The sequence below is a fragment of the Canis lupus genome, chromosome 2 (assembly GCF_003254725.2).
Source record: "Canis lupus dingo isolate Sandy chromosome 2, ASM325472v2, whole genome shotgun sequence".
Lineage (NCBI taxonomy): Eukaryota > Metazoa > Chordata > Mammalia > Carnivora > Canidae > Canis > Canis lupus.
In genome coordinates, this window is record NC_064244.1 from 78,257,749 (window position 1) to 78,539,627 (window position 281,879).

The following is a 281,879-nucleotide window of genomic DNA, read 5'->3' on the forward strand; positions in this document are numbered from 1 at the left end:
TGACTGTGGGATTTAAATCCCAGCTTTGCAGGCAGTGCAACCTGGGGTGGGGGGTGGGGGTTAGACTTCTTCGTGGCTCCGTTTCCTCATCCGTGAAATGGGTCTGGCACCAGCCCTGCTTATCATGAGCATTAAACGAGATGGTGAACGGCAAGCACGCAGCGTGATGCCTGGTTCTTACTGCCAGTGGCTGCTGCTCCTGGAACACCTGCTATGGGGCCAATGCTACCTATGAATTATTGTGTGCCAGGCTCAGCTTGGGCTCCATTTGCCAGACTACTCTGCCCCCTTGGATGAGTACCTGGGTCCTTTGCTCCCAAATGTTGGCTACGTCAGGGGCATGAGACCTGTCCTCAATCGAGTGGCAGAAGGCTATAGGGAGTGTCCAAGTGAGCAGGACATGCTTTCTCTACTTCCAGGTGGGATTCTCCTAGACCACCCAGGTCCCACCATACCCTAGGAAGGGACCATCCTAGTTCCGGCCCCTTCCTTTCCCCCCAGAGTTCGCAAATCTCTCCACCTGTGCCAGGTGCTTTCCCCGCCCCACGGGCCACGGCGGGGCCACCATTATGTAAATGTCTGTGCAAATCCCCTGATGTCAAGCTGCCAGCTCTCTGATGAGGCAGGGCCACCTCTGGGGACCCCCACTTCCCAGCCATGGGACCCCGGGCCAAGGCGGTCTGCTCCCTATTCATCCTGCTGCAGGTCCTGGCTGAACCGGCTGAGAACTCAGACTTCTACCTGCCTGGAGATTACCTCCTGGGTGGCCTCTTCACCCTCCATGCCAACGTGAAGGGCACCGTCCACCTCAGCTTCCTGCAGGTGCCCCAGTGCAAGAAGTGAGTCTCCAGTGTGAGGCTGGATGTGGTGATGGGGGTGGGGTGGGAAGCCTGCGCTGGTCCCGTGGTCCTCAGGGGACCAGGCCAGGACCAAGGGCTTGAAATGCTCCTCATCCATTGCAAAACCCCTCATTCTGGGTTATCCCCACTGGCCCCCAGGGAGAACCCACACAGTTCATGTCACTAAGATCTTCGGCAATTGTGTTCTGAAACATGGAGACCTGGTAGGCCCAAAGTCACATCTCTTAATAAAGAGTTACAAGATATTTGAGCCTGGAGGGGTTGTAGAGACCGTCAAAATCACCCCCACCTACTTTGGCAAGTGAGTCCATGTCAAGGCCTGGTCTAGAAACCAAGGGTTACGCCTTTGGAAGGCAGAAACGTGGTTTTTCTGTAGCAGGTTCTCAGACCGGAGGGGAATGTTTGCCTTTCTCTAGGGCTGTGGTTAGGTGGGTGGCGGTGCTTCCAGGACGGGAAGGATTTCCTTCACCCGTCTCACGGGGTGGTGGCATCACTCAAGATTAGGTGGACCATCTTCATGCAAGCAAGGGATTATGAATTAAAGACCTAGTGCAGAGAGGGAAGGCATTCTGAGAGAGAAGGAAAAAGGAAGGGATAAAGGTGATAAAGGGCCAACTGTAAGAAATGCATGCTTTTTGTGATGTTGGGGAAGATCATGTGCTGATTTGAGAATGGTGAGGGTGATGGTGCCGTGATGGTACCAGGCACATTGTTGAATGTTCTGATGCCTGTGATAGTGGTGGGGAGACCAGTGAAGTAACGGTGGTGATGGTGGTGATGTTGATAACATTGATAGCAGTCATACTGGTGATAATGCAAATGGTGAAGAGTATGGTGATGATGATGGTGGTGGTGATGGTGGTGATGACGGCGATGATGGTGATGATGATGATGGTGGTAATGATGGGGATGGTAATGGTGGTGAGGATCGTTGTGGTGGTGGTGATGGTGATGAAGATGATGATGGTGATGAAGATGATGGTGATGAGGGGGATGGTGGTGATGGTGGTGATGAGGATCATGATGGTGATGAAGATGATGGTGCTGGTGTGATGGTGCTGGCAGTATTGGTAGTGGTGGGCACAGACATGTGGTCACAGTGATGGCAGTGATGATGATATTGTTCATAGGGAATAGTAGGTGCATGATGTGACAGTGATGATAGCGATGGCAGACATTGTAGTGGGTAATGGTGATTGTATCCGTGGACATTGGTAAAGTGGTGGTAGATCATAGGGATGGTGGTAGTGGTGACAATGGTAGTGATTGATGGTAGCCACAAGGATCATAATGCCAGAGGTGGTCATAGGGATGATGGTGAACCTAGAGATGTGGTATGGCATGGTGACCACGATGTGATGATAAAAATACCAGAATATCCTGGAATGGCGCTTTCTTGGATAACTCCTGGGCTTTCCTCTGGTAGGCAGAGGAAACAAGCAGGCTCTCCAGGAAACAATCCTGCCCCTTCCCACTCTGGACCTGCTTCCTACCCCACCCTCCATGGCTTCCCCAGGTATGAAATGAAGGTGTTGGGCTACAACCTGATGCAGGCCATGCGCTTTGCGGTGGAAGAGATTAACAACCGCAGCGACCTGCTGCCCGGCGTGCTGCTGGGCTATGAGATAGTGGATGTCTGCTACATCTCCAACAACGTCCAGCCCGTGCTCTACTTCTTGGCACGGGAGGACTACTCCCTGCCCATCCAGGAGGACTACAGCCACTACGTGCCCCGTGTGTTGGCGGTCATTGGCCCTGACAACTCCGAGTCCACTACTACTGTGGCCCATTTCCTCTCACTCTTCCTCCTTCCACAGGTGAGGCCCTGGCTCCTGGGGGAAGGAGCTGGGGAGGGGGCAGAGGAGGGGTTGTCTAGAGGGCTCGCTTCCCCCCACTGGTCATGAGGGGAGAAGGAGGTGGGAAGCCAGGTCAGGATGTCAGCCCCAACCCTGGGAGGGAAGCCTGGCCTATTCATGAGAAGCCTAGGCTTTGGAGACAGACAGACCTGGGCGTGCATCTTGGCTCTGAGTCTTGGCCATTTTGAGTCACGGAGCAAATCTCTTAACTCTTCTGAGCTTCAGCTTCCCCACCTATAAAATGGGATGATGAGAGTTCCATCCTAGGACTGTCTGAGGCTTAAAGGATTTAACCTCTGCAGACATTTATAGGATACAGTAGCTGGTCAATTATGTAATGGTCGTTATCTAAGGCACCTTCCTTGCACAGAAATGAAAACCCAGAAAATGCTCAATATTATCCTGTACAGTTGCCTAGTACAGGGTCTGCCACATAGTAGGTCCTCAGAAAAATGCCACTAGTATTAGTACTATTATTGTAAGCGTCATCATCATCATGATCGAAAATGCCTCAACCAGTTTTAGTTGGTCTAAAACTTCAACACATTAAAGAGCAGCTAGCGCAAGAAGACTTGGCACACAGTAGGTAGCTGCAAATACTGTATTTTTGCTGACATTTTTATTATGCAAAGCACCAAGGGTCTGACACACAGTAGGTGCCTAGTAAATGTTAATGTACTTAGGTGAGGCGTCTCTTTCAGGACTAAACTCATTCTTTCATTCCCTTAACAAATATTTATTGAGCTCACCCCCCAGTGGGAGAGACAGGCCATGTCAGGAAGCACATGATAGGGCTGCTGGAAAGTGAGAAGTGCCGTGCACAAAGGTAAAAGGCAAACAGGGTGAGGGGGGCTGGACGGGTCGGTGGACAGATGGAACGGGGAGAGGGAGGCTGCAACTGCAAGCAGGGTGGTCGGGTGAGCCTCGCTGGCAATTGGACAAAGGCTTGAGGGAGGTGAAGGGGTGAGGGAGGTACGGAGGTGTCTGGGAGAAGAGCCTTCAGGAAGAGGGAGCAGCGAATGCAGAGGCCGGCAGGTGCCTGGATTCGCTTATGGAACCAGGGAGCAGAACTGGGACCCGGGAGAGACTAGGAGGAGATGAAGTCAGGGAGGTGAGGGCCGGGGTCAGTGATGGAGCCCCTTGGGGGCCCCTGAAGGACTCTGACTGTCCCTGCGTGACTTTCGGAGCTATTGAAGGGTTTTCAAGTGCCTGCCGGGTCACCTGGCCGCCGCCACGTTCAGCGGAGACTGTAGGGGGAAGGGTGGGGGGATGCTTTGGTGGCCTGGCGAGGCCCTAGCTCATGCGCCGGCAGGGGTCCCCTCCCGCAGATCACCTACAGCGCCATCAGTGACGATCTGCGGGACAAGCAGCACTTCCCGGCCCTGCTGCGCACAGTGGCGGGCGCGGACCACCAGATCGAGGCCATGGTGCAGCTCCTGCTCCACTTCAACTGGAACTGGATCATCGTGCTAGTGAGCAGCGACGACTACGGCCGCTACAACAGCCAGCTGCTCAAAGATCGCCTGGCCACCCGCGACATCTGCATCGCCTTCCAGGAGACGCTGCCCATGCCGCAGCCCGACCAGGTGGTGACGGAGTGGGAGCGCCAGCGCCTGGAGGCCATCGTGGGCAAGCTGCAGCAGAGCTCGGCGCGCGTCGTGGTGCTGTTCTCGCCAGACCTGATCCTGCACAACTTCTTCCGCGAGGTGCTCCGCCAGAACTTCACGGGCGCCGTGTGGATCGCCTCCGAGTCCTGGGCCATCGACCCGGTTCTGCACAACCTCACCGAGCTGCGCCAAACCGGCACCTTCCTGGGCGTCACCACCCAGAGTGTGCCCATCCCGGGCTTCAGCGAGTTCCGCATACGCCGCACCCCGGTCAGGCTGCCTGAGCCCAACAGGACCAGCCTGGAGGCCACCTGCAACCAGGAGTGCGACACCTGCCAGGACACCACCGCGTCCTTCAATAGCATCCTCACGCTCTCTGGCGAGCGCGTGGTCTACAACGTGTACTCGGCTGTCTACGCCGTGGCCCATGCATTACACAGCCTCCTGGGCTGCACCCAGGCCTGCTCCAAGGAGGTGGTCTACCCCTGGCAGGTGAGGCCCACCCCGTGGAAGGGCAGGCATAGAGTGGTTGTCATGGAGACGCTGGGTGCACCTGCTGGGCTCTAGCCTTCCCATCTCATGCTGGGTTCTGGGCAAACTGGCGGGAGAGGTCATGGGACATGCCCTGCCCTCCAGACACATAGAACCAGAAATCCTTCATGGTGACAAAACTCCTTTTTTTTTTTTTTTTTAAATGTAATCATCGCCATCCAAGGTGGCCTGTCCTGGTAGGAGATTTGGGTGAAATTCCCTGGAAGGGAGCCTGGCAGGCCGTGGGGGCCCCAGGTCCCCTGCCATTTCTCTGGATAAGAGGCCTCGGGGGCCCACTTGTGTACTCCCTCCTCTCTCTGAGGCCCTACTTGAGGTTTACGCACCTCCTCTCGTTCCAGGTTTGTGTTGTCTGGATTCCAAGCTGGAATTTAAAACTGTGTTTTTCTGACTTGCACTTATACACACGCACACCCAATCAGGAAACCCTCATGGGGGTGAGAGGTTTTACTGAGGAGCAGAGGAGCAGAGGGGATTCACATCAGAGACGCACACCTCATACCTAATAACCCGGCATCTCTGTGCTTGAATGGCTCCTTGGCTTTTTCGTGGTTTAAGGTTCAGGCACTCCTCCAACCCTTGCCTATATTCTGTCTTTATTCTCTGCTTCCTCCCCTTTTTCTGGATCCCCGATCCCCAAATACCTGTACACTTCCTTCCCAGAGCAACCTAGCTCTTTAAAAAAAAAAAAAAACCCTCCTTCCCTTAATCTATTTATTTGTACCTCTGACCCACAATCTCAGAGCCTAACCTTGCAACCCTAAGAGCTTATTTTCTCTAAAAATGCAGTTATTCTTTAAAAGGAATTCTAGTGCCAGCCTGCTAGACATTATATTTTATTATGGGTGCTGCTGTGTTAATAATACACGTAATTATCATGGGTGCTTTACTGTTTATTTGAGCATCAGTAGGCCCCGAGGGCCTGGTATACATCGCCCTACCCTGTGGCCGTCCTATGAGGTTGATAATCTACAGAGAGGAGGACTGAGACAGGGAGCCAAGGTGACCCAGCGGTGATGGTTTCAGAGGGAAGCCGCAGACCCCAGCTTTGAGCCCTGGTGGGCCCTTTGACCCCCTCGTGGTTTTCCCACTGTGCTCTTCAGCTCTCCCAGGCACAAGTGCCAAGAGCTGTGATGAAGGACCAGTCAACTTCTTCCCTCTCCTAACAGTGGAGACCAGAGAGCACCAATCATAGCAACCAGAACACCCTGCCCATTTACTGCACATGCACTATGTGCAGGCCCTGGCTGGGCCCTGTGGGAGCACCAGACCGTCCCCCTAGGAGGGAGGGGGACAGCCAGTAAGCTCTGTCTCTGCTGAGTGCAGCAGGAGGGAAGAGTTGTACTGTGGCGGCAGTGGGTTGGGGGGGGAGGGGTCTGCGGTGTGCAAGTCACTAGGAGCGAGAGGGGCCAGGAAGGCATGAGACATTCCAGGAGGGGATCGGTGGCCTGGTCGTGTGCTCAGCTCACTGTGGCCGAAGAACGGGGCAGGAGGGGAGCCGCAGGTGACATCGGAGGACATTCTGGGCCCGATGAAGTTGGTGGTGCTTTGTTCTGGACCCAGGAGGAGCCCACGGAGTTTCAAGCCAAGCACTGAGATGCTGTTTTTGAGACAATTCATCAAGTCAGGTTGGGGTTGAGGCGGCGGGGGGATAGGGACAGGAAGCAAGGAGCCCCGCTCATCCTATGCAAACGTCACCCAGGGTTTCCACTGGTGTGAACGGTGTCACCATGGGAATTAGGAAATGATGCCTTTTTGTGTGGACACGTTGGACCACGATGCCTTTGGCTTGGGGTGGACGCTGCCCTACAACAGGTGCATGGCTTGGTGGGGCGGGGGAGCTGGGGTCCAGCTGTCCTTCCCCTTTGCCCTAACGGGCCCCCCACCCTGACGCTGGGTCATGCCATGCCACCTTGTCGATTTTTGTGATAAAACCCCAAATTTTTATTGTCTATTTACTGGCTTTCTTGTTTATTGACTATTCCCTACCCCACCCCCACCCCCAAATGTAGGCCGGGAAAGCAGGGACCTTCCTTCTTTCCTTCCTTCCTTCCTTCCTTCCTTCCTTCCTTCCTTCCTTCCTTCCTTCCTTCCTTCCTTCCTTCCTTCCTTCCTTCCTCTTTTTTTCTTCTTTCTTTTTCTTCTTTAAGATTTTATTTATTTGAGAGAGAGAGAGAATGAGCAGGGGTGGGGGAGGGACAGAGGAGGAACGAGAAGCAGACTCCCTACTGAGCAGGGACCCCAATGCTGGGCTCGATCCCGGGACCCCGAGGTCATGACTGAGCCGAAGGCAGATGCTGAACCAACTGAGTCACCCAGGCGCCCCAAGCAGGGACCTTTCAATCCTATTTAGTGTCGTATCCCGAGCTGCTGGCACTGGGTCTGGGTCAGAGCTGATGCTCAGTGAATGTTTATTGAATGAATTAATGAACAGAGGAGCACTTACTGTGTGCTAAGCCCTTATGTGATTTGCCATCTACCCGCAGACACGCTGTGAGTAGACACTGTTACTTGATGATTGTTCTCCCACATTAGGTCTAGAGAAGTGACGATCACCCAGCTGGGGAGTGGCCAGGGCAGTGGTGGGGGGTGGTGTGGGGTGGTAATGAGGCACAAGGGCAGGGGCAGTGGGGATGGAGAGGCCTCAGGTGACTAAGATACTTGAGGATGGAGGCTGGGAGGTCACACTGCCCGTGGTGTTGGGGGGCTGGGGATGCGCTCGGGGGCACGCTCGGGAAATCCAGGCTGGCAGAGGGCAGAGGGCTTTGGCGGTCCCAGGGAAACTGTTCATCAGGTTATGGAATCATAGAGGGTGGAAGTTGCAAGGTCTTAGAATCTCCAGGTCCAATATTTTTGTTTTACAAATGGGGGTGGGGATGGCGCCCTTGTGGCATTTGCCACGTGCTTGCCATCTCGGCATCTCAGGTACAGTCCCTCTGTCCGTCAGTCGGGGGGCAGAGCTTGGTACTTAGGTTTGAATCCCAGCTTTGCCACCACTAGCTCTGCAACCTTGGGCAGGTTATTTAATGCATCCGGGCCTTGGGTTTCTCATGTGCTAAGCAGAAGGAACGCTAAGCACCGTGCTGAGCTCTGGAGGGGACTGACCGCGCTGTGTGTCCATGACCCGGTGCAGATAGAAGCTCCGTGTCTTCCTCTTTCCCCTCTTCCATGTCTGACACCAGTGTCTGGACAGTGATAATCCAGGCCTCCTCCCCGTCAGGAGAGTTGCAGGGAGGATCCTTTCTGACCCCTCTGTCAGAGCCCTGGAATCTGGGGTTGCTGAGCCCAGCCTGGCCAGGTCAGTGCGGGGATGGGCCTGGCCACCAGGACCTGGCTCCTTAAGGCCTCCACCATCCTCACCCCTGCCAGAGGCCCACCACCTGCGAGGAGCCTTCCTCCTCTCAGCTCCCGAGACCATTGCCCCCAGTCGCAGCATCATGTGCAAATTCCAGAGACTTCCAGAGCCTGACTCTGTGGTCAGGGTGGGAAGAAGGCGAGAGCCCAAATCCCTTGGCTAACTGTGTGTCGGTCCCCGAAGGGAGGTCCCCCAAGATACAGCCCAATAGACTCTCTCATTTATGGTGGGAAAATCTAGGAGCTAGATTGATGAAATATCTAAGTTGGAAGTTCCCTCAAGGGGTCAGCACAGAGGTTCAGTGACTTACCCAAAGTCACACAGCAAATTGAGGAAAAAGCTCAGATTGGAATTCAGGCCAGAGGATGCCCAGTCCAAAGCATGTTCCAGTTTGTACCAGCTTCTGCATGCTCAGAGCGACGGGGGACGATGACATGGGGAGAGACTGGAGACTGGCCTCTAACTGGGGGGAGGCAGGAAGCCCCCAGAGGGACAGGGGCAGGTGCAGCTGACCAGGGCAGGTGAGGGAGGCAGTGGACTCGAGCTCAGCTATGGGTCCCCGAGGGGTGGCTGAGTGACTTCCAGGGAGAAGGAATAAGATCAACACTTCGGCGGGAGGTGAGTACTTACTCGTGTTGAGGCACCGTGCTAAGTTCCCAACATAGGTAAACTCTCATTTGTTGCCTCCGAGCCCAGGAGACAGGGTTTTTGTTGTCCTGCTTCGCTGAAGAGGAAACTGGGGCTCACAGAGGTCAGGCAACAGGTGCAAGGCCTCATAGCAGGTGGCAGAGCTGGTGTCTAAACCCAGAGTATCCGACCCCAGAGCTGGAGCTCTCAGCCCCCACCTCCCGGGTGGCCCCCTTCTCAGTCCTCTTGCCCCCTTGTCCCCATGTGGAAGTCAGGCTAGGGGGATGGGAAAATTTCCCCCGGGTCCGGCCCCAGCTCTGATGCCAGCCTTTCCCTTTGGCCCTTCTAGCTCCTTAAGGAAATCTGGAAGGTCAACTTCACCCTTCTGGGCCACAGTGTCTTTTTTGACAAGCAAGGGGACGTGCTCATGCCCATGGAGGTCATCCAGTGGCAGTGGGACCTGAGCCAGAACCCTTTCCAGAGCATCGCCTCCTACTACCCCAAGCTGCGGCAGCTCAAGGCCATCCACAACATCTCCTGGCACACCGCCAACAACACGGTCAGCTCTCTGAGGGCTGGGGCTGGGCACCGGCTCACCCTGGGGTGGCGAGGGCCCTCTGGACCCGAGATCCGTCACTGACAGCGGGTGGGGGGGTGTCTGTGCAGTGGGGGCGGGGCGTCTAGGCCCTGTCCCTCCCGTTGATAAGGCCTAGGGTTTCTGGCTCCCCGAGACCCAGGGGCTCAGGGGCTGTGCCCAGTGAACGTGTGCTGGACACGCGTGTGCTGAGGACTCAGCTCTCACGTCAACCATTGCTGGTGCTCCCCGTACGGTAGCTGTACCCTCAGCTGCGTCTGGCACCTGTCATTCCAAAGCTCCTCTGTTTTACCCTCTTAGATGCATAACAAGCTGTCGGAGTGGTGGTGGTGGTGTGTGGGGACAGACAGGGACCCAGCCTCGTAGGAGGGGAGGGGGAGGGGGAGGGGATACAGAAGCTCCAAGAGCCTTCCTCATCTGGATCCTCTCCCCGCCCCATCCCCTTTATCCTCAGTTCCCAGGGTGCTTGGTGCTGCCGTTTGAGTGTGGGGATTTCTATGGAGTTGGTTGGGTGGGGGTCTTGATTAGTTTGCTGCCCACCGGGGACCACAGTCTTGGGGGGCGTAAACCCAGACATGTAATCTCGTGGTTCTGGGGCCTGGCAGTCCGACAGCAGTGTCAGCAGAGTTGGTTCCTTCTGAGGGCTGTGAGGGAGAATGTTCCGGGCCTCTCTCCCAGCTTCTGGTCATTTGCTGGCCTTTGCTGGCTTTCCTTGGCTGGGGTGGTCCCGCCTGACCTCTGCCATCACCCCCATATGACATTCTCCTTGTGGGTGAGTTGGGCTCCAAATCTCCCCTTTTGTAAAGACATGGGTCGTATTGGAGTAGGGGCCCACCCCACTCCACTAGGGCTTCATTTTAGCTCATTACATCTGTAATGATCCTATTTCCAAATAACACCACATTTGGAGGTCCTGGGGGTTCAGACTTCAATCTATGAATTTTGAGGGGACACGATTCAACAAATAACAGCATCTTCACTCGGGTTTCTCCCAGAAAGCAGAGCCTGAGGCAAGGGTTGATGTGCAGATAGTTTATCCCAGGATATGCTCCACGGGAACAGGAGTAGGTGATGGGGGAGAGGTCATTAGGAGCAGAGGAATGTTCTCAAGCTGGGCACCACTGCGAGCTCAGTGTTAGCAGGACCTTCTGAAGGGCCACTTTAGAATGGCCCCCAAGGGAGGGAAGAGGGTGGGATGGGTCCATGGGTCTGTACTGCCCCCACCTCCTGTGGTTGGGGGTCACCCCAAGGGGCGTTAACTCCCTGTGCTTCCGGGTCACAAGATATGTGAGTGCCCAGAAGTTTCCCACGAGCATCTCACGCCACGGCCCCGGGGCAGAGAGAGAAGGAGACTGAGTGTCGCTTAGATGAGGTGTGACAGGCAGCGCCTGCATGGAGTGGTTGCTGTGCTGTAGCAGAAATAAAAGGAGGTGGGCCTGAGAAAACGTGAGGGAGCCCACAGAGACGTCTATTCCTTGCTGCTCTCACTGCGATGATGTCCCTCCCTGACCCAGTGGGGTGGAGCCTGGAGGGCGGCAGCCAGCCCAGTGCCCTCACCGGGAGCTGAGCGGACCTCCCCATAGGCCCTGCTGCTGCAGTGGGGTCCCCGGTGGAGCGTCTACTCATGCCTCCCTCCTGCCACCCACCCTGGAGTGTCCTTTGCCCTTAGCCACTTGGCCGCTGGGGTGATCCAGACATTCGTCCCCAGGTATCTGAGCCCCTGGTCATCTTGTCCTTGCTGGCCTGTGGCTGTGGCAGTTGTCCAGCGGCAGTAACGACCAGGCCACCGCAGCCAATCTCCCGGTTCCCAGACCTACTCCTGCCCGCCCTCCCGTGTGCCAGCGACTGGCTCCTCTCGCTCTTCCGAGTCACTTACCTCCTCCTTCCTTGGCTGTCTCGTTCGCTGGCATGGGGCCCCTGAAATGACCATGGGGGCAGCAGACAGCCTTTGCTATCTGCTGATGGAACCATTCCCTCTTTGGAGGCCAGAAGCTGAGTTCTAGCAAGAGTCCGGGCTTGAGGGGATGAGACGCTCCGGTCTCCCGGTGAGCCCCCGAGAACTGGGGTGAGCATGGCCGATCCTTCCGTGGTTGCTGAACCCCCGTATTCCAGCTGTTGGGGTCACAGTGCTATGTACTAACCTCCCATTCAGTGCTTACACCTCATCCTATAGGGCAATGGCCCTACTCCCAAGGTGGTGTCCCCAAGCCGGTACCCGACCTGAGCCCTTAGTGTGCCATCCCGTCATCTTGATAGTTTGGGTACATCTAGGCGACCGGTATATGTTGGGACCAGTGGATCCGGGGGTCACATGCCCGTGTCACACCCCCTTGGCCATACAATAGGTCTTTTGTCTGATGTGATGTTTTGGGGGGGACCCATGACGCTAACTCATTCAGTTGTACGTCTTTGGATCGCGGCTCTGCCCTGCGGACACGGGAGGCGAGTTCTCACACGGGCGCATCAGTGGATTCCTCGGGGAAGAAGACAAGACACCCGACGTTGTAGACGCGCCCGCGTCTGTGTGGAGTGGAGGCAAATCCAGGGCTCAGCGTGGTCTCCGGGCTGCAGAGTGAGGTGCTCGGCAGTAGCACCAGCTACGCCGACCACGGGGGGGGGGGCCCTCTGCAGCATCCCCGACACTGTGCCCCCTCTGTGGCCCATTGCGTGAGCCCCGGGGGGCCCAGGGCGGAGGCCAGCTGACCTGTACCGGAGGCTTCATCCTTTCCGTCTGGCTCTCATCACTCCCTGTTGCTTGGATTGGCATTCCCACGAGACACAAAGGTCGTCGTGCTTAGTACTCACTCTCGTGGATCTCCGCACCCCCCCCACCCCACCCCAAATGATCTCATTTCCACCCTTCCAGCCTTGTCCTTTCTGGGCCCTCCAAGCAACCAGCCAAGCCATTCATCACTGCCCAGCAGCCCAGGAATATCCATACGCCAGGACCTTTCCCCGTCCACGCAAAGTGAGCAAGCGCGTGCTCTGCTTGCAACTCTACACACAAGGGACATTGTCCCTCGTTACTATCTTGAAAGAGGAGCTTAGTATGGCGACAGTCCATTTTAAGGTCATGCTAATATCAAGCTATGAGTGTAACACCTGTGAATCACTGATTTGAGGAATACACCTGTTCCCTCTGGCCCTGCTTTGGCCTGATCCCAAATGCACCATTTCCGTTGCATTGAGACTTGCCACTCTTCCTGCCCGACCTCAGGACTCCATCAAGGGTCACTTGACGTCCCCGAGGCCACATGCTCGTTTCCCACAAAGGCCCAGCAGGACACAGGAGCTGATTCACAAACAGTGGAAGGCATGTTGTTGCTGAATCGTGCAACTCTCTTACTGGGGCTTGCCCATCCTGCCCTGTGCATCAGCAGATCTCCCTGGCCGTGTAGCCTGAGTGGCTAGGAGAGCGGGGCCTGCAGCCAGGGTCTTCTTTGGAGTCTTTCTCTAGGCTTGTCATTCTTTACCTTGAAACTGTAAGCCGTCTGAGTCGCCTGCTGAATGTGGGCTGGAGCAGGATTTCCAAGAGTGATTTGTGCTGTCCCCCACATCTGGAGGTTCATCAAGAGTCATGCTTCTGTAAGGGCAGGAGATGGAAGATGAAATGACTTACCTTTTAGCCTAGAGAGGATGACCTTGACCTGGAATTTCCCAGACCACGGGACCCCTAAACCCCTCACTGACATGACAGGCCTCCTCTGAATCTTTGAAAGGTTTATCGTATACACTTATACCTGAGGATTCGCATCCTAGTTGGCCATAAAGAGTCCTTGCTACTTCCTACTCACCAGATCCTATTAGTATGATGCCATGGTTACAGCGGACCAGCATGATGTTCTGCAGAATGTCGGAGCTATCTAGTTCCGTGTAGACCAAACCCTGATGGAGAGTAGAAGAGTAAGCTCAGCTCTGCCGTAAGACCGTAAATGTTGAGACTTAAAACCATAAAAACAACTAGAAGAAAACATGGGGCACAAGTTTCATTTGAGAGCTTTCTTCTCTTTTTGGTAGTCAGTGATAGCGGTGTATATTCCTCTAAGTACTGTGTTCACTACATTCTATAAGTTTTGCTATAGATTAATTAAAATTAAAAAAAAATATGGTAAAAAAAACCCATAACATCACATTTACCACTTCAACCATTTTTTCCCCAAATTTTTAAATTGTGGCAAGATATACACAGTTTTACCATCATAACCAAGTGTGTGGTTCAGTGGTGTTAGGTACGTTCACATTCTTGTGCTATCACCACCACCCTCCACCTCCAGAACGCATCACCTTCAGAATGGAAACTTTATGCCCATTAAACACCAACTCCCCACTCCCCCTTCTCCCCAGCCCTGGAAACCACCGTTCAACTTTCTGTTTCTATGGATTTGACAAAAGAACCTCCTATAAATGGAATCACACAGTATTTGTCTTTTTGTAACTGGCTTGTTTCACTTAGCTTCACGTCCTCAGGTTCATCCGTTTTGTAGCCTGTGTCACAATTTCTTGCCTTTTCGAGATGGAAGAACCCATTCAGTCAGTGGATCATGATTATGAATAATCCTAATCCAATCAAAACATCACAGTTCGCTCATCTGTTCATCTGTCGATGGACATACTCAGGTTGCTTCTACCTTTAAGCTATTGTGAACAATTCTGCTATAAACGTGGGCGCCCAGACATCTCTTTGAGAGTCTGCTTTCAATTCTTTCGAGTATACACCCAGAAGTGGAAGCTGCATCATGTGTTTGTTCTATTTTTAAATTTTTTGAGGAACCCCCATATTGTTTGCCACAGTGGCGGCATCATTTTGCATTCTCAGCCACGGACAGGAGATTCTAGTTCCTCCATATTCTCACCAACACTGGTTATGTTCTGGTTTTGTTTATTTGTTTATTTGTTTTTATTTTTGTTTTTGTTTTTTTTTTTAAATAGTAGCCATCCTAATGCATGTGGGGTGGTCTCTTGCCGTGGTTTTGATTTGCATTTTCTGATTGCTGAATGAGCATCTTGTCGTGCTTATTCGTTGTTTGTATCTCTTCCTTACAGAAATCTCTATTCGGGTCCTCTGTCCCTTTGTTTTTTGTTTTTTGTTTTTTTGTTTTGATTTTTTTTCCTCTGTCCCTTTGTGAATTAAGCCATTCTGTTCTAGGGGTTCTTTAAATATTCTGGATACTAATCCCTTGTCAGATATATGATTTGCAAATATTGTCTCCCATTCTGTGTATTGCCTTTTTACTCTCTTGGTAATATCATCTGAGGGACAAGAGTTTTAAATGTTCATGAAGTCCTGTCCAGGACATCACTGCCAGCTCCAGCATCATGACACTCGGGCCCTATGTTTTCTTCTAGTTGTTTTTATGATTGTAAGTCTCCCATTGAAGTCATGGTTCCATTTTGAGGTGATTGTGTGTCGTGTTAGGTCTAACCTTACCCTTTTGTATGTGGATATCCAGTTTTCCCAGTACCATTCATTGGAAAAAAGATTCCCCTCTGCACGCACCCCCACCCCCCCACTAAATGGTCTTGGAACTCTTGTCAAAAACATCATTTGACTCTATATGTGAGGGTTTGTGTCTGGATTCTCTATTCTGGTTTATCGGTCTGTATGTCTGTCTTTATGGCAGCACCATGTTGCTTTGATTACTATAGCTTTGCAGTACGTGTTGAAATCAGGAAATTGAGTCATCCAGCTTTGTTCATCTTGGAGATTGCTTTGGGGACCCCGGGTCTCTTGAGATTTATCTGATTTAGGGTAGGTTTTTCTATTCCTGCAAACAAAAAAGAATCATTGGGATTTTGGTAGGGATCGCATTAAATCTGCAGATTGCTTCGGGTGGTATTGACATTGTCACCATGTCGAGTCTTCCAAGGCATGAATGTGGAATGTCTTTCCATTTACTTAGGTCCTAATTTCTTTCAGAAATGTTTTGAGCTCTTCTCCTCTGTTTCACCACTGCCTGTTTAGCGAGAACCACCACTGTTTGCCCTGAGCTATTGTGACAGCATCCTACCTGCTCCCTGGCTTCCGCTCTGGCCCCTCACGGTTTAAACTCATCATGGAACCTGGGACAATCCTGTTAAAAGGGACTCAGATCCTGTCATTCCTCTGCATGGAATCCTTGCCTGGTTTCTCATTTCACTCAGAGTGAAAGTCCAAGTATTTCGACGTGACCTCTTTGAACTAATCTGCTGCTGCCCTTCACGTTGGTGCTCAAGTGACACGGGGCTTACTGCTCAGTGACCATGCCACGTCCCTCTTGGCCATGGGGCCTTTGCATAAGCTGTTCCCTCAGCCTGTGCAGATCTCCTTGTGGCTTGGTTCCTCACAGCCATCAGGTTTCTGCTCCAGTGTCAGCCGCTCAGTGAGACTACCCTTGTCCACCTTGTTCGATTTTGCAACCAGCCCCTCCTTTGTGTTCCACCCCCTCTGCATGGCTCTGCTTTTCCTCCTGGTATTTATCACCACTTGTCAAGTTACATATTCAGATGTGAATTGTGTCTTTTCCCTGTGAAGGTATTGATTCCTTGGGAACAAAGACGGGGCCTTGTTTGATTCACTGCTGTATTTCCAGTGCCTGGCTCAGTACTTTTTTCAATGAATGAATGAATGAATGAATGAATGGAGTGAGTGAATGAATAGCAGGTTGAGAGTCCATGAGTAAGAGAGGGTTAAGTTGGTTACTTAGGGAAGAGTGAAGAGATGAGTTCAGGAGGTGGTGGGGTTGTGGGGGGAGGATACATGGCAAGGGGGTGGTAAGGCGTAGGTGTGGACAAGGTGCTCACGTGTGTTGGTGTGCATGTGTGTGGTCCTGTTGGAGGCAGAGAAGACCCCTGACAGCCTGGAGAGGCTGGCGGGGGATCAGATGTTTTATTTTGGCTGATGGAGAGTCTCTGAGGTTCTTCCAGGAACAAGAAAGCAGCAGAACAAGATGTCTGGAGGTGTCATCTGATGACCATGTGCAGGAGGGATGATGGGGGTGGAGCAGGAAGACAGGTGACCTCTCAGAGGCAAGAAAGGAGGGGTTCAGGGGCCAAGTGGTCCCACTGCGGCTCCCCTTGTGTGGGCCCCGGCCCTTCATATGCGCGCTCTCATAACACCCTCCTGTTTGGGCATCAGGATGATTTTTGTGCCACCTGAATCTGGTTGGGCTGCTCCCCCACTCAGGAGCGATGGCTTCCCACTGCCCCTCCATCCTTAGGGTGCCACACAGGAGCCTCCAGGATGTGGCTCTCCCACCTTGCACCCTTCTCCCGGTGCCTGCTGACTCCCTTCCATCCCCCAGCCTCATTGCCTTTACTGTTCCCTCTGCTTGTAATTCATCTGTGTGTTCACTAAACCAGGGCGGGGAGGGGGGGTCCTCTATTCTACAGAAATTGAGCGGTAAGAACAAGAGACATGGCCACTGCCTACCTGCTCTTATTCAGCTGAAAACCCCTGCCGCTCCGCAAAGGCTGTGTCAGACTCTTAGATGCACATGGCAGAAAGTGGTGTAAGCACAGAGTGAAGTCGTTGCTTCCCATCATTGAAAACTCCGGGGGTAGACCATGAGACTTCAGGCACGGATGGATCCAGGGTCTTTCTCCAGAGCGCGGTCCCTTCCTTGGGAGTGCTCCCCCTCCATGGAGGCAGGTGGCTGCTGGCAGCCCCAGAGTCACATCCTGTCTGTTTGGCAACCTTAGGAAGTCTCCGTCTCATCAGTTGGATGCTGTCATGGGAAGAAGGTGGATCCGGTGTCAGGCAGGCCAAACTAAGAGGGTCCCTACAGACGTCCAGTTCTTTTTTTTTTCAATTTTTATTTATTTATGATAGTCACATACAGAGAGAGAGAGGGGCAGAGACACAGGCAGAGGGAGAAGCAGGCTCCATGCACTGGGAGCCCGATGTGGGATTCGATCCCGGGTCTCCAGGATCACGCCCTGGGCCAAAGGCAGGCGCCAAACTGCTGCGCCACCCAGGGATCCCCCAGACGTCCAGTTCTAATGGCAACTCCTGCTCCTTCCCCATCCCAGACGGGGGCCAGGCTTCCCTCCCCAGAGCATCCTGCTGGTTGGTCTCAGGGGCTCTTGTCCTCCTCCCTCCAGATCCCCGTGTCCATGTGTTCCAAGGACTGCCATCCTGGCCAAAGGAAGAAGCCTGTGGGCATCCACTCCTGCTGCTTCGAGTGTATTGACTGCCTTCCTGGCACCTTCCTCAACCGAACTGCAGGTGGGACTTGCAGACCCGCACCCCTGCTCCCCACCCTCAGCCCTGCCCTGCTCTGAGAGCAGGGTCTCTGGAGTCTCCCCCACAGGATGTAAGTGTCCAAAGGCCAGGGTCCATGCCTGATTCCAGTGTATCTCCCTAGGAATTGGTGTAGAGAAAAATCTTCAATGCTCGCTGCTAGGGAGGGTGGGAGAAGGAACAGCCCTCCACCAGGCAAGGCTGTCACTGGTCCCCACTCCACGCACATGTAGCTGAGGGCTCAGGGGTGTCAGACCAGAGAATGTCCATTGGATGGATGGCTGGATGGATGGATGAGTGGGTGAATGAATGAATAAATGAATGTCTCTGTCCATAGAAGAAATGTTTCTGGCAGACGGGACAGGATCTGGTTTATCTCTCTGACCTCCCAGTGCCTAATGTAGTGCAGAGCGTATCACGTTTGCTCAGTGAATTTTGATTGAGTGACATCCTTGATCAGAAGAGCTCATACCTCCCCCTATAGATCACAAACGCCGGGAAGGTGCGGACAATGCCTTCTCTCCCTCTGTTTTAGTGTTGAGCACCGTTCACAGCTGGGGCTTAAATTATTTTTTTTCGTGACTTCCTCATCAGAGTACTTACCGTGGGCCCAGCAGAGCCCAGAGCCCAGAGTAGGTGCCCAACAAAAATTTGTTGCATGATTTCACAGGCTGTTCCCCTACCCAGTTGGTCGGTTCCTGACGGCAGGGGGCTGGCTAGGTTTCGCCCACGTCTCTGTCCTCCCACCTCAGGTGCCCATCACCCACTGTGGAGGGTGTTTGAAAAAAAAAATGTGTTGAAGGAATTCTTTGGACCAATGTGTGAGTGTCTATGCCACCAGAGGGTAAGGTCTCGGGAGCAAGGAATTACAGTTGTTAGGATCCGAGTCAAGGGAACCTCGGTTCAAACCCTGCCTCTGTAACGACCACCTGGCTGAGCCTCGGGTTACTCATCTGTGAAATGGGGTTGCAGGGAGGAGCTGATGGGCCAGTGGGTGTAAGAGGGGCAGTGAGTGGTGGTGGCTAGGCCGGTAGGCGTTGCCCTCAGCTCGCCCCCCACCCCCGAGGCCTGGCCCGGGGCGGGTGCAGAGGATGGGGGTGCTGCCAAGTGGGCGAGGCTGACGGGAGCTGCCGTGGGCTCTTGCAGACGAATTTGACTGCCAGCCTTGCCCAAGTTACGAGTGGTCCCATAGGAACGACACCTCCTGCTTCAAGCGGCGGCTGGCCTTCCTCGAATGGCACGAGCCCTCCACCATCTTTGTGGTTATGCTGACCATCCTGGGCTTCCTCAGCACCCTGGCCATCATGGTGATCTTCTGGAGGCACCTCCACACGCCCGTGGTTCGCTCGGCCGGGGGCCCCATGTGCTTCCTGATGCTGGTGCCGCTGCTGCTGGCGTACGCCATGGTCCCCATGTACATAGGGCAGCCCACGTTCTTCTCGTGCCTCTGGCGCCAGACCTTCTTCACCCTCTGCTTCACCATCTGCATCTCCTGCATCACCGTGCGCTCTTTCCAGATCGTCTGCATCTTCAAGATGGCCAGGCGCCTCCCGCGCGCCTACGGCTACTGGGTGCGCTGCCACGGGCCCTACGTCTTCGTGGCGTCCTTCATGGTGCTCAAGGTGGTCATCGTGGCAGGCAACGTGCTGGCCATGACCGCCAACCCTACTGCCCGCCCCGACCCCGATGACCCCAATATCATGGTCCTGTCCTGCAACTACCGCAGGGCGCTGCTGTTCAACACCAGCCTGGACCTGCTCCTGTCCGTGGCGGGCTTCAGCTTCGCCTACATGGGCAAGGAGCTGCCCACCAACTACAACGAGGCCAAGTTCATCACCCTCTGCATGACCTTCTACTTCACCTCCTCCGTCTCCCTCTGCACCTTCATGTCCGTTTATGACGGGGTCCTGGTCACCATCCTGGACCTCTTGGTCACCGTGCTCAACCTTCTGGGCATCAGCTTTGGCTACTTTGGTCCCAAATGCTACATGGTCCTCTTCTACCCAGAGCGCAACACGCAGGTCTACTTCAGCAGCATGATTCAGGGCTACACCATGGGGAAGGACTAGCACCGCCCACTAGGGCTGCCCAGGGGGCCCAAGGGCTCAGCTGGGAGCGGGGGGAGACGCAGACGGGGTGGGGAGGTGGAGCTGGGTGCAGGTCGCAGTTTCCCGGTAGCTGTTTGGCTTGCTAGGCCCTGCCGCCCATTCTAGGAAAACCTGCCTAGGTGGGGACCCTACTGGTGTCCCCGACAGAGATGGATTTGAGCAGCCTACAGTCTCCATCTGGTGGTCACAGCGGATGCAGGCTCGTTCCCCTCCCTCCTGTTCCTGGGGAGCGAAGGCTGGGCTGCAGGGGCTGGGACGGGCTGGTGTCGGGGGATGTCTGCGGGGCGGCGGTGTCAGTCACTAGCTGCCCCCCTGTCTGTGCCTCACCTCCCAGACCCTCCCCAGACTGGGACCCAGCTTCTCTGAGCAACGGCTGCGCCTCGGGGCTGCTGCGCCATAAATGCATGTGAATAAACCTCACTTGGGTGACGCGAATGAGTTTCCTTCTTGTTTCTAGAGCGTCCCCCCTTCCCCAGAGAAAGATTTTAGTCAGAGACTTTGCTTTCTAACCCAGCATTGCCACGCCTGAGCTGTGTACTTTGGGCCAACTGCTCACTGTTTCTGAGCCTCGACGTCCCCGTCCCTACAATAGGAACAAGAGCTCCTTCCCAGGGACACTGAAGGGTCAGAGAGAATGGGCGTGGAGTGCATACAGTAGGCACTCAATAAATGCCAACAATTGCAAATCTGCATGTCCCTTTAACCACCAGAGTCAAAATAGGGCCGTGTTTCATTTTTACACCCAAATGTCCATGGTACTAGCCTCTGCTGCAAACTACGTTGGCCTAATTCTGGGCATCGTCTCGAGGATGCTTGGGCCTCACACGTGCTCCAGAGCCAGCATGTGCCATGGCACCGCCACCTTGGCACCGCTGAACCCCGAAGACAGTGCAGTTCTGGGTGTGGCTGTGCCCATGCCTATCATACTGGGTGGCAGGAGGAGCCCCGATTCTCCATCCAGGGGTCAGAGCCGGCCTCTCACAGCTCACCCGGGAGCCAGAATTTCAGCGCTGAGGCCTCAAAGCTGCTGCCCAGAGAGGTCGAGTGACCAGCTCAGGGGTGGCCAGCTGGAAGGGGGGCGTGTGTCAGAGCCTCACTGCACTCGGGCAGAGAGACAGGCTCCCTGAAGGCTCAGTTACTGGGGTGACCTTGTGGCGGCCTCAGAACGCCCCCAGGAATGGTTTCTAGATTGGCCCGACACCCCCCTTGGCAGAAGCAACGTCCTGAAGCTCATTCACAGCCGGGAGGGCAGGACTATCTCCTTCTTGTCCTGAATCTACCTCTTTTAAAAATATTTTATTTATTTATTCCTGAGAGACACAGAGAGAGGCAGAGACAGAGGCAGAGGGAGAAGCAGGCTCCATGCGGGGAGCCCGATGTGGGACTCGATCCCAGGACCCCGGGATCACGCCCTGAGCCAAAGGCAGACGTTCAACCGCTGAGCCACCCAGATGCCTTGAATCTACCTCTCTCGTGCTTTAAGGTGGTGAGCGGCGGGATCTTGGTTTGAATCAAGTGGAGTTTGGGGGAACGGCCTTCACATTGTGGGGCTGCTTCTCCATCACGGCAGCGGCAGGGACGCTCCCTGTTTCTCCAGGCTGAGGCTCTGGCCAGGGCTGGCCCATAGCAGGTGCTCCAGGGGCGCTGGCCGAGCAGCCAAGTCCCTGTGCGGCCCCCCCTTCCCCTCCACCGCCGCTCCCTGCCACCTCAGCCTCGGCCTCCTTGATTCCGCTCATCCCGCGGGGCCCAGGGTGCCGGACCCTGAGCGGCATCGAGAAATACAAAACAAACCCTTGTGCTCACAATCGGTGAGGACGACGGCAGCAAACATGTATTCGCCTCCCTGCGGGCTCTGCTACGTGGTTCACTATTCCCTCCCCCACCAAACTCCATCAGTCACGTACTGTTGGGGTCCTTGTTCTGCAGATGGGGACAGGAGGGAGCTCAGAGAGGCCAAACTTCCCCAGGTGCTCACAGCCCGTCCCTGGAGCCGCGACCCTCTGTGGAGGGGGACCCAGAGACCCCCCAGGGGAGCTGGTGCAAGGGGGGCCGCAGTCTCTCCACGAGGCCCTGGGGTGGCAGGGGGGATCCCCAGATTTTAGGGAGACAGCTGGTGGATGTGGTGCCCAGGGGGACCCTGAAGGAAGCAGGCTTCTGGAATGAGCGATGAAGGGCAGAAGGGTGCCTGGAAGGTGGGGAGCCTGAGTGTGGGGACTGCAGGTGCGGAGAGTGGGAGCCAAGGTGGGGTGCCGGGAGGCCCCGGGCAGCCTGAGCAGGAGCACGGGGCTGGGGGTGGCCGGTGTGAGAACCGGGCTTGGACGTCTAGATGTGGGGCTAGACGTGGGCACCCTGACCGGGCCCCGCACCTTGTGCTCCTGGAGCCACTGCCAGCGTCTGTGCACGTGCTGGTTTGTCCCGCCCTGGGTCCCCCCAGGTGCTGTTCCCGGCTGTCTCTCTCCTCTGTCGTCTTCTCATGGTCCTGAACCCTGGCCTGGCCCGACTGTTGGGGACTGCGGGGTGGGGGAAGACCCCAAGCACGGACCACTGGGTGTGTGCATCCTTCTCCATCCCCTACGCTCACGTCCCGGGCAGAGACCTCACCCAGCCCCGAGCTCCCAGCGGGCAGCTCTGGAGGTGCCTGCGTCCCGTCCCCCTCGCCCTCGGGACCAGATTGTCAGGCTCAGGGAGTCTTAAGCTCTTAATTCTCTTTTCTTGCATGCTTCTGACGCCGTGGTTTAAATGTTTTTTTCTTTTTTTTTTTTTTTTTTTGAGAGAGAGATAATGACCTCCCTTTCCTGGTTCTGCCTCTTGGACCGCCACTGGGGAGAGAATCCTAGACCCCCCTCCCCGACCTCAGGGCCACCTGCTCCACACCTCCTTCCACAGCTGCCCTGAGCTGACCTCGTCCTCCTTCTCTATCCCCTCCCCTGACGGGAGGCTCACGGAACACGGCGCCCGCTGTTAGAAATTTTCCTTAGATTGCCTCAAACCCGACTCTTCTTCGGGGTTTCCATCTACGGGCCCAGTTTCATCTTTGGGGGCCACGAAGTAAATCTCATTCCTCTTTCTCATGATGGCCTTTCATGTGTAGCGGCGGCAAAAACAATTGCCTCTCCAGGGGTGCCGACCCCGTGCCAGGTGCTTCGCTTGTCCCCATGGTGACCCCACCCGATGGGCACCCGTGAGCCTCAGGTGGCCACAGGTGCCGATGCCTGCTGGCATCCCCTGGTGTCCCACCCTACCTGCAGCCGCTGTCCTCTCCCTGGAGAGATCTATGTTGTTCTGGGGAAGCTGACTTCTGTCCTGGCTCCAGGGCCCAGTGGAGCAGGTGACCGAGGCTGAGGGTTGGTCTGGTCCGAAAGGCTCTCTGGAGGACTTTACCTGGGACACAAATTCTTTCTGTAGGAGCTAGTAAGGCTGAGACGCGGCACATGGGGGCGACTCCTGTGCGGCCCACGAGGCAAGTCAGCCTTACAGGGAAACGGGGCTTTGCGGAAGGTAAAGGGGAAGGATGGAGAGACTGGGTCCATGGAGCCTTCCGGGCTGATGGATCCCCCCTGAAGGCAGCCCCACCTCTGGGATCGTCCCCAGTCTGTTCGTGTGCCCCTGCTGCTTAAGGTTCGCAGAGTTGGAGGTGCTGCCCCTGGCAAGCCAGCACGTCTGCATCTGAAGCCCAGAGAGGAAACTGAAGCCCAGAGAGGCTGGTTAACTAGCTCAGGTTCACCCAGCTTCTAAGTCACGGAGCTGGGGTTTGGAGAACTGGGGGGTACCGTACTGAGTTCTCAGTTCATCTCCTTTCGGTCTAACGGTCATCAGTTGCCCTCAGGACCCGACTTCAAGCGCCATCCGAGTCCCCTCCCTTGGGCACACTCTGACCTGTCGACAGGTGTCTTGGAGCATCTCTCAAGCTTCCCTTGCCTGGGCCCCTGACACCGTTCCCACACCTGCCCCGCTCGCTGCCTGATGTCCCCTTAACCCCGACCCTGGTCACAGGCTTTCCCAGCACGGACCCCTTCCGTGGCTCCCCCGGTGCCTGCACAACGGCGCCCGGCCGCCTTTGCGTGTCCGTCGGGTGCTTCAAGATCCGGCTCCCGCTCACCGCTCCTGCCCCCCTCCCAGTGGCTCCCGTGGGCTCCTGCTCTTCCCCCCAAATACAGGCCTGACTTCGTCCCTGTGCTCCAGCTGTCCCTTCTCCCTCCCAGTCCCTGCTGGACTTACACTGATCCCTTAAGGCCCAGTTCAAGTGCCTCCTCCCCCAGGAAGGCCGCCCTGCTTTGGGGCAGAGGAAGTCCTTGGTGCTCCCAGGCTGCTGCCTCTCGGGGCTGTGACTACCTGAGTCAGGGGTGGGCTGTTCTCAGTGGGGCTTTTGTCTCACGTCCGATGCATTTGCTGCTCAGGGCGCTGGGCACTTGTTGGCTCTGCCTGGGCAGCTTGTGTCCTGGTGGAGGACTCAGGACACCAAAAGGAGGGAGATGAAGGCAGAGAGGGTTAGGGGCAGGGGGGTATAGAGGGAAGGAGGAGGAGGGAGGGAGACAGATGGGGCACAGAGAGACAGAGACAGAGGAGGGAGCGGCATCTGGCTGTGTGCCTCTGGGGGAGTTCACGGACACCCCCCTCCCCGGGCTGCAGGCTCCTCCTCTACAGAATGGGGTGATGGTCACGACATCCACCCTCCAGGGGTGGAACATGAGCTGCCCCACAAAGACACGTACGAGGTGCCTGGCACGGAGCAAGTGTCAGGTGTTAGCTACGATTGTTGTCAGGAATTTGGACTTTGTCCTAAGAAAGAGACACTTGGAGAGGTTTTGAAGAGAGGAGACAGGTGGTGTGGGTCCGAGAGAGGAGGCAGGAGGCCTCCCCCCACCCCGGGAGGTCCAGCTGAGCCAAGGGTGGTGGCCTGGGCCCGTGTGCCATGGAGCTGGGGTGGCGTCGATGCCCCTTGGTGACAGGTGGGCCCTGGAGGGATCCTGGTTTGGGTGGCACCGTGGGTGGGTTTGGGCCACCAGAGAGTGAGCAGCGACCCCGAGGGACCCCTTCATTCACACCACCCCTGCCTCTGTGCAGCCGGGGCCCAGCTCACGGCCGGTGCTGACCTGCTGTGTACAGGTCCCCCCAGGGCCCGGCCCAGCAGCACCGGGTGGTGGAGATCGGCAGCAGCTTGGAGACCTCCTGGGGATTTGGGGCCACTTGGGTGGACTCTGGTCCCCGCTCGCTCCACAGCTGGCAACAACCGTTGCCTCCAGCTCGGGGAATAGGGGATGAGGCCGAGCCTCACGGGTGAGGTCTCCCCCTACTGCCCCCCCAAGCTCCCGCCGAGGGAGGCCCTGGACCTGCTGCCATCGGGGGTGCTGGGGCAGCTGAGCGGGGAAGGGCGGGGCGCCGCCTGCCCCTTCTGCAGGGAGGGGGGAGTGCAAGGTTTCCATACGACAACATATAGGCCCATCTGCTTCCAGTTAGCAGCTCCGGGTGAGCCTAATTGGCAGATCAAACCATTCGATGTTCCATGTTAGATAAGTAGTCGGAGGAGCCCCAGCGGAGTCTGACACTTTCTGGATGGAGCCCAAGCCCCGCGTCCGACCACCGCGGGGCCCGGGGTGCTAATGCGAACCAGACCCTCCTGCACGGAAGCGGGAAGACATTAACAAGTGTCAAAGAGCTTTGAAGCGCCGGGCAGATGCGGCTCTGCCTCTGCCCCCCGCACCGATCGGGGTGGGGGGGACCCGGCGCTCCCCACGCGGAGGAGGAGGGGGCTGGGGCCTGGGCCGGCGGCCTCGTGCCGATTCCTTCCACCAGGAATCAGAGGGACGCTCGGCGTGGGGTGGGGGGGCCGGTCCCCGCTTCCTGAGGGACCTGCTGGGAAGGTCCACACGACACGCAGGCTCCAGCTGTCGGACTTCGGGTCCCCGACCTCGCCCGGCACGTTTCCAGGCCCAGGGAAGCACCGGGGCTCGCTTTCTCGTGTGGGCTCGTGCAGGTGTTTTAGGAAGAGAAAGAGCAACCGTGTGACAGTAGCAGGGGCTGGGGGCATCATTTATGAGTGTTTCACATACATCATCCCGTTTAATCTTGGGGGTTCTCATCCCCACTCTACAGATGAGAAGACTGAGGCTCCAGGAGGCCCTGTGTCCCTGTTTGGTGATGGATCGAGGTCTGACTGTCGGTGAGAACGACGCTGACCCTTCCAGTCACTAGGGTGGGGGTGCCAGGGAAGTGGCCTTCACAGTGATGCAGGGGCCGCCTGCGACTTATTAAAGTCCCCATGACAGGGGGCACCATCGAGGACATGTGGGCAATAGGGTGGCGAGCTTGTTCCTGTCATTTGTACGCTATTTTGTTTTATCCTTTTTTTAAAAAAGATTTTATTTATTTATTCATGAGAGACACAGAGAGAGGCAGAGACACAGGCAGAGGGAGAAGCAGGCTCCCTGCGGGGAGCCCGATGTGGGACTCGATCCCAGGACCCCGGGATCACACCTTGAGCCCAAGGCAGACGTGTCACCACTGAGCCACCCAGGCGTCCCTATTTTGCTTTACCCTGACGGCAACCTTGTAACACCCTGGTCATCCTGTCGTCAGGACATGACGTAGGTGGCGGCCGCTCAAACAGGGTAAAGGAGAGCAGGTTACAACCAAGAGCCCCCCCGCCCCCAAAATGCTTAAACACAGCAGCAGTTGTTTCCCTAATAGGTAACGGTCTGGAGCTGTGCCGTGGAGACCTGGCGGGCAACTCGGCCGCCCTGTACGTGTCGCACCCAGCCCTGGACCCCCCGTGGCGCCTGTGGCTCCCACCCTCACGGCAGTGTCCCAGCCAGTGGGCGGGAGCGTGGGGAGGGCAGCATAGGGCACACCCTGGAGGCGGCGCACACGATCTCCTGTCGCAGACTATTGGCCAGAGCGGAGTCACACGGCCGCACCCAGGTGCCAGGGAAGGTGGGAACGTAGCATTTAGTGAGCGTCTGTGGTGGACGCTGCAGTGGGTGCCCCAGGTGACCCCCCAGGCGGCTGCTGGGAGGGTGGCGGGCAGTGGTGCTCGGCCCTCTCCAGAGCTGCGACCCCACACCGAGGAGGGTCAGGGCCAACTCTCCCTGGGCCCCCTGAGGGCGGCTGTGAAGAGGTCCCCGTGGGGTCCGCCCAGACCTTCGTGGTGCCAGCATGTAGCCTGGCCTCTCCCTGAGCCCAAGGCCACTCCTCTTCCGCCTCGTGGACACGTGTCCGCCCACGGGCTGTCCTCGGGACACCTACCCACGAGTGTCCATCTCGGGCTCTGCTTCCGAGGAGGAGAACCCGCGAGGGCCTCCACCAAGCGCCCGAGGGGGCGCGTCCTTAAGGGAAGGAGGCAGAAGGGCCCAGGAGCGGGCTTTGTGGCGGGGTGACAGGATGTGTCCCCAGCTGCGGTGCGGCTGTCACGGGGCTGCTTGCTGTGGCCACGGACGGGAGTGGGAAGCCGTGATGGCGCCAGGGTGGCGCTCACTCCCCTGGGCCAGGCTCACCTGCCCGCTGAGCCCCAACTCAGGAGCCACCCACTCCAGGCGCTCGCCTCACGAGCGGGCTCCCGGGGGCTGCTCGCCTGTCTCCTCCTGAACTGCTGTCACCCGCTTTCTAGCTGCTCGGACTCTTGGTCCGTCCTCCCCGTGGTCAGCCCACGCCTGCACGGTGCAGCAGCAGGCTGCCCGGTGCTCCCAGCCCCACTCCTCCCTGTGCTCACCGGGCCGACTCCTCCCTGGGGGCTGGGACTCAGCCCCTCGCTCTCTCCAGAGAGATTTCCAGGTTCCGTGTCAGCTGCAGGGGCTCCCTGGGCTGCCTGGGGCAACCCAAGCTTGGTCCACTTAGCAATGACGGTGGAGGGGATGACATGTGTGGATGGTGATGACGATGATTATCACTCTGGTGTTTATGCTGGGGGCGAAGCTGGTGGCGGCGGCAATGACAGTGGTGGCAGTGTTTGTCTTGGTGGTGGTGCTGTTGGTAGGAACAGTGGTGGTGATGGCGATGGGCTGTTGTGTTGGTGATGGCGGTGGTGGTAGTGATGGAGATGGGTTGGTTGCGTTGGTGATGTCAGTGACTGTCCTGGTGGTGGTGATGTTGTTGTTGTTGGTGGTGGTGATGGGCTGGTTGTGTTGGTGGTGGTGATGGTGGTGGTGATGGTATTGGTGGTGGTGGTGGTGGTGGTTGTATTGGTGTTGGTAGTAGTGATGGTGATGGGCTAACCACATGGGTGATGTCAATGATTATCCTGGTGATGGTGGTGGTGATGGTGGTGGTGGTAGTGGTGGTGGTGATGGTGGTGATGGTGATGGTGGTGATGGTGGTGGCGGTGGCGGTGGTGGTGGTGACAGTGAAGAGCATGTTAATGCTGATCCTTTTCTTTCCGGCTGAATGCCTTCATTAAGTCTCTGAGTTAGGGGCTAAAGGCCAAGGTCACTTCTTGGGTCTCTCCTCAACCAGCAGGTGTAGCCGGTGCTCTGCTAGATCTGGGCTGTGAGAGGATCCATCCAGATTCTGGCTGGGGCGGAGCAGACCGCCGATGGAGTGGAGTAGAGGGGGATGAAGTCTGGTGGACAAAGCTGTGTTCCTTCCCAGTCCCCACGTCACCCCCCTTCTGTGGCAAGAGTGGGCAGGCCTGACCAAACCCCCGACCTCTGCACTGAGGGGCAGGCCGGGGCTTGTAGCACGCGAGGGAGTGAGCACTGGACAGGGAGCCAGGAGACTGTGTCCTGGTTCTGACTCCCTGAATGACTGGCAAATCTCTTTGCAGTTTTGTGCCTCAGTTTCCCCACTTAGGTAATGAGGGGATGAGACAAGAGCTGAAGGTTTAGGCTGCTCCTGAGAGTGGCACAGGACTGCCTCTGGGGGAACAGGGATGCGGGAAGCATGTGTGCGTGTGTGTGCGTGTGCGTGCGTGCATCCACCTTCAGAGCAGAGCCCAAGTGTGACCTCTTCCAGCCTGGCCCACCCTCATCTCTCCCCCGGGTTTCTGGGCGGCCCCTCACTGGTCTCCCGGCTTCTTCTGTCCGAGCCCCCTCTTCAGTCCGTTAAGCCCACAGTATCTGAAGTGCCCGCTGAAACCTAGTTAGATCTTGCTACCAGAGTGGAGGCCGGAGCCCTGATGGGGGCCCCCAAGACTCGACGCGATCCCCCTGCCACCGCCCGCTCTCACTCCCCTCTGCTCGCGCTGCTCCAGCCACACCGGCCCCCTTGCCGTTTCTCTAGCACAGTCATCACACATGCTCCCCCCACCCCAGGGCCTTTGCACATGCCAGTTCCTCAGCCTGGAAGGCACGTCCACCCAGCTGGTTCCTCTACCTCCTTCAGGTCCCTGCTCAAACCCTCCCTCCTCCTGTTTACGGTCACACCCGCACCCCATCAGGTGCTCCCTATCCTGCCTCCACGCTCTGCTTTTCTCCACGACCTGTATCACCGTCTGGTGATTCATCTTGCTTGTCTGTCTCCCAGTAGAAGAGAGTTTCGTTGGTTCGATCCTGCGCTGCATCCTCAGCACTCGGGACTGTGCTGGGTATACAGCAGGTGCTTGATAAATACTTGTTACTGAGCTTCCGCGTGTCGCTGTACCCCTGTCGCAGTGGGACGCCAATACTGCTGAATGGGTTCAAAGATGCAAGCGCTGCCCTGGCCGGTGTCAGTGGGGCCAGTGTCCCAGCGGCGAGCCCTGGCGCAGCCCCTTGGGGTGGTGCAGCTCCCCGAGGCTGGCTCTCCCGGGCTGTAAGTGGCTGCGTGCGGGGAGATGCCCCCCGTCCCTAATAAACCACAGCACCCTGGTCTGCCCGCTACTGTTAGGAACCCCTCAAGCCCCGAGAGGCCATGACATCTTACGAGGAGGCTGCCAGGGACCGGAGCGGGGCCCAGAGCTGAGCTTAGGAACCTGTTGGAGGCCGCCCTGTCCCCAGGCCTCCTGCTCCGCGAGGCTCGTCGGAGCCCCCTGGTCGGAGCCCCCTGGTCTAGGGTGGAGGCCGGTGGATGCTTCCAGGGCGGAGGAGCCCCCCCAACCCTGGAACGGGTGATTCTGAGCCCAAGGGAAGGAGGGGGCCAGCCGCGTGGAAGGCAAAGGCTCTGGGCTGGGAGTCGGAGGACCCGGACCGATTCGGGGCCTGCCATCGGCTCCCATGACCTCGGGAACCACCCTGTCACCCGGGGCTGGGGCCTGGCCCTCCTCACATCCCTCATCCCTTTGCGGTTTCCTGCCTGCCCCCACCCCCCACCTCTGGGGCTGCTTTCACAGGCTCAGGGGTGTCTGCACCCATTTGGGTGAGGCCACCGTGGGCCTTCCTGGCGACGGCAGGGCCCCCTGTGTCCCCCGGCCTTCACCGCAGCCTGCCTGCGCCACCACGCGGCTCCCCCAGGGGAGTCTATGGAACTCAGTCCTAAGACACAGGATGCCCGGGTGGCTCGGTGGTGGAGCGTCTGCCTTCAGCCCATGGCGTGACCCAGGGGTCTTGGGATCGAGTCCCAGCTCGCGCTCCCTGCATGGAGCCTGCTTCTCCCTCTGCCTGTGTCTCTGCCTCTCTCTCTCTTTGTCTCTCATTAATTAACAAATACAATCTTAAGAAAAAAAGACATGAGACAAAATGAGGAGTTTGAGAACGCTCTCCTTTTGTGAACCATCATGCCCTTCCTCCTGGGGCAATCCGTGGATCTCGTCACTCCCTGACTTGGGGCCTCAGTTTCCCTGTTTGTAAAAGGAGTGTGGTGCCCACCTTGGGTGGCTCCGATGATGAGCCTTGCTCTAGACTTGGGAGCCCGTGTCCCCTCAACCGCAGCCGGTTCTCAGGGTCGTGACCCGGGTCTGGTCCCAGAAAGCCCCAGGGAGGGCCAGAAGAGGCCCTCGACGGACAGTTCTAGAAGCCGACAGCAGATGGTGCTGTTGACCCCAGTCCTGGGCAAGGGAGGCCTCGCAGCCGCGGGGCTCCGGGCTCCGGGGTCTGGTGGTCTGGCTTGGCAGGGCTTGGGGTCCCCAGTCCTCAAAGCCCGAGGCCAGACCCCGGGCACATGCTCTGTGGCCCATCGCCTGCCCTGGGGAGAGGCCATAGTGGGAGACACAGCCGAGGGGGTCATGGCTGTGCAGACTTGCGCCAACGCGTCCCCGCAGGCCCCCCTGGGGCGCACAAGGCCGGTCCCCGCTCTCCGTGTTGTGTTCACGGAGGCTGTGTGTGTGTTCACGGCTCACGTGTGTGCTTCCACGTGACCGGGTGCACGGGGGTCTCCAGGCTCGGGTGTGTGAGGGAGAGGAGGGGGGAGGACCAGGGTCGTGTGGGCTCCTGTGGACAAGCACGCGTGTGCACACGTGGCAGGTGTCGCACGGCGGTGAGGGCGCACAGGTGTGTCTGTGCGTGTGTCAGCACTTGAGCGCCGCATGCCTCTGGGCACGGCTCTGCAGCTGTGTGTGTGTGGACGTGCTTGCCCACGGCTCCCCGGGGTCTCCGGGTGTGCACCTGCACACACCTGTGCTAGTGTGGGAGGCGCGAGCTCCAGGTGGGGCTGAGGGACAAGTAGCAGAAGGAATAACACAGGGTCTGAGGAACAGAGAGGGTGTGTGGCACTGAAGCGTGTCACTAGGTCACCTCCACCCCGAGCGAGCCCGGCTGGCAGGCCGTGACGCTGCTGAGGGTCTGGCCCGGCAGGGGTGGGCGAGGAGGGCAGGGGCCAGGGCAAGGGGGCATGAGAGAGAGAAGCCCGTGAACACTCGGTGTGGAAAGGAGGCACGCGGGGCCGTGGACAGATCCCAGCTCTGCGGCAAGAGCGCCTCCGAGCCTCCGCCCTCCGCCGCAGGGCAGCCTCCGGGAGCCTCAGTTTCCCTGTGTGCAGAGCCCTGACCTCATGTGGGAAACTTGGTTGGCCACCGCCCATCCATGTTCTTTTTTTAAAAAATTTATTTATTTATGAGACACACAAAGAGGCAGAGACACGGGCAGAGGGAGAAGCAGGCTCCCTGCGGGGAACCTGATGCAGGACTCGATCCCGGGACCCCGGAGTCACGCCCTGGGCCGAAGGCAGATGCTCAACCGCTGAGCCACCCAGGCGTCCTTCCATCCCCATTCTTTAACAGATGTTTATTGAGCACCTTCTGCGTGCCGGGCATGGTTCTAGATGCTGGAGACAAGAGCAGGACACGAGTGCCCCCTGCACGCGTGAGCTGACATTCCAGCACGCAGGGGGATCGTAAAGAGAAAAGAGAAAGCACGAATGAGACATGTCGGGCCGAGGCAAGTGCTGGGAGGAGCGAGGCAGTGGCCGGGTCAGGGCAGGGGCCTCAGGGGGCGGCCAGGCCTGGGCAGAGGAAGCAGCGAGTGCCTGGCGAGGGCTGAGGGGCAGGTGGCAGCAGGGGACGGGGCAGGGCCTCCCAGGCCACAAGGAGCATCGGGGGTTTTATTCCCAGGTCACGGGGGAAGCCCCGGGAAGGTCTAAGCAGGCAGCGCCCTGACCCCAAGTGTAAGAGGAGAGCCCCGCAGAAGCCAGGGGCTGGGTGAGAACCCGCTGGGACCCGGGAAGCTGTGCTCTGAGCTCTGGATCCCTGACACCTGTCCCCGGCCTCTTCCTCCTGCTGGGTGCTGTGTGTCCTGCGACTTCCAGCTCTTCCCCGGAGCCGGTCGTCCTACGCCTGGCGTGTTTCCTTGTCCGAGGAGGACTGGGGGGCTGCGGGCTGCAGGTGTAGACCCTGCTCCCGGGCATGGAGTTCCACTCTCGGCTCATCTCTCATTATCAGCAGGGCGGCTTTGGCCAAGTTACTGCTCTGGGAGCCTCAGTTTCCCCATGTGTACACTGGGGATGGTGATGCCCCTCAGAGCACCTGACGGCGCGGATCAGATGTGCTGGAGCCTGGAGAGGGCTCCTGACGGTGCCAGGCCCGGCGTCGGGGCTCGGGAGCATCCCCTCACCGTCGCTTTGGTGCTGGTTCCTTGGTCACCCGGGGGGTGGCCTGCGCGGGCCGCTCCGCTCTCCCACCCGCACACCTCCCCCTGCAGGTCACACCCTCTCTGGGAAGGTAGAGTCAGAAATTCAAACAGGACGTGGGAGAGTTCCCAGCCCAGAGTAGGTGCTCGGAGGATGTGCTTTGGGGCTGCTGTGTTTGGGAGGCAGGCACCAGGCCAGCCCAGCGGAGAGGCGGCTTCCCCAGGTCCCCATGGGGGGGCCTCCCTCCATCTGCCCTCCTCCCAGCCGCCTCCCTCACCCTCTGGGGTGGCCGCACTTTCTTGACTCTCTTGCCTGCTCCTGATTCGCACGGATCTGCAGGCGCACGTCGCATCCCGGCCCAGCTGGCCCTCCCGGCCCGCGTCTGCGGAGCTGAGCTGTCTGCGTGCACAAGAGCTCAGGACACACATCCTCGGGCCCTTGCACGCCAGCGCCATCTGGGATGCCCCGTTTCCGTGAGGGGGTGTTGGGGTTGCCGTTCATCCCCCGTCTCTGCCTGCACCCGTGGGGCCGCGCGCTCCCTCGCCGGCTGCTGGGCGATGTTCTCAGATCACAAGCCTGACGTTTCAGCGTTTGTGTCCCGGTGCCAGGCCGGCACCAGCCCGCGCAATTGATTCTCCCTGCATGATCGCCAAGCACCATCCATAGCATTTCCTCCGCCCCCTCGGCCCTTCCGGCTGCCTCCGCTGGGCCTCACGCTGGCTTGCCGGGGCCCCTTGTCTTCTCAACCGGGCACTCTCTTTCCAAATGCCAGAGACAACCGCCATCCTGTCCCCGCCATGGTCTGTCCTCCACTCTCCACGAGGCTGGCAGGACTTCCGCTATTTCTGGTCACTCCCACCTTCCCCTGTGTCCTCTGAGCATCTTTGTCTCATGCTCTCTTTGGTTCTTCTAAGAGGAGGTGACTTTCCCACCCCCAGGGCCTTTGCACATCCTGTATCCTTCACCAGAACTCCTGCCCAGTAGCCCCAACATACTCTCCTTTTTAGCCTAAGCTCATTCCCACTTGGCCTTCAGGTCTCAGCTTCACTGTTACTTCCTCCAGGAAGTTCCCTTGGATTTCCCAGACTAGGTTAGGTCATCCCATTCCACTCGCATTTTACAGCCGGCTCCTCTCTTCGGTGCCCTGTCCCTCCTGGAATGATTGATTTGAAGTCCGTCCCCCACGTTCCATCTGAGTAGGGCCTGTTCCTCTTTTGTCTACTTCTGTGTCCCCCTGGCTCACCCAGTGGCGCTCAATAAATGTAGATTGAATTGAATGGATGCTTATAGAATGAAGTCATTCAAACAAAGGCCTGACCTTTCCTCTCCGGGGCCCCCCTGTGTAGAGGTGGCTACCCCGAGGGGGACAAGAAGGAGTGGCCCCCGGTGGCCGGGCCGGGCTGGGGTCCCAAGGCCGGCATCCCAGGTCGCTCCCCTGCCTTGGGCTCACATTGCTGAGCAGGCTCTAGTGATGCAAAGTGGTGACAGTTTTTGCTGTGGTTTTGGGGGAGATGGTGTAAAGCATTTCAGACGATGGACCTGAGTCAGACAAGCCCGGGCTCCTCTCCTGACTCCATCACTTCCAGGGCTCAAGAAACCCTTCCGGGAAGCAACCCTGGGGCCCCTCCACAGGCTCGCGGCTAAGGAAGACGCTCTCTATATACACGTACCCGTACGATGGAATATGACGCAGCCGTAGAAAAGGATGAGATCGTTCTACTTGTGATAACGTGGATGGACCTAGCGGGCAGTGTGCCACGTGAGCTCAGTCAGCCTGAGCAAGACAAATATGATCTCACTCATGTTCCACTCCGAAAAACGAAACACATGAATAAACAAAAAGCAAAAAAAAAAAAAAAAAAAAAAAAGAGAGAGAAAGAAAGAAAAAAAGAAAGAAAGAAGAGAAAGAACAGAAACCCTCCAGTGTCTCAGTTTCCTTATCCATAAAATGGGCACAGTAGGATAAGAGTACTCGCTCCAGGGACGCCTGGGTGGCTCTGTGGTTGGTGTCTGCCTTTGGTTCAGGGCGTGTTCCCAGGTCCCGGGATCGAGTCCTGCATCAAGCTCCCTGCAAGGAGCCTGCTTGTTCCTCAGCCTGTGTCTCTGCCTCTCTCTGTGTCTCTCATGAATAAATAATCTTAAAAAACAAAAACAAAACCAACAAAAAACAACGAGTACTCGCTCCACAGGGCAGGGCCTGGTCGCTGGGAGGAGTACATGAGAAGGTGCTTGGAAGGCTCCCGGCACAGCGCCTCGTCCGGGTGATGCATCGAGTAGACACGTCGTCGGAAGGAAGCTGTGGTGACGGCCTCAGGGCTGTTGCCATAGCCCGGGACGACGACGGTAGCATTTGTGACAAAGGAGATGAAGGTGTTGGTGCCTTTCCGGCTGCAGGAGCTGGCGGTGGCAAGGAGGGGGTGGGATGGCGATGGCGGGAGCGAAACCTACGGATTTCAATCTGTCAGCTACGCACCCAACATGGGTTTCGTGCCAGCACATTTTGGTGAAAAAGTGAATATGACTTTTCATCTTCAGGAGTCATCGATAAAACAGCAATTTCACACGCACACGCACGCACGCGCATGCACGGTCTAAAACAAGGTGATAGGTGACCGGATGTCAGGTGCATGTGCGTCAGAGGAGATGCAGAGGTTGGAGGATCAGGGCGGCCAGCGGGGGGTGGGGGGTGGTTCGGGGCTGGGCGTTCCAGAAAGGTGTGAGCACACATGTGGTGCTGGAAGGGTCAGGAAGGCTGAGAGGCGGGGAGCGGAGGCGCTGTGGAAGGAGGGAGAGAGAGAGCGAGCATTAGAGACACAAGAGGAGCCGCCACCAGGCATGAAGGGCGACAGACACTTTAAGGGTAATTAAGCCTGTGGGTTTGGGGGGGGGCCCAGAAAGGCCCGGGTTTGACTCCAGCTTCAGATCCCATGGATCAGCTGTGTGACCTCAGGCAATCCACTCAACGTCTCTGGGCTTTGGTTTCCTTGCCTAGAGAATGCAGAGAAGCCTGCCTCCAGGTTCTTGTGAGGACTGACGGGCGACCCGGCAGTGTCGGCGGCTGTCACCACGTGCCCAGAACTTCCTACATACAGACCCGCCTCTTGAGTGTCCCCCCTGGACGTAGGGATTGTCCCCACTTTGCAGGGGCGGGAATGGAGGCCCAGGGGTTGTGCCCACTAAGCTGACCTGGCAGGGGGAGGCGCAAGAGGGGACCCGGGGAACTGGTGGGGTGGGGGGGGTCTGAGAGGGGGGAGCGGGAAGCCGAGAGCTTGACACAGGCCCTCAAGAATGCGATTCACTTCCTCCCGGGTCCCCGGGAGCCTGGGAAGCCTGGGGCGGGGATGTGGAGGCAGCTATGCAGGGTGTGCTGGGGGGGCAGGGTGCAGGGGGGAACCCAGGACCCTGGGCGCCCCCTTCTCTGTTCCTCCTGCAGGGGGGAGGCCGCCCGGCTGATTAACCCCCATCCTGGGCCGGGGCCAGGAGGCCTAGGGGTGAAGCAGGCCTGTGGGCGAGCCGCCCCGGGAGCCCTGCCCCACGTGTGGCCAGCTGGGCCCAACGCCGAGCCTCCCGACGGAGGAAGAGCAGGTCTTTAACAGGCTTCCAGTTGCAGGGGCCATCGGAGTCCACCGGCCCGGTCCTGTCGCTTGACAGAAGGGGAAACTGAGGCTGGGATCAGTCAGCCCCCAGCTCAGGCTGGAGCCAGTGGCCGAGTCGGGATGGGAGCTGCACCCCGTCCCTCTGTCCTGTCTCGAGGCAGGAGGTCCCCTGGGTGGTGGGTGCGGGGGCACGTGGGACCGCGGTGCCTCTGCACGTTGCCTGCCGTGTGCCCCCCACGCCGGGAGCATCTCCCTCCCAGGACATTCGGTCGTGGTGGTGCTGATAACAGTTGTGGCTCTGGATTGATAGGGTTTGACAGGTTCCCGAGCCCTGTGCATCCGCAGGCTCACCTGGTCCCCACTGCCCTCCAGTCCCGTACCACAGACACAGTCGCTGAGTGTCATGGGGCTGAAGCGACGCGCGAGGTCACTAGGTCACTAGGTCAGGCCGAGACCCCAGACGCGACTGAAGCTCCACGGGCACCCTCTGGTTTCGGGCTCCTAACCGCGAGCTCTTCTACATGCCCAGGGCGCCTGCCAACGCGCAGCCCGCCTTTCCTGCACCCCACATCTCACTCGGGAGCCTCCTGCACGTTGCCCCCCATTTTGGCCCACGTCGGAATCGGCCGCTGTGTTCTCTGGCCTGGCCCAGGAGCCTCCCGGCTTTGACTTTTCCCCTGGCCCTTTCCAGCTTCCGAGACCATCTTGCTTATTTCTTTGGTTTCTGAGTCTGTGATCTGTCTCTCCCTGCTGGGATGTAGATGTCCTGAGAGCAGGGACCTCTGTCCTGGTCGCTGCTGGGACCCCACTTCCTAGAACAAAACCGGCACATAGTAGGTGCTCACTACGTAAGTGCCAACCGAGTGAATCCACGCCCAAGGTGGTTGTGAGCTCAGACGGAGTGTTTCCTTCCTATCAGCCTACCTGCTCTCTGATGCTGACACCCCGACTGGGACCCCTCTCCGTGCATCACCGCTGCTGCCAGAGGGCAAAGGACACTTGGGGCCCAAGCCCTAGGGCACTGGGACTCGAGTTTTGTCTTTTATTTTATTTTTTAGGATTAATTTATTTATTTATTTATTTATTTATTTATTTATTTGAGAGAGAGAGCAGGGGGAGGGGCAGAGGCAGAGGGAGAAGCAGGCTCCCCATTGAGCAGGGGGCCCGATGCGGGACTCGATCCCAGGAGCCTGGGATCATGACCTGAGCCGAAGGCAGATGCTCAGCCACTGAGCCACCTGGGCATCCCTGGGGTTTCTTCGTATGATGTTCAGAGTGTGAACTTCTTGGGATGTGCCAGGCGACCCTCTGGGCCCAGAAGCAAAAGAAGGTGAACAAAAGTAAGATCCTACCTCCCGGATACTGGAAATGTAGAGCCTGAGATAAGACAGGTAGAAAAACGCAGGCGAGGCAGCGTGGACTGAGCTCCTACTGTGGTGGGGGCGCTCTGCAGACATTGTCGCACGGAACCCTCAGGGGATCAGTAGCTCTTCGATGGAGGATGGGATAAATCCTCATGCAGTCCCTGCACGGTGGGGATCCTGGCCTCCATTCCACAGGTGGGGAAGGTAAGGGGTGCGGGGGCACTGACCCAGAGGGAAAGGTTTGGACCTGGGGAGGGGGAGTTCCTGAGGGGTGGGGGCTTCAGTGAGCTCAGGCGGGGAGGCGGGGAGGCAGGGAGGAGGGCAGGCCATGGGATCAGAAGGTGCTCGGTTTTCCTGGGGGACACAGGGCAGTGTAAGGAAGGAGGGAGGGAGCTGACGAAGGAGGGTGGCCGGGGCCAGACCCTCGTTATTTGCTTCAGCACCATGATGGCAGTGTGGGGCGAGAGAGGGAAGTATGGGGTTGCAGGTGAACCCCGGAAACTTTCCAGGACTGGATGCTGGGGTGGGTAGGGAGCCTCTCTGAGGGGCTCCGGGGGGAGGGAGAGAGGGGAGCTGGAGAGTCTGCCCAGAAAATGGTGTGAGTTGGAGGGATTTGAATCCGGAGACTTGAGTTTGCAGGGCCAGGAAGCAGTGGCCCCCCTGCTTTGAATGCGAAGTGGCAGGAGCTCTGGGCTTCGGGGTTGCTGGACCCGGCCTGGGGCTCCGGTTCCGCATTCTGGACTGTGACCTTCGTCCACCAGGTGTGCAGCTGAGTGCAGGTTCTTCGTGGGTGGGACAACAGGGATTCCCATTATTAAGGGGCCCGATGTCCCAACGCATGTGATGAACCCAGTACAGTGGCCAGCATGGTCTCAGCGCTCGGTGGGGATTAGTTTCCATGTTCCCCTAAACCCTCTCGCACCCCAAGGGGAAGCCCGACCCGAGAGTTTGTAAACCGAATTGCTGACGGAGGCCGGGCTGATCCTACATGGGGACCATGGGGAAAGGTGTAGCCTTAACATTGTTTTCAAGAGAGGCTAGAAATATGGACTTTTTAAAAAAGATTTTACTCATTTATTTGAGAGAGAGAGAGAGAGGGAGCAGGAGCAGAGGGAGGGACAGAAGAAGACCCCCGCTGAGCAGGGAGCCCGATGCAGGACTTGATCCCAGGACCCCTGGGATCACGACTTGAGCTAAAGGCAGAGCTTAACCTACTGAGTCCCCGGGTGCCCCCAAAAATATGAATTTTTGCTACAGTGTGAGGATCCCCCTCTTCTCCGGATAAGATATCCGTGGGCCCCAGGCCTGCCAGTCTGCAACCCCTCTGTAGAGCCCCTGGCTGATGAGATTTGGGAGGGCCCTTGAGGTTGGGGTGGGAGTGTGGGGAGGTGGAGTGGGGAGGGGGCGGGGCGGATCCGTCCAGGGTGTTTGGGGCAGTGAGTGTTAACTGACAAGTGAGGGAGGGAGAAAAGCTTTGTTGACCTGGTCAAGGTCACAGTCAGTTCCAGCGCCGGAAGCAGCGAGGCCTGGGGTCTGGCCTTGGCTCAGGCCGAGGCTGCTGTGTGACTCAGGGCAAGCCCCTCGCCGTCTCTGAGCCTCTGTGACAGGAGGGAAGGGCTCTGTCAACAGGCCTGGCTCTCCTGGCTTCAGGGACGGGGCCTGGAGCAGAAGGTGGGGGCGCACTGTGGGTCCTGGGAACAGCACGAGGTCTAATCTGCTGTTGACATTCCTCTGGGTCTAGGGGCTTGGGTTTCTCCTGACCCGTGTGATCCCCGGCCCCTGTGCAGGCGGGCGCTGGGTTGGGGCACTTGGTGCATGTCACTCTGGGGTGGATTAGGGTCTCCGGGGCCCGGGGATTGGGGGTGCTGAGAAGCGGGGAGATTGGGGCAGGGCTGAAGGCCAGCTGCCAGCTGCGGGTTCTTCTCCCTTTGGAGTCTATTTGTGGGACCAGACTGGGCCCTGGAAATCCCCATCACTCATACGCTAACTGAGCACCTACCATGAGCCCAGGGTAGACAGGAAACGAACCATCTGCCCTCTCTCACCACTGTTATCCCCAGTGAACAGAGGGGTAAACTGAGGCTTGGAGAGAGAGAGGACACACAGCTATTGATGATGGTGGAATTTGTTTTGTTGTCATTGTTTTTAAAATTTTATTGAAATTCAATTAATTAACATGTAATATTGGTCTCAGAGGTAGAGGTCAGCGATTCACCCGTCTTACATAACACCCTGTGCTCATGACATCACGTGCCCTCCGCCATGCCCATCCCCCAGCCACCCCGTCCCCCCCCTCAGTTTGTTTCCTATGATTGAGAGTGAGATCATGTGACAATTGTCTTTCTCTGATTGACTTATTTCACTGAGAATAATATCCCCTGGTTCCATCCACGATGATGCAGATGGCAGGCTTTCGTATTTTTGATGGCTGAGTAATACTCTGTCGTGTGTGCACCGCGTCTTCTTTATCCGTCAGCCGTTGATGGACATCTGGGCTCTTTCCACAACCTGGCCGCTGTGCACACTGCTGCTGTGAACACCGGGGTGCAGGTGCCCCTTCGGTCACTACATCTGTACCTTTGGGGTAAATCCCTAGTAGTACAATTGCTGGGCCGCAGGGCAGCTCTGTTCTTAACTTCTTGAGGAACGTCCGCACTGCTTTCCAGAGCGGCTGCACCAGCGTGCGATCCGATGCCGGGGTCTGAATTCTGGGGAGCCAGGTGCTCGAGCCTGCACATTGAATGCCCACGCCGTCACGTGACCGACACTGGGGGCAGAACCCGAGAGGGATGGACGCTGAAAAGGGGCATGGCCGGGGCTCTCCGACCTGACCTGGGCTCTCCCACCTGATCTGGGCTCTCCCACCTGTCCCGGGCTCTCTCACCTGACCTGGGCTCTCTCACCTGACCCGGGCTCTCTCACCTGACCTGGGCTCTCTCACCTGACCTGGGCTCTCTCACCTGACCCGGGCTCTCTCACCTTCCCTGGGCTCTCTCACATGACCCAGGCTCTCTCACCTGTCCCGGGCTCTCTCACCTGTCCCGGGCTCTCTCACCTGACCTGGGCTCTCCCACCTGTCCCGGGCTCTCTCACCTGACCTGGGCTCTCTCACCTGACCTGGGCTCTCTCACTTGACCCGGGCTCTCTCACCTGTCCCGGGCTCTCTCACCTTCCCTGGGCTCTCTCACCTGACCCGGGCTCTCTCACCTGTCCCGGGCTCTCTCACCTTCCCTGGGCTCTCTCACCTGTCCCGGGCTCTCTCACCTGACCTGGGCTCTCTCACCTGTCCCGGGGCTCTCTCACCTGACCTGGGCTCTCTCACCTGACCCGGGCTCTCTCACCTGACCCAGGCTCTCTCACCTGTCCTGGGCTCTCTCATCTTCCCTGGGCTCTCTCACCTGATCCAGGCTCTCTCTCCCACCTGTCCCGGGCTCTCTCACCTGACCTGGGGCTCTCTCACCTGACCCAGGCTCTCTCACCTGTCCCGGGCTCTCTCACCTGACCTGGGCTCTCTCACCTGACCCAGTCTCTCTCACCTGTCCCGGGCTCTCTCACCTGACCCAGGCTCTCTCACCTGACCCGGGCTCTCCCACCTGTCCCGGGCTCTCTCACCTGACCTGGGCTCTCTCACCTTCCCTGGGCTCTCTCACCTGACCCAGGCTCTCTCACCTGTCCCGGGCTCTCTCATCTTCCCTGGGCTCTCTCACCTGACCCGGGCTCTCCCACCTGTCCCGGGCTCTCTCACCTGACCTGGGCTCTCTCACCTGACCTGGGGCTCTCTCATCTGTCCCAGGCTCTCTCACCTGTCCTGGGCTCTCTCACCTGACCCAGGCTCTCTCACCTGTCCCAGGCTCTCTCACTGTCCTGGGCTCTCTCACCTGACCCGGGCTCTCCCACCTGTCCCAGGCTCTCTCACCTGTCCCAGGTTCTCTGCTGAGCAGCGCCAGCTCCCAGGGTGTCCCCAGGCTGGGTTCTGCACATCCATGGCTGACGAGGGGCCAAAAGAGAGACCTCACTGGTCTGCGAAGACAGCTTCTCCTTGAGCTGCGCCTCCAGCAAAGGCCTCGGGCTGCCGACCCTCGCCGGCCCTCGCCGACCCTCCTTATCAGGCCAGGAGTCAGCGACGAGGAAAGGGGGAAGTCTCCGGTGGAGGCCCGCAGGAGGACGGCAATGCTGCCGCCGAGCCTCAGTCTCCCCACCTCACACACCACGGTGGGATCAGATGAACTGCCCAGCGCACCCGCCTCATTCATTCACGCAGGACGCCGGGCCTCTTCCGGGACCTGAGATCATAAGGGACAACGTTGATTATACTCACTCAGCGCCAGGCCCCGGGTTGAGAGCTCTGCACTCACGACCTCTTTGGCTCCACACGGGACCTCCAAACGGTAGACACCGTCTCAGGCCCCCCGTGCAGAGAAGGCATGGAAGGGTCGGTCCTCCGCGGCACAGCTGGGGTTCAAGCCCGGGTCAGCCTGGAGGCAGAGCCCAAACCCCAGGCAGCCCTTAACCCTTGACCTGGTTCTCGGTCCTGGACACCAGGGGTGGGAACGAAATTCTAGACTCATTCTTTCGTGGGCCTGCTGGATGGAAAGCTCCATGGAGCCAGGGGCGGCACCTGGTAGGTACTGAGGAGACGAAGGCACGAGTGGGTAAGCAGCCGCCCAGGCCCAAGGTGGCCAGGGCCACTGGAGGAGACCCCGAGGGCCTTGGGGCAGGTGCTGGGCCCGGGAACCCTCTGCTTCGTGGCAATCTGCCTGGCCTCTCCACTACCCAGGCTCCTCTGGGGCTTGCAGGGTCCGTGGAGATGGGCCGGTGGCGGGTTCCAGGAGGCCTCGGATAGAATATCAGTGCTTGAGCCCTTGAAAATCTGATCTCGCCCCAGCCCACCTCCCCAAGGTTCTCCCCAGACCATCAATCAGCAGTGAGACACGATCGTATTTTATAGCCAGGCCAGGGTGGGGGGTGGCATGAAACCCAAGCCCCCGTTCCTCCTGCCTGCTGAGGGGGATCAAGGCAGTCCCAGCAGAGCCTTAACTCTTTGTGGCCCTGTTCCTGCCAGCTGTGGGTCCAGCTCATCTGTCCCACAAGCCCCTGCCAAACAGAGTGCCTCGGGGGTGATGGAGTGATGTACGGAGAGGAGGGTGCGAGTTCTGGGGTCTTGACTGCTCCTAGGGGCCTGCGGAAGGCCTGTGGATCAGAGTATGGTTCTGGCCCAACACTTGGGAAGCGCTGGCCCTGGCTCAAGGCCTACCCGCCGTGGCTGTGTGACGTCAGGCAGGTTGCATCCCCTCTCTGGGCTCAACTCCTCAGCTCCTGCCCTGGGATCCTAACAGCACCTCCCTATCTTCCGAGGGGTCGTCCTATTACCTTCAACATGGGTGACATGCGGTTCTTGGCCTTGGGTCCCCCTGTCTTTATAACTGGGTCCTCGTATCCATAGTAAGAGGCCCTTGCCTCTCCTAGGGACTGTCCAGGTCGCCGTGGAGCCCAATCTTGTCATCTCCTGAACAAGTGTGATATCAACTTGCCTCATTGTCTTGGGTGGAGCTGGAGTCATCGCCAGGGCTGCCCCGGGAGGGGCTGAGCGCCCTGTCGCTGAGGGGCATTCAAGCAGACTGGTGGCTGTGAGGCCAAAGAGGCATCTTGGGGGAGGGGTGAGCTAGGTGGCCCTGAAGGCCCCTCCCAGGGCTGCTGGGGGGTGGGGTAGGGGGTAAGGGGGCCAGGGAGGTGCTCTTCTGGTCTCCAGTTACCAGCTCCTGGAATCACATAGGTCATTTTGAGGAGGAGGGAGCTCCTCCTCAGGTGGATGAGCCTCTGGGGATGCGGGTGTCACGCCAACAGCTGGATGTGCTGGGTTGATGGATGGCTGTTAGAAAATCAATTTTCTGAAGCCCACTCAGTGGGGTGGGCAGGCAGGCCTTGGGGAGGCTCGGGCCAGCCCCAGGAGGGGCTCTGTGCCCGGCAGGTGGGCCGCAGCCCCCACTCCTCCGCAGATCCAGGGCCCCATCACCTCCCTCCTGCTCTTCCCCAGGCTGTGCCTCGGGCTTGGAGACACCTCCCCTGTCCCCTTCCTGGCCTCCTGGGGGGTGGGGTGGGGTGGGGAGGGGAACAAGCGCCCAAGCCCCAGGCAGGTGTGGAGCCCCCGGGCACCTCGTCCCAACTCTAACTTCTAACTGGCTGTGTGAGCTCTCTGGGACTCAGTTTCCCTATCTGTAAGCTGAGGAAGTTGGGCTACATTTCTCCTCATTTCCCAGGCTGCTCCTCCTAATGCATCGGGTCTCCGTGTAAACATGAGAGAGACACCCCTGCCCTCCAACCACTGCATCGCCTAAGGCCCCCCGCACGCGGATCCCCAGCAACTTGATCTGTGCCTGTCCCTCCCACCAGAAGGTCAGCTCCAGGAAGGCAGGGGCTGTGTGTAAGGGGACACTGGCATAGCTCCGGGGCCGACATAGCGCCGGGCACACAGTAGGTCCTCAATAAACGCTTGCAGAATGAATGAATCAGTGGCAGGCCCTCTGCTTGGAGCTAGGGAGGCTCAAGAAATCAATCATCAGCTTCTGTCCCCAACACGCCACAGTCTGATGGGGACGGGGTGGGGGGTGGCCTCAGGGTATTTGAATTCTGGACAGTAGATGGTGAAGCAAGTCCAGGAAGGGGGAAGGAGGGAGGTGGCCTGGGGCGCAGGGTGGGATGAGGATCTCTGCCTCTGGCCTAGGGTTTGGCAGGAACCTGGAAGTTCTGTCCTGGAAGTGGGACCTGGGGTGACGTCCCTCCCACCGTGCCAGAGCTCCCCCCGACCGCCCCGCACCCCCAGCTTTCATTCAGAGCCTTTAGCATTTGCTGGAGGCCATGGGATGAGGCACAGCATATAGCGCCAGATGCTCAGGTTCAAATCTCAGCTCCCGCCGCCTTGCCGGGTGACCCTAGGGCAAGCTGTTAATCCTTTCACACCCCATCTGTGGCCCTGTGGGGGTGGAGGGTGAGGGGGTGGTGAGCCACAGCAGATCGTGGGTAAACACTCAGCAGGCCTTGTGTCTGGCACATAGTCAGCACTCAGCAGTCCTGTCTCCATGATCAAAAGGACAACGGTACCCATATCTCAGCAGGGAGCAGTGAGTCCCAGAGAGAGGTCCGGCGCTTGCGTAACATCGAGTGGAGCGCCCCACTAAGGTGCACACGGGGATGGAGGGTGTCAGACCAGAAGGAGCCCGCTCTGTCCCATTTCCTTGCTCTTGGCTGGGCTGTTCAGATGCTCCAGTGCAACCCCGCCTCTGCTTTTGACAAACCCCGGGGCGGGTGGGACAGGGAGCTAGAGGGACCTGATTTAGAGGCTCGAGGCCCCTCCATCCCTCCGGGGGAGCAAGGGAGGGGAACGCTGTGGCCTGGCCCCGGCTGGACGGGCGGGCGGAGGCAGAGGGCTGGTTGCCGACGACGAAGGCTGTGCGGGAAGCCACCACTGGTGTCTCCTGACCAGCGACTGCGACAGGCAGCTGGAGTTGGGGACAGTGCTACAGAAAGTCTTCCCTCCTTCTCTCTCTTTTTCTTCTTAAAAAAAAAAAAAAGAAGAAAGAAATGAAAGAAAGAAAGATAGAAAAAAATCTCCAACAAACAACCAATCTCCCATGACTTGGAAAAATGGCCTGAATCCCATGTCTGGCTCCAGAACGTTTTATGGCCCTTTGCAGCCGAGGATGTGAAGCCTCCTGTGACATGAGCCCTCTGTTCCTAGGCCCTGGCCGGGGAGGGCCCATCCATCTTCCCCAGCTGGCGGCCGCGTGTGGGAAAGGCCCCCGCTGCAGGGGGGCGGAGGGAGGGGGCGACACCTGTCGCTCTCACTCTTCCTAAGCTGGTCATTCCAGGCCGTCGTGGAGGCGGTGTTGGGGGAAGGCACTGGGGGGCCCTCTGGCGCCCTTGCCGGCTCTGAGCACCACTGACACAGCCCAGGGTGACGAGGCTGTGATAAGAGCGAGGGTCCGTCCCGGGCCTGGGCTTTTTGGCTGCTGTGCTCTGCTGCTCTCCGACCAGACAGGGAGAGGTGGCAGATCTTGCAGAGTGTCCCCAGAGAGGAATGGAGCCAAGCCCAGGCCTGGTGGGGGAGGCAGGCAAGCTGGGAGGGCGCAGTCAGGATGCAGTGTGGAGCCCCGCAGTGAGGGCAAGAGCAGGCCGGGCTGAAGCAGCAGCGTCCCTAAGCACAGCAGGGCTGCGCATGTCTGGGGAACGGACGTTGTGTAGGATATGAGGCTGGGAGGGCAGCATCTCGAGGGCGCCGGGGACAGGGACAGGGCTGTGCTCACAGGGACAGGGCCATGCGCTGCTCTCAAGGTGATGGCAGTCACCGCAGGGCCTGAAGGAGACCCGCATTGCACAAAGACCCTCTCCGCTGTGGGGATGGAGGAGGGATGGAGGCTGGCTGCGGGCTCCATGAAGGGTCCAGGCAGGGTCCATGAAGCCAGAAGAGCATCCTAGCTCGAAGGCAGGGAGGGGAGCGGACTGAGAACCATCCCCGGGGTGAGACACACCTGGGCTCACGCCCAGCCCCGATGCTCCAGGCAGTGTCCTCTTGGCTCGGGCCTCAGTTTCCCCACTTTTTTAGCGAGGGAGTTGGAGGACCGCAGAGCGACCCAGCTACTCCCCAGCTGCGCTGTTCATCAGCGATGGGACTGGGCATCTTATGCCTCTGAGCCTGTTTCCCCGTTTGTAAGGCTCCCGACGTCCAAGGGCGTGGGGAGCCCTGACTGAGCACGGGTGAGGTGACCCCCACTGGCGGGCACGCCCTGGGCGATCGATGACGGGATCGTTCCTCTGCTTAATCCCCCGCCCAGGTTCTAAGTGCTCCGTGTTTGTGCTTGCTGTCACTGGGGCTGGCTGGGGAAAACCGGGGGGCAGCGAGGGAGGTGGTGCCTGCGGGGGCCCTGGGTGGGGCGGACGGGAGGGCCGGGTGCTGCGGGGGCCACTCGGGTTTCAGAGGTCCTGGGACCTGCAGAGCTCCTAGGATTTTCCCAGGCCGGGGCGGCAGGCAGCTGGAAGCCATCCGTCCCAGGGAAGGAGAGAGGATCAGGGGTCTTGCCAAGGTCTTTCGCTGGGAACGAGAACTTGGGAGGGGGGCAGATTCCTCTATCCAGTCTGGAAAGATGAAACCTTTCTGCCCAGGCAGCTGCTCGAGGGGATGCCAAGAACCCAACAGGCCTGACCGCCCCCCACCCCGCCCCGCGCTCCCCTGGGCCCGTGTCAGGCTTGGCGGGGGGCCCTCTTGGAGCCCCGACAGCCCCGGAAGCCGGGAGGCGGGCTTGGAATCCGCCACCTTCTGTGCCCCAACAGCCCCCGGCGTAGACCCGCCCTGGGTGGTGGCGGACTGAGGGTGCCGCCCCGGGGTGCTGAGGTCCCTCCTGGTTAGCTGGGGTGCCACAGCCTGAGACCCGGAGGTAAGGGGGGCGGCCCCGAGGCTCCGTGAGAGCCTCACTTGGGAGCCAGCCGAAGTGGGGAGCCCAAGTTCAAGTCCATCTCGGGGTCAGTGTTATCTGCTCGGCAAGGTGGTGAAGCTTGCAGACGCTACGTGGGAAGCACCAGCACCTAGTAGGTGCTTTGGCTGCTAATTATGTTACTGGAGGGGGCACAGGCCCAGACTGCCTGCCTGGTTCACATCCCAGCGCAGCCGTTTCCTCCTCGTTAATTAATGACCGTTCCCGGGCCTCGACCTCGCGATGCTCCACGCTCAGGACACAGCCTGGCAGTGCGCTCAGCCCTCCACAAGCGCTCGGGGTCATTATTATGATTGTTGCTACCAACAGCATGTGACTACTTTGAGCCCCGATCTGCAGAATGAGAACATTCTTTTTTTTTCTTGCCAACCCTAATAACAGTAACAGCTGCTACCCACGCCTTGCCTTCTGAGCCCCCGGTGCCCTGCCCGGCGACTTACTGTATCTGTGGGAGTCTGCTCACCTCCCTGGAACACGATGATTTACTGTCCCCATTTCGACAGGTGAGGAAGGAGAGACCCTGAGATTCGTAGAGACTCCCCTAAGGCCTCACAGCCAGTAAGTGCCGGGGAGAAGAGATTTCCGGCCCACCTCGCAGCTCGCCAGGAGCAAGCTCACAGGCCATCTCCGGGTGAAGGAGACGGACTAGGATACAGTAGGGAGAGCACTGGAGGGGGAGTCGGGAACCCAAAGTCTTGTGCCCACACACTGTGTTTAACCTTTCTGAGCCTCTGTCTTCTCTTGGTTACAGTAGAGGTGTTACCACGGGTACTGTGTGGACTTGGGGTGAGCCTTCGTTGAAACCATGTCTGGCACAAAGGTGGAGCGCCGCTGACGGTAGAGTGTAGGGGGTTTGTGCTGTTGACGGTATTGCTGGGTTTTCTATCAGCGTCAGTGGTGGGCTACGTAGTAGGAGGTGCCGTAGTGGGGATGGTTTTTGCTCTTGTTGACGATGGTGCTAGGGTGTTGGAGATGGTCTTACTCGTGTGACTGAGGGGCGGGGTTGGTAGTGATAATGCTCTTGTTATTGGTGTCGGAGTGGGTGGTGGTGATGCTGGTGGTGTTGATGGTGTTGGTGTCAACACTGTGACTGGTGGCGGTGTCGTTAGGGGCGGTATTATCGGTACCTGGTCCTCGTGTTGAGATTATTCTTCGTGTCGTTACCAGGAGTCGTGATGTTACCGTTGGCAGTGTCGGTGCCACTATTACTTCTGGTGGTATTGGTGTTGGCGGTGGCGAGGCTAACATTATTACCGGTGGTGCCAGATGGTGTTGGTGCTGACAATCTTATTAGTGGTGTTGGTGTTAATGGGGGTGTCGACGTTGTTCCTGACGAAGTTGGTGTTGATGGTGGTGCTAACAAGATTACTGGTCTTGGGGATCCCTGGGTGGCTCAGCGGTTTGGCGCCTGCCTTTGGCCCAGGGCGCGATCCTGGAGTCCCGGGATCGAGTCCCGCGTCGGGCTCCTCGCACGGAGCCTGCTTATTCCTCTGCCTGTGTCTGCCTCTCGCTCTCTAGGTCTATCATAAATAAATAAATAAATAAATAAATAAATAAATAAATAAATAAATATTTTTTAAAAAAAGAAAAAAGATTACTGGTATTGCTGTGGGTGTTGGTATTACGTTGTTACTAGTAGTGTTGGTATTGATGTTGATGGTGTTAACGTGATTACTGGTATCGGTGTGGGTGTTGTTACTGGTGGTGCTGGTATGATGAGGATGGTGATGCTAACCTCGTTCCTAGTAGTGGTGGCGTTGGTGGTAAGGATAACGTGAGCACTAATGTTATTGTTGGTTTGGGTGCTAACACTGTTACTGGCATTGGTGGTGTTGGTCTGGATGACGGAAGGACTAACACAATTACTGCTGCTGGTGGTGGTGGTGGTGACGTGGCTAACATGATTACTGGTGCTGGTGGTGGTCCCGACATCGTCGCCGGTGGTGGGGTTGCTGGTGGTAGTTTGGGGGCGGCTGTCGTCTGGGTCTAGCACCCAGCACACCTGGCTGACACGATACCATGGTCAATGACTCCTCGGCGACTCCAGCCGGACTTTCCTCAAGGAGCCTGTGCCCTGCAAACATGCCTGTGTGCCTTGGCATCTGCCTTTCTTTGCCTTGCCTTGTTCTCGTTTTGAAAAGCTCCAGCCTGGATTGGAAACGCATTTGCTCACAATTCAGGCAGGTTAGGGAGGGATCATGGTGCCTGCCAGGCCACGAGCAGAGAGCGGGGGTGACATGAGGCAGGGGCGAGCGAGCGGAAGGCAGGGTCCTCAGAGCCTTTCCCACGGGGGCTGATCCCGCCCTTCCCCTCCCTTTCCTCAGGCCTTTCCTCCTTCCTCCCCATCTTTATTCTCTCTCTCTTTTTTTAAAGATCTATTTATTGGGGCACCCGGGTGGCTCAGCGGTTGAGCGCCTGCCTTTAGCTCAGGGGTCCTGGGGTCGAGTCCCGCATTGGGCTCCCTGCATGGAGCCTGCTTCTCCCTCTGCCTGTGTCTCTGCCTCTCTCTCTCTGTGTCTCTCATGAATAAATAAATAATATTAAAAAAGATATCTAAAGATGTATTTATTTATTTTGGAGAGAGAGTGAGAGAAAGAAATAGAGAGAGCAAAGGAGAGGGGCAGAGGGGGAGGGAGGGAAGCAGACTCCCCGCTGAGCGTGGAGCTGGATGCGGGGTTCCGTCTCACAACCCCAAGATCACGACCTGAGCCACAATCAAGAGCTGGACGCGGGGATCCCTGGGTGGCTCAGCGTTTTGGCGCCTGCCTTTGGCCCAGGGCGCGATCCTGGAGTCTCAGGATCGAGTCCCGCGTCGGGCTCCCAGCGTGGAGCCTGCTTCTCCCTCCTCCTGTGTCTCTGCCTCTCTCTCTCTCTCTCTCTCTATGTCTATCATAAATAAATAAATAAATCTTAAAAAAAAAAAAAGAGCTGGACGCTTCACTGACCGGGCCACCCAGGCGCCCCACACCCTCCTTCATTCTCAAACTCACTTACTCAGCAGAGATGGGCTAGGGACCTGGGTGCTGGGCCCTGAGTGAGCCCCTGAGGTACTGTGATGAACAACACTGTCTTGGCCCGTGAGTCCCTTGAGAGCAGGAGCCTGCTCACTGGGTTCATCACAGCCTTCCCAGCACCTGTTGAATGAATGAATGAGTACATGAATGAATGCACAGATGAACTCCCTTTGCTCACGGAGCGCACAGTCAGGCCAGACGATCAGCAGGTGCAGGGGCTTGGCTGTGGGTGTTAAGGGATGTCCTAAAATCCTCACAGAGCCTAGCATGTCGGTGCTGGAAGGGGACCGAGAGGTTGTGCAGCCCGGTTCCCAAACTGGGTTCCTCAGAGCCCTGGGGCTCCCCCTGCGGCATCTCTGGGCAGGAGGGGGGCCCCGGCCTCGGGCACAGCAGCACCTCTCTTGCCGGCTTTATCCATGTGGGTTCTGGGTGGGAACGTTTCAAAACGCAGACCTTGGCCTGTCTTTACCGTCAATGGCTGCTGGTTGTTTTAAAGGTAAAGATAAAACTCCCTACTGCTGCCGGCAGGGATGTATCAGCCGTGGGCCAGCCCCCAGAGCCTTTGATCCCCACCACATACCAGCTGTCCCTGGCTCACGGTATCCCCGAAGGAGTCATGCCCTGTCCCACCTGCACTGCTCCCACCTTTCGGGCCACCAGGCCCGGCCCTGACTTCTGGGGAAGCCCACCCTGATTCCCTGTCACACCCAGTTGTGGTACCTGGACCTGCCCCTTGGGTCTGTTCACTGCTTGGTCCCACTTGGTCCCATGAAATCCTTTAACGTCTGCCCTCCCCACAGACCCTCAGTCTCCCGGGAGGTGCTTGGTGAGCACCGTGGGGTAAAACCAGCTGGTCCAGCCCTCTTGGGTTGTGGATGGAGGGGTGAGGCCCAGAGAGGGATGTGGCCTGTTGTGCAGCATGTCAGTGACAGAGGTGGCCTGGGTCCTCAGTCTCCTGCCCCCCTCCCCGCCCCCTATGACCTCTTCCATCTTCCCTGGGCACAGCTCCGTATTCCCTGCCTTAATCCCTGCACTTCCTGAACACTCCCCAGAACATCTGTAGGCTGCGATGGCCATGGGAAGCTGGCAGTGGTCTCATCTTCCCCTTGGGGGCAGGAAGTGCAACCCCCACCCCTGGCAGCCCCAGCTCTGGTCACTTGGCCTGGACCCCTCTCATCTAAGCCCCAGCCTGGGAAAGGCTCCCCTGGCCCCAGTGTGACATTCCTTACCCAGCCTTGCCAAGGGGCTCAGCTGGTGAAGGCTGGGATGGGGGGATGGTGGGTGGGTGGGGTGCTGGCATCCAGACCCACGGCGCGGGGGTGGGTGGGGGTATTTACGGGAACCAGCTTCCTGCCCCAGCTGCCCTCCCATCTCAGTCGCGATGGAGGTCCCAGATGCAAGAGGCGGTGAGGGTGGAGAGGGTTTGGCGCGGAGGCGGCTGGCGGCCAGGGTACGATGAATAATGACACCAGGAGGCCAGACCAATTCTGGGAAACACCCTTCCAAATCGATTCTCAGTGTGGCAAACCGGCGGGTGAAGTGGGGTCTCTCGGGCTCTTTGGAGCTTGCGGGCTGCGGTGCCTTCCCCTCGGTCCTGTGGGGCTGCCGTTCCCAGGGAGGCTCCGATACCCCCATCCGGGCCGCCCAGTTCCCCAGGCCTGGCGCCCGCCCCGTCTGCGTGGACGCGGCTGCAGCCAGCCAGCCAGAGACAACAACACAACAGCAGTGGTGATGTTGTTTGCTTGGCTCTTTCTCCCCTGCCGTGTCCCAGGAGGGATGTAGCGGGCTTGTTAATCCTGGCTTCCGTTGTGTTCCCACGTAGTAGGTACGCAGTACGTGTGGGTAGGATACACCGGGTACCCCGTCTGTCCTCATCGCGGCCCTGAGGAGTGCCCGAGTCTTACTGATTCCCCCTCCCTTTTTTTTTTCTGATTCCCATTTTGGAGATGAGGAAACCAAGCTGTCGCCCAAGGGCCTCTGGTGGGCGCGGGGCGGACCCGGGGCTTCTCACTGCAGACCCCACCGTCTGCGAGGGGGAAGTGGGGTCGCGCTGTGCCAGCAGCCGGGATAGAGTGTCTTTGAGACAGAAACTGTAGACGTGTGCCACGGGCTCCAGAACAAACAGGCAACCCACCAAGGAACACTTTCTAGTGTTTGCTTATTTTTTCTTCTGATTATTACAGTAAGACATGCTTATTAGAGAAAATACAGGGACACACAAAGAGGAAAATAAACACCACCACCCAGTGGCGCACGTTGCTACAGGGAAGGCAGCGGGGAGCCACGGAGAGGCTCTTATCCTGGGTTCCTATCTCTGTTCTGCGCCCGCGACAGGCTCTCCCCAACTCCCCGTGACTCAGTTTCCTCTTCTGTAAGACGGCGATAGTAACGCAACGTCGCTGGAAGATTTGTGGGAATAAGGTGATGATTGAAAAGCGCTTTCCGTAGGACGTGAGGTCGGAGCTCCAAGTTTCCCGGGGGGGGGTCACTATCTTAGGGGGGGAAGCTCCACTTTCCCCACCACCATCATCCCATCTGGAAGGTCATGCCGTAGGTGCTCGCGAGTCCCGCTTCACAGAACACTGCTCGGGGCACCCGGCTGGCTCGGTTGGTAGAGCGCGTGACTCCTGATGGCGCGGTCATGAGTTCGGGCCCCGCCGTGGAGTTAAGTGGAGATTACTTAAAAAAAAAATTGGAGAATAAAAATAAATTTGTCTTGAAATAATCATGGATCGCCAAGAAACCGCAAAGATAGGACGGGGAGGTTCTGTGTACGCTTTGCCCAATTCCCTGCAATGGTCTCAGCTTGTAACTACGGGACAGTGGTGGAAGAGCAAAGCCAAAAACCCGCCATAGGCGCACTGTGCTGTGTGGTTCTCATCACGTGCGTGGGGTCGTGCAACCACTATGGCGACAATCAAGGTACAGGACACAAGGATCTTCCTTGTGCTATGTCCACCTCTCTCTCACGCACCGGCCCCGACCCCGACCCCCCGGCCACCACGCATCTGTTCTCCATCTCTATAATTCTGGGTTATGTCGAAAATGTTATATAAATGGAATCATATATTATGTGACCTCTTTTTTTTTTTTTTTTTACACTCAGTATAGTTCTCTAGAGAGTCACCCATGTCATTGCCTGTATCGATACTTCATTCTTCCTTTTGCCCGAGGAACACGGACGTACCCCCTCTTTGTTTAACTGTTCACCCACAGAGGGATGGTTTGGTTGTTTCAAAGCTTTGGCCTGTTGCGAAGAAAGCTGCTATGAACATTCATGCACAGGTTTTTGCGTGGGCATCAGTTTTCATGTCTCTGGGATAAATGCCCAGGACGGTAATTGCTGGGTTGTACGGTACGTGTATATTTAGTTTTTAAAAGAGACTGCCAAACTATTTGCTGGAGCGGCTACACCACGTTACGTTCCCACCAGCCGTGTACGAGAGATTCAGTTTCTCCTCATCGTTACCAGCATTTCGTATCGTCACTATTGTTTATTTTAGCTGTTTGTAGTGATCGCTCATCGTGGTCTTTGCTTGCACTGCCCCGGTGACTGGTGGCGTTGAACACTTTTCCGCGGGCTTGCCTGCCCTTCCAAACCCTGATATTTTACCCGACGTCAGTCTTTGCTGCCTGTGTCGTTGCAAATGCTCCATAAACATCATTCATGGCGACCGCATAACCACTTCATCAGATTCGATTCCACTCTTCTCCCATTTTCCGTTATAAATCATACTGTGATGAGCATCACTGTGCATAAACCATGGTCCATATGCCACGTCGCTCCCCTAGAACAGATTTCTAGAAGTACAATTCCTGGATCAGAGAGTGTGGACTGTTGTCGAGGCTTTGCCGCCCATCACCAAGCTGTCCTCTGGGAGGACGGTTTTCCCCATAACCTCTTTTTCGACACCTGTTTTAGAGCACAGAGGAGCATAGAACATTCTCAAAAGGGGATCAGACCTCGGGGCCAGGCTTTTGGAGGTTAAATCCTGGCTCTGCCATCCACTTGCTGTGTGATCTTGGATAACTTACGCAACTTCTCTGAGCCTCACTTGCCTCCTATGTACAATGGGAGACATCAAAAACCCTTCCTGAGTGAGCTCCCGGCCCTGGGACAGAAGACTAAAGCAACACTTCAGGTTGTTGGCCTCACCTTGCCCCTAGCTCCTGTACCCCTTCCCCACGTCACCCCTGGCCTTTCTGCCACAGCTCAGATAGTCACACCGCTGAGACCTCCCAAATTTCCTTCCCCACCGGCCTCTCTGGAGGCCACTGTCTTGGCCATTAGCCAGACTTCACAGCTGAACTCTGAGTGACTAATGGAAGCTGATGGCTGAAAGGCCTCTCCGTTAATTGGGGCCTAATCAGAGGTGGCTGCAGCCACAGCTGGGCTGTGGGAAGGGTGCAGGCGGCAGGGCCGGACCCCCTGGCATCCCTCCTTCCACCGTTGCAGAAGAGGAGGTCCATGTCCCGGTCAGTTAGGGTCTTCATAGACCTTCACTTATTCATCCCTCAAAGAAATACAGGGCCAGCAACATGCCAGGTGACAAGGACACAGTTGCTAGCTACGTGGACGTGCAGCAGACAGCCACGTCCTGCCTTCACGGGGCTGACAGTCTAGAAGCAGAGGCGGAGGGTAACTGGTAGACGAGGCAATGTCAGCTGGGGACAAGTGCATGTGGATGATCAAGCAGGGAAGGGGGCAGACACTTCTGGGGAGGGCCTGGGACTATGCTTCAGGAAAGGCAACTTGAGCTGAGACCTTAAGGATGAGAAAGGGGGAGCCAAGCAAAGAGCTGAGGGAAGAGCATTCTAGGTAGAGGGAAGGGCAAATGCAAAGGCACAGCTTAGAGCCTGATTCAGAAACCGTGAGGTCAAAGCCAGACTCTGCATGACTTGCCAGGGGGCCGTGGATAAAGCCATCGGTGTCCTCATGGGGTCGGACTCACTCATCTTTCAGGCCTTAGCTATTGTGTAAATGAAGACTATGGGGGCCACAAAGTGGGGTGCTGGGAGGGGACGCTGGGTGCGGGGCGGCTCGGGGCGAGGCGGGGGAGTCCAGCCGGAGGCCTGCCGTCTGAGCTTCACACATCCCAGCTAATTGAATTAACTCTTAGCACTTCAGCAGCCAAAGCTCCCAGCTCCAGGTTTCTCACATTCTTCCAACCCTGGCAGTGATTTAGGAAAGGGGATTTCGTTTCTCCAAGGCGGATGGAAAAGGTCATTGGGTGGGTGAGGCACTTTGGGAGGTAGACCAGATGACTCTGGGAACGGCCCCCCCCCCCCCCCCCCCCCGCCAGGTGGAGATAAAGATAGGCAGGTGCAAAGCTGGGGTGAGAACCAGTGCTTCCCTCCTGTCCTCACCCCCCAGGAACTCCCAGGATGATGGGGAGAGAGAGCCCCTGCTTTGGGGAACTCCCTGTCTGATGGGAGAGACTCGGCGGACAGTGTCTGATGAGAGAGGTAGGGCACTTACCTGGGACAGTTCTCGGTCTGAATTTTAAACCGACAAACATAAAAACAGCAAGAAACTTATGGAAGAAATCATACCTGGTTGCTGAGGGCTCCGAGGCAGCACCGAAGGCGCCTTAGTTTGCCACGACTGTGGCAGGTGCTGGTTTGGGCCGGGTTGCTCACCCACCTGGGATCTGATCAGTCGTGGGGCACAAGGGCTTGAGAGAGCGGGCTCGGAGCCAGACTGCCTGGCTTTGTACCTGGCCCCAGTACCCGCGCTGTGTGACCTTGAATATGATATTTGACCTTTTGTGTTTTAGCTTCTTTCATCTGGAAAATGGGAGGGGGTGGGGCTTAAATTAATCCATCCCTGCAAAGAACAGTGCTTAGGACGCCGGGCTTGACCAATAGCTCCCAACTTGAGTCTTCATGCTCTCCCCATTTTTCAGCTGAGCAGGCAGGCTCAGGGAGGGGCGGTGACGTGCCTGAGGCCCCTCCGCTAGCTGATGGTTGTCTGGGACTTGAACTCAGAGCCCCTGACTCTGTGTGGGGTCTTCTTTCCACCAATCCCCCATAATGGCCACATTGACAACTTCCCAGCGCCCTCACGATCGCCCTGTGCAGCAGTCCGGGGAGACACGGGTGTCCCCTTCTGTGGATGAAGACACTGAGGCCCAGAGCACATTGCCTGAACGCAGGACCACGTCTCACTCGCGGCAGGGTCCCTAGACCTTGGCACACAGCGCGCTCTCAGACACCACTTTGCAAACTGAAGGTAAAAAGAGGAGGGAACAGAGAGGGGGTGTGGCTGGGACCTTAGGGCAATTTAATTTTCCCCTGGAGGGGGGAGTTGAGGCTCTGAGACTCCTGATTCTTCTGTGCCCCCAGGCCAGCCTCTCTGTCTCTTCTCTCTCACCGACTCCAGATCCAGATGTTTGAAGTAGGGTCTGGCCCCAGGCCCCGCCTCTGAGCTGGGGGCGATTGGTGCGAAGGCCGTGGGGAGGTGGCGGTGGAGACTCTGGGCCTGGACGCCGAGGCCTTGTGTCCAGGGCCGCAGGAAGCCTCACACCTGGCTGGGGGAGATGACAAACACAGCAGAACAGTGTCTGTGACATCCTGTGAATTAATCTGAGCGTCCTGGGCCTCGGGCAGTACAAGCAGTGGCAGCAGGGGGATCCTGTCTGCGGCCTTGATTAAATCAGAACGTTCTGCTAGTCCGTACCTGTTAGTACAGCCAGGGAGGGCAGCCAAAGTGGAGAAGATGTGGCTGACACGCGAGGGGGAAGGGGAGCCCGGGTCAGGGGGCAGGGCCCAGCAGAGGGGTCTGAGCAGCCCGGAGAGGGCAGGTGCACAGGGGTCTCTTTGGTCTTGGGCTCCCCATCCGGGCAGCGGTGCTGCTGTGACTCAAGCTGCCCCTGGGGGTCCGCAGCTGGGCGCTGGTCAGGCAGCTTCACTTGGTCTCCGGGGACCCCCGAAATAGTCACCAGCCCATGGGTGCCGAGGACACCTCCTGAACTGGGTATTGAAAGCCGAGTGGGAGTTACCTGGGCTCGCTCCCACTGCCCTCGTGTCTCCCAGTCTCCCCACTCCCCGGGGCTGGCTAACCCACCCCTTCCTCCCGCCCCTGCCGTGGCACCTGGTAAGCTCCTACCTGTTGTGGAGATCAACAAGACCAACCGAACGAGAGGAGCAAAGGCTTTTTATTCGGCGCTTACTGCGTAGCAAGGGAGTCAGCCACCATCCCTTGTGTTCCGGCAGAGACGCGAAGGCCGGCCAAGTGGGAAAGCTTTATGGTGGGGAGAACAACGGGAAGGCTCCAGGTGTGCCCTGCTGGGAGGCGCGGCAAAGCAGACGTGCAGGTGGGACAACCGCAAGCAGGGCATCCTGTGTGATGGGTGAGGGGCACGAATTTGGCTTTCTCCGGTTGTCCTCAGTTGGAAGCGGGAACGACCATTAGGGAAAGCTGTGGGTTATTAATCCGGCCATTCGATGCTGACTGTTATAAAGTTAGTGTTTAGCTTCCCGGCCCATCACCAGAGATAGCAACCGGGCTTCCAGCAGGTCTGACTTGTAGCAGGCCGCCTGGCTGGCTGGTTTGGGGATAAGGGACGGATTTCCTGGGCAGGCTGCTGCCAGTTGCGGGTCAACATTCTGCTTTTTACCTTAGGCGGTGAGGCAGTTGTCCATTTGCGTGGTCAGCCTCTCAACATCCTTCCAGAATGGGAGCAAGGGCCACCTCCTGCAGGGAGTCTTCCTAGATTCCACCAAGAGCAGCCTTGCTTGGCTGTTCCTTCTCCCGTGCTCCCGTGCCCCTCCACTCTTACGGGGGTGTCGTGGCTCCTAGTTCAGACTCTTCCGCGTTTGAATCCCGTTTTCCCCACTCCTTGGCAGCGTATCTTCTGAGCAACGTGATTTCATCCCGAAGCTTCCGCATCTGTAACATGGAAGGCAATGCTAGTATTGTCACTGTCAGAGGAGCTGACGTGATACGGGGTGCCAAGGGCCCTGCTATTAGTATTATTAGCATTAGTGTTGCCACCGCCCCGGTGAGCAGCAGGCGGGTGGACGGGGATCGGATCTCTGGCCTCTTTAGACTCATTTCCAGGTGTCAGGCCTCTCCTTCAGCCGGGCCCTGGCTCTCAGCGTGGCCCAGGCCCTACGCAGGCCATCCTCACCTGCCAGCCCCATCCCTAGTAAGCCGGGGGCAGGAGCAGTTTCTTATTCATCTCGGTTCTTCATGCATCGCTCAGAGTCTACCCAAGAATGGGAGCCCGGAGGAAGTTTGCTGAATGAACAAATGCACGAGTGAGTGAATGGATGCCCAGTGTGGCGCCAAACCGCTTCTCCCCTCCTTCTCCCACCCGCAGGCCTGAGCAGGGCTCCTCTTCCCTGGCTCTGACAGGTGGTGTGTATGGGGGGGGTGATGGGAGGCCCCTAGGGGAGGTTTATTCTGGAAGGGGGTTGAGGATATAGGAGGAGGATGGGGTCGGGGGCTCCATCCAAGGGCAGCCCTCTGGCAGCTGGAGCTCTCCACGGTTGGACTCCCTCCAGAGGGGATGAGTTCCCCATCACTGGGTGTGTGTGTGTGGGTGTAACCAGTACCAGAGCTGCTGTGGTGACTTCGTGTTATTGATACACCTTTTTTTTTTTTGTACTAGTTCATCTAGTGAGCACCTCTACATACTGGGTATACTGGGTACTGAGTTGGGCTTTACGGATGGCGAGCTAGAAACACCAGGGGAAGACTTTGTTGGATCAGTGATTCCCAAAGAGCGGGGTGCCAAGAACCCCTTTTACCCCTCCTTGGCCAGAAGCGTCCGCACCCTCCTGGCATTTGTGGCCGACTCTTACAGAAGCTATTGCTTAGTTTCATGGAGCCCTCCACGTGTCCCTGTGTCTCACAAAGGCCAGAAGGAAAGAGCCACTCTCGGGAAGACATCCCTTCCTGCAAAGAAAGCCGCTTCTCACTAGAAGCTTAGCTACCACGTGTCCAGATAAAGTAGATGTCGCTTCAGGATGCCAAGGAGCTCGTGAGCTGAGCCCCTGTGGTAGGTGGGCAAATTCTGACTTTAAAGTTTAAAAAAAAAAACAAACCCACATTTTTAATTGAAATGTGACATAAATACAGAGGGGAGCACAAATCGCAAGCATACAGCTGGGAAACTTTCCACCAGGTAGACACACCTGTGTGGCTGGTACCCCAGTCAAGGAACAGAACATGGAGGGGGTGCACCTGGAGGGCTCAGTCGGTTAAGTATCTACCTTCGGCTTGGGTCATGATCTTGGGGTCCTGGGATGGAGCCCCACGCCGGGCTCCCGGCTCAGTGGGGGGTCTGCTTCTCCCTCTCCCTCTGCACCTCCCCCTGCTCATGCTCTCTCTCTCTCAAATAAATAAAATCTTAAAAAAAAAAAAAAGAAGCAGAACATGGCCAAACCATCTCCCAGTGAGCCCCCCTGGCCCACGGCACCTTCCTCCAAAGATACCCGCCTTCCTCTCAGCACGGTCCTCCAGCACGTGGCGTGCAGCCCGGCCATCGTGTGTGGTTGTACCTCGTTCATTCATTCTCAGGGCCAAGCCTCATTCTCTCACTGCAAGACTGTGTCTCAAACTATCTACTTGTTCTACTGTCCATGGACATCTGGATGGTTTCCAGCGCAAGGCCGCTGTGGAGGTCACTGTCGTGTGCCAGTAAATGGCTTTTGGTGAACATCAGCGCTCTTGTCGGACGCATAAGTCGGATGTAGAAGAGAAATTGCTGGATCGCAGAGGAGGTGTACGTACAGCTTTATAGACATGGCCAGTGTCCCGGAGGGGTCGCACCAGTTGACACCCCCAACAGCAGAGTATGAGGCGCTCCGTCGGTCTACATCACGTTCTTGAGAACCATGGTATCTCCTTCCACGCTCGTTCCGGAATCTAGTCCTGATCTAGACTTCCCAAACGATGAATGAAATCAAAGCACCTTTTCATGCCTATTGGCCATTTGGATATTTGCTTTTTTGTGGGATGTCTGTTCAAGGCTCTTAATCATTTTGCTACGACTTTCTCTCTTATTTATTTATAGAAAAAAAAGACTTTCTAATATTCTGGATATGAGTCCTTTTCAAACACATGCAAGTGTCACCTCCCTCCCTCTCCGAGGGCTGGGTTTCCACCTTCTCAGTGGCTTGTGACTTGAAGAGGTTCTAGTCTACCTCAAGGTCACAGAGGTGTTCTGTTTTCTTGTAAAAGTCTGATTATCTTACTTCCACATTTAGAGCTACAGTCCATCTGGAATTGACAGTGTATGGTGTGAGGAAGGGCTCAAGATTGACTTTTTTGTTTTCCATATGAATTTCCAGTTGTCCCAGTGTCGTCTATTCTAGTTGGGGAGGATGGTGTGTAGGGGGAATGTGTTCTCAGAGACGTAGGGGTTTGGGGACCAGGAGGAGAATGGTGGGGGGAGCATCTCCTTCTCCCCCCATGAGCAGAGAAGTCATCCGGGTTCGTCTGTGGCATGATTTCTACTTTGAGATCCTGGGACATGGAGTTTGTCTTCAAACCGCTCCTTGTTGAAACTCCACGCAAGAGGCTGTTCTCAAGCAGAAACTACCGCTGCCCCTCCCGTGTTGGAGAAGCCTGATTGTCCAAGACTCTGAAGCTCTGGGCGAATGGATTCATACTGCGAATGCCCCTTTCTGGACAAGAAATGGCTCTTACTACTTGTCCCTTCATTTCTTCACCTCCTTCGCTTCTCTCTCTCCCTTCCTCCCCCCTTCCTCCCTCCCTTCCATGGATACACTATGTAAAATCCCAATTTCCCACCCCTGACTTCCTTCTTCATTCTATCCTCAGCACTGAGAACCATCCCAACACTGTATTTCTTCCATACATATTAATTAATTATTTAATTAATTTAGAAGGCTTAATTTGTATATGGCAAAATTTACAGACCTTACATGGAGAGTTTGGTGAGTTTTGACAAATGTACACACCCATGTTACCACGTCCCCAGTTAAGACCTGCATCTCTAATCATCCCCAGAAAGCCCTCTCGTGTCTCTTCCAGCAAATCCCCCCTCTGAAGGCAGTTCTATCACCATAGATTAGTTTTGTTTGTTCTTGGGCTTCATAGGAATGGAATCCTGCAGTAACATCTATATTTTACTCATTTTCCTTTATAGTCTGTCTCCTCCACTAAAATATAAGCACTGTGTAGGCATAGGGTTTTTTTTTTGTCTTGCCCATTCCTGAATTCCTAGCTTCTAGAATAGTGCCTGGCACTTAACTGGCGGCAGATTTGACGAGTGACTATATGGATAGAGCTGTAGTGTTGCCCTTTCCCTCATGTCTCGGTCCCAGGGGTCAGGGTGAAGGCAGCGGGATGGCCCCAAAACCAGACGGCATCCTTGTGCTCCCACCTATCTGCTCTCCAAACCAGGAGAGGCAGCCTACGCCTTGTCTTTTGCACAATGTGGGTATGAGTGGTTCCTACCCTGGAGGGTAAGAACACTCCCCCAAGGTAGGATCCAAGGAGTTACTATATATTAAACACTTCAGTAAGCTTTGATTAAATGCCAATGGTGGTGATTAATTGATTAATCAACTGTTAATATACCCTTAAGAGTTCGTCTAGATCAGCCATTCATTTATTTGTTCTGCAGATATTTAGGTCCGATGTGGTGACACATACAAGTGTTACAACAGTGAATGAGATGAAGCCCCTTCTTCATCTGGCTGGCATTTTGGTGAAAGGGTGTATTTGTTGGGGTCCAGGCTAAGCTACTAGAATAAGTAAACCCAAAGGGCACCTGGGTGGCTCAGTCAGTTAAGCGTCTGACTCTTGGTTTTGGCTCAGGTCATGATCTCAGGGTCGTGAGATCAAGCCCCACATCTGGCTCCATGCATAGTGTGGAGTCTGCTTGAGATTCTCTCTTTCTCTGTCCCTCTCCTGGCTCCTGTTCTCTCTCTCCCTCTCTCTCTCTCTCAAAAAAAAAAAAAAAAAAAAAAAAAAAAAAAAAAGGAATAACTTTACCCAACAATACAGTGGCTTAAACAAGTTAAAAGTTTTTTTTTTCCTGTTTATTTATCTAGTTATTTTTCAATCTTGTGAAGAAGTAAGTGAAGTAAGTGGTTCAGCTGTCCTAGAGCGACTGCCATCCTCCACGTTGGCCTCTACTTCTGGGTTCAGTATGACTGCTGCAGCTCCTGCCCTTTCATCTGCAACCCAGCAACCAGGAAGTGGGAATGGGTAAGAGAAGTATCTGTCCTTTCCCATCAAGGCATGACCCCAAATCACGACCCCAAATCATCCAATATCACTTTTACTTAGATCTCACTGACCAGAACCTAACTTATGTGACCACACGTAGCCACAGGCAGGTCTGGGAAATAGAATCTCTAGCTGAAGTTTGTTTTATGTTTTTTTTTGTTTGTTCATTTTGCTGTTTTGTTTTAGAGAAAGAGAGCGAGAGAGAGAGAGAGAGAGAGAGAGAGGTGAGGAGGGGCCGAGAGGGATGGAGAGAAAATCTTAAGGAGACTCCCCAGGCTCAGAGCCTGACGTGGGGCTCCATCGCACAACTCTGAGATCGCAACCTGAGCCGAAACCAAGAGTCAGACGCTTAACCAAGTAAGCCAACCAGGCACCCCCCTAGCTGAAGTGTTTTAAGAGCTTGGAAGCTAGTGGTTTGGGGTCATGGAGTCCATAGCCCCCAGGTGAGCCGGGTCCCTTGTGGGGCAGTTTGGGGCACCTCAGGGCTAGGACTGCCAGATTTAGCAAATGAAAATACAAGACCTCCTGTCAATTAGACTTTTGGGTAAACAATAATATTTAGGCCAAGGGCACCTGGGTGGCTCAGCGGTTGAACGTCTGCCTTCGGCCCAGGGCGTGATCCTGGCGTCCTGGGATCGAGTCCCACATCAGCCTTCCCGCCTGTTTCTCCCTCTGTCTGTGTCTCTGCCTCTCTCTCTGTGTGTCTCTCATGAATAAATAAATAAAATCTTAAAAAAATAATATTTAGGACACGTTTGTATTAAAAAGTTATTTATTGTTTATCTGAAATACTTTATTTTTTCCGTCATTTCCATGAAAACTTCCTTGGGTGGGGCCTATGCTGGTTACCCCCTGCCTCCTCCCACTGCCTCCCAAGTCGCAAGGCATAGACGGCCAGTCCACGAGGCTTTCCTGCGTGCCGAGTGGGTGCTCAGCACCGCAGAAGGAGGCAGGTGACGGGGCGCTTGCTCCCCGGGCCATGGCAGGTGGGACAGGCCTCCACTGTACCTTTGCCAGGAAGGGATGTGAAGCAGAGGCTCGCAGTTTGCCACGTGGGACAGCTGGTCCTAGGGCAGCTAGAGGTGCCTGTCCCCGAGATCTGGTCACAGTGGGCTGAGGCCTGCCCTAGAAGGCTTCTGGGAGGAGCTGAGGCTTGAGCTCGGAGTTTCCACCTGGTGCCAGGACAAGGCCCACGTGCAGGAATCACCCGAGCCCCGGGGCCAATCCCAGGTCTGCTCCCCCTCAGCCATGTGACCCTGGCCAAATCCCTCCACATCTCCAAACCTGGGTTTTCATATCTGTAAAATGGGGATCCAAACACAGCCCGCTGCACAGTGCGGTGGTGAAGACGGGTCGACACGATGCTCGCTTGCGCCGCACTCCCGGCACACGTTTATTCATCTTGCAAAATAATATCTGGAATGGGACGGACGCCTGGGTGGCTCAGCGGTTGAGCCTCTGCCTTCGGCTCAGGGAGTGATCCCGGGGTCGTGGGATCAAGTCCCACATTGGGCTCCCTGCATGGAGCCTGCTTCTGTGTCTGCCTCTCTTCCTCTCTACCTGTCATGAATAAATAAATTTAAAAATCTTAAAAAAAAAAAAAAAAGAAAGATCTGATCTAACGTCTCTTGCTGAGTTGTTTGGACTGTTTTTACCGAGGCTCTGAAGGGAACAAAGGATCGGGGATTGGTATGCAGGAGGCTGCAGGACTCACGAGAGGAAGTGGGTGGGAAGGAGAGCGAAGGGGAAGACGCGAAAGGGGGCTGGTCCTCGCCCTGGCCACCCAAGGGTGTGGTGGGTGGCCGGGTCTGGGGACAGATCTGGGCCGGCGGGCCCCTCAAGGCCAGCAGCACCGCGCCCCTGGCACTCCTCTCCCCCGGTCCCCTGTGCCTCCGCTTCCCGCACCCTGCTGCGTCCCAGCCCACCACGGCCACGGCCATGGCCACGGCCACGCTGTGGAATTTCCAATTTTCAGCTAATGTGCGGGTCGTGACAGAGGCTCAGAGGCCCTGGTCGGACATAATGGCAGAAGAATTGTAAATGTCGCCCTGAGTGAATGGCAATGAGGACGGGCAGGGAGGGGACATTTTCCATCGGCCGCGTGGCCGGGCCCGGGAATACATTTTCTCTCGGAGTGTGTCGCATTAGATTTCCAGAGGTGCTCGGGCTCCAGGTACATGTCATTAGTAACAGTTTGGGCGATAATGAATCCTTTTATTTCTTTTCCTCACAGCTCATGAATACATAACAAGGCCCCGCTCAGGCGCATCTGGCCTGGGCCCCGAGCCTCCTGCCACCTAATCTCGTCCTGCTCCAATATCCAGGCGACCCAGCTGGGGCCTGCCTTAAAGGAGCCGCATGCCCTTTCCTGCCTGGGGCCTCGGGCCGGCCGAGGGGCCGAGCCCTGGGCTGGCCGTGGCCGCTGGCCGAGGGGTCGGACACCGTGGAGACCCAGGACTCGAAGGGATCCCCAGATCCTGACTCAGGTGTGAGCGCCACGCCGCGCATCCAGCAGGCATCCATGCAGTGCATCCAGCAGCGCCTGCCCGGCCTGGGGAGGGCTACGTGAAGTGTTTCTCAGACCTCCTGGGTGAGGCCGGCCAGCCCCTCCGCCGGGTGGGCTTGTGAGGCCGTGACCCCCTGTGACAGTGAGGCCTAGACGTGCAGGTGCTTCATCGTGGCCTCCGCGAGGCAGGCGGGGGCAGAGGCCCGCTCCTCCCCGGCTGGCCATCGCCTAGAGAAGGTTCCAGGGAAGGGCATGTCACCGAGTGGTTCTCAGTGACTTGGCTGCCGAGAGTCGGTTGCTACATTCCCCGGGAATCCGCACAGCTCTCTTACCTTCCTGAGCAAATGCTTAGTGGAAGAGAGGAAGCGTGCAGGGTTTTTTTGTTTATTTTTTGTTTTTTGCAATTACTATTTTTGCAATTGCACACGTCTACAGGCTTCTTTTGCCGACACTTCCCTCCTTCCTCCTCGCCCCTTTGACCCACTCTATTTTTCTGCGTGTTCCTCCCATTGTATCTCCCGGGACGACGCTACGGTTGTTCCCTGTCCCCCTGGGAGGTGAGCTCTGTGAGGACAGGGGCCTCGTGCTTGGGGCATCTCCTGGGCCAAGGATGATGCCGGTGGTCAGCACACACGTGCAAGAGGACGCAGCAGCTTCCACCACAGTCACGGCCACCCCGAGGTGGGGCTGCTGGACCCCGCTGACCCCAGGAGGACGGACCAGTGGCAGGCCCAGTAGAAGCCCGGGTGGCCTCCAAGTCAGTGTGGTTTTGTGGCTGGATCTTGCTCTCAAGGGCTCTCGGGCTGTGTCCAGGCCTGGGTGGCCTCCTAGACGTTGTGGGGCAGGTGGAGGAGAGAGGGAGCAGGCCAGCGTGGCTTCCTGGCAGGAGGAGCAGGGGTGAGATGACACCCCCTCCGCTGATGGCCTGGGTCTCGACTCTCCATTGGCTCTGCCTCAACCAGGTGGGACCTACCCTTCAGAGCCACAGGGTTCCAGTATTTGAAGGTTGCTATGATGCTGGACCGAGCCCGGGACACCCCTACTAAGTGCCTGCCGTCTGCAAGCACATTAAAACACTAAAAAACTCAACTCCTCTGAGTGGCAGGGATGATCATGAGCCCCATATTTCACCACATAAGGAAACAGAGACGCAGAGAACATAGGCAACTTATCCAGGGATGCACAGCGTCAAATGGCAGAGGTAGGATTTGAACCCAGACCGTCTGGCTTCAGCATGCAGGCTTGTGACGACCAGAGATCGTCCTGCTTTTCTGACACGGCTTCATCGGGAGCAGTATTATGAGTGCCGTCTCCACAAAGCCAGCCAGCCTGTCTTTCTGGATCCACTGAACAGTGAGAAACTCTCTCCAATTTTCCTCCCAAATCTGGGCAGCGTTGGTGTCCAGTCTTGAAGGGACCTGGGGCCTGGGCAGCAGCGTTTGGAGGTTAGTTACGGGGGCCCCGCAGTCAGGTAGGCCCGGCTCCTGCATCTGCCTGGATCTGCTACTTCTTTCTGTGTGATTTTGAGCAAACCAGGGGCCTCAGTTTCCTTGTCTGTCAAACGGGGGTGATACGGTGCCGCCCCAGAGGGATGCGGGAGAGACCCAGGTGCCCACACAAGGGACGCGCGTAAAGCAGTGCCCACGATGGCAGTAAGTGTTAGGTTATTTTACAAAAAGCATGACTCAGGGTGGGACTCAGATTCCAGCTCAAGCACCGCCTCATCAGGGACCTCACCTGTCATCACCAATTTAAAAAAGAAAAAAGATTTATTTGGTGGGGGAGGGGCAGAGAGAGAATCTCAAGCAGACGCTGTGCTTAGCGTGGAGCCCGATGAGGGGCTCGATCCCACCACCCGAGGTCATGAGCTGAGCTGAAACCAAGAGTAGGGTGCTGCCCCCCAACCCCATGACTGAGCCACCCAGGCCGCCCGCTGTCATCACCTCTTACCCCCTCCACTGTCCTCACCTCTGCCATCCTAGTGGTCACTCTGTGACCCTCTGTCATTGCATTCCCACCCCAGTCCCCAACGAGCACTGACCTGGGGCCAGATGCAGGTGCCCGGCATACCTGCCACCCGATCCGGCCGAGGGCAAAGACAGGCACCTGCCACCAGGAACGTGGAACATGCAAGGGACTCAGGTCTGATTGGCATCACCCACGGTGTCACATGCTCCCTGGGGTCAGTCCCAGGCTCTCACCTGATGATTCCTGAATACCTACTATGTGCAGGTCCTGCGGGTAAATGTTTTACATTTATCACCTCACACCATGCTTGCAAAATCTTCCCTGAGGGGAAGGCACCATGAATCCTACTTTATAGATAAGGAAACTGGGGCTCAGGGAAGTTAAGTAATTTGCCCAAGGTCACACAGCAGGTGTAAGGAAGAGCCTGGACCCAAACCCGTGTCTGTCTGACCCCAAAGCCCATGCCTTTCCTCCACCCACCCAGCTCTGCCTCTTGTCTCTGAAATTCCACTGGAGCTAAGAAGGCTTCCTAGATTGAAGGAAAAGGGGGGTCAGTGTCCCTTGTGCCCTTGCCATCATCTGTATCCAGTCGTTCGTGGGCTGAGGCTTGTCTTACACAGACTTCGTGCAAGTCTTGTGCCAGGGCCAACGCCTCTCGGGGGTGTGCGTCCGAGCTGAGTGCCAGTGCCTTCGTGCCCAGCCTTGCACCCTAGGGTGCCGGCGCCCTTGGCCTCGACCTCCCTAGGGTGCCGGCGCCCTTGGCCTCGACCTCACCGCCCCTGGCTCTACCATCCACACTGCGCACTGTGGAGAGAGAGCATGATCTGGCCAAAGTACACCCTTAGCGGAGCAAAAAGGCCTCCAATCCCGGCCCCAGCTCTGCCACTAATTAGCTCTGTGACCTTCCGGCAAACAGCCCCTCTGTGACTCAGTTTCCTCATTTATATAAAAAAAGGGGGGTGTAATACTGCTGCTTCCTGTGCTTTGAGAATGGTGGTCTCTTTGGGGTTTCTCCCCTCGGTCCAGCCCTCCCCAGCGCAGTGAGGCCCCCACGGTGCGGACCCCCACCCGTGCCCTGCACAACCCCACCGGCCTCACTGTTGACTTTGGCACTCGGCCCTCACCTGGGCTGCCGTGACCGGCCTGGAATTTCAAGCTGAATTTGATTTGACCTGTTCCGCGGGGCTGGCCCCTAAACCAAACCATATTCCCGTCGAGCCCTCAGTGCCCAGTGTCCCCCTGAGAGGAGGGGACGGAGCCAGGCTGGGCCACTGCCTGGGGCCACCCTCGCCAACCCCTGCCCGGTGCTGCCTCCTGAACTAATTCCATAATCCTGCCTCCCGCCTGGCCCCAGCGGCTCAGGAAGGGTTCTCAGGCCTGCTCTGATCCCACCTTCCTGCTCCGCCCGGACCGCAGCCCCTCGGCCCCTCACCCGCCCACACCAGGGCTCCTCGGAGGTTCTGAAACTCATTTAGGTCCCGTGCTCTGTTGCCTTGGCATCCCCCCTCCCCCCAGACCCCCAGCTAGGCCCTGTAACAGGATCCAGATGTTCCCTCCCCTGTCCCCAGGGTCCCCAGAATAATCCGTGACAGTTGGGCAGCCAGAGGGGGCAGGCAGGGGTGCAGGCACTGCTGGGGTAGAGGGTGGAAATTGGGAACGAGGCCCCCGCGTGCAGGGCCAGTGGAGGGGTGACTGACCACGCCCCGGCGTGGGCATCTCTGCCCAGGCAGCCCCACCGTCCCCCAGAGAGCATCGTCATCTCCCAGGATGAGGGCGGAATTCCTGCGTCCGCTGGCTGCGTGACCTCGGGTGGGTGGCAGGCCTCTCTGAGCTGCACCAGCTCCAAGCTCCCCGCGTCGCTCCGAGACCGTGCAGGTGAAGGGCCAATTCCGCACGGAGCCAGAGCCTCGTGGGAGGTGAGCAGACGCTTCTGGATGAGTCACCCCTTCCTGTGGATCTGTGTCCTCATCTATAAAGAGGGGACAGTAGTGCCTCCCTCTCAGGGTTTCAGGGGGAACGGGCACCTCGCAGGAGCTCATCAACTGGCAGGTGCTTCTCTCTTGCCTTCCGGCGTCGCTGGCCAGCATCTCTGTGGCCAAAGGAGGGGTGGGTACACCCCCCGGAGATGCCTCAGCGGGCCCTGACCGGCTCGGGGAGCCCCTCAGCCAGCGGGGACCCCGGGACAGAGACCAGGTGGACCCCAGGCCAGTCCTCCCCCTGCCTGGTGCCAGCTTTCCTGTCTGAAGCGTCAGCCCTCCTCCAACCCCAGGACACAGTGGGTGCTCGGTGTGTACCTGCTGAAGGATGCTCAGAATGCCTTCATCCTCATCCTTCCTCCTTTCCACACTCACCGGGCCCCCTCCTTCCCCTGCCCCTCCCCTGCTCCCTACCCACCCCAGGGACGAGGGCCCCTTGGCCCCACCCCCTTTCCCACTCTCATGGGCACCTCCTTCAGTGCCGAGGGTGGGGCTGAGGACCAGGTGAGGGGCGGGGCAGGGAGGCTGGCTCCAGGGGAGCCACAAGCCTCCGGGGACCCCTGCAGAAGCTGGGGGACACAGTGCGAGATCACGGGCTCTGATGTGCTGGGGGCCTCAGAAAGCCACTCAGCCTCTCTCCCCGCGTCTTAAATTCCTGCCTGGAAAGAAGATAAGAGTAGCTACCAAGTGCTGACGGCCCCCGGGGGCGGGCGGGGGGCAGGGGGTGCAGGCCCTGGGTTCAGGCCCTTCCCGAGCCAGCTCTCCTCCTCCAGCAACTGCACCAGGGAGTCTCCCGGTGGGTCCCCGGTGGCAGCTTGTTAGAGATGCGAATTATCCCCCCCCATCTCGGACCCGCTGAATCTGGAACTCTGGGGCCAGGGGGGCCGGGTCCACATGGCAAGCCCTCTGGGTGCTGCGAACTCAAGCATGAGCAGCACAGATCTACACCACCCTCGTCCTCACCATCTTCACCCCCAGACCTCTGAGGCGGGCCCTGAGTGAGTCCCTTCCCCTCCCCGACGGGCCGCAGGGGGCTCCCCCCACTTCCCAGTGTCTCCGGTGCCTGGGGCTGGGCCCTTCCCTCGTTCTGGTCCCGAAGCAGCAGCTGGGTTTCACCAAACTCTTGTGAGGTCCCCTGCCACCGGCAGATCCCTGCCCGCCCTCTAGGGCGTCACCAGCTCGCTGGGGACCCCCGTCTCCCTGATGGGCTGGGTGCTCGGCCTTGCAAGCGGAGGGGCGCTCGGCAGCCACCAGCAGGACATGCTCCACACCACCCTCTACTTTTTGAAGCCATGAAATGAAGTGATTTAAAGCGCTGATAGCCTGGGTTTGAACCCTCAGTCTTCCACACAGTGGCTGTGTGTCCTCAGATTTCTGAACCTCTCTGTGTCTGCTGCTTCTCCTCTCTAAAGCAGAAATGATAATACCCATTCCTAGGATGGTTGCAAGATGATAATGTGGGTAAGGCTGCGACCTCTAACTGTGACCTCTTCACCCAGAAAACACCTGCTTGGGCTCCCCTCTGCCTCTCTCTCTCCCTGTCTGTCATGAATAAATAAATAAAATCTTAAAAAAATTTTTTAAAAAACCTAATAAATGTTCATGGAGTCAAAATCAGGAGTGGATTTTAAAAAATAGGTTAAAAGTACAAGGGTCACGAAGCTCTTCAAGATACGGAGAGTAAAATGTCAAATTGGAAAAACACATGCGATGTGGCCTCAGGTCTTCACCTTCTGCAAACCGCATTGCTGTTTCGGTGTTGGATGCGTAGAAAGGAATCTGGAAGCGTAAATGGCAAAGTGATAACGGCCCGGTCCGGGGCAGGGAGACTAATTCCAGTGGTGGGGAAGGGGGCTCCATCACCTTGTTTGAATTCTTAGGGAAGGAAAAAATTGGACTGTTAGCTGGGTGTTAAAATAGTTCTCCTCCTGCAAAAAGGCTGAGGTGGAACCCTTCCCTCACTGCTCCAGAACGCCAATAGAATATGCCTTTCTCTGCCACAGGGCCTTTGCACTGACTGTTCTGTCCAGAAGGCACTTCCCCAGCTTCCGGGTGGCTGCCTCCCCTGCATCATTCAGGCTTCTGTGTCCATATGGTCTGCTCAGAGGCATCTAGTTCAGCACCATCACCCCCCTGGCAGGGCCCGCACCCCTTCTGCTGCAGCCCATTTGTAATGATTCTTTCCCGTCTTCATGTGTTCACTTGTTTGCCGCCTGTCTCCCTTTCCTAGAATGGAAGCTCTCTGAGGTCAAGAACTGTGACCATGTGGTTCCCTGCTGCACCCCAGTGCCCAACACAGCCTGGGGATAGAGTAAGTGCTCAGGTCGTAGCTGTCAAATGGATGAACTTCTATATAAATCACCTTTCTCTTATTCTTTTTTTTGTCCAGTGTTCTTGAGCTTCTCTCTCTGTCTCTCTCTCTCTCTAGCTTTCTTGTCTAAATCTTTTTTTTTAAGATTTTATTTATTTATTCATGAGACACACACAGAGAGAGGCAGAGACACAGGCAGAGGGAGAAGCAGGCTCCTTGCTGGGAGCCCGATGCGGGACTCGAACCCAGGATCCTGGGATCACGTCCTGAACCGAAGGCAGACAGATGCTCCACCGCTGAGCCACCCAGGCACCCCAAATTCCCAGTTTTAATTATTCAATACCACCCGTTCATGTGATTCAGGAATCTAAGGACAAAGGCATCTCCCTCTGTCCCCTTCCCCAGAGGTGGCCGCTGTAGCCCGCTTCTCGTGTAGCTTCCAGAGATTTCTCACGCATGTGCAAGCGAGCTCACTACCTATATTTTTTCCTCTTTAATGCACAGATGGTGGCTCACCACATACACACAGTTCTGCACTTTAGTACTATTATTTTTTCACCCGCCTGCATCTCTTGGAGCTCTTTCCGTGCTTAATAACTAAAGAGCATGCACATACTTCCTTAGGGCAGGGAGGGGACCAGTGCCTTCCTACGCCCGGGGGTCCGGTTGCTACTCACAGGCTCCCGCCTAGTGATCTGGGCTTGGTGGTGGCGAAGGTCAGAGGGGCTGGGGCTTGGACCCCACTTTGGCACCGGCCCCTGAGTGAGCCACTTAACCAGAAGAACCTCAGAGCACACGTGTCCAAACGGGGGACCGTCCTACCCCTCATCCCCGGGATCAAATGGTGTGATGCATGTTGGGGTCTTAGCTCTTGCATGTAAGGTGCCCAGTGAATGGTGGCCACCATGACAAGTATTAGTAATGATAAAAGAAAGCATTATTGCCCAATCACTACTGCTCAGCCAGGTGAGGATTGCTGGAGCTGTGACGCTAGTGTCCTGTTGAAACGACCCTCTGTTTAGAGAGAACCTTTCCGATGGCTCGTAGATGGTGGTCTTGGCACATCCGCACAAGAAAGGCCCTGGAAAGGGGACACCCCACCACATCAGGGTGTGGGGACGGGGCGGGGGGCACCAAATGAGCCCACGAGCCCTCCCTGTACCCCGTGGGGACAGACGCAGTGAGAGCTTTCCTCTGTAGCGTTTCACTAATTCTTAGTCACTGGACACACTCGGGCTTGAAGCTCTGGGGATTTTATTAAACCACGTGCCTCTAGTTACCTCTTCCTGGCCCGGGGCAATGAACCATCTGCACAATGCCACTGGACAGCAGGCCCGTGAGCTCTCACCCTGTTTCCTCCAGTCTACCTTCTGGGAACGCTCATGTGTTGGAGAGCGTATCACAAAGTCGGTTTTCTGTCCTACGTTATTTGGATCATCACTGGATCATCCGCCTTTCTCTCTGTCGTTGAAGATGTAAATGTCCATTAAAGTGTCCGCAAGAGCAGCTCACTGAGTGGAGATACTGTATTTTCCTTAATCATCCCCCGATTGTTGGACCTTTGGGTTCTTCTCATTTTAATTCACTCCCTGGCATCCCCATGGAGAGAGCTTGGTCAGAGCTTTCCCCCAGAGGCTGGGGGACCCAGGAGTGGAGCACCTTGGCCAACCACGATGAACATGTTTAAGGACCTTTATCCCCCACCCCATCACTGCCACTCAGCTTTGTTTTATTTATTTTTAAAAAATATTTATTTATTTATTTTAGAGAAAGAGAGAGCAGGAGAGGGGCAGAGAGAAAGAGAGAATCTTAAGCGGACTCCCCACCAAGGGCAGCGTGTGCTACAGGCTCCATCCCAGGATCCTGAGATCATGACCTGAGCTGAAATCAAGAGTCGGATGCTTAACCAACTGAGCCACCCAGGGGCCCCTCAGCTTTGTTTAATACACGGCCTAGCAAATCCTGTCTTTCTAATGGGATTCTGATGCCAATTTCATATTTATTTTCCCTAAAGCATCTCTGAGGTTGCTGAGCCCAAGGTCATTGGAACTGGGCACCAGTGACTTTCCAAGGCACCCAGGATGGCCCTGCGAGGCTGGGTATCAGGCTGCTGTTGAAGCAGCTCCATGGAGGACAGACAACAATGCTCCGCGCAACAGACCTGTGTGCCGGCCGTTCCCATCCACCGCCCGGTCCTGGTCACTTTGCAGCTGGTGGCCTTTTAGACCATGTTGGCCACTCTGAGCATCCGTGATCTGTAACAATACAGCTAACCCTCCACTCCTCTAGATGTTGGCTGCTCGTTTCTGAAGGCTGGTATAGTTCTAAGTGGACTCTGTTCATACACACATTCACTTACAGTAAACAATCACTGCAATGTCAGGCTCTGAGTTCGATTCCTCACTCTCCATGGGTCCATCTCCACTCACTGGTCCGACGGAACCAGACGTCACGAGCTAGAGTCCTACCTCTCTCAGCAATCAGCAGTGGGACTTGGGCATGTCAGTGAATCTCTCTGAGCCTCTGCTTTCTCTTCGGTCAATGAGGATCAATAATAGAGCCGGGAAGCTGTGCAGATCACACATATAGTGAATGTGGAATACTTAGCAAATACCCAGCAAACGTTAGCTGTGATAATAATGATTAGATGCTACTGGATTACATAAGATCTCAAACAACTTCTAAGGGGCGTCATTTTGCCCCAAGACCAGGATGACCAAATGCCTTACCTATGTTCAAGTTGCGTGGCTGTGGAGGTGGGAGGCAGGGGACAGACTGGTCTGCGTGACCCCCACCCCCGGGAAGGTTCCCCAGGGCTCGTTCACGGGGCTGGTTTGTGCTCCCAGGGGAACTAGGAGGCCACTGGGGGCTGAGCACCTTCCCACCCTTGACTCAGAACCAGACCATTCGGAGCAGGTGAGCCAAAGATTCAAGGGCCTCACCGAAGACCAGATAGAGTGGCTTGGAGGGAGACAGTGCCCGCGCGTTAATGTCATAATCAAGGGTGACGATGTTATAATGTTAGGATGTTAAAACGATTCAATGTTAGAATGTGTGGATATTATAATAATAGAATGTTATACTAGAAGAACTTTGGCTTTGGGAGGAAGGGAAATTAAAAACGATGTGGTCTTTTGCTGAATCTGCAGGCAATGCAAAGCCACAGGAAAGAAACGTCGTGTGACGTTCCTAGGGGTTGGTGGGCGGGGGGGTGGGGGTGGTTTTTGATAGAATTGTGACAGGGAAGATGCAGAACGGAGCTGGCACCATTTTTATACTGTCTTTTTTTATTTTATTTTTATTTTTTATTTTATTATTATGTCTTTTTTAAAAAAAATTACAAATACATAAAATATATTATGAACGTATAAATAGATATCATTATGTATCATTCTATCTATTTAGATAAAAATTACGTAATTACAGTTCCTATAGCAGAGACTTGGGAACAGGATGCAAATTTAGAATGCATTTTTGAGATAAGATGAAAAACGTTTGACTGTTGTAGATGAATGTTGGCCTGGGGGGCGGGGATGTTTGGGGTTATTTGCCCACCCAGCGTGCCCCGGGCATGGGCACTGACAGTGCCTTCCCTTTCCTTGGGAGGCCCGTGGAAATGTGTGCAGACGGCTGATTTCAGGTCAGCCCCTTCATTCTATAGGGGAAGAGGCGGAGGCCCGGAGACAGCAATGAGCTGGCCGAGCCGCGTGGGGGGCTTTGCAGCACCCCGAGTGTAATCTGACCCCCTGACCATACGTTCCCCATCCCCTCCCACACCCCTGCCGCCTCAGCTGCTCCCTGAGTCTTGGTCGGACCAGAGCGTCATGGAGGGGCTCGGTAACCCTGCTTCCTGGACGCGGCATCACTGAATTCTGTTTCGGAGTAAAGCTAACTGTGAACACATCATACTCAAGCCATTAGCTGTTGACATGCCTTTGGTTCCAAGGTCATACCTTATTTGTGTCTTTTCACCAAGAAAATGAGTTAAGTGGGAAAAGGTGGTCATCTGGTCTGCCTTGAACACATGAGTTTTGCAGTTTTTGAGAGCCCAGAAGCTTGGGTTCAAATCCCAGCTCTTCTACTTCTTAGCTGTGTGATCGTGGCCAAACGACATACATTCTCTGTGACTCAGCGTCTCCATTTGTTAAACGGGGTGAATCGCGACCTCATAATACTGTCATGAACGTTAAATGAGATGACGAGCCTCAGCACAAGGCCTGTAACGGAGTCGGCGCTCGATCAACATTCTGTTTATGATAATACTCTGACCCAGGAATCCCTCCTTTCTCCTTCCGCTCAGCTCCCAACACTGTCCCCGGGTACTCACACGTGTGTCTTTCATATCTTGGGGTCTATTCCAGGCATAGAGACTTGACTTATCCCCAAACACCAACACTTTTCTAAGTGATAGACATGTTGGGGCTTGGGTTTTTTTGACAAATAGAAAGATTTAAAAAAAAAAAAAACAATATCTCAAAATCCCTTAGCACGTTGGAGCCACAGCACAGGAGGGAGACATTCACAGCTGCGAAGGCCTGCCGTGTGCTCTCAGAGTTAATTCTCGTGGCCTCCGTGTGTGAGTATCATCACCTCCATCTTACAGATGAGAACACTGAGCAGAGACCAAACTGGCCAAGGTCAGAGAACAAAAAAGAGGTAGAGGTGAGACTCTGTAACCCCGAATGCTCGACCCAAGAACCGGTTCTCTTTCCACCAAGCTATCCCGTTTTGCTTTCTAAGCTGGAGAACGACCCAGTCTTCACGTGGCCCTGGGGTCGGGAAGGGGGTGGGAGGGTGGAGTGTAGGGTAGGATGTGGTCCAAGGCCATAGAGTCCCACGGAGTATCTTCCAAACAGACGGCTGGGAGACACGGCCCTGCGTCTGGAATCGCTTTGGGAATTTCCTACATTGGTCTGGTGACCAATGATACCCGGTGACCTCCTCCGGAGAATGCTGAGTTTGTCCCTCGTGAGTGAGGCCTCCTCGTGGGAGCGAGTCAAAGCAGGTGGAGGTGCTCCGAAACAAGAGCCGACGTGCAAAGTATAAAGCAAGGGGCTCTAGGCTCTGCTTCTTATCATAGCTGCTCCTCCTTAGGCTCCATCTCAGGGAGAAAGTGGGAGGGCAACCCTGCCGAGCCAGAGAAGGGGCCAGACTCTCAACCAACCCAGGCGGGGCTGAGGAAGGGCTGGTGTCACCCTGGAGGAGAGAAAGGCCCTGGACAGCTGGCCCGAGACGAGAGGGGAACCGACTCCCAAGGGTGGCAGGGGAGGGGCAGGGACCGGGAGCCGTGAAGCCCACCCAGGAGGCCACGGGTCAGGGCAGGAGGCTCAGAGCCAAGACCAAACCCGAGCAGGAGGTCAAGGTCTGCTGTTAGGTGATCCGGATGCAGCTCTAACGGCTCCCGAGGTCCACCCACAGCGCAGACCCCAGGGACGGGTGGTTCACCAGGGCACAGGGAGGAGACCTATTAGCCCGGGGATGACCTTCATCAAAGTCAAAGTCCTCAGCCTGGGTGGTGGACAGAGACCCCGCCCCGGGAGCCCAGACCCACTGGCCGCCTCCCCAGTCTGCTCCTGCCCAACCCCAAAGTTCCTTGTCTAGCCCAGGGGGGCTGGAGCGAGCCCCAGGCAGCGCCTGCTCATCCTTCCATCTCCAGCCATAAAGAGACAACAGAATGGAAAAATAATTAAAAAATAAGAGTGGAGGTGGGTGGGAGCGGGGGCTGCGTGTTGGTAGGGGGGAGAGCTGGGGGCTGGGGAAGCGATTTCCAGAGAAGAGGCGGGTGGAGGGTTGGAGTGGCTGGCGTTGAGATAACCAACAGATGCGATTCTTCAGATAAGCGTAGCAATTTAGATAAATCTCAGGCTTTGGAGCTGGTCGCCTGCGTCCCTCTCCTCCGTCTGCCTTTTTTCAATTTTATCTCTGAGCCAAGGGAGGGGGAGGGGGAGGGCAGGGAACTCAGAGGGGTGAGGAGATGGGAGGAGGGGAGGGCAGGGAGGGGGGCCAACTTCATCTTCGGGGACTTTGGCTTTTCTTTTTAATGTGTTTTTCCCAGAAGGTGGGAAATGCCAACACACACTCGGAGACCTAGAAGGCGGCCTATGTTTTTTAAAAAGCGGCGGACAAAAATCAAAATATTTGAAAATGTATTTCATGGTAATTATGTCATATTTCATGGGCTGGTGCCACTACTGAAAGAGAGGCTGAATGCCTTAATTTGTATAGAAATTGTAATCATTTGTTCATTTCAAGGTGAAAATTGCATTTTTTAATTTAAATTGTATCCTGCATGATAGTCTATTATCTAGTAAAATTGTCTCCATGTCTGAATGCCTTATATGCAGCTGCAATGCTTGTTACAAATCCACTTATATTCATAAAAGCAGGTGGACATCTCAGGAAATGGAAGCCGTTGTGTGTGCGTGCGTGTGGATGCGTGTGGATGCGTGTGGACGCGGTGGCCCCTCTCACCCATCTCTCACTCCCGCCTTCTCGTCCCCTGTCCGCCACCCCCACCTCTGACTCTCATGTCAGGATTTCCAGATCTACTTAGCAAATGAGCATTAGTTGGAATAAATGAGGAATAAATGCACGGTGTGGAAGAGCAAGCCCCGGACCGAGTTCGGGGCCTGGAGCAGGGCTGCGTCTCCCCCTTGCTGCGTGCCCTTCCCTGGGCAGCTTGTCCCCTCCATCCCTACTCTGGGGCCTGACTGCCGGACTCTGAACCATGATTCTGCCCCTGGCTAGCTGTGGGTCCTTACGCAGATTCCCAAAGAGCTCTGGGACTTGGTTTCTTCGCCTTTAAAATGGGGGGAGCAACAAAACCTACATCTTCTGGTTGTTGTGAGCGAGCCGCGGCCGGTGGGCCAAATCCACCTGCTGCCTGTCTTAAACGACCTGCCAGCTGAGAGTGGCTCTTACATTTTTTAGTAGTTGAAAAATATCAAAAGAAATGATAGGAAATTAGCTGAAATTCAAATTTAAGTGTGTAAATAAAGTTTTACTGGAACACAGACATGCTCGTGTGTTTACGCACGGCCGCCCTCATCAGAGCTGACGCCGCATCAGAGCTGACGACTTGTGACAGAGACCGTATGGCCCACAAAACAGAAAATACGTCTTTATAGACAAAGTTTGCCCATTCCTGGAATAACATAAGTGAAGTGCTGAGCCCAGCGTGTGAGGTGTCCATCCTCCTCGGCACCTGCTACAGGAAGGGGGTTTAAGGATGTTCGAGTGTCCAGAGGAAAATCAACCAACCGGTATCTCTGTGGCCACCGTTACCATCAGCCCAGCGCTACCCGGTATGTACTGGTCACAGATACAGAGTTTCTTTCTGGGGCAAAAATTGGAAATGGGGACCTTGTTTTCCCAGAGGAATGTCATCGAGAGTTTTTTTTTTTTTGAAAATTCTATGACTTTATTTAAACGCTGGGATGCCAGAAGGGGTTCTGGGCCAAGAGTTAGATACTCTATCCATCCATTACTCTGGGGCTTAGTTTCCCACCTGTAAAATGGGGCCCTTCCAGGAGCACCTGGGTGGCTTAGGCACCGAGTCTTGATTTCTGCTCAGGTCATGATCTCAGGGTCAAGCCCCGTGTGGGGTCCCACACTCAGCATGGAGACTTCTTGAGATTCTCTTTTCTTCTCCCTCTGCCCCTCCCTCTGCATGTGATCTCTCTCTCATAATCAATAAATAAAAGGTTAAAAAAAGGAATCCTTCCAGCAAAATATCCAGTGGCAAGTGCCTCATGCCACATGTAAAGGGTTAGCATGTTCTCGACATCTGGCAGCTGTTCAGGTGGTTCATTTCTTCCTCTCCTTTCACTGGGGGTTCCATGGTCCCTGCAGGACCCTGTTCAGGAGCACCAATTACCCATCTTTTAGTCCATCCGTCCATCCATCTGTCCATCCATCTATCCATCCACCCATCTATCCACCCATCTGTCCATCTGTCCACCCTTCTGTCCATCCATCTGTCTGTCCATCCATTTGTCTATCCACCCACCCGTCCATCCATCTGTCATCTGTCTATCCATCTGTCCATCCATCCATCCAACCACCCATTCATCCATCCATCTGTCCATCCATTTGTCCATCCACCCACCCGTCCATCCGTCATCTGTCTATCCATCTATCCATCCACCCATCCATCCATCCAACCATCCATTCATCCATCCATCTGTCCATCCATCCATCCATCCATCCATCCATCCATCCACCCATCTGTCCATCCATCTACCCATCTGTCCATCCATCCATCCATCCATCCATCCATCCACCCATCTGTCCATCTATCCATCCATTCGTCCATCGATCTGACAATTTCCAAGCATCTCCTACGTCCCAGGCATTGTCTTGAAGGAGCCTCCATTGTGGTGTCTCTCAATTCCAGGCAACCTTGGGCAAAGGAGAAAGAAAATCTGCTCTCAAACACAAGCTGGGTGTCCTTTGGTGAGTGATTTCATCTCTGAGCTTCATTTCCCCAACCTGAAAATCACTACCTTCTCCCTCAAAAGGTCATGAGGGGGAGGGTGGTGGTGGAGGTGTCAGAGATGGTGTGTTTCAAATGCCTCAGAAACCACAGAGAGCCATGCAATTGTTATTTAAGGATTTGCCTTCCCCAGGAGTCAGGTTGGGGATGACTTGCTCAAGGCCACACGGGGGAGAAAGTAACCCAGTGGAGTGTAAGACCAGTGCTTGGTGTTACAGACTGAATATTTGTGCCCCACCCCTGGCCCCATTCCTACGTGGAAGCCCTCATGCCACTGTGATGGTGATTGGAGATGTGGCCTTTGGCAGGTAAGTGGGGGTTAGACGAGGTCCTGAGGGTGGGCCCCCACGATGGGATTAGTGCCCTTCTAAGAAGTGGAAAGATGCCAAGTCCTCTCCATGCTCACGTGCCAGGAGAGGCCACGCAAGAGCACAGCTGGAAGTGTTTGCAAATCGGCAGAGAGCTTTCACCAGAACCCAACCACGCTGCACCCTGATCGTAGACTTCCAGCCTCCAGGACCGTGAGAAAATAATCATTTGTTGTTTAAGGTAATTTGTTATAGAGCCCCAGCAGCCCCCCACCCCACTTCCTCCCTGGAGGTATTTTATGAGGGGATGAGAATGCCAGCCTTGCTGTGTAGCCCGGAGGAATGGGGGGATGAGAGAGTCCGGGGTGGGACTCCGGGGCCTCAGTTTCCCCATTTTTTGTCAATACCACCTGTGTGACAGATCATCAGGGGACCTAAAACAACAATAACAATGACAAAAATAAGATCCACGCCTGTGCGCAGTTCCTAGAGGGTCTCATTTATGGGGCTGGGAGGGGCCTGGACCCCAGTGTGTTCAGGGCCCCTCCCCTGCCCTTGTCCCCCTGTGATTCCACACAGAAGGTTTGTCGGGTGGAGGCCCATCCCCACATAGCAGTCCCGTGAGCCTGAGGCCACCCCAGCCCTTCCCAAGAGCCCCAGGGAAGTGGGCAGGTGCCGAGGGGAGCGGTTCCTGTGGTGTGTCCACCCATGCCCCATCCCCAATCCCTGGAGGGCTCCCTACGTTCCCTGCCAACTCTGGGGAAGCTGGGAACATGGGAATAGTTCAAAAGGGGTGGATCTGGGGGCTGGGGAGCTGGAATCCCATTCAAGAACAGTCTATGCAGGTGGGGCACTCTCCTGGCCATTTTCCAAGCATGGCTCAGTGTTCATAGGGGCATTTACCATTTCCTGTGGGCCTAGACATTTGAGCGCCTCGCGTCCCATCCTGGCTTTGGGTGCCATTCTCTGTGTGTTTTTTTTTTTTTTTTTTTTTTTTGCCCCCTCTGCTCCTTTGCACGACCCTTCACTGGATTCCTCTCCCTTTGATCTCAGAAGGCTGGGGTGTCTGAGGCCTCTCAGCTCGATTTTCTTCCTCTGGCTCTACCTCACTCACTCCCCAAGTGATCTCAGCTGAATTGAAATACCAACCAAATTTCCTGCATCGGCCCTGGGGCCCCCTCCTCTCCTGCTGCCCCACAATGGGCAGGCAGTGCCATCTCCACTGTGGGGGCCCCCTAGGAGGTTCTGTGCTCCCACTTTGGCTGATCAGGACTGTGGAACCCCTGTCCAGCCCTCCCCTGGCTCCTCCCCACTCTCCCATCTCTGTAAGTGGCCTCTCTGCCACTTACTTTTCAGGCCAAAGTTCTAGGGTTACTTCCCACTCGTCCCTTCTTACTCTCAGCTACGTCCCAGGTCATGAGCAAGACTCACAGGCCCCTCTTTCCAAATCAGTCCTGAATCTGTCCTCTCTACCACCATGGCCACCACTGGGTCCCAGCCACCACAGTCGCTGGGCTGGACACACGTCGCAGGTCCTGGCTTCTTGGGGCCGGATCTTGCCCACCCACGGGCTCCTCTCCATGCAACAGTCGGACAACCTTTCCTAGATATACAGCAGATCGTGCCATGCAAGACGCCCCTGTGGCTGTCATTCACTCTGGAAATAAAACCCAGCCTCTTCGCCAGGGTCTGCAAGGCCCCTGCCTGTTTCACCCTTCCGTCTCCTACCGCAGATGAATGACTGATTGACTGTCCAAAAAAAAACAGATGAATGAATGAATATCCTGGGAAGGGCCTGGGCTGGGAACTGAGAGGCATGTACATAAGCCCTGGTCACTTGGGAACTTTGGACTATTCCCCTTGCTCTCAATATTCATTGCAACAAAATCTCCTGTGAGTACGCGCTGTTACCCATTTTATAGATGGAAAAGAGGACTCTTGGAGGGGTTCAGTTTCATGCCAAGGTCACCCGCTGGTAACTAAAAAGGGGTGAGATTTGACCACAGGCCCCTGAGGCTCCAAAAGCCCACACACTTTCCACTGCGCTTCCCCTCTGACTGTGCCTCCCACCCCAGATCCCTCTCCTGGTCTCCAGATGGGGGCCAGAGGCACATCCAGCTGGTGCTGGAACCGCCCCACCTGACCTTGTACTCTGGGTGGGAGCAGGAACCCTCACGCGGGAGAGCCCTCCATCCCCCAGGACTTGGCCGCTCTCAGACCAGCTGTGCAGGCTTGGAGAGGACACTCAGTAAACCAGAGGGTACCGCGTGGCCACATCCAGCTGTCTTCCGGGAAGACCAGCTCAACTGCTACACTGGCAAAGATGGAAAAAATCCATTAACTTACTGAGTCTGGACACAGTGTAGGATGGCCGAGGCCTCTGCCTCCCAGCTTCTGAGCGACGGAGCTGACCCTCCTGAACCCCCTCCAATCCAGAGTTTCTAAGCCTCGGCACTATTGACATTTAGGGTCAGATCACTCCTTGTTGGGGGCTGTGTTGTGCATTGTAGGGGGTGTAGCAGCACCCCTGGTCTCTACTTCCTGGATGCCAGGAGCAATCCACTCACCCACTTGTGACAACCATAATGACCTCCAGGCTGCTGAACCCCCTGGGCCGCCAAACTGCCCTTCGTTGAGAAGCGGGTCTCTAATCCTGAGTGTAGCCTGGTCCTTATCTGTCCTAGCTTATGGGGTAGTAACTGCTATCCTAGATCATACCTTGCCACGCTGCAGGCTTCTAATGCTCAAAGACGCATGTGGAGCACCTGCAGAGCGCCAGGCGTTACGCATCCAACACAGATGAACACACATATTCCTCACAGCAGCCCTCTGGGAGCAGTGCTATTATCCCATTTTCCAGATGGAGAGACACAGGCACAGGGACATTGGGTGAGTCACTGACGGAGCTCTGTTCCCGTTGACGGCGCATGCCCACAGCCACGTTCTCACCCAGTCCTGGCACCTTTGCAAGTCGTGGCATCCTGTTGCCCGAATTCCAGAGGAGGAACCTGCAGTTCATGCAGTTTCCACGAGCTCACCCGGTGCCCCATGGTCATGGCAACTGGCAGAGTCAGAGTTTGAACCCCAACCTTATGGTAAAGCCCGTTATTGTCCCACCACTCCCGGCGGCCTTTTAGACTCATAAATATGCTTCCAACTTGGCAGGCGCTTGGAGATCGTTCACTTATTCAACAGATATTTGTTGATGTTTACTCTACACCAGACCCTGTGGTTAAGAATGTGGGCTCTTCTCTATCTTTTAGAGACAAGTGCTGACATATCAAAGGGTGAAATGATGGGAGTCTGGAATTTGCTCCGAAGTAGCCCCAGATGTGGAGGGGAGGTGGGCGGGGGTACAGATGAGATGAGCTCGGTGGGGGGTGGATAATTGCTGCAGCCAGCGAATGGCTACATCTCGCCATCTACTCTCATGAAATTTTCCATTGCAGAATGCATTTAGCAGTGTGGACGCTGATTCCTTGTTTGGGTTCAAACCCCAGCTTCACTATCTATGGTGTAATCTTGAGTATTTGTCTTTGCCCCCCTAGACCTTGGTTTTCTCATCTGTGAAGTGAGGGGACCGTAATTTGTAGCTCGCAGGGTCTTTGTGAGGATTAAATGAGGGAGTACAGAGAGCGCGAGCCAGCTCTTGAGAGGGGCCAGGGTCTGGTCAATAGCTGGGCTCCCTGGGGGTCATAGCAGGTCCTCCTTCACTGTCTACAGGGGGAAGTGGAGAGCCAGTCTCATCACAGAGCTCATCTAGTGAGAGTGCTAAGCCCTGTGATGGCCCTGCAAGGGCCATAACCCTGAGTTACCCACAGAGCAAAGAGGAGACAAAGCTCCTAATCCCCGTGAAGAACCCTGACTCAGTGCAAGTCCATCCCCTTTGGCCCCAGCATGAGGAGGCCTGCCTCATCCGGAATTCCTGGTGGCCTAAGTGCCACCCTCCCTCCCATCCAGCCCTCTGCCCTCGCTTCCTCTGTTCTCCCTTGGAGCTGGCTTCTTTCCCCCATCAGCTCTCTGGGCCACTTGAATTATTCCCATGTTCCCAGACTCTCTGGAGTTGGCATGAAGCACTCAGATTCCTCCAGGAATTCTGGTTGGGGATGGAGCATGGGTGGGCACACCATGTGAACCGCTCCCCTTGGCCCCCCTCCGCTTCCCCTGGGGATCTGCTCATGCTCACAGGGCTGCTGCTTGGGAAATGAGTCTCCAGCCAACAAGTATTCCATGGATTGCCTTTCATTTCCCAGAAGGCCTTGCACTAGCAAGTTGGAGCCATGTGGCCAATTCCATTCGAGAAAATGACAGTGTAACCTCTGAGCTGAGGCAGCTAAGAGCCAGCATGCCCTGGTCGCCCTCCTCTTCCCCAGCTATAGGGACCGGGGAGGCCACGCATTCCAAGTGGTACAGGAGCTCAAAGGAGAAAACAAAACTTTACTGTGTAGGCCCACTGAGACTTGGGGTTTATCTGTCTCTGCAGCAGAGTCAAGCCTCACCTGGCTAATATCCTAGGGCCTTTAAAGGGGTCAGCTCCACCTCCAGAGGGTCTGTACACTAAAGGTGAGCTACATGGGCAATCAGACATGTCTCCCCAATAAGATCTCTGCATATCAAGGCTCAGATGAGCTTTCCTGGTGACAGTTTGCACGTATTGTTGTACACACACATTGCTATCACGAGGAGTTGTCCCTGGCTTTGACTCCACAGGGCAAGAAGCTCAGTGTTTGGGGCTCCCCTGGCCCCTAGTTTCCACCATGCCTCTCCACTCCAGGCTGATTTATCTCTGTGCCCTTGTGCTGTCCTAAACCATAACCACGGTTGTAACAGCTTTCAATGAGCCCTATGAGTCCTTCTAGCAAATTACCAAACCTTGGGAAGGTGGTCTTGGGAACCCCCAAACTCTGAAAGATATGGGTGTCAGTGGTGACGGTGGTCCTGGGGACCACCCCCCCCACACACACTGTCTTTGCCCTCTTCTGTCATGAAAGAACTATACCCAAATGTGTGCCAGGCTAATGGACCCATGGATCCCGGAGGTGTGATTTGAGGGCCAATCTGTCTCTGGGGACACGACCACAGATGAGGAAAGAGGTGATGGAGGTCACCCCTCGAGAGCACGGTGTTGTCCAGCAGCGCTTGTTGTCCTCTCCATCCACCCTCAGGCGTTCAGGCCATCCCGTAAGGGGGCTGGCGCGAGGGTGTTCAGCCAGCAGCATTTACGAGAGTGGAGGCAGAGGCGAAATCTGATATAGTCCCATGGGGAGAGTTCAGTGTCACCCGAACGTGAGAAGAAACAGAAGGAAATCCACAGCACAAAGATATTTGTGTAAATTCTCCACCCACACAAAGGTATTTTTCAGGAATCTAAGGATGTACATTCAACATGCAGGATGCTGATGGATGAAGAAAGTGATCAACAAGATAAGACCACGACAATTACATTTGATCAGAGCTTACAGAGGTAAGGGGGGGGTACCATAGATTACAAAATTACTAGCAAAACTGGGGCCCACTTGTCTGGTCTCTTTTGGGAAGTCTTTGCCGTGGGCTGCCCCCTCTTCTGGCCTTCATCTCAAGTGAGTGCACTGGTTAGCATCGATTTTGATAAAGTTCCTTTTATTTCTTGTACCTTATGCTTTCTACCTGTCTTCAGCATCCCATGAGCCCAGCCAGACGGTGGGTAGATCTTGATGCCTCCTTCTAGCTTAGTCAAGGGGTCTCAGTCCTGATTGCAGCTTAGAATCACTTGGGATGCTTAAAAATCACCCTTCGCTGACACCACAATGCTGATTCAGTTGTTTGGGGTGGGGTCTGGCACCGGCCCTATAAGTGGCCCCAGCTTGCACCCATTGGTGGGAACCCCTGGGGTGGATGCTCCTCATCCAGGCTTCCCTCAGTCAGAGCCCACTCTTGTGCCACTGACATCATCTATGTGTCTCTCCCCAACTCAGCTCTTTCTAAAACACCTTGAACAGGACCTGGCATAGACTGGCCTCTCAGGGGAATGTTTCTTTGAGATGAACTGTTTGAAAACTGTTCGAACAGATGAGTTACACACGTCTTATTCAGTTCAGCCTGGTGCTACAATCATATAGAATTTTTTTTCAGCCATTGCCAGGTTCAGCTCTTAATTCCCACTTGGATCCTGGACCTCCTACAGAGGGGGAAAAAATCATCTTTTTTTTTTTTTTTTTTTTGGTACGTTTTAAATAGCTGGGATCCACTTCCTTGGCTCTGAGGCCGCTGCCTTATGTAGAGTCCCTGAGTTTGAGGCACGAAACCCAGCAGGTAAAGGCAGGCTCTGGGTTCATTTGAACCAGAGTTCGATGCTCCCTATGTGTGAGATCCAAAGCAGGGCATGAATTGCTCACTATAAAAATAGGCTGACTTGAGAACGGAAAGAGATTGTAGGTGCAGAATGCTTAGAGCACTACCTAGCACTTATAAAATGTATCATTGATAGAAACTATTCGTATCAGCTTCTTTTGGTAATTTTAGGCACCTCCAAGCATTAAGACTTCCTGCAGAACCAGGGGCCCAAGAATGGACAGAACCTTGAGGTCAGCAGGCAGAGAGTTTATGGAGAACTCCAGGACCACTGGTCATATGGAACCCATTTATCTGCAAGTGGGACCTTGTATTTCTGGCCACAGGTATCGGGAAAAAAAGTTCATGTCAGCCAGAGAGTGTGAGAAATCTCTGGGGTTCTAAAGTTGTTTTTTCAACCTGTGCCTTGCCCCGAGATGAACCCCTATGGTGGAGCTACATTGAGATGATGGCAATGGTGGCAAGTGGGGCATCTGAAACCCAGAGAGAAAACCTGTCCATCTGGATACAGAAACAAGGCAAAGGGGCCCCATGTTGTAAAGAATGTGGAAGGAATCCCAGAGTTTAAAAATGTATATATATATATATATATATATTTCTCTCTGTGTTGCCTCCCTGAAGGCAGGTGCAGTCACATGCAACTGTGACAGTGTGGGAAGCTAAACACCGACATAATCCCATCTTTCCCACCAGATCTTGAAATCTGGACTTAAATGGGTTGATTTTCTGCTAAATTAAAACAGCAACAAAACAAACAAAATCCCCATTCTCCAAAGGATTTTAACAGAATCCAGAGTCTCACAACCTGATGTTTCAAAAGTCCAAAATTACTTGATGTATCAAGAACCAGCAAACTCAGCCAATTCTCAAGGGGAAGAACAATCAATAGATGCTAACCCTGATATGACTCAGAAATTGGAGTTATTAAAGATTTTAATGTAGCTTTTATAACTGCACTCCATGAGGTAAAGTGAACATTCTTGAAATGAGTGGAAATATAGAAATTCACAGCAATGAAATAGATAACTACAAAAAAAGGACTAACTAAATTTTTTTCTATCAAAATAGTATCAGAAAAAATATAAAAATCACTGGGTGCATTTAATAGCAGGATGGAGATAACAGAAAATAGTCACTGAATTTGAGAAATGATTTAATCTGAAAAACAGAGAAAGAAGGATTGAAAAAAATGAACAGAGCTTCAGAGAACTGTTGGACAATAATAAAAGCTCTAGTATTTCCATCATCAAAATCCTTGAATAAGGCAAGTAGGAGATAGATACAGGAAAAATATTAAATAAAAACATGATGGCTGAAGGTTTTCCAAATGTAAGTGAAAAAAAGTAACTTTACAGATTCAAGAGGTCAGTGAGTCCCAGAGAGGATAAGCTCAAAGAAAACCGCGCCTAAACACAATCTAATCAAACTTCTGCAAATAAAAGGTAAAGTAAAGGTTTTAAAGCATTCTGGGAAAAATCACATTTATACAAAAGGAAGCAACAGTTCAAGTACCTGTGGATATTTCCTCAGCAACCACAGACTCCAGAAGACATTGGAACATCTTTTCTGAAAGGAAATAAACTGTTGACCCAGAATTTAATACCTAGCAAAAAAAGAAGAAAGAAAGAAAGAAGAAAGAAAGAAAGAAAGAAAGAAAGAAAGAAAGAAAGAAGAAAAAGAATCCTTTGTAAGTGAAGTTGGAAATACATATACTTTTGGATGAGGGAGAGAATTGTTAACCAGCAGACAATCTCTAAAAAAAAGAGTAAAGGAAGTTCTAGCTAAAGGGAACTGATACCAGAGGAAAACTTGGGAATTCAGGAATAGAGAATAGGCAACAGAAATGGGAGATATCTGGGAAGATAGAATAGACTATTTTTCTCCTCTTAAGTTCTTTAAAATATATGATTGTTCAAGGAAAAAGTATAATATTGTTTGGGAGTGTTCAATGTGTGTACATGTAATACACATGTCAGCTATAACATCAAGGGTTTTAAGTTTCTGTATTTTATTTGAAATTATAAAATATTAACTCTAAGTAGACGATGGATGGTAGATATATAATAATAGCTAGACCAATCACTAAAAAAATATTAAAGTATATGCTGAAAAGCCAACAGATAAACTAAAATGGAATGTTAAAATGTACTAAAACAATCCAAAACAAGGCAGGAAGAAAGAAGAGGGAAATTTGAAAAGGAGATTACAGACAAAGAAATAATAAAATGGTAGACCTAAATCCAATGACATCAATCATACGGTAAGTGTAAAAGCTCTAAACATAGGACCTTTAAGGACAGAGATTGTCAGATTCTGACAATGCCGTCTACAAGAAAACTGTTTCAGTATCTGTATACTTTAAAAATTCTCCAGGATGTTTACTGTCCAACTCTTTTCCATTCAATATTTATCAAAAGCTCAGTTGGGAAAAAAAAGAAGTCATGATAAGTGTGATTTTTTTTTTGGGGGGGGGTGAGCTTACGTTCCCTCTTTAGGAATTCCAAATGATCCTGGGGTCAAATGAAGACGTCAGGGAATCCAGTGTCTAGATCACATCCTGTTCTTATCTCTCCTCACCTGCCATCAGGGTTACTTTTACTGAATTATCCTCAATCTGTATTGAAGACCTTTATAAGAAACAGTTCCTCAAGTACAAATAAATCAAAACCACACCAGTCAGAATGGCTAAAATTAAATTTTAAGGAAAACTGTCAGGAAACAATAAATGTTGGTGGGGATGTGGAGAAAAGAGAGCCCTCCTACACCGCTGGTGGAAATGCACACTGGTACAGCCACTCTGGAAAAGATTATGGCAATTCCTCAAAAAGTTAAAAATAGAGCTACCCTATGACCCAGCAATTGTGCTACTAGGTATTTACCCCAAAGATCCAAATGTAGTGATCTGAAAGGGGGCACCCACACCCCAATATTTATAGCAGCAATGTCCACAATAGCCAAACTATGGAAAGAGCCTAGATGGCTATCGACAGAGGAATGGATAAAGAAAATGCGGTGTATATATAGACAATAGAATATTGCAGCCCTCAAAAAAATGATATCTTGCCATTTTCAACGACATGGATGGAACTAGAGGGTATTATGCTAAGCAAAATAAGTCAATCAGAGAAAGACATTATCATGTAATTTCACTCATATATGGAATTTAAAAAACAAAACAGAGGAGCATAGTGGAAAAGAGGGGAAAATAAAATAAGACGAAGGGAGAGGGAGAAGAGACTTTAAAAAAAAAACAATTTTTTTTAGAGACTCTTAACTATAGGAAACAAACCAAGGTTGCTGGAGGGGAGGCGGGTGGGGGGATAGGGTAGCTGAGGGATGGGCATTCAGGAGGGCATGTTATGTCATGAGCACTGGGTATTATATACAACTGATAAATCAACGAACTCTATCTCTAAAGCTAGTATGCTTTATATATGTTAATTAATTGAATTTAAATAAAATAAAATTTTTTAAAAAGGGAAAAAAATAATCCTTCACAGCACATCTTTATATATTTCAGGAGTTTATTCCTGAGTTCTTATTTTTGACATCACACTGTCCTGTTTAGGAAGACACCAGGGAGAACTATCCTTTAGCAAGTTTCTTATTTTCTCATTGACATCAGTACTTGTGTAACTCATTGGTTTTCCTATTTTCCATTGGCTGCTAGGAAACTCCAGGCATCTCTCTCTCATGTTAATAAACATCCCTATAATAAAAGATCCAATGGTCACTATGTTTGTGAAACGCAGGGCTAAAGAAAGTGAAATTGGTTTCTTTATTCTGTGAGCTCGTGTAATCCTCACAATTGCCTCAGAGGTTGGTACCGTTGTTTATGCCATTTTTATAAGATAATGTGAACACTGAGTCCTCAGAGAGACTACTTGCTCGAGTAGTGGTGTTAGGATTAGAACATGCTGTTTGACTTCCATCTTAAAACCATAAGCAAATCATGTATATGAAATACCTGGCAAAAGGAAATATTTATCCATATAATATAGGCAGCTAAGGAGCTGGCCTTAAGGGCTAGATTCACAAAAGGAGGCAGTTCTATAGGGTCAGGTGGATGTGGCCCAGCCCAAAGAATCAAGGAACCCAGCCACCCATACCCCAACACTTACCTAAGCCCTTCTGCCTGGGAATACTTCTGTTCATGTCAGTTTTACCCAAAACTGTTTCTGATAACCCACAAATTTCATACTGGTACCTGGTCCTCACCCTGACTTCTCCCAGTTCCCACTTTCCTTTCTTGGATGTCCGCTCTCCATGGACCAATTTGCAGCACTGGTGAGGGAGGCTTCATGAGCTTCAAATGTATGATGGAGGTAACTGCTTATGCTCAGCTGTGTACTGATGGACGTGGAGGAGGTAAAACCAGCCAGAGGGATTTTGTGCATGTGTGCTAAATTTCCCAAGTAATGGATCCTAATTCTTAACTCCCTGGTAATAGATATCTAGACTTTTCAGGCCTCTGGGTGAGTGGAACGGACTTCCAGTCCCTTGATCTTGGGCTTGACCATGAGATTTGCTTGGCCAATGGGATGTTAGTGGATCTGACAAGAGAAGAAACTTGAAATGGGGTTCAACATGGGATCTCCACAATGCCCTTTGAACTCTGATGATCTGTACTCATGGTCCAGTAGCAACCTTTCTCATGGGCTCCCCAGAACAAATATCATCAGATCTAGAGTCTAAAGTTGTGCTGCCCATCTATGTTAGCTTTCTATTGCTGCCTAACCAATGATCACAAACTTAGTGGTTTAACACAACCCCACCCCCCCTTACAGTTGCTGTAGGTCAGAAGTCTGGGTACAACATAACTGGGCTCTCTAATCAGGATCTCAACAGGCTGAAATCAAGGTGTCAGTGGGGGCTATGAACTCATCAGGAGGCTCGATTGTGGAAGAATCTATTTCCAAACCCATTCAGGGTGTTGATAGAACTCAGTTCCTTGGGTAAGACTGACTCCCCACTTTCTTGCTGGCTGTTGCATGGGTCACTCTCAGCTCCTAGAGGGTACCCTAATATCCTAGCAATGACCCTGTCATAATACAGCAGCTTGCTTCCTAAAGACAGCAGGAGAATGTCACTCTAGTCTATTATGATGGAGTCTTGTGTAATGTAATGTGATCACAAGAGTGACTGTACTGTCACCTTTGCCAGATTGTGTAACCATGTTGAGGTAGTGACCATCCCATTATACTCACAGATCCCACCCATACTCAAGAACACATATATCAAAGAATAGGAATCTTGCTGGACCTTCTACAGATGATCTGCCTACCAAAACATCCAAGCCTAGATTATTAGCCAAACCACGGTTGGCCTACAAAACTGTGGAAGTGAGAATTAGTGTTTATTGTAAGCCAGAGTTTTGTGGTGGCTTATTATGCAGCATTACTATGGCAACGGCTGACTGATACGCTTCAAGAAGTATTGTCCTCCTGGTTCACACAGTGTCCCATCTGCACTTTGGGGAGGCAGCCTGCTATGATGGACAGGACACTGGGACAAGTCATGGGTCTGAATTTCTCCTCCTCCACCCCCTGGTTGGGGGCCTGGAGCCAGTTGCTTCACTTCTCTAGGTCCATATTCTCAATTGTATTGGAGGGTCCACGATGCTTGTCACCTCCAGATGTTGGGCGTGTTAACTAAAGCAATGGATGAGGATCACCTGGTACACAGAAGGCACCATAAATGTTAGTGTCTTTTCTCTCTAAAGCTCATATTTCTAGCAAGCATGCCCTTGTCTTCCAAGAATGAATGTGGTACGAATTCTGGGAGGGGTCACCGCAGTGCTGATACCTGTGGGTTATCTAGCTGGTGTCTCCTCATCAGATGATGGGGGTGGCCTGCAGAGCTCTCTGATCCTGAACCAGATTGTGGAAGACAGCTCTGCTTGGTTTCTATGGGGTACGGATCATCGGCACCCACCCTCAAACGAGACCGCTGCTCCATGTCTCCAGCACTTCAATATTGGGATTTGACTTGGAAACATCTCCGTGTTTGGGAGAGCTCAGTCCCTACCAGTCACTAGCTGTGTGATCTTGTGCAAGTGACTTTAACTTTCTGACTCTTCAGGGCTTCCTTCCCTGTACACTAACGGTAAAATCCGCCCCCCTCACAATGTTGTTATGCCAATGATAAGACTAAAAGTGCATGCATGAGCACACCACAGGAGCTTTGTAGTCAGTGTTCCCCTTTCCTCAGAGAAGAGGCCATTTTTCTGTGGTTCTTTTAGTGCCACTCTCTGCTCTACCCTACCTCCAGGGTCCACCCTGGCAGGGAGCACAGAGCAAGTCCTTATAGAAATGTTTGTTTCCATATCATTAGCCTCACTCGATCCTCAAGAAAACCCCCTGCCTGGGTGGGCATGGTGGCCCCAAGTGCTGTTCCTGATAGTCCCACCCCCCATCTCCCAGGTACAGGATGGATTACACTTTCTTTCTCCCTCTCAAGGTCAGTGTGGCCACACTCTCAAGGCCAGTGTGACTTGCTTTGGCCAATGGAGGGTGAACAGAAGTGTCTGATGCCAGTCACTTCAGGTAGGGCACTTTAAGAGCCAGTACACACTTTATCACATCTCTCTTTTGTTCTGATACCAGCAGCCAGCAATGCTCGAGGCAATGCCCATTCTCCATCAGGCTGACTGTGATGAGTAGCAGTCACAAATATGAATGAGAAAAAAATTACACCTTTGGTGTTTTAAGCCACAGAGATTTGAAGTTGTTGGCTACTGCATTCAAGCCTGATGCAATGGGACAGACTTTATTCCCATTTGAAGGATCAGGAGAAGTGGCTTGTGTACAGTCACACAGAGGGTTCCTGGGACCAAGGACAAGGCTTTATCTGAGGGAGCATTTTGATTCTTTCCAGAGGGGAGAGAGAGAGAGAGAGAGAGTAGAGGTAACCGGAACCCTGAACATACTCTCCCTGGTGCCTCCCTGCACCAGGGAAGCGAGGCACTCCCTGCAATAGGTGTTTACATCAGCAAGGCTAGGAGATAGATTGTGGCAGCCTGGTGAGTGGAGGGAACTGGGTTCTGAACGTTGTGCTCTCAGGAGGACCAGGTGTTCTAGACTCAACTCCACAACAGAGTCTCAGGGCTCATACATCTCCTGTCTCAGGAATTTCTTTCCTTCATTAGTAAATCTTACTCCAGGAAAGACCGTGGAACTCATTCATATAAGATGTGCATGAGCAATGAGACCAGGAAGAGGCTGCTATGTTACACAGCATCACTGCAGCAACAGCTGACTGATACACTCATCTATCCAATAGTCATTCTTTCCTTTTCCTTTATTTTTTTTTTTAAATTTATTTATTCATGAGAGTCACACACAGAGATGCAGAGACATAGGCAGAGGGAGAAGCAGGCTCCATGCAGGGAGCCCGATGCAGGACTAGGACTCGATCCCCGGTCCCCAGGATCACATCCTGAACCGAAGGCAGATGCCCAACTGCTGAGCCACCCAGACGTCCCTCCTTTTCCTTTATTATTATTTTTTAAATTTATTTATGATAGTCACACACAGAGAGAGAGAGAGAGGCAGAGACATAGGCAGAGAGAGAAGCAGGCTCCATGCACCGGGAGCCCGACGTGGGATTCGATCCCGGGTCTCCAGGATCACGCCCTGGGCCAAAGGCAAGTGCTAAACCGCTGCGCCACCCAGGGATCCCCCTCCTTTTCCTTTAGACACAGAAACCTGATTTTATTCTGGGGCGCACTGTGTCTGGGCAGGAGATCACATTTCTCAGCCATCCTTGGTCTGTTGGATGGGACTCTTAGAAATGGTCCCTAAGAAAGGGGGGACAGAGAGTTCTCTTAGGGCCCCCAGGGCAAGTTTATGTCTGGGAGCAAATTAGCATCACTCAGCACCTAGCACTGTGTTGCTTTCCCAGCACTGGTAGTGGACAGCTCTGAGCCCTCGGGGTACTCTCTGGGCCACCTTCCAGACCAGCTTTCAGCTCAGTTTATTATCAGGGTAGCCTGAAAGATCCTTAGGGATTATCTAACCTGCTTTTTAAAAAATTTATGGAACTAGGGTCTGAGACAGGGAGAAAATTATCTCAGGACCCACACCGAGTCATAATGCAGGGCTAAGAGCAGAACTTGACCAGTTCTTGACTCTCCCCCATATCTTTCTGACTTACTGAATAACTACACAGTTAGGGTGAGACAGTAGGAAAGGTGGCTGGGAGCCCTGATTCTGACATAAGCTACCTGGATTCCTAGGGAGCTGGTACAAAGCTCGTCACCCTGTGGGGATAGTAAGTGGTGGAGGGAAGACCCAATCTCCCTCAGTCCTGCCCTGGAGCGCTTGGCTGGGTTAGGTGGACTCAGGTCCATCAAAACACCTTACCAATCCTTCATGTACAGTTTCTCCCAGCAACTCCTCCACTTCACCCCTTCCTAAACCAGTGCCCTAGAATGACATGGGTTTCCCGGTTTAGAGCCCGGGAAACATATGTGGACTTGTTTCTTGCCCAGATCCCCTTTACTGGGCCAGTTTACCTGTCCCCTAATGGATGTGATGTTGCTGCTAAGGGTGCATTGCTGAACCTTCCTCTGGAGAACTGCTCTCACCTCATAGGACCTACTCGGACCAGAGTTGCTTGAGCACATTAGCCTTTACTGACCTACCCACATCCCCAGGGGCAGCCAGCAGCCAACCAATGACTGACATTCTAGAGCAAAAGCCAATCCTCCAGTCCCCAAGTGAGACTAACTCTGCGCTACTCATGCTCCAGAGTTCCCTAGACTATCAGGTTGGAATGAGACTCCACTTAAAGCCCCCTCTTTGGGGATCCCTAGGTGGCGCAGCGGTTTGGCGCCTGCCTTTGGCCCAGGGCGCGATCCTGGAGACCCAGGATCGAGTCCCACGTTGGGCTCCCGGTGCATGGAGCCTGCTTCTCCCTCTGCCTATGTCTCTGCCTCTCTCTCTCTCTCTCTCTCTCTCTCTCTCTGTGACTATCATAAATAAATAAAAATTTATAAAAAAAAAACAAAAAAACAAAACAAAACAAAAAAAGCCCCCTCTTTGCTTAGCTCCTTCTTCTGTCCTACGTCATTTTTCACTTCCTCGTGCATTTCTCTTGAGGGCTCCCCCTCCATAAATCCACCTGCCCCTGATTCCCCACAGCAGGTTCTGCTTCTTTAGGAAACGTGGAAGCTGCTTCTTCTTCCTTTGAAGCATGGAAGCTTCTGAGCATTCTCCTACCTTCCAAGTTCGATGTACCGGGAGAGGGCCACAGAGGGCTCTAAGCTTAGCAGCAGGAAGTCTGGCCCACTGAACAGAACTGAGATTTCATCAGAGTGATGCTTAAGCAACAGCATTCATTGATCAATATTGAGTAGGCATCCTCTACATGCCTAACAGCTGCTTGGCACTGGAGAACCTGGTGGTCCTATCCTGACCCTCTAAATTAGGGTTCTCAACCACCCCTCGGTTCCTTTTAGGGCAGCTGCCGAATGACAATCAATTGAGTACACGGAACCTTGGAAATGCTTTAATTTCTTTTAATGTATAACAGTTACGCCTGAGTTACAGAGGAAGCGCTTACAAGCAGGTAGTTAAAGCAAATGCCAGTTTCTCTTTCTAGTCTACTACTCCATATAGCTGAATAAATTATGGTGCGATTATAGTTAAACACACACCCTTGTGCCCACAGGCCCACGCACACACCCCACTCACACTCTCATGCACACGCGCTCACTTCCAGATGGAGGAATATGGCTGTGAGTCAAACACGGAAGCAACCAAGTTGCAATTACTAGGAAGAAGGAATGATCTAGAGTGCTATGTAGATATTTCCCAGGTGGGGGAATTGGCCATGTTAGAGTTGACAGAAAAAGCATTCGATACACAGTTATCTCTGAGCATTTCAAGAAGGCGGCCAGAGTAACCCCCCTCCCCATTTGGTCTTGGTTAGGTGCCTTTGCAGGACAGAGCTGTCAACCTCAAAAAGCGTCCAGTAGTGAAGGGCACATTGGGAGCTTGGCGAGAACGTCAACCTGAGAGAGGCCCCAGAGAATGTCTTTTTTGGGCAGTCATGGAATTTCACCAAGTTCCAGGATCCAAATCTCAGAATGCTTCACCAGCTCCATCGAAAACAATGTTGGATCTCGGTGGAGTCTGGGCAAATTCTGGGACCTGTTCTGCTCTCAAGCCATAGTCAGATTGGAAATCTGACCTTCTCATTTTTTCTTCTGGGCAAACCTCCCTCTTCATCCTTCTTTCCTTCTCTCTCATTCCTCTATCTCTCTTCTTCATGTTCTTCTGGCAAAAGAATGGCAAAGGTAAATCAAGTAAAAAATAAGAGTATAAAGCATAGCTTGGTTCTTACACATCACTTTTTTTTTTCATAGCAAGAGAGAAATACCAAATGAGAAAACAAAGCAATAAAAATGAAAGAACCCAACAGAGCCTGGAATGTATAATCTGAAACACACAATATGCAGATATATCCCTACAGATGGTCCCTGGCACTAGCACGACACACACTGTGGGGGTTTTCTTTCCTTTTTTAGTATATATATATATATATTTATATAAAAGTCAACTTCCTATAAACGAACAGCACATCACCACATTTCCAACTAATGTACAATGAGCTCAGAAGAGGGACCCCCCCCCCAATAGGTAGGACCAACAGCTACTCGTGATAAGTTGGAGGAAACATCTCTTATTTTGCTACGGATTCTATTTACAGGAATGGATGGGGATTGTTTCTGGGCCACTGGGTCTGGCCACTGGGATTCAGGCCTTCTTCTCAGGCTGTGGTCAATCCTCAAGAATTTGAAGCCTTGTACCTCTTGTCCCATGTTCTCTCTCTGGTTGAAGTTGTGAGCTGCCAGCACAAAGACTGAGTTTTATGGACTGAGTTGGCTAGACACACTAGTACACAAGGTTTTAGGGAAAACCTGCTAGGGTCAGGGTCTCTTTCTGAGGGGGGTGGGGCTCCAGGGGGAATGAGTCCCATTTTCTACCAAGATGGCGACTTGGGAGAACTCCAGAGAAGATGGACATAATGAGAAGCCACTTGGTTTATTCTCATTTCATCACAGGGGGCAGATATTTAGGATTGGTCCTAGCATAGGAATGTCACCTCCTGAGGGTGAGGCTTGGCTGTTTTGATGTCACCTGCCTGAGAGCCCTGCTCCTGGGTATAGAAGGGGACTCAGATGATTTCTGAGCCAGGCCTCCAGGGGGAGGATTGACCATTCAAGGAATGTAGATGAAGACCGTGGTTGATCTTAAGAGCTGCTTCCTGGCTGTGATGGTTACAAACATAGGGACTGGGTCACCGAGGGACGACACAGTCTTCCTTTCTGTCCAGAGCTTGAAGAACCAAAAGTCTCCTGCAGTAGATGCTCCAGTTGAAATCTTGGTTGAAGTCCATGGGCTACACATGTCCAGGTATCTGCTACTACCAAAGAGTTTATTTGTCCCCATATATGTATAGGTTCTTCTAAACCAGAGATATGAGCCACCCTGGCCACGGTCCAGGACAGGCTTGATACTACCAAGTCTGAAGATGAGAAACAGGTAAGCATTTGTCACAGAAGTGGCATCTATGCAGGAAAGTGTCCTAGCATCTTGCCAGTCCAGTTCCCCAGTAGGGAGGAACTCAGGTTGACTCCCAAAGCAGCAGCCCTTCCCTCCAGGAATGTCTTGTCGGCTGAGAGCAAGCGGCATGGGTTGAGCAAAGAGGTGGCCTCACGTGCCCAGGCGGGGACAAGCAATCTGGCCCAGTCTCTGTGGATTTAGGGCTGTGTCTCCCTCACAAGTGCCTTTAACCTAGCAGCACTTGATAAAGGTGATCCAAGTGTAGATTATAATGATGGTGATGGTGAAGATGAATATAATTCTGATAAGTAGGTGAAGGTGGTGAAAAGTCCCAAGGGAGGCATAGTCAGGGGCTTGAACCATTCCCCAAAGATCTCAACTTTTAAAGAGAAGGGATATGAGGAAGCATGGGCATGGCCAAGGAAGGTGGCTTTCCCCAATTCTTTGGAAGCTTTGGCATCCCCAACCTCTCCAGGAGTGGTGGCCTGAAGACTGGCCACATGTGTCCCCACCTCACTGTTCTGGATGAGTAGACAGGGCCCTCTCAGCCTAGAGTGGATCAACACTGAAAGGTGCCACTATCAGTGGGACGGGGACATGCCCCCTCCCCCCAAACGTTAAGGGGAATTGGTGGCCTTGTCTTAGGTAAGCTGTCCTTGCTGGTCCAAGAACCCTCCTCCAGAGCTCCAAGGGAAGTTCTCTGCACCCCAGCAGCTTAAAGGGTGGATGGAGGTCCCCCTCACAGAGGGTTGGGCATGCAGGGGACAGGCTCAGGTCTCTGAGGGAGGCTTTGTGAGAAACTGCAGCTCCATGGATTGTGGACTTGAAGGCAGAGCACGGAAGCCTTTGGCAACAAAGGTCTGCTGCCCACAAACAGAGGGACCCCAGCTACGAAGCCCCCTTCTGAGCCTGCCCTATACCTCTTTACGCAAGACTTGATCTCCTTCCCCTACCATGTGATTCAGAGAATGAGAAAACTGAAGGGCCTATGGGCTCCACAGGCCCCGCACAGGCTGGGCAAGGTTGGAATTTGGCCTTCAGTCTAGAAGCCTGCTGCCTCTGGGTGCCTGTGTTGGGTCCTTGCACCCTTGGCGGCCCACTGCTGATGAGCCCTGTCCCCTGGGTACCTCTTCCTGCTTTTTCTGGTACCCCTACCTGGGCTAGATTCCTCCCCTACACCCACCAGAGGTGTGTATGGAGGGTCCTGGAGTCCTCAGAATTCCTGGGTGATCCTCCTGGGAAAACCCCAGGGCGAGGGTCCCCTCTCTGCTGGCACCCCAGCATCCAGAGGAGGAACGGGCTATGCTTCTGGCCCTGGGTCAGAGATCCAGCTGGGAGGGCTGGCTCCCAGCACTTCCAGCTGAGAGTGGCCCTGCGAGCTCCACCCCCACCTCTGGCCAGGGTACTCACTGGAGTTGGGTCCAAAGGGCTCCAGTACCTCATCCCAGACACCTTCCTCCTTTGGGTGCCCAAGGTGCTCTATTCAGGGTGAGCTTCCATTTCTGTGCCTGAGATAGCACAGAGGCCACGACAGGATTTGACTGGGAGGGGGGAGGACTGCAGGCTGACCAGAAACCCTCCTGGGGAGAGAGTAGAGGGGGAGACTCCAAGGGGGTCACTCTGGGTGCCTAAACATAGGTGAATGGTAGACTGGCTGCACATCTCCAGAGGGCTGGCTATGAGGAGGGAATGGGCTCCTTTCCTGGCCTCGTGGGACCCCAGGGCGATGAAAGGACTGAGGCTGGGAGGCTTGGGGACCAGTAAGGGTTGGGCTGGGACTTGGTCTGGGGCAAGTCGCCCCAGGGGCCCTAGTAGGCCTGGCCAGTTTCCACAGGCAGGAGTCCCAGCACAGCAGAATGCTCCCCGAGCTTCATACGGCGCTGTGTGGAGAGGCTCACGTTTTTGGCCAGGTAATCAACAGCAGCTGGAAAAAAAAAAGAGAGACAGAAACTCCTAGAAACAGGTTCTTTTTGCCTATTCTTCCATTTGTTACACATCCATCCATCCATATGTACATAATTCATTGATTCACCCATTCACCCTTCTGTTCACCTATCCATCTGTCCATCCATCCATCCATCCATCATCATCCATCCATCCATCCAACCATCCATTCACCAATTCATCTGTTCACTCTTCTGTCCATCTGTCCATTTGATCTTCCATCCATCTATCCATCCATCCATATATCCATTCATTGATTCATCTGTTCACCCTTCTGTCCATCTAGCCATGCTTCTTCCATCCATCCATCCATCCATCATCCATCCATCTCTTCATGAAGCTCTTTCTCTTACCTCCTCTCAAACCATTCAGCAAATATTTACTTAACCCTTATTATTTGCCCAGCTCTCTTGTAGGTTCTATAGGGAGGATCCATGTTGCTGAGCAAAGACTTAGTTCCAACATGCCTGTACCTACATCTGCTATGGGGGACGTCCATGAATCCCCTGGAGCCCAGGTAGTAACGAGGGCAAGGTCCTTCTGCCTTCTTCAGGCCCTGAGCCCAGTCACGGATGAGGCAAAGCGATATCCCTTACTCAAAAGCAAAGCTGCTTTCACAGTTGAGCTGATGGGGTTCATGTGGAAGGAGGAGCCAGGACCCTAATGTGCAGGGAGCTGAGACCTTTAGCCTCGAAGTTCTGACCATCCAGAGGAGAGAGATGAGTCTGAGGGTGTGTACTTGTGCACAGTGGAAACAAAAGTCTCTGTAAGGGGCACTAATGTGAACATTCACACGTGAATGATGCTCACACGTGTACATGCGGATAGATGCGGGCAGCTGTGTGTACCTGTGTGAGTACAACAGTGGGAATGCCTGCGCAAGCATGGGTAGCCAGGTACACGTGAGCTGCACCTAAGCCAGGGACACGTGTCGATACATGTGTGTGTGCAGGCGTGACTGCTAGGTCTGTGTGTGCATGTGTTCTGTCTTGACTCTACGAACTGCAGAGATGCTACCTCCTACACTGGAACCCGTGGCTGTGGCCAATCCAACTCCTAGGATCTGTTGGATCCAGAGGTGACAAGAAATGTAAAGAGTGCTGCCTTGGAATCACGAGGCCTGGCCCAATATTCTCCTGGTCACCTGCCCCCTGAGGGGCCCCATGGGTAGAGCCAGGAGGTGTGGGAATGGCCAGTGGGCAAGGCCCAGGGAGGCATGGTGGGCAGTATCAGTAATTGAGGCCATATCCCCTAGGGGTTCAGATCCCACACCCACCAACTTTCAGTGTATGATCTGGGGCACACCAGCTCGCCTATCCAAGCCTCAGTTTCCTTGTCTGTAGAATGGGGATGATGATAGCGCCTAGGTCAAAGAATTGTGGGGACGAGGTGAGAAAATGCATACGAAGAGGTTAGTCAGCGCTGCAGTCTGGTACACGGTGAGCTCAAGGGCCTTGGGCTCTCATAGGATTGGGATTCACTGAGCAGATGGGACCTTTGATGGCGGCAGGGAGGAAAGGAACAGCAAATGGAACAACTCAGAGTCCAACTATCTCTTGTTCATGTGGCTTTGGGCAAATCATGCTGCCTCTCCAGGCCCATTTCCTTGTCTGTAAAATGGGTAGAACAAATCCCAGCCTCCTCAAGGGCTCTTATGAGGATCAAATGAGATGATATGTTTTTGGATGCTGGGCACAGAGGGCTCAGGGATTGTATCCAGATTCCCAAAGGATATGCAAATGTCCTGGGGTTTTTGGAGTGCCTGGCTAGGCCCTGTGTTCCTGTTTTCCAGGCTCTAAGGCTGGAGCTGAGCCCCTGGGTGCTGCCCCTGAGGTTAGTCAGCTTTCAGGCTTCCAGCGGGTAGCACAGAGGCAGTGGTGGCCAGCCTTGCCCTGCCGTGGGTCTGCCCCTTGCTTCAGGTGGAAGTGTAAGAAGGCCGGATCCCTGACCTCAGGGGGAGCCTGCAACTCAGGTGTCTCATCTCTGCTACTTGGAGCAGGTCTTATGTGGGTCCCAGGGCCCCGACCTGACCTCGATCGAGCCTTGCCCTCAGCTTTGAGGAAGCTAATGCGCAGAGTGGCAGCAGGAGGAGAGGGAGGAGCTACCACCCACCCAGCTGGTGCTCTGGCCCTCCTGGTGCAAGCACTACCCGTGCTCTAGCTCAGTTCTGCGATCCCATTTTACAGGGGATAGGGCCGAGGCTGCGCCCTAAGGTGCCGTGTAACTTGAAAGGTCACTTGGTTGTTAGGTGGTGGAGCTGGGATTGAAGCCGGGGGGGTCTGATGCCAAGTCCCAGCCTCCTCCATGCACACTTCACCTGCAGCCTCCTACAGAACAACCCCTGGCATATGCAGCGTACTTTAGAGGCTACTCTGCACCAAATCCCACACTGGCCCCATTTTCCACCCCAGGAAATGATAACCTGCTGCACATGACCAAGTCAGGTGACCTTCCCAACTCACCGGAGGCTCCGCCTACATCCCCCTCATCCCCCTGATTCTACCTCTCACCAAACTCTGTGCCAGCCTCTGCAGCTCTTCCTGGGGCGGGGGTGGTGGCAAGGCGGCCGCAGTCTCAACCTCTCAACAGTCTCATGCATTAGGGTACAGCCGTTCCCACTTTACCAAGGTGGAAACTGAGGCACAGCAAGATCGCCGACTCACAGGCAGGCACAGCACATGAGACGGAGGAACCCGAATTCGTCCCGCTTGTGCCTCTGGTCACTCGGTGTCATCCTTTTTAGCATCTCCGGGTTTCCGGCCAGGGCCCAGCGCACAGTGGGCCCCAGGCCCCGTCAAGGTGGGCAAAGAGACACCAAGAAGCCCAACTCTACTGATGACCAGCCAACTTCAAGGGCACCCTTCGTGCCGCAGAGCCTGCCTCTCCCTGGGGTCGAGCCAGGGGCCGGCGAGGGCAGGGCTGTGACATTTCTCATTACAGCCTCTGTCAATGGCCCCGCCTGTCCCTCTGTCTCTCCGCGTCCCTCCTCTGCCTGGTGCCCGCGCCTGGGCTCGAAATGTCTCAAATTAGATTAATCGGGAGTTGGCAGGAGATGCCAACCAGTAAACAAATCTCAGCCGTCAGCGCCTCGTCAGCCTGCGGCCCCAGAGGAGGACCCTTCTAGACACAAATTCTTATTAGACTTGTCAGATCTATTAAAATTCTTTTCACACTTCTGCGTTCTATCAGCCCCATCATTAGTACGGCCCTGGCCTCTGGGAACACCGGGGCCGTATTAATCTGCCGTGTGCCCCGTTCCTGCCCCCTGCCCCCACCCCCTCCAGGGACAGGAGAGACAGACAGATGGACAGATGATGGCCAGGAACAAGAGAAGGTGTAGAGGTGTCCCTGGGAAAGACAAGAGGCCCGGGGAGAGGGGAGGACTCTCCTGCGGAGGAGTCTGGCCACATGCATGCTCCCCGCACACCTGCGAGGGAGCCTCTCTGAGGGCGAGGCCATAGGCGTGGCTGTGTTCACGTCCACGCGGGATCTCAGGCAAATAACCTCTCTGGGGTCCATGGCCTGGTCTGTCCAGGAGGAATAACCTGGACACCACACAGGGCAGCCACAAGGGCCTGGCCCACAGTAGATGCTCAATAAACCCCGAAGCCACGTACAGAGTCACACATCCGGGAACGCTCAGGAACAAATCTGTGTGCGTGCGGCTCTTCACGCACAGGTGCCTGCGAGGCCCTGAACGTGAACCCGCACAACGGTGGGCCGAGGTGCGTAGTATTACTGAGTGTCTTACACGAGTTTGTGGTTTGGCCAAAAGAGAACCAGGTTGGAAGTCAGGAGGGAAGTTCGGGGACCTGGAGTCCACCGTTCACCTGCTGTGTGACCTGGGGAAGGTCCCTAGCCCCTCAGCCTTAGCCTTGCATCTATAACCTGAGGACAAGTGATAACCTGCTGCACGTGGGGCTTTGACGATGGCGTGAAATGAGGAACATGCAACTTGCCCAGTGCCTGGTGGGCTGAACTCACGCACGGGACTGGTGGGAGCAGGTGACGGGTGGACCGAGGTGCATACAGAGGCTGTGTGGGAGGTGCACCTTTGCAGGTGAACTGGGAGCCCGGTCATAGGTGTATTCAGTCGCCCGTGACAGGGGGTGTGTCCCTGACCCTGGCTGTCCCAGAACGTTAAGGGTGAGGAAGACGACACAATGGAAAAACTCTGGGTGTCTACTCTCTGGACTCCCACCTCCCAGATGGTAAAACCGAGGCTCAGAGGCAGGGTGACGTGGTGGAATCAGTGGGAGTAGGGCCCCTCCCAGCCAGACCCTAGAACCTATGTGGGGTTCCCTCTGGATAGGGCTGGAGGGTCAGCTCAGGAGCGCTCTGAGCCAGCCCTGGAGGAGCCGGGGAGGGCAGGGCTGGAGCTGGCAGGGGTGAGTGAGGAGAAGGGGAAGGAGGGAGGGAGGTGGGGAGGGCAGCTGGCTCTGGCCAGCTTCTGGGGGAACAAACGCTCCTTTCTCGCCTCCTGGGCCCTTTCTCTTTTGATCCCCCCTCCCTTGCAGCCCCCGTGCTGACTTTGGGGTTAATTTTATTTCCGACTTGGGCAGGCACCCCCGGAGCAGGGCACGGGGCCCGGGTGTGACTAACGCCCGCCCCAGGCCGGGCCGCTGCCGCCGCGGAGCTGCTCTAAACTCTTTATCAAGAGCATGTGTGTCCCGCTCTGCCCGGGAACCCGGGCCGGGGCAGGGGATCGCCCCCGGGCCCCTCTGGAGACACTTGTGTGCACATGTGTGCGCCCCGCCCTGAGCCGTACCTGCACACACGTGCTGTGCCCCCTCACACCCTTGCTCCTTGCGCACACGACTCCGTACGCAGGCACCGTTATACACACAGGCAACACCGTGCGTCCAGGCCCAGATGCGCAGCTACACACGGGGACTCACAGCCACACCTACGTGCACACCTAGCACACCCCCTCCATATTTACACACTGCACACGGAGCATACCACTCCATACACATGCACTCCAAAATATCTACACATCCACGGACACATCCAAGCATCTGTGCACGTCGGAGTGCACATGCATAGAAGCGTACGTATAACCACGCACATCTACACACTCTTACATGCATCTGTACACACGCACACCTGTTTGCTCTACTTGTCCACAGAGTGACACATGCCCGTCACATATGTCAAACACACGGGCACACTCAGCCACGTGTATACACCTGAACGTACATTTAAACACACGTGTGTATGTACGACGGACACACTCGCAGGACCAAATGCGTGCACCTTGGTATGTTCACAAACTCATATGCATATCACGTGGACACAATATGCTCGCGTAAGCTAAGAGACGTGAATGGTCACGTGCATATGCTCATGCGTGCCCCTCACACATTCACACATGCAAACACACGCCTACACACAGGACGCGTGCACGAACACATGTACGCTGAACTACACGACACACACAGACTCACGAATCGTACGAGTCCAGGACACGCGTATTCTCACTCACACACATATAAACGGAGCACACGCATACGTGGGCCAGGGGCCGTGAACGCAGCACAGCTGGCCCTCATTTAGCGGTGGAGGCCAAGGCCGAGCGGGAGGAGCGGCTGGTGTGGGGCAGGAAGCAGAGGTCAGTGAGGCCGGGCCAGGGCGGCGGCGGAGGAGGGCAGAGGATGCCCTGGGGCTGGGACCTCGGCCTCGCACCACACGCCCTTCTGATTAGTTTGACACCAGCAGGTGAGGCCTTTGCCAGGAGGGGGGCAGGAGGGGGGCCCCGTGACCTCGGCTCCCGGTGCCTCTCGGCCTGCCCCGACGCTGCCCCATCTGGCGGCTGGAGGCTGTGGCCGGGCCTGCCTTTGGCAGCCACGGGGCCGGGCGTCCGCTGTCCCCCGCATCTAGGCGAGGTGCCCGGGGGACGATCGAGGCTGAGGATGGGAGGCAGGTTCAGGAGAGAGTCGAAAATCCAGCTGTCCCCCGTATCCAGAGGGGCAGGACAGGGCAGGGTCTCTAGTACCGCGCCGTCCAACACGGCAGCCACACGCGGCCATCGAGCCCCTGCAATGTGGCCACACAACCGAGGAACCGGATTTTACATTTTAATTTAATTCTATCTAATTTAAATGTGAAAACTGAAATTCGATTTAGCTTAGTGGTTGGGAAACTCTACAGTATATTTGGAACAAGTTGGGTGTGTAAATCCCCCTTCTCAGCTGTAATTTTATGAAATTTAAATACAGATCAAGCAGTTCCAATGAAAACCTAGCGTCTGAACTAAAATGGGCTGGATTTCAAAGATAGCGCGTGAAAAAGAAGAATGCGAAATATCTCGTTCGTAACTCTGCGTGGATTCGTGTCAGATGGTCATCATTTCAGATATACCGGGTCAAACAACACGTTAGTAAAAAGAAGTCCGCTTGTTTCCTCTTACGTTGTAAGCCGTGGCTTAAATTTTAAAAATTTAAATTAATTTAATTTAAATTTTAAATGCCATTCGTGGCTTGTATTACGCTTCTGTGGGACAGCACTGCTCCGAGATCACAGTAGCGGGGGTGCAGGGGCCTGGCTCAGTATCATCTTAGGACAACCGGGCCTCGATTTTCTCATCTGTGAAATGGGCGCCCCCACCCCAACACCACCCTGCAGCTCTCTGTAACTGAACAGAGGTTCTCTAAACACCCAGAACATGCTTGCAGCAGGGCAGGGGTGGGGAAGGGGACAGCTGGGGCGCCAGGCACTCACTCTGGCCGTACTGGCCGTACTGGTAGCCAGCCACGGGGTCCACGCTGTAGCCGGTGGTGCTGTAGGTGGGCGGGCAGTAGGACTGGGAGGTGGGCAGGCTGTCTCCCGGCTTGATGGAGTCGGCCCGCTGGCTGCAGCTGGCCGAGATGGAGGTGGCCGAGTCCAGCCCGCCGTGCAGCGGGGAGATGGAGAAGTCGGCCTGTGGCTGTGGCGGCACGGCGCTGGGGTTGCTCAGAATGCTCATCACCTGCGGGGGAGAGACGATCAGTGCGGCCCGAGCAGCGGGCGAGCAGCGGGCACCTGGGGCTCAGAGCACGGACCCCATAGATACGGGGTTGGAGGGGGTGAGGCCAGGCTGGCTCCAGACAGGCCTTGGCTGGGGTTGCTCCCCTGAGATGCCTGTGTAGCACCGAGAGCCTCAGTTTACCTGGTTTGCTCGCCCCGGGGGTAAGACGGTTAGTGGTGTCTCCTGGTCAGGTCCCAACCCACGGGATCTCCCCTGACCGAGCGCTCCAGGGGGCAGGGCAGGGCCTCCCCCACCTCTGCATATCCCCAGGTCTGGCTCTAAGGGGCACCTGGTGCCTGTCTGACGAACGAACGCACGGACGAACGGACTAATGAGGCCTCCCAGCAGACAGGGGCTCCTCCAGGGCAGGAATCTGCGCCTCCCCCGTCAGGCTCAGATGCCCCCATCCCCCCCTATAGAGGCTAGAACAGGACTCTGATCTGTCTGGCCTCACACCTGGTCCTGCGTTAGGCCTGCTGTGCTCTTGACTTTGAGGTTCTGCCCCTAACACACCGACATCCACGGCCAACGCTTTCAGAGAGCCTTGCGGGCACCTTTCTCTGACGCCGGTAGCATTCAGGTACCTGTGATCATCACCCCCCCTGCCTGGCCGGGACAGCCAGCAGGGGCTCCCCATAGGGCTGGCGGCCCAGACGGCCGGGGTGAGGCTCACCCCTAGACACCCAGCTTAGAGAGCCTGGTGTTGGTTCACTGGTGCATTCACTTATTCATTCAACAAACATGCATTGGTGGTGACTCAGGCGGGGCGCTGGGTCTTCAGAGGTGGGACAGCCATGGTCCCTGCCCTTGGCGGGGGGCGGGGAGGGAATGTCTGAGTCTGGTTGGGGAGGCAGCAGGGAGCAGATCGTCAAGATATGAAGCAGTGTGGGGCACGTCAGAGGCCGCTCAGGGGGGCCGTGGGAACCCAGGGAAGGGAGCTCAGCCAGTCTGGTGGTCCAGGAAGGCTTCTGGAGGAGGTGACAGCTGCTGTCCAGCTCTCCAGCAGAGAGGGCGAGGGAAAGTGGTGCCGACAGCAGGAGTCCCTCAGTGTGGGAGCACGGGTGTCGCAGCCAGCCCAGGGAGACGACGGAGAGGCAGGTCCTAGTGCAGCGGGCCTGCAGGGCCCAGGACCCTGGCGACCTCCCGGCGATGCCACCCCTTATGGGAGGGAGGCCGCAGTGCCGGGGGGAAGCTGTGCCGCTCACCTGCCCGAAGCAGCAGCTGGGGTCCGTGCTGGGGACACGGCTGTGTTCTCGGATTCCCCTGAGAGAAGTCAGGCTAGGGGCATGGGAGCAAACCATCTACTTGAAGACCGGATACTTCTGGAAACTGTGACCTTCTCCTATGACCTGTCCTCACCGTAGGCACTGAGGCATGGGGGCGCGGAGGGCATGGATGTGGAATCCTCAGGCCGGGGACAGCCCCTGGGCTTCTCCGCAGACCCGTGAGATGTCCCTTAGCTTCCGTGACCGTCCCCAACCCAGAGGGTGGCTGCGGGTGTGAGGCGGGGTCTGCGTGCCGAGAGCTCGGGCCCCGCCTCCCCCAGGGCCCCTCTTCCCCTTTCTCTTTCCACTCCATCGTCCTGGTGTGAACTCATGCGACTCCCCCAATCCAGATCCCTAAAGAGGTGTGCGAGGCCAGGCCGGGGTGCCCCTTCCTCAGACGAAGTGACAGGCTGTGGCTTCTCCAGACCTCACTGCAAGTGTGCAGGGAGCAGCTCGGGGCCTGCTCGCTTGGTAGGGTCGGGACTGACTCTCAAGGGGTGAGTTTGGGCATCTGACCCCTTCAGAGGTTCTCACTCCAGGGGCCGGCCGCCTGGACAGTCGCTGGCCGGGGTGAGTGAGGCTGGGGCCCCTTGTGGCTGGAGCATGGGCACAGCCCCTCCCACAGCCCCTCCCAGCCCCTTCCCTGGATGCTCCCAACACAATCCCCTCACCTTGGGGTCACCCTCCTGGGTCCTTTCACTCCCCCTCCCCCAGAGCCAGAATCAAGGGCACTAGGCCTGGGGCTGGGGGTGGGGAGGCTGGTCTTTGCCTCCACTGCAGCTGACAGGGCTTAGGAAGGACTTAATGGTGTGTCAGCCCCATGGACATGGCAAAGCCACAAGGGGATGAGTGTGTGAGAAGGGGAGAGTCTGGGCAGGCCTGACCCATGGGATCTACCAACCCACCCTCTTTCACGGGAGGGTCCATGTAGAGGTCCGAGTGGGGGTGGCAAGAGGGACCCCAGCAAGGGGGTGGTCTGTGAGGACGCCTGCCACTGTTGGGCCCCGTGTGTTGCTTTCTGGCTGTGCAGATGGGTTCTCCTGGGCCTAGGGAATTTGGTGTGTGTAGGTCTGTGGTCTGGGGAGGAGGGCGGGGGGATCTCAGGGCAAATTCAGGAATCTAGCACTTGCCAGGGGGTTAGGGGACTTGATTCTCTTCCCAATTGCCTCTCAGTTTCCCCATCTAGACTCCACTTTCCATCTAAATTAAGAAAATCATCACCCATCCCATATCCCCCACCCCAATCCCATAAACATTAACCTAAACATTAACCCTGGTCTCCCCTCGAAGGAGGTCTGGACCCCAAGATCAGACTCAGAGGCTCAGGGAAAATCCACAGGCCCGGTCCCCCTTCCTTCAGGAGGCTAATTGTCGGGGTGGGGAGACTCTCGGGAGGGTCGGTCCGCTCTGGAGAGACCCTGGTCTCATCCTTCCCTCCTGTGCACAGGCCAAGAGGCCGAGCTGCAAGAGACAAGGGAATGGGAGGGGAGGGAGGGGAAGGGGCTAGGAGGAGGAGGAGCACATTCGGGGATGGCCTGGGAGCTCTGCACAGAACACACTCACCCTGCAGGGCACAGACCCACCGAGAACTGCCACAAATCTGACCCCAGCTCTCAGGAATTATGGGTGGCGGGTGCCCGGGTGGCTCAGTCGGTTAAGCGTCTGCCTTTGGCTCAGGTGAAGCCTCACATGGGGCTCCCTGCTTAGTGGGGAGCCTGCTTCTCCCTGGGCCTCTTGTGCTCAGACCACTACCTACCTACCTACCTGTCCCAACTCCTCCCCCACTCCCCGCCTTACGCTTTGGGTCCCAGCTCCACCGAGTGAGCGATACAGTGTCTCCCGAAGACACCTGTCATTCATTCATTTCCGCACTCAACACATTTCACAGCCTGCAGCCATGTGCCAGGCTGCAGACAGGGCTGGACTGTGAGCCCTTCGAGGGCAGGAGGGCAACTGCGGCTCACCCAGCTTTGGCCGCCCCAGCACCGACACCGCGCCTGTTGCATACCACGAGCCCAGGAAAACCCGGTTGGATTCACGGACCTCACTTAACAAATCTTTAGTGAGCACCTGTTATGTGCCGACACTGAGCGGGGCACTGAGGGTGCAGCAGCGAGCACCAGCAACTCCGTGCCCGCCTGGAGCCAGCCCCTCGTGAAGGAGGCTGATGACAAACAAATACACAATATAATTTCAGATACCGAGAAGTGTTTGTAGCGGCGGATACACAAAGGGAATACGTCCCCATCCAGCAAGAGCAAAAAGAGCCAGCGATGGGAGGATATCGCGGAAGAGCTTTGCAGGCAGAGGAGCCAGCCAGTGCAAAGGGCCTGGGGTGGGAACACACACAGCAGGTTTAGGAAATAGCAAGAAGGTCAGTGTTGAGAGTGAAAATCCTGAGAGCTGCAAGACCTCCCGGAGTTCGTCAGAAGGGGCTCGTGTGGTGCCCGGTGGCTCGAGAGGCCTCAGATACAGCTCAGGCCCGGGGAGATTTTTCAGTAATGGGATTTGTTCAATGGGATTTGCCCTGGAACATCAAATCAAATCCACATCTGGGATAGGTGTGAATGGGGACGTGAGGAGGCTGCTTACTCTCTCCCGGAGTCCCTGGCGGCCTGCGGATCAAAGAGCTTCCATTTCATCCCACCCCGGCTCCAGGCACAGCAGTTTCCAAGCAAGTGGGACAGGACCCCGCTGAAGAGGGAGGTGGGCGCGCTCCCTCCTAGGGCCCATGGGTGATGATCACCCCTCTTATGCAGACAAGGAAACCGAGACACAGAGACATGGAAAGGCACAGTCGAGGTCACACAGCCAGGACGCGGCGGGGTTGGGATTCGAACCCACGTCTCCCTGACCCCAGCAGCCTGTGCTGGAGAGATGCTGGGGAGAGGGGCCAGGGGCAGCCCCGCGGCGGGGAGTCCCGCGGACCCAAGTGGCCCTCCATGGCCTCCGGTTGGCCCCTGCACCCCCGGGAGCCCCCTCCTCCGGCCGCAGAGGCAGGAAGCCTTGCCCAGGGTTACGGGCCCAGCCCAAGAGTGTGGGGCCTGCAAACTTTTGAACTTGAGGAAGTCCCAGTCTGATGCGGTAATTCCCCCCCCCCTCAAGAATGCTAAGGCCTCTCCCCCGGTGGGTTTTACTTTCTTCCCGGTGACCTTGCTTTGGCTAATGTATTACTTCTTGGTACGTTACCGTTACTAACTCAAAATCAATACCGACCTCCACATCTGTAAGGTTTTATCTGAAGGCAAATCTCCGGGCTGTCCGTCAGGCTGAGTGACAGCCGTCCCTTCCTCGGGCCCCCGCCCGCCCCCAGCCCCTTCCTCTCCCTGGGCTCTAAATCAGTCCCAGCCTCCACCAGACTAAATCAATAAGGGGCGGCCTCATCCCCCCTTCCGCCGCTGGGGGAGAGGCTGGCAGGTTTGGGGGGCGGGGGGCCGCGGGAGCCCCCGTGCCAGCCCTCCTTCCACATCCTCCGCTTGCCACCCCCTCCCCGGGACGCGGTGGCGCGCTCCCCTCCCTGAAAAGGAGGGGATGGGAAAAATGTAATTAATTCCCTCCGCTCCTGAGCTGGCCCCAGGGCCTGGGACCGAGGAGGCTGAGCGGTGGGATCTGCACCCTCTGTGATAACCGAGCGCGCTTCGGGAGCAAGGCTGCAATTAGGAGGGGATCGCCATCACCGGGGCTCCGTGGCGGGGTGGGGGGCGGCAGGCGGGGGCCGCGGAGGGACGGAGAGGAGACGAGGCAGGGCAGGGATCAAGCCCGGAGGGCCCCGGGGATGGGACCAGGGCTGGAAGGAGGCCCAGGACCACCTGGACCAGTGGACAGGTCAGGGAGCCCCAGCTCGCACGTCCGCAGGGGACCCCGAGGCCCCCGAGGGACAGCACTTCCACCCCCGAGACTCACCCATTCAGGGCTTCCAGGGGCTTCTCTGCGGCGCCTTGAGCCAGAGAATCAGCCCCTGCATCCAGGCTCCCCCCGGGGAGCTGTGACCCTGGGCCATCTCTTTAACCTTCTCTGCCTCAGCTTTCTCGTCTGTATAACGGGCCTGGCAACAACCGTAGCTCCCTATGGGGTCACTGTAAGAAATAAAGGAGTCGGAGCACGGTGAACGCGCCCACGGCCTGTTCTCAGCACGTGCTCGCTGTCGCCCCTCCGCTCTCACCTGGAGGAGAAGGGACCTGGCCTGAGCTCGAAACCATCACCTGCGGGCAGACTGGAGGCCTGACTGTGCCTTTGTCCTCTCTTCTTCCCCGGGAGCCTGGCACACAGTGGGAGCTTTCTGAAGGGAGACTCCCTACCCCCACGCAGAAGCTGGGGCCCTGATGGCGAGTCTGTGACGCCTCCAGCGGAAACGGAGACCCCAAGGATGGCAGTGACTTGCACTCCGGGAGAGAGTCACCACCAGCTACCAGCAGGGTCGCCCATCCCTGGGCTTACTGTCGCTCCCTCCTGCCTTCAGCCTCGGGTTGGTGGCCTCCTAAAGGACAGGCTGGAATGGCGCACTGAGCACTTCTATCTCCCCGCCTCCAGCCGGGTTCCCCACCTCACTAGCTCATTCTCCTACTTCCTCAACAGGTGATGGGGGGCAGGATCGGAGGCCAGCCTGTGCCCGCTGTCAGGGCGGAAGGCCAGGGCACAGATCGCCGGGGATGGGACACAATGCTGGGACTCCATGATCTACGTCTCTGTGGGCTGGGGATTACCTGGGGCAGCCTAGCTCACGGGGACGATGTGCCCTGGCCCCTCAAGGTCTGGGGCTGGGACCCCCTCGCTGTGTGCAGATGGAGCTCCCGGGGGCAGGCTGAGGGCAGGGGAGGAGAGACCTGGCTGCTCCACTGGGCTCTGCTCAGGCACCGCCTCCCCATTGGCATCCCCTGGGGAGTCATTCAAAATGCAGATGCCTGGGGCACCCGGGTGGCTCAGTCGGTTGAGCATCTGCCTTTGGCTCAGGGCATGATCAGGGGTTGGGGGATCAAGCCCTGCGTCGAGCACCCCACAGGGAGTCTGCTTCTCCCTCTATCTATGTTCCTGCCTCTCTGTCTGTGTCTCTCAGGAATAAATAAATTAAATAACAATTTTTAAAAATTTAAAAATTTGGGGCAGCCCCGATGGCTTAGTAGTTTACCACTGCCTTCAGCCCAGAGCATGATCCTGGAGTCCCAGGATCGAGTCCCACATCAGGCTCCCTGCGTGGAGCCTGCTTCTCCCTCTGCCTGTGTCCCTGCCTCTCTCTGTGTGTCTCTCATGAATAAATAAATAAACTCTTAAAAAAAAATTTAAACATTTAAAAAATAAAATAAAATCCCAATGCCTGGGGCACCTGAGTGGCTCAGTCAGTTGAGCATCCACCTTCGGCTCAGGTCATGATCTCGGGGTCTTGGGATGGAGCCTCACGTTGTGCTTCGTGCTCAGCGGGGAGTCCGCTTCTCCCTCTGCCTCTGCTCCTCCCCCTGCTTGTGCTCACTTGCTCTCTCTCTCTCAAATACATAAATACAATCTTAAAAAATAAATAAATAAAATGCCAATGCCAGGGCTTCACACCCTGGGCCTCACACCCTGTGGATTCTGAGGGTCTGGGCATCAGGAGTGTTTGTAAAGCCTGCTCCCCCGAGGTGGTTCTAATGTGCAGCTGAGTTTGCAAGCCACGGCTTTCAAATCATCGTTGTTATTGCTCCACACTCATGCTAACGACCCCAAGTCCTCACCCACATGGATGAAGACGCGGGCGCGCACACACAAAACACACGGACACTCGTAGCGGCGGCACACAGCATTAGGGAGACGGGCCGACACGAGCACACAAAGACTGATACACACGATAAAGTGCGCGTACCCACACAGCTAGGCCACAGGCCATCGCGTGCCTCACAGACGCGCACACCCCGGTGAGCACACACACATGTTCACACGCACTGCAACCTCACAACCCCACAATCGCCAGCTCACTGATGGGAGCCCATGAGCCCCTGTTCACCCAGCTCCAGCCCCTGACGGACACCCAGACGCACATCACACAGACACACACCCCCGCCTGTCCCACTGCCTGTCCCCAGCTCCACACTGGGATTAGTGCAAGCGAGAAATCACCCACCCAGGCAGCCATGCACCACCCCCGCTCCCCCTCTCTCCTGCTCCTGCCGACTTGCTAAGAGGATCGGCCCCCTCCCCTCTCCCTGCCCCCTGTGGACAGCAGTAATGGGCTTCGGGTGCTGACTTTGAGCTTCCAAACAAGATTTCCTGCAGGTCTCCCCGGCCTCGCCCCCCTTTGCCTTCCATCCCTCTGCTTATGGCCCTCCTCCTCCCTCCCCTGTCCACATCTCAACCAGGAGAGCAAGCTCCCCTTCCTCCTCCACCCACCCCCTGACCCCAGCCTCTCTCAGACGCCACCACCAGCCTTCCGAGAATGCTCTCCTAAGCCTGGCTACTGCCATTTTCTTGCCCAGCACAGTGCCTTACAGTTTCCAAAGCATTTCCCCTCAAGCCTCAAACCTTTGCAGATGACGGACAGACTAAGGGGCTCCCCCAGAGTCACCTAAGGAATGAGCAGCATCAGTGGGGCAAGAACCCTCGACCCCTGGCTTCTAGTCCAATGTTCTTGGTCCTGCACCTGCCTGTGGTCTTCATTTACCATAGACAGCTCTGGGTCATTCTTAGGTTCATGCATGTGTGCATGTGTGTGTGTGCGTGTGTGTGTGTGTGCGTGCTGTGTGGGTGCACGTGGGAGTATCACAGGTGGGACTATTGCATGTGTGTAAGAGCACTATGTGTGCACACATGCATGTGCACATGAGAGTATCACGTGACAATATATGAACTTTGTGTGTGAGTCTTAGCATGTGTGTGCATGCAAGGACTGCACATGTGTATGGGTACGTGCCCTGTCTGCCCCTTTTGCTGGTCTCCCCATGGGTACCCCCTGGAACCGGGGGCCAGATGGTCACAGACTGCTATCGCTGACTGGGGGGACTCCCCAGCCCCAAACTCCTTCAGGCTATTGTTCCCTTCCACCAGGGGGTCCTACACAGCTGACCTGAAAAGACTCAGGACACAGGCTTTGCCTAAATACAGAGGGAGGCGGGGCGGGGAGGGGGCATCGAGGGCGGTAATCTCTGCAGAGAAAGGCTTCAGCCTTGACTCAGGTAAGAACTCCCAGCATGTGGACGAATACCCAGGAAGCCTAAGCTGCAAAACGCTGTTTATTCTTGGGCTTGGGCCTCACCCAGAGGATGCTATCAGCCCTGCTGTGGCTCTACCCACTGACCCTGACCCTGACCCTGACCCGGGGCTTGGCCAGGAGCTGCTAGGGGGCAGACTTCCCATCCTAGTCCCAGTGCCTGGAGATAGTAGGTGTGCAACTAATATTGGTTGAGTGAGTGAAGGAAGGAAGGAAGGAAGGAAGGAAGGAAGGAAGGAAGGAAGGAAGGAAGGAATTTATCTGTCATCCCCAGCACAGGGCCTGGCATAGAGTTGGGTGAATGAAAAGAAAAAATGGAGGGGTCTTGCGGCACACTCACACAGGGCCCTCAACTCACGGATTTCAGAGCCCCCTCCCCTTCCTGGGAGTCCTTGAGGCCTAGCTAAAGACTGTCTGAAAGTGGGGGGTGGGGGGGTTGGTGGACAAAATGACTCCCACTCATCGTGTAAGAAGTTATTTCTCTCTCTCCCTCTCACACACACACATATGCAAACACACACATGCACATTTCCAGTGTTTGCTCTGTGAGATGTCAATCTCCCAAATCTGGAACCATCTAGAATTATCTGGAAGCACTAGAGAGGGGCTGGCTTTGGCATCCCCTCCCTGGGCTCCCGGGTTAGATGTCTGCGCCAGGACGAGTCCAAGGACGCCCGGGCCCTGGCAGGGGCTGGCACTAGTGGGGTGCAGTGGGATTTGGGGACCATCTCCGATGGCGCGATAATGGATGGCGGAGGGGGATGAGAGCGACCGCTCTGAGCGGCGGCGGCGGGGCTGGAGGAGGAAGGGGCCGATCGCCGGGAAAGATATGACTATTTAAAGATAATGATTGCATAAATTTAATTAGCACACTTTCACGCGGCAAATGGCCGTTTTGTAATTAATGTATCTGGCCTTACTAAGCATGAAAGATCCCATCTCCTCCCCCTCCCCTCCTGCTCCCCCTCCTCCGAGGCCCCTAATGAAAGACAGAGAGCAAGTGACAGAAACAGTTTGTCAGCGGCTCCAGGTGTCAGGGGCCTAATTGGCTGAGCCGAGGGGAGGGGGGTGGTGGGAGGGCTGGGGAGGGGGGCGAGGGGCGCTTCCTGGACTCTTGGCCCAGGTTGGGAAAGGAGGAGGAGGGGAGGCCCCCCCACGTGGGGGGGATGCTCCCCGTTAGTAATTGCCGGAGACGAGGACGCAGATTGGCCGTGGCAGGGACTGAGTGGTGGCAGGGAGGCCTCGTTAGTACCTGGGCAGACAAGCTGGCACATATCACAATGCGTTAAGGGCTCCCAGCCGTGATAGCTCAGGCTCCGCTCCCCTCTCCACGGGGCCGAGTCCCTTGAGCAGAATGCATGAGTGGCCCCCCGGTTACTCTGAGAGGCTCAAAAGGAAAACTGATCACAGGTAAGCGCCCACTGTGTGCCAAGCACCTACTATGGGCAGGCAGCGCTGCCATTCGCCCCTCCCGGCCGCGGGCACAAGGATGCGTGTCTGCATCTTCCCGGGGGTGGCATGCACTTTGCCACCCGTAATGCCCGGCTGCAGCTGCGTGGCCACCGGGTAGATCCGTGTCTCGTAGCAGTGACGGCAGAGCCGCACGCAAGGCGTTTCTTGACAGCTTCTGATGAGATCAAGGACGGACCGGCAGCCAGTCGTCTCAGGTTCAGGGAAATAGGGGTATTGGCTGTTCCGTGTCACTGGTCAGGAAACTGAGGCTCGGGGAAGCTAAATAATCCGCCCCAGTCTATACAGTCAGTAAGTGCTGGGCTGGGATCTGAACTCAGAAGGTATAATTCCGCAGGCCATTCTCCCCCTAGCACCTACCTAAGGGACCCCCGGCAGGGCCAGCGCGCTGCCTTTCCCGCCCCCGTGGTGCCTTCCCCTGCAGGCGGGCTCAGATGCTGGCCTGACTCCCTCGGAAAGCCTCTCTGTTGGGTGCGTCCAGCTGTCAACCGCTCCTGCACGGCCAGAGCTGCCCGGTTGTCCCGGAGGAGGCCCGGGTCTCAGAGTCGAGGGTGGTTCCTGCGGCCGGGCCCCTTACCTTGGCGCCGGGCCGCCCCGGGGCTGGGCGCGCACCCACCACTCTGACAGTGACCCTCCACCGTCTCCGGCGGCCACCCTCTGCCAGCCTCAGCCTCAGCCACCAGCCCCGGCCCCAGCCCCTTTCCTCCGGGGAAGGCGGGGCACGGAGGCTTGGAGCCAGCCCAGGCCGGGTGGAGCAGGGCCCAGCCAGCCCTCTCCTGGACCAAATTCAATTTCAAAGCTTAATGAGTTTGCAGAGGAGCCGGGTGAGCTCGCTGACGCCTCTCCTTGCCGGCTGGGTGGTTCCCGGCCGGGCCACCGAGCGCGCAGCGGCCCGAGCCGAGAGAGCCCTGGGCTCCATCGACAGTGGCGGGGGCACTGAACGAGTGAAAAATGTCAGAGCAAATTGCTCTTGACAGCGTTAATATCTGCACCTCATAGCAATAATTACATGTAAATAAATAGCAAAATCACACTCAGCTGGAGGCAGCTTGGGGAGGACAGACCAGCTGGGGACCCGAATGCTCTGCTCCAGCCTTTTCTTTCCCTCTTAGAGTCTCTGCTCCCCCCTCACCCTCAGCCAGAGTCTTGCCGCAGCCCAGAACGGGGACCTCAAGCTGCCCGGCCGCTCATATTAAAAACGGAAGGGGAAAAAGAAAACATTTGGGTGCCCCCCCCTTGTCCCCGCTTCTCATCCAGCTGTAGGGGAACGGCTGGAACGTGCAGCCTCCCTGCCTCTTCCTCTCCTCCCTCCCTAAGCATGTTGTTCCACCTGCGGGGCCTTTAGAGACGCTCGCCTCTGAAATCCACGTCTCTGCCCTGACCTCTATCCCGGGCACCCTGCTGGCCGCCTCCTGGCCTTGGCCTCCACGCGGCTGCCCCCATCCAGGTCCTCCTCCTGCCCTCTCTGCTCCTGTGAGCCTGTCACCCTCTCAGCCTCCCAGACCCCACACAGCCCCGTCATCTTCACCTCCCCGGCCGGTCCCGACACCCGCGCCGCCGCACCACATTGCACGCCCTGCAAAGTCACCAGCTGAACGGGGTGCAACTTCCCCAGTGGGTCAACCTGACGCGGTGCGGCCTGACGTCACCTGATGGTCAAACACGGCAGCACAGTGGTAAGAACACCAAGCGAGCGTGCGTGTCTGGGTTCCACGTCTGTGTCCCCACGGCCCCAAGGGAACACACTCGACCAGCAGCAGGGGTGCTTTGGAGAGAAGTTGAGAAGCCCGGTGGACAACCAGAGTCTCGCCTCTTGCTACACCACGTTTGGGGGCCTCCTGGTTTGCTGCTGGGCCTTTGTCTGCAAAAGTGAGGACCAGGTCCTCCCCGTGCGTGCATTCACAGTACTTAGCCACAGGCCTCTGGACGTGTTTGAGGGACCAGGAAGAGAAACACAAAGAGAGTGGAAGGGCTAGGAGGATGGGGAGGAAGGAAGGGAAGGGCGCAGGGCGGTGGGAGATGAGAGGTGGGAGGACGAAGCTGCTGCCCAGGCAGGTGATGCTCTTCAGATGAGCCCAGGTGTACTGCGGTGGCTGGATGTAATCCAAGGTTGCATTCCCACCCCCACCCCCTCCTCCAGAGGGACCAGGGGCCTGTCCTCCAGGGACCCAGCCTCCGTCTCACTTCCTGTCTGCACCGCACCGAGTTCCCACGAGCTGCCCCAGGAGGAGGAGTGGGGGGGGGGTGGTGGTGGCCTCCAGCTACGTGGCTGCCCGGCCTGCCTTGCCTGCACAGGGCACGGAACGCAGGCTCCATTCTTCGCAAAACAAATACCTTCTCCAGAGCAGCCCCCCCGTCCCACACCGTCTTATTTAGTTCATCGACTAATCCACTTATCGAGGATAAAGCGCCTGTGAATCCCCATTTGATAAAAGCAGTCACAAAATTAGCAAAAATGTGCCCACGGCTCCGACGTACCAAACAAACAAGAGGCTGGGGACGGCTGCGGAGAGATGTTGTCTCTCCTGGGTCCCCGGGGCCCCGAGAGATGCGGGAAGAGATAGCAGCTCTTTCACTGGCGCCGCAGGCTGCGCAGGCGATGCCAGGGGTTATTCGGGGAAGGGAGCCGGGCAAGGTGGGGAAGGAGCTGGGATGGGGTCCTGGCTCCACCCGACACTGCGCGCGCCCCGCCGCCAGCCCGGGGCCCCAGCTCCCAGGACAGCCCGACTCCCTGCCCGCGTGCCTCGCACACCTCCAGACCTGACCACCCGGCATCCCGGCTACCGGGGCTCTCCAGGGCCCGCTCCGTGCCGGGCGGCGTTCCTAGCCTTGCGTGCGTAACTGCTTCGCTCCTCGCTACAGCCCTGTGACATCGGTCCCCCTGCCATCCCTGCTGTATAGATCACAAAACGGAGGCACAGAGAGGTCAAGGCACTTGCTCAGGGTCACACAGCGCGTAGCCCCTGCCCCCAGCTGGAGAGTTAATTATCGAAAACGCTCCCATTCGACCCTGGCCAATCCCAACTCAACCTGCGTCTCCAGCCATGGTCCCCAACCCCGGCTGACTGCAGTCCCCCGACCACCTGGCCCTGCCCCCCAACGGTTCACGGCCCCTTCCCTCCCACTGCACAGTCTTCAGGTTGCTGAAAGCCATATGCCCGCTCGGCTCAGCCAGGTGGGGAACCTGGTGGCTCAGTCGGTTGGGCGTCTGCCTTCGGCTCAGGTGGTGATCCCGGGGTCCTGGGATCGAGGAGCCTGCTTTTCCCTCTCCCTCTGCCTGCTACCCCCATTGCTTGTGCTCTCTCTCCGTCAAATAAATAAATAAAAGCCAACCAAACAAAAACCCCCAACCACCCAGCCAGGGTCAGCCTGCCCATCTGAGGGTGGCTTTGAGGAGGGGTCTTTTCTCTGCTCTTAGGGGCTGGAGAAGGTCCAGGAATAGGGAGGAACTGGAGGGGATTCCGGAAGGCTCGGTCCCTGTGCTGCCCACCCGGCCACCAGCTCGGCCTGGGGGGGAGGGGCTGGTCTCAGGCCCAGGGGACATTAATCACAGGGAGCACCTGTCAGGGTGGCATCTGGAACTAAAGGGAAACACTCGTTAGAAGGGCAGGACTTCTCACCCCAGGCTCCCGGGGCTCTGAGACCAGCCACTGCCCCGCCAGGAGGCCAGGGCTGGGAGCGGGGCATCTGGGGTTCAGCCCAGGAAGCCCCCTTTGCTTGGGAAAAGGCCGTGCCACGGACACCTGGACCGCAGGAGGCGGGGGGAGGCACAGAGCGGCAGGCTCCGGCGGCCGGGGCTGAAGGCACCTTCCTGCACCAGGAGGAAGCCACGGGCACTGGGCATGCAGCTGGGAGGCGGCGGGCTGGATTCACGCTGTGGGGCTGCTGCGTCTCCCTCCAGCTTTGGGGGCGCCCTCCCATCCCAGCTCCCTATCCCCACCCCACCCCCTCCTGTAAGTTCGTGTCCCTGAGTCCCCATCACGCCTTGCTCCCTGGCCTCCTGTGTTTGCTCTTTGTCCCCCGTCCTTGTCCCTGTCCCTGCCTGCGCACCCCTCTGTGTGGCTCTGTCTCTCTTTCCTTCTCTCTCCTCCCGTTTGTCTCTCCCACTCTCTGGGTGTCTCTCTCTTGCTGTTTCTATCCCTCCATGCACTTCTCCCCCAGGCTCTCTCTACCTCCCCTACTTGTCTCCCTCTCTCCCCAGCCCCTGCTGCTCCCTTTCCCCGGGGTTGTCTACACCAGCATCTTAGAGAGGCTCTCTCAGCCTGTCCATGCACCTCCCTGCCTCTCTGCCCATCATCCCTGCATACCTCCAGCAGGAGGCGCCTCCCGAATCAACCCTGGAGTTTCTTGCGGGCCTGAGCCCTCCACGCCCCCCGGGTGCCAGGCTCACACCCTGGTCCAGCTGGCTGTCACCATAGCTCAGGACTGCCCCTGGCCAGAGGAACCCTCAGCCCACCTCCGCTGGCTCCCTGCTTCTCCTCTGGGCCTTTCCCCCAAGACCCCTCCCGTAGGCCTCCCTCTGCTGACCAGGGAGTCCACTGAGTCACTGCCGGGAGCTCGCGGGGATTCTGAGAGCTGGGCAGTCGGGGAGGGCCCTTCAGCCAGTGCCTCTCAAACGTTCCTGCACACGTGAATCCCCTGGGAATCTCAAGTCCAGACCAGACCCAGAGCAGCCAGCCAGGGTCTCGTCCCGCCTCTGCCTGTCCTGGCAGCCCGGCACGGAGGACAGTTTAATCCCTGCCGCCCGGCAGACCTGGGTTTCGGTTGGATGCCAACACCATCCCCTGCCGCTGCTCTTGAGCTTTGCCTTTCTGAGTTTGCAAGACGGCCATGGCGATTCCACACCCTCAGGACTCGGCGAAGATCAAATCACGGAACAGGGCAAAAGTGCCTCGTGGAACCCCAGGCTCTAAACAAATGGACGACGTCATTGCCACGCTTACGGACAGTATCTGTGCCGCTGAAAGCGCAACCCTGGTCCTGCTCCTTCTGGGGCCAAAGCAGGGCAGGACCCCAGTTGGGACAGCTGCTTCCTCCCTTGAGAGGGAGTGTGGGATCAGCTGGGGTCCAGGTCGGCACCGGGGGGGGGGGGTCAGGAAGGACAGGGGGGTTAGGGGAGCTCAGGGAGGAGCATAATCTGCGGTGGGGAAGGGAAGGCAGGCCCTGAGGGAGGCTCGGGGCATCACTTCTCAATTTCAGCCTGGATGTGCCCCTTTGTCTAAGACACTTGACAGGGGCCCTTCCAGGACCTTAATCCTCCGAGCCCGGAGGTCAGACCCACTGTCTGGAGAGAGGGTCGCGTGCGTGCTGAGCCCTCACGCTCTGCTGGTCCCCAAGAGGCCAGCAGGATGGAGGGACGGAGCTGGGCAGGGGTGGGTCTTCCTCACGCATCCCACCCGGGTCTCTTTTTCTGGTGCTCGATGCTTGAGAAGAGGTCCCAGGGCTCTGTGTCAAAGCAGGCATTGCCCCTGCCGTGGGAGCAGAGGCAGAGATGAAGGTAGAGGCCGTCCATCCGGCCACCGCCACACCCGCTCGTGCCCTGGGAAAAGCGCTGTTAATCCCTGAGCCCTTCTAGGCAGTGAAAAGTGTGCCATTGCGGGTGTCCTTCCTAATAAAAGGAGACGCTGGGTTAACTCTTTCTAGGATGCCTCCTGCCTGGAACATTGCTGGAGAAGGGATCTCAGTTCAGGTCAAACAGACCCTACCCAAAAAATAATTAAAAAAAAACAAAAAAAAAAACAGGCCCTGAGATCCCTTCCCAAAGAAAGGGGAGGTCAGGGGGCTCTTGTGAGGCTGACGAGGTGAAAGCTCGCTAATCCAGTGCTTTGATAATCCAGGCTGCCTCGGACGGGGTCTTCTTTAAAATATGGATTCTCCTGGTCCCCCTGCAGACCCACAGCATCAGCCAGTCAGGGTGGAGCCTGCGAGTTAGATTTTTAACAGGCATTCCAGATCATTCAGATGCACAGGCTTAGGAATCACGGTCTCTACCAAATCGCCTGCACCGCGGAGAGAACCGGCTCTCCAACAGTCCCGGCAAACCCGGATTCTGCTGCTGCCCCCCCAGAAGCGGGGTGCTCCGTGCTTCACAAGACCACCCCTTCCATGCCAGCCTGGATGTGGACGTCCTGAGCTGAGTTCTGTCTCCCCACGACCACCCCCCTGCCACCAACAGGAACGTGCTGGCTCTCTCCGCCCCCAGGAGACAGCTCTGCAGAGGTTTCCGGTGGGACGGCGGAGGTTCCCTTTGGGCCTACTGTACAAAATCCGACCCCCTGAGCTCCCAAGTCGGACTGCAACTTGCCAGGGAACGTGGTTGGAAAGCACGGCTGGAGCAGGTGGTCGGTCCAGCTCAGCCAGGCCAGCCCTGAGAAAGGGGTTTCCCTTGGAGGAGGGTTCTGGGCTGGGGGGTCGTCACTGATACCCTCACACCCCATCCCTCTCCTTGTCAGGGGCACCCCCTCTTCTCTGGAGGCTTTTGGCTCCTGGTTTGCTTGCTTGCCTCTTGCAGAACTACCTGGGAGGAAGGTCCCTGAACGCAGGGAAGGGATGCTCGCAGTGTCCAAACGTGTCCATACTGGATCCCTACTATGGGCTAGGTTTGGTGGCAGAGACTACAGGCCACAGCATAACCTGGTCCTGGCTTTAGGGGGTGAGAGCAATATTCAGAAAGTTAGAATTCAGAGCCCAAACTGCTATGCTGGGAGGGGGTGTGGCCACCCAGCCGGTCAGGAAGGCTTCTTGGAGAAAGTGGCCTTCTGGGCGGAGACCAGAGAGATGGATGGGCTTGGCTGGGCCAAGAGAGGGTGGGTGAGCGAGTCCTAGGCGGAGGGACGGGCAAGGGCATTGGTGGAAGGGGACGGGATGGACAGAATGGATGCAAGGGGAGTGGGGGAGGAGCCCCTGGCCCCTCCGAGGAAGGGAGGTCCTGCCTGGGCCTCTGTGTCCCCACCTTGTGCCCCTGAGTCACCGCCTCGCCTCCGTGTTCACCTGGACTGTCGGGTCGGGGCCGGGCGGGCGGCTGCGTTCGGGGGGCGACCAGGCTCGCGCTGCTCCCCGTCCTGGTCCCGGGCAGCGGGAATTAAGCAGGCCGCCGAGCCCAAGCGTCCTTATCTCGGGGAGACAGTTGTTGGGAATCACTTTGACTGAGTGGTTTTGTCTCCCCGCATTTTCCACTGTCAGGCGGCCTCGGGCCATGGATCAAAGGCGCGGCAGCGGCGTCAGCGGCGGCGGTGGCAGCGGAGCGGGGAGGGCCCCGCGCAGGATCGGCCAGCGATCCCCCCACCACTCCCCCACCCCCACCCCCACCCCAAGCCCCGGAACCGCGCCCAGCCCCCCACCCGGCCCGGAGCCCCTGGTCAGAGAGGGGGCGAGACATCCGGAAATGAGAGGAAGAGTGGAGAAGGATGAGAGATTAGGGGAAGGGAATGGGGCGCAGGGTTGGATTTGCAGAGAGAAGGAAGGAAAGGGGTCTGAGAACAGCCTTGGTACCTGTGGGGTGACAGATAAGGGGTGGGGAGACATGGGGTGTGGAGGGAGGAGCACAGGAAGGCAGAGAATTAGGAAGCTGAGGGAGGTGCCCAGAAGACATCCCAGGTTAATTTCCCATCAGCTGGGACCAAGGGAAAGTTCTGGGCTGAGTAGCAAGACACGGAGACAAGACTGGCTGGAGGATGAGGGAAGTGGGGGGCTTGGCTGGCTGGGCTGGGGTGCCAGGGAGTCTGTCCTCCCTCTAAAGAAAGCGCTGGGCTTCATCACTCACAAGGTAACAGGTGCCGAGTGGAAGTGACTGGCCCAGGCTGCATAGGAATGGGGGTGGCACTGAGGCCTGACCTTCCAAAGGTCACCCGCAGTGCTTGGGGGACGCTGGTCAAGATCTCAGATGCTCCCAGGAGCCCCAGGGGAGGAACGTCCTCCACTTGTTTCCTCCCCCATCAGCCAGTATCCTGCAGCCCAACTCCCTGGGGTGGCTCAGAGCACCTGTCCCCATTCCCAAAGGTGCTGGAGAAAAGTTCACAGCTGGGGAGAGGGCCAGGAGGGAGGAGGGGAATGCAAGGGTGGGGGGGGATCATTAATTCTGCAACAGGAGATCTGAGGTCTGGCCCTGCCTCAACTCACCACGTGGCCTTGGAGCTCCCATCTGCAAATAGCTACCCCGAAGTGTGCCAGATGCCAACATGCTTTACGTATCTCAACGCGCTCATTCCTCAGACCACTCTGTGAGATGGGAACCCTTGCTAGCTCCACTTGACGGCGGGGGAAGCTGAGGCAGAGCAGAACCTCTTTGGAATCACACAGATAGGAAGTGACGGTGCTAGAGATTGGGACCAGGTGCAGGGACCCCAGAGCCCACGTCCTGACACCCCCTCTCTCTGGCCTCTTAGGGCACTGGGATTAGCTGAGATCAAAGAGTCACATTGAGGGCCGTCAAAATCTCACCAGCAAGGGGAAAACAGGCCACTCTTCATGCCACGGGCTGGGTGAGAGCATGGTCTCTGGGGCCAGGCAGGCTGGGTTCAAGTCCGGGGCCTGCCACATGTTAGTGATTTATCTCAGGCAAACGATTTAAACTGCTTGGTCCCTCTGTCCCCCCCCATTTGTGAAGCCCTCCCCTCCCAAAGGAGACGGTGCAAAGATTAAATGAGCTGGTTCACATGACGGGCTTAGCATGGCATCTGGCCTGTGGTTAAGTGCTCCGAAAAAGAGAGCAATTATATTTTATGTAGTATTTGTCTAGTAACACAAGCACTTCTAATACACCGATCAAATGTGATAAATGCCCAGAGAAAGCACAACTAACCCACCATGCGTGAGCAAAGGCATCCCGGAAGGTGGCCAAGTCTTAAGGAATAAGCAGGAGTGGTTTTGAGAAGACGAGGTGCTGGAGAAGGAGTCCCGGCAGAGGGAGCAGCGGGCAAGACATCCCAGGGGCAGGGGAGAGCGGGGGACCCTCAAAGTCACCCTGCCTGTCCTGGTTGGGGTGCTATCCTGGCCTCCCAGGTCCCGTCGCTGGCCATACCGGCGGCCTCCCTCCCGCTGGGGACCCCAGGGACTGGCCTGAGCTGCTCGGCACGTCTGCCCACTGTATTAATTGCTAATCTCCCTCATTTTCTTCCCCTCTCTCTGCCGGGACTATCTCATTCCAAGCCCCCGTGCTAATCAGAAAGAAGGACAAATCCGCTATCTGCATTCTTTCCCACCGAACCAGGCTGCTCTGGGAGGCTAAAGCCCTGGCCTGCTGGGAAGCCCAGAAGGCCCAGGCTGGGGCCCCACGAGGATGAGGAGGAGGTGCAGGACACAGAGGAGGGCCAGCCCCTGCCCTCAGATCTAGAGGCTGGGACTCACATGCCCGTACAAAGAATCCACAGAAATCACAGACTCTGAGCAGGACGGTTCCTTACTAACAAGTGGTCCATGTCTTTCGTGGCACAGATAGGGATACTGAGGCCCAGAGGGGAGGCATCTACCAAGGTCACACAGTGGGTGAGAAGCAGAGCCCGCAGGGAGCTCGGATCTCCTGAATTCCCAATTGGCTAAGCCAGACCTCCAGTCCCAGAAAGGAAATGGCCAACGCAGAGGATGGACATCTCTCATTCAGTTTCTAAGGAGGGCAGGGAGGAGCAGAGAGGAGAAAGCTGTCACTTACTAAGCTCTTACTATATGCCCGGCATGGGGCTAGGTGTTTCCCACGAGCAAGGTCTCATTATTGCGCATACACACGGCCCCGTGTTCCTACAACCCACTAAGCCGGAGAAATGAATTCTGATCCCTCCCTGCAAGGTGAGTAGTAGCGGCCCCATCTTCTAGCTGAGGAAACCGAGGCTCAGAGAGCTCGTGTAACTTGCCTGTGGTCACACAGCAAGCAAGTAGAGAACCTGGTATCTGAACCCCGGGCTGTATGATCCTTCCCCTTGCCCACGCTGCATCTGCATCAGACACTGGGTTAGGACTCGCGGCAGGATTTGCTGCTGTCCGGTCAGCACCAGCTCCTACCCCTTCCCCGAGGGGTACTGTCTCCCCTGAAATGGACTTAGTTAGAGAGAGACAGCCGTGGACATGTCTTTTTTGAGCCTCCCTGTATGCTGCGTTAATCACAGGAGCTAGGGAAACAAACTTGAAGGGAGTCGTAGGTAATGACATCCAAGTACCAACCGAAAGGATCAGCTGCCTCAAAAGCCTTTTGGAAAGAAAGCGCAGCTGCGTGTAATCAGGGTGCACACGGCTGGGGGCTCACCAGCGGCGGCTGGAGGCCTACTACGTGCCAGACGCCGAGTTCTGACACCAAAATGAATCACCAGGCACTGGACACTGCTGCCTCGCCTGAGGCCCTACTGAAGAGCGTGGTCCCTGCCATCAGGTCGGTCCATGGGAGCATCCAGGCTCCCCTTCGCCACTTGGTAGTGTCCAGGCCTCACTCTGCCCGTGGGAGGCTTGCACCCATACCTTCTCAAGGTGTAAAGCCCAGGTTGCTGTGCATGTTCCCATGGTGGGCAAAAAAGAGGCCCATAGCAGCTCTGAGAGTGGCCCCCGATGCACATCTCGTGTCCAGACTCAGAGACATGGACCTAAGATGCTATCTTTCCAGAATCCCACCTGGTCCTCTAAGAAAGGGCCAGGGTTACCCTCCTACATCGCCCTCGATGATTTAAAAAAAAAAAGACCCTACAGTCACCCTGGGGGGGGGGCAGTTCATTGCTTATTACAGAAGCACTACACCCCCCCAAGTTCTTGGCAGTTCCATAGGGATGACCTGCCTCCCTCAACCACAGTCTAGAAAGTTCCTGATCCTAGCTCGCCTCCCCTGCCCCCATCCCCTCCACCCAGGAAAAAGGGGCGCGAAAGGCAGAGAAATAAACAGGGGTCTGTTTTCACAGGAGATGAGGCTCTGTCCAGGCCTCTCCCTGTGGACTGGAGCTGAGCCTCTGATTGACGTGAGCAGGTGGTTTTGTTTGGCGAGGAGCTGCCAGGGGGGAAATAACTCAGCTTTTCCCACTGAGGTAGGTTAACATGGACAAAGGCAGAGCTGGATGTGAGAGCAGGATCTTGGCAGGGTCTGTCCCTCCGGGGGCTGGCAGGGCTCAATGATGCCCAGGGCCCCACGGCCGGTTCTCTGAGCTTTATGGCTCATCCCTGTTCCAGGGCCGTTCTGGCTGGGAGTCAAGGGGAAAGGGCACTTGGGGTGTGAGGTCGCCTGATGAGCCGAGTGGACACCATCGGGGCTCCAAGGAGAGGCTTGTGGCACAGGGGTCTCTGGGAGAAACTGGGTATGGTGAAAACCAGTTGGGGAGGCCAGATGCTGCCAAATGGCATTTGGCTTCCAGGCCAAGAGAATGTGGCCAAAGACTCTGGCCCTTCTCACCCCTGAGCCCTGACCCCACGCCGTCACCATCGTTCATGGTGAGAAGTGGGTATGTGGGTGGGTGGGGTGAGTCAGCTCTTCCCTGATCCTGGGGAAAACCACTCGGGCTCAGAGCCACGTCCGTCCAATCTGAGCCAGTCACTCCTTCCACCCTTGCTCATCTTCCCCGGGGGCCCGAGGGAGGGGAGAGCGGAGACAGCCTTTCCTGTCTTTTCTGCAGAAAAGGGGGCTCCCTGCACCCAGCATCCTCTCTTCCCAGGACTGGGGTCAGGGGGACATACTGCACTGTCCTGGACTAGAAACCAGCTCAGACATTTTCCAACGAATGGAAGGGAGGGTAGGAGAGGGAGGAGGGAAGCGATGGAAGAGACGGGAAGGGAGTCAGGTAGAGTTGGAGGCCAGGGCCCAGATGTGGGGTTGGGGGGATGGGGTAAGGATAAGCGTTTATTAAGCATCTACTATGGACCAGGCACTTTAGTCAAATTCTCCCTTTGTCCTCACAGCACCCCCTGAGACGTAGGGACTATCACTCCCGTTTTTCAGATGACAAAGATGAGGCCCAGAGAGGTTAAGCAAGCTGCCCCAGAGCCACACAGCAACTCAGGAAACGGGAGAACCAGAGCTCCACCCCGGAGCTGCTTGTTGGCGATGGGCCGGCCGTGTAGTTTCTCTTGCCCTCCCCGCTTTCCTCCTGCTTGGGGGTGGGGGGCTGCAGGAGAGACCCCCGGGGAGAGAGCAAGCCTGGAAGGGATCCTGAGAAGGACGGGGGAAGGAAGCCGGAGGCAGAAGCGGCGCCCAGAAGGGAGGAGAAGGAAGGGCTGGGCGGGGCGCAGAGTCTTGCTTCACTCGGCTGGGGGCTGGGGTTAAAGCCCCGTGTTCCTACAACCCACTAAGCCGGAGAAATGAATTCTGATCCCTCCAAAACCCAACCTTGGAAAATGTGCGAGAGAAGGGTCTCCTTTCAGGGGAGCAGGAAATCCTCCACACCTCCTCCCGATGCCCCGGTAATGCCAGGATGTCCCCAATCTGCTTTGAGGAATGGAGAGATTAAGAATAATAAAAAAATTGCAATAAAATACGTGTGAAGGAGGGGGTAATTGTGGACAAACGCAGCATTCAAATTCATTTTTCAGCTCTTTTACACACCATTTCAATCTTATTTTCTGCTTGTTAATGAGATCTTGTTGCCTGGGCTAGGCAAAACCTTCCAATATCGGGACGTAATTGCACATAATTTTCTCTCCTACCAGTGATTTGCATCAGTTTTTTAAAAATTCTGGGCTATTTAACACCCCACCATCCCCCTCCCCGTCTTCCTGCCTACAAATCTCCCACTCCCTCCTCCTTCCTCGTCCCTGGTCCAGCAAGACTCATTTTAAATGCTTATTATAAACGCAGTGTCGCCAATAAAGAGAAAAAAAAAAAAACACAAGAGGAAGTGAGAGGGGAGAGAAACACAGGCAGCTTCCAGGGCCCACCGCATGAGGGGCACAGCTCGGGTCCCCAGAGCCAGCGGACGCATCCCGCTGAGGGTCAGCGCGGGGCCGTGTTAGAGTCCTGCCTCTGCCGCTCAGCCTCTCCGTGGCCCACAGCAGGTTACTGACCCTCTCTGAGCCCGCATCCCCAGGCCGAGGGGGTCTGCGGAGCTTGAGGGACTTCGTAGAGCCCACGTGCTCCCATGGGATGCGGCGCCCTGGAGGTATTCAGCTGGTGGAGGGTCTCCCCTTGCTGGCTTGGCTCCCCCGGGGCCCTCCAAGGATGCCGGGGGGGCAATCTGCTGTGGCGAAGCGATCGGGACACCCCGCTCGTAAAGAAATTGAAATAAAGCCTCGAGCTTTACTCCTGCCCGTTTTAGGAAGAAGGGAAAGCTGAGCATGTGATGATTCGGATCCTGACCCTGCCTATGCCCCGTGGCTGCAGACCTGAGCGTCACCAGCAAGGAGCACAGGACCCACCTGGGGGGGGGGGCAGGGGGCAGATATGATGGAGCAGCGAGCACAGCGGGCTCTGGAGGCAGACCCTTCTAATCCTGGCTCTGCCACTTTCCAGAACCTACCACCGAGCCTGGCACAGGGTAGGCACATGGATGGGTGGATGGATGGATGAGCCTGGACAAGTCGGTCTCATCTGTAAAGTGAAGGTCACAATATATGACCAAGCCTCCGGGAGTGAAAGTGGCTACAGCACGTAGCTCCGCCCAGGCCCGCCTGCCAGAAGCATCTATTCCACATTAACTGTCACCGTAGTGCGGGCAGAAGAGGGAAAGGAGGAAAAAGCGTCAAGGAGCCCAAAAGGACAAAGAGGCTTGTTTCACTGTGTTCGCGGCCGTGTGAGTCGCCCCACACTTAGGGAGGACCCTTCGTTAGTTCAGCGTGGGGGGAAATCGTCACGATCCCTCTTCCAGGTTCCTTCCGGGTAAGCCCCAGACAGGAGCACGGGACGCGATGAACATGGGACGTTACAAAGGAGCGACAGGAGCGGAGGTGGCGAGAAAGGAACACCCCCTTTCTGAGAGGCAGTGGCAGGAGCCCTTGGCTGGGGGTTTGGGGCTCTGGGGCCTGGTCCCGGCCCTGCCGCTAACCCGACTATGATTTAGGGCCGTATTCTCTCCCCCCGCCCCCCGCCACCCATCTGGGCCTCAGTTTCCACTTCCAACTCTGAGAGAATCTGCCTCTAAAAGGCCTGGGGGAAGAAGGAAGCTCAGGCCAAGGGCTGCCCACCCCGCCCCCCCATACCCATGAGGACCCTGAAGAAGCCCTGGCACAGGGCACCCTGCCCGAAACGACACAACCACCCTCCTCTCCTGGGTCTTTGCTGGGACTTTGGAGGGTGAGCAGCTGTGAGTGACTTTCTGAGCCTGTCTCCCCTCAAACTGGGAGCTCTCCAGCACAGCACTGGCTGCTATGGTCACCCCAGGGCATCTAAGGACAGTTTTTTCCGCTTCTGACTGTGAGCTCCCGAGGATGGGAGTGCACGGAGTCCTTCTTCTCTCGGACCAGGGGTCCCTCAGGGCAGGAGCTGTGTCTCCCCCATCAGACTGGGCAATGCCTAAGGGCAGGCATCCCAAGGGACCTGTGCATAGGTGTCCCCTCTGTAGCCCACTACCCTACCGGTGTGCCAGCATCATGTTACTCACTGCCATTCGGGCCACAGAAGCTTCCTGTTGCCCTAAGCTGTCCTGAGCTGTCTTCTAGAAGTGGTTTCCAAGGACCTCAGCCTAGGGGGTCTGCGGATCCTGGTTCCCAACATCTCGAGGGCAGTAACCGACCCTCGAACAACTTGGGTTTGGACTTCATGGATCCATTTAATATACTCTGCCCTGGATCCTGGCTCTCACACGACACATAGCTAGGGAGGGAGGGCCCACCCCACCCGGTGCCGGGCGCTCTAATGAACAAATACGGGACGGCGCGGGAAATGTATTTTCTCTTCCTTTTGCTTCTCTTGGTAACATTTTCTCTAGTTTGCTTCCGTGTAAGAAGACAGGATAAAAGGAACAGAGCCTATAAACTAGGGACGCCTGGGTGGCTCAGGGGTTGAGCGTCTGCCTCTGGCCCAGGGCGTGATCCTGGAGTCCTGGGATCGAGTCCCGCATCGGGCTCCTGCAGGGAGCCTGCTTCTCCCTCTGCCTGTGTCTCTGCCTCTCTGTGTCTCTCATGAATAAATAAATAAATCTTAAAAAAAAAAAAAAGAACCTACAAAATAGGTGTCAGTGCGCTGTGTGTCTCCTCAGTAAGGCTTCAGGGCAACAGCAGGTAATTTGTGAAGTTTTTTCGTGGGGGTCAAAAATTATACATGGATTTTCAACGGGGGGGGGGGAGTCGACACCCCTCATCCCCATGTTGTCCAAGGGTCAACTGCACTGGTTTCCTTGCAGCTCTTCAGGAGGACCCCGTGCACAAAGCTGGGGACGTCCGCGTGCTGAGAGCCTAGTCCCGGATCGCGGGCTTTGCGGGTGGTTGCAGGGCTGGGCTACGAGGAAACCAAGCCTCCTCGGTGTCTGAACCTCTCAGAAGGCCTCTGCGCGTGGGACTCAACTCTGCCCGTTGCCCACTAGCCTGAGGTCCTGGCCTTGGTCTTCTCATCCAAGACATGGGTTGAATGAGCTTCCCCCTCCGCCAAGCCAGAGGGGAGAGGATTTCTTCTCGCTGCCAGCCAGCCTCCCAAAAAGAGGGGGAGCGTGCACGATCCTGAGGCAGGAGGGCAGTGCCAGTTACGATCTCAGGCTCTAGCAAGGGGGGAGCCGAATCCTGGCTTTTGCTGCCCAAGTAGTGAGTGTACAGGAAACCCTCGGAACAGGGTCCGAGTCACGGGGGCTCGAAAGTCTAGCTGTCCTTGTCAAAGCGGTATTAGACACGTTGCACGAACTTGCTGGTTTTTCGTGTATTGCCTGTCTGTCCTGCTCCACGCCAGCTCCGCTAGGGCAGGGGCTTCATCCCTTGCGTTCACTGTGCCTAGCCCAGTGCCTGGCACACAGCAGGCACTCCATACATAACTGTTATGCCAGAGCCAGGGTCCAGGGCAGAGCTGAATAAATGGCTTTTCCGTGGGATTCTGCTAGGCATTCTCTCCGTGGAGTCTCTGAGGCTTGACAGCTCCCACTTCCCAGGCTGGGTCTGAGACCAGGACCTGGGTCAGGCCCTGGGAAGGGGCACTTCTCCAGGCAGCAGCAAACTGGCCAGTGTGATGAGCAGGTGCTCAGCAGAGCCCCAACTTCAGCCCCCAACAGAATCCTCCTGGGCTTTTGTAAGAACAAGGGCCAAGGCCAAGGCCAAGGGTGGCAGGGGTGGGGACCAGCAGTCCCGGGTGAGGGGATACGTGCCAGCCCCACAGGCCAGGTGGAAGCCCCATCCCAGACAGAGCCCACCCCATCCCTCTTGCCCAGGTGGGCTCTGGAGAACCTCTCTGCTGTCGGGGGGACAGGCCCTAGGAAGAGGATCTGTCCTGGTGGAGAAGGCCTCTCCCCACCCTTCCCGAGCCCACAGAGACGTGCCGAAGATGTGCAGTGGGGCTGCTCCGAGGGAGGACAGAGCATCCCGGGACTCACAAGCAGCAGGAACTTTTGTACAGACCCAGAAACGCCCCCTTGCTGCCTCCTTCCTCGGGGAAGCGTCAGAAGCTTAACCCCGGCAGTTCACATGGACAGAAGCACACCCAGCCTGCCCTCCGGTCCGCCCCGCGCGCAGCCCCCTCTCCCTGCCAGCAGCTGTTCACCTCCTGGTCCCCTCTGCCCCTGTCAGACCCTCCATCTGTCTTCGCACCTTTGGTGGGAACCTCTGGGCAAGTCTCCGGAGTTGGCCCAATCCATCATGTCCTCATAACCTCCCCGCCTGGAGCGTGGGGAGGAAGCCTCCCCAGGGCCTCAGGGAGGAGAGGTGAGGGTCCAGCTCCGGCAGGGAGAAGGTCGGGCTACTGGCCGCTCACAGCAAGGACTGGGTTCTTTCCTCCGCCCTCCCTCCCTGAGGCTTGTTCTGGGCCCAAACAGTGCATGGGGCATCCTCACTCTTTATCCCATCGCTGAGCCACGCTCCAGAAGCCGGGGGCCCCTTATTTGCTTGCCTCTCCTCTGCCCTGTGACAAAACTGCCCCTCTGTGGGGGAGGAACCTCAGCCCACGCTGAGTCAGTGGGCTGCGAGGAACTGTAGTCAGCGAGCCAGGTGCCGGCACTCTCGGCTCTGGTTTGGCCAATGTGTCCCGGGCCCCCATCCATGGAGCGAGAAGGCGGGCCCACACGATCTCGGCATCCCGCTTCAGATTTCCAAGTGCTGCTCCTCCAACCTGTTTCGTACCGTGAGGCCAGGCCTGGACCACATCCCCACGGCCACGGTCGTGGTCACCCAGCTCTGAGTTCCTGTCCTGTCTGTCTCCAGACTCTGGAAGGTTGGCTCAGCCAGTTTGTCCTCAGTACCAACGACATGGAAGCCGCGGCTTTGAACCCCAAAGAGGCTAACTAGGTTCCAGCGGGTCAACATTCTGCTCGGCAGGCTGCGTCACCCCTGCCCCATAACACGGGGCCCGAGAGGACTTGGAGCATCGCCGTTAGGAGCTCTGCGCTCAGCAGCTCCTGTTCCCTGGCCCTCAGCTCTGCCCCGGACCTGGCCTAAGTGCTTTATGCTCGTCCGCTCGTACCATCCTCAACAGCCCCATGAGATAGAAGCTGGTGTCATCCCCGTTTCACGGATGGGAAAAATCGAGGCAGAGAGACGGAAAGGGATCTTCCCCATAAATAAATGACGACACTAACATGCAGTTGGCTCTCAACCACGCTCCCTAACAGAGGTGAACAGCGATGAACCCAAACCACGCAGAGAACTGACATTCCTGGGAAGGTTTTAGAACAGGGTTTGGTGATTTTTTTTCTGTCAGGGCCAGACAGCAAATATTATTTGCCTCATGGGCCATGAGATCTGTTTAGAAATCCCTCAGCTCTGGTGTTGTACCCCCCAGAGCTGCCATAAATATGTAAATAAATGGGCATGGCTGTGCATCAATAAAGCTTTATTGACAAAAACAGGAAGCTAAATGGATACGGGCCGGGGGGGGGGGGTGCTGTAGCTGACCTTCCCTTTAACTCTCTTTTTCCTTCAAGTAACAGGTTTCTCATACGAATTGTATTATCCTGGCAATGGAGGGGGGGTGGTTGGCAAGAGGACCGATGTCTGTTTGGCCCCTATTTCGTGCCGGGCTCGGTGCTAAGGCTTCGGCCCGTCAGCGTGCTGAATTCAGAGAACACCCTTCCTAGGAGGTTAGCAACACCTAGTTTAATGGCTCTTTAGTTCGGCGATGGATAAACAGAGGCTCAGAGATGCTAACTTCCCAACGCCCTGTGCAGTGGAGCTGGGATTTGAACCCCCCACCCCACCCCCCAAGCCTCCACGTTTCCTGCTGAGCTACAGCTGTTCCGAGGAGCTTGCACCACGCATGTTCCCTCAGAAGGTGGGAGGCAGGGTGAAACCAGCTTTGGATTTAATTCTTTCCTCCCTGGATATTTAGAGTCTGCTGAAGCCATAGAAAGGAACCCTCAAAGTCACGAGGATCACCGAGCCCTGCTCCCCAAGCCCACCAGTCCCCACCAGTGGCCTCGGCTCTGTCTTTCTGAGTTGATCTAAGTGGGCGGGAGGGGCTCATGACTTCTAACAGCAGGGGCAGGAGGCGAGGGACCCCACCAGCAACCAATGGTGCAGGAGTCAAGGAGCTCCAAGACCCACGGGGAGCAGAGTTCCCAGCCTGGAACCTCAGCTGTGTTTCCCTCTGCCGGCGGGATGCGGTCCTGCCTTGCACTCAGAGGTCAGTCCCGGGGGAAAAGCAAGAGATGGAGCCCAGGATGGAACCCAGGCAGGAAGGACTCCCGGTTCTAGAACAAAGCCCGAACCACAGTCCGGATCCCGTGGGAAAGGGAACAAGGCTTCCCCCAACGCGATGTCTGAAAATGCCTGGCTCTCCCGGCCCGAACAGCCCCGAGGTGGGTGGGGGGCCAGGTTCAGAAGCTCTGAGGGGGCACGTCTATAATGCAGTACGTGTTTCCAGAACAAACCCTTTCTCCATATAAACCCAGGGCATAGGACCCCAGATACTGACCAGCGAGGGTGGAAGGAGCACCCCCCTTCCCACTATAACTCTCTCAAGGTACCCGAGAGCCCGTGGCTTGCCGGACACCAGTCTGGTGAGGCCACCTACCTGGGGGGACAGGCCGTTGCTGACGGGGTTCATGTGGTTGGAGGACGCCGCCGGGTTCATGAAGCTGTCCGAGTAGCTGGAGAAGCTGTGGCGGGCTCCGTAGGCTGAGCTGGTGTCCGCGGCTGCGGCGGCCGCCGCCAGCCCCCCCTGGTGCATGGTGGACGGCGGGAGGGGCTGGGGCCGGTGCACCGTGCTGCCCCCGTCTGCGGAGAGACGCGGGAGAGGACCTGAGCGGGTGGCCCCAGCCCAGATGGTGGGCATCAAGGGGCAGGGAAAGAGCCACCTGCTTGGAGAACGAGCCACGAGCCTCCTCCTCCCAGTTTCCATCCAGTGGAGGGAAGGGGGGGGACCAGCTACTCCCACTGCTCAGGACGGGACAAGCTGGCTTCTGGGCAGGACAGGCACTAGGGACCAGCCGAGTCTTGGCCGACAGCTAACCAACGTTCCACATAAGCTCGAGGCAACTGGGCACCAGTCATGTTGCTCTGCGTCTGGCACATAGTAGGTGCTCGATAAACGTCACCTGGACTCGAAGTCAGACCTTGCTGGGGACTCTCTTAATCTACCCAGGCCTGTCCCTGTGCCCAGCGTTTTGTGGCCACCAACCATTTGCCAGGGGCCTTTGCAAGTATAAGGGTATGAAGCAAGAATACGAGTCCCATTTTACAGACGAAGAAACCGAGGCTTGGTGGGGTCGGGGCACTGGTGCAAGGTGACAAGGCCAGTGAGTGGTGGGGCCAGCGTCTGAGCTGCTCTTCTGTTTCCAGCTGGGGGGCCGCTGTTCTGCTCTGTTAGGGTTCCTCCTCGCAGCCTTCTAGGCCATGCGACAATCATCCTCTATTTTTCATCAGAAATCATAGGGAGGGGGAAAAATCCTAGGGAGGGTCCCCTGGCTCTCTCCTCGGCTTCCAGAACTCCAGCCTGCCGGCCCTTATGGAGGAAGCAGGTGGAGGGGGACTTCATGAGTCAGATGTTAAGTAGTGGGACTGCTAATGTGTGCCGGGGGGTGGGGGCGGGAAGACAGAGGGAGGGAGGGAGGGCAGGATGGAGGGAAGGTCCAGCGAGGGAGGGGGGAAGCCTCGAATGTCACTTCTGCATGTGACTTTACAGCTTGAGAAGCCCCATCCAAAGGGCTGCTGTGCATCCTCAGGCTCCACGGCTCCCTTGACAGAAGCAAGAAATTCAAGGGCAGGACCTCATTTTTTTTTTTTGTCTTAATGGTCCATCCATATGCAAAGAGACGAAGGGTCATTTAAAAAAAAAAAAAAGCCCTGGGACACCTGGGTTGGCTCAGTTGGTTGAGGTCTGACTTCAGCTCAGGTCACGATCTCCGGGTCCTGGGATCGAGTCCCGTGTTAAGCCCCACTTCAAACCCTACATAGGGTTTGGCGCTCTTCAGGGGAGTCTGGCCCTCCCTGTAGCCCCCCCCCCCGTGCTCTCTCTCTCTCTCTCTCTTTCATATTAATAAATAAAACCTGTAAAAAATAGCCCTTATGATTCCTTCTTGGTGAAGGGAGGAATTGGGGTGGGGGAGACAGGGCGTGGCGAGGCGCCAGGACACGCCTGCGTACTCACCTTGGGAGATGGTGGTGGTGGGGTAGGTGGAGTCCGGCAGCTGGTAGGGGGGCAGCGTGGGCATGCCGGTGGGCGGGAAGCCCCCGGGCAGGAGGTGGTTGAAGGCCGCCAGCTGGTTGGCTCCTGCCTGCTTACGCCAACGGGCGCGGCGGTTGCTGAACCAGACCTGGGGGCGGGAGAGTGGAGAGGCTCAGCCGGGCCCGGGGCGGGGAGCTGAGGCACAGCGAGGACGGTCCCCGAGCCATCCCTCACCCTCCGACCAGCGGGCAGGGCACGTCCACGGGCGTGATCGCATCCTGTCCTCTCCACCGCCCCATCGGGGGGTTATTATTGTTGTCCCCATTTTACGGATGAGCAAACGGAGACGCGGAGACAGGGGCCGACTTGCCCAAGAGACAGGGTGAGTCCGGGTGCCTCTCGGTGCGGCATCCTCTCCACGGCCGCTGCTCCTGCCCCCACGGGCGTCCTTGTTCTAACACACACTCGCCCTCACCTCCTCCAGGAAGCCCCGTGTCTGGAACCCGCCTGAGCGAGACCTACCCGCCAGACTCAGATGTGCCGGCTAGTTCACCGTGGGGCCAGAGGCCTGCCTCGCTCACCCGCCGGGGCCTTGATCAGAAAACCCACCTCACACGGACACAACAGGCATTGATTAAGCATCCGTGGAAAAAGAACCTAACACGTTCGAGTCTTCCTCTGCTCCAGGCCCTGTGCTAGTGCCCCACGTCTGTCCATAGGGAGACCCATGAGACCTGCCCTCCTCTTCCCATTTTACAGAAGGGGAAACCGAGACTCCCAGAGGTCAAATAATTTGCCCAAGGCTGCGCAGCTCGCTGTGACGAAGCTGAGGTTCAATCTTAAATCAGTCCGAGTTTCTAAAACCAGCTTGTCTGGATTTGCGATGAGTTCTGGGCCAGAAAAGGACCATGAGTGTGGGACCCTGGGGCTGCTTCAGGGGGGCCCTTTCCTACCTCTGGGCTTTGCACATGCTGTTCCTTCCAACCCACACACTCTTCCCGCAGCCGATTCCTCAACCAGCGGGTTCAGCTGCAATGCCTCCTCCTCTCTGATTCCCTAATCACTGCATCTAAGGCAAGTTCAGGCAGGTGGGGCCTCCTCTCCGGGGGCCTCCGGCTTCCCCATGAGCCTCCACACACATGCAATTAATTTATGCATTTGTTTCTTGGCGATGCTTTTGTTTCCCCCTCAGGCTCCAGGCCCCTTGGGTGGAGGCCATGCGTTCCTTGCTCTCTGCTTATGGCTCCCTAGGTGCTCACAGAATGCTTGTTGAATGAATGAATGAATGAATGAATGAATGAATGAATGAATGAATGAATGAATGAACAAGGGAATGCAGAGATGCCTCTGGGGGGTCTTCCCCAGAGCTGGTGCTACTGGGCTCAGCTGGGAGCCCCCCACCGCGGTGGGATGAAGACCTTGACCTCTCCTGGCGCGGGATCCCCGGACATCCCCCCTCCCAACCTGTAGCCCATGCCTGCAGACCCGGGGAGAGCAGTCTCAGCTGGGTGGTGGTGGGGGGTGCTCATGTGCCCCTTTTGTTTTCCAGATCCTTCTGCAGGAGGGAAGCTATGTTTAGCTCTCCGAGCCAGATGACCACAGCAGCTGGCTCAGATGCGTTCAGGACGCGCAGAGAAAGGAGATGAGGCCAATCAGGAGTGAAACTGGCTCTGGATAGAAATGAAGGTCTCGGCTTCTCCGCACTCCCCGGGGCACTGAGGGCCTCCCCCGGGGGGTCCTGGTGGGGTGGATGCCCCCATCAGACCGAGGGTCTTCTGAACTGGTGAGGAGTGGGCAGTGTTTCCTCGCTCTCTGCTCCTGGGGGACAGTGAGGGGGTGGGGGGCTCATGCGTGTTTCTGTTCAGTGTTTCCCAGATGGTGGGCCTCCTACCAGCCCACGCCGGAGGGACATCCCGGGCGGCAGCGACGCAGACACGAAAGAGCCCTGACCCACTTTACCTGTCCCCAGGCCTCTGGGCGTGTGGAGGACAAGGTTGGGGCTTGGTGTTAACGCATCCTGGGTGCTGGCTAACACCTGCTAAGCTCCCTTCTAGCTTAGAGACTCCTCCACAGAGAGGAGTCCTGTGGGGGGTGTTCTCCCGCCAGACTTCGGTCCTCCCCAGCGGGTGTGCGTGTTTCCAGCTGCCTTCCTTACGTGACTTATGTTAAAACATACTGATTTTATTTTAAAAGAAAATAACACCGGGACGCCTGGGTGGCTCAGTGGTTGAGCATCTGCCTTTAGCTCAGGTTGTGATCCCGGGGCCCCGGCATCAGGTCCCGCATCAGGCTAACCGCAGGGAGCCTGCTTCTCCCTCTGTGTCTCTGCCTCTCTCTCTCTCTTTGTGTCTCTCATGAATAAATAAATAAAATCTTAAAAAAAATAGTAAATAATGCTACGGGTAATAGGCATATGCAGCAATGATCTTGAAGTGGGTGTGGGACCCCCGCTCCCACGCGGCACCCTGCGCCTCGCTGTTCTTTATGCGTGGGTCACCCTTCCCTCGAATCAAGAATACTAAAGGCAGGTGAAAAGGGTCCTCCCCTGCCATCCTTCCTCGTCTTTTCCTTCTCCTTCCCTCCTTCCTTATGTCCCGCCTTCTCATCTCACGCCTCTGCCGGGACTCTGCTCGGTGCCAAGCCAGATGCTAAGGATAAGAGAGCTGGACAGAATAGTCGTAGCCCGCAAGCTGCCCCCTGCTTGGGCACACGGCCGGCAAGGCCAGGGACGGCTGCTTCCCTGTGTGGTAAGCTCAGGGGACATACAGGTTCCAGGAGGAGGTCCGAGGACGGGCTTCCACTTCACCTCTCAGAATCCGGGAGGACTTCCTGGAGGACAGGACATGCCCTTTGTGCTGTCAATCCTCTTGCCTCCTCCTCCTTTCTTGTCCTGCTTGCCCAGGGAAGTCTCCATCGCATCCCAGCAGGCACCTCCCTCCTCCCCTGGCTAAGAGCGGGGACGCTGGAGCCGGACAGCCTGGGCTTGAATCCTGCCTCTAACTCCTAGCTGAGATGGGCAAATTCCGTCATCCCCTCCATGCGTTTATTTCTTTGTTGCCTGATAACGGCTTCCCCCTCCTGCAGTCCCAGATCTCAAATGAGTTAATGCCGGCAACATCTACGCGTGTCATTCCTCTGGAAAGCCGCTGATGGCTGCGCTGAAAGAGCTCTTAGCCAGCATCCGGCACAAGCTGCCCATTCCCAGGTAGGGGATGGGGGCTCCGGGGCGGGGGGTCAGGGACAGGGGTAGCCCCAGCACCCACCCAGAAGCCCTGATCGGGGCTGCATCCTTTGAGAGCAGAGGGGGAGCACCCTGGGAGCTGGGTAGGAGCACTACACTCATCATCTCCTGTTATGGAAAGATTCGGTCTCAGGTGTTAATCAGTGAGTCCTGCTGGTGCTTCCTAAATGGGGTCCCAGGCAGGGTGGCTTCTGCTTCTGGAGGAGAACACAGAGGCTCGGAGATCCTGGCACTTGGGACACAGTGGATTCGTTTACCTCCAAGGAAGATGTACGGTTGGCCCCTAATTGTTTAACAGCGAAGATGCTTCCAGAGAAAGTTCTCGGTCCCCAGGCATGTGTCCTCCTGCCTGACCCCCATCCCCATGCTTCCTGGTGGCTTGCTGCCAGCTGAGACAGGGGTGTCTCCCCCCACCCCCAGACATCAGCGATGCCAAGTAACACCCCGTGGGCTTCAAAAGCGGGGCTGGAGCAGAGCCAGAGGGAGGTAACGCGTTTGAGTTAGCAGAGCCTCGCCTGGCATGTTTACCTGTTTGCCTCATTCTCTGGGCTGCCAGCTCCGTGGCAGCGGGGATTTCTGTCCCCCGAGTCCCCAGCACCTAGAACAGCGCCTGGCACCCAGCAGGTGCTCCTAAGTGAGTGCCGGGTGGATGAATTGGGTGTTTCCAGGGCAGCCAGAGAGGCCACCCGTCAAGAACGGGTGGAGTTCAACATGAATGTACCCCACTGACGGCGCTTCTGTGTGCCGGGCTCTTCCTGACTTGGAGGGTGTGTGTTTTCACATGTAAGCATTCAGCCCCTAGAATAGGAAGGGCTATTGCCGTCACCTCTGCTCTGCAGACGCGAGAACTAAGGCCAGGAATTGAGCCGAGCCCGCTTGGAAACGCTCTACTTTTCCCACCATCTCGCGGGGCCACTGAGGTGACACGTCCCAGGACTGCAAAATCCATAATCCAAACACCACAGACCCTTAGAAACAGATCCAAGACCCCCAAACCATAGAATCTGGGCAGCACTCGGGAGGCTCTGAGTTCCCGGCCCTACTCTCCACAGCAGGAGCCCCCTCACCAGGGTTTCTGATCGCCTGGACAGTGTACTTTGGCTTGAATGCTGCTGGTAACGGGGATCTCATCACCTCAAAAAGCAGTTCTGATTGTTAATAGATAAGGATCCTAGAACTTTAAGGAGCCTTAGGGATCATTTAGATCCTTGTCTTTACTTATAGATGGGAAATGAGGTCTCAGGGGGGAAACTGATCTGTGGAAGGTGATACAGCTGATCAGAGTCAGAGACCAATGGACACCCCAGCCTGTGGCTCCCAGTCCCACCTTCTGGAGCCTCTTAGGTGCATCCTCCAAAATCTCTTCTCCAGGCCAAATGTTCTATCATTCCTGTCTTGATTTGTTGTTGTTGGTGGGGTTTTTTTGGTCAACCTTTGTTCATTCTTTAAAAATTCAACATATCCCGGCCCCTCCTCTACTGGGATCAAGCTAAGTTCTCAGGCTAAGGTTGGGAAGACTCACTGCCCACAGGATGATAGAGGAGTCAGCATGTGCAAGAGCTCTGCCCCGGCCCCCTCGCTATGGGTTTCCCCAGGCTCTGGCTGCGCCCCCTGTTCCCAGCCCCCCTCCCTCCTTGGACCTTGAGTGACACCTGTTTCTGGGTCCCCTGGGCCAGTAAAAGCACTGCCCTGACAGCCAGGAAATTTTACAAGGAGCGGTCAGGCTTCAAGGTGGTGGGAAGCAGCCGCGGCCGCCAGACGTGGGAATGAGAAAGCACCCAGGAATGTGCCCAGGAGAACAGCTGCAGGAGGATCAGAGCCGGGGGAGGGAGGCCCGGAGCCCAGGGCAGGCTCAGATGTCAGCCTGGAGAGGAGGGGAGGGAATGAGATGAGCTGGCTGCTGCCGCCTGCCCCCGTCCCCTGGGGTCTCCCTCAAAGGCAGCCAAGGACCCCCCACTCCAGGGGTTGGGGGTGGGGAGGGTGGAGGGAGGTGCCCCGGCTCCTGGAGCACTTACGCGCCAACTTGCTTCTAGAACTTTCCCTACTGCTTTCAGATCCCAGGCTCTGAGTCAACTTCTTCCTTCCCCACGGGAAGAACTTGGGCTTTGGCATCGGCCAGGCCGAGTTCCGGGCCCAGTTCAGCCCCAGCTGAGCTCTGTGCCCCTGGACTTGTCGCTCCCCTGAGGCTGTTCCTGCACCTGTGGCCCACCTGTGGGCGCCTTCCTCACGGTCTGAGGTTCCACTAGGTCACGTGTGAGGTGGGAACAAAGCGGGCACCCAGCAAAGGCTGGTTCCCCTCATCTGGGAGGCCTCAGGGAGCAGTTTAGGGCGGCCCCTCCTACAGACCCGCCTCGCTCGCTTACGGAGACGACAGGCCAGGAATGGGTTCCCACAGGAGCTATGCGTCACGACCCTGGGCCTCCCTCCTGCACCTGGCATGGGAGGCTGCTGGCCAGGGTGCAGGTGAGGGGCAGGCCATGCCCAGGCAGGCTCTGCTCCCTCTCCACCCTCCCTTCCCCCAGCCCCGCCGATGGGGACCCACACAGTTGAGGGCGTGGGGAGGGGTTCGGGTCTGCACACCCTCCCTCTGATGCTCCTAACCCCCCCGGGACGTGCCCGCTCCGTGTGCTCGCATGCTGCCTGCAACGGGAAACTCTTTACCCGTCTTAAGAAGCTGGGCCCTTCAGCAATCTTCCTCCTAATCACTTCCTCCCCTCATCAGAGAGTCAGAGACGTTCACGCTTCCTGAACCCTGTCTTCTGGAGGAGGGATGAGTGCGATCCAGCAGGCCCCACTGCACATCCTGGCTTCCCTGGGCCGTCCGCCACTTGCTCAGCCCCTCAACCCACGCTTGCCGCCCACTTACTCTGCATCAAGTGTCAGTGGCATTACTGCCTCCAAGGTCCCTGGACCACCTGCCGCAGAACCCGCTGGGGGCCCGCTGAGCCCTGGGATGCCGGCCACCCCCACCTCCTCGGTTCCCCCCTCTTCACCATGCCCGCGGTGCAAACCCCCAGGAGGCCGCCTCACCTGGACCCGCGCCTCGGTCAGCTTGGTTCTCTGAGCCAGCTCCTCGCGGGTGTAGATGTCTGGGTAGTGAGTCCTCTCGAAGGCCTTCTCCAGCTCTTCCAGCTGCTCGGCCGTGAAGGTGGTCCGGCTACGGCGCTGCTTGCGCTTCAGAGGGAGGTCGGGTTCCGACTCCACGTCCGAGCCCTCGTCCAGCCGGTTCCCTGCAGCCAGCGAGAGGGAAGGACAGGGTGGGGGGGCTAGTGAGACGGGGAGGTGCTTGGCGCCCACCTTCTGACCCACCGCTGCGTTGACAATCAGATCCCTCTTGAACACAAGGAGACAGTGTGCTTCCCACAGCACTGTTTACCAGACTGACGGGTGGGAAGCAACCTCCATGCCCAGCCTTAGGGGATTGGTCAAATACTTTCCAGCATGACCTTTTTTTTTTCAATCCCCTATAGGTGGGTATTTAGATTAGCTCCACTGGCACGGAAGAATGTCCAGGACATAGGACTCAGAGTAGTTTCATGATGAAATCCATTCGCTGATATTTTCTAGGACTATATTCTCCAAAATCAGAGAGTTCTGCTGTGCATGAACTCCTCCACACACCTAACTTTAAGAAAAAGGCAAGGTTTGAACCCAGTGCACAAAGATCAATCCCACTTTTGGGAAAAGCATGCATGACACACTATGGAACACTATACTCGAAAGATTAACCAACATTAACCTTCGTGGTGACAGAGCTTTCGTTTTTTTTTTTTTTTTCTTTATATTTGTTTGTACTTAGTAGTTTTTTTTTTAATTTTTATTTATTTATTGATAGTCACACACAGAGAGAGAGAGAGGCAGAGACACAGGCAGAGGGAGAAGCAGGCTCCATGCACCGGGAACCCGACGTGGGATTCGATCCCGGGTCTCCAGGATCGCGCCCTGGGCCAAAGGCAGGCGCTAAACCACTGCGCCACCCAGGGATCCCTACTTAGTAGTTTTTAAATGACCATTTAGACAGCAATGCTATAGCATTCGGGGAAAATATCGCAAAAACTAAATAAATCAGGAAGGCCGGAAGAAAGGGAGAGAGGGAAAAGCGGGTATGTGCCTGTGCTCAGGGCTGGCAGTCAGGAAGCTTCCATTCCAGACCGGGCTCCACCCCTAAATGCCCCAGACCCATGACCCTAGGAAGGCTACCTTCCCTCCTTGGGCCTCAGTTTCCTTGTTTATAACATGAAAGTTTTGGACTATGTGACTTCTACACACAGGGCCTTGCTGGGATGTTTCGGGATCTCTGAGGAACCTTCCAGGCTGGAAGAGGAGACTTTACCTGACTACCTTGGTTGTGGCCATGGTCTCTACGTGATGGTCCTTACTAATTTCCACTCTGGAGTCTGGGGGTGGATGAAGGCCACTGCTTCCTGTGTGGAAAGGGCCCAGTTGTCTGGAGCCAGCTTACTTCTCAGCCCTGGATGGGGCTAGCAGGCCAGGTCCAGGCCAGGGGGGTCTGCAGGAAGGGCTTGCTCAAGCTCCTTGGCATCAGAGATGAAGACACCCTGGGGACTGAACTGGCTTCTGGCCCCACTGATCCTGTGCCTCTTACCCGTCTTGGTCCAGCAGAGGGAATGCTAGCAAGGAGTGGCCTAGCCAGGACTCTGGAGCTGCACCCTCCATGGCCCCTGGGGGACTGTGGGTAGCTCAGAGGAGGGCCAAGGAAGGGGAAGGGAAAGAAGAAGCAGGCCGTCAGAGATTATCTTCCACTCCTGCTTCCTTCCTCTTTCCTCTTTGCCTTCAAGCTCTCTCCCCCTCCCCTCCCACCTCCATCTTTGCAATTCCTGGAAGCACTTCTATGTTTTGTCATTCATTGGTCCACCAGAGCATCAAGAGAGCACCTGCTGGGTGCTGCCCCCCTCCTGCCCTGCCCGGGCTGGGTACACTGTGCTCACAACACGGTCCGAGTCAAGCTGGAAGGGCCTCAGACATCATGTGATCACACTACAGCCGGGAGAAACTGAGTCACACAGAAGCAATGTGAACTGCCCAAAGTCTCCCAGAAGTACCCATATCTGCAGCCTGTCCCCACCCCTGTTCTTCAACTACTTTAAGTGTCTGTTATACAAATAGGTCTAGGCCTCTGCCACAAGGGACAACCTCCTCCTCCCTCCCTAAAATACCTAATACGGACTCTTAGGTGTTACGTGTTCTGGGCCGGGGGCAGAGCATGTGCCGAGGCCTGGCACAGCAAAGGGCATGATGGGCAACGTGGTCATGGGGCCGTGTCCACAGCGGGACGTCATCCGGTCTGGAGGAACGCCCCTCTGCCCCGGTCCCCTTCCCTCCATCCCATCTCGGCCTTTGGGTGGTCATCCCTGCTATTTCCTGGCCATGGCCAGGTCGTCCCTGGTTGTGACGCCGCATGACAAGGGAACCAATGGCAAGCGAACGTTCCCTTCATTGTCTACACCGTTCCCTAAAGGCAGAGACCTGAGGTCAGATCCGACCCCCTCCTCTCCCGTTTCCCGGCTGCCCAGCTTCCTGTCATTGAGGGAGGCCAGGCTGGCACAGCTGGCGCCCTTGGGGCACCTTCCCTAGCACATCTGGGGCTCAAAGCCAAAAACGACTAGCCCCAAGGATTCAATCCTGAAATTCACTGCGGTCCGCAGAGGAGCCTGGGGGGGGGGGGTCACGTGGGCAGAGTGGACACGGAGCATGCTCATTAGACAGAGGATTTGGGGTGGGTGCTGGGAGAGCAGCCACTTTGCCCCCATGCAGCTGTGAGATGGAAAGGTCCCAAAAAGGGGTGGGACAGGGCCAGTGCAGGGGTGCGGTGGCCCCAACACAGAGGGATAGGGCGAGGGACCCTCTCTCTGGGTTCCTGGGTCCTGTCTCTGCTCAGGGATGTGGGGAGTCCAATACAGAGCAAGGATAAAACAGCCCCCCCTCCAACCGTATGGGGGGAAAACAGCCTCTGTCTTAGGAAGCTCCCAATCTGATGGAGGAGGTATCGCGCCTCTTCTGGGAATTTCCCGGTCTGATGGAGGAAACCTCGCTTCCGGAGGAGTTGGGGCCGGGTCAGAACACCGACAGCTGCAGGACTCAGAGCGCCTCAGAGCGCCCTGAACACAGAACAGGAAGAGTGACAGCAAGGGGGACGGGAGCTGCCGGGTTTGTCGAAGCTTAAGAGTGGGCAGGATGGAGGTGTGCGCAGGCCGAGTCCAGCCCAGGCCGGGTTGACAGAAGTGGATAATCACCGGGGAGCCTCTTTTCCAGCCTCTACCTCAGCCTCCACCCCTCCTTCCCAGCCTGCGGGTTCTCACAGCCGCTGACCCCGGAAGCCTCGGCTACACGGTGAGGCCCCAACACCGTCAGCCCTGCCCATGTGCGCAGACTCACCCCGTCACCCCCCAGGTTCCCCGGCCAGCTCTTGGCATCATCCTTAAATGACCAAGCCAGGCTGCCTCGCACCGCCGTGCCTCTGACCATGAGCTTCCTCTGCTCGGAACAACGCACCCCCTTCGCTGGGCTCCCTCTGCTCATCCAGCAGAACCCAGTTCATAGGGGGGCCTCCCCTCCCCAGCAAGGCTTCCTGAGCACACCCACACTGGTCTCCGTGCCCCTATTTGGGCCCTCAGAGCTCCTCAGGGGAACCCAACCTGCCTATTTCTGGGTCTCTTGGTCCCCATTGGGCTGGGAGATCCCTGGATGGAAGAGGCACTGTGCCCAGCACACAGCAGGTGCTCAGCAAAGGCTTCTTGGATGCATAGGGCTTGACAGAACAATTACAAAGTTCCTCCTGAACCCCGACACGCTGCAACAGTCATCACCCTATGCACGTGCACCGCACCCTACAGTTTGCAAGCTCTGTCCCCAGTCTACCACAGTCTCTCCCAATAACGCTGACGGGCGAGCAGGCAATATCAGCCCCATTTTACAGATGATCGGTGGAGTCCCGGGGGCAGCGAGGCTGGGAAGCAAACCCAGGACTCAGGACTCACAGCCCAGGGAGAGTCACCTTTGCCCCGGAGTAGTTCCAGATGGTGAAGCATTCCATTTCCGAGCATGAAAACCGAGGTGGCTCGTTCTCCATCCCCGCCCCCCAACCTTCCCAGCTCTCCTTTTGGCCAGAGGAAGACCCTGGAAATGGGATGGGCCTACCAACTTCTCAGAAGGCAGGAGGCAGCTGGCCAGCTGCAGATCCCTGTCATCCTGGATCTGAGGAAGCCAGCGGTGGCCTTGAGGTTTGGGGTCAGTCTCCCAGCTGCCCGACCACCCAGCGACGCCCTCCCACCCCACCCCAGCCCCACGCTCCCCTCCCTGCTGCCTCCTAACCCAGTCTTTATTACAGTTTAACATAGGCCCCGCGCGAGCCGCGGCAGAGAAACGAATCACATAATAGTTGATATGCGTTTTAATCAAGTAATTCGGGCAGAGCCGAGAGCTGGCGAGTGTGGACCTGGCGTCCCTGAATACCAAACAGGCCTGGGCGCAGGGCTCGGAAAATGGAAAAGTCATTTACAGCTCAGCTGGGGGCCGGGCGGGCTGGGGCCCAGGCGGGAGCCCCTCCCGGCCCCTCCGCAAAACCGCTCAGCTGTAACCAGCGCGTGGTGCGCAAGGCTGGGGATGCCCGTGGGAGCCCGGCCCCACACAAGGGCTGGCAACCCGGGTCCCAGGCTCAGGCCCGGCTGGGGCGGGGGGTGGCGGAGAGGCGGGGTTCGGATGGACCCATGTGAAAGCTCCCTGGAAGCCAGCTCCTCCTGTCCACCTCCTCTGCCTGCCCTCCTCTTGGGTGCCCATCTCAGCACGGCCTGGCGCTCAGCCCTTACAGCCTCGTCCTCTCTCTTCATGCCCCCTCCATGCCACCAGGCCAGCACCAGAGCCGGGAGATTCAGAATCCCCATTGGCTCTGAACCCACCCTATAGCCCAACCCCCTCCCACCTCATCCTGCCTCAGTTTGCCCTCTCCTCTCTCCCTGGACTCCAGCAACCATCTCCTGCTCCAGCAACCACCGGTCTTTGCATAGGCTGTGCCCTCGGCCTGGAGCACCCTCCCCGTGCCCGCCTCGGCCTGAGTTTGCAGCTGTCCAGGCCAAAGTCGAACAGGGCGTCTACAGGCACAGGCCTCTGATGCAGTTTGCCTGGATTCTGTGGATTCCATGCATGTAAAACATGGACAATATTAGGCATCCCCCCACCCCACCCCCACCGCCCATCTTCCTTGCTTTCCCTTTTTTTCCCACACCACGTATCACAATCAGATGGGTTAACTATTCTGCTTTATTGCCCCCTCCCCCCAGCCAACCATCATCCTGGCCATCTGCGGCGCTCCACGACGATGGGTGGTTTCATCTTTTTTGTTCACTGATAAATCTCCAATGTTTGGCACAGAGTGGATGCCCGAATATCTGTCGAATGAACGAATGAGTGAACGAATGAGTAAACAAGAGGCTAGACTAAGGCACACGTATCAGCGTCACAGACGACAGTGCTCGGTAAACGTGAGCTTCCACGGGTCCTCGCCCTTCCTGATCAGCTTGGGATCACTCCTCCAGGAGGCCTCCCGAGGCTGCCGCCCTCGCTCCGGCTCTGGGGTGCCCACCTCTGTGCTCTCAGAGGGCTGGGGCTCAGCCACACCGTCCACACTTGGTTCACGTCAGTCCTGCTTTCTGGGAGGCCTCCCACTCCACACCCCAGGCGATTTCTCAGCCACTGAGTCAACAGGCCCAACTTCATTCTCCCGAATCAAGGATGGGAAGGAGCAAGGAGGGTGTCTTTAGAAAATGGGGCGGGATCTCACTTTATCACAACCTAAACCCGACAAAACTCTCCTTTCTCCAGGAAGTCCCCCCTCCATCCCCACCAGGTGGCCTTTTTTTTTGTAACCTTGAAACTGCAGGTACATAATGTGCGTTACAAAATGTGGGCCCCCCTCCACCCAGTGGGGTGTTCTCAGATCCCAGCTTCTCGGCTAATGGCCTAGTACCGTCCTCAGGCGCTAGAGGGCACTCTGCATACACCCTGCTAGGAAGGGGCACCCTGGGAAGGAGGAGGTAGTACTGTCTGGGCCGGTACTGTGTAGTTGCACTGGAATTCAGAGCCACGCTGTCTCGCGACGGAACCGGAGCTGTTCTGCACGGATCTGTGTGAACATAAGCACGAGCCCCACGTGGGAGAGAAGGGAGGGTTCGCAGAGGGCTGGGACCGTCCGGGTGCAGGGAATCCCAGACTAAGGTTTCCCTGCCTGAGCAAGAGCTGGAAACTGAAGACGTCAAGAGGGTCATTCCAACTCGGTCTCTTTAACCCGCTGGCCTCATACACAGAAAACCCGGAGTTCTGGAAGAGGGGACCGCAGCTGTAGGTGGGGGGGAGGGGAGGTGGCTTGGGGGCAGGAGGAGCTCGGCTCACCAGCCCCTTTCACACCCTTCCTGCGGCTTTAAGACAATCTTGAAAATAATCATCAGTTTTTTTTGTTTTTTTTTTTTGTTTTTTTTTTTTACTTCTTCGTTGGACGATTTCAGCCACTTACTCATCGACCTCGTGTAAGGACAGGAAGAGCGATGCTTGGTGCTGAGGCGACAGCAGAGCTTGCTACGTCAGCGCCCGAAGGAAGCCTGCCACCGTCGGGTCCCATCTTACGGCACGTGGCCCAGGTGGCCAGGGGCAGGTGCGGGGAGGGAAGCCGTGGGGTCAGATGGACCTGGGCTTCGAGTCTGCATTTGCTCCCAATAAGCTATAGATGCTGCGTGGCGTGGTTCAACATTTGAGCCTCATTCCCGTCATTTCTAAAATGGGATTTGGAGGTGGGGGTGGGTGGAGGGGGTCTGGGGTCCCTGGCCCAGCCGCTCTCCACCAGACCCAGTCTCTCCTCTCATTCATACAGCCTGGCAGGGGGAGGAGCTGGCCCTCCAGGCTCACGCCCTGAGCTGCCATGTGACCCTGAGCATGTCACCTGCCCTCCTGGGCTCCCCATTCCCCCACCCACCCCTGGGAATAAGAGCTCCGGGCGCCTCCTCAGGGCGCCGCGTGGCTGCAGGATGGGAACCTCAAGAAACATCAGATGGTGCCTCTGATGCAGTGATCACAGCCTGCTCCCCACACTCTCTCGGGAAATTTACTCCCCTCCTCTGGGTCGCAGATTCTACATCTGCAAAACGAGGAAAGGAATAATAGAGCCATTACGGACGAAGATTAAATGAATTGCTACAAGACAAGGGTTTCTAACAGTGCCAGGCATACAGTAAGTGCTCAATATACGCGAGCTATTATCATTATTGCTGCTGGGGTTTTTAAAATTAATTTATTTTTTTAAAGATTTTATTTATTTATTCATGAGAGACACACAGAGAAGAGGCAGAGACACAGGCAGAGGGAGGAGCAGGTTCCCTCTGGGGAGGCCAACATGGGACTCGATCCCGGGACACCAGGATCACGCCCTGGGCTGAAGGCAGGTGCTAAACCACTGAGCCACCCAGGCGTCCCACTGCTGGGGTTTTTTAAGAATTTTATTTTGAAGTCATCTCTGTCCCCGACTGGGGCCCGAACTCACAACCCCAAGATCAAGAGTCGCACGCTCTACCGCCTGAGCCAGCTAGGCGCCCCTCCTTCTGCAGTTAATATTGGGGGTGGCATACGGCGAGAACTCAACCTTCCTCTGCACCCCTCCTCCAGAGGCAAGCACAAAGGAATGAATGCTTGTGTGAATGAATGATTCAATGAATGGTGACCGCTTTGGCATCCTTAATTATTTATCCCAGGGCCAGTGCTTGGCACAGACCTGGGCGGGCCCCCACCCTCCTGCTCCCAGGGCTGGGGGGGTGGCGGGGGACACGACATCCCAGAGCTCAGGTAAGGCACCTGCTGGCGCACAAGAGCTCACCAGCCCCAAGGACCAAAGAGGGAGCCAGGCCCTCAGGAAGCGGGGCCTGGGAAGGCCAGGCTCGAGGCCTCGAGGTCAGCGAAGGGGAACCAGCAGCTGGGGCCCCAGCGGCCAGATGAAGCTGCCCTGCGTGGCAGTGAGGAAGCGGCAGGCTGGCCACCCGTCGGCGCCCCACAAAGCCACTGTGAAAGGGCCAGACGCCTGAGAAGCCAAGCCTGCCCGACCGACCGACCGACCGACCGGCTGTCCCCGCCACCGCCTCACGCCTCCTCCCGGCTGGAACTCTGGGAGCCACAGGGGTTCAGCCAGTTGCAAAGTCATCCAAGGAGGCAGAGGCGGAAAGGGGCTCAGCCCCCTGGGCTGCTGCCTCCATCCGTCCATCGAACCCCCTGCCTCCGGACTCGGCCCTGAGGAAGGGCCGCAGCCTGGGGCTCGCTGGACCCTCAGACCCTGAACACGGGGCTCTGTGGCCTCATCAAGTCTCCTACGGCAGGACTGGGCATGAAGGCGGCAGGGGAATAAACCTCAAGGTGGCTGATGTGTCCTGGCCGCACCCCGTGCCTTTCCTGCAGTGACTCAGAGTCCCACAGCAGCCCCATCCTACAGGCACACGGGGGACACTAACTCCACGGTCCAATGACAGGTAAAGCTGGGCAGCTGGCCCTGGAGGCCTACAGGAGCCTGGCGTCCGAGGTCCCTGCGCTGGCCCAGGACCTCGCTGCAGCCTGGGGTGACGGCCTCCCTCACCTGGTTCCTAGTTCGCCATCCTGCAGAGCTGCACCCAGAGCCCAGTGCCACCACGAGGCCCTCCCTGAATCCCGGGGCATCCGCCACCCACGCCACCCGGCCAGCACTTGGCATCGACCGACTCCTGCTGGGGACCGACGGTTAACATTTAATCCATATGCTCTGTTTGCCAAATACACCCGATCCTCCGGCTTGTAAGAGCTTTCTCTGAACTTCTTGTGTGTGAGGACTGGGTGTCCCCTCCATCGAACTGAGGACACCCTGGCAGAGACAGAGGTTGTGCCTTCCCGATAAGACTGGACAATCTTGAGGGTGGAAACTCATTTCTCTATTACAGCTGGGTATCACCCTGCCCTGGTAATGGCGCTGTGGTTCCTATCATTCTAGAATGTTCTTTTTTTTTAAAGATTTTATTTATTTATTCATGAGAGACACAGAGAGAGAGAGAGGCAGAGACATAGGCAGAGGGAGAAGCAGGCTCCATGTGGGGAGCCCGATGCAGGACTCGATCCCAGGACCCCCGGGATCATGCCCTGAGCTGAAGGCAGATGCTCAACCGCTGAGCCATCCGGGTGCTCCCACTCTAGAATGTTCTTAATGACAGTCGTTGGTAGGAATTGCAGCCATCGGTTTAACAAAGAAACCCTGCACTTTGTCATCACAGACACAGTAAGAATGACTCAGGCTTCCCCAGAGCCACAGATTCTGTCTCAGGACTCTGTGCTGAGTCATTTCTATCCATCCAACTTCCAACCATCCCCACCTCCACTTTCTTTAAATAGGGGCTCCCAGAAAGCTCCAACACCCAATGTCACGTTCCACGTCAGGGAGCACAGAGGAGCGTGTGCCCAACAGGTATTCATTAAACACCTACTGGATGCCCCACAGCCCCACACTGAGCAAAGCTCCCGCAACGAATGCCCACCACTAGGGAAACCAGCAGGTATCTCAGAATCCTGCCTTTAGACCGAGGACCACTCCCTTAAAAGTGGGCAGAGGTGCAGGCTGAGCCCACAACATGAATGTGAAGGTCGAGCAGGATCGCTGGAAAGGCAAGCCAGGCCTCCCCCGACACCGGGGCGAGTGGCGTTAATGGAGGCCAGCCTCCCTCCTTGGAAGCTAAAAGCTCGGGACGCCCGGATAGTTCAGAGGTTGAGCGTCTGCCTTTGGCTCAGGTCCTGATCCCAGAATCCGGAATCGAGTCCCACATCAGGCTCCCTGCATGGAGCCTGCTTCTCCCTCTGCCTATGTCTCTGCCTCTGTCTCTGTGTCTCCCATGAATAAATAAATAAATAAAATGTTTTTTAAAAAAAAAAGAATCTAAAAGCTCTACCTGGGAAGCCCACCTAATGGAACAGGCTTCCCCTCTGTAGACCAACACCAAAGCCATCAACTGGAGTGACTTCCCCACCTACTGCTGCCTCCAGAACTCCAGATTAAAATGCAAATACTCACTGCAGAAGTGCCCCCTACACTGGCTACAGACACCCATTCCCCACACCCCCCACCCCGCCAGATGAGGCAACTGTCACCTTGCCCAGAGGCGGGTCCCCAGGGGGGCTGGCTGGAACGACCAGGGGCTCTGGACGACAACCCTGAAGCTTGCTCCTGACTTTGCCTCCAACTTGCTGTATGACCTTTGGCACACGTCTTAATTCCTTCCTGAGCATCATTTTCTCTATCCTCCTGGATCTTTAGGAACAACCCTGAGAAGGCGGCCTGGGCTATATCTGATTTATTCACCACTTCACACTCCCAGAGTTTAGTACCATTCCTGGCACACAATAGGGCTTTCAATAAATGCCTGTTGCTGGATAAATAGTGATCGATTGATGAAGCCAAGGAGGAGCTCCAGAAGGGACTGGGGTTCTAAGTTGGGGGTGCAGGGCGGGCTTCAAGACCCCCTGAAATCATCTGATTCTCGTAGGGACAGGGAAGGACAGATTTCACGACCATCATCCGCTTCTCAGTGGTCCCCAGGCCCTTCTTCTTCTCTTAGGGGACAGGGTAGGGAAGAAGGCTTATGTCTCCCCACCCCTCCCCGCCTCTCCCTAGGCCAGTCCTGGGCCCCTCGTGTCTCGGGCTGGGCTGGTCGCTGGGCAGCCGGAGGCCTTTCATGGTGCATTCTCGGCCGCCCCTCCCCGCCCTCTCTCCCCAGCAACCCCACCCTGTCATGCTCCCATCAATCTGCCGCAACCGGGCCTCTCCAGCTGGCCTGGCCGGGCTGTTCCCAGGCAGAGCAGGTCCACAGTGGAAGGTGGTGGAAAAATGTGGACAAATTTCTGATTTGCAACACTCTGGGAAAGAGTTTATTGCCATTGTTTGAGGACGAATGTATAAATAAAGCAAGGCGAAGATTGCAGGGGGAGGCCGATGAAAGGCAGAAAACGAGAAATTTTATGGCCATAAGGAGCGTACTCTAATGGTGATTTTTGAGGCACTGGACCATGGTAGTTACTTAGCCAAATGATCGCTGTGAAGCTGGGCAAGGCGGCTTATTTCTTAATTACTGTTACGTATTATGTCAGGCAGATGCCCCAACCCTGGAAAACTTGGTCCTGAAGCAGCCACCGGCTCCGAGTCAGGTCCCCGGGGCCAGGATGCTGGCCAGCCGGTGGGAGGGCCATCACCTGCACCCACTGATTGCAGGGGGCCCCCGGGGCCTGCCGCCCTCCCTCCTGGCCCGGGCTCCTGCCCCCCAGGTGTGAATCCAATCACCCCACACACAGGTGTTGGGCTTGTGCAGGTTCTGAGCTACCCACGGCTGAGACTGCACAGAACAAAACAGACGCAATGTCTGGCTTCCAGAGATATTCATGGAAAGCAGCTAGGGGCTCATCTGGGCCTCCTCACTGTGGGTCTCTGTGCAGGATGACTCGGGTCAGGACAGGGGGTGGGGGGAGGCAGGCTGGGTGGTCAGAAGAGCGCCGGTGTGGGGAGGACGGGGTGGCTGTGACCCGCTGTGCCCCCTGCTACCCAGCCTCTGTTTCTTCACCTGTAAGAAAAGGGGGCGGGACTACATCATCCCCCTTTGGGTCGGGATTCCAAGATGCTGGGACTCTCTTGCTCTCACAGCCAGCGAGGTTGATTTGACAGGCACCTGCCCTGTGGAACACTTTTCTCTTATGGGTTCACCGCTGCCAAGTAAGGCAGTAACAGAAGGAAGAAGGGGGTTACGGCTTACTGAGGGCGTCCTGTGCGCCAGGAGGAGCTCAGCGTGCATGATGTCCTCTCATGGAATCCCTCCCAGTCACCTCAGGGGCCAGTGCTCCTCGGGAGACGCTCAGAAAGGAGGGGAGACTTTCTCAGATGCTGAGCGGTGAAGCTTCCATTCAACCCAGGTAGGTCCCAAAAGTCACCAAATACATTTCAGGTAAATCGAGCCACGTCCCTAGCACCTTCTGGACCAGCGTCAGGGCATCAGAATCCCCTGGAGGGCACCTTGAAACACAGGTCCCGGGGTGGGGGGTAGGGGAGCTTCTGATTGGGGAGATGGAGCCAAGAGGGTGCATTTCCAGGTCGGCAGGTGGTGCTGATGCTGCGGGAGGGCCGGGAGCGGGACGGGAGGCGCCACACTTTGAGAACCACAGTTCTGCCGAAATTCGGAGAAAAACAGCGACAGCAGCCACAAAGAGCATGCTGCTCTGGGGAAAGGGAGAACCATACAGGGCTTCTTACCTCTCCTCGGAACGGAGGGACTGAAAGACAGTGGCAAGCCCTCAGCTCCCACCCGCGGACCCCAAACCGGACCTGTGCTTCCCCCTGGGGTTGGCGGGGAGGAGACTCAGCCCAAGGTGGCCCCAGCCAGGGAGCAAGCTTGGCAGGTGAACTTCCTTCTCTGTAGCCCTGTTTCTGCCACTTGCCACGGTGTCTGGGTCATCAGATCCTTTTTCTTTTTTTATTCTTTTTCTAAAGATTATTTATTTATGTATTTAAAAGGAGAGAGAGCAAGCATGAGTGGGCAGAGAGGCAGCAGGAGAGGGAGAAGCAGACGCCCCTCTGAGCAGGGAGCCCACGTGGGGTTCGATCCCAGGACCCTGAGATCACAACCTGAGCTGAAGGCAGATGCTTAACTGACTGAGCCACCCGGGCACCCCTGGGTCATCGGATTCTTGGCAGACCACAGCCCAGGATGCCTGAAGCCCTCACCAGGACCCAGCCTGTCCCACCCCACCCCAGCCTCCAGACCTACCTCTCTCCACCCCTTCTCTCCACCCTGGCTCCCTACCTAGGTCCTCTTTCCCTTCCTCCATCGTCCTTCCCTCCACGCTCACCAATCAGACTCTGTTACCCCATATTAACAAAGAGTTGTCACCGTATACAGGAGGCTGACCTTTCCAAGGCTGACGTCAGGGACCGCACCTGACACCTGCTTCCTCTGTGACCCATCTTCCCGTCTCCTAGCTTGAATTATTTGGAGGGGCAATGTTTCTGTTGCAGGAGAATGATGACTTTTTTTTTCTTCTTTTATCTGGTTTGTTCATCATTTTTATTCCCAATGCCCAGAAGAGGGCTTGGCTCACGGGAAGAGCTCAACACATGTTTGTCCAATGAATGAATGAATGAATGAATGAATGAGTGGCCTTCTTCCTATATGCCCAGATCCGTGCAAGAACTTGGAACGTTTCCGCAGACGCCTGGAACAGTTTGCTCTTCAAGCCAACGTGACTGTTGGTGAGGATGTTAGGATCATCCCGCACAACCACCTCATTACAGATGTATTTATGCGACGCCAGACACCTGGCCCCACGCTGAGAGCCCCAGCTAACCAGCTGAACGGCTCCAAGAGGTCCGGGGGATTGACGCTCTGTAAACCAACATACAGGGACTCCGCTGAATTCTCCCTTCTGCATCCAGATATTTGGTCCACTCAGAGGTGGCCCAGAAGCAAATGTGGGGTCTTAATGAAAGCTTCGGAATCGCCTCCACTGGGGTGATCCCTCAGCCCGCCCGGACTGCCAGGATCTCACCGCTAACAGTCAGACGGCTTTGGAAGTGGGTTGCTCAGAGGGAGCCCGTTTTTAAGGGAGTTAAAATCCAATTTGATCCTGCTGCTTACGCCTTTTCTAGTTTGATGTGTTTTTGATAAAAAAAAATTTTTTTTTGATCAATAAAAATAAAATCTGTTACTCGCACCCTGGGGCAAATTATTGCTCCGGGCCCCGTTTGCTGAATCTTGATAGAATAAATAATGTTATTTTTCCAAAATGTGGCCAGCCATAGGTTAGTTACGTTAAACCAGCGTAGAGGGTGGGTGCGGGGAGATCTGAAAACACACTGGTTCTCAGAGGGCAAAAATCAGGCCTCGAGGGGGAGAGGGATTGGGGTCCTCCCCTCAGAGATGAAACAGTGATGCTCTTACCTGCTGCCAGGTACTGTGCGTGGCATGCGTAACAGGCGTCACCCCGCAACACTCAGACCTGGCGGGGGCACGGATATTGGAGCAGTTCCAAGGAGAAGACCCCGGGAAAGGCAGTGGTTTACCCAAGGTCACGCAGTTGCCCGTGGCCGTGCCAGGACTGGGACTCAGGTCTGTCGGGACGCTGAGCCTGAGTGCAGACCCCCTGCCACCCTCCCTCTCGCCCTTCCCTTCCACCCGGGTGCCATACTGTGCTGACTCCAAATAGCCCCGATCCGGGCAGCTGGAAAGGCCACCACCCTCTGGCCTGGGGCTGTAGGTGGTGGGAGACGACGTGGCATCTGAGATCCGGAGAAATATCATGGGAAGCTGCTGGGTCCTGTGCTTTGGGGAATTAACGTGGAAGGACACACATCCCACTGTTCTAGCCATGGTCCTATTGTGTGCGTGCATGTGCTTATGATTCCGGGCAATTTTGCTTTCTGTTATGTATTTCCAACACCAGCATCGACAACAAAATATGACCTTTTAGTAAAAGAAGCTTATGTGTCCCGCAAGAGGACGGAGAAGAGGGGGACCGCTTGGCGGCCTCACAGGCTGCATGCCAGTCCTGTGTGATACCAGCCGGGGGGACCCAGGGATTAGATTCAGAGGCTCATGGGGATCCCTGGGTGGCTCAGCGGTTTAGCGCCTGCCTTCAGCCGACGGTGTCATCCTGGAGACCTGGGATCGAGTCCCGCATCGGGCTCCCTGCATGGAGCCTGCTTCTTCCTCTGCCTGTGTCTCTGCCTCTCTCTCTCTGTGTCTCTCATGGATAAATAAATAAAATCTTTAAAAAAAAAAAAAAAGATTCAGAGGCTCAGAAATTCTGAGTCAGGGGAATTCTCAAGCGCGCCTGGGAATGAGGAAGGTGTAGGAGGTGGGGAGGCTGGTAACCTCCCTGGCTGCCGAAGGAGATAAATAAGCCAACCCTGAGCACCCAGGGTCTGCGGAGGCCAGCTCATACGTCCCCTCGTTCCACCCCGATGACTCGACCCTTAAGGACTTGTATCCTGCTCGTTCTAACAGAAGCTCACGTTAAGCCACCAACTCAAAGACATAAAGCGGAGACGAGCTGCAGGATTCGAATCCACGCCAGCGGAGCCTCCCGCAATTCGGGGAGGGGCAACGCCTCCCCGGAGCCCGGTGTTTACCCTCCCAGCCCCCTCTCACGCAGCCACAGGGGCCCCCCAGCCCAACCTCCAGCTTCCATCGCTCTCAGGCTCGGCCGCCTGCCCGCTAATTAGATTCCCCTGGAAATAAGAGTGCATTGTACAGTCCCGCTAAAGGCAAACTGATTTCACAATTTCTTTTCTTTCCTTCTCTTAATAACTCGCAATGTCTCAAGGAGGTTTTACTTACAGCCTGCACACTGGAAAATTATTCTGTCTCTCATGCACTCATTTTTCTCTTAAGGAAAATTGAAAACTGGATTTCTCCTCCATCACCAGCCCCTCTCTCTTAGCCTATCTTGTGCCCAGACTATTCTAGTCCTTGGCCCCTCTATACCTTGCAAGCAAGCCCCCCGCCCCCCACCGCCTTCCTGCCCCACAGCCTGGAAAGGCTGGCAGCCCCCACTGATCTTGGGAACAGTGAGGCGTCTTTCAAAAGTTTAGAGAGGGGCCGGAGGGAGGGAGGGAGGCGTGCGGTGGGGGGCAAAGCGGGCAAAGCGGTCCGCTCCGCTGTGGGATGCATTTGCCTCCGGAGAACTGGACTGGGTCCAGCACTTTTGAGGTAGGCGCTGGGTGAGTGAGGGGCCTTTATTGGTCCCATCGGGTTCCCGTTAAGTGTCAGGGAGTAAATTACAAACAAATGGGTCCCATTTCCATTTCTGAAGGCATCTCCCGCCCTGCCTTCACCCTCCACCTTTGTGGGTACATCCCCTACAGCGGTGCCTGATGGGAAGGGGAGCCAGGTGGATGGTGGCACACAGGTGTGGGTTGGGGTCCGCACAGCCCGCAGTCCCGGCCGGCCGGCTGGCACCCGCTCCCCACAACCCCGGGGGCCAGACTGGCAAGTGACGTGTGATAGATGGACAGATGCACGGAGAGACGGACACCCCGGGCGACTGCGGATCTGGGCTACACATCAGCAGGTTTCATGAATTAGGGTTTGAGAGCCCCCCCCCTCAAGGGGAAGCAAGAGGGGGGGAGGGGGTGCTTGCTGGAGAATGAGGCCTGGGTGGGGGCTGGGCACAGGGTGCTACCAGAAAGGCCACAGCCGTGGGCTGGAGCCAGGGAGGGATGCCGAAGGTCCCTGAGCCTGGCACCCGGGACGTGGGGGGCAGAACGGGACCACGAGCAGGGTCCACCGCCAGCCTCTGCCCACTTCCTGGCATCTGCTGCCCCTGCTCCCACAATGGGAGCTGGAAGCAGGAGAAGGATCCAGCCACACCCATGCAAACAACTGATCTCATGGTAACTGGGACCTTTCGCGGGGCACCAAGGCCTGCGCGGTTATGGTCTCATGGATCCCGGCCTTAGCGCCACCACTTCATGGAAAAGGGCCCTGGAAGGCAGAGAAGCCATCACCGGTGGTCACTACAGGTCACAGGAAGCGCTCGCCGCCGTGCAGGGCACCGCAGAGGGTTTTGTGCAGATTAGTGTCCTCAAGGGCTGCAACAACGTCACACTATTATTCCCCTTACAGGTAAAGAAACCAAGGCTCAGAGAGGCAGAGAGTGTGGGGCGCATCTCCGGTCTGGGGCAGGCACTGGCTTCCCCAGCCAGGATGGCTTCTCTGGATGGACTGGGTCTCTAACGTTTGAGACCTCCTCTCTGTGTCAGGGGAGTCCAGAGGTTCAAGCTAGAAGCAGCCTAGGGGGTAACTCAGTCCCCTCTCATTGTCGTACCGATGAGCCCAAAGAGGGTGTGTACTTGCCAGAGGCCACACAGCAGGTCAGTGGAAGGGCTCATCCTGCTGTGGCTCAGAAACCCGCAGACACTCTCAGGGTATGTCCGCAAAGGGTGCAGGGGTGGCCCACAGCAGGCCTCCCCAGGCAGGAACGCCCTGATTGCCGCCGGTAACTTGGTGCTAAAGCCTGGGGCCACTGAGTCAGGACAGGCCCTGGAGCCCTAAGGATGCTCTGGCTTCCCCCGGGCCTGCCCTGTCAGGCTGGAAGCAATGCCAGGGGCTGCCACCCCCGGGCTGAGGGTGCTCCAGACCCGGGAGGAGGACCAAGGAGAAGGCACAGTAAAGCCAAGTGCTGGGAAAGGAGTCGTATCCTGCCAGGCTGAGGATCCAGAAACATCATTCCCTTGTTGCTGGAGCGCTGGGGACCTAGAAGCCCTGGGGATCTGAATCCTGGGCAGCCTCGAGCTGGTCACTCAGGCTCTCTGCGCCCTAGCTTCTAGGAGGCAGGTGGGTGCTCAGGCAAAGCCAGCGTCTGAGGAAGGGCAGGCAAAAGAGACACCCCTGTCCTTCGGCCCCTGCTCCCTCCCAAGGGCCCCAAGGAAAACCCGACACAACTGTATCCCGTGGGCCCTGACATGTCGCAGGAAGAAACCTGAGGACGACGGGCCTGGCCTGGGAAGGGACCCCACTAAGGCTGAGTCACTGTTTGCTGAAGGTTACCTAACATGCGCCCAGACAAGAACCAGCCAGGGTCCTCCTGCGGGGCCTCCCGACACACCAGCCTGCCCAAAACCAGGACAAAGGCAACCCTCCTTCTGGGGGAAAGACGTGCCAATCCAGGAATCAGCCAGGTCCGGGGGAGAGCCTATGTAAATGCATGCAAAATACCTGGCTCGGAGCACGGGCCGTGAATGGAAACCATTATTACTTTAACAAGCATTTAATGAGCACCTACTAGGTACCAGGTGCTTTCTCACTCACGGTCGCCCTTCTGTCTGCCTTCCTGCTCTGTGAGGGGGTTCGGGTGGCCCCAGGTGCCCGCATGTGAGGACAGGGGAGCCAGGAGGGTGTGGCTCAGGCATCCCCAGGGCTGGAACCCCCACGGCTCTGACTCTGGACGAGGGGTTCCCAGCCTGGGCTGCTCACTGGAATCACGGAATATGGTCTGGGGTGCAGTCCGAGCAGCGGGATCTTTAAAAGCTCCCACGTGCGAGTCTCACGTGCGAGGAGGCTGAGAGCCACCGCTCTGGGCCCCTGGATTTTGCTCTGGATTTGCCCATCTGCTGTTCAGCTCCAGAGGCAGCGCGGCTCAGAGAGGGTGTGGGAGGAAGAATCATGGAGATCTTGGGGCTGGGGTGGGGGAGAAGTAGGACCTGGGGAGGCGGCCAGTGTCCCATTGGCCCTGGCTGGGGCAAAGAGAAAAGACTGGAGCCTCCCCCGAACCCTGATGCTTCTTGGGCCAGCGCAAGGGCAGGACAGGGGTCTCAGACAGAGCTGACAGGTGGGTGGCAGCTCCTGGGAAAGCGCTGGGGGCTGGGGAGGGGGCTCCTTCCACCATTCAACTGCCTCTGCCACATTCTCAGAGCAAATGCCAACACCCCCCCACCCCGCCACCCCCGACTAATCTCCCTCCTCACCCCGAGGACCTCACGACTTGTGGAGACTACAGGTGTGCATTTCCTTAAATCTAAACTCAAACCCCTCCGACTGCAGCCTCCGGAAGCCATCTGCTCGAGCTTGTCTGTCTTGTGCTCCCTTGTCGTGCGAGGCTCTGGCTTCTTGGGACGAGGTCTCCCTTTGAGGGGCTGCTGCAATGTCAGGGCTGTGTGCAGCGCAGACGGAAGCATCCTTCCTTGCCTGCGGCTCCCTCAAGGATGTAGGCGAAGCCCAGCCACGGCACAAACTGGCTGACCCCAAAGAACCCCTGCCCCCTTGAGCGTAGCACTGGAGTCAAGCTCCCAGATGCCCCCACCCTAGTACCACCACCACCACCACCACCACCACCACCACCACCACCACCGAGCAATCTGAATTTTTCCCCAGGTGAGTTGGAGGGGAAATTCAATCCTGTTTCCTTTTCTCCAAACGTGCCAAAAGCTTGTTTGCTCTGAGAGGCCCTTGAGGCCTTGGCTTCCCTGGTTTCAAATAATTGACTTTCAAAGCCTGTCTTCAGGTGGCACGCTGCCATGTAGCACCTGGGCGAGGGGCTGAACCCCCGAGGACTTTGCCAGGGAATGAATGGGGAGGTGCCTGGGCTCTGTGATTGGCCAGCCGCCGTCCACGGTCACCTCTAGGCCCACCAACCCCTTCCCCCACCCCGAAGCCTATCCCCTAGTCGCTGGCTGGCATCGCATGAGGGGCTGAGATGGGGAAGGCAGGCCCCCGGTGCCCCCTCCCCCCGGCAGCTATTAGAGAGGATGAGATACATGCAGGTGTGTTCACCTGTGCCACTAGCCCTTGTGGGGCTTGAGGCAGAGAATGTGCCAGCTCCTACCCAACAGCTTCTTCTCTGGAGAGCCCAGGAAGTTCCCACAGGCCAGAGCACCCGGGGTCTCCCCTAGACCACAACTGGGCCACTCTGCACGGGCAGGGGCAGGGAGAGGTTTGAGGTTTGGGGTGCAGAGTTGGGATGAGTTTAAGGGGCACAGTCTTGTTCCTCTGTGTTGGCCAGAGGCAATGAAGGCCACATGCTAGAGTGTTGTCAAGGCTACTGTGGTTGAGAGTCGGGTCATTGTCAACCTCTCTAGGACTGCTCTGACAAAAAAACCCAAAAAGCTGCCCACATTTCTTTTTTTTTTTTAATTTTTATGTATTTATGATAGTCACAGAGAGACAGAGAGAGGCAGAGACACAGGCAGAGGGAGAAGCAGGCTCCATGCACTGGGAGCCCGACGTGGGATTCGATCCCGGGTCTCCAGGATTGCGCCCTGGGCCAAAGGCAGGCGCCAAACCACTGCGCCACCCAGGGATCCCAGCTGCCCACATTTCTTAAGCACTTAAGGTAACTGGCTGTATGCTAAGCTGTGTGGACGTGCGTTATGTCATCCCAAGGGCATGGCCACTCTATATGGATCCCCTGCACCTGAGGAAGCTGAGGCCCAGGACACAGAGCAGAGTCAGGATGGGCGTTGGGGTCTAGTTGCCTCTGGGACCTGGGAGCTGCCTCTGGGACCTGGGAGCTGACCTGAGGACCTGGGAGTGGACTCTGGGACCTGAGAGCTGATTTGAGGACCCGGGAGGTGACTCTGGGACCTGGGAGCAGACTCTGGGACCTGCAAACTGACCCTGGGACCTGCAAACTGACCCTGGGACCTGCGAACTGACCCTGGGACCTGGGAGCTGACTCTGGGACCTGGGAGTGGACTCTGGGACCTGGGAGCAGACTCTGGGAACTTTGAGCTGACTCTGGGACCTCCAAGCTGACTCTAGGACCTGAGAGCTTAGCTCCCATCCCATGCTGCCATATTTAGAATCACTAGGAGCTCTAGAGGGTGGTGTCTCTGTCTGGGCCTTATTAGATGTTCCCTGTGAAAGGGAATGCATTGTCCTATTTCCACTCAGGATCTGGGGTTCACCTATCGTGTGTCCAGGGGACAGCCTGTGTCGGGGAAAGGAGTGTCACCCAGAGGTGTCACCTTCCGCATCTGTAAAATGGGGGCATCAAACCAGATAGTCCCAAGCTCTCCCCTCCTCCACGTGTGACACTCATCACTTACTGCGTGACTCTGAGCTGCTGGTGTCACCCTTTGGGCCTCAACTTCCCCATGTATAGACCAGGGGCGACAAGGCTACTGCACAGAGGGTTGTAAGGATCGAAGTCTTGGGAGAGCTCTGTGAGCTGTGGAGCGCTGGCCAAACAGGAGGGCTGTGCTAACTCCGTAAATGGACTTCCAGCAGGGCCTCCTCGCCCTGGCCCCTGGGAGCAGCTCCTCCCTCCAGCCCTCACCGCCCCACCCCCAGGCCACCAGCTCCCCATGTGTTATGCCTCCTGGTCTCCTCCAGGTTCAGAAGACAACAGTCGGGAAGGAAAAACCCAGATGTGGCTACAGGCAGCGCGGGGGCCACAGGAGAGGTCACCACTGCCTCAGAGGAATAAGATCGTCTTTCCAGCAAGAGGGAATCTGTCCAGGCCCTGCCACTAATTAGCTGTGTGACCTTGAGCAAGTCACTTAACCTTTCTGGGGCCTCTGCCCCTCCATCTGTGAAAGTGAGAGGGTCAGACTAGATGCTTCCAGAGCTGACATATGAGGAGGCTCTGATGTAGGAGAAGCTTTTTTTTTTTTTTTCTACTCCAAATCCTAAGCTTAGTACAGCGATCTGGGGGCGACTGTGAGTTTCAAGATCCCACATCAGGAAAGAGAACTAGAGCCCTGACACCTACCTACCTTCCTTCCTTCCTTCCTTCCTTCCTTCCTTCCTTCCTTCCTTCCAAGATTTTATTTATTTAATTGAGAGAGAGAGAGAGAGCTCACAAGCAGGAGGAGGGGCAGAGGGAGAAGGAGAAGCAGGCTCCCTGCTCAGCCTGGATGCCGGGCTCAATCCGGGGACCCCAGGATCCTAACCCAAGCCCAAGGCAGACGCCTCACTGACTGAGCCCCCCATGTGCCCTGGCCACCCCACATTCTTAATGCCAGCAGGTGCGGTGTGGGCTTACTAAGCCTCCCTGTCTCTCTGTTCTCTCTCCAGGGTTGGGGGGAGGGAAGGAGGGTAGTAAGGACCCATCCTGGACGAGCTGGTCACAGCTGACCTTTGCTTCCAGCTCATGTCAAAGCCACCTCCTTGCTCCCATCAGGAGAGCTATGTCAGGGCAACGTCAGTGCTGCTAATTTTTCGCCTCGGAGCCCGGCTGCTGTTCTTAATCTGGAGTCTGTCCATTGAACGTGGCAGCGGCGGCAACCGCTGGCAGCAGCGGTTGTATTTTAGGATGGGGCCAACCCCTCCACACACCCCAGAATATTCCAGAGGACTTAGACTCAGAAAACTCCAATTCAAAGTCCAGCTCAGCAACTTAGCGAGAGGCCTGAAGGGACCATTCCAACCCTCGGAGACTCAGTCTCACCCCCTATACAACAGGGGCGGCAGCAGCTCCCAGGGGTAACAGGTGAAGGGGGCAGGCACCTCTGCCCTCCCCCGTCAGGTCGACAGCGACTAGAGCAGTCGGCCAAAGTCCTCCCAAAGTCCTCGTGGGTGAGGCAGCAGGAAGAGGCGGCCCCTTGCACCAGCCTCAGGAGACGATGCCCCCGATGTGTTGTTAACCACTGATGTCCAGCACGGTGCGTGTTGCAAAGCCCATTTTGCCAAGACAAACACATGTGGGCCTGCGCACATTTCCCCGCGGAGAAATATCTAGGCGATCAGATTCCCAAATTATTCACAATATTTAACTCTGGGCTCGGGGGGGTCGGGCGCGGGGGGAGCGTGGAAGGGGGAGGATGACAAACTTTTCACTTTCTACATCCTTCTAGCACTTGACACTTTTTTTTCTCCCCCCACACCAAGCATGCCATCCTCAAATAATAAAGAACCAATAAAACATTTTTGAGCGTTGGAAAGCAGCTTTTTTTTTTTTTTTCCTAATTCCAAGCAGAAGCCTGACCTGAAGCTGCAGCTGCTCTCACGGGGCAAGAGCGTGAACGACGGCGCGAAGGAAGGAACGAGTGAAGGAAAGAGGGAACAAAGGAGCGGAGGCCAGGCCTTGACAAAGGTTACCTAGCGTTATCACACCACTGAGCCTCGCTCGGCGCGTCTCCCGAGGTGGCGGGGCAGGGGTCAGCATCCTCGGGCCCCTCTCGAAGACAAGATCACCGAAGCTCAGAGAGGAGGCGAGGCGTGACTTGGCCAGGGCCCCGGCCACATGCTGCACAAGGGCTCGCTTTGGCCTTTGGGAAGGGAGGCCCCCGTCTCCCACAGCCCCCCCACCCCCACCCCTCCAGTTCGGGGTCCTCCCCAGCCTGCTAGAAGCTCGTGGAAGAGAGGCTGCTGCTCCCCGGGCCCCTGAGTGCCCGGCCCCGTCCCTGGCCCCAAGCGCCAACCCCCGCGGTCCGGCCCCGGAGCAGACCTCGGAGGGCCAGGCCGTGCTCAACCCGGGACCAAAAATATAAATAAGGCTGTTCCCCGGGCTCTAGGAAGGCTGGCTTCCACCCCCTCCTTGGAAACGTTCTTTGATTTCAAAACAGGCTGGAGTGTAAAACCAATAAAGCTTCCTGGGCCCATAAACAAACAGGCAGCCGCTTCACCTCCCTCCTCCCGGTGCCCTCCGCCCACCCCCTGCCACTCGGAGGCGCGGGCAGAGGGCAGGGCTGAGAGCCATTGTCCCGGGTAATTAATTGCGGTAATAAGGAGCCGCACAAAGCTTCAAAGGCCAGGCCCGGCCACGGGAGCCGGAGCCCGGGGTCCTGTGCTGCAGCCAGCAGCCAGCCTGGGCTCCTCCTCGGGCTCCCCCGGGCTCCCCCTGGCACCTGCACCCACCCTCTGAGGACCTACTGTGTGCGGATGCAGCACCGGCCGCTTGGCCTCTTCCCCCTCTGAGAGTTGGGGGTCGTTTGCTGCGCCCCCCCCCCCCGCCAGACGAGGAGACCGAGGCTCAGAGAGGGTGTCTCTTGCCTGAGGGTACAGAGCAGGGAAAGAGCCACGGTGACCGGGATCCAGCCCACGTGGGCTCCCAGAAGTTCTGGAAGGAGAGCCGCCGGGACAGTTACCCTTCTTGGGTCTCTGGGCAGGTGTGGGGGGCGGGGCGGGGGGCAAGGGGGGCAGGTGGGAGCAGAGATCAGAAAGTTTCTAGAAAGACACGGGAAATGTGAGTTTGAAGAAATGAAGGCAAATGCATCTGGATCTCGTGAACCCCGAAGTGGGGATCTCCCACAGCGCCTGGGTCCCTCCCCGAGGACCTCTCACACAGTACAGGGGACTGTGTGTCTCCCGGTCTGTCTCCCCCAGGAAACAACAGGGGGGTCCCCGAGGGCAGGCACGTTCCCGAACTGCTGTCCACCTCTGTCCAGCGCCTGGCGTTTACTCGGTGCCCAAAACAGACAGGATGATCCTCTGACAACAGGGTCCATCCTTGATCGACCCCTAGTCTGGGCCCCCAGGCGATCACATTTTTCCTGTCATCCTTCCCCTCTGGCTCTGCTGAGCCCCTACGATGCCCCAGGCCCCCAGAGAGCCGCTCCTGCTCCCGGGGAGTCACCCACATTTGTCACCAGAGCCTTACAAAAACCCTACAGGGACGGTAGTTCTGGCTCCATTTTACAGGTGAGAAAACAAGGCCAGAGAGAGAAAAGGCATTCTTATGGGGGGGGGGTCGGCTACCCCTTCTCCCCCACCCCTTCCACCTCCCGATGGTCCTCCTGCCCGACCCTCTCCTCGCCCATGTGCTCACAGGCCCCACCTCGGGCCCCCTTCTGGTTTTTCGTTCAGGATTCCTGAGCCTAAGGAGCCCGGCTTGTTTATAGCCCTGCCTGCCCGGTTGCCTTGGTCCCAGCTCAGGTCAACTCTCTGGGGCTAGTAGGGGCTTTTGAACGTGCTAAATGCGGGTTACAGGGGTCAGGGGTCACAGCCCTTCCTTGGGGGAAGTTCGACTTGAATCATCCATGAAATGGCAACTCTTATCTGCGGGGAGGGAGGAGAGGCAGATTTCTTACATAAGGATGATTCTTAACCTCCCCGCCTCCCCTCCCCGAGCCTCATGCACCCCTGCCCCACTGCTCCCCCCACCCCATGCTCCACACTCACCCCCACCCCCCCCACCCCTGCCCCAAACAACCTCCCTGCCCCGCGGGGCCTCCCTCCCTCCCCGCCCCCCTTCAGTCTCTCTGGATAGATTCCGCATCTGGATTTCCCGTTTCCTTCCCTCTAATTCTGTCCTTAAGCCAGAAGAAAATAAGGGGGTCTGGGGGATAAGCAGAGTAGAAACGAAGGGAGGAATGTAGCACGTGCTGGAGGCACATGTTGTTGCGAGCAGATCTGGATTTGGATGGTGTCACTTCCGTGTCCCAGGCCCGAGATTTGGACCATGTCACTTCTGTGTCCCAGGCCCGAGGATGAGTCTGCAGACACCAGCCGGCCAGCAAGTGGCAGATGCAGGCCCGGAACTTGGTTAGTCCAAAGCAAAGGGCCAAGCTCCTTCCCCTGACAGACTCCCCCAAGCTCCAGCCACAGAGGACACCCCCCCTAACCCAGCACAAAGTACAGATGCCCAACAGGCTTCTCCGAGGGAATGCCTCCTAGCACCGGGCACCCCGTGCTCTTCAAGGTCCTTCTGCGGCCCTCTCCCTGCCCACCCACCCCATCACAGAGCTGGCATGAGGCTGAGATGCCCCCTGGGTGGTGAAAGAGCTGAGCCTACAGGGCCCGTCCCTGCATGCCGGAGAACAGGATGACCAACCACCCAGTTTGCCCAGGACCGAGGGTCTCCGGGGACATGGGACTGTAAGCGCTAAAACCAGGACAGGCCCAGGCAGGCTGGGACAGTAGGTCGCCCCACGGGGGAAGGATGTTGATAGGGGGACCGATACCAGGCCACCAGAAAACTGCCTAAGCCCCCTTCCCTTTCTCTCCATCCCTGTCCCCAGGGAAAAACCACGGCGGAGGATGGGTGCACGCACCTTCCCGGGCTCTGCTAGGAGGCGAGCTGTTCAGGAGGTGAAGGTACATGGTGCCCCCGACTCTAACCATGATCACTAGGGATGCTCCCTTGGAACCCAAATTAAGACAGGTGTGGGGTCGGGGGAGAAGGAGGAGAGGCAGGGGAAAGGGAGGTGAGGGAGAGGGTAGACCTCAACCCTCACAGAGGCCTGGCTGTCCTTCCTCCCTCCAACAGCTCATGTGTCTCAGGAAAGTTCTAGATTTAGGGAGCACTTAGCGGGCACCAGTCTGCCTTCCCCATGGTGCAGGCACTGCGTAGAAAGCCCTCCAAGGACATTCGAATCTGGCACGCGCATAGGAGCAGAGAGCCAGCCTCACTAGGACAGCGAATCTCAGTGCACACACGTGCATATTCACACGCACTCCCCATCCCAGTTAGAGGGACCAGGGCTTATTGGAGCCGCAGTCTTCTCCTTCGGCCGTGATGGACAGGAAAGGACTCTCCCAGGGACACTTCATGTCCCAACATCCCCATCAGATGGCTCTCAGCCTCGCCCGCCTGGCACGCTGGGGTCCCGGCCTCTCTGGGACAACCTCCGTCTGGGGGGACCCAGATTCCCCCTGAGCCCCCTGGGCTCCAGCCAGTCAGTCCTTGAGCCACGGGATGGATAACTGGGGCTGATGTAGGGTTTTGGTCTCAACCTGTTCTGAAATATGGGGCTGGGGGGAGGGCTCAAGAGTCAGCAGGCCCGTGGTCCCCCCCAACTCATCCTGAGAAAGACCAGCCCGTCCCACCCACTGCTCTATTGTAACTTGGGAAAAAACAGCTACGTTGCTGTAAAAGCCCACGTGAGCCAGGACACACGTAAAGTCAAGTCCTCCTCCAGGGGCGCCTGGGGGGCTCAGTGGTTGAGCATCTGCTTTTGGTTCAGGGCGTGATCCCGGGGTCCTGGGATCGAGTCCTGCAACAGGCTCCCCACGGGGAACCTGCTTCTCCCTCTGCCTGTCTCTGCCTCTCTCTCAGTGTCTCTCATGAATAAATAAATAAAATCTTAAAAAGAGAAAAAAAAGGTCATGCTCTAGCCCAGGGGGGGACATGGCGAGTATCCGGGAAGGGTGCTTCTTACCACAAGGACAGACGGCCAGAGCCGATGAAGGTGGAGGGGGGGCTTGAGAACCCCATTCTCTGCTCTTCTCCAGAAATACCCACCCCGGGGTCCCTCAAAGACACAGCAGGCTGCGCTCACAACATATGGCTGGAGGGCCGCTGGGCCAGGGGGCGGGCAGGGCTGGGGGGGAGGGGCAAGGAGGAGGAGGAGGAGGAGGAGGAGGAAGGGTGTATTTAGGGAAAAAAAGAAAAACCCACACAAAACCCACAGAATTCCAGCCGATTATTCTGGCTGCAGATGTACATTAATGCAGGAGGAGTGGGGGACGGAGCTTCGGGCTGGGGACAGAGAAACAGCTCGAAGTCCCTTTTAACAAGCCCTTGTCTGGCTTGATCTTGTCACTCTAAAGAGGGCCATTGAGAGGTATTCATGCGTCGGCCCTGGAGGGACAAAAGGACCCAGTATATATACTGACTGCTCAGTTGCCTGCGGGCCTTGGGGCTTTTGTCTAACTCTCCCTTAATAAACTTTTGGGAAGAGTTCATCAATCCACTTCAATAGCTGATGTTCTCATTTTCAGGGAGAGAAGAAAAGTAGCAGAAGGCCGGCGTGTTTTTTTTTTTTTTTCTTCTTTTTTTTCCCTTTTTTTTTTTTTTTTTTAAGGAGGCATTCTCAATAAGAAGGTGAATGGAGGAGAGAAACAGAGAAAGCCTGGAGACACCCCACTTTAAAGGCAAAAAGAACACATCGCAACTGCAGCCACAAATCCTAAATGGGAGCCCAGACAAAACCGCTATTCATCGGGGAGCCGGCCTCCGGCCGCCGAGGGTCTCTGGGCCTGCCCGAGCCGGGTCCCCTTGGCAGAGGTGCGGAAGGCTCAGTTCACAGCTGTAGGGAGCCGCGGAGAAGGAATTTCTTAGAAGCAAAGTGTGTCTTATGAGCGGCCGCAGGAGCCCGCCCTCCAGCTTCTGTTTTAGATCTGGGGTCACCTGGTTGCATTCCCATTGCGTGTTTTTTTTTTTATATAAAGTAGACTTTTTTTTTTTTTAATTGAGGGCAGGGTGGGTGCGGTTTTTTCCTTCTGCCTCTGAGGCCATGGGGACCTCCACCCTCAGGTGTAAGGGCAGAGGGGGGGGTGGCGGCTGGCATCCTCTCCTGGAAGCTGACCTGCCCCCAGCTTTGCTTGGGGTTGTAAGAAAGTACTCGCATGGTCCTCACCAAAGGAGTGAGCTCTAGACATGTCCCCCGCATCCCATGCTGCTTGAACTGGGCGGGGAGGGGGGGGCGGACAAGGAAGGCAGGGTATAGGGTATCTGCTCACATTCCTACAGTGCTGGAGGCCTCTCGGGCTCTGGTTCCCTACGTGTGACGTCCGTTCTCAGCCCAAGCCCATGTCCTGACACACGTTTTACTCATCTTCCTTATTTTTATTTATTTATTTATTTATTTATTTATTTATTTATTTATTCATGAGAGACACACACAGAGAGAGAGAGAGGCAGAGACACAGGCAGACGGAGAAGCAGGCTCCATGCAGGGAGCCCGACGCAGGACTCGATCCTGGGTCTCCAGGATCAGGCCCTGGGCCGAAGGCGACGCTAAACCGCTGAGCCACCCGGGCTGCCCTTTACTCCTCTTCCTTGGGGGAGACTGAGCCTCAGAGAAATGAACCCTGACCCAGAGTCCCAAAGCGGGAAGCTGAGGTCCAGACCCGAATCTTAGCAACTGCAAATGTCAGAGTTCCCAACCGAGCTGCCTCTCACATCGGAAGGTATTATTAATAGTAATCGCTAAAAATATTACCAACGCCGCCAACAGGAACCGCTAGCAGTGGCCGTGGCTCTTAAGAATGTGCCAGGCATCGGTACCGGCGCTTTACACACATTATTTTCCCAGCTGCCCAGAGAGGCGGGTCCAATTAAAGATCCCCATGTTACGGGACGGGGAGACTGAGGCACAGGGGACACGGGACCGGCCCACGTCAGAGGGGCAGGAGGGAAAGGGCAGATTCCACCTGGAGGCTGACTCTGGAAGTGTCCCTCCACCCCCACCCTGTTCCACCTCCGATGAAAGGCAGATGCCGGAGGAAGGAAGTAGATGAATGAAGGAATCGGGACTTCTGCCCCGGCCAAGCCTCAGAGGTGGGTCTCCCAGGGCCTGGTTCAGCTTTGCAGTGCATGCTCCCAGACACACACACACACACACACACACACACACACACACACACACACCCTCTGCAAGAATCCCCAGTGGCTCTAGTTCAATGTTTTACAGGCCTAATGAGTGTTGACAAGTTTAATGAGTTTGTTTTAAAGAGGGGAGGGGGAACCTGGTCAATTTGAGATTTCCGAGTCAAATGAATTAGTGGAGACCGCCAGACTTCAGCTGACAGGTCTGGAAACCCTCCCGCCGACAGCAGCCTTGGGCCACGGACCCTGGCTCCCCTCAATGGGAGCCGGGCCCCACGCCAGACACTGGGGGGCTCCGGGGGCCTCTGAGCGGCCCTCGGGTGCCTGGGTCCCAGCCGAAGCCCATCTCTCATCCTGCAGCCCCCTTCCCTGCCAGCCCACCCCTGCCGGCCCCCCCTTCTGCTGGACTCTCCTCCCCCACTGGGTCCCCAATGAGAAATTTGATTCAAACCCAGTTTGGCACTTGTTTGCATATTGATTGCGTGGTAATTAAGTGGCTTCATCTGCGGAGGGGACGCGCCACCTGCATTTCTAAGCTTCCCAGGCCTGGGCTGGGACCGGCCGCAGCCCTTGTTTCTGACCGTGGAAACTGGAATCCAGGGAGACCAGCTTCTGGCCGCAGGAAGGGAGTAGGTCGTCTTTGTTTAAAAGAGTATTTATTTTTTTGCCGAGAGATGAACTGGAAAGGAGCTTGCAGAAACCCGAGCAGCTCCGGAGGAAATAACAGTCAAAATTAAATAATAAAAATTCTGCCAAAAATAAAGGGAGACACATAGGCACTTCTGGCCTAGGAGCTCGGGGCTCGGTAGGGATGTTCAAAGCAAGATGAGCCCTCCCCCTTGACCGGCCCCTCCTGAGCCACCCAGGAGGGGTGACCTGAGTCCTGGACCCAGAGCAGGAGAGGCCCAGCTCAAACTCCTTCCGCCTCTTTCTCTGGTCCTGATCTTGGGAACTCTGGGCCCAAGAGTCGCCTGCTCTATAAAATGGGATTAGCAAGACCTGTGGTATTGGCGGGACTCCAGGGCTTACGGGGGGGGGGGGGGGGGGGGCGGGGGGGATGTGCCCCTCACACGGTGCATCGTCCACGGTCCCGAGGGGGCTTCCCAGAGCTGCAGCCCCAGCTGACCGGGAGCATGATCTCTTCATCTCTAGTTATTGCAGCTTTGCAAGCAGCCCACCCAAGGCCGTCTGGTAGCCGGGGAACAGGGCAACCCATTTCTCCCTTGCCGCTCCCCCGGAGGACGTGGGTGAAGGAAAAAGCCACCGCATCCCTGTGCAATGTTGGTTTTCCTTGTTTTGTTTTGTTGTCTGCGTTCAGCATGGAGTTGGAGGCGACCCATCTCGGGCTGGGTCACAGTGTCTGGGTGCAATTCCAGCCAGTCCCCCTTCCTGCTCCATTCTCTCTCTCTCTCTCTCTCTCTACTACTTGTGGGCTATTTCTCCCGGGGAGGGGGCACCGCCTCCCTCTGTTTCCCCCACCCTCTGGTCCAGCGCAGTGCACTTTTGTGAGAAGTGTTGTCTCCAGGGAGAGTTTCTTTGCAGACTCTGTCTTCCCTTTCCAGCTGGGAGCATGGAGCTGGGGTGGGCCGGGGGGTCACTCCGAGTCAAGCGGCCAGACCCTGTGAACCGCCTCTCTGGACGGGGCTGTCGTGCCTCTCTGGCTACTTCTTCACTTCCTAGATCTCACCATTGTTCAGGGCTGCAGCCAGCTGCAGTGTTAATCTTTGACGTATTTGCAATCCCAAGAAAGAAAGGCCCCGGAGCAACAGGGCTGGGCTGGGGGCCCTGGGGAAGAGGCAGAGGCTGAGACACCAGAACGAGGAGGGGGACGCGCATGTGACCAGCAGGGTCTGTCCGTCTGCAGGCTCACCCTGGCGTTTGAAACCTTTTGTTGTCACTTAAACCTTTCCTGGGGAGCAGGGGAAAGAGGCTGGACTCGGAAGGTAGACCCCGCCCTGGGTTCCCTTCCTGGCTCAGCCACTTACTGGCTGGTGACTTCTGGCAGACTCGACTCGACTCCCCTGGGCCTCAGTGGTTTCATATCAGCAAAGCGGGGGCAGATGCATTTAGAGCGCAGGCAAGCACGCTGACCCGCACCGGTGCATGGCCCACCGGAGGCAGCCCCACGAGCACACATACTCCTGACTCTCCAGTGACAGCCCCGGGGGCCATCCACCCCACGGCACCAAGGGACACATGCCCCACACACCCCTGAGCATGTTCACACCCAGCTGTCACACTTCACGTCACAGGAACATACCCACATGCATCAACAAGTGACAACAAAGCCCCCCACCCAATCTAACCAGGACCCACTCTCTTCCTTCCTGACTTCCAATCTATGGTCCATCAGCAGCCACGCGTACCCAGTACAGGGGCAAGGACAAAATACACACAAGAACACTCCCTCAACAGAGCCCCAAGGTCTACCTTCCAACACACTCCCAAGGCAGGCCAACTGGGATTCCTCAGCTCATAATCCCCACCGCAAGTCATGAAAGAAAACACACCAGCAAGCCCTCCTGCTGAATCTTTGGTTAATGACAAGCCCTTTGCTCCAGACGTAGGGAGGCCACTTCCCAGGAACACGAGACCTTGTGAATCTGAGCAGGGCATCCCAGAGTCAGAGGCCTGCCAAAGAGCTGCTGTGTCCTGGCAGGAAGAGTTTGCAGTGCCTGGATTCAGTGCCTGGTTGTGCTACTTGACGGTGTGACTCTGGGGGGACTGAGCAAACCTCTCTGAATTCTGCTTTCATCTGCAAAATTGGGATACTAGATCCCTGTGGGGCAGGGCTGGGGTGGGGGTGGAGAGTCTGGTGACAGGAAGTGGATAGAGCACCTGGCACTGCTCCTGGACCCGTAGCAGGAGGTGGGCAGGTTGAGAACACAGGCTTCCAATGAGACATACCCGCCCGTCTGTGCTCAGAGGGCCTAGGCACTTCCTTGTGCCTCAGTTTCTGTATCTGTAAATCCAGCCCTTGGGAGGAGTTCATGGATTCGTGAAAATGCTTAACCCAATGCTTGGCACTCAGTCAGCTGTCACGGGGCTATGCTCCTGAGCAGTAGATGTTAGTGAATGGCTGCCACTGCCCTACCACCCAGATCTCAGCTCATATATCACCTCCTTGGGGCGGGGCTCCGTGATAACCCATCACTTCCCCAGGGGGCCACTTTCTATGGTGACTCCGGGTTACAAATCCTTGTCCAGCCTCTGTATTCCCTGATCCCTGTACCTGCTCACTGTCTCCCTGCCCACCCCTCACCCCCGGCCGGGGCATCAGCTCCACGAGCCCAGGGCCTTGTGCATTTCCAGGCTGCACTTCTGGCCCCTAGAACAGTGCCTGGCACACAGTAGGTGCTCAGGAAGTTGTTGCTATGAGAATAAAATGATAGGCCTAGCCCCGCCTTCCTGGGGCACTAGGGAGGGAGGGGAGGAAGAATGATGGTGGAGGCTGCAGCTGGAAGGGGCCTCTTCTCCTCCCATCCCTGCACCAAGGGTCACACACCCACCTTGGGAATGTGATTCCCAGCTGTTGGCCCAGCCTTTCTCCACTTTGGGGCCTGGGATTCTCTGTCTGCCTCCCGCCAAGGGGCCCGTGAGCCTTGATGGGTTTACCTGGGTGTTAATCCCCCAACAATCCCCCTGGCCTGACCAGACAGCCAGCCTCTATTCTTGTCCTGGGTCTAATTAAGTGCCTGAAATGCCACTTCCCCTTTGGAGGTGAGGCAGGTAAAGCCCAGCCTGCTGCTTTGAAGCAGAGGAGGCCGGAAGCCCAGGCAGGTGCACAAGGGGAAGGAGGAGGGGCCGTGGGGGGGAGTGGGGGGAGTGGGAGCTTCTGCTGCCCCTCCTCAAAGAGGCCAAACACCTGCAAATCTCCTACTTCGAGATGCTTAACCTTTTGGGGGCCCTGAGCCCTGGAGACCCAAGAAAGTTAAGGATCCCCCCACGGAGGGAAATGCACGTGTACCTACACATAGCTGCAACCGGGATTTAACTCTAGGGTCTCACCGCTACCCCGGAAGCCTCTACAGTCCCAGCGGCAGTCGCTACGATGCCACTTTAATTTTAACTGTCCCCGCCTATACCTAGATGCACGGCGGGATGCATAGCTACAGATACAGATCTAGATACATGAAGCCAGACCAACTCTACATGCTCATCTCTGGGGAAGGAGAAAGAGTCTCCTTTTTTTTATTTTTTAATCTACTTTTTTTTTTATAATTTGAAATTTCACAAGTACAAATGGCTTCTATGAAAATCTTTATGAGAAAATACGCTTATTTTAGAGCCCCTGATAAAACAATCTGCATTTGACTTGGTTTTTTTTGTTTTTTGTTTTTGTTTTTTTTGATAAAGATTTTATGTATTTACTTGTGAGAGAGTGAGCAAGAGAGAACACGAGCAGGGTCAGAGGGAGAGGGAGAAGCAGACTCCCGACCTGCGGCCCGATCCCAGGACCCGAGCTAAAGGCTTAACTGACTGAGCCACCCAGGTGCCTGTGACTTGGGAAATTCTGATCTTAGAAACCTCTACGGGTCCTCTGTTCCATACAGACCGCTTTTAGGCCCTTCATCTCCTTTAGATCACGCGTTCCCTAGGTGCCAGCCACCTTTCCTGTGTTTCAACTCCTGTGCTCTTCTTGTGGTTTGTATCTGCAGTGGATGGGTGATAACACACGCCAAGGCTCAGAGAGGTGAGCAGTGTGCCCAGGGGACCCGCAGCGGGGACTGATCATGAGTCCGGTGCTGTTTGTGTTGCCACGGCTGCCTTTGGATGTAGGGGCTGGGGCCCAGAGCCCAGATGAAAGGGAGTGTCTGCGAGGCTGTGCCCATGGTGATGTTGTGGGCAGGAGTCTGGCACAGCAGGACAGGCAAGGGTCTTGCCCTGACAGCCCCCTTGATCCTGCCCTTGCCGGTCAGACCTTCAGCAGGGGTAGGTGACAATAATAAAAGGCGAGGGACCCAGCGACTTGGGAAGAATGGTCCCTTCATGGCGCCTGCTTTAACACTCTGGAGACCCGCTCCCTGTTCTGACTGTTCCCACTTTCTGTGCAACGAGGAGCAAGTTTCTTCCTCTCTCTGGGCCTCAGTTTCTCCATCTGTAAAACAGGGTGTTGCAGTGGACCAGTGACTCTCAACTGGGGTGGCCATCAGAAGGACCAGGACCGCTCACCCAAAAAGCTGCTCCCTTCCCATGTCCCACATCAAGAAAGTGCCCACGTGTGCACGCTTTGCAGAAGCACCAGGATGACTCTGGGGCACACCCTTCGGCCACCCTGGCTCATGGATCTTTCCGTCTATGGAAGGATCTGCATTGAATCCTCCTTCCAGGACCATGCCAGGATGGCACTGCAATCCAGCTGCACCACCAGTACCCCCTGGTGAAGCACAGAGAGGGTAACTGCCCCCCCCCACCTCAGTTACACAGCAAGCTGGGTAAGGACTCGAAAGGTAGACCCCAGTGTCTGGAGACCAGCCATGCCTGTTCTCCCAAAGAGACCTCCTAGCCAGGAGAGAAAGTTCCCTAATGAAGGGAATAGAGGAGGAGGGGAATCATTTGTCACCAGATAAGCAATATCAGCTTATCTCTGAAGACCAATAACCACAGCCCCGGGCTCTGATTCCAGGCGTAACAGAGCTCCTCTTGCCCTCCCCCTCCTCCAGAGGAGCCTCCGCTGGACTAGTCCCTGCTCCTCCCTGGGACAAAGCCCTGCCTCACCAGAGTTCCCTCCGACAACGGGGAACAGGCTGGGTTTTGACTTCCTCCCCTTCCAGAGAGGATCAGAGCCCCAAGGATCCTCTCCTGCTACATCAGCCCAGAAGCTCCTGCTCGGAAACCCAAGGCTCCGTGGAACTCACTTTGAAAACCACTAGACGGATCGGGCCTTGCCACTGTTCAGAGGGGCAAGGACTAGAGAAATTCAGTGGCTCGTTCAGGGGTACGCAGCAGTTAGCACCAAAGCCCGGTCTCTCCGTGGGGACCATCCACACGGGGTCTGAAGCTCACCCCTAACCCCATCCAGCCCTTTCTTTCCCTCTGGCCTTGATCTTTCCTTGCTTGCTCCCAGGACTCTCCCTAGAAGATGGCCAAGTCTGTGACATCCGTCAAGTCTCAAGATCCCAGCAGGTGCTCCTGGTGCTGGGAGTGTGGGTGGTAGCAGCGGGTGTTGGCTGGAGCCACAGTCCCTCCCAGCCCGTCCCCACCCGTCCAGGTTGTGGATCTAGGGTTCCTGAAGGATGGGGGCAGCGGGGGGGGGGCGCGGAGGCAGACGGCACATGAAGAGCAGCTGGACTTGTGCCCTTCAGGCCTCTGAGGGCAAAGGTCTCAGGGTCTTAGAGAAGCTACTAAGAGAAAATCTCCTTCTCCCTACTTCCTTGAGTGAATGTCTCTGAGCCTCAGTTTCCCCCCTCTGTGAAATGGAACTTAAAAAAGAAAAAGGAGCATGCCTCACGAGAAGAAGGGTGACAGAGCGCAGGGATGGATAAAAGTGCCAGATTTCCCATGCCCTCACCCCGCGCCTTCTGAGCTCCTGGAAGCTAGACTTCAACCAGCTTATTGTGCTCTTCTTCTTCTTTTTAAAATTTTATTTATTTGAAAGTGAGAGAGCGAGCTCCAGCGAGTGCATAAGCATGGGGAGCGGCAGGCAGAGGGAGAGGGAGAAGCTGAGCAAGGAGCCCGATGCAGGTCCCTGGGATCCTGACCTGAGCTGAAGGCAGACCCTTAACCTACTGAGCCACCCAGGCGCCCCTTATTTTGCTCTTCTATAGGTGCAGCAAACCAGAGTTACTCCCCTCCCCCTTGGGCTCACTCATACCACACTCTCTGGACCTCAGCTTTTCCATCTGTAAAATGACCAGATGAGCTCTAAGGCCTCACCCATCGGGAGCTCGGTCTGGAGTCTGCTAATGCCAAGGTGACTCCAAGTGTCCTAGGAGCCGGCCACAGGCTCAGCAACCCATGACATCTGGTCAGGGGGTCTTGGAACAGTGCCCCCTTCCAGCTCCTCCCTCTCCTCCAACCTCTCCCAAACATCCTCTGCCCTCCCCTTCCCCTGTACCTCTCTCCTGCTCCCCTCACAACACTAACTCCTAGTTGCCCTCCCCACAGCCTCCATCCATCCAGGACCTTCTCTGGGCACTGTCCATCACTGAAGTCCCTTCCTTAGCTCCCCGACCGTGCTTGGAACAAGTCCTAACTTCTTAACTCAGCCTGGAGGAGCCCACCACCTGGGCCCCAGGAGTAGGACCCCCCAGGGCCTCTGCCTGCAGGAAGAGCCAAGGTGCCTCCAAAGCACTTCCAAGTCTTTCTAGTTAGTGCCTAGATCGAACCCTATTTCAAGGGAATGGGGGAATGGAGGAATGGGGTGGGGTGTGCAGCTACATTTGGGGAGGGGATGTGACTGGGGGACTGCGTCTCATACCCTGTCCTGCCTCCTCTACACCTGGAGGAAGTCTCTGTCACCTCCTGCAGTCGCCAGATAGGGCTCACCCTGACTGTCCCCACCCTGCCCAGCAAAGCCAGGGGGGACAGAGCTCCCCAGGGGAGGAATGACCCTCCACACATCCAACCGTGGCTGCTGGGTCCCAAGAACTGGCTCTGTTTTGTTTCTGCCTTCCTCCACTGGCCTTCTGTTGAATGAGGTGCCGCCCCGCAGGGCCCACTCCTTTCTCTTGGATCCGAGGGATGCCATTCACAGGCGCCTGGCTCAGCACCTGCCTCCAGCCCAGCCCAGCCCAGCCCAAATGTGGTGATTACTTATAGATTTATAGCCCTTATTATTTCTCAAGTACAGAGGAGCAGCCTTGGCGGAGAGGACAAGGTGGAAGGGACCAGAGAGTACCCTTTACCCAGCCTCCTAATTTCCCCTCCAGTTTATGTAATTACATCACCCGCTCTTCCCAAGGCACTTTGCGGGGCGGGAGCATCCGGGCACCTGTTTTTGTAGCTGGAGGCACTTTACTGAAAGTCACCCAGGTCTTTCAGGCTATGCAGAGGGCTTGTCTTTCTCCTTCATCCCCCTCCTCCCCGCAGCAGCCCCAACTCAGGCACCTCTTCCAGAGCATCCCTGGGCAGTGGCCTCTGCCCACTAGACGTCCCTGCTCGGGGACCCACCTGCTCCCCAGGTTCACAGAGGAGGAAGGGGCTGCCTGGGAGCCAGAGCCTGGTGCCCAGGCCACCGCCAGGTGCCCAGCGACCCAGACCCCGCACATGCCCCCACTCCACCCCAAGAAGGCCACCGACGCCCTCTCGGCCCCGCACCCGGAGCCCTCTGCCGCCAGCTTCCCTCGCCCTGCAGCCCGGGTTTTGTTGTGGGTTTTTGTGGGTTTTGTTGTGGGGTTTTGTGCGTCCTGTTTTGTTCCGTCTCCCCGCCCCTTCCAGCACAGGGCGCCCCTCCACGCCCCTCCCCCTGCCGCTCCCCACCCCCCACCCCTCCCTCTCCTCCCCCTGCCTGTCACCTCCCCTCCCTCCCTCCCCATCCCCTCTCGTCCTCCCCATCCCCTCCACCCCCCTCCTCCTCCTCCCCATCCCCTCCCCTCCCCATCCCCACCCCTCCCCTCCCCCCGGAGCCCCCAGCGTGCCCGCTCTTGACTTCATCCACTAAGTCAATAGCCCGGGCGCGGGCGGCCCGCTCCCCCCGACCCCCCCCTGCGCCCCGCGCCGCCCCCGGTTTTCTTCTTGGGATAATGGGGGCTCTTTGTGGCCTAATCAGCCTCCTGAGGGGCCGGGAGGCCGGGAGCGCTTCCCCCGCGGCCGTCGGTGAAAATGAAAGCGGGATTAGGCCGGGCCTCGGCCCACACCATAGTAAAGCGCCACCAGGCATTCGCCCCTTCAAAGCCCCTTTCGGGGGTTTGGTTACTTTATTTCTAAAGTTGTTTGTATTTCTAAAGTGGCCATTGAGGCGCGAGCCGGGACTGCGCCCAGGGAGGGGGGTGCAGCCCGGGGAGGGGAAACTCCGGGAGACTCCCTCCCCGCCTCCTCCGACCCGCTGACCAGTTTCCAAGGAAGCTTTCCCGGCCCCTGTTTCCTCCTGCCCCAGGAGGTGGCCGCGGCGGGGCTGTCACCCCACTGATCAGATGGGGAAACTGAGGCCCGGGCCCCGGGAGCCACCGAGGTGCGGCTCTGGGGCAGAAGATGCGCTCCCTGCATTGCACGCCTACCTACCACGCAGCCCGGAGGAGAAAAGGTGTTTTTGTTTGTTTGTTTTTAGCAGGAGGAGGCGAACGTGCAAAGGCAGCTCTGAGCCACCAGCACGGGCCACAGGTCAAGGTGTCACCTGTACCCACCGTCCAAGGGGGAATCCTACCCTGAGCACCATTCGACTCCCCAGGGAGGAAAGTTCCCCCTCCCCCTATTTATTAAAGGAAGTTCCAGAGCCTCTTTGCGTAGGGTTCACTCCCAGCACCTCCAATAAATCTCAGAAATGCGAGCGCGATAATTCAGAATCTTCCCCCATTACCAACGATGGGAGAGGGCGGGCGCGTGCAGGCAGCCAGAGGGACCATGACAGAGGAAGGGGTCTAGACCCGGCCACAGGGGGCAAAAAGCAGTAGATGAAAGCAGAGGGGCATCTCCTAGCTGCGCCCTTTCTCGCACACACATACATTGGAATTTCTTTTTTCCTACCGGACTTTTGATTCTCTGAGGAGTGCATCTGAGCTCAAGAAGTCCAGGTAAGGAGAAAGAAATGGCAAGGATGAGGAGCTTGGGGGGGGGGAGGGGGTGGACAGGGGGTGGACAGGGGGTGGGAGGGGTTCATGCAAAATCAGTCTGGAAAGTTCCAGGTTCCTCCTTCTGCCGCTGGACCAGCAGTGGGAGTTGGTTCTGTGGTTATGAGTCCCGGAGATAGAAGCTCTTTTGCAGGCTTCCACTGGGAATGAGAGAATCCTAGAAGATTCCCTAGCGCTCCCCCTGACCTCTACCAACCCCAAAGTTGTTGCTCTGGAGACGACCTCTGATTCTGATTCTTGAGCAACCCAGATAAATCCGGTGTGGACTGTAGGACAAGTTTCCAGGGAACCCAAGGGCTTGATCCCAGACACACAATCTCCACGCAAAAGTGTACACAACGCATCACCCAAACACAGGACACCCCACAAAGCTTCCCTGAATGTTGCCTTGTTTCCACCTTCCCCAGTCGCCTGGAAACCCACAACTGTAATTCAAACCAGGAGTGGCCCCTCTCCACCTGTTACTCCATAGAGGCTGGCGACCTGGGGAGGGACCTGCGGAATGGCAGCCACCACCTCAACTGGGGCTCTACTGGCTCTGGGCCCCATGGAAAAGACCCCAGAAAAGTTCAGGGTGGAGTCTTCCAAGCTTCTTCTTGGGCCTACGCCCCACCCCTTTTTCTGTCCCGTCCTAGGGTCTGTTTGATCTTGTGCAGCGGCAGACAAAGAGCAGCGTGAAGGGGAGAGGCTCGGGAGTCCAGCGGCCACTCCATCCTCTTCCTCTCAACTCGAACCCAGGGCGCTTTCAGGCCCTGTCGGGTGCCTGTGACTCCGGATGCAGGGCGGGGGCCGCCTGCCAAATCCAGCTCTGCCCCCCCCAATGTATCCTGCCGCTGCGCGCCCCACGCAGACCCTCACGGACAGACCGAGGCAGCACTCACAAACACCGGGACACACCGGCAGCCCGGGCAAGAGGGCAGCTAAACACTCACAGAAACACAGAAACACATGCACTGAGGCAGGTCTGTTCATCGGAGGCTGGTTTATTTTCTGTCTCAACCACCCGGCTCAAACCCTCTGAGGGCAGGGACCTTCTTGATGTCTCAGGTACTTCTGGGCATTTAACACAATGCCTGGCACATAGTAGGTGCACAACAAAATCCTACAGACTGAAGAAATTCACCCTCGGAAACAATTTTTTTTCTTTATTCCTCTTTTTTTTTTTTTTTGGTGGGACAGACGAAAGGGCAGCACAGCATTTGTCCTTATTTCATCCTCAAAAAGGACCCTTCCAACAAATGAATGGGGATGGGGGTGCTCTGCTGCCTCTGTTTTGGAAAGAGTGGAAGCAGCAAGGGCCAGATAGGGGGCAGGCTTTCGGCCTCAAAGTGCATGCCCCCCCATTCCCTCTCCTCATCCTGAGCTCTTGGGGTCCTGCTCCCAGAATGAGCTGCTCCCAGGAGGATAGGAAAGTCACCAGGAAACTCGCATATGTGAGGTTCCTAATGGGATGTGGCCTCTAGAGGCCCAGAGACCCTTTTATACTGTCGGCAAAATTCTGGCTGTATGAATTTGTGTGATTGGCCAGTTTCTCCGGTTTTATCCAGTTCTCCAAGGGGTTTAAGGTCTCCCCCAAAGGACAAGAATCATTGATTCAGTCCAGGTCCCTGGCTTTCGTGGGAGAAAAACGGAGACCCAGAGTTGGGGGGGGGGATGGACACTAGAATCCTTCCTTCCCAGGCCCACCACCCGGCACTCTGCCCCTCCCCATTCCCCCTGCCTAGCGCAGCTGGCTTCAGATGGAGACGGGGCATGCCTCAGGAGGAGGGAACCTGTGGGTGTGAAGTGGGCCCAGAGCAGCGCAAACCCTCGCCTCTCCAGGCTTGTACCCTCACCTTTACTCACCCTCCATTCTGCAGCGTGGGAAGCCAGGGAATGGGGACGCTGGCCTGCACCCCATCCCTTCCCAAAGCTTCGAACTTGGAGGGGTTGCTGCCAAAACCCGGAAGGCAGTGGCCTGCTCTCCAGCACTGAAACCCCCACAGGCCTGTTTATTTAGCGGCGCTCCGAATAAGGGGTCCCTGCCGCCCCCCTCCACCCTCCGATCCCAGGCCCGACCGGGCTGGGCCCTCGGGCCGGCCCCTTCCGAGCGCCCGGGGTCGGAGCGCGGAGCCCAGGCCCCCGCCTCGGGGTCGGCCTCCCTCCCGCTCCGCCGGCCCGACTCGCTCGCCTCTAATTAAGCGGCGGGATCGCAGCGAGCCGCCGGGCCGCGCTGTAATATGATGAACTGCCTTTGTGCCAGTGTCACCGAAAGCGCTTCTGATAAGGGGAAGCCGCGGAGGATCAAAAGGACGACAGCGGCTCGCCCGCCTCCCGCCGCCGCCGGCTCTGCGCGCTCGCCCTCTCCGCCGCGCTCTCCCGCGGGCTGTCTCCAGGTCCCGCCGCTTCTCCTCAGCGGCCCGTCCCAGGCCAGCCCGTCGGTGACTCTGCGTCCCTTTGTCTTTCTCGGCGCCTCCCTCGGCCCCTCCGCATTTCTCAGCGTCCTCACACGCTCTGGGCAGGTTCTCCTGGCCCGCGCTCCTGTCCCTCACTCTCCAGTTTTCTAGCGGACGGTGTTCTCTCCCCCGCACCCCGCCCCGTTGCTGTCCTCCTCCTTGCTGACTCTCTCTCATGCCACCCCTGTGGTTCTGCGGCCCCTTCCCGGTGTGGCCATCCCTCGGTCTCCGGCTGGGCTCAGGCCCAGCGCACAGCCAGGGCCCAGCCACCAAATCTTGCACCGTTGGCTGACCCGCAGGCTCAGGGCAACCAGATGGATCCTTCCTCAGCAGCGAGCTTGCTGGAAACCCACCCTCACTCTGCTGCCCCACACAGGGCCAGGCACGGGTGCCCCAGGCGCCCTGGAATGCCCTGGGGGCTTCCTCGCAGCACGACTTGGAGCTCACACCACTTCCCCTCATCCCTACCGAAGCTGCAGCCGGGAAGCCTTTCTTCTCCCCGGGGGCTGAAGCTCCAAGTGCAGCCGACCCCCCTCCGGCATCCCCTTCCCTACACCCCTTCCTTTGGCCCCCACCTCCCCTTTGCCCTCGACCCTTTCTCTTCCTCCTCCACGCCCCTCCCCTTCGAGGGCTCCCGGTCCCCTCTGTGCTCTCTGCGGACTCCTTCCCTGCCTGGCCTCTGCCTACCCTGCTTCCCCGCTCCCTTCCCCCCACCCCACCCCCACCCCCACCCCACTTTGTTTGAAGTTTTGGAGAGATCTATCTACTAATGGCGAAGTTTCCCCCTTAGGTCACCGTTCTGCCTTGATTCGATTTGGGAAGGCAAGTTCCCTCCCTCCCCCTGCCCGACCCCAGCCGGGGCCAATCGCTCCAGAGCAGGTCAGAAAGCGCTGACCCCACTTCCACCTTTTCCTCTTTCAGCCAGAGTTGGGGGGAGGGGGGGGAAAAGAAGGAAGGCGTAGGACAGCCAAAACCGAGGGGGACAGCCCAACCTTCCAATCCCCTCTTATCCCCATCCCCAACTGGGTTTCCTAATTACCTCATTAGTCTGGGGTGGGGAAAGGGAGAGGAGCTATTTTTCTGGAATTCCTGGAATGTGCCCCCCCCATCTCAGTCATGGCCTTCAAGGACCAGAGCCCCTGGAGCATCTCCCCCTTGGGGTTTCTCTTCCGTGCCCCCCCTCACCGGGCACTTCGGAGTCTCCTCTGTGGTGCGAGCCCTGTCTGGCTTTAGGTGAGCCGCCAGGGGCCAGAGCCGGGGCTCCTGCACGCTTCCTATTTCTATAGGTGCCCATTAGGAAGGAAGCCCTCATCAACTTTGCGGGATGATGGCAACGGGGAACTCCAAAGAGAGGCAACCTGGAAGGAAATCTCCTTTGCTCAGCCCTCTCTCCCTATGTAAAAACATATACGTTTTTATATAATATTACGTATATAAAATGTAGTGTGTGACAACTATCATTTTCTTTAAAAAAAAAAAAAAAGCCCAAATAATCACCTTACTGCTTTAAGGCTACTGTTATATGTGCTTTTAAATCCTTCCATGTAAATTCCACTGAAAAATTTGGAAAGCTGTGAAAGGGGAGGGGGCGGTGGGGGTGGGGGGAGGTTAATCCGGGTTTAACGGAGCGATGCCGTCTTAGGACCAGGGTTAGCCTGATTGCCTTATCTCTTCCCAACATTTGAGACGCCCATATTTCACCCAGCCAAATAGCTCGGAGAACAGCGCAGATGGCTGCCGTGGTCGCGCCTCAGGAAAATGTGTTATTAATATCTAAATAACTTCCCAATACTGTCTGGTAAATCTCCCCTCCACCATTCCAAATGATGAATTCGTTTGAAGTCTTCCCCCAGCCTCATCTTTTCAACGTCCCTCTCTCCTCTCTCTCTCTCTCCTCTCTTCTTCTTAGCCAGGCTTATTTCAAACTGGTAAATATCTAATTCCTTTCACGGCTGTGCCGCGCACACGAGTCTTTTAGGTACAAACGCCTCGAAACAGCCGGTGTGTGGCGGTGCGTGCCCGGAGGTGAACATAAAACCCGCATGCCTTCGCGGCGGGGGGGGGGGGGGGACCCCCACCCCGTTTGGAAACGCGTTCTGGAGACCGGAGCTGCGCCGCAAGCGCGCGATCTGGGGAGCCGAGCCCTTCCCCTGCACGCCCTGGGCACCCTGTCCCGGTCTCCCGTGGAGTCCCAAAGGCACCCCCCACCCCTCCCCGCCTGCTCCGAGGACACGCAGCTCTTGGGCGGCTCCTGGGCCCCCCTACCGCACCCCCAGCCCTCCAAAGGCTTCCCTCGCTCTCCGGGGCGGATAATTAGCCTCCGCTCGCCTGTTCTCCCTTGTTTCAAGTTTGTTTGCTAAATGTCTTCTATTAGATTATGTTCGTTCATTCCCCCTCCAACCTTATCTCCTTCTGTCTCTACTCTCCTTGCCCGTCACACTCGATTTAGGCACGAGTTTATCTGGCAAACAGTTTGCCGACTTTGTTTATTTACCGCGGGTTCCGGGGCTGCGAGCGAGCGAGCGAGCGCCAGTGTTTGCCTTTGTAATACTTATCTCATTGTTGTTCTCTCCCTCCTTCCCCTCTCTCTTCTTCGGTTGGGGGGGCACGGAGGGAAGAAAGGGGGAGCCTTGTCGGCCCAGTGTGGGCTCGCCCCCATCCCCCCACCACCCGGGCGCGGCGGGGCCCTCGCCCCCTCCCTCTCTCTCCCCCTCTGGTCTCCCTGCACATCCACCACTGAGCGCAGCCTAAAGCCGGGGAATTGCCTGACACCCTCCCATCTTCCTCCGAGCCCCCATTATGCGAAGCTGATCCTACTCTGAACAGCCTCAAATCCCGCCTGGACTCTGTTTGATTAGATTGCCAACCCGGGGTAATCCTTTGATTTGGTGGAGTGTCAATTACCTTTCTCTAAACACACATTTACAGAGGAGGGAACTTGTTGGTTTAAATCAATGCAGATTGTTTCTTGATAAATGGACTATCTTCGTCCCCTCCCTCGCTCCCTCTTCCCAGGCCCCTCTCTCGCTGCGCCTCCTCCCCTTCCCTCTGCCGCTCTCGCCTATCCGGTAAACAATGCCCCTTCCAGGTGTGAAGCCGGGGGAAAAAAAAAACGGTGTGGGCTGAGGGGAGCCGGTGCCCCCCTTCCCCTATTCATGCGCTCCCCCGGAGCCTAATTAAATTTGGCAGGTCCTTGTACACACAATCAAAACAGCTTCCTCCAGTGTAGCAAACCACCGAAAACCGCATTAGCAGCTAGCGGCGCTGCCAAATTAAATTGTTTCCCACCTCCTTTTACAAGTGTCTAAAACCGACACTTCGGGCTCTCCCCTCCTTTCCGAGCCTTCTCCATCTTCTCCCACTCCACACCTGTAAGTTTGCCGCTTTAAAGACAAATTCAGGAAAAATGCAAAGAAACACACACACACACACACAGACACACACACACACCCCACCTTCGGCCCCCACCTCAGAGGATCTTTCATACCAGGGAAGTCGGCAAATTCTCAGACTTGGACAACGGGGCACTTTTTCCCTCCCCATAGAGGAAATGCACGATCTTCCTCTCCTTTTAAATCTTGCGGCCCCCCTCCCTATTTCATGTTAATTGTGACCTCACGTAGGTGTTGTACCCTAGAGACCCAGGTGGAACCCCGATGTGGTCCGTTTCAGCGTAAGTTTGCACATTGTCAGATGCAGGAGGCTTTGGTGTCCTTATTGTTGATTGCTGTTGTTATTGCCTTTTTTTTTTTTTTTTGCTTATTTTTTTTTACACTCCCGTAGCTCCCACAGAGGAATGGTTTGACTTTTTGCAACCCCCTATCAAATCTCCCACCAGAGACTCCCTGAGCTCCAGCTAGGAAAATCTTTCTCTCTCCTATCCCTCCTCAAATCCTTTCCCGGTTGGGTCTCTGGCCTGTCTCTCCCTTGATCCTCGGAGAAGGGGTGAGGAGAAGAGAGTCCAAGTGGATGAGGGCAAGGAACTGTCCATTTCCCTCTCCAGGTGAGCAGAGCACGGCTGGAGCCCCTATCCGCCGTGGTCTGAAATTCTCACAACCAACAATCCTAATAACTCAGTCTTAACAAGGATAAGAGAAAAAAAAATATGAACAGCCTCATGAATATCAGCCCAAGGGGAGCAGGAGTGAGCTGTTCAGAGATGAAAGTGCACAGAAATAAAAGCTCAATTTAATCTGCTTTAAAACCCTTCAACTTAACGTTTGTGCTTCAAACTCTGAGAGTGAGGACTGATTGGGGATAAATAGTTTCTTACCATGCCTGGGAGCTATAACACCCTTCTGCAACACAGTTTCCTATTCAGCAGCCCCAGTTTTCATTACCAGCTCTAATAAGTCTTAACATTATTAAATGCCAAGCGGACGATAGGGAAAAACGGACTCAGGGAGGGATCTCTCTTTAGCGCTTAAAGAGGAGAGCTCTTAAACCCCTTCTTCGAAGGCTCCCCGCCATGAGAGGGGCAACCCCCGGGAGAAAGCATTTGTGGAGAGCAAGAAACCAAAACAAAGTTTGTGGGTGTGCACCCCCCTCCCCGCCCCGTCCCCCGCTCTGTCCTTGGAGGCATCTCTGCCTCGCCCCACCTGGCCGACTTGGGTGGAGGTTAGGAGGTCTTTTCACCTTTAACTTGGCCATGAAACTGATGGCTGGGGCCCAGGGAGAGAGAGGAGAGGTTCCAGCTGGGTGGTTCACTGGGATGCCCGCCTCCTGGCCCTGGGATTCAGGGGGCTGACATGATTTGTCCCCAGAGGGACAGGCAACCCTCTCTCATCCCTACTGTCCTGCCCGTTCACACGCACGTAGGGTGCCCCTGCACACCCACACAGGACCCCACTCGCACAGAATGCGACCCACGGCACAGTGATCCCAAGGCCCTTGGGCAAACAGCCACCCGGAGAGTCACATACGCTTACACAGCCATCCAGCTCACAGTCTCAGCGCCGGACGTGCCCACTGTCACCCCCAAACTGCTAGGCTCTGTGGATCCCAGACCCACGGATTCCATTTCGTCTCTGCAGCTCTTCTCCAGACTCCTGTGCTCTCTGCCTCCCCATCTGGAACCGCCAGGCTCCTCACAAACCCTTGGAGATTTGGAGCTTCCTGGTTCTGCTGCAGGGAAATCCTCTCTGCAGCGAAGTGGCCCGTGAGCCGGTTTCGCAAGCCCTGACCAACGCCAGAAGCACCCGAACTCCCTGGGGCCCAAGGGATCCCCAAAATGCACTTTCTAGCCTCTTCCTCGTTTCTCCTTCTTTCTCAGAAGACGCACACACACACACACCCCTAAAATCTCTCCAAATAAAACCAAACCTCCTCCTGCCTCTCCCGGAGACTTCTCAGAAACCCTGTCTGCTGTGTGGTATTTCACCGGCAAAGATCATTTCAAGTTCAAAGTGCCCCACCAAGTCCAACCAAGTCCCTTTCTGAAACGAACTGAAGTAAGGAGTGGGCCCCCCCCCACACGCACACACAGGGGTCCCAGGGCTCTGGCTGCCTCGGCCCAGCCGGGGGCTCCCAAGCTGCACCGGCGCTTCCCCCTGCAGACCCGAGGCTCGGCGACAGCCCCGGCACAGCGGGGTGCCAGGCACCGTTCGCTCCCTTTCTTCCCTCTCCCTTTTGTCCCCGGCGGGACCGGGCTCCACTCGGGGCCCTGAATGTCAATAGCCCGCCCCTTCCCCAGCTCTAGGCCGCTCTCAAAGGGTCTGCCCCTGCCCCTCCTCCCACCTTCCCCCTCCACCGGGCCTGTGGGGGCTGGGCCTCCCCGGGTGTTGTCTTTGGAAGCGGGCTTTGTCTGTGAAGTTCATCTTCAAGGTTGGGAGAGAGTACAGACAACTGCAGAGGGACCCGGGCCTGGGGTTCACGGGAGGCCAGGAGTGGGGTATCTCGAGAAACCTCTGGAAAGAAATTCAAGCAAAATGTGCTAACAAGTTTCCAGGTCTCGGGCACTCCCTCACTTTTTCCAAAGCTACCGCCGTGCAGGTTTGCGTGACCGCTGTCCCTCCTGTCTGCCTGCTGCCTCCCCGCAGGCCAGCCCGTTTGTGGGCTCGCTTCTTTTTCCCAGCCCCTCTTTGTGACTCTGGGCCTTCAATTTCTATTTTTCTCCCCCCCCCCCAACTAAGTTAGGACACATTCACCAAGTCTCAAAGAGAACTACTAGGGGAGGGGGTAATGAGGAAGACTCCCTTCTCCCGAAACTTCCCCCGTCAATAAACAAAAGCAGGTTCCCCTTTCCAGGGCGGGCGGGCGGGCGTGCAGGCGCATGAAAGATAAATGCCTTCCCTAGCAGACCAGGAGAGAAACGGGGCGCAAGGCTCGGCCTCCAGCAGCCTGGCAGCCGCTAGAAGTGGGCCGAGTGTGGGTACAGTCGGAATCTTTCTCCCCGCCCGAGATCCTCCCATCCCGGGCCTCTGGGAACTTGGCCTCAACTGCTGGCCCCGCCAGAGGCAAGTGCCTGACTGGTGCGCCCGACTGCACCCACTCGGTACCATCTCCGCTCGAGCCCTGGCAACCCGGGGCTGAGGGTGAGGCGGCGGCCCACGCGGCCCTTGCTAATTTTTATTGATTGCAGCGGTCAGTCAACTGTCAGGCAGGGTTTCAAGGGACCGTTTAGAGAGCGTGTGCGGGTCTGGTTAACAAATTCATTTAGGGAGCCGCGGGCCGGCTCCTCCTTCCTCGCCCCCCCGCCCCTTGTCCAAGTGTCCTATAAATAATAGATCCACACCGGGACCAGCCAAGACTCCAGCCCCGCAGGACACACGCCCCTGACGGCTCAGCCAGACCCTGCGCGAAGGGCTTGCGCACTCAGCGGCGCGCAGTGCACCAACCTGCAACCGGCTCCCCCGGGACGTGGAGGCTGTCTGCGCCCCGGCTCGGCAAGCTCTGCCCCGGGTTCCGGGGCGCACGGAGGAGGCGCTCTATCGCAAACCCGGAGGGGTTCCTGGCTGCCCCCCCGGGGGCGGTGGGGGGAGCACTACGAGTCCCCCCACCCCCTGCAAAAGTGCCACCGCCAGCCTTGGACGGCGGAAGCGAACCACCGGCCCGCGCGCTCCCGCGGGGATGCATAGCTCGGCAGTGGCGCCCTCCCCCGCCACCGGAGGTTCCCTACCTTTGTCGCCCAGGATGCCATCGATGCTGTGCTTGGCTTTCTTCTCGCCGTCCTCCTCCTTCTTGTCCGCTTCGTCCTCCTCCTCTTTCTTCCCGAACTTGATTCTGAGCACGCGGCTAATCGAACTCACTAAACCTCAGAAATTCAAAGGCAAAAGAGCAAGTATAAGTTGTTGGGGCAGCGGAGCCCGGCCACCTGGGCCCGGGGAAGAGAGCCACGCAGTCCCTCCCCCCCAGCACACTGACACCCCCCCCCCCCCGCCCCATTTAAGCATTTACATCCAGGTACAGTCCTCACTAGGGAGGCCGACTCACCTGGGGCACTCTGACAGCAGCATTCCTATACTCCTCCATGCACACACTTGTGCCTTACACCGTCACCTCCCCTAGATGCACCCACACCCACACCTTTCCAGAGGCCCTCCAGCCCCTGTGGCTGTCCCCTCTACACCCAGGTGTGCCTCCCCGCCCCGTACGCCAGGAGGCCCATGCACACGTGCACACGTGCACGTCCACCCCAGGCCGCTTTCTGTCTCATAGGCCTCCACATTTGGGACCCACTGCTGGCTGGTGCCACTAACAGAAAAAATAATGACTTGGGGAAAGGGATCCAGGGGGGTCACGGAGATCAACCCTCCTAGGACGCACCCATCTCTCTAGGGCCACTTTTCTGAGAATGCACCAAGGGAGCTCCGGTTATCACTCAGCCTTATCAGATAACTTTTTGCTCCTTCTGTCCCTCCTTCCTTCTCTCCCTCCTTTCTCCACTCTTTCTCCTCTTTCTTAACTTTCTCTCTTCTCTTTCCTTCTTCCCTCCCTCCATCTTCCTTTCGGTTTTGATTCCCTCCTTTGCCCTAACTCTCCTGACACTCCTGCTCCCTTTCCTCCCGACTTTCCTTGGAGCTCCCCATTCTTCATCCCCTCCGGTCCCCTCGGGCCTCCAGCCCCCCACCCCGCACAGCGGCACAGCCGGAGCCCCAAGTCCCAGCCAGACTCTGCTGCGTTGGCCGGCTCAGCTGCCTTCTCACCTGAGGGCACGGTGCTGCGGTCACAGTGTCCGTCCTTCAGCAGCCTGTCTCGGATCTCCCAGCTGAACATGCCTGGGTTTTCCCTCTTGTATTCCTCGATCTTTTTCTCTACATCCGGAGTCGCCACCTGCTTCAGAGGTGGAGGTGGGAGAGCAGGAGTGGAAAGATGGGGTAGGGGGAGGGAGACACTTTTAATATCAAACTCCCAAGAGCCCCGGGCCAGGCTGGTGGCTCTGGTTCCCATGTCCCCCCCACCACCCCCTTCGAGATTGGCTTTACTCTTTCATAAAACCTGGTTAATTCCTGGCTCCCAGGAAGGCAGCTGGGTGCATAGGGTAGTGACAGGTAATAAGATAGGACCTAGTTAGGACTCTTGGGACTCCCTCCCTCACTATTTCAGGCAAGACAGGGAAGACTTTCCCTGGTCTGGGATGATGCTGGGGGCTCAGAACAGATGTAGCAACAGCCCAGGGATGACTCATTGGCTTCAGAGTCCTGGACAACCTGGAAACTCAGCTACTCTAGCCCCTAGAAATCTAAATAATTAGGAGAACATCTATGGGTGAGGACACTCTCCTCTTGTACTTTCCACAGGGAGCATATAGACAGCCCAGTGGTACTGGATGACACAGGGTAGTGAGAGGGGCCACAGCCAGGATCCCCCAACCCTGAGAAGGCCGACTTCGAGCTCTGCAGCAAAGACACTCACTCTGGGCTTGCTGCCGCCAATGGCCCCAGGCCGGATGGACCCCGTCTCCTGGTAGCGGCAGAGAATCTTGGAGACACAGCCGTGGGAGACACGTAGCTGGCGGGAGATGACACAGGGCCGGATGCCGTGGTGGGCCATCTCTACTATCTTGTGGCGGATGTGGTTAGGCAGGGGTCGCCCGTTGATGAAGACCCCACCGAGCTGATTGACCCGGCCTTGGCCAAGTGGCGTGGACACTGGAGAAGGGAGGGGAGGAAGGAGAGAGGCACAGGGTGAGGATGGGGAGGAGACACTGAGCACACCCCTTGACTCCAGTTGTGTTTGAGCCCCAAGACTCCCAACAGGGGGTCTCCGAATTCCCCACATTTGGAGCTGCGGCAGTTCAGAGGTCAGGGGAAACACCGTCATAAAGCTGAGAGAGGGTTCTGGAAGGATGGAGAGAGGAGTCAGGTTGGCTGCCACAGCTACCCAGATGCTCTGTGCCCCCATTCCTGTCACTCTATGGGGAAGGAAGACACACCTGGGAGGATCTGGTGCTTCTGAGAACGGGAGGGAGAGGGCAAGAGGCTGATGGAGTCTTGGAGTCTGTGGGACCAGCGGCTCTGTCCCCCAGGATGTAGGTCTGCTAGCCTCTTAGAGAGGCCAATGGGGGGCGAGATGTGGCCCCTCTGGTCAGTTCCATACCCTAAGTGGTCGAGACTGATCCATTTTGCGGGGGGCGGGGGGCGGCCAGAAAAGGCTGGTCAATTCCCAGTATTCACAGCCCTGGCCTGGGCAGCAGAACTGTCCTGCTTATAACTGAACAGCCCAGGCGCTGGCGACAAGATGCTGTTGGTCGCTGCCTCTGGACTCACCTGGCTGTCCCTTAAGGGACCTCCCTTGCTTCCAGCCCCCCTCCAAGTTCTAATTTCGTTTTGGGGGCAATTCTGGGAGGCGCTCCGGGGTCGGGGAGCTTCCATAGCAAATACCTATTTGGCTTCAGAAATCCACGATCTGTCCCCGCAGGCTCTGTGAGGGTGGCACACAGATGGGTCACCGTCTCCCAGGGTGGGCGACTTTGGGAACCAGGGAGAGAGGCACCCCTGCCGCAAGCTGGGGAGGGGAGAGCTCCCAAGAAGCCTTAATGCAAAGTCTACACAATTTCCTCACAGAAGGTTGGGGGGGACACCCGGTACACTAATCCGGCCTCCATCCCCCCAATTTGGGGACCAGGCGGCTGCGGAGATGTGCCAGATTAGAACGATTTCACAGCCGCCCGAGTGGAGGAAGCTGCCGGGATAATTGGAAGGGAGGAGGCGAGAAGGGGCTCGGCTGGCCGAGCTGTTCCTACCGCCTCCTCCCTCGCGCTCCGGGTCCCCCCCACCTCTCTTTGTAAAAGTAGGTGTCTGAAGCCACCCTCGGATTTAATCAGAAATCGTGCGTCGCCAAGTCAGAGTCACTCGGTCTCCGTGGCGGGATATGCCATTAGCGCTGGAGAGCTCTCGAGCGCCCAACTTTATATTCAAGAGCCTCTTTAGCGACCGGCGCTCGGCTCTCCTCAGTATTCTCCGTCATGTTGGGCAAATATTGTTCTAATCCTCTGCGCGTCCTCGGCCGCCTGTTTTACTTGCATTCGCTACAGGAGAGTGCTACGGCAAATCCCCGGGCTTGGGCGCTCTCCCGCCTGCGTGGCTGCTCGCGCGCACTTGATCACGGAGCCACTCTCCTCGCCTCCTCTAATTCAGGGACCCGCGTCGCCTGGCTGCCAGAGGCACCCCTCCCTCCCCAGGCCGCAGGCCGCCTGCCCATCCATCCCCTCCCGCCTTCTCTCCCCTTCCTCAGGCACGGGGGGCTCATTCTTCATAATCAAGAAGAGTGATTTAAAAAAAAAAAAAAAAAAGGAAAGTGGCACCCATCTCCCACTCTATCTTTAGGACACCCTGGGCTAACCTACGCCCAGAGCCCAGAAAGCCGGTGATCCCTCGGTTGACAGGTTGAAGGCCTTCCATTAGTTTAAAAACAAAACAAAACAAAAATGCAGGAGAGGGTCTGGGCAGGGCGCTCCCACCCTTTCCCCCAGCCCAGGGACCCGGTCCGCGGCCAGTCCTCCCGGCGGAGCCCGGTGCTGGATATTTACGGAGGACCCGTTACAGAATTAACACTCTCCCCTTGTCTGCCCATCCGGAGCGTCTCTCCGGGGAGAGTTCCAGAGTTCCCAGGCCCAAGTGAAAAGTTTTTTTTTTTTGGTGGTGGGTGGGGGGGGACGTGGGGTGGGAGGGAGAAAATCGTTGCTATTTATTTATTTCAAATCAGTTTGTTTCCAAACCAAAAGGCAGGAGTTTCTGACTGGTGCGTTGGAAGAAAGGGACAGCCTTCCTAGTTCAGACAGATGAACTATCACACACGGCCGGGATTTCGAAATAAAAGGGATCGGAGGACCCTACCGGGAGCGGAAAAAGGAATAGTGCAAGAACGAGAGCTGGGGAACGCGGAGAGCCGGGAAGGCCACCTGGGGGAAAGTGTCTGAAAATAGGGAACGAGCTGAAATTGGCTCCGACTTGAAATTTCCGAGGGGCCGAGGTGCGCGGGGAGGAGGGGAGGCTCGGCCCGAGCCCTGGGGAGCCCGGGGGAGCCCGGGGTGGCCCGTCCCGGGGAGCCGCGCAAAAGCGGGGCAAGAGTGGGTCCCGGAAAGTTCCAGCGCCCGGATGGGACCCAGAAGAGAAGGGACCCTGGGTCCCTGGCGCGGCCCCTGCCCCTGGCGCTGCGGAGACCCGGGGCTCCCGGCGGGGGCGCGGGGGCGCGGGGGCGCGGGGGCGCGGCCCGCCGGGCGCTCTTACCTTCCAGGGGGAACCCCGTGCGGGGGTAGTTCTGCCCCGGAGCCGGCCGCATCATCCTCGGGACCGTGCCGGGAAGGGCCGCCATGCTCGCGCACGCCGGGGACGGGTCCAGAGTCGGCCAAAATCGCTCCCGTGCGCTCCCTTTCACCCCCGCCGCTCTCTCCTCCTCGCCTGCTTCTTCCACTTCTTTTTTTAACCTCTCCCCCCCTCCTCCCCGGCACACACGCGCCCTACCCCCGCCCCCCCACCCCCGGCGGCCGCCGGGCGCGTCCAGAAGCTGGGGAGGGGGGCGAGGTGGGGGCGGAGGTTGGGGTGGGTGGGTGGGTGGGTGGGGAGGGAAGGTGGTGACAAGGAAGTTCAAGCAAACAAACGCGGCCACCCCAAGTCCGCCCCTGCGCGCTCCGCGGGGCCAGAAGTTGTGCGGGCGGATGCGCCGGGCGCCACCGGGAGGCACCGGGAGGCGAGGCCGGGAGGCACCGGGAGGCGAGGCTGGGCGCCACCGGGAGGCACCGGGAGGGACCGGGAGGCACCGGGAGGCGAGGCCGGGCAGCAGCGGGAGGCACCGGGACGGGAGGCCGGGAGACACAGGGAGGCACCGGGAGGGGAGGCCGGGAGGAGAGGCCGAGAGCCACCGGGAGGCACCGGGAGGGGAGGCCGGGCCGCAGCGGGAGGCACCGGGAGGGGAGGCCGGGAGGGGAAGCCGAGAGCCACCGGGAGGCACCGGGAGGGGAGGCCGGGAGGGGAAGCCGAGAGCCACCGGGAGGCACCGGGAGGCACCGGGAGGCACCGGGAGGGGAGGTCGGGAGGTACCGGGACGCACCGGGAGGCACCGGGAGGCACCGGGAGGGGAGGCCGGGAGGCACCGCGAGGCACCGGGAAGCACCGGGAGGGGAGGCCGGGCGGCCGAGCAGGGCTGGGGGGTGGTCGCGGCCGGAGCAGGGCCCCCGCTCGGGCTGCCAGCCGCGCGCTCCGGGCCAAAGTTTCTGCGCCGAGAGGCCGCCGCCTGGCTCCTCTCCCGTATTTATTTATATATTTCTCCTCGCGCCCGCTGCTCGCGCTCCCTCCCCGCACCCCTCCCCACGCCTCCCTCCGGGCCGCGCTCGCGCCTCCCCGGCGCACCGGCCTGCGCCCCCCGCCCGCCCCCCGCGAGGCTTGGGGAGGGAGGGAGGAGGTGGCGGTCCAGTTTCGGGGCTTGCGGGCAGGCGACAGGGGGGTCCCGGGGTCGGGAGGAGAAGAGGGGAAGCGAGGGCGCGAGTGATCCGCTGGGTAAGTTGTGCAAAAGTGCTCAACTGGAGTCCGGGGAGGTGGGGGGGGGAGGCAGCCCACGAGATCTGATAGGTTCCGACTTTTCTTTTATTCATGAGGAGGGAAGAGGGCCAGGGCGGAAGGAGCGGGGACCAATACCCGAAAAGAAATCGCCAACGAATATTTTGTTCTCTCTCTCTCTCTCTTTTCTAATCCCCCCCCCCCCCGCTCGACCTCGTTTTTTGGGGGAGAATTTGAACCGCCCCGTTAAGTCATAGGGAGCGAGGCCCAGGGCTGGGGGAGGGCGCAGGAGGGGAGGGGGCCAACTTTGTGCAAGTGTCTTCTTTTGACGAATGGCCCAGATCTGCCGAGTGCCCGGGCCCGGTCGCGGGCCGCCCCTCTCTGCAGTCCCGGCTGCTGGGGAATGTCTGCCTCCGGTCGGTGCCTCCTCTGGATTCTCGCCTTTTCTCTGGCCTCCCCGGGTCAGAGTCCGCTGGTCGCATGTCTCCTTCGTGTCCCTCGCGCACTCTGACATCTCTGCCAGCGGGGCCCGCAGAGATGGGCCTCGGGTGACTTCAAGGGAAAGGTTTATGACTTTCTCTGTGAAATAATGTCTGAGCCGCAGCGTCCGGGTCTTGCCCAGCCTCCTGCCGCCCTGAGAAGCCCCGAGTGCTTAGAAACCCGGGTGTGCCAAATGTTAGGGACTATCGCTTCTCCCCTCCTCTTCCTCTTCCCCTCACCCATCTCTCCAGCCGGGTTTAAACTCATCTTCCTCTTCAGGCTCCCTGACCACCACCCAGAACCCCTTTCCAGCAGGCAGTACACTGCCCTGAGGCTGACAGCAAGTGGGTGCCCTGGGAGGGAGGCGGGTGGACACTTCGTTCCACCTTGAGCCCATCAGTTCTGAGCTCCTCTGCTCAGAATTTAGGGGCGGGGGCGGTCGGGGGGTGTCTCATTGAAAGGGTCAGAAGTGGGGGGTAGTGATCAGAGGTCCGGCAACTCTGCGCTCTCCCCTGCCCCAGACGCCCCTGCCCCGGGACAAGAGTCCTGGGGGCGAAACGCCCTCCCAGCGGGGCAGGACGCCAGGACAGCAGGCCTTTTGTCTCCCCCGGGAAAGAGTGTCTCCGGCCCAGTGCTGGAGGCAAAATACAATAAAATAAACCCAGCCCTCCAACTCGGCCCCCACCCCGCAGCCCGCCCCCTGCCCGCCCTCTCCGGGTCCTGGGGTCAGCCTCGTCTTGGCCTGGGGGGCACTCCTCGGGCTGGCCCTAGTGTGCCCCCTTCCCCTCCCCTTTTCCTCACCTGTGACCTTTGCCCCTCTCAGCATGTGACCGACTCCCTCCTCTCCCCTCACTCCCAGCCGGAGGGGCTCCTCAGGCTCTTGGAGGGGAGGCCCTCTGGAAATGGGGGCCAATGGGAAAGCAAGTTAAACCCACACCCTCCGGTGGCTTCAAAAGTGGGGAGGGCCACGTCGCTTTGGAATTGGACACGGGACACCAGGGTGCCTTGCCCAGGGCAGGGTGCCAGGCAGCCTGAGTTGTAGGGGCCCTACAAGTTTTCCTGGGTCCCTTTATTCATTGGAGGTGCTACCCCACTGTATCCACAGGCCCTGAGAGAGGGACAGGGAGATGAAGTTTGAAGCCACAGTGTGTGTGTCTGGGAGAATGAGTTAGATTTGGGGCCCTTTACATCTTGTCTTGCTAGAGGGTCTGGCCTGCCTTGACCTCCAGAGGTGGCTATGGATTTTATGTTTATGTATGAATATACACATGTACACCTACAGATAGGCACACAATACACACATGTATACCCATATATGTTACAAGATGTTGTACATTCATTCATCGGTAATTTCCGTCCTGGCTTGGAGGGATTTAAGGCACCGATTCTCTGTATTTGTGGGTGGACCTGGGAGCATCTGTGCCTGTGTCTGGGTGAAGGTGGGTTTGTGGGAGGTCTTCTGTGGGCCAGTCTGAGTAGCTATGGGTTTCTAAGGAAGGGTCTGTGTCTGTGTTTATGTTTTGGGGTCGCTTCCATGCTGCCTTGGGCAACTCTCAGCGCCACCATTGGAAGGTGTGAATGTGTGTTTGGGTCAGTTCCCAACCAGGAAAGAGCTCTGGGGACACTCAGACCCTCCCCCATTGACGTTGTTGTGATTCCCGAGCTGAGTGAGGTGAGTGTAGAGCCAGACCCCTCCATTCAGGGTTCCGCTGGCGCCTGGGAATATTGAGCCCCAGGTGTCTGGGGGGGAGGCACCTAGCCCCTTGGCCTGGTCCTCACTGCCTGCTGCCTGTGTCCTGCAGAGGATGGAGCAGCAGGTCCAGCCACCAGGGAGCCCCCCCTGAACCCCTTGCTGGAGGCACCAAGCCTGAGCTTTCCAAGCTTGGGGATTCCGTGGGCTCCCGCGGGGCAGGCAGAGGTGGAGGGAGGGGGGTGTCTGTCGGAATGAGCGTGGCCGTTCTCGCCTGTTGGAGACCAATTTCACAAATGATTTTTGCAACAATTAAGAAGTGTGGCAGGGTGAAATGGCGATTTCACATCCAGCGGGGGTAAAGGGAGGTTCACCTGGGAACTGGGGCGGCTGCGGCCCAGCCAGAGGTGGGGGGAACTTCTTTCCCTCTCTTCTCAGCTCCCCTGGCTAAGCCCCTTGCCCCCGTCCACTCCCCACATAGACATCCATCAACTCCCAGGACCTCCAGCCGCTGTGGAAGCGCTGAGGGGCTCTGTCTGCATTGTGTGTGTCGTGGGCTGGACTTGGCCTGGAAAGTTTCCCTTCAGCCCCTCTCCCTACCCCCCCCTCCCTGCTTCTTCCTCCCTCCCTCTTCTTCTCTCAGCCTGGTCTGCCTGTCTCTGTGGGTCTCTGTCTCTTATGCATATGCATGTGCACACGCATGGACACACACACATTTCTGTCTCCTGAGCTCCTCTCTTTTTTATCCCCCCCCTTTGCTCCATGCTTTTCTGACTTCTCCCCTGTGATCTTCCTCTCTGCACTGCCGCCCCCCCCCCCCCCCCCCCCGCCCTTCATGGAGTCCTGGAATATGTAGGAGCCTCCGTTGTGCACCAGGCTATAGCTCAGACCTGTTTCCCACGAAAGCCCTTCCTTTGGCCCAGATGGGGTTGGGCAAAGATCTTCCAGAAGGGTCTCTCCTCTGCTTTGCATCCACCTGGGGCTATCTCTTGAAGGAGCATCCTCAGGCCCAGCCCAGCTGGATTCTAGTACCCCCTCCCTCTAGAAATTACTCCCGTCCTCCTGCTCTCTGGCTTGGGTGACTGTCCCCTAGGTCCACCTCTCCCTGTCTGCTCTGAGATCCTTGTCTGTCTCCCACCCTCTGTCCCACCACTCCGCCTTTTCTAGGGCAACAGCGCTGCTCATAGGAATTCTTCTTCTCAAGTTCCCCTGAATGAATGAACCCTCCAAATGGGAAAGAGAGACTTGGTGGTGGTGGGGGGGCGGCATTGAAGGATCAGGAGCAAAGACCCCAGGTTGACACCAGCTGGGGCAGGTGGCCTTTCTCGGGCTGTTCTCGCCCCAGCCTGTGAATTGATGATGGGTCTAGGGGGTGAGAGACTTAGGGCCACAACTGGGGCTTCCTTTTCCCTGCTCCCAGGGACTGGGGTCCCTTCCCCCAGCCCATGGGACAGGACACTCTTTTTATTTTAGATCCCTGTGCGATGAGCACTTTGTGAAAGCGATTACCCAATGCATTTTCCTTTAAAGGGTGATAAATCCACCTTGAAAACCAGGAGTTTTAATTTCGGCGGGCTCTTTTGCGTTTTCAGAGGCTCTGGCCAAAGACGTCAACAAATGGAATGATTCAGTCTTCAAATGTTTGATAATGAGAGAGGAGGGGGTGGGCGTGGGGGTGGGGAGAGAAATGGAATATCCATGAACAAAGGACCTTCTGGAGGCTCCAGTCAGTTCGGGTTGGGAGGCTGGAATTCCTCAGAGCCGCCTGCGCAGGGGCACCCTTGAAAAAGAACACCTTTCGCCCACGCCCCCAGTCCTCTATTAGGATTTCTCTCCTAACGAGTCCCAGTCTTGGAAGAGCGGCCTTGAAATATCGGTCCAAAACCAGAATAGGAAGGAGAGGGAAACTGGGACATTTTCTGGCTTGACATTTCTGTTTTCCTCAGAAAAATAAAACAGTCCTGAAATAGAACGCATTCGATTCCAGTTCCCAAGGTAAATAACAACAATAATAGTAATAGGCTTTTCCCAGGCCCACCTTTAAATAGGATGTCCCTGAGCCTCTTTCTGCCCTTCCTCCTGCTTCTTCTACCCTCCTCCGCTCCCCTCTCTTCCTCTTCTCTTTGCTTCTTCCTCCTCTTGTCTTCTTCCTCCTCCTACTCTTGACCCTCTGGGCTCCCCTTTCTTGCCAGCTGCTTTCTACGGGCTTTCAGAAATGCAATCAAGGCCATCTTTACAGTGTGTTCCCCAGTATCTGTAGGAACCTTCCCCTCTGCCCAGCCATCCCCGTCTCCTTTTCACTCCTGGTGTGGGAGTGAGAGGAGGCTGCTTCCACTCTAGGGGCCTGAAGGGGATGGAGGGGAGAACGACGTGACCATGTGCGTGAGTGTTCACACAGCCGTATGTGAGGCTCAGGGCACGTGTGTGCTCGTGTCAGAGTGCAGAGGAGCATATGTGAGTATGCCTGTGCATGGACGTGTGCGTGTACACAGGTGTGCACACCAGAGTGCCCTGCGTACCTGCAGATAGGAGGAGCTGGAGTTGTGTGTGCAACCGAGGAATGTGAGTTTCCTGGAACCCTCGGAGAGCCTGAGGACGGAAGTCTCCTCCCAGGCTCCCAGCTGCCTGAACAAAAGACCAAGTGTCCGATGGATGGCGCTGGGCTGCCTTCTCTGGCGCCTTTAGATCACTACTCCAAGATCAATTTGTACCGAGTCCAGCGTTAATGGGTTGTAGACTGCGCCCTTGCACAATTACCTTATCACAGCCGAGCATCTATGGAACCGGCAAAGCATTTTCATTGAACAAATCAAAGGGGGGTGGTGGCGCCCAGCTCTGGCTGGCCTGGAGCTCCTGGCTGCGCACAAGTTCCAGGGAAGCCCACAAGCCCAGACTAACTTTCCCTCCAGGCCCCCAGGCTTTTGGGGGGTGGGGTGGGATGGGAATGAGGACAAAAGAATCAAAGACTGCCTGGTCCCCACCTCCCCATGGCTAAGGGGAGGCCGATGGAATTGGGCTCCTCCTTCCTGGTCTCCTGGGGAACCGCCCTCCTCTACTGAGGCCTACTCCCTAGGAAGGGGTCTTTCCTCTCCTAGGACAAGACCTCTTCTTTGGTTCTTGTATTCGCAATTGAAGCCTGAAGATGCTCTGTGAATCTTCATTGGGTGAAGGACTGAATGAACGAATGATTCTAGCACAAGCAGGGTATCTGGACTTGGGAAAAGCGGGGAGACCTGGGCTTGAATCTTGTGAGGCTGGTGATCTGCAGTGATATGGAACCTCTGGCGTGGCCTCTGTGGCTAAGATCTCCTGGAGCCCTCGGAGGAAGGGTGGGGGGTGACCAGCCATGGCAGCAGGGTGAAAGGTGCTCTGATGGAACCCAAACACGGCTGATGTGCAGAGAGCTGGGTGAGCCTCGGTCCGCAGTGGGCGCTCAGTGCTCTTGCTCGCTGGCTCCCTGGCTTCCCGCTCCCTCTGCAGTCAGCACTGGGGACCTGCCTGCATTCCTCTCTGCAGACATTTCTAGGGCTGAGCTCCATGTCTGGAAGAACACAGAGGGTGCTGGATAAAGAGCTAAGTTGAATGATCATATTACCTTGTGCTCTTGAGCACCAACATTCATAACTAACATTTTTGAATGCCTACCCTGTGCCAGGCATTGAACAGCAGGCCTGTTTAATCTCGAGGCCCGCATGTGTGGTGGAATCGGCATCTCTGTTCTACGGAGGCGGAAACTGGACTCGGGGACGTCCAAGGTCAAACCAAGACTGGTCCAAGGTGGCAGGCAAGGGATTTTAACTTCGGTTTCCTTGGCTCCAAAGTCTGCTCTCTTTCTTGCTCCCCTGGAGTCGCTTGCTGCCTCAGTTTCCCCTTTTATAAACCAGGTGGTCCACAGCAGACAGCACAGAGACTGGCGCATGACAGGTGCTCAGAGATGCTATGGAATGAATGAATGAATGAATGAATGAAACTGAAACATTCTAATGACCGTAGGATTGGATGTCCTGCCTCCTCGGGAGTCTGTGGGGGTGGGGATGGGAGACTGCAGTACTGGAGAATGCTGGCTCTGTAAGGGAGACTTTGAAATGACCTTGGCCAAGGGCTTTTCTGCTCAGGAGCTCACTTCCCTCCTGCGGGCTCTGGGGGAGGCCAGAAGGGCTTTTGCCTGCCTAGAAAGTGCCCACTCTGAGGGAGCAGGTGGCCAGGCTGGGGGTACCCAGGAGCCCCTGGCAGGTGCCAGGTCTTCATTGAAATGTATAGGTAGAAGGGAGGGTGCGCTGCATATTTGTCTAGGTGAATTAAAAGCACAATCCCCATTTCCCAGAGGGAGCAGTTGGTTCATATTTATACATTTAGTCTTACAGGTGTAAAATAGGTTTCCTTTATGCTTATATAATAATTTTTCATTTGAATTTCAAGGCTTTATTCCCTTCTTTGGATTCAAGTCTTCCACCTGAACCCGATTCTCTCCATAACCATTAATTCCTTCATCATAAAAATGAATTCCATCTAATTCTCTATAGTGGCAGTTAGAGCAGATCAAAAAAGTGCCTTTGCAAAGCGCCCCCCCCCCCCGCCCCCCCGCTTCTGCCATTGTAGTTTTCAGCTGGCCTGTTCTCCCCACCCCCTACCAGTGCTGAGTTTCAAAACCAGGGCTGGGAGCAGAAAAACTTATTTCTGTGGCGCAGAAGGGTGTGCGTGTGTGCTCGCACGCGCGTGTGCATGGGTGTGCTGTAGAAAATGCTCCCCGGTTTCAGAAAAACAGACACAGTATCAATATTAATGGTGACTTGGTACTTATGAGCCAGACACCTGCTGGCACTTTGCATACAGTCTCTGATTGAGGGCCGGTGCACGTCCATGAGGTAGACACCAGTAACTTCATAATATAGATGAGAAGCCAAAAGTCCATAAATGTGAAATAAATTGCCCGAGGTCACACAGCTAGGAGTTGGGAGGGCTTAAGGTTTTTTTTTTTTTTTAAACTTATTAAATATTTCACACAGGCATTATAGCAGGATAGGTCCTTTGAGACACAGTTGACACTGTGACACACCCGTCCCCTGTAGCATTCCCTTTCTTTTCATCCAGAAGACACCACAGTCACGAATTTGGCACATTTCACTTCTATACATGCTGTCGTAGGCTGAATCATGCCTCCCGAGACACTGGGTCCTAGTGTCTGGAGAGCCTGTAAATATTACCTCACAAGGTAATAGGATCTTTGCAAATGGGATCAAGTGAAGGATCATGAGATGGAGAGATGATCCCGGATTATCTGGGTGGCCCGAAATGCCATGACACATGTCTTTAATAAGAGAGGAGAAGAGGGGAGATTTGACACAGAGGAGGAGAAGGTGCTGTGGTTGCAGAGGCAGAGGTTGGAGGGATGTGGCCATAAGCCGAGGAATGCCGGCAGCGGCCAGAAGCTGGAAGGAGGAACGGATTGTCCATAGAGCCTCTGGCAAGAGCATGTCCTGGGACATCTTGGTTTTAGCCAAGTGTTAGAGTGTATTTATTTATTTATATATATTTAAAGATTTTATTTATTTATTCTTGAGAGACACAGAGAGAGAGGCAGAGACACAGGCAGAGGGAGCAGCAGGCTCCCTGCGGGGAGCCCGATGTGAGACTTGATCCCCGGACCCCGGGATCACGCCCTGAGCCGAGGGCAGAGGCTCAACTGCTGAGCTACCCAGGCATCCCCGGTAGTGTGGGTTTAAAGGCAGGGGGAAAAAAAGGATCTAATTAGCCGGGCAGATAGAGCTGGGGCTTGCTGGGTCTCCTTTCGCCCTGCTGCATGCTCTGCGGCACTTGCGCTCCCTGCGTTCCCAGGTACAGGGACTTTGTGAACACGGATTTGCCATGTGTGGGGGCTCATGGGAATGGCAGGGGGAGGTGTGGGGACCTGGTTCCAGGTGAACTCAGGATTCTGTGTGGTTGAATGTGGCAGCATGATTGTGAGCGTGGGCAAGGGGCTGGTGATCCTCCTGTAGGTGTCCCAGGCTTTGGATGATTGCTACAAGCTGATACAAGTGGACAAGAAAGTACAAGTTGATACAAAGTCAACTTTTTTGGACATTTTGACAGGTTATGGAATTTTCATGTCATTTTTAAAAACTGGATTTTCAGGGCCCTTGGCGGGGAGGGCTCAGCAGTTGAGCATCTGCCTTTGGCCTAGGTTGTGATCCTGGGGTCCTGGGATTGGGTCCCACGTCAGGCTCCCCGCAGGGAGCCTGCTTCTCCCTCTGCCTGTGTCTCTGCCTCTCTGTGTGTCTCTCATGAATACATAAATTATTTATAATTTTTTTTTTTTTTTATTTTTTATTTTATTTATTTATGATAGTCACAGAGAGAGAGAGAGAGAGGCAGAGACACAGGCAGAGGGAGAAGCAGGCTCCATGCACCGGGAGCCTGATGTGGGATTCGATCCCGGGTCTCCAGGATCGTGCCCTGGGCCAAAGGCAGGCGCCAAACCACTGCGCCACCCAGGGATCCCCTGAATACATAAATTAAAACCATCTTTTAAAAACAGTCTTTACAAACTCGATTCTCCCTTCCGTATTGTGCGGTGCACGGGCAGGCTATTGCCATCCCCAGAAGAAGGAAAATGGGAATTAGGGTGGTGAAGTGGTTTTCCTGCTGTCCCAGAGCAAGCAGGTGGTGCCACATGAGTTAAACCCAGGTGGGTCCAGTGAGGGGGGCTCTATCACAGGGCACAGGCTTTGAAACCCTCCCTTTCTTTCCTCACAAGTTGGGCTTCCTAGGCCAAGGGACTCTACCTCTACTGAACTTCTGTTTCCCCATTTAGGAAATGGGCACAGTAGCACTCAGCTTGTGAGGAATGCTGGAGAGATCGCCCTTAGCAGGGCTCAGGAAGGAGCAGTTTTTATGGCTTATCCTGGGTTGGTGTTATTTTTCTTCTTGAGGTCCTGGGCTATAACCTGCATTCTTCCAGAAATTATCAGGGAAATTTAGGAAAGCAAGCAGCCAAACCAGTTGGCTGGCATCAGCGGTTATCACCAGGGGGCGTGATTTATTCCTTTTTGGGGGTCACTGGGGCGTGATGACCTGTGACCTGGGCTGCCAGCAGGGGTAGGAGCCCAGCAGATTTGGGGTTGTCTAGGACTTCTGGACAGACCTGATAGACCACTTCCCAATTGAGTTTTTCATTATGTAGGGGGCAGTAAATCAAAGGGACTGCCCCAGGCTACAAACTTAAAAGGGCCTCAGGCTGATGGAATGGGGCTAGGAGGATACCGATGGGGACACAGTGGGGGCACCTCTGGTTGGTTAACTAGTGGATCCGAGGGGGAACAAAGTGACACACAAGGAAAAAAGCCCACCCAAAATAAAACTGAGAAGCAAATGACAGTTTGGAGAAAATACTTACAATACTTCAATGTCTTTGCTATATAAAGAGCTCTTGCAAATCAATAAGGATGATGCACCATCTTTAGGCCAAAGGACATGGATAGACAATTTATTAAAGATACACATCTTTAATACACGAGGGCTAAAAGCATATGAAAAATTGTCCATCTTACCAGATACCTAAGCAAAGTAAATTAAGACAACGAGGTGCCATGCTTGCTCACCCATTAAAGTGGCATTTGTGAGGGGAAAGGCGATACCATCCAGGGTTGCTGAGGGTTCTGGGTGCTGGGACTCTCATATACTGTTTGTGGTGGAGTAAACTGGTGCCAGCTTTCTGAAGGGCGACTTGCCAAGTATGTTTTAAAAGCTCTAGAAATGTTTAGAACCATCCTTGGGGTATCACTTTGTACTTCTGGGAACTTAGCACGCACATCTGCAAAGAAATAAGTATGTTCATCACAATATTTTTTTATAACAAGGAAAATTGGGGGAAAAAAATCCCAAACAATATAGTATTGACAAATATGAAACCTGCATATAATGGAATCCTCTAGAACCATCATACGGACACATAGTAAGAGGTGACACTTGCGTAATGTTTCTTTTACTCTGTGCTAGCAACCGTCTTAGCTCATTTGATCCACACAACGACGGTTTGAGATCTGTACTAATATTATCACCTCTATTGTATTGGCTAAGAAAGTGAGCCACTGAGAGGTCCAGTAGCTTGTCCTTGGCTCCCTACTTGGTAAGTGGCACATAGGGTGTGAGCTCAGGCAATCTAGCTGCAAGTCTATATAGTTTTTAAAAAATTATTTTATTTTAGTTCTTAAAAAAGATTTTATTTATTTATTCATGAGACGCACACAGAGAGAGGCAGAGACACAGGCAGAGGGAGAAGCAGGTTCCCTACAGGGAGTCCCAGTGTAGGACTCGATCCCAGGACCCCAGGATCACACCCTGAGCCAAAAGCAGATGCTCAACCACTGAGCCACCCAGGCATTCCTAATTATTTTTTTATTATTTATTTATTTAAAAGATTTTATTTATTTATTCATTCATGAGAGACACAGGCAGAGGGAGAAGCAGGCTCCATGCAGGGAGCCTGATGTGGGACTCGATCCCAGGACTCCAGGATCATGCCCTGGGCCAAAGGCAGGCGCTCAACCACTGAGCCACCCAGGGATCCCATATTTTTTATTTTTATTTTTATTTTTTTTTAGAGAGAGAGAGAGAATGGGAGTAGGGAGAAGGGCAGAGGGAGAGAGAGAGAGAGAATCTTAAGCAGGCTCCACGCTCAGCATGGGGCTCAATCTCATGACCATGAGATCATGACCTGAGCTGAAATCAAGAGTCAGATGCTTGAGCCACCTGGGCGCCACTAGGGTCTGTGTTCTTAATTGAGTGAACAGATGATTCTGGGCAGAGGAAGGTGCATCTTGAATGACCTGCAGGAGGACATTTTTCTGTCTCTGCCGAATGCTGTGCTGGGTAGAAGTTGCAGTGAACTATACTACATGTCAGAATTTTTAATCATCTGGCTAAATGTTCATGAAAATTGAGTGAAAAAAAATAGGAGGCTTCCAAAACAGCACGATCCTACTTAAAAACACAAAATGATACATATGTGTAGAAAAATAACCCCAGGGGCACCTGGGTGGCTCAGTGGTTGAGCGCCTGCCTTTGGCTCAGGGCATGATCCTGGGGCCATGGGATCGAGTCCCGCATCAGGCTCCCCGCAGGGAGCCTGCTTCTCCCTGTGCTTGTGTCTCTGTCTCTCTTTCTGTGTCTCATGAATAAATAAATACAATCTTAAAAAAAAATAATAACCCCAGAAGACTATAGCCAAGTGCTGAGTGCTGCTATGGGGTAAGATTATGGGTGATAACTGATTTTCTTCTGTTTGCCTCCAGGCATTTTCTACATGTTGTCTAAGGAGGATTATACCTTTAAAAAAGTGAAGGCTTCCACATGGAAGATATTACAATGAAAAGAAACAGACTTTGGGGCCCTGTTCGTGCCTCAGCACCTAATTACCCCCCAACCCAACATCAGGGCAGAGAAATGAGTCTCCTGGGTCACTCTCGAGGTTCCTCTAGACCCTGTGCCATCCGTCTCTTTCCACTTGGGCAATGGGCAGGCGCTGGTGTGAGTTGCCTCCACCCGACAGCCCAGGGCACCAGGAAGCCCACAGTGGGCAGCGCCGGGCTGTGTGGGCCCCAGCCAGGCACCGATGAGCACCGATGGAGTCTGTGCCCTTGGGTGCCAGTCACCTCTGTCCGGCTTTGGGTCTCGCGCCTGACCACCACGTTATCCTGCCCCCAGATGAATAAAGTTGGTTTTTAAATTTTTTTTCTTTTTCACCATTTTGTCTGGGCCGTGCAAATAGTCTTGATGGCTCGGAGCCTGGATTCTTAGGGTGGTCACTGGACCAGCCGCAGGGGCATCACGGGGAAGTTGCCCCGCAATGCGACTGCTCAGACCCCACACCAGACCCGCTGCATCTGGGTGGGTGGGGGGCAGCCATCTGTGCTTAAACAAGCCTTCCAGATGACTCTGAGGCACGCTAACGTGGGAGTCACCAGATCAGAAGGATTGTCGTGCAGGTTTAGAGCGTTCGAGGGTGTGAGAGCCGTTTCTCATTTTCTCAGACGCCCCCAAAGTGACTGGCTCTGCTAAACTCGTTTTTTGAAATCCTGGAGACAGGCTCTGGAAAATGAGTTCGTCTTCTCCATTCCCCACTCCCTCCCCTCCCTCAGAACGCTGCTGACAGCTGATTAATGGGGAATGACTCTCCAAAGATTTCTTTACATATATTAGGTTAGGAAAGGCTTTGAAAACTTTGTGGCAATTGTGTCTGCAAAGACTCCCTCCATTGGCTCTCCTCGGGGATGGAGAAGTGGTATTTGTCTCCTTTTAATTTAGACAATGACTTCTATTCTTGTACCTCTCTGGGCAGTGCTGGACCGGGAGCCAGGGGGCCTGGGTACCCACTTGGGCTCCAGCACAGATTCCTTGTATGACCTTGGGCGAGTCCCTTCCCCTCTGGGTCTCAGTGTGCTTCTCTGTTTAATTATGGGGTCAGATGGTCCTTACACTTGCTTCCGTGATTTGAAACCTGGAAATTTTCTTCCGTCTTGAATTTCCAGAGAAAGTTCATGGAAGTGTGTCTCACATATTGATTAATTTTAGGGAAGGAACCCACGGAGTTGTAAAGAGTATGTGTATATGTGTGCACGTGTGTGTGTCTGCACCCAACACCACAGGAAGGAAGGTGCATATTGATAAAAAGAATAGGTTTTAGTTTTCTTTATTCCTCGAAAGACATGTTCACAGAAAAGTGTTGACTGAGACCAGGTTGCTGTGAATTGCAAAATATGGGCCGTTCAAACGTGCTCATTATCAAGTCAAACATATTTTCAAGTGCTCACGGACACCAATGTTTTACCGTAAAGCTGAGAATCTGCATTAAAGCAGAGCTCTCTTGGAAAGAGCTGTGTGTGTGTGTGTGTGTGTGTGTGTGTGTGTATTCTTTAAAGACCCTTTAGAAGCAAATTTTTTTGCTTCTAAGCAGAAGGAAATCATAAAGGGTGGGGATGGGGGAAGGCAGTGAGGGATCCTTCTGAACCAGGCCTCCCACTTTGTGTACCAAGCTTTGGACACCCTCCAAATCTGGGGGTGGGAGTGCAGGGGTGTGGGGGCCTAAGCCAGTTGCCCCTGGCTGCAAGTGGCTGGTGCCACCTATTTATCCCTATTATGATCAGTTTCTGTGCGTGCCATGACGTATAAGAGGTTGGGGAGTGAGCACCTCCATTTTCTCAGGGAGTCCCATCGAGGGTCTGGAAGGAAAAGGGCATCTGACCTGGTCTCCTGCAGCTGGCTAGCATCTGCTGACCGACAGCTGGGTTATGATGCCCGCCGGTCCACAGCTGGCTGGCGCCCACGCAGTCTCGCCTCGTACTGGGCGTCTCAGATACCAGCTCTAGGCCTGGGCATTGCCGCCCCGCTCTAGGCCGGAGCCAGGGATCACCATGGCCAGCAGCCCTATTGGCTCCCCAGCCCCCAAACTCCGTTCGGAATCCATTACCCCTGGTCCTATATAGATACCAGTGGTAATTCCCAAGACACGGAGCCAGTCATCTTAATCTCCAACCCCGCAGACGCTCTTGGGTTTCGATCCTCCGATTTCCCAGCTAGGCGATATTGGGTGAATCCATTTACCTTGCAGTGCCTTCATCTCTTCATCTGTGTGATGAGGGTTATTAACAATGCTTACCTTTCAGGGTAAGCTGACGGATTAAATGAGATAATGTGTGAAAAGCACTTAGCACGGTGGCTGACAATCGGTAGTTTGCCGATGAAGGATTACTCTTTAGATTCTTTTTTTTTTTTTTAACATTTCATTTATCCATTCATAGAGACACACACACACACAGAGGCAGAGACACAGGCAGAAGGAGAAGCAGACTCCATGCAGGGAACCCGACGTGGGACTCGATCCAGGGTCCCCAGGATCACACCCCGGGCTGCAGGTGGCGCTAAACCGCTGCACCACTGGGGCTGCCCAACTCTTTAGATTCTTCACCAATATTTACGGAACCAGATCAAGCTGCTGTGTAACCAGAGGAGCGATGTGGACACAAAAAATGTGAAGCCAGTGGGATGCCTGGGTGGCTCAGTTGGTTAAGTGTCTGCCTTTGGCTCAGGTCATGACCTCAGGGTCTTGGGAGGGAGCTCTGCATCCTGCTCAGAGGGGAGTCTGCTTCTCCCTCTCCCTGTGCCCTGCCTCCTGCTTGTACGCGCGCGCTCTCTCTCTCTCTCTCTCAAATGAATAAGTAAAATATTTAAAAAAAAAGAGAGAGAAACCATTCAAAAGAGCTTGGGCCCTGCATCCAGGGATCTGAGTTCAAATCCCGAGTCTCCATTTTCCAGCTGTGTGACTTTGGGTTGCTGTTTCCTCATGCATAAGGTTGACACTGATTCAGAGGGTTGTCCGGGTAGGCGAATAATCAGACCCAAGTGGCCTAAATACAAGGTTAAAGTCACAGATAGGATTAGGGCCCTGCGGACTTGCTCGTTGGAGCCTCTGAGGAGGCTTGCCCTTCAAATGACTTGCCCAAGGACACACAGCCAGTTAAGTGGCAGAGGCAGGAGTGGAGGGAAAAGTCAGGGAGCACCGTCCAATCTTAGATCTAAGAGGATGCTCCCCACCTTCTCTGAGAAAGAAGCCCATCACAGGTAGAACAAGGAGATGGAGAAAAGGGGAGAGGGGAGAGGGGAGAGGGGAGGCTGTGTGTCCCCCAGAGCCCCACTGCCTCTCTCTCTGGCTGGGTTTCTCTATCACTCTGTGCCGAGGCTGCATCTTTGAGAGGTGGCCAGGAGCAGCCCGCAGCCCAGAAGCTTCTTTGCCTGTGATCTGGATTTCCCCCACTGCAGCTGCCAGTGACAGCCAGAGAGCAAAGACCGAGTTTAGACCATGTGCAAGCTGGAAGCCATTTCAAAGGGAAGGCTGGTCCTTGATATTCCCTGCAAACGTTTGGAAAAAAAGAAAGAAAGAAAGAAAAGTTTTTGGATTATAAAAGCAACACTCGTTCTTTGCAGAGTATATAGAAGGAAGTCAAGGCTGCCCATCACGGAATATTCCTTGCATTTTCATCTATTTGCTTCGAGTGGTTCTTCTGTACCTACATTTGCAATAATACTGTGGGTTCGAGGGCGGTTTTACTCAAATTTGTGTGAAAATATATCTTTGTGTCCTTAGTGTTTTGTTTGCTTGCTTGCTTGCAGGCGGCAGACCTAAGAGCGACATAACATGCCATTGTGTGGACAGAGTGCAGTTTCCTTAGGACTCTCATTTGAGACTTGGGGTTTGCTTTTCCCTTGCCCAGGATAAATAATGCTGGGATGAGTCTCCGGCACACTTGTGGAAGAAAAGTCCCCCCGCCCCCATCAACCCCAGGGAGGAGTGAAGCCCGGTGGGCTCCCTGAGCCCTTTCTCCCATGGCTTGGAGTGGGACCAAAGCTCACTTGCCTTTGGTGAGCTCCAAATGCCCTGAGGCCAGACCCTTCAAAGAAAGGACTTTCCCTCTTCTATTAATTGGGCAATTTGGAAACCCAGGCTTGAGTAAAAATATTATTTTTCCCCAGTCATTCTCAAATTGCTTATTCACCAAGTTAAAGCAGCCAGTCAAAGCGAGGGAAAAGAAAACAAAACCCCAAACTTCGAACCAGCTGTGCCGTGTTGTGTAGACAAAATAACCCTTTGACAGACCGATCAGATCACCTTTTTTGACCTGTTGATTCTCCACAACGTTAGCGAGACTCAGCTGTTCCAGTGGTCTGGGTTTTGTTTATTTCTTCTTCTTCTTTTTGTTTTGTTTTGTTTTTGGTTGGTCTGTTGGGCAAACAATATCCCAATATTAGAGATGAAATGAAAAGAAGAAAAAGATGCTCGCACACTCCCAGCCCAGAAGAGTCATACTGGTTCCACCCATCCTCCCTCCCTCCCTCCCTCTCTCCTTCCCCCCTACCCCCTTTTTAAATGTTCTTTCATTTATCTTTATACATTTAAAAAAATTGTGGTGGGGGTGCCTGGGTGGCTCAGTTGGTTAAGCATCTGCTTTAGTTCTTGGGGTCATGATCTCAGGGTCCTGGGATTGAGCCCCCGAGACAGGCTCCCTGCTCAGCGGAGAGCCTGCTTCTCTTTCCCCCTCTGCCTGCCGCTCCCCCTGCTTGCGCTCTCTCTCTGTCAATAAATTTATAAATTTATAAATAAATTTATCTGCCAATAAATAAATAAAAAATAATAAATAATAAATAAATTATAGTAAAAGTCACATACATGAAATATACCATGTTTGACCATCTTACACTGTACAGCACAGTGGCATGTGCACCCAACACCACATACTTCCAGCGCATTCTTGCCCGTCCAAAAGGAGAGCCGCACCCATCGGCAACCACTCCCCATTCCCGCCCCTGACCCCAACCCCAGGCAACCACTAATGTACCTCCTGTGTCTTTAGATCCACCTATCCTGAGTCTTTAGGTCCTACAAATGGACTCCAACAATATGTTTCCTTGGGTGTCGGACTTCTTTCACTCGGCATGATGTTTTCTTGGTTCATCCACGTTGTAGCATGACTCAGTTCTTCGCACCTTTTTGTGGCTGAATAACGTTCCACCGTTGGGTTGTACCACTTCTGCTGTGTTGAGTTCAGGGCTCCATCAGGCACCTGGTGCAGCCGAGGGCAGGGGCTGCTGGGGTGATGGGACGGGCTGACAGTGGACACTGAGCACCAAGTGTGCCAACCATCTGGGTAACTTAGCCCGTGTAGACCACAGAAGTAATCAAGTTGGCTTCTGGATGAGGATACGGAGTGGGTCATCCGCACTGGTTGGGAATGTTAGGTTTCCCATCTTTAAGAAGGAAATAGTGTCATTTTTGAAAGAGTTGCCATAGGGATTCATTGGTTAATGTGCTAAGGCTTATTACTCTTCCCTATCAGAGGCGCATCAATAGGATTCACTTAGTTGCTGCCATTTCGTTTAATTGACATGAAAGTCCCAGTTTCGTTTACTCACAGAGACACTTGGCTGAGCCTGTTTCCTCTCTCACCTGCCATTTATGGCTGTTGAGAGGATGGTATAACTTATAAAAGAAACTGCAAGCCATAAAAGTCTTTTAAAAAATCACTTAAAAAAAAAAACCCAACAGGGACAAGCTTTGATTCGGTTTATATGCCCACTTCCTATAACAATAAAACGTGGTTAAAATGAGACAAAAAAATCTATAAGCCTATTTCAGTAAAGTTGAAAGAAGATATAGAATAATTAAAGATGGGAGTGGGGATAAGAGTTAAATCAGAAACCTCATCCCAGAGAAGCTGTGGCAGTTGAACATAAAATTTTGCAATGAGGGCAGCCTGGGTGGCTCAGTGGTTTAGTGCCACCTTTGGCCCAGGGCGTGATCCTGGAGACCTGGGATTGAGTCCCACGTCGGGCTCCCTGCATGGAGCCTGCTTCACCCTCTGCTTGTGTCTCTGCCTCTCTCTGTGTCTCTCATGAATAAATAAATAAAATCTTTAAAAAAAAATTTTTGCTCTGAGCTTCCTAGTGGCCAAGGCAAAAAGGGAAAGCAAACTGGGTTTGAGCAATCTGATGCAGGGTCTCTCAACCTGGGTACCATTGACATGTTGGGCTAATTCTTTGCTGTGGAGCGCTGTCCGTGCACCGTAAGGTGTTTAGCCTGCCCGGAGTCACCTGCCTTCCACCCAGCTATGATGAAGATATCTCCAGGGAAGCCTGGGTGGCTCAGTCAGTGGAGTGTCCGACTGTTGATTTCAGCTCAGGCCATGATCTCAAGGTTTCAGGATAGGGCCCACATTGGGCTCTCCACTCAGTGCAATCTTCTTGAGATTCTCTCTCTCCCTCTGCCCCTCCCCTTTACTCTCTCTCTCTTTCTTTCTCTAAAACTAAAAATTAGAAAGAAATACTAAATGTTTCCAGACATTGTCAAATGTCCACCGGGGGGTGAAAATTGTCCCATGGTTGAGAACCGATGACCTAATATAAGGACACAGACCTTGACGTGGGATCTTCAGATAAAGGACTGGACCACGTGACAACCGGGGCCTTCGCGATCAGGTCTCAAAATCCCAAAGGTAAATCTTAACCTTTTGATGTGCTCAGTTCACGAAGACATTGGCCCCAGCCCCAATGACTTCCAAAATTGATGATCCTCTTCTCCAGGTGACACCATCTGTTCCCCCCACTCACTCCCTTTTCCTTTGGTCGCACACATTTGCCGGATGCTGGGCCAGCTGAGCCCTTCACGTGCACCTCATGGGACCCCTGGATTGTATCTTCGCATGTCACTATCACCTGCATTTTACAGGCGTGGAGACTGCACCTTAGATAGTTGAGCAGTGTCCTAATGATACTACTACAAGTGGCAGGAGGGTCTCTCTCTCTCTCTTTGTCTCTCATGAATAAATAAATAAAACCTTTAGAAAAATGGGGATCCCTGGGTGGCTCAGTGGTTTAGTGCCTGCCTTCAGCCCGGGGTGTGATCCTGGAGACCTGGAATCGAGTCGCATCGGGCTCCCTGCATGGAGCCTGCCTCTCCCTCTGCCTGTGTCTCTGCCTCTCTCTGTCTCCCTCTGTCTCTGTCTCTGTCTCTGTCTCTCTCTCTTGTCTCTCATGAATAAATAAATAAAATCTTAAAAAAAAAAAAGGTGGCAGGAGGGGACATTTGGTCCCTCTAACTGCTAGAGCAGTGGATCTCAAGTTGGGGATGATTTTGTCCCCCAGAGAATCCTAGGCACTACCTGGAAATACTCGTGGGGTTTTCCACAGCTGGGGTGGGGTGGGGAGCTCCTGGCATCTGTAGTGGGCAGAGGCCTAGTTTGCTGCTAAACAGCCCACAGAGCACAGGATGGCTCCAGCCCACAATTGTCCGTGCACCGTGTCAATGCTGAGGCCGAGAAGTCCTGCCCTGGGGTGGGGGCCCGGGAGAGGGAAGGGGGTCCGTGGAAGGGGAGGAGCCCCCAGGGGTAGGGGTCCTGGCAGGATAGGAAAGACGGCGAGTGCCATCATACGGTCTGTGGCAGGTGCGGCCTCTACTACCAGGGCTCGGTGGCCCAGCCCACCTCCTAGAATAAAGACCCGGACCTGGATTTTCCCCATTTCAGCCGGGCCCTGCCCAGACGAGAATTGCCACAGCACGGGAGCTCCTGGGATTCCAGACACATTTCTTTATTTTTAGTTGATGAGGAAAATTTGGAAGACGAATGTATAATCCGAGGACTGGGGAACTGTCCGAGGTGGTTGGTATGGAGGCACCGAGGGGAGCTGGAGCAGGTGGGACGGGGGTCCGGGCACCGCCACTAACCTGCTAACCTGCCCGGTGCTGGCGAGGCTTCCTCGGCCTCCCCTCCTGGGGCCTGGCCCCACACTGCCCCATGGGGATAATAGTCCTGGCCACGCTGTCACTGGGAGGACTCCGCGAGGTCGCGTGCGCGGCAGCTGGCGCATTAGTGCTTGTTTGTTGTCGTCATTGTGATGAGCAGAATCCGGGACATCCCTAGAGGTGACCGGGCCCAACCCCTGGGCTGACAGATGGGGAAAGCGAGGCCCCGAGAGGCGGCCGCCCGAGCAGCGTCCCCAGCCAACGCGGGTTTGCGCCGGGCCCTCTGCTGGCCCAGCGCTGGCTCTGGGGCCCATCCCGGCGGACAGAGCAGGAACTGCCCCCGGAGATCGGAGATCGGAGCCGGGATGTGGAAAGGTCTTCTCCAGGCCTTCCCTCCCTGAACCAATTTGTAATTAATGGCTTGTGGCCAGTTTCTCCCCGCCTCTCGAGCAGACCTGTAAAACCTGTATGAGAAGCGGTGAGGGCCGGGCAGCTGGCTGAGCGGCCAGCCTCTCTGTTCGGGCCCCTTTGTCCCTGGGCTTCTGCGGGAGGGGGTTGGGTGGGTGACCTCCCCAGCCCGGCCCTCCCCGCCTCTGGGCCCTATCCTGCTGCTGGTAAATCCTCTCGTCTGGGCTGTAATTTGTGACCGGTGCTGAGCCCATCGTGGGCTGTGGTGCCCTGCTGGGGGTGGGGGGGCGCTGGGGTTCCCAGTGGCTCTCTGAAGAATCCGGGTGGGGGTGCTCCGTGGGGGTGCTGGGGGGTGGCGGCCAGAGGAACGAGGGCGGCTGTGGGTGCCAGGCCCCGCCGGGGAGCCTCCCCCCCTTCCCCGAGGCCCCGTGGGCGATGCCACCGAAGCCGGAGTTCCGGGACTTGGGGCGTCTCTGCCACAGCTGCTGACTTTGGCAAAAAAGAAATCCTCCTACTTAATACACTCTCCTTCCAGAGAGTCGGGTGGGTGGGGGTTGAAGTCGGCTGTGGAGAGGGAAGACAATCTCGTTACTAATGCACCATAAAGTACAATAAATATTCTGCTGACAGACTCCGAACCCAGGAAACAATTCCAAAACCCTACAAAAATAATAATAATAAAGAAAAAGAGCCCAAACCTTCCTGAAGCTTCTTTCTCCTTTGGTAAAATTTTATTGAGATGAGAAGTGAAGTCACGCTTCCTCCCTGGCCCCCCAACCCCCATCAACTTGTCTTTTGGGTCAGGATCTTCCTCCTGCATGCACACTCCTCTCCGATGTGACACCTTGGCGGTCGGTGCACCCGGCAAGTGGGAAGGGACTCGGTGCCCCGGTCCCGAGCCCTCCTGATGGAGTGGGGCCTCCTTGGAGCCCCCGAGAGAAATACCTTCCAGCCCCTTCCTTCTCTGCACCCCACAAGCATGCCTAGCTTCAAAACCACCTCCATTTTTTCATTAAATCCGAGAGTCATAGGGAGGGAATGACCTGGCTACTTCAATTAATTTTTTTCCCCCGTTCAAATCGTCAGGTTCAATTTCCTTTGGAGGAGGTAGTATCTTGGAGGGGGAGGGGGTTTGAAAACCAAGGGCTGCATTTGAATGTTTGGTCTTGATAGGAGATAAGGACCAGCATGGAAAATCATCTTTATCACCCCAATATGGAAGGTAAAGCGTGTGGCCTGGGCCGGCATACCAAACGGCCTGCGAGCCCTTATCATAATCCCAGGAGCAGCCCCCCCCACTCCGTCACCTCTGCTATTCCAGGCAAGTGTCAGACGTCTTCCCGGCTGTAGGGAGCCAGATAGCACCGAGCTGGGCCGGCGCAGCGGGCATAATAAGAAGTGGAAATTGCTCCCAAGGAAAGTTTCCAAGGAATTAACTTCTGATGGGTGGGGGAGGCAGGGTAGGGGTGGGGGGCGCGGGAGGAGGAAGATGGGGAGCCCGGCAAAGACAAGGAGATCGCTGGTAGCATCTGAGAAAGGAGGGGGCTGCCGTGGATTTCTCCAGAAGGGATGTGCGGCTCTGCCTGGGAAGGGCTGGTGGCCCACGGGCACCCGCGGGGCAGTGGGGCTTTTGAGACCCCGGAGACCCCCAGCTGCCCGAGAGAGGGGATCTGAGTTCTCTCTCTGGCCGCCAATTGTGCCAGACGGGCTGCGCCCCGTGTCTGTCCCAGAAATCCTGCGGCTTTGGGCCGGACGGAGCTTTGGCCCCCTGCCTTTGCCGGTTCTCCCGAGAGTGGCCTCCACCCCATCGGGGCCTCTCTCAGGCTGCTGTGAAGTGCGGGCCTCCCAGGCCTGAGGGAGGGCTCCTGGGCCTGCGAGCTGCCTTCCAGCCCGTAGGTATAAATATCCGTGCCTGGCGCCCCTCCAAGCACGGGGTACCCAGCGCAGCGCAGGAAGGCAGCCGGGCCTGCAAGGTCGAGGCGAGCGGCATAAGCCTTCCTGTGCAGTTGCGCAAGGACAGGGTGAGCGAGGAGCACTGGAAGGAATAGGAGGTCAGGTGGCTCCGGGCGCCCTACGCGGTGTAGCCCCGTGCCTCAAATCCTTCCCTGTAAAGCGGGGTAGAAACCACCGCATCTCCCAGGAATTGAGTCAGATACGAAGGGAAGGGACAGCACTCCGCGCAGCCTGGTGGGTAGTAAATGCTCAGTAAAGCTTTGTTCAGGCTGGGGGCGCCTGGGGGGCTCAGCGGTTGAGCGTCTGCCTTGGGCTCAGGTCATGATCCGGGGGTCCCGGGATCGAGTCCCGCATCAGGATCCCTGTGGGGAGCCTGCTTCTGTCTCTGCCTGTGTCTCTGCCTCTCTGTGTGTCTCTCATAAATAAATAAATAAATAAATAAATAAATAAATCAATCAATCAATCAATCAATCAATCAATCTTTTAAAAAAAGGCTTTGTTCGGGGTCTATTACTAGGGTGGAGCTGGGTCCCTTGGATTTGGATTTTTTTTTTAAGATTTTATTTTAAGGTGGCCCTAAACCGCTGAGCCACCCGGGCTGCCCATGCCCCTTGGATTTGAAGCCTGGCACTCCTGATTCCCGGCTCTGGGAACTTGGGCAACGATCTGCCCTCTGGCCTCAGTTTCTGCATCTGTAGACCGGGGATGATTAGAGTAGCTTTGTTAGGGAGCTCTGGTGAGGACCGGATGTGCTGCTATGGCAGCTACTCCACCCGGGGTGTTAAGTGGGTGCTACTCTTATCAAAGGGTCTGAATCCCATGGGACTGGGTGCTCCTGGGAGGGGAGTGGGGTGGTGGGAAGCTCAGTGTTTGGCCGAGACAGAAGGCAGGGAAGGAGCCTGGGCTGGGAGCTAGATCCCTGGCTTGCTTGCTCCCTGGGTGACACCCATGCAGGGCTCCCCTGTCCCTGCAGGTAAGAGCCATAGGGCCGCACGGGGGTGGAGGGGCAGGTGTGGTGCATTACTGGTCTGTTGATTGGCAGGGACCCTTGGGACACTAATGAGAAAAGATACCCAGAGAGGGTGTGTGAACTTCCTGAGAGCACACAGCAAGCGGGAAGGTCTCGGGCCCCCAGCCAGTGGCACCTGCCTGGCCCAGCCTGGTCCTCACAAGGGCGTGTGGACCGGGTGGCAGGGAAAGGACGGCTCTTTGGTTATGGCTTCAGGGGAGCCTGAGTGATCATCCCGGAGTAATTGGGTGCTAATACTATTATGCCTCCCATTTCATACTTCCCACGTCCCCAGGGCTCTCTCCGAGGATCTCAAAGCCCTTTACATGACAATGCCGCCATTAACTCATAAATCCTCCCCGGCCTGCTGGGAGGAGAGGTGGGTGGTATGATGGAGATGCTGAGGAATTAACCTCAATTATTTCCTCTGATTCAGACTTCACAGAGTTGTCAGGTTGGCTCTGGGGTTTGTGAGGCCCCGTTAGTGCTTGCGGGGTGGAGGCCAAGAGGCTGGTGGGGTCTGGGGGCAGAGCTCCGTTGTCTCCAGCTGATCCGGGTGTCCACTCTCACTTCGTGGCTTGCAGGACAGCCCTGGGGGTTCGGGAGCGATATTTCCATTTTAGAGCAGGAGAGGCTCAGAGAGGCGCCGGGACTCGGGGAAGGTCACACAGCCAGGAAGGAGCAGGGCTGGAGCTTGACCCCAGTGGCTGCTCTGTCATCAGTCCAGGGCGGTCCCAGAGGGGAGCCGGGGTGGTGGTGGTGGTGGGGGGCCTGGGGCTACGGGATGGGGCATATGTCTCCTTACCCAGATGCTGGGTGACTCAGGACTGTGGCTCCCTGAGCGGGATCCCCTGAGCTGATGCTTCAGGGTCGGGGTCAAGGTCTTAGGTTTAGTGATCGCCTCCAGATTTGAAGGGGTTGCCTTGCCCCCCACTATTGGAGCCACACGGGGCCCCTGAGAGAACTGGGTAAGGGATGAGGTGGGGCAAACCCAGGTGTGCCTTCATTCATTCCCACCCAGTAGGACAGGTTCCGGAGCTGGGCTGCCTGGGTTCAAAACCCACTTCCTCTGCCGTCTTGGGCAACTTCTCTCCACGCATCAAGGGTCCTCGTCTGTAAGAGGGGCCGCCAGCGGCATCGCCGTCTGGTGTTGCTCATTCATTTGGTTCACCTCCTCCGAGCCTGCTCTGCTTTCCAGCCTGGGCTACAGCAGGCGGGACGGTTGGCTGCAGAGCCTGTGTGACCTGGCCGGGGAGGCAGATAACCCACATCAGGTAAATCTAGGACCACCAGGGGATGGATGAGCGGGCTCCTGGGGGTGAGATGGGGTTGTGGGGATTAGCCCAGATAATCCACAGAGATGGCTTCATGTGGGGCTCGCAGGACACTGTTTATTTAGCATCAGAGGGGACTTTGATGTGCTGGGCACTCTGCTGGGGCCTGGGGACGTGTGACACACACAGCTGGGTGGGCGCGGGGCTTGGTCAGGGTGGCCAGCGGAGCCCGTCTGCCCACCAGCAGTGAGGCAGAAGCAGCGTCCCTGGTGGTGGACTGGTCAGCCTTCCGACCCCCTGCCCTGGAAGGAGGGACTGGAAGCCCCTACCAGCGCCCAGAGCCTGGGCCCCTGGAGGCACAGTGTTGGGGGGGGTGGTGATGATGTGTCTGAAGCAGCAGTTCCTTAGGCCAGGGCTGCAGGGGAGGAGGAACTGGCTCCCATTTCACAGATGTGGAAACTGAGGCCCAGAGGAGTGATTCAGGAGTTGATGGGTTCTTTTTTTAACAAATATTTTATTTATTTATTTGACATACAGAGAGAGAGAGAGAGAGAGCACAAGCAGGTGGAGGGCAGAGGGAAAGGTAGAGGCAGGCTCCCTGTGAAACAGGGAGCCCAATGTGGGACTCGATCCAGGACCCTGAGGTTACGCTCCAAGCTGAAGGCAGATGCTTAACTGACTGAGCCACCGGGGCGCCCAGGAATTGGTGGATCCTGACGCCACCGGCGGCCCGAGCGCCGAGGCCAGAAGTGCAGAGTCTTCGGAGGAGACATTTGCCTCCCTCCTTGCACAACCCCAGAGAGCTGGGGGCAGTTAGAAATGGCCGGGCTTCACGGCTCCGTGGAAAATCGACATTTCCCGTGTGTTTGTTCAATGTGTGTTCGTCGCAGGGCCCAGGATTGTGGGTGAGTGTGGCTTGTGCTGAGACCCACAGTTTCTGGGATCCCGTCGCCCCCACCCATTCTAGCCCTAAGGGACGGTGGGGAGATGGGGAGTGGGATGTGCCCCCTAGAGGGTGGCCAGATTTAGCAAATAAAAATGCAGGGCACCCACTTAAGTTTGAATTTCAGGGTAACAATACATACGTTTTTTAGCATGAATGTGTCCTAAACTTCATCCCGCATTTTATCTGCCGTCCTCGCTGTGGTAGCTGCTCTGGGCCTTGGTTTCTTGTCTGTCCAAGAAACTTATTCTTATAACAGAGATTAGGAAGGAGATGATCCCTGGAATCTCTTATACCTAAAGACGGGGTGATGAGCCAGGGATGCCTTGGGGCGCACGTGACCCGTCCCTTCCCTGGGTCCCCTCTAAGGCTCTCCTCTCCGGCCCTAGGCCTTGCGCTGTGGGTGGGGCGGGGGTGAGCCAGGCTGCGGAGTCGGGTGGACTTGCCTCCCTCGGACTCCTGCTCTGCGGCCTCTGAGCGGAGTCGCTTTGGGCCAACCCTCAGTTTTGTCTCTGTGTAATGGGTACGGTCACAGCCTGAGCCACAGGGTTGCCGGGAAGCTCAGGTGCCGTGGTCAGTGGGAGGCACGCTTGTATTTTAACCAGAGGTGTTGGCAATGAATGAGCCTGCGGGTGAGATGTGAGCTACGTGTGCGGCGGGCAGGGGGTGTCCAACTCCCCGTGCGGTGCTAACTCGCTTGGGATTTCCTCCAAAGAAGGGTGCCGGCCGTTTATGGAGTGGGAGCGCTGGAAAACCTTTGGGGACCACTACTCCAGTGTCCTCTTCTGCCTGGAAAGCCAGGTCCAGAGATGCCATGCGGCTACCCCAAGGCCACACAGTGAGTTCCTAGCTGACAGGGGTCGAAAGCCAGGTGTCCCGAATCCCCGTCCTTACGGGCTTTCCCCTCCACAACGCTACGGCTTGGAATTTAATTTAAGTGTATCTTCCTGGGGGCAGAAGTTCATTCTGTACAAAGCACAACAGTGTGGAGGGGAAATGGTGAAGGGTCTCGGGGGTGAGAAACAGAATGTGCGCAGCGACAGATGCAAACAGAGGACGTGTGGGGGGATGTGTGACCCTGGCTCGTCTGACCTTGGGGATTAGTAGATTCCCCACTTCCAACAGGGGGACCCTGAGAAAAGCATTTATGGTTGGCTCAGGCATCCTGCCCTAAGGTCCTTGGATCTGCCCCAAGCTTTGCTGTGTCTTCCCCAACCTGGGCCTGGGTTGGGAGGAGTCTTCTCCTTGGGACTCAGGACCACTCAGGCCATCGGTCTCATCTTCTAGAGGCCATTTGCATATACTTAGCACCTGGGAACCCGAGTGTAGATGTGAGGCCGTCGGGGCTGTGTCTGTTCACGATGCACCTATGCAGGTATCTCTCTGCTGTTGCTCCGTCTACTTCTCTGTCTCCTGGTCCTTCTCTGCGATTCCTGGTCTTCATCTCTCTGGTGGCGTCTGTCTTTGTCTCTGCCTTTTTCTCTCTCCCTCTCTTCCCTCTCGCCTCTCAGCCTTCTCCCCTTCCCATCCCTCCCTCTTCCCGTCCCCTCCTTCCCTCCTTCCTTTTCACTGCTGAGTCTGTTTATCCCTGAACCACTTTTCTGCAGGGAGATGCTGGAAAGCCCTGGCTTCAAACCAGTGCGATCCTAATCTTCCCAGCAGACTGCCTGAAATGTAATTTATGAGCAAGGCCCTCCCGGCTTCTCCATCCTGCAGCCTGGGCAGGACACGCAGCCATGGGAGGAGCTGGGGGGGAGCAGGAGTGGGGCTGGGGCTGGCCTCACTGGGTCAGCTCACCTCTGCTCTGTCTGCCTGTCAACTTCACTTCCGGGTCCATGGAACACAGTTGCCTCTGGAGCAGCAAAAGATCACTTCATTCTGTGGGCTGTGCAAGGCCGGACCCAGTGGAGGCCATGGGATTAGGCCAAGACATTCATGCACACACTCATTCATGCATGCATGTGTTCATTCATTCATGCACACTTTCATTCATGTTTCCTGAGCACCTTCTAGGTGCCCCGCTCCCCTGCCGGGAGCTGAGGATACCATTTGGAACACAAAGAGAGCTAACAGTGTAGTGAAGGAGAGAGATGTAATCTAAAGTGACTTAAGATCTTCTTTTAGGGACACCTGGCTGGCCCTGTTGGTGGAGCAGGGGACTTGATCTCGGGGTTTGAGCTCAAGCCCCACATTGGGGGTAGAGATTACTTAAAAATAAATCAGTGAAATTTTCTTTTTTTTTTTTAAGATTTATTTATTTATTCATGAGAGACAGAGACAGAGAGAGAGAGAGAGAGAGAGAAGCAGAGACACAGGCAGAGGGAGAAGCAGGCTCCCTGCAGGAAGCCCAAGGCGGGACTCGATCCGGGGTCTCCAGGATCACGCCCCGAATCAAAGGCAGATGCTCAACCGCTGAGCCGCTGAGCCACCCAGGCATCCCAAGATCTTTTAGATCTGGTGCTAAAGGAAGGTACCTGGTGCCTTATAACATGGGAACTTGACTTAGTCTATGGGGGGACCCAGTACAGGGAGCCAGTCCCTCTTTTATTTTTGAGTAATAATTATTCAATAATTACTCAATAATTACTTAGGTATCTCAGGTATCTAGTCAATAATTATTTGAGTAACAAATAATAATACCATTAACTGAATGCTTATAAAGAGAGGCAGTTACAAACAATCCCTTCTCCTGTGCCACCACTTTTGATCCTATTTTTACCCTAGGTGGGGTGACTTTACATACCCCTCCACCAGCTGACGTGACGGGGTGCTGGTGGCCCCAGGAGAGCCCCCAAGGAGTACGCTACTGTCAACTCGCAGGGCTGTGTGTGCACTCGCTGCATGCGCCTTCCCTGAACCAGCCAGGCAAAGGCAACGTCCACCCCCACCGCCCCCTCCGCGGCTCTCCCCGCCACTGCTCCAGATCAAGGGAGGAATGGAAAGATCAGAGAGGAGGTGCTGGGCTCTGCCGTTGGAAGATTTGGGGGCAGCCTCACCCCGCTCTTGGGTCCCTGTTCCCACCTGTAAAACGGACTGCTTGGTCCCAAAGGGGCGAGCTTATGGAATTTGCTGTGAGGGTCGCACAAGGCAATTGATATGCAAGGTGCTTATCGTTTCAGAAGCCCCTGGAGCAAGTGCCACAGGGACTGCAGTCATCCCCATCAGGGAGGGACCCCAAGGAGCCGAGGGGCCGGGGGTGCCAGGGCTCCCGTCTCCTTGGGCGGAGAGGACCCCTCCCAGCGCCCGCTGCCTTCTCGGCGGACCAATGCTGCCACCTAGTGCTCATCTCGGCCCTTCTCTGCCCGAGCTTGGTTCCCAGTTACCCTCCAAGCTCCCAGGGCTCAGGGCTCCCGCCTCTGGTCTCTGGAGGGCAAATACTGCAGTGGGGGGACGAAGGGAGAGAGGATATAAGGTCCCTGCTCTTAGGTAGATGCCTGGTCCTCAGGCCCCTTGCCTCCTGCCGTTGGATTTGGCCCGGCCGCGGAGGCCTGAGGCTCCCCTGCATCCACTGGGCCTCCGCTGCTGAACGCCTGCCTGCTCAAAGGCACTCGTGGGAGTCTGACCCTGTTTCCACTTCCTTTCTTCCTACAGCCTATTGTTTACCTAGCTTCAGAGTGATCTTCCCAAAAGTAAGTTAGATTAAGTCACTACTCGCCTCAAAATCCTACAGCAGCTCCCACTCCACTTAGGGTAAAACCCAAACCAGTGTCATGGCCCTTGACGACTGACCTCTCAGACCTCAGCTGTCGCTTGCACGCTCCACTCCAGCCACGCTGACAGGCCGGCCTCTTTGCCATTCATTAAACCCTCCTGCTTCTCCTGCCCCAGGGCCTTTGCATTTGCTGTTCCCTCTGCATGGTATGCTCTTCCCCATGTGGCCTGTCCCCTCATGTTATTCAGCTCTCTGCTTAGATATCACTTGCTCAGAGAAGCCTGCCCTAACTAAACTAGTGACCTCCGTGACTTTTCTTTCCTCTTTCCTACTTTTCTTTCTCCCCAGGACTCACCATACATTATAAACTTGTATATTTATGTGGGACAGTGGGAGAAGAGATAGCTTCTACCTTCAGAAGTTTTCTGGTCTGACGGGGGAGGCCTCGGGCCCTCTAAGAATTTCCAGTCTGATGGGGGTGGGGGGACACAGCTTCTGCCCTAGGAGATCTCCTACTCAGGCAGGTGCCCCTGGGGGTACCCTGTTGGAGGTGGGAGCTGTAAACCCCGTTTCGTGGCAGCTGGAGTGTAGCTCACAGGGAGGGCGGCTGCTGGGATGACTCCACAGAATGCTGATGTGAGCTTGTCAGCATGAGACAGCAGTTCTCAGGTTTCCCCTACTGGGTATCACACGAGAGGTGATCTGAAGGTCCCCACAAACACCATCTTTGGCAAAACTAGAATTCAGAAAACACAGACTCAAACATAACCTACAGTGGTTGTCCCGAGCAGCTACAGTTCGTGTCAAGGCCCTGGGGGGAGCAAGGTCACAGAACTACGCAAGATTGTTCAACCACCGGAGGCCTCAGAAGACGTGAGTGGAAACAGACTTCCTGCCAGCAACGGGCTCACATCTCAAGGACTCGGATCCCACAGGAGCAGAAGGAGTCACATACATATAATCAGACCAGGAGAACCTGACTCTTCCCCGGTCTGTGGTACAAAGGGACCAGGAGAGCAGCCATGGGAAGGTGTTGTAGGACAGGAGAGCCTGCCACGGGGTCTCGTTGAGGAAAGACAGAGGGACAGGGATTTTTACATGGAGCTGAGCTGCCCTTTAGGTATGACGGTGCCCTCGCCACGGCTGGCAGAGAACCAGGGTGCGCTGACTGCTGTTGGGTTTGGAATGGAGGTGGGTGGAGGGACAGAGAGAGGTGTCTTGACAATGTCCATGACAGTTGTCTTGGTGATGTTGGAGCCAATGCTTCAGGAGCGCCTGGCTGGCTCAGTCAGTGGAGTGTGCGACTCTTGGTCCCGGGGTCGTGAGTTCGAGCCCCACTTTAGACGTAGAGCTCACTTAAAACAAAACAAAACAAAACAAAAGCAATCTGCCTTTGGCTCGGGTCGTGATCCCGGGGCCCTGGGATCGAGTCCCACATTGAGCTCCCTGCATGGAGCCTGCTTCTCCCTCTGCCTGTGTCTCTGCCTCTCTCTCTTTGAGTCTCTCATGAATACATAAATAAAATATTAAAAAAGAAAAAAACCCCCAAAACTGATGCATCCAAGAAGAGGTGTCAGGATGGGACAGAGAAGAAGGTTTGCTGAGCGCCTCATCCGTAGTGGCTGGGGATCGAAGAACATCGTTCAACGTTGACAAATCAAAAAAGAAGTCTAAAGCCATGGAATAGAACGCAGGAAATCACTGATTAAGGAAACGTTCGTGCCTAAAACTGGGATGGTGGGGTAGGAAACAAGAAGAAACTTGCTCGTTTTCTCATTTCCTGAGACATGGTAGGTCAAGAATATCATACTAAGTTCTAATGACAAACAAAAGTGTAAAACTCCTCGTAGAGTGGAAGGATCACATATAAAACCAAAGAGAGCAAACTGCATTAACAGAGATTCAAAAAAACCCCCCAAACTCCAGGGGATCCTTGGGTGGTTCAGCAGTTAGCACTGCCTTCGGTCCAGGGCGTGATCCTGGGGTCCTGGGATCAAGTCCTGCATCGGGCTCCCTGCATGGGGCCTGCTTCTCCCTCTGCCTGTGTCTCTGCATCTCTCATGAATAAATAAATAAAATCTTTTTTTAAAGATTTATTTATTTATTTATTTATTTATTTATTTATTTATTTATTTATGATAGACACAGAGAGAGAGGCAGAGACAGGCAGAGGGAGAAGTAGGCTCCATGCCGGGATCCTGGGTCCCCAGGATCGTGCCCTGGGCCAAAGGCAGGTGCCAAACCGCTGAGCCACCCAGGGATCCCAAGTCCTATATTGTTGAGGATGAAACATCCAACTCGTAACAAAAAGGCCCCAATATATGCTGACTTAGAGGACAGAGTCTACCCGCCTCGCCTGTAGACCTTGTGAGGTGAGCTGCTTCGTTGGTGGGGCCTTTCTGGAAGCCAGATCCTGGTCAGTCTGCACCCCCCGCCCCCCCCCCCACTCCCCGTCCCCATAAAGCATTGCCATTGTTTGCATGGTTGACCTGGGGGCTTGTGGGTTCCCGAGAGAGAGGAGGGGGAGGGAGTGGAGGAGACACTCTGTGAACACGGAAGGGTGCATGGACTTCCACCAAGGGCCATCGGTGAGCGCTCGGCATCCCATGCCCTAATCTACTTGCAAGGGAGGCTGGGGGATGTCATCCCGCCATGTGCCTAGGAGGATGGGAAGAACAGATGTGAGTGGACAGCTGGCAGGGTGGAAACGAGTACCCGTGCTTTAGAAACTATTTGGAAGTGTCTGCCAAAGTCCACACGCACATACCCCACGACCCAGCCGGGCCAGTCCCAGGAGGGCCCAACGGAAATGACTTCGTATTTGCACCAAAAGCCATGGGCTGGAATGTTCATAGCAGCACGATCCCTACTGGCCCTAAACTGGAAGCCACCCAAATCTCCATCAGAAGCAGGCCGCTTGTGCACATTGTAACACAGTCATGCGGTGACACACTGTACGGTAATGAACACGAACCAAGTACTGACACGCGGAACGGCGTGAATGCCTCCCACCAGCCCGGTGTGGGGTGAAAGGAGCCAGATACCAAAGAGCACGTACGTACTGTGTGTGATTTAAATCACAGTGTTTGAAACCTGGAGATGCTCACGGTGGCTGAAGGGGGCAAAGGAGCTCCTTTGGGGAGGGAGGGTGTGGAGGACGGAGCCCGTGGGGGCTTCTGAGCACAGGGCATTTTTTCTGCTTCTCAATCTGGGTGGCAATGGTTCGCTTTGAGAAAAGTCATCGAGCAGCACCCTTAATGATTCGTGACTTTTCTGAGTACATGTTCTATTTCAGTAAGTATTTTAATTAACAAAATTACTAAAAGACCAAAAAAGATTTGTACAAGTGGAAAGATACATCGTGTTTCAGGAAGGGGAATCAACCCCATGAAATTTTAATTCCCTCTCAGCTAATTGGTAAACACGCTTTGATTCTGGGGAAAATATCAACAGTTTTTGCTGAACTAGGTATGCTTATTCTGAAGTTCCTATGAAACATTAACCAGTAGGCATAGCAAGGAAAACTCTAGGAAAAAAAGACAGTACTTATAGAAAGGACCAGCCATATGATGAAGCTTTGATCATCAAAATCATGTGGGTTTTTTCTTTTTAAAGATTTTATTTATTTATTTGTGAGAGAAACAGAGAGAGAGAGGCAGAGACACAGGCAGAGGGAGAAGCAGTTTCCCTGAGGGGAGCCCGATGTGGGACTCGATCTCGGGACCCCAGGGATCACGCCCTGAGCTGAAGGCAGACACTCAACCACTGAGCAATCCAGGCGTCCCGAAGTGATGTGGTTTTGACTCATGAATTCTCAAATGGACCAATGAACAAAAATGAAAAAACCAGGAAGAGACCTAAATTCAGATAGGCATTTAGTGTTTGATAGAGTCACCCTCCCGAACCAGTGAAGAGGAGCTGAATTATTCAACAAACGGTGTGGGACAACTGGAGAGTCATCAGCTGGGGAAAAAAAAAAAAAAATCTGGATTCCGACTCTATACTAAAACAAATGACACAGGAATGTGAAGATAAAGTCATAAATGCTTTAGAAACAAACATGGAAGGATTCCTTTATGACTTTCAAGTGCAGAGACTTTCTAATTATAACTCAAAAATCTAGAAGCCATTAAACAGATTGATTCATTTACTTATGTAAAAATGAGGTTAAAAAGGGCCACCTGGGTGGCTCAATCGGTTGGGCATCTGCCTTTGGCTCAGGTCATGATCCCGGGGTCCTGGGATCGAGCCCAGCATCAGGCTCCCTGCTCAGTGGAGACTCTGCTTTTCCCTCTCCCTCTGCACCTCCCTCTCTGCTCATGCTCTCTCTCTCTCCCTCAAATAAATAGATAAATAAATAATCTTAAAAAAAAAAAAAAAGAGAGAGGCATCAGACTCTTGATTTTGGCTCGGTCTCATGAGCTTGGGGTCATGAGACTGAGGCCTGCATCAGGCTCACGTGCTGGGCTGGGGGTGGAAACTGCTTAAGATTCTTTCTCTCTCTCCTTCTGCCCCCAATATAAATAAATAAATAAATAAATAAATAAATAAATAAATAAATATATATATATTTTTAAAAACTTTAAAATATTCTTCATGCTGAAAACGAATCCCATGTGAGCAAAGTCAAAGGTAAATGACCAACAGCGATTAAGTATCTGTGCTTCCTCTCAGAAGCAAAGGGCTAATCACCCTCCAGAAGAGCCTATAAAAGTTGACGAAAAAGTCAAACAAGTCAGGGATCCCTGGGTGGCTCAGCGGTTCGGCACCTGCCTTCGGCCCAGGGCGTGGTCCTGGAATATCAGGATCGAGTCCCGCATCGGGCTTCCTGCATGGAGCCTGCTTCTCCCTCTGCCTGTGTCTCTGCCTCTCTCTCTCTCTCTGTGTCTCCCATGAATAAATAAATAAAATTAAAAAAAAAAAGTCAAACAAGTCCACGTGACAATCGGCCAAAGGTACGGACAGTGCACACCAAAGAAAGTCCAAAGACGACTTCTTAAGAGAAGAAGTTCATCTCGCTCGCCATAAGATCAATGCCACCACTTGCCCTCAGTGGCCACGATCCGAAGGTAAGACGACGGCTTCTGCTGGTGACTCTGGGAGAGACAGACCCTCCCCTCCCTTGCTGGCGGGATCACGTCTAAGAGTGTCTGGGCCCTGGGACTGCGGAGGGCAGCTTGGTGATGCCCGTCAAAATTTCAAGATTTCTGTCTGACCCAGCAATTCCCTGCACACACCTGCAATGCTTGCTCACCTTCGCCTTGTTTCTAACAGCAAATGCTTGGAAACAGCCATGCCCGGCAACAAGAGACCGACTCATCCACGCAGTGGAATGCCACCATCAGGAAAGAAAAATGAGGAGGAAAGACCGTGCTTTCAATATTTTCCATTTTGTGTCAAAAGGGGGATGGCCAAGAATCTCTGTTCTTATTTGTGTGGGTACACAGAAGAAATGCTCCATGAGGGGACGCCTGGGTGGCTCAGCGGTCGAGCATCTGCCTTCGGCCCAGGGTGTGATCCTGGGGTCCCGGGATCGAGTCCCCCATCGGGCTCCCTGCATGGGGCCTGCTTCTCCCTCTGCCTGTGTCTCTGCCTCTCTCTCTGTGTGTCTCTCATGAATAACTAGATAAAATCTTAAAAAAAAAAAAAAAAAAGAAATGCTCCATGAGAACAGTGCTCACCTGCAGGGAAGGGGTGTTGAGAAGGGGCAGATGAGGGACAGGGAGCCAGGGAGAACTTTATACAATATGCATTTATTTTTATGTCTTTTGGTTTTTGAAGCATGTGAAGGTGTTAGCGATTCAAAAAATTAAAATGAAATGAGGTCTACAATGAAACTGCCAAGGACGCACATTATGCTTCATACGCTAGTCTCTGTTCTCAAACGCACCCTCTCCGACATGTTTAAAAAAACCCAAACCCTGAGAGGGCTTTTGGTCTGGCTCAGCTACTGTTTTCCCACACGTTGGAAACCTCCACTGATTCCAAGGATCCTTCTAGAATTAGCCAGAAGTCTGGCTGTGGTCAGTTCCGGCTGCGGCTTCTCCTTTCCCTCCCACATTCCCTCCTTTCACCCCGTCAGACCTCCCCCTGTCTCCTTGCCCTGCCTGGATCCCCAGGACGCTGCCCTTTATTTCAGATCCTTTGGGGTGTGCACACTTCATACCGGCACCTGCCTGGGTCACCTGCATCACTACCGGCTGCCCATTGAGGATGCTGACACATTCACGTGGGCTGGGGATGCTGGCAGGGGGCGGGGAAGATGCCCTCTGGTTCTCTTCGGGTATGAACCAGGACACCGGTAACTGCTGACCCACAGCTGGCCACCTTTGGGACCCACGTGGGTTGGCCAGCTTTAGGGAGAAGGCCACACTTCAGAGGGCAGAGAGCAGAGACGGAAAGAAACCAGTTTCTTGGTCATACCCCGAGTTGCTGCTAGATCAAACTTTGCCTGACCACATCCAACCCCAGGCTGCACAGTTTTTTGTGAGCCAATGGATTCTTCGTGGTTTAAATCAGATTGAGTTGAGTTTCCCAAAAGCGTCCTCGGTGTCTGACATTATCGCTCCCATTTACAGCCAGAGAATGGACGATAGGACCACCTGTGCCTGCTGGTCACCCAAGGGGGCCTGCACCAGGCTGGCGCCCTGCTCCGGGCCGTGGGGTGTTTTACGGCCTGGCCTAACCCCGTAGGCTGCGCTTCCCCACTGTGCTGAGTCCAGAAACAGCCGTGGTGCGGTGGATTTCTCTCCAAAGGGGTTGCACTGATTAACCCGTGAGCCCTGCTCTGAAGTCCCAGGCTTCATGGTGGAGGTTGGGGGGTTACATGGGGCCTGGTGAGTCCCTGAGGATCTCTAAGTACCCCCCCCCCCCCACCTCAGAACTTTCTGGTTCTGGGGCATCTCTCTGTAGCTCTGGGCTATTTTTTTTTTTTTTAACAGCATTCTTGGGATATCACCGACACACAGTAAACTACACATATTTAAAGTGTATCATTTGGTCAATTCTGATATATGTGGATGTCGTGGAGATCATCATCAAAATCATATTCATCACGCCTAAAAGTTTCCTTGTGTCCCTTTGTCCCCCTCGTGCTCCAACCATCTCCTGGCAACCACTGATCTGTTCCCATCACTGGAGATGAGCTTGAGTTTCCTACATTTCACATAAACGGGACAGATACGGTACGTGCTCATTTTGTCCAGCTGCCCTCCGTGGCATAATTGTTGGGAAATTCATCCACCTTCTCGTGTGCAACAATGGTTTGTTCCTTTTTGTTGCTGATTACCCCTTGTTGCCACGAGATGGGCCGCATCCCATCATGCCTCTCTTCCATTCACCTGGAGACGGGGATGTGGGTTGTCCCTGGTTTGGGGCTGGTCAAACAAAGCTCAAGGTACATGCGCGCCCAAGCGTGTGCATGTGTGTGTGTGTGTGTGTGGACATTGGCTTTCATTTCTCCTGGGTAAATACCCAGGAACGGAGCAGCTGGGTCATGTGGTAGGTGTAAATTTAACTTTAGAGAAACCGCCAGGCAGGAGGGGAGGCTGGGACCTGGGTGTGAAGGGACCTGGGTGTGAAGGCGGGCACGGGATGGAGTGAGCACTGGGCATTACACGCAACTGATGAATGATCACTGGACTCTACCTCTGAAGGGAATAATACACTATATGTTAATTGATTGAATTTAAATAGAATAAATAAAATCAAGAAGAAGAAAGAAAGAAAGAAAGAAAGAAAGAAAGAAAGAAAGAAAGAAAGAGAGAGAGAAAGAGAAGGAAAGAGGCGAGCGTCTACTAAGTGGCTGTTCCCTTCTGTGCTCCCAGCAGTGCAGGAAGGTGCCGGGCCCTCCTCCTCCAGGAAGGCCTCCCCAGCCCTGGGTATGCTCATGCTTTTTTTATATTATTTTATTTTATTTTATTTTATTTTATTTTATTTTATTTTATTTTATTTTATTATTTATGAGAGACACAGAGAGAGGCAGAGACACAGGCAGAGGGAGAAGCAGGCTCCCCGCGGGAAGCCTGATGTGGGACTCGATCCTAGGACTCCAGGATCACGCCCTGGGCCAAAGGCAGCCGCTCAACCGCTGAGCCACCCGGGCTGCCCATGCTCAGGCTTTTTAATTGTGCTCGTTCACACAGGCGTCCGGGGCCAACTCTCCGTGGTTTCCATGGGTGTTTCTCTAATGACCAAAGAGTTGCGCCCCTTTCCAGGGGCTTGTTTGCCGAGGATTATCTTCTTCGGCGCCGACGTGTCTGCTTTCATCTTGGGCCCATGTTGGGAATTTGATTCTATGCTGCTTTTCACCCCGACGGATGGCCCCTGCAGGACCGAGACTTCCCCAGCGGCGCGGCCACTTCGGTCCCCGCGGCCACCACCCTTCCACGTTGCCCTCGCCCGCCCACCCCACGCCCGCCCCCGCCGCGGGTCAGTCGGGCCGAAGAGGGTTGCTCTCTGCGCTCCTCATGTCCCTTCCGCCGCTCTCATCTCGGATGCTACGACCTGGCCTCACGTTCTGGCTCTGCCTCTCGGACACTATATATCTCTGCGACATTGAACTGGCTGCTGCCCCCGCTCCGTGCGTCTAGTGCTGCTGGGAACACAGACAGGCTACGCTGGGTCATTCCTTGCAAACTTCCCGGCCTTTGCCCCTTATCAGCTGTGACCTTGGGCAACTTACTTGACCTCTCTGTGCGCGTTCACTTCTTCATCTCGACGTGGAGCTGATGCTATGGGTCACCTGGCTCACAGGGTTGCCGCGGGGACCCCGTGAAGCGAAGAGAGCCGCCACGTAGTAAGTGCTCAGTAACACTCAGCTCCTCCCTGGCCGTCTAAGACTGGCCCTCAATGGCTCCGCTACCCACCTTTGCACGATTGCCAGCTCATTCCCAGATTGAGCAAAAAAAAAAATTTTTTAAAGATTTTATTTATTTATTCATGAGAGACAGAGAGAGAGGTGGAGACACAGGCAGAGGGAGAAGCAGGCTCCGTGCAGGGAGCCCAATGAGGACTTGATCCCGGGTCTCCAGGATCACACCCTGGGCCAAAGGCAGACGCCCAACCTCTGTGCCACCCAGGCGTCCCAGATTGAGCAAAATTTGGGGCAGGGTATTCCTCCTCGAGATGCTCCCCTTGTGCTTTGGGCCAATCCACAGCTTCCCTTGTTCCACATACAGTGTAATGTTCACCTCCCCCACGGAGCCAGCCGTGATGAACCCTAAACGCTTGCCCAACCTGAGCTCACGAGGCCCAGACTCCCACTTCCCGGGCATTTGTTTGACTTGGTCTATTTGTAGCTTTGGTTTAAAGCAGTTTTCATGTCGGTGTCCTGCCTCCTTCGAGGCTGCCGCTAGCAAATGCTGAAGCTTGGTTTCTTGCATCTAACTGGGGATCCGTGAAGGTAGAGGCTTGGTCCTTCCCATCCGACTGGGGCCTCTCACAGGCAAAGGGCCCTGCCAGCCTCCTCGGCCCTGGCCAGTTCCCAGTGTTGGCCACAGGGTTTGCATACTCAGCTCCTGATGGCATTTCTTAGAGCTTGTGCTGCACCAATGCCCTGGGGCCCCTGAGGAGACCCCAGCCGGGACCGTACTCATGTCCTGGCTCTGCCCTTGGCCAGAGAAGCTCAGCGCAGCTGCCTCAGGACTCCCAAAGGGGCCTCGCCCGAGCCTGGGAGTGAAGGCAGCTTTGACAGGAGGCCATGGAGATGGCAATGGAATGCTTTCCGATGCCAGGAACAAACCCTGTATTGACTGGAGGCCAGAAGAACGAGACCTTTCAGAAAGAGCAAATGTTCTCCCCAGAGCCTCTGAATGGGTCAATACGTCTCTGAGAGGCAGGTCTGCACAGGTGGCCAGGGAAGCAGCGATGGGCTTTTCCAAAACCCCAAAACTCCCAAACCCTGGGGCCCCTACTCAGGTCCCCATGGACCTGGCCGCATGGGGGGTGGGCAGCATCCTGGGCCCCTGCCTCTTTTCTTTTTTTTAAAAAAATATTTATTTATTCATGAGAGACACAGAGAGAGAGGCAGAGACACAGGCAGAGGGAGAAGCAGGCTCCATGCGGGGAGCCCGACACCGGACTCAATCCTCCGGGATCATGACCTAAGCTGGAGGCAGATGCTCAACCGCTGAGCCACCCAGGCGCCCATACTGTGCACACTTTTTATTTTACAGATGGAAAGACTGAGGCTCAGAGAGCGGCATTGCCCTGCCCACATGTGCTCAGCAAGTCAAGCACGGCTCCCCGGTCTCCCGATCGGAGCTCCACAGCAGTAAGGGTTGGGGGACAGTGTGTGTTGGGGGGTAGCCTGCCAGAGGAAGAGCACACAGCCTCCGGGGCCAGGTGCCAGTCCTGGCTTGGCCGCACCATGTGATTGTGGGGAAATAACCTGACATCTATAAACTTGTTTCTGTCATTGGAAATGAGGGGTCCGTAGAACCAAACCACAGGGGACAGGGATGAGAAGGAAAGAGACCCAATGCCCTGGCGGTGCACATCCTCTCTGGTTGTGTGGCCAGCTACAGGGCTGCCAGAGAACACGAGGTGGCGCCAAGACCCCACCTGTCACAGGTATGGGCTGAATCTTGTCTTCTCAAGCCCCAGAGGCCTGTGCCCCTCGGGAAGCCACTCCAGGGAAGGGGGCCCCACTGCCTGCCCCCCACCGGGGTCACCTGGGGCGGGAGCACAACCTTACCAGACCCGGGGGCTGCTGGGGGTGGGACCGGCCCAGCCACCTGTCCTCCCGCATTGCATCCATCCCTTTATTGTCTCTCCGCCCGGTCCTGGATGGGGAGTTCCGTGCTTGGGAGTGGGAGGGAGCCCGGGAGGGATGAGCAGCCCAGACCTGGTGGGAGGGGAAGCCGGGGTGTAAGGCTGTGGTCTGCAGTTGGAAACGCGGGAGGGTGAAGTCTGGCTCTGCCACTTACCGGCTGTGTGACCCTGGGCCAGTCCCTTAACCTTCCTGGGCCTCGCTTTCCTCACCTGTAAGTCGTGGGGGGAAAAGAATACAGTGGACCTCCCATAAAATCGCCGGGCCCAGGGGCTTGGCCCATGTCTGATGGAGAGAAAGTGCTCAGGGATGTCTGGGTGCCCGGGGAGCACTGGCCCGATGGATGGGTGGGGGGTGTTGCTGAAGGCAAAGCGCGCAGTGGGGCACCGGCTGGGTTTTGGTCCCGACCTCGGGCCGTCCCTGTAACGAGTGTGCCACAGGTACGCCTGGGTGGCTCAGTGGTGGAGCATCTGCCTTCTGCTCAGGTCATGATCCCGGGGTCATGGGATCGAGTCCCGCATCAGGCTCCCCGATTCTCCCTCTGCCTCTCTCTGTGTCTCTCATGGATAAATAAATAAATAAATCTTACAAAACAAACCTGAGTGTGCAGGGTCGTGCCAGGGCCGGGTAACATCTGGTGGCCTATGGCTGCATCCCCGAGTCGTGCCCTGCACTGCTCCTTCTCCATCCGTGCAGTGGGGCTGGGGACCAGCTGCAGCTCCGTGGGCCGAGGGAGGGACACCCAGAGAGGCTTGTCACTGCTCTGACCTTGAGTGCATCCTCCATCAGCATCAGTGTCACACGGAGGCTGTGCTGGCAACCTTAGGGGGCACTGTGATGCTCCCGGGTGGCCCCGGGCACCTGGTGGGTCCCCCCCGGTGTGGATTTCCCTCCCTGGTTCCCTGGTTCTTCCCCCAAGGGGCTTCCTTGGGGTGGAGGGGCCCTGAGGCAGGGGTGGGGAGTGTGGGTGCGGCCATGGGCTGACCCCTGGGTGGGGCGGGGGTGGGTGACCGAGAGGGAGGAGGCTCAGGCCCCCCCGCCCCCCGCAGCCTGTTGCCTCTTCCCCCAGGAAGGCCCATTCATCCTCAGCTAAAGGAGGCAGGGATGTGTGGCCGTGACCACGGCGTTTTTATGAGTTTATAAACTGCTGAGGACATGGCTGCTCTGAGCTCTGGGCCATTAATGGGCCATCAATTCATGCTCCAGCTCGCTTTATGGGGTGCTGGGCAGCCAGGTGTCGGCCCCCTTAACTACCCTCTGCCCGAGGCCCCGTGCTCAGCGCCCGGGCATCTGGCCACCAGCAGCGCCCTCGCCACGCGGCTACCCTGGGCCGTCCCGGCCCCGAGTGAGTGTGGATGCTCCGCCTGCGGCCTCAGTGAAGCCACTCTCACGCGGAAACAATCGGGCCCACCTCTCAGAGGAGCAGTGACGCTGGTATACAGCCGTGTCCAACCCGCTTTCCAAACATCCGCAGGGTCTGGCCACCTCTCCCCGCCTCCATGGGGACCGCCCGGGTCTCTCCCACCGTCCTCGGCCGGCCGCCTGCATTGCTGGTGTCTCTGCTTCTCCCCTACGGGTCTACTCCCCACACAGCAGCCAGAAGGAGCTTTTTAAAAATGTGAGTCACATCCTGGTCTGGCTCCGCACAATACCCTGCAGTGGTCCCACCATGTAGCCAAAATCCTTACGAGGTCCTGTGTCCTGCGGCTTCCTCCCTGTTCCAAACACTCTGGCTTTCTTTTTTTTTTTTTCCTCTTCTGGAACATGGCAACTCCTTCCTGCCTCAGGACCTTTGCACGGGTCACACCTTCTCCATATAGCTGCTTTGCTCATCCTCCCACCTCTGCTAAGTCTTTGCTAAATGTCACCTTTCAATAAGGCCCACCTTGACCACTTTATTAAAAATGGAAATTCTCAAAAAAAAAAAAAAACAACCCAAGAAAAAAAGGGATGCCTGGGTGGCTCAGTCCGTTGAGCGTCTGCCTTTGGCTCAGGTCACAGTCTTGGGGACCTGGGATCGAGCCCTGCTCAGCAGGGAGCCTGCTTCTCCCTCTCCCTCTGTCCCTCCCCTGCTCGTGCTTTCTCTCTAATAAATAAAATCCTAAAAAAATATTGGAGATTCTTCCAACAATATCTGTCCTTTTTCGCCATTTGGTTTTCCTTTTTTCCATAGCACTTACCACCTACTATATAATGTACTTATCTATTACCATTCTTACTTGATTATTATTTGTTATATTGTTAACTATGACTTTCATTTTCTTCTTTGAAAATCAGCTCCACAAGGCCAGGGATCTTCGTTTTTGCCATTGTTCTCTCCCAAGTGCTCAGCAAACTGCCCGGCACGTAGTAGGCACTCAAGAAGCACGTGCTCAATGCACACCCGGGACGTCCCTCGCGCTGTGCCTGAGACACAGTGGTAGCAGTTGTCATTTTGAATCTTGGGAGATGAAATAATTTTGAGTGAAGCGTGGAGCCCGATTCTCTGAAGTCGTGTGTGCTCACGATGACAGGTGCCTATGGAGGTGGCCATCAGGCTGAGGTGTGGTGACGGTCAGAAGCCACTTCCCAGGGATCAGAGGACAGGTCCATTTCCCGGTGATCCCTGAATGACGGGCCGTCCCTTCTCTGCTGCCTGGAAGCAGCTCAGAACTGGGAACGGAGGGGAAGCAAGGTCCGGAGAGTTGGGGAGGTTCGTCTGCGGCGGAGGGCTTGGTACCCAGCCTATCAGCCGTGGAGCTGGAGGGCAGGCCCCCTGAGTGCGCGGAGTCCTGAGGCCAGCCCCACTGTTCAGTCCACTCCAGACCCAGCCTGGAATGCCGGGGCCCAGGGGTGAAGAGGAGGTGCCTTGGAAGGGGCTGCGCACACTTGGGGATCTATCTGCTATATGGGGCGCAGAAAGGCTGGGTGACTTGCCTATACTCACATGCCTGGGAATCAGAGGGGTCTGCTTTGGTCCAGGCATGTCTGATTCTTTCTTTCTTTCTTTCTTTCTTTCTTTCTTTCTTTCTTTCTTTCTTTCTTTCTTTCTTTCTTTCTTCTTTCTTTCTTTTTTTTTTAAAGATTTTATTTATTCATGGAAGGGGAGGTGGGTGGGGGATGGGGTGGCCAGGTGATGGGCACTGAGGGGGACACTTGATGGGATGAGCACTGGGTGTTATACTATATGTTGGCAAATTAAACTCCAATAAAAAATACCAAAAAAATAAAGATTTTATTTATTTATTTGAGAGAGAGAGAGAGAACATGAGCAGCGGGAGGGGAACAGGGAGAGGGAGAAGCAGACTCCCCGTTGAGCAGGGAGCATGACGTGGGGCTCGATCCATGGACCCCGAGACCTGAGCTGAAGGCAGACGCTTCACTGACTGAGCTGCCCTGGCGACTCGGCTTGTCGGATTGTTGAGGTTGTTCTTACCTGCTTGTTGGTATAAGTGTGGGAACCGGCAAAGTACACGGCCTCTGGGGCGTTCCTGAAATACGTGTGAAGGACCCACAATTGGACAATGTGGGCTGGTCACATGTGGCTTCATTTTTGTCCAGGGCCTGCCAGGGAGACAGGTGGGGCCAAGGGGCCAAAGGCACCATCCTGAGGCCCGTGGGCTCTGGGCAGCTCAGATGTGGGAAAGGAAGCCCAGGAACAAAAAGCCTGACTTCTGTTCCCAGCTGTTCAGGGAGCTTTGCTCAGAAGTGACGTACGCATTGGGTGAAGCCTGACACACCTGTGCTGGCCCTTGTGAAGGGAGCTAGAGAGAGCGAGGACAGCCCTGTGCATCCATCCCCTCCGCCGAGCACCCAATCACTTCAAGGCACATTTTTTTTTTCTGGCTGTGAGAGGTCCTGCCAGTTTTCTGGGGACACACAGCACCATGTTGCTGCCAGTAGTAATTATGATGATAGTGATGGTGATGCTGACAATGATAACGATGAAGATCATAGCGAAGATACTGATGGTGATTATGATGATGAGGAGTATGGGGATGATGCTGGAGATGATGGTGATGACGATGGAGGTGATGATGATGATGGAGGTGATGGTGATGGTGAGGGAGATGATGGAGATTGTGGTGATGGGGAGGATGATGATGTGGGCGGTGATGGTGATTGATGATGGAGATGGTGATGGAGATGATGGTGATGGAGAGGATGATGGTGGGGATGATGGTGATGGTGAGGGAGATGATGGAGATACTGATGGAAATGATGATGGTGAGGGAGATGATGATGAAGATGATGCTGGTGATGACGATGGCTCTTGCATTTTGTGCTTGATATGTGAATTCGAATCCTGGCTCTTTTTTTTTTTTTTTTTTTAACCAAATGAGGACGTTGCATAAGTTACTTCTCTCTCCACATCTTGGTTTCCTTATTTTGAACTGGGAGTATTGATTTGGGAAGCCTCCTTCTCCATCTCTAAAATCGAGCACCTCAGATGGCTGCCACGGGGTTTAATAAGATGATGTGTACCGAGAGCTGCGCACCTGGCCTGACTCTGGGGAGATGCTCAGGCCCTGTCAGTTATCAGTGGGTTCTGGGTACTCAGTGCTTTGCACACACCATCCCATTTAATCCTACCCCTATTCTGGGCATTGTTACTCCATGCAGAAACTGAAGCTATGGGAGGTCAAGTGACGAGCCCAAGGTCACACCGCTGCTAAGGGTGAAGCTGTTCTGGTCATCTATTTCTGCATAACAAGGTAACGAAATGTAGCGGCTTAAATTAACGATCATCATTTGTTATCTCTCGTGATTGTGGGCTGGCTGGGCACGGTCAGGTGGTTCCGCTCCACACGGCCCCGCCCCGGGTGGCCAGCGCTCAGTGGGTCGCAGCTACGCTGGGGAGGGAGTGGTCAAGACGCTCACTCGCACGGCGGCCATCGGTGCTGGGTTTTGGCTGAGGACGAGCCGGGCTGTCTGCTGGAACGCCTTGGTTTTCCTCCCCGTGGCCTCTTTGCCAGGTAACGTGGTGGCTCCATCCAAGGAGTGTCCTAGGGGGTAAAGGCAAAGCTGCACGTCTCTTACTACCCAGCCTGGAGGCACACACGGGGTTACTTGCGCTGCAGTCTATTGGTCGAGTCCAGGATGCCTAGTCGAGGGGAGGGAAACGGACACCCCCTGGGTAGCAGGGGTGCCAAGGGTTTGCTGTCATTTATAATCCACCCCAAGCGGGGGCACCTGAGTGGCTCAGTCGGTTAAGCATCTGCTTTCGACTCAGGTCATGATCTTGGGGTCCTGGGCTCGAGCCCCATGTCAGGCTCCCTGCTCTGCGAGGAACCTGCTTCTCCCTCTCAAATAAATAAATAAATAAATAAATAAATAAATAAATAAATATCTTAAAAAATAAAAAAACCCACAAACAATCCACTCCAGCCAGGACTGGAGTCCTATGGTCTCCTGTCCCCCACACTGACTGGCTTCCCTTCTCCCCACCAGGATCTCTTTCTGTCTGGAGTGGGAGCGATAAGAGGTAAGGCCACGGCTCTATCTTTCCCTGTCACGCTCTTGCCCCCCTCTTGCCCCTCCAGGCCCCCCGACTTCCCTATATTCTTCCCTTGACCCTGGACCAGCCATCACCATGCGGGGAATCTGAGCGGGAGACGCAAGCCAGTGTGAGCACCAGGGGGCAGCAGAGCCAAAGGCCTGGGCGCAGCTGGGGCTGGGGCACCGGGCACCCGTCCCGTGGCTGGCCCTGGGTGTGCAGGACGCGCACCCCCAGCCACGCTTGCAGAGCTGCTTGCTGGGTGCTGCTCTCCCCTTCTATGGGGTGTCCTCAGTGTCTGCGAGGGCAGGTCAAGGGGGTGCTAGTGCCTCTGTGTGACCTTGGGTGAGACGCCCCTCCCCAGGCCTCAGTTTCCCCATTTGTGCCAGGAGGTGGTAGGTTGATTAGCTTCTGACCTGTATTAGTCTCGGAGGCTGCTGAGAGAAGGCAGGGAGGTGACCCTCCCTGCGAGGGCCGCGTGCAACCTCCCGACAAGCTCCCTCGGGCCCCCGGGAGCCGTGGCCCTGCAGAGCAGAGGCCCTCCATGGCCAGCCAGGCCTGGGAAAGCCTCGTGGCCCCGTGGCAGGTCGGAGGCCCCGATGCAAGCAGAGGGCTCTCTCGTCTCCCCTTCCCTTGGCCCAGAGACCCCTCGCACTCTCTGAGGAGACCCCAGGCCTTCTGCAGGGAGGGCAGGCCGCTCTCTCCCAAAGGAGGTCTCTACCGGGGAGGATCGAGCCAATGATGTCAGGCCCACGCCCCATTTGGGCTTCAGATTTCAGAAAAGATTGTTTCTTTCTTTCTTTCTTTCTTTCTTTCTTTCTTTCTTTCTTTCTTTCTTTCTTTCTTTCTTCTTTCTTTCTTTTTTCTTTCTTCCTTCCTTCCTTCTTTCTTTCTTTCTTTCTTTCTTTCTTCTTTCTTTCTTTTTTCTTTCTTCCTTCCTTCCTTCTTTCTTTCTTTCTTTCTTTCTTTCTTTTTCTTTTCTTTCTTTTCTTTCTTTTTAAATGATTTTATTTATTTATTCATGAGACACGGAGAGAGAGGCAGAGACACAGGCAGAGGGAGAAGCAGGCTTCATGCAGGGAGCCCAATGCAGGACTCGATCCCAGGACCCCGGGATCATGTTCTGAGCTGAAGGTAGATGCTCCACCACTGAGCCACCCAGGTGTTCCAGGAAAGATTCTTTTTAAGGAAGGAAAAAGGAGGTGGGGAGTGGGCAGGGAGAGTTGACACAGCCTGATAGTCTGGGAACCTGTTCTGGCCCTCCCTGTAGGTTTAGGGCCTCGTACTTCTGTCCGTCGTGACCCTCGCTACACGGCCTCGTGGTTCTGTTGGGTGAGGGAGCGTCCGGGGGTACAGTCCAGGTTCTCTCTGTACCCCCAGGGCACGGCTCGGGCCTCACGGGGGGCTGATCACGGGGACCAGCACTCACGTAGGTGCCAGGTGGGGCTGCACGTTGCTCCCCGTCTTAAGTCCCTCTCCCCCAGCAACCCTCTCGGACAGGTCCATTGCTGTCCCATTCCCAGCAAGGTGGACTGAGGCCCGGAGAGCTAGACAAATCGCTGAGGGGCATGAGGTCGTGGGGAACAAGAGACCAGGTGGACATGAGCAGACGAGGAGGGCAGGGGAGGCGGAGGTGAGTGGGCAGCGCGTGCTGGGGTGAGGTGGCCAGGCTTGACGGCGGACGCATCAGTCCCGATCACTTGGTCACTTGCTAGTTCTTGCCTCAGGCAAGTTATTTAACCTGTTTTGTCACCTGTAAAATGGGCGCCCAGACCTCTCTCGCTTCAGGTTGTGTCAGGACCAAATGGGATGATGCAGGTGAAGCCTGGTGCCGGCGTGAGAACTCGGACACTCTTCGCTGGAGCGGGGCCCTCATGCTGGCTCTGCTCCCATCACAGCTCCACTGTGGCCTTGGGGTTCTCTGCAGAACGGGAGGGGTGGGGCCTGAGCCGGCAGGATGGGGGGCGCCACCCCAAGGGCCTCAGCCCCTAGGAGCCGACTTGGGGGGCAGGGCCCTGCCCCTGACTCCCCCGGGGGACCCCCTGCCACCCCCAGCCACCTCCCGGGGAAACCAGTGTGCAGCAGAGCTTCCAAAGGCCATGTCCCAGGCTCCCCCAGAGGCCCCCCCAGAGGCCGGGACGCTGTGATCCTGGCCTTGCCATTTGCACACAGAGTCCAGACTGCTGGGCCTGAGGGCTGGCCTGGCACTGAGCGACACCGGCACGGGGCCTGCATGCCCGATTCTGGGTTCAGAGCCCCTTCCCCTGAGCTTCCGTTGAAAGAACCTCTAGGTCCCCCGCCGAGGGACTCTCTCATTCGGGGAATGTCTATTCAGTGTCTCCCCCAAGGCAGGTGCGGGTGTGACCCTTGGTTGGGCCCTGCTGTCACAGAACTTATGTGCTGGGGTGGGGTGGGGGTTACCCAGTCATCCGATCGCTCAGGAAGGCAGCCTCAGGTGGCAGGGTGTGCTCTCACCCTCTCACCAGAGATGCCCGGCGGTGGGGCCCTCCTGTCCCCATTGGACAGATGGAGAAACTGAGGCCCAGTGGGGCGGTGGGGAGAAATGACCTGTCCCAAATCACGCAGCTGGAGATCAGAGGTGCTGGGATTCCGCTCTGGCCCGGCCCTCTCCTGAATGTGGAGAGTCTGCCCTTGATGCAGCGGGGACCCTGGTGACTGCAGGAGGCTGGGGCGTGACAGTGCTGAGGTGGCATGGGGATGCCCAAGAGCTACTCCGTCTCGGGGTACCAGATTGGGTGGTGGGCCAGGCGTTATCTGTCGCCAGTTCTCCGCGAATCCCAGTGATGGGGGCGCGGGGAGACCCCAGCTATCTTATGGATAAGGAAACCAAGGTCCCCCTGGCCTGCTGGGGTCTCAGGGCCAGCCAGTGACAGAGGTGCCCTCACATGGGCGGCCTGGGGCGCCTTCCCTCCCCGACCCCTACCCTGCACCCCTGTGAGAGCTGCTCCCCACTTGGACCTCTCCCACCGCCCACCTTGCTGGTTGGACCTCGGGACGGGGACATCGAGAAGCAACTCAGGACACTTCAAGTCACTCTCACAAGCACGAGCCACTTGCCCAGAACCGTTGTCTTTCAAGGTTCAGAGAGAAATAAAAATAGATGGGAGATGGGGAGAGTCATCATCCCCTTCCTCTGTCATTCCCACGGCTGGCTTCGCTGAGCTCCTAATCCGTCATGCTGTCACCAGGATGTGGCAGTGGCCGGCTGTTTGGGGCGCCTGTCCCCGGCCACACGCAGGTCGTGAAAGTGATGGGGACCGGCTCCCACCTTGACCAGAAGTGTGTGTGGGTGGCGTCCAGGAGGGGGTCCTACCTGGGAGGATGCTTTCTAGAAGCATCCAGTACCTGGGAAGCTTCGCGCCTGCGCATCAACAGCCGCCCAGAGGCACTGGGGCTTGTGCTCGGGCGCTCCCTCACACGCTCGCGCATTCGTTCGCTCTTCAGAGGCTCGGGGGACGCGTCAGCTCAGTAGGGATGACGGGCCAGCCTCACTGGCCTTACCAAGATTACAGGGCTGTCCGGGAACACGAAGTCAGGGACTTAATACACCCAAGTCCCTCGCAACCGTGTCTGGCCGCTTCCGGAAGATTTGTTAGGAACGTCCTCATCCTCATCCCTCCCGCACAACCGCTGTGATGGATCAAGTTTTATGTGTTGGTTGGTACATGTGGTTCTTTCTTTTTTTCTTTTTTTTTTTTTTTTTTGCAAAAAAATTGCATGACTGCTTCCCGCCCACGTAGGTTTTTAATTTCGGTAAACATTTTATTATAAGAGGAATAATGTACCTACAGGAAGGTGCATGGATCTGAGGCGTGCAGCTTGAAGACTTTTCCTGGAGGGGGACTCACCTAAATGACCAGCCCTGGGTTGAGCAGCTGAGCAGCCCCTCCCAGGATGCATGTGTTAGTTTTTTTTTTTAAATATTTTATTTATTTATTCATAGAGACAGAGAGAGAGAGAGAGAGAGAGAGAGAGAGAGAGAGACGCAGGCAGAGGGAGAAGCAGACTCCATGCAGGGAGCCCGACGTGGGACTCGATCCAGGGTCTCCAGGATCACGCCCTGGGCTGCAGGCGGCGCTAAACCGCTGCGCCACCCGGGCTGCCCATTTTTTTTTTTTTTTAAGATTTTATTTATTGCGTGTGTTAGTTTTGATAGATCTCTCTTGCTGACTCTCGTCTTGGTCTCCTGGCGCCGAGTGTGCAAGGTGCCGTGTGTTCAGAGGCCACGCCCCAGCCGTGGGGCGCCCCGCTGTGCGCATCGGCCACGGGCGCCTCCCTGCTTGCTGTCCACCTGCTTTGATTCCTCAGTGGATCCGGCTGGTCCCGACACCCGGCCCTCTGCACCTGCCGTCGCCTGACCTTTCCGCGTCTCACTCCTTTCCTTGGACAACCGCCTGTCCCCGTCTTTCCGATCCCCTCCTGCTCCTCCCGTCACCCTGCTGTGTGTCCTCCCTTACTGGCGCTGTCGCTGTCGTAGGATGAAGTCACCTCGATTAGCCACCTCTCCCTGCTTTACCCTCCGTCCCCTTCGCCTGGACGTTTTCGGAAGGTGGGGTCTGTGGCTTCCCCTTCACCACTGCACCCCACTGCCCTGGGCAGGGCCCGGCACGCTGTCGGGGCTCAGTAAATACGTGCCGAAGCGAGAGAACCGTGCGCGGCGAGCTGCCCTGTCGGCGCCCCGGCTCCGGAGGGCCCAGGCTGTCGCTAACGCGGCCCTCCGTGGATCTTTGCCTTCACCCGCCTCGCAGGCTCCCCGAGGCCTGAGCCAGGACAGCGTTCAGCTCCTGCTGCATCCGTCCCCAGATTGGCGGACCTGCCTTACAGGTGTTTGGCTAACCTTGTTTCGAACCAGACACGCCGGAGAGAAATGCATTTTAAAACCACGTGCGACTTAAAGAGAATTTAATCTGCATGTCTGGGATTCATTAACACGTAGATCATCAAATTAGGGTTTGCTCACAGCTGTTTGACATTCGCAGGGCCTTCTGAGTATCTTTAATAAGGGCCTTTAAATATTATTTTTTCTCATAATTTCAGGGCTGGGTTTTGAGCAGGCTGCTCCCTGAATGGGAATGGGGCGCGGGAGGCAGGATGGCAGGCCCGATCCCGCAGGCGCGAGGTGGGGTCGTCCGCACGGAGCCTTTCTCACTCTCCTGCTTTTTCCTGCTCCTGGGCCAGAGCCATGTGTTCACAGTGGCCTTCTGTCTGTGGTGGGGGCCACTCTTGTGGCTTTCTTCTCCTGGTGACTGTGCTCGTGATGCCCACCCCCTCGCTGTGCTCCGGGGGTCTGCGGGGTCAGGCTGACCGTTGACATCACGGCCGTCCTCGGCTGCAGGTATGGGCCTCAGCGTGGCTTGGTGGCCCAGAGGAGCTGGGAGGGCACTGGGCTGGCCAGTCCTTTTTCTGCTGGCCCTTGACACCTGGAGCCCAAGGCCTGGAACACCGATCGTGCCACCACATGGGGCCAGGGGATGACTCAGACACACGGCAAAGCAAAGCTGAGAAGTGAAGAGGCCGGGACCAAACTAGCCCCGTCTTGGGTTGTAATGTGTCCCCTCCCACTCACCCCTGCAACTCCCTTCACATGTTGAAGTCCTAAGCCCCAGACCTTCAGAATGTGACCTTATTCAGAGGCAATGTTGTTGCGGATGGAATTAGTTGAGGTCACACCAGAGTAGCGTGGATCCTTAATCAATCCAATGCGACTGGGATCCTTATAAAACAGGGTCGTTGAGGGGGCGCCTGACTATCTTACCTGGTAGATTGTGTGACTCTTGATCTCAGGGTTGTGAGGTCGAGCCCCACGTTGGGTGTAAAGATGACTTAAAAATTAAAAAAAAAAAGTCTTTTTTAAAGAAAGAGACACTGGGAGGGGCGCCTGGGTGGCTCAGCGGTTGAGCATCTGTCTTCAGCTCAGGTTGTGATCCCGGGGTCCCACGTCGGGCTCCCTGCAAGGAGCCTGCTTCTCCCTCTGCCCGTGTCTCTGCCCCTCTCTCTGTGTTCTCATGAATAAATAAATAAAATATTTTAAAAAAGAAAATGAACACTGGGAGATGGGGCCACAGAGACGAAGCCCCGTGAAGACACAGGTAGGAGTCCATCTATAACCCACAAGGAGAGAGGCCTGGACCAGATTTTCTCCCTCAAGGCCTTGGAAGGAGCCAGCCCTGCCAGCATCCTGATCTTAGACTTCTAGCCCCCCAAACTGTCAGACGGTACATTCCTGTAGCTTAAGCCCCCCAGGCTGTGATACTTTGTTAGAGTAGCTGCCTCCCCACCCACCACCCCAGGAGAACGAACCCAAGACCCTCTTTGAGCTGATTAGTTATGGGAACCAATATAGCCTTTTTTTTTTTTTTTCTGTTTTTATCCCCTTAAGCCAGTTTACATTCAGTCTTTCATCATACAGTCTTTCACTTCAACACCATCGTTCTGCTTAAAATCTTTTTGTGGACGATGCTTTAGTTATCCGTTACTGTATGACGGTAACACTTCACACTGAGTGGCATAAAACAAAAACAATCACTTATTTTGTTCATGAGATGCTATTTAGGCAGGACATGCAGAGGGCCCGGGGTGGCTTGTCTCTGCTCAGCAGGGCATCAGCAGGTGGCTCAGCTGGGGATGGAGTCTGCTTTCCAGATCACTCACATGGCTGGCGGGCTCTCGATTCCTCTCACCGGAGCCTCTCCTCGGGCTGCTTGGGCTTCCACCTCGCTGGGATCCAAGAGCAGGTGTCCCAAGAAAGCACGGTGGGTGCATGGCATTGTGGTGATGTGCTCAGAACTCACTGAGCGTCACTTACGCTGCACCCTATTCACTGAGGCTGGCAGAAAGGCCACTGAGATTCCAGGGGAGGGGACACAGGCCCCACTGCTCCACGGGAGGAGTGTCAACATCACCTGGCAAGAAGAGCATGAGGAACCGGAGGCAGTTTTGCACCCGTCTCTGGAAAATGCCATCCACCACAGGCCACGTCCTATTTCTATGAAAGTCGAGAAAAGGCAAAAGGATTTTTTTTTTTTTTTTTTTGGCAAAAGGATTTGAAGTCACAGTAGTGTTACCTCTTTGAAAACGTAGTATTGACTGGAAAGGGACGCGTGGGAACCATCTGGGTGCCGGGAACGACCCGTGCCTGGATGCGAGTGGGCCTTACTTAGTGGCCGTAGCTAAGTGAGAACTTTATCCAGCCGCCCACCTAAGTTCCACACCTGTGTGCATTTTACACTTCAGTTGGAAACGTTTTTAAAGGATGTGATGCAGGATCGGACTTCATAAACACAGAGGGAGAAGGTCCTCGGCCGGCTCCTCTTGCCCAGGCAGCTCGGCTGGCACAGGAGGCCCATCCGGCACCCACAGTCTTCTCTGGTTCTTCCTCTCCTCGCCCCGACTGTTGCAGATCCATGAGTGTCTCCAGCTGTGTGGAAGACGGCGGGAGGGTGTTCCAGAAGGAGGCAACAGCAAGTGCAAAGGCCCCGAGTGAGGAAAAGGTGAGGGGACCAGTGTGGGGGCAGAAACAAGGGGACATGAGGCAGGGGTGACGGGCAGGGCTCACGGAAGGGCTCCAGGCAGGGAGCTTCCGTTTCTGAAAGCGCAGATCCCGGAGCTGTGGCTTCTGGTCGCTGCTTCTGGGACTGGCCTGGGGCAAGTCCCCACCTCCCAGGCTTGCCGATAAAAGTCCAGGACGTGATGCCCATGAAACCTGTGGCCCCAGGCACCTGGCGCTCAGCGCAGGTTCCCTCTCCCTGCCCCCCTCACCCCTCCCGGGGCCCTGAGCTCTGGCCGGCAGCCTCTCCGGGTCTCAGTGAGCCTCCGGGCCCGTCTGGACCACACTCACTCCCCCACCGCCCACCCGGCCAGACTTCTGGAGCCTGTTGGGTGGGAGATGGATGGAACTACTAATCCGCACCGTCTAAAGGTTAATTCAAAGGGCAGCCGTGGCTGGAGACGGTGCCGTCTACCTGGCTCCGGCTCACAGACCAGGGAGGGAGCGGGGGTGAGGTCATCAGCCAGAGGCTCCTCGTCCACGTAACCTGCTCAATAGCCAACCCTTAGGTGTGTTCTGTGGCCCCCTTCCTGTTCCCAGCCTGGTCTCCTGCGACTTCATTCCTGTCCTGTGTCACCAGCTCACCGCATGGCCTTGGGTAGGTTTCTCCCTTAAACCTCTATTTCCCCATCTGGGTATTGGAGCCATGGGACCAAGTCACCCCCAGGAGCCCTTCTGGCTCAGGGTCCCCAAGGCTGGCTCTCCGCCCAGTTCAGCTGCCAGGTTTTCCGGCCTCCCACCCAGCACCTTGCTCTGCCCTCTCTCTGGGCTTCTGCAGTGGCCAGACCCTCCCCCCGCCCCCATCCAGGGACCACCTCCCCTATCAACCTGCATCCTGCCTCTCCTGCCTGAAAGTGACTTAGTCGACATGAAATCCATCCGCTCTGGAAGTATGTGGAATGCTTGTTCCTTTAGCGTCTCCCACCAGCTCGTGGTGGTGGTGGTGGGGGTGGGGGCGGGATTTCCAAACACAGAGCTGTGTCTCTACCGTCAGACTGACGTCCCCTAGGGCGAAGGGCTGAGTGTCTCCCCTGGAACCGGTTCCTGTCCAAGACCCATGAGCCTCGGGGCCTGGCCCAATCCAGCCTGCAGAAACGTCCACCTCAGCCAATATTCTTTTATTTTTTTTCTTTTTAATTGTTGAATGAGTTGTCGGCACGTACAAATCAGGTGATTTCACATAAAAAAAGAAAGTCTAGATTTTCATCTGTAAAAAAATGTAAGAGCTGGCTGCACGAGGCCTGATGGGCACTGCCCTGTGGGTGGGGAGGGCGCTGTGCGGGTCACCCCGACTCCCCCGGCCCCACTCGCTCCTGTCACCTACCCGCCCCCCGACCCCCGTCCCGGCCCCATCCTGCAGGTGTTTGCAGTCCTGGCTTTGGGCCCCGAGGTGGAGGAGCGGGCTGCTGTAGCTGTCAGCTACAGAGAGAGAGAGAGGTACAGAGGTTTCAGAGAGAGATGTAGAAATGACGCCTCCTCGCCCTGTCTCTGCCTCATTAGGATCCAAACAAGCTGGATCAATGCTTTTTAAAATCAGATACATACTGACTGTTTCTTGCATCAGGAACAGACTGTACCGACATAGAACGATTCTCTAATCAAAAGCTTGCCTTTGGGAAAATTGCATGGAGAAGGGGTGGAGGGGGGCGAGCATCTTCATTCAGTAATTATTTAGAGGGGGCCTACCCCGCCAGCCGCTGAGCCGGGTGCTGCGGGGACGGCAGGGGAAAAACCCAGTTGTCATCTTACGCCGCTCGTAGTGGAGCCGACTCTCTCAGTTTCTCTGAGTGGGCGGACAAGGCCCAGAGAGGGCAGATAGAATTCCCCAGGTCACACAGCGGAGGTGGAAAGAAAAGCTCCAGAGCTTCGTCTGTCTGCCCGCCGCACGGGTAAAGCCTCAAGCACACCGGCCTCCCCCCTCTCCTCTTGGTCTCCTCTCCAAATTACGTTGCTCCATCCTTGCTTTCAGCAGATGGCCAGAAGTTGGGGCTCATCCAGGTGGGGTTGGGGCTGCTTGGAGCAGAGAACTGGCCCTTCTCTGGCTCTTTTCCAGGATGCCCTGCCTAGTAGCCACTGAGGACCGCTCCGATACCGATCGCAGAGTCCAGCGACATCCCACACCCAATCAGCCCAACCGGAACATTCAGCAGCTCGGGTAGCTGATGGCTCCTTTATGGGGACAGCTTGGGGTTGAGCCCTGGGCAGTCAGGCCCAACCTGTGCTTGCTGCATTGCAGGCTGAGTGTCTCCTGCCACTCTAGCTGCCTCCGTGGCTAAGCCAGGCGTGGTTTTTGACTACAGCTGCAGACCCTTGTTTTGAAAAGGAAAGACCAAATTTCCATGCCCTACCTGGCTGCTCTGCAGGTAAGCGAGCACAGCCGGCCCTCCGGCACACGGCCTGGACCCTTCCATCCAGGGACTCGTCGGTCCCTGGAAGGCCCAGGCTCTAGGGCTGGGTTTGGGCCTCTGGGCACTTTGCAAATAATGAGCAGTGAAACTCAACCAACCCTCCCCGAAGCCTTTGAATTCAAACTCCTGGGTATATTGAAGCCAGCCAGTCAGATTTTGGCCAACAGCTCTGGGTTTGAAGCAGGCTGACTCGGTTTAGCGCCGCCTTCGGCCCAGGGCCCGATCCTGGAGACTCGGGATCGAGTCCCATGTCGGGCTCCCTGCATGGAGCCTGCTTCTCCTTCTGCCTGTGTCTCTGCCTCTCTCTCTCTGTCTCATGAATAAATAAATAAAATATTAAAAGAAAAAGAAACAGGCTGACTGCAACTGTCTCAGAAACAGAGCCTACATGGCCTAAATTAAGTAATAAATTATGACAGCCGCTGTCTACTGAGCGTCCAGTAGGTGCTGGGCACTTTTGTGCACTGCAACCGTCCAAGGTGGGGATCGGTGTCCCCATTTTACTGGGGATGAAGCAGAAGCCCAGAGAGGTCAGCTCACCTGTCCGTCCAGGGTCACACAGCTGGCCTAGTGGAGAGCCCAGATCTGATCCCCATTCTCTTGGATGGCTTGCCTGGGATTACCTGTCGCCCTGCCACACCTGCTTCCCTCCCTGTGTCTCCGCACAGCCTGAAACGTCCCCAGCACAGATGGGCCGTGAAGCTATACTTGGCTCCAGGCAAGCCGGTCAGAAGGACAGCAAGACTGTCTCTGATCAAGGCTTTGATGCGCTTCAGCAGAGGTGGGTGAGTTCACAGTTTTGATCCAAAGCCCCAAGGCATAGCCCCGGAGGAAATGTCCTGGTTCCGAAGGTCCTTTAGCCAAGGAAGGAAAGGATTAAAACTTAACAATGATTGGGACACCCGGGTGGCTCAGCGGTTGAGCGTCTGCCTCCGGCTCAGGTCGTGACCCCGGATCTTGGGATCAAGTCCCACATCGGGCTCCCTGCATGGAGCCTGCTTCTCCCTCTGTGTCTCTGCCTCTCTCTCTCTATGTATCTCATGAATAAATAAATAAAATATAAAAAAAAAACTTGACAATTACCCTGATAATGGATGCGGATGGAGCATCTGGCCTGTGTCAGGGCTCTACTTCCTGCTGCCAGTGTGGCACGGGCAGATGAGCCTGGAGCCGCTGAATCCAGAGTCCCTGGGTTCAAATCCTGACTTGCCTACTTGCCAGCTGTGTGCCTTAGGCAAACCCCTTCATCTCCTAGGGCCTCAGTCTCCTCCTCTGTAAAGTGGGCAGAATAATGGTACCTACTTCATGGCACTGTCGTAGAAAAGAGTAAGGTAAGATAGAAAGATCATGACACAGAGCCTGGCACGTGGCAAATTTTCCATTTAAAAATTCTCCTGAGCTCCCTGTGGGGCAGGCGTTATTCCCCTCGCTTTACAGACCAGGAAACCGATTAAGAGTGGCTCGGGAGCTCGTCTAAAGTCGCACAGCTAGGAAGTCACAGGCCTTCAGTCTGAATCCGTGTTTGTCCCTTGACAGCAGCCACGAAGGTAGGAAACCCGACAGGTGCTTTCGGTAAGGGACAGAGCTGCGAGCTCGCCGCCCAGCGCCGGATCCACCCAGAGGCGGCTTTCTTTGGCTGGCAGCTTTTCTTTTTCTTTTTCAGTTGATTTTTAACACCCAGAGGCTAAATGTACAGAAGACGAACCGAGGCCCGGAGGAGGAGTGGACCTGCCCAAGGACAGTGGTGGCTTCGAGAGGCGGAGTTTGCTTCTTCCAGGGACAAAGGCGTCGTCTGCTGCGTGGAAAGGCACCCTTCACCCTTCCCCTGGGGGAGTTGGCTGGAGCACGTGGGGGAGGAGGGAACCGATGATGGATCCTCTCGGGATGAGGGCTGGGCACTGGGCCTTTGATTGATGGCTGAGGGCGCTCATTCCACAGCCAGACTCAGCCCGGCGCCGGGGCAGGGACATCTGTCAGCTGGTGCCATATCACTCTTTGAGTTGGGAGGCACGGGGAAGGATCAGGATCATGAGGATCAGGAAAGGTGATGCTTCCCCCGTGCAGGGGTCTGCTCCTGTGGGTGAAGTCCCCCGGAGACCCAGGGCGGCCACAGAGATGCGCCAGGTTGGAAGTGGGGACATGCTGGGGGGGGCTGGCACAGGTCGGAGGGGCTCCTTGGAGGCCTCCCCTGTGCTTTGGCTCGGGGCTGTCCCCTTTAGCGGTCCCTTCAGCAGCCCTGGGGGCATGTCTCAGTGCCCTCACATTTCCAGCAAGGAATAGAGGCTCCGAGAGGGCAAGCCGTTTGCCTGGGGTCACACAGCTTATGAGGGAGTTGGTTGTTCCTGGAGACTGGGTCTCTCTGTCTCCTCTGTGACGTTTAATCTGGGTGCTTTCTAATGATCAAACACACACACACACACACACACTTTTATCACTTGTCTATCGGATCAACCATATGAAATCGCCTTTTCTTGGTAGACCAAAAACAACTGAGTAGCAGCAATTTCATAAGGCTTAACCAAATATAAATTATACAAGTCTATAAATAGATATTTGTGTTTATCTGTTAAATTAGCATAATCCATCCCCCTTGCGCATGTAATGTCCCTCCCATATGGTTATGTGTGTATATGTACATGCCTTGTACATGTGCATATATACATATAATCGGTATGTATATAAGATCTATCTGAGGTTATAACCAGCTAGCCACCGTGTTGTATACGATGCACTACAAGTGTGCTGGCAAATCGGTTCTCTGAAAAAAAAAAAGATCCGATATCCAGTGTGTATTTACATGGCGTAAATACTCCCCCCGACGCTGATTTCAAGCAACCATCATGTCGGTGAACACAGAATTAGGGAGAAATGTGTATAATTGGCTCCTTCTAGCTAGTGCGAGCTGGCTCCAGGCTACCACTGTGTTCATCCACCTACCTGAAACATAGCTTCTGTGTATCTTGAAAAATACTGATGTGCGTGATATATAAACAGATGTATTTGTAAGGATATAGAATCTATTCCCTCTCTCTGCTGGAGCTCGGATGGGTCTCTGAAAGAGTATCTATCGTAACGTCTAGCTCCCTGTTTGAAGTCCACCCATTTGCCCTCTGTCCTGGCTGTTTATCCAAACTTGGGTCTGTCTCGTCCACGGCTTCTCAGGGCTGGGCTGCACCTCTTCACCCCGGTGTAAGGCGGGGTGGGGGCGCTGGGCTCAGGGCCTGACTCTTCTCCTCTGGGAGGGGCCCTGCACCCACCTTACAATCATGGGTTCCTAGCCTCTGGTTCTGGGTGACATCTGGCTGAGCAAACAGCACGTGGTGTTTTTGCCTCTCTGGGCCTGTCCCAGGTGTGCTCTGGAGTCAACCAACAGGCCACGCGCACCTGCTGGCTGGTGGCACCTGCTATCTACCTTCAGGCTTCCCGCCACTCCTTGGGTCAGGGGATCACCGGATCATGAGGTGTTGGGGTCTCAGGGACCAGCTTCCTGCCTTGGGAGAGAGCCCTGGGGACGAGTCTCCTCTGTAGTCTGGGCTTTAGTTCGCTTGTCTATAAAACAGTGTGTTGCTGTCAGGCAATCAGAAAAGGCCCCCAATTTTTTAAGTCTTGCGTTTTCTCTTAAAAAAGTCATGCACAATTTGCTGTGCACTCTGTCATCAATCCACGTTTGTGTCAGTCTAATAATGTGCTGGAGAACTTATCAGTTAAATGACTTAGCATCTTTTCCCCAAATCATCAAGCAAAATGGAAGCTCCGGGAAGAAGTGTCATTTTTTATCCTCTGGCTCTGTCAGAGGAGGCAGCGGTCACTAGTTACGAGAGGACCTGCCTGCATCTGGAATCCCGGCCTGCCACTCCGCGGCTGGGGCTCCCTGGGCAATGGAAAGTCCCGCTCTGAGCCTCAGTTTCCGCGACTGTGAAATGGGAGAAGAGCTGCACCTCCCTCGCGCGGGGCTGCGGTGTGGATGAAACGGGTTCAGGTTTTCCAGGCGCTGCCACAGTGCCCGGCGTCGGCCGGCTTTCAGCAGCTGTGCCCAATGTCATCCCAGCACACGGCTGTGTACCCTCGCCTTGAGAATCCGGAGAGCAAACTGTTTCCAAGTCTCTCCTCGGGACGCCTGCCGTGTCTGCTCAAGGACAAGCCCCTCAGCCCCCACAATCCCAGCTTGCAGCCCTTTGATGTCTGAGAAGTTCTTCCTGAGGCTGGAACAGCGCAAGGACCTGCCCCTAGCTACTTTGGCATGCGTCTCGTTCCTTGAAGATGCCAAGCGCTCATCAGGGCCGCGCTCTCTCCCTGCAAGGTCTCAGGTTGGCCCTTCAGTGGCCGGGCTCCTCTCACAAATATTCCCTGACAGGGCTGTCACCTTGTCTACAATTGCCCCACGCCCCTCGGTCACTCTGCCGCTCTCCTATTTTCTTCAGAGCGCTTGGCCACCTGCTGGGCATAATTTGTGCGTGTGATGATTTGTTTCTGGCCTGGCTTCCCCGACAGACTCTCCGCTCCGGTTTGGTCACTGTGTCACCCCCATCCCCAGAATGGTACCTGGCGCAGATGGCCTCAATAGCTCGCTGATAAATGAGTAAGTGGAAGGTGGCACCGTGTGACGCCGCCGGGTAAAACGCAGAGAGTTTTAGACAGGAGGAGGAGGTACGAGAGGTCACAGGATTCTCCCCCTTTCTTTGTTGTCCAGGTGCTGGACTTCGGAAGGCACGTGTCTTAATTTCGTTACTAGAAAGAAGTGCGAATCTGATGCAGACCCAGCTCGGCTGCAAGTCAGACCAGCCTCACTCTGGGTTTGGCTGAGGCTCATTTTACTTCTGTTCCTGTGCTTCTCTTTAAAATTTAAAAACAAACCCCGATCACCCCCTTAGGAGAAACTTCTATAGAAGTCAGCAACCAGCTGCTACCTCCCACTTTAGCTTCCCTTCTGGGCTTCAATTTCTGAAAGAAGGTATTTCATTTTGGCGTTCATTCTGGGAGGTTCTCCTCACTTTAGAAGTCTCCTGGGATACCCTCAGGAAGGAGGGCAGAGGCAAAGAGACGGATGGTGCTGGTGGAGGTGGCGGCGGCGGGGGCTTCCACCATCACACTGGGAGCACTTCAGGGCCGGAGTATGCCTCCCCCATCAGACTGGGAGCACTTCAGGGCCAGGCTATGCCTCCCCTGTCATACTGGGAGCACTTCAGGGCCAGGCTATGCCTCCCCTGTCATACTGGGAGCACTTCAGGGCCAGGCTATGCCTCCCCTGTCACACTGGGAGCACTTCAGGGCCGGGCTATGCCTCCCCTGTCACACTGGGAGCACTTCAGGGCTGGCTGTGCCTCCCCTGTCACACTGGGAGCACTTCAGGGCCGGGGTATGCCTCCCCCATCAGACTGGGAGCACTTCAGGGCCAGGCTATGCCTCCCCTGTCATACTGGGAGCACTTCAGGGCCAGGCTATGCCTCCCCTGTCACACTGGGAGCACTTCAGGGCCAGGCTATGCCTCCCCTGTCACACTGGGAGCACTTCAGGGCTGGCTGTGCCTCCCCCATCACACTGGGAGCACTTCAGGGCCGGGCTATGCCTCCCCTGTCACACTGGGAGCACTTCAGTGTTGGCTGTGCCTCCCTCGTCACACTGGGAACACTTCCGCGCTGGCTGTGCTTCCCCATCAGACTGGGGACTCCCCAGTGAGGGCGGGGGGAGGCTGTGCTTCCCCCATCAGACTACCAGAAGCTTCTTGCTCAAGGAGCAGCTCCTTTCTTCTTTCCCTCCCCTTCTCACCTTCTGTTTCCTTCTCCTCCCTTTCTACGTCCTCCTTGTGGGAGCCCCTCCCCGCTGTCCTGAGTGAAGGTCAGCGCTGGGCATGTGGGGGCCCAGCTGTCTGCTTGGCACGAGCCTCCGCGGCCTGTGTGCACGGGAAGGCCAGGCGGTGGGCCCCGGCTGTCCTTGCTCGTGCGTCCCCCTCCCTCCACCCTGCCCAGCCCTTCTGGGGACAGAGGGAGCCACATTCCCTCTGGATGAAATCAGCCCAGGAGCTATGTCGCCTTGGGGCTCCCTGCCCTGCTCCCCGCTCCCTATTCCACCTGCTGGGACACACGAGGACAAGCCCCGTGCCGCCTGTCTCCTGTTGGCTGCGGCCATGGTCTCGAGCGTCCTGTCCCCAGCCAGCCGGGGACTGTCTCCCGGGCGGGGCTGCGCAGTCAGCCAGCAGAGCCTGTGTGCGCGGTGAAGAGACTGTCGTGTCGTTCCGAGGAGGCGCCGCACGGCTCCTGGCTTGGAAACACGCTCGCCCTTCAAAGATGCCCCCTCTGAGGGCTCGGGGTTCCTTCAAGAGAAGCTCCCGTGGGCACAGCGTTTCTGGAAGCCGCTGTCAGAGGCAGGCAGCGCTCAGACCTTAGGAATCAGGACGATGCGATCCCAGTGCTCCCCGTGCAAGTGCAGCCACAGCCGATGCCCATCGGGTGGGTTCTGAGTGCCCTGCACGGTGCCGAGCGCCCCCGGGCTGCCCCACGTCCACCGGCGTGGCCATAGCTTGGTGTGGCTCCCCACTGACCTCTCGGCTTCCTGCTCCTACGTGGTCTCCCCCTCCTCCTTCGCCCGCTCGTGTTCCCGCCTCAGGACCTTTGCCTCTGCTCTTGCCGCTGCCCAGACAGCGCTCCGCCAGGGCCCCCACGCTTCACCCCTCACCTCCCTCGGGACTCCGCTCAGTCGTGGACTTTGCACCTTTCCCGGGAAGACTTTTCTGGCCAAACTATATAAAATCGCAGCTCGGCCTCTCCTCTGTCCCCCGATCTCTAGGATTGTCCCTGTTTTCGTTCATCATTACCACGTGACGGTCTCTACATCGTGCCCATTTATTTCACGTCTTGTCTGTCTCTTCCTGCTGGAAACTTAGTTCCACGAGAGAGCTGCTGGCTTTGTTCTCAGCTCTAAACCCAGGTCTGGATTTGGGTCTAGCGCATAGTCGAGGCTCCAGAAATGTTCGTTGAGTGAGCGAGCGCCCTGACGTGGGCGGCACGATTAAGCCCATTGTCCAGAGGAGGACGCTAGACAAACAGCCCATGATTGAACATCCAGGGTCTGCATAGCATGCGCCGGGGATGACACTCGGGGGCACCCAGAGACGGGCCCGGCCTCGGAGAAGCTCCCTGGCTGGCGGGGCAGACAGATCGGTGGGCTGTGTGCAGGGCTGCAGACATGGCACGGTGCCCCGTGGGAGCACACAACGCAGCCTGGCTTCCTGGAGGAGGTGACACCTGAGCTGAGTCTTCAGGGATGAGGAGTTTGTCGAGTTGGGGGAGGTGGCAGCTGGGGAGTGAGGGGCTGTGCAAGCTACACACAGCAACAGGATGTGCAAAGTCGTCCGGACGTGAGAATGTGGGGGCTTTGGTTTGCCTTTTCGCCTGGGAATTGTTCCACGTGGCCAGGGTGGGGAGGAGAATGCAGGGGGTGGGGGCTGGGGAATGAGACCCATGAGGCTGGGGGAGCAGGAGCGGCTGGGTGGGGAGCATGTGGCTCACCCGGGATTTCCAGGGCCACACTAAGGAACCTGGGTCCCATCCCCTGGCTTGTGAGAAGCCTGTGGTAGGTAAGGGAGGGGGTCTGTCTGGCCAGGGGTCTGGGCTGGTGGCTGTGGAGAGGTCACTGAGCCTGGGAACAGGTGGGAGGCCAGTGAGCCAGGAGACGGGATGCACAGAATTAGTAAGGAGGAAGCCGGGGGGAGCCCAGGTGCCTGGGAGGGCCCGGTGCACACTCTCCACAGTGGCAGGGTTGGCTTGCCAGCCCTCCTGGCCGTGAAATTTTAGCTCCTGGGTGGCTCCAAAAATTGGCGTCACTATTCTTCTTGGAGGATGGGGATGTGGAACCCCAACGGAACAGGTGCCACCTCCTAGGGCCCCTCCTAAATGACGGGCTAGGCCATCCCAGGCTCTGCCAACATCACTAGGACACACGGGGGTAGAGACCCTGGACCCCGGTACCCAACAGGCCCGGGTCCACGTTTCCAGACCTGTCTCTGCACTTCTGCTTCCTGGGTATAAAGTACACACGGTATTTCATCCGGGCCGCATGACAACTGGATGCGGTGACGCGTAAAGCCCTTGGCACGTGCCTGGCTCATAGTATGTGATCAATAAATGATCATTTTCCCCTTCTCTTTTATTTTTTTATTTATTTTTATTTTTTTATTTATATTTTTAAAAAGATTTATTTATTTATTTGTTCATGATAGACACACACACACAGAGAAAGAGAGAGGCAGAGACACAGGCAGAGGGAGAAGCAGGCGTCATGCCGGAAGCCTGACGCGGGACTCGATCCCGGGACTCCAGGGTCGCACCCTGGGCCAAAGGCAGGCTGAGCCACCCAAAGACTCCTTCCCCTTCTCTTTTAGCTGCCACCATTACCTTAAATAGTATTATTTGTGGAAGGAGATTTATTTAAAAAAATTTTATTTTTGATTATGTAGAATTTTGCGCTTTCATAAAAATGGACGGGAGGCCTGAGGAACCTGCACGGACCCCGGGCCCAGCCCTACCAACCACCAACTCCCATTGGAGGACCAGTTCCTCCTCCACCCATACCCCATCCACCCTGCTCCCTTATTAATTTAAGCAAATCTCAAGCATCACATTATTCATTCGTGAATATTTCATCACCATCACTATTAATAATACACAAGGCGGTGCTCGTAAAGTAGCGACTCCGTCCAGGAAGTGCTCGTGGATGGCTGGCTTCCTCTGAGGGAGCCTCCGATAGCAGGATGAACGCTGCCCGTGCCCCCCAGGAGCCCACGCTGGGAGCGGGGCGGGGGGCGGTGTGTGCAAGGGTGGGGAACAGAGGCGACTCTGAACACCCCTGAGGAAGTACTTGCACCTCCTTAGAGAGAAAGAGGAGCTTATGTTCTGGAACTGGGGTGGGGGCAAGTGGCAAGTTTCAGAGCAGCCTTACGTGCTTGTTAAGAAAAACAAAATCCCGGGGCGCCTGGGTGGTGCAGTCGGTTGAGCATCTGACCCTTGGTTTCGACCCGGGTCATGGCCTCGGGGTCGTGGAATCAAGCCCCCACGTCGGGCTCCCTGCCCGGTGCAGAGTCTGCTTGGGATTCTCTCCCTCCCTCTCCTCCCGCCTCCCCCACTCATATGCGTGCTCTCTCGCTCTAAAGCAAATTAACAAATCTTAAATAAATAAATAGATAAATAGATAAATATCTCAAATAAATCCAAAACACCCCAAGGGAACAATCAGTCCCGGGTGGCGTGGGGCAGTAGGGAAGGCCTGGGGTGTGAGGTCAGAGGGGCACACACCAGGTTCCGGTTCCAGCCCAGCGCCTGTCGGTCAGGTGGCCTGCAGCAAGGCCCACCCCCTGTCTGTCCTCAGTTTCCTTCTCTGTCAAGCGCCCGGCCCCGGGAATTGCCGATGGAGTCCGGCTGCGGGGTGGCTGCTGGGAGAACGGGCTGGTATTCAGAGCCGGGCCACTGGCTGTGACTCTAGGCAGAACAGCTGACCCGGCAAATTAAGTTGTAGCTCAACGAAAAGGAAGATGTGTCTTCTGCGGCCAATTACACAGTAGATGGTTGGGGACGCGGTTTGCGTAATTAAATCTATAACCAATTGTGGATCTGTCCCTGCTTCTGATGCCACTGTCGTTGGAGCCTGTCATCAAAGTCAGGGAGGAGGCAGGTCACCAGGGCACTGTCTGCCACCGGGACAGCCTGGCGCAGCTCCATCCCAGCCGCATCCACGAGGGCAAGTCATTGTTCCTCTCGGAGGCCTTGGTTTCCCCAGATGAGCCCCTGCCAGCTTCTTCACGTGGTTGTGTAGGTTACCCAGGGCGCCCCCTGGAGAGCCCCGAGAGTTGCTCTAACTCGATCATTCACCCAGCAAGGATTTACTGGGTGCCCACTGTGTGCTGGGTGCTGGGTCCCATGTTGAGAGGACAGATGGAGCGCTCAGTCCAGGGAGGAAGGCAGGCATTACTTGGGTTAGTTCCAGGGGAGGAGGCCTTGGAGCAGCTGCAAAACAGGCCCATTTAGCTTAGTCTGGGCTGTGACACATCCCCACTCTCACCCCACCACCAAGGATCAGCGGTGGTGAGCCAGTGAGGGGAGCTGGCTGCAGCAATGGGGAGGGGAGGGAGCATGTGCAAAGGCCCTGTGGCAAGAGAAAGCCTAGCTGAAGGGAGTTCCACGTACAGACAGCAAGTGGGAGGGTGACTTAGGATGAGCCTGGGATGGGGATGTGGACCCGAGGAATCTTTGCCAGGTCTGAGTCACAGATAACGGTGGCTTGGGTGGATGGGTGGGTCCAGAGCCCTTCAGGGGCAGAGGTGGCAGGGCCAGTGGGGGGCTTGGGCAAGGTGTGCAGAGGGCTCAGGGTCATCGAGCACAACTCCCAGGTCTCTGGACAGAGCAGTGGGTGGGAGAAGTCATCATCGAGGCAGGGAGGCTGGGGGTGGGACAGGAGGTGACCCCGGGCACCCATCTGGAGCTCCACGTGTGCAAGACTGCGGGCACGGTTCAGAGACACACGAGGCAGGGATGGAAGCTGGAGTCCTCAGGAAGCAGGTGGCATGAAGCCACACGTGGGGGTGAAGAAATTACCTAAGGAGGGAACGTGGTCTGGGAGGATGGTCCCGACTGGGTCCTGAAGGCCTCCCCATGGGAGCTGGGGGAGGAGGTGCGGCTGCAGCGGGCAGGGGACTCTCGGGTCCTGCAGCCCAGAAAAGTGTCTGGGGGGAAGGGAGCCCTGGACTATGCTGGGGACGACGGGCACGCAAGGCCACCAACCAGGCTTGGCAATGCGGGCGCCGCCTGGATGTGGCCGGAGCCGCCTGTTGGGATGGTGGGGGTGGAAGGTAAGAGCTGGTGACAGGAGGGGCCGAGGGCAGGGCCATAGGGGTCCCGGGCAGGGCTTTTGTTGACACAGAGAGCGCAGAATGTTTCTGGAGGCAAACGGGAGAGATCTGGAAAAGACAGAGCCTTGAGATGTGGGGGGGACAAGGGGGTGCCATACAGACGGGGTCCCTGGGGGGTCCCGGGGTCCAGGTGAGAGAGCGGCCTGTGTGTGTAGGTGTGTGGGGGCGCTTTCTCCGCTGCAGGAGGGACTAGGGCCGAGGAAATGCCCGGCGCAGAGGAGGAACTGGTGGAGAGAGGATGTGGAGTTCGGATCGGGCGCCTCTATTTCTCTGGCACGAGGGGCCTGGCTGCCGGCTGGCAGCGGGCGGGGGGCGGGGCGAGCTGAACAGAAGACGGAGAACAGAAAATACGAAAGGTCTTTGGGGAGGAGGAGGCACTCTGTAGATGAAACGAGGTGTGCGCTTGGGGGCCGGTTGCTCTCCGGAGGTGTCCTGTTGACCTTCTCATCCCGCAAAGACCACCCCGGCCTGTGCCTGGAGCGGCGGTGCCTTGGCGTTTAGATTTTTTCCTTAAGCAGCGAGCCTTTTATTTAAACTCTTTTATATGAAACCTAAAATAAATAAATAAATAAATAAATAAATAAATAAATAAATAAATAATAAAATGAAACCTGACACGGACAAACGGAGAGCTGTTCTGACGGTGGAAGCTGCCTGCCAGGCTGCACCCCCCTTCCCCAGGGTGACCCCGCAGCATCCCCTGGGAGGCCTGGGGCTCCTTTGGACCCGCTGTGAAGCCCACTGGGGTAGGAGCCGACCATGTGCAGGGACAGAGCTCTGGGCCTTGATTTCCTTGTCTGTGAAATGGGGATCATATTATTAGAGTCGAGATAGAAGCCCGGACCACATGACATTTCTGTGTGTGTGTGTGCGCGCGTGCGTGCGTGAACCCCTCTCAAACTTCTACAATTTTATGGAGTTCTGCGGCGCTGTGATTTGGTTCTCTGCGTGGTGGTCGCTCATTCGCTGTCTCAGCTTGTTTGTCGGAATCAGGATATAAGGCTGATCCGGGCCTCAGCGATCAGCTGGAGCAGCCCGTCGGCCCAAGCAGGTGGCAAAGGCGCAAAGGGCGGACCCGCGCAGGTGGACAACAGCCCAGGCGGTTGCAGCGATAGAGGCAGGGCGGGGAGACCAGTCGCCTGGCGTAGTCTGGCCTCCGCCGTCCTCCCGTGGAGCACTGTGCGAGACCGGGGCTACGCCGGCAGCCCGTCGACGGAATCGGCCGTGATGAGGATGTGACCGTCTCTCTCGTGCAGGCTTGCCCCGAGATGCGAGCCTCTTGGCCTCCGTGGCGTGGTGGAGATGCAGCGTGGAGGCCAACAGACTTTGGTTCTCAGCCTGACTGCTCACAAGCAGTGGGAGCTCCTAGAGAGCTCAGTCCCCATCTGTGAAGTGGCAGGATTTACCATACTGATGAGGGCAGGCCGGGTCTGAGGACCCTGAGGGGGTCCTGCAGGACCAGTCAAGAGGGTCCCTGGCTGCATGCAGGACAGAAATCAAATGTGAGCCAGCAGGAGTGAAAGCAGAGGTTTATTTTAAAATTTTTTTTTAATTTTTAAAATTAAAAAAAAAAGATTTAATTTATTTATTCATGAGAGACACACAGAGAGAGGCAGAGACACAGGCAGAGGGAGAAGCAGACTCCCTGTGCAGAGTCAATCCTGGGACCCCGGGATCACGACCTGAGCCGGAGGCAGATGCTCAGCCACTGAGCCCCCCAGGCACCCGAAAGCAGAGTTTATTGAAGGTGTGCGGAGACAGCAGGGATAGAGTGTCTGGACACTCAGAAAGGACAGGAAAGAGCCTCATTTTTGTTCAGGGTCTGGGGGCTTTTGTTGAGGATGGTGGCCTGGTGTCCATGTCCGGTTAGAACAAAAAGGAAGGTCTTTGGAGCCCGGGGGCTTTGGCATCAAGATGTCCAGCGCCGGTGACCTCGATGTGCACATGATGGCTTTGTCCGGTCATTCTCACCTGGTCCTTCCTTAGGTGCTACCTGTTCTAGAGAAATCACCAGCTCCTTGTCCCTCATACGGAGGACGTGCGCTATTGGCGTTCAGGGGCATGTGTCAAGTGGGGCTGTGGGCCCTAGCAAGAAAAGAAGCAGGAAAAGGAGCAAAAAAGTAGGTTTTTATGGAGTCCTTCAATTTCCCTGTCTCACCACCTCAGATGGTTGGTTATTGTAAGGATCCGATGCACGGCTGGAAAACAAAATTTGCAGCTGCAGCTCCTTCTGCTCCGTCTAGGGAAGGAGGGGGCACAGTTCACGTCTGGGGGAGAATAAATCTCTATCCTGAGACTTTTCTTTTACGGAGCTGGCAGGCCAAGAGCCAAGCTGCGAGTTCCAAGTCCAAAGAGAAATAACACCTTCAGAGTTTCTCCTGGGGCTCTGGGCTGCTAAGGGTGAGCACTGGTGGTAGTGGTGGTGGTGGTGGTGGGGGGGCGGGCAGTGTCTAGAGAGCACCTGAGTGGGATTTGGGATATGCAAATGCAGGCTTGAGGGAATTCTGGGAAGGGCTGGGAGGAGACTTGGGCAGGTGGGTCTTGGGGGTTGGAGGCCAGCGAATATGAGAGGGGAGGAGGGGGAGAGGTGGAGAAGCTGGTGGGAGGGGTGGGGGGAGCCGGGGAAGGCCTGGAGGGAGGGCTGTCGGTGAGATCTGCCCTCTGTGGCACTCTAGAAGGATTTCACAGCCCAGGTGCCTTATTTTCCATTTTAGGGCAGTGCCATTGTCTTCCATTACCACTCACTCCCCCAAAACTTCCAGCAAATCGGATACCCACACGTTTTTTGTCCCCGGGGAGCCAAGGAGGAGGAACTAAGGTAAAGGAGCCACCAGGTCCCACATTTGGGCTGGCACGAGGCAGGGAGGAGGGAGGGACCACCTGAGAGGACACTTGGGCGAGATAGAGACTTTCAAGCTGGGGGACTCAGAGCGAGAGGAAGCACCTGCCTGTGCCTGGAACCGCTTGATTTGAATACGAAAGGACAGGCAGATCCATAAAGCCGGCACACTGGGCAGCATCATTCATCCAGCCGTTGCACACCTAGTACACGCCTGGTGCGCGCTGCTGGGTACGCCGGAGTGCAAGGTGAGCAAAACAGCGGTGGCAGGTGTCCAGGCAGGTAACCAGGGCGACACATGCACAGCTTAGCACAGTCCCGTTCCCCTGAAAGCCCCACCAGTTTGTCTTTTTTTTTTTTTTTCAGAGGCCGGGAGCCCATCCTGGGAGGAGGGGTGGCCTTGGGGTCATGTTAATTCCACTGGACAAATGTGATGACAGACCAGGCACTTGGGGGTCACGGGCTCCATGCTAATTGCATCTGTGTCTCTCCAGCCGGGGGTATCGGCTGTGATGCAATTAACGCTGGGAGCTGGCTTGGAGCTGTCACTTTTCCAGCTGGCCGGCCTCGGCCCACTCACGAGGACAGCGTGACTCTGGACTTTGCACATTTCTTTCCCAATAAAAACACCTGGACAGTGTATGGCACTTTTCTTGTCACCGCACACATGGCTTGACAGATTTTAAGATCAGCTTTCACCATCTACTCCCCCGGGGAGCTGAGGATGGAGCAGCTGCTGCATTTGGGGGGAAAAACCCAGCAGGACCCAGAGAAGGGCGGCAGGAGTGTGCGTGGGGTGACCGAGTGAGGCCATTCCTTGAATTCCTCCTCTGGGTAGTCCAGCCTCTTTGCTGGTCTCCCAAGACGGAAACCCTGGGTTCAAGCCCCAGGTCCAGCTCTTACGAGTGTGTGGTCTCGGCCAAGACACATTGCCCCTCTGAGCCAGGAGGCCCATGCCTGTCTGCTGGGGCCAAAGTGGTGCTCTCCTTGCAGGGCGTGAGGATCCAGTGGATGGAGCTTGGGAAGCCCCACGCTGCCCAGCACCAAGTCAGCTCCGTTAGGAGTGGCCTGGGCTGCAAGCTCACCCTGCCCTCCGGACACACTCCCACTCCTCCTTCCGGGCACGTGTAGGACTGTACGTCCAATCCCTGGGGTCGGGGACCGCATCTAGCTAAGGTTGGGGTGTGACACAGGTGTCAGGACTGTCCCTGTGAGAGTCTCCCAGGGTTGTTTCACCCTTTGCTCTGACAACTCAGGCAGCCTGGAGTTTGGAAGAGGACAAAGAGCAGACCCTGCAGAGGACCCGCCACGAGCAGGTTAAACAGGCAAGAAATGAGAAACGAGCATCGTGGCTCGAGCCCACTGACGTTTGGGGATTGTTTGTTAACGCAGCAAGCACAGCTTTTCCTGCCTGGTGCGGAGAATGGCCTCCTGCCTCTGGACCTCGGTGTCCTTACCTGGAAGAGGAGAGGTTGGGCTACATGGTGGATCCGCTCCAGGGTCCCTCCAACCTGAAGAGACATCGAGGCGGGTGTTGTCCTCAGCCACCCAGGGGCCCCTGACTCCCTCCCGAACCTCCGCGGCCTCCCCAAGCCAATGGGCTCTGACCTTCCTGCGGTGGGGCGGTGCCCAGGGGAGGGGGCGGGAGGTGCCAAGGCCACTTCCAGCTCAGCAGACTCAGAGCAGAGTTCCTCCTCCCACCGGCCCCCCCTCTGGCTTCCCTCGCTGAGTGGGGTCCCGGGACCCATCCAGGTGCCCAGAAGAGGACTCCGGCTGCCGCTCTGGGCTCTTCTATCTACCCACCCAAATCTTTCCCCTTCTACCCCTAGTACCTCTGGCGGCCACCCCTGCCCTCTCGCTGCTCCCGCAAGAGCCGCGTCCTGACCCTTCTCTCCGCCGCTCATGCCCACGCCCTCCCATCCACGCGCACCCCCGCTGCCCCTGCCGGGAGGTCTCGGACACATCACTCCCTCCTGCACTCAAACCTCACCAAGCCCCTTGTGGTTCCCCCAACACTCCCCATCAGCTGTTCGCTGTCCCTGATTCCTCTCTATCCCACGGCAGCCTGGGGAATTCTCATTCCTCCTTCAAGACACAGCGCACATGCCACATGCTATGGAGAGCCTCCTCTGGGTCCCCGGGCTCCCTGGGCGCTACGTTCACGTCTCTGTCATAACACTGAGAGCTTAGGGACCCAGCGGCCAGGACCACTGGCCTGTGAGCTAGTGGGTGCAGAGACTATGTCGTTCCGTTTCTTCCGGGATTCCTGGCCCCGTCACACCCAGAGATGCAGAAGGGGAGTTGCTTGAAATCGAGTGTCGGGAAAAGTCTCTTTAAAGAGGTAGCATCTGAGCGGGGACCTGAATGATGAGAGGAGCCCTTCCTGTGGGCATATGGAGGGAAGAGTGTTCCAGCCGGTGGGAACAGTATTGCAAAGGCCCTGAGGACAGCAGACCTAGGTGATTCCTGGATGGATGGATGGATGGATGGATGGATGGATGGATGGATGGTATCCACTCTCTTCTCCCTCTTGGTGTCTGGATGATGAATTGCTTAGGTGGCCGAAGCCAATTGTTCCCACCTTCCAAGATGGGAAGTTGCCAGAACCTGCTACTGCGTGTCTATACTCAGGAGAAGGCCAGAGCTGACACTGGCTCCGGGAAGCCCCTCATAGTGAGCGCAGAGTGGGTGTGACGTAGGCCACTGGCCCCCCAAGAAGACGCATTTTGTCTGGCTGGCCTGCATCTCCCTGAGCCAAGGCCTTGTGGGTGCGGCAGGCACCTGCTTCACAGCAGGCATCTCTATTTGTTCATCTTTTGCAAATTTCTCATTCAGACCCATCTGCAGCTGGAGGGGATGCGCTTGGCCAGACCGAATGCTGGGGGGAGCCCAGCATCTTCCCTTCCCACGCCCTCCCGCAGTATCGTCTTCTGTCTTTGCAGCTCTCTGAGGGAGCTGACACCGTTAATTTGATGGTTCGGCCTTCCTGGCGGATCCTTAACACACACACACACACACACACACACACACACACATTTTTCATCTCCTGAAACGGCTCTAATGAGGGAGTGCCGATGAGCGAGTCAGAGGGCAGGTGTGTGGACCTGCAGAGCAGCAGTGGTCCCCCTCTCGCCACCTCCGCCCCGGGGAGGCCACGCTGCCGCGCACGTTGGCTGAGGCCGGGACCGAAAGTCCACTCCGGGCCCTCCTCACCTGCTCTCAAGCCAGCAATTAACCCGGGACCAGTGACTTTCCCAGGGCAAGGAGAGACGCAGTGGGCACGCTGCTATCGGGGTGACAGTTTCTGTAGCAAGGGTTCATGGCTTTTGGGGGCCAGGGATGGATGCGCTGTGCTGGGAGTCAGGCTCCGTGGTGTGGCTCTGCTGGGAGCCCCAGTGTCCTCACGTGGAAGAGAGGTGACAGGGCTAGTGCCCGCCTCCTGAGTTGGTGTCACAAGGGAGAACCGCAATGCCATCTGTCAAGTTCCTGGGGTGTAGAAGATGCTCAATGAACTTGACATTATCGTATTGAATTCGCACAGCGCCAGGGCGGGGCAGGACCTATTGCACCTCGCCCATCTGACCCCCAGGGCCCTTGATGACTTTGGGGTCAGGACCCGCACACTCAGAGCAGCTGAGCGAAGCCAGCAGTGGCTCCGCAGATGGATGGAGCGAGGCTGTCCCCAATATCCCGGATGGAGCATCTCCACGCGCGGTGCCATCTGCCCTGCCCGAGTCCCCCTGGCACCCGAAGGGCCCCCGCTGGCCCTCGGCTGCCGGCAGCGCTAGTGCTGTGGCTGAGGCCCCTCAGGGAAGAAGATGGGCCGGGGGTGGGGCATCCTGGGTGTTCTGGGCGCAGCAGGTGTCGGGAGCCGCCGGAGCAGATCCTGGTAAATATTCATAGAATAAATGTCGGGCACAGACCTCCCACACGGGGGACATGGGGACATCTGTGGGGGCTTCCCTGCAAAGCTCTGGAAAACACAGCTTCTCTCCAAGGTGGGGCTTTCCTAGCAGAGTGCCGGTAAGATGTTTAACAACGAGCTTTTCAGTAAAGAACAGAAGACAAACTGATTCGTAGTGTTTGCTGATTTCCATTGTGTAAACATCTCTCAAGGCTGGTCTCGGGCTCCTATAGGACCGGGGGAGACGGTCACCGACCGCGCTCAGGAGCAGGTGTGGGCCACCTCCAGCGCGTGCCCACGCTTCCGCCTGGCCTTCTGGTGCTCAGAGCCAGCACCCGACCCTACCCTCGCTTCCCCTTCCCCTGCGTCCAGCCCCACACCCTGTGGGGCAGTGGAGGGCAGTGATCGCACCGTGTCTCCCGGGGTGTCTCGTCGGGGACACTGCCAGTGACAGCCTCTGGGGCGGGCTGCAACCTGGAGATGTGGGAGGTGGACTGTTCCAGAGATGATCCTTTTTTTTTTTTTTTTTTTTTAAGGTTACAGACCTGCTTTTAACCATTTAACCATTTTAACATTTAACCGGGGAAGTAAGTCTACCAGCGTGCAAGTGTGGAAGGGGATCGTGGGATGCTGAAAGCAACCAAAGGATACTTTTAGGGTCTTGGGGGTGGTTGGAGGGGAGGTTGAGAGAGGAGTCTCGTGTGAGGTCAGCGTGGCTGGTTAGGGTCTCTGGACAGCGTTTTTATTTCCAAACCTCTCTCCCGGCCTTCACTGGATGTTTACTGTGTGGCTGGTCATGGAGAGCGACGGATTGTCTTCACTCCCTGGACTAGGAATCAGAGGCCCAGAGAGGAAAGATGCCACTCAAGAGCCTCGTGTTAATATAATAGTGCCACCGCTGCTGTCCTTGGAGCACCTCCTGTGTGCCAGGTGGTTTTGTTGCTGTTCTTCGATTATCATTACTGCTATTCCACAAATGTTTATTGAGCACCTACTACGTGCCGCTGTTCTAGGCACCTGAGAGCCTCAGTGAGCAAAATAAAGAAACCAGCCCCCATGGGACTTACATCCAAAAGGAAACAGAAGCACATAATTTGCTCAGTTAATCTGTTGGAGGAATTTTATTTATTTATTTATTTTTTATTTATTTATTTTTTTTATGATAGTCACAGAGAGAGAGAGAGAGAGGCAGAGACACAGGCCAAGGGAGAAGCAGGCTCCATGCACTGGGAGCCCGACGTGGGATTCGATCCCGGGTCTCCAGGATCGCGCCCTGGGCCAAAGGCAGGCGCCAAACCGCTGTGCCACCCAGGGATCCCTGTTGGAGGAATTTTAGATGCTTCACATAGAAATGCAAGACCTTTCCTTAAAGCGGGGCTCCAGGCTCTAACACGGCCACTGCTGGGTATCTGAGGTTTATGACATCTGCACTCTGAAGTCGGCTACGTGGCATGTGTTTTATTTAAAAAATTTTTTTTATTATTCTTAAAGATTTTATTTATTTATTCATGAGAGACAGAGAGAGAGAGGCAGAGACACAGGCCGAGGGAGAAGTGGGCTCAATCGGGGTGTCAGCCGGGCTGTGCTGCCTCCAAAGGCTCCAGGGAGCATCTTCCAGCTCCGGGGCCTGCCGGCACTCCTTGGCTTGTGGCCGCATGGCTCCAGCCCCAAGGCCGGCACCTCCAAATCTCTGCTTCGTCCTCACACCCCCTCCCCTGTGTGTGTCAGACCTCCCTCGCCTCCCTCTGATGAGGACCTGGGGGACGGCGTTGACGGCCCACCCGGATCACCCAGGATAATCTCCGCACCATTTCAGGCTCCTTCACTTCATCACATCTGCAAAGATCCTGTTTGGCCCCATAAGGTGGCATTCGCAGGTTCCAGGGATTGGGATGGGGAGACCTTTCAGGGGATGCGTTTCTCAGCCCACCAGAGCAGGGAACCAGAATCCCCCTTTGCCAGAGGACGGTCAGCCACCTATTCAGGGTCCCGCAGCGGGGACATGGCCCCGCTGGGGTTCAAACCCCGGTCTTCACCTTCTCTTCTCTGCACAGCGCTGCCCTCCACGAGCAGGTGCACGGACTGCAGAAGAGGGAGGCGAAGCTCCAGGAGTCGGGATGACGGGCCCAGATGAGGGGCTGCTGCGGGCTGTCGGTGCCCCGAGCCCTTCCCCACGGGGCCAACCCAGGGTCCGATCCACTCGCAGCCACGCCCACGTCTGCTGAGCTGCTGCAGGGGCCTCCGCTTGCCATCGGAAAACACGGGGACAGAGAGGTGGCCGAGAACTGCCTTCCGTTTCTGTATTTACCCGATTTTAGCTTTCAAACCGAGTCAGCCCGGAGGCTAATTTTCTGCGGCTTCCAGTTGTTCAAGCTCCATTTATTGTGCCTGACACTGTGAAAGCTTTCGCTATTGATTCTGGGCTAGATGAACTTTTTCCTCCTCTCCCCCCACCCAGCCCCGGCCCCGGCTCTCTAGCAATTTTTGGTCCAACAATTAGGTAGCGGCGGGGACGATGTGGGGTGGCCGCCGCTGCCTTTCATTTACCGTCTTAGTAAATACAACTCAGTCTCGGCTCCCGGAGCGCCCGCCGCGCTCGGGGAAAGGAGAGCACCGCTTAAATGACTCCTCTCTCCTGCCCGACACTCCGCCACTGAGCTGATCAATACGGTCTATCACCCCGCGGGGCTCCCCCGAGACCACCCAGCCTCGCTAATTGGCTCTGGGAGCTGGCTGGCCGGTGGAGGAGCAGGTGTGCGTGTGGACGTATGGGTGTCCCCGTGTGCGTGTGTGAGTGTGTCTGGGGGAGGGTGTGGAGGGTTCCCCGCTTCTCCGCTCTACTCCCACCCGCAGGTCCCCAGGGGTGGCAGGGCCTCCTTCAGCCTGGTTTGGACCAGGAGGGTCTCTGGCTTTGCAAAAGGCCTTGAAGTAGGGGGATGGCGACTTGTGACTCCTCCAGATTTAAATCGTCACCAAGGGAAGGGACAAGCACAGGCATTTTAAGGTAGTGGTTAAGCATATGGAGGTGAAGTCAGGTTGACTTTCTTGTTTTTTTTTTAATATTTTATTTATTTATTCATGAGAATACACAGAGAGGGGAGAGAGAAGCAGAGACACAGGCAGAGGGAGAAGCAGACTCCATGCAGGGAGCCTGATGTGGGACTAGATCCTGGGACTCCAGGGTCACGCCCTGGGCTGCAGGCGGCGCTAAACCGCTGCGCCACCGGGGCTGCCCCAGGTTGACTTTCTGATCCTGGCTCTTTCTCTGACTTGCTGTGTGGACTTGGGCAAGTCACTTAGCTTCTTGAAGCCTTAGTGTCCTCATCTGTGAAACGAGTCTAGTGCCTCCAGCCCTAGAAGGCCGGCATCGGGGTTAAATGAAATGACAGGTATGACTGGCACCTCGGTGAGCCGCAGCCATGCTCACGGTCCTCCGGTGAGTGGCGGTAGGGGGTACACGGGGTGAGGGGCGGTTCTTGACGTCAGGCAGACGTGGGTTTGGATCCTGGACCGGCCACTTGCGCAGCCATATGGCCTCCAGCGAGTCCCTCTCTGCACTCCGGTTTCCTTTTCTATGGCACGGGCGAGCAGTATCTGCCGTATTTGGTTGAAGGGGGTGTCCCAGGAATTCACGTCCACCTGGAGCCTCGGAAGGTGATTTTATTTAGAAAAATGTGTTTGCGGGGTTCCTGGGTGGCTCAGTTGGTTAAGTGTCTGCCTTCAGTTCAGGCGTGTTCTCCAGGTCCTGGGATGGAGCCCCACATCGGGCTCCCTGCTCAGCGGGGAGTCCGTTTCTCCCTCTCCCTCTGCCCCTCCTTCCAGCTCCTGCTCTCTCTCGTTCTCACTCACTCTGTCTCTCAAATAAAAGCTCTTAAAAAAAAGGAAATAAGGTGTTTGCTGCTATAGCGTAAAGGTGAAGTCATCCTGCAGTAGGGTGAGCCCTGAATCACACAACGGAGGACTTGATAGGAGTGCCAGGTGGAGACACAGACGTGACACGCTGGGAAGAAGCCACGTGAGCTGGGGGCAGGTGGCGGTGACGCAGGTACCAGTGGCGGAGTGCCAGGGACTGCTGGCCACCTCCAGAAGCTACGGCCACTTCCCATGAGGAGCCCTGTCCCAGTGTAGCCCCTGCCCCCAAGTCTCCCCCCGGGCAGTGGGGTCAGCCTTGCTGTGGCAGGAGCAGATCAGCAGTAGGGACCACAGCCTGGCAGAGAAGCCAGGCCTCTGCTGGCTGTGCACGGAGGGGTCCAGGGCGGTCTTGCCTCAGAAGCCACATGGTCCTGAAGCGGTGGGCAATTTGGGGTGGATCAGCCTGGTGGCCGTGTTGCAGGTGGATTAGAGGGGGTAGTTTTGTGCTTGGGATGCTCTAACAGAAGGGGGTGGGTTTTTTTTTTTTAAGATTTTATTTATTCATGAGAGACACAGAGAGAGAGGCAGAGACACAGGCAGAGGGACAAGCAGGCTCCTCACAGGGAGCCCGATACAGGACTCGATCCCAGGACCCCGGGATCATGACCTGAGCTGAAGGCAGACCACTCAACCACTGAGCCACCCAGGCGTCCCCAGAAGGAGATGCCATGAACACAAATATATTGTCTCCCAGTCCAGAGTCTGGGAATCCATGGTGTCAGCACTGGTTTCTTCTGAGGCCTCTCTCCTTGGCGTGTGGAGGGTCGTCTTCTCCCCGTGTCCTCATTGGTCATCCTCTGTGCCTGTCTGTGTCCTCATCTCCTCTTCTCATAAGGACACTGGTTGTGGTTGGATTAGCACTGACCTTAACGGCCTCATTTGGACTTAATCACCTCTTTGAAGACCTCATCTCCAAATCGAGTCACATTTTGAGGTACTGGGGGTTAGGACTGTAACATATGAATTTGGGGATGCAAATTCAGCCCATAATACAGGGATGAGGCCAGAGGCCAGGAGACTCTAAGGAGGCTGAGAGAAAATCCCATGGGGGAGATGATGAGGCCTGAGTTCAGAGCATAATGGTGAGGGGAGAAAAGTGGGAGAAGGCGAGTTAATGGAGTTCCTTTCCCACATCCTTAGTGCTGCCCAAACCCCATTTTGTGGGACTCAGAGAAAGTACCAATAGCAATGGCCACCATGTACCAAGCGCTCACAATCACCCAGGCACTGTGCCAGGACCTTGACCCATCCCCTCCCATCTCTTCCCCACTAGACCCAACCAGAGAGGGATCACCATCATCTCCATTTCATAATGAGGAAATGGAGGTACAGAGAGGGTAGGCCACCTGCCCAAGGTCACACAGTTAGGGAAGCAGCAGACAGAGCTTCACACCCAGGCCTGGATCATTCCTGTACATGCACTGTCCTCAGGAGAAGACCGTGTTTTAGCGCAGAGTGGGCTGGCTATCATGGTTGCTGCTGCTGTTGTATATGTGCTGCTCACACAGCCTGTGGGCAGCATGGAGCCTGGGCCATGGTTAGTGCCCAATGAGCGTGTGTTGAATGAGCAAAGAAAGATAAGGAATTGTATCCTTGCTTTGAAGTGGAGCAGAGAGGGCAGGGCCTGGTGTGGGCCTCAGCCCCCGGCTGGGGTGCAGTGCTCCGCTGGGCTCTCTGTGGCAGGGAATGGAGAGGACGTGGCTTAGCCAGGGTCCCAGGGCTGGGGTCCGACTCTCCAGGGTCGCCCGGTTAGGGTGGTGGTGGAGTGGGCCTCAAGCCGGTGTGTCAGTCCCCGCAGGAGGCCACCTTAACCTTAGCTGTTCATCATACTTCCCCCTGGAGGAGGAGGCCCCCCTGTTGCCTTGGGCTCCTGCCAGGGCCCCAGGAATGAAGCCCCTCTCACGGGCACATCCCACAGTGTGACTGTTGTCTGCACACCCCGCAGGAACCCAGGGACAGGACTGGCAGGTGCCCCAGAACGCCACTAAGGGCTTGAAGGTCCACCAGCTCTTGGATTTTCCCTCCCTGGGAGGGCGTTCCTGGTGCAGAACCTCCTTGCACCATCTCGGGGTCCTGGTCTGGGCCAGTCCTCTAGCCTGATGATGCTGACGATGAAGGTGATGGGGGAGACCGAGGGAGTGCTCAGCCCCAGGCCTGGCACTCATTGGTTATCACCGTGGCTGCTGTGACTTTCTTCCACAGCCTCGTGGTGTGGGAGCCTGGCGTGGTGCCTAGCATGTAGTAGCTGCTCATGAAATATTGAGCACTTGCGAAACAAGAAGGCAAAAGATTGCACCCTTGTTTGAAAGAGGAGGAAAGTGAGATGCTGAAAGACAGGGAGCCTTGGCTGGAGCCATGCGGTACCATAGCAGGAACGGCCAGCCGTAAGGAGGAGGACGCCAGGGACTCTGGAAACAGGAAGAGAGTAATCAAGTCAGGAGGAGGGCTGGCCCCTCAGCGGACGTCTCCCGGCCCCTCTTTGGCTGACGGCTCCTGGAACAGGGTGAAGACGAAGGTAGTTATGTGCCTTGGGGTCCCCGGGCGAAGCTTCTGAGAGTGCCGGCCTAATGCCCGCTCCGCGGCTGGGCGCCAGGCTGCGAATCTTCCTGGGGCCCGGCTCGGTGTCAGCCCGGCTCTGCCGCACTTATTAGGGGTGACTTGATGACAGTAGCGCCCCATGCTCCGAGCAAGATAATGAGGCCTCTCAGGGGCTGTTCAAGAAAACAAAACACAGAGCAAAAAATAATTCCAGGAATATTAGGCTAATATATCAAAGTGCGGCAGGAGCCCGGCTGGCAGAGGGAGGCCAATGTGAGGCGCTCTCCCCCGAGGGAAGCCAAGGCTCTGGGGTTGGTGAAACGGGGTCAATGCAGCAAAGAGCTGCCCCCACGAGGGCTGTTGTGCCCAGAGGGGCAGCGACCAGGGCCCTTCTGGGTCCAGAGATCCCCCCGCTGACCCTGGGACTGATGGCAGGAAAGGCAGGGATGGGTGCTGAGCCAGCGAGCAGTCAGCACCACTGTGCTTGTAAGAATTAAGAGCATCGGAGCCTTAGCCTCCCAGTTGGCTCCCAGATGCCCCAGGTGGGAGCTCGTGATCCTGCTGGGTAGGAGAGGACCCTACCCAGGAGGGAGAGAGAAGAAATAGCCACCCCATCTTCCCTGTGGCCTCTCTAGGACCCTCCCCTTCAGCTCACCCCTACCCCATCCTCTCCCTCATTTCAAGCTTTGAGGTGTGGACACCCCCTCCAGGGAGGGTCACCGACCATCTTGGTTCACCTGGGATTGGGGTTCCCAGGACGATTCTGAAGTCAGGGAGTGTAAGGCTCTGGCTCTGCAGGGATTGTCTCCCCTCCCCTGGTCTCCCCAGAATCCACCCCCTGACCACCGTCCCCCTTGCAGCCCCGCTGCTCCGGATTCGAATTCTTCGTTAGATGGTGGGCTTCTGGAGTGTCTTAGTCTGTCATCGTCCCCAGCACCCTGCATGGGGCCCGGCACCACCAAGGGCTCCCTCGAGGTCTGACTGCACGTCAGCTGTGCCTGCCTTGCAAGGAACGTGCGAGAGAGTGAAGAACAGATGAGGGAGGAAGCGAAGGCTCTGCGGTTTGGAAGAGCAGGGTGTTCCGTATACTGCTCCTCTCATGGCCATGGCCTTGGGGATTTTCTGGTCCTAGCCTCTTGGAGGGGGTCCTGAGGTCCACGACAGGTGCCCTCAAGGCCAGAGAGGCCCTCAGGGATCAGCACATGCGTGGGGGTGGGAGCCCCCGTCCAGCCCCTGAGAGGCAGCCAGTTCCCAGATCCCGGGGGTCAGAAGCCATCCTGCTCAATCACCTGCGCTATAAATGGAGACACCGAGGCCCCCCTGGGCCCGGGGCTGCCCAGCCGCCCAGCGTGGTGGCTCCAGAGGCAGCACGAGCCTAGGCCCTGGCTCCGCACCCCCCCGGTCCCCCTGCTCTTGGCCACTCATCATGGCCCTGGGGACTGTCAGACTCACCCTCTGCCTGTGTCGCTGCTGTGTCTGTTCTCTCTGGCTCAGGACCCCTTCCGCCTCGCTGGGGCTTGTCACTGTCCCCCTCCCAAGTCTGTCTGCCTCTGTCCCCCCGTGAGTGACCCCTCTCCACGCCCCAGCAGACCTCTGCAGCTTGTTGGGTCCCCAGCACTGAGTCCTCTTTTCAGGGAGCCTGGGGCAGCTTGTGTCCATCTGTCCATCCCTCCTTCAGTGAGTATTTATTGTCAGCTATACGTGCTGGACCCTGGAGGTACAGAGGTCAACTCCCATTCTGGTGAGGACGGTACTAGTGCAGACACATCCCAACACACGGAGGTAATGGGGAGGGTGTGGGCACAGGTCGAGGGCAGCTGAGGCCGGCAGAGTGCGCTGGGCTCCAAGCAGGGCCCCACCGGCCCCCCGTCCCTGCAGCTGGCCTGCTTACCCCCAGAGCCCGGGGCAGGGCTCTTTCTGCTGAGGGAATGTCACACATTTAGTCTGTGTCCTCACTGCTTGCCACCCTAAAACAACCTCCTGTGGGTAATTGTGGTAAAGTGAGCATTTATTGAGCACCTACTCAATAGGGGGCAGGAGATGCTCATGGCTGTGAAGGATACACAGGATATCATCCAACAGAGGAGAAGGCTGAGGCCTGTGGAGGAAATATTGCCCACCCCACCCCACCCCGAGGTTACTCACCTCCTGAGTGGCTGAACTGGGACAAGAGGCAGGTGTGAGGAGCAGTGTCGGCCAAGCTGCTCCCCTGAGATCTGCCCGGCTGCAAGGGCCTGGTCCAGCTCACCCCCTCGGGGCCACCCCAAACCGAAAAGACAGCTCAGAATGGGCCGGGTCTGCTCTCCATCCCTCCTGGGACACTCTGTCCGGCTGGCTCCACCAGTGAGCCCTGGGGTCCCCTCTGCCAGGCACGTCCCGGGGAGACTCCCTTGACTCGGTGCACAGTCTCTGCCTTCAGGTGGGCTCAGGTGGGATGGCTCCGGGATGAGCTTGGGGTTCCCAGCTGCTCTTTTCCATTTACAAACGGTTCTTGATCACGGTAGGCGGTATGACTTGTACACTTTTAATTGACATCGTTAGCAACTCTGTTGAATACCTAGTCGGTGGTTGACAACCTTGAAGCAACAGCCTTTGAAAGAAAGATTTTGGAAATCAAAATGTAATGGCTTATTGAATCAGGTAGGATTGCATTCAGATGCAAGAGACAGAAAAACCTAACAAACTGGGGTTTATTTTCCACGACGATGTGGCATCCGGACTTAAGCAGTCCAGGTGCAGCTGAAGGCAGCGGGCAGGAGGGCAGCTCATCCTTTCCGCTCTGCTGTCCCCGTGACTTTCATCCGCATGGTTGCAAGCTGGCTGCTGCACCGCCAGACATTGTGTCCACACCCCAGGCAGGGAGAAGCAGGATGGGCAATGCCTATATCAGCAAAGGATAAACATTCCTACAAATCCCCAGCCAACTTCTATTTGCATCTCAAGGGCCATAATTGTGTCTCGTGTCCACCTTGGGCTGCAAAGAAGACTGAAGAATTAACTTGTCCTGAATAAAATTAGTTCTCTGGTTGGGGAGCAGGGAGGGTGGTGGGGAGAGAGGAAAGAAAAGAGTGGATATTGGATGGACGGCTAACAGTGTCCTCCTTCACTTAGACAGCAGAATTACACCGTGCGGCTATTAGCCTAACATCTGGCGTCAGGGCCCCCTGGGGGAAAGAAACCGTCTTTGTTTTTTGGAAACTGTCTTGACGATCTTCTGGGGGCGGGAGATGAGGCTCAGAGAGCGTGGTTAGTCTGGCGATGGACTGCTGCCCTCACAGCCGACGATGCAGGGATGGGCAGGCGCGGGGATGAGCAGGTGCGGGAATGTGGAGAAGAGGAGAGAACAAGGGGAGAGAGGAGGGGAGGCAGCTCGGGGAGAGACGGAAGCTGCGGGAGAAAGCTGCTGACCACATATTCTTTTAAGAACAGAGATTTCTGGCGTCTAAATATAAGCCTTTTGAGATCCTGTGAGAGGAAAATACACCTCCTGCCATCCTCCAGCGCAAGCCTCATCAGTGATCTGGGGGCATGGGGGCGGTGGGGGAAGCAAGAGCCAGCTTTCAGATCTGGGAAGGGAACAGTGTGGGAGGAAAGACGGGGGGCCAGGAGGAAGGATTCGCTGGAACCTGAAGCTCATCTCCCAAGGGACCTTGGATTCGCACAAATCCTGGCGCGGTCACATGGGGAATGGCGGTGTATCAGTTACCCGCTGCTGCGTAACAAGCCATCCCCAAGCGGGTACCTGCAAAAATCATTCATTTTGCACTTTGCTATCCACCTTGGAGGCGACATTATTTTCATCTTCAGCACAGAGAGGGTGACAGGAGTTGGGGCTGAGCATGGGGTGGGCTTTCTGGATTCTCTCAAGGCAGGTGTCTGTAATCTCTCGCTCTCCTTCTCTCTCTCTTTTTGCAGGATTATGAAGTCACACTGAATTCCTGGAACACCGGAGCCTCCAATATCCAAACATGAGAACAAAAACATGTTCTGGAGCCAAATAGAAATGCATTTTTAATTATCTGCGCCACTGCTCCCTCCCATTAGTGTGGAGATCAAGAGTCGAGTGTACAGTATTTACAATAATAATCCCAGGCACGCCGCTTTCTTTGCTTGGAAAACAACGCCCCATCTATTCCGGCGTTTGATGCATGCGAGTCCGCTCAGAGAGGGTGTGTTTGGGTAGCCTCTCCATTTTTGGGACAGATGAGTGGAAATTCATGGCAGAAAGCTTGCTGGAGGTGGGGCAGGGAAAGAGGCAGAGACGGGCTTCTAAGGTTGGTCACCTGAGTGTCTTCCCTATGAGACACTTCCAGTGTCTCTGGAACTAGAACTGAGGGTCAGGGGGCAGGGCGGGAGCTCACTACACTTGCACTCAGCAGATCTGGCCGCTTCCTAGCTGGCAAAGCTTGAGCAAAGCCCTTTGCCTCACTGAGCCTCAGTTTCCCTGACAGCTAAATGGGAACAGGACCACGTCTCTCGCAGGGATGCTGTGGGGCCTGCCGTGATGTCCCGCATGTCAGTACCGACTATGCGCCTGGTGTGTGATGAGGCTGGAATACTGCTCTCCCGCCTTCGGTTCTCCTAGCCACCCGGACAGGCCAGGTGAACGATGTCCACTTGGGCCTTGTCGTCTGCTTGACCTCAGGACTGTCTTTCTTCACAACCCTTCTGTGGGAGCAGCAGGAAGGGAAGGAGGGGACAGGAGGGAGGGGCCTGGAGCTTCCTGAATGAGACGTTAGCAAGCAGGCTGCTTGGCTCAGCGGCACCGTGGTGATGGTGGTGATGGAACCGGGGGCTTCCTGGTAACTCTTTGCTGTCCCTTGCTGAATTTCTCCAGGGGCTGTGCTGGGGAGGACCAAGCTCTGAGTAGGGTCCCCTCCTGGAGTTGGGGGGTGAGGAGGTGTGTGTCAGGATCTGCTGTGGCCTCAGAGCAAGAGGTGTAGGCCAGCCAGGCTGGGGACGTGCTGTGTGTGGCTGAGAGGGACTGTTCTCCTCTTGCCAGCTCTGGTGCTCTCGTTGCTCCCAAATGACCTCAGCCTCAAGGAACTTTGCATTTCTCTCCCAAGAGAAGGTTGAGGGCATGGATGGGCTAGCTGTGTGGCCTTGGGCAAATTACTTAATTTCTCTGAGCTTCAGTTTCATTGTCTATGAACCTCACATCAGGTTCCTGCAGCTGCTGTAACAAGTTGCTGCAGATCCCATGGCTTAGTACAAGCATTACCTTTATTCTCTCATAGTTTGGGGGCCAGAATTCCAAAATCAGTGCCCCTTTTGGAGGCCCCGGGGAAGAATCTTCCAGCTCGGGGGCTCCCGGCACTCCTTAGCTTGTGGCCACATGGCTCCAGTCCCAAGGCCGGTGCCTCCACATCTCTGCTCCCTCCTCACATCTTCCTTCTGTGTGTCTGAGCTCCCTCTAGTCTCACTCTTATGAGGCTCTGTGTGATAGCATTTAGAGCCCACCTGGATAATCCAGGGTAA

General features: G+C 56.0%; 2 protein-coding genes and 2 long non-coding RNA genes across 4 annotated transcripts; 1 reads left to right on the forward strand and 3 right to left on the reverse strand.

Moving 5' to 3' along the window:
• The first annotated feature begins 657 nt into the window (after window positions 1-657).
• TAS1R2 (taste 1 receptor member 2) lies at window positions 658-20,029 on the forward strand. The gene is made up of 6 exons (XM_025448081.3): window positions 658-839; window positions 2,377-2,677; window positions 4,045-4,815; window positions 9,204-9,413; window positions 17,529-17,652; window positions 18,814-20,029. Exons 1-6 carry the CDS (start codon window positions 658-660, stop codon window positions 19,734-19,736), a joined length of 2,511 nt encoding a protein of 836 aa, XP_025303866.3. The 3' UTR covers window positions 19,737-20,029.
• A 19,910-nt stretch (window positions 20,030-39,939) lies between these two features.
• On the reverse strand, window positions 39,940-43,105 carry LOC112660634 (uncharacterized). Its single transcript, XR_003137105.3, has 3 exons — window positions 43,012-43,105; window positions 41,558-41,924; window positions 39,940-40,408 (listed from the first exon to the last, which is right to left on the reverse strand). It is a non-coding gene; the product is annotated as an uncharacterized LOC112660634 (long non-coding RNA).
• Window positions 43,106-90,001: 46,896 nt separating this feature from the next.
• Window positions 90,002-91,268, reverse strand: LOC112660439 (uncharacterized). The gene is made up of 2 exons (XR_003136934.3): window positions 90,449-91,268; window positions 90,002-90,208 (listed from the first exon to the last, which is right to left on the reverse strand). It is a non-coding gene; the product is annotated as an uncharacterized LOC112660439 (long non-coding RNA).
• A 4,517-nt stretch (window positions 91,269-95,785) lies between these two features.
• PAX7 (paired box 7) lies at window positions 95,786-196,325 on the reverse strand. Its single transcript, XM_049099387.1, has 13 exons — window positions 196,128-196,325; window positions 193,312-193,547; window positions 192,603-192,732; window positions 191,576-191,704; window positions 143,571-143,770; window positions 137,282-137,447; window positions 135,707-135,909; window positions 118,068-118,246; window positions 117,509-117,606; window positions 117,248-117,373; window positions 116,641-116,903; window positions 106,476-106,722; window positions 95,786-99,735 (listed from the first exon to the last, which is right to left on the reverse strand). Exons 1-13 carry the CDS (start codon window positions 196,210-196,212, stop codon window positions 99,620-99,622), a joined length of 2,178 nt encoding a protein of 725 aa, XP_048955344.1. The 5' UTR covers window positions 196,213-196,325; the 3' UTR covers window positions 95,786-99,619.
• Between the last annotated feature and the right edge of the window lie 85,554 nt (window positions 196,326-281,879).

Excerpts from the sequence above, each read along its gene's own strand:
- TAS1R2 (XM_025448081.3), top strand. The coding sequence starts at position 658 with ATGGGACCCCGGGCCAAGGCGGTCTGCTCCCTATTCATCCTGCTGCAG. Across the intron at positions 840-2,376 it reads CAGGTGCCCCAGTGCAAGAA|GTATGAAATGAAGGTGTTGG; the intron begins GTGAGTCTCCAG and ends TGGCTTCCCCAG. Across the intron at positions 9,414-17,528 it reads GGCACACCGCCAACAACACG|ATCCCCGTGTCCATGTGTTC; the intron begins GTCAGCTCTCTG and ends TCCTCCCTCCAG.
- PAX7 (XM_049099387.1), bottom strand. The coding sequence starts at position 196,212 with ATGGCGGCCCTTCCCGGCACGGTCCCGAGGATGATGCGGCCGGCTCCG. Across the intron at positions 191,705-192,602 it reads CCGCAGCACCGTGCCCTCAG|TGAGTTCGATTAGCCGCGTG; the intron begins GTGAGAAGGCAG and ends TCTGAGGTTTAG. Across the intron at positions 143,771-191,575 it reads TGGCATCCTGGGCGACAAAG|GGAACCGGCTGGACGAGGGC; the intron begins GTAGGGAACCTC and ends CGCTGGCTGCAG.